Below are 273483 nucleotides of genomic sequence, written 5' to 3'. Positions count from 1 at the left end.
CCGGCCTGAGCCACCGCGCCCGGCTTGGTTACATAAATTCTTTAGTGGTGATTTGTGAGATTTTGGTGCACTCATCACCCGAGCAGTATACACTGAATCCAACTTGTAGACTTTTATCCCTCATCTACCTCCCTTCCATACGTACTTTTTTGATATTTAATTTACTACAGCAGAACGTAAACATCTTAAGTCTAAACGTATTCTGTCCACATAACCACCATCCAGATTTAAATAAATGTTATTAATTAAAAAAAAAAAAAAAAAAAAAAGGGCCGGGTGCGGTGGCTTGTGCTGGCGGGCACTTGTAATTCCAGTTACTCGGGAGGCTGAGGCAGGAGAATCTTGAATCCAGGAGGCGGAGGTTGCAGTGAGTTGAGATGGCGCCACTGCACTCCAGCCTGGGCGATAGAGGGAGACTCCGTCTTAAAAAAAAAAAAAAAAAAAAAAATCTTGCTTGAGGTTTGTTGAGCTTCTTGAATCAATGGCTTGAGGTTTGTCATCCATTTATATAATTTATTAGCTATTATATCTTCCAGTATTAGTTTTACCTATTATTTCCCTCCTTCCTGAACTCCAAAGACGTATTAGACTTTTCCCCCAGTAATCTCTTTGTCTCTTACCCTCTCTTCTATTATTTTATTTGTACACAGGGTCTCACTCTCTTGCCCAGGCTGGAGAGCAGTGGTACACCATCATAGCTCACTGCAGCCTCGACCTCCTGGGCTCAACAGACTCTCCCATTTCGGCCTCCCCAGTAGTTGGGACTACTCAGAGGCACAGGCCACAACACTCTGAGCTAATTTTTTTTTTTTTTTTTTTTGGAGATGGAGTCTCCCTCTGTCTCCCAGGCTGGAGTACAGTGGCGCCATCTCAGCCCACTGCAACCTCCGCCTCCCAGGTTCAAGTGATTCTCCTGCCTCAACCTCCTGAGTAGCTGGGACTATAGGTACATGCCACCATGCCCGGCTAATTTTTATAGTTTTAGTAGACATGGGGTTTCACCATGCTGGCCAGACTGGTCTCGAACTCCTGACCTCAGGTGATCCTCCTGCCTCTGTCTTCCAAAGTGCTGGGATTACAGGCATAAGCCACCTCCCTTGCCCCCGGGCTTATTTATGTATGTATGTATGTATGTATGTATTTAGAGATGGGGTACTTTATATGCTGTCAAAGCTAGTCTTTTTTGTTTGTTTTTGTTTGTTTGTTGAGACGGAGTTTCGCTCTTGTTGCCCAGGCTCGAGTGCAATGTGTGATCTCAGCTCACAACCTCTGCCTCCTGGGTTCAAGTGATTCTCCTGCCTCAGCCTCCCGAGTAGCTGGGATTACAGGCATGCACCACCACGCCTGGATAATTTTGTATTTTTAGTAGAGACAGGGTTTCTCCATGTTGGTCAGGCTGATTTCGAACTCCCAACCTCAGGTGATCCGCCCGCCTCGGATTCCCAAAGTGCTGGGATTACAGGCATGAGCCACTGCAAAGGGCTTTTACCCTCTCTTTTTATGTTTTTCATTCCTTTTTACCCATTCTTCATTTTAGGTAGTTTCTGCTGTCCTTTCTTCCAATTCATTACTTGCTCCTCAGTTAAGTCTAACATAGTATTAAATCTATCAATTGGTTCTTAATTTTGGTCTTTTAATGTTTTGGGTCTGGATTATTATTATTTTTGAGACAGGGTCTCACTCCTGTTGCCCAGGCTGGAGTTCAGTGGCATAAACACGGCTCACTGAAGCCTCAACCTCTTGGGCTCAAGTGATCCTCCTGTGTCAACCTCCAGAGTAGCTTGGACTACAGGCATATGTCTCCACACCCAACTAATTTTTTTAATTTTTGGTAGAGATAAGGTCTCACTATGTTGCGTAAGCTGGTCTCCAACTCCTGGGCTCAAGTGATCCTCACCTCAGCCTCCCAAAGTGCTGGGATTACAGATGTGAGCCACCAAGCAGGACCTTAGATTTTCTATTTATTCTACTGCCAGGTTGCCCCTAGGAGTGCAGCCTTTTGAGATCCTAGCCCAAAACATGAAGGTGGTTTACCAAGATTATCACCTTTGGGGACATTTGGATTCCTTTTTTTTTTTTTTTGAGAGTGTGTTTCCCTCTATTGCCCAGGCTGGAGTGCAGTGGTGTAATCTCGGCTTACTGCAACCTCTGCCTCCTGGGTTCAAGTGATTCTCCTGCTTCAGCCTCCCAAGAAGCTGGGCTTACAGGCGCGTGCCACCACTCCTGGCTAATGTTTGTATTTTTAGTACAGATGGGGTCTCACCATCTTGTACAGGCTGGACTTGAACTCCTGACCTCATGATCCATACACCTCGGCCTCCCAAAGTGCCGGGGTTACAGGCATGAGTCACCGTGCCTGGCCCTTTTTTTTTTTAATTTTAAAAAATTGAGATGGGGTCTCGCCCTGTTGCCCAGGCTGGTCTGAAACTCCTAAGCTCAAGCCATCCTCCTACTTTGGCCTCCTAAAGTGCTAGGAATACAGGTGTGAGCCACCACACCTGGCCTGGACTTCACCAGCCCCACACAGCGTATTTTCTGCCACTAATTCCAAATTAGCAAATGACCCCAAGGTAAAATCAGCCCTACTACTGGGCTTACTTCTCTACTTTCCTGTACTTTTGTGCTCTCACACCAATAATTTCTGACTATCTTATTTTTTTAAATTATTATTATATTTTGAGATGAAGTTTTGCTCGAAATAGAGTGAAATGGTACGATCTCAGCTCACTGCAACCTCCACCCCCTGAGTTCAAGCAATTCTGCCTCAGTCTCCCAAGTAGCTGGGATTACAGACATCTGCCACTACGCCTGACTAATTTTTGTATTTTTAGTAGAGACGGGGTTTTGCCACGTTGGCCAGGCTGGTTTTGAACTCCTGACTTCAGATGATCTACCTGCTTCGGCCTCCCAACGTGCTAGGATTACAGGCGTGAGCCACTGCGCCTGGCCTCACTATCTTATTAGTTCTTTTATTAATTATTAATTATTTATTTATTTATTATTTATTTATTGTTTTTTGAGACAGGGTCTTGCTCTGTTGCCCAGGCTGGAGTGCAGTGGTGCAATCTCGGCTCACTGCAACCTCTGCCTCCCAGGTTCAAATGATTCTTGTGCCTCAGCCTCCCGAGTAGTTGGGATTACAGGTGTGCACCACCAAGCCCGGCTAATTTTTTGAGACAGAGTTTCACTCTTGTTGCCCAGGCTGGAGTGCAATGGCACGATCTCGGCTCACCGCAACCTCTGCCTCCCAGGTTCAAGCGATTCTCCTGCCTCAGCCTCCCAAGTAGCTGGGATTACAGGCACGCACCACCACGCCTGGCTAATTTTTGTATTTTTACTAGAGACAGGGTTTCTCCGTGTTGGTCAGGCTGGTCTCGAACTCCCAACCTCGGGTGATCCGCCCGCCTCAGCCTCCCAAAGTGCTGGGATTACAAGCGTGAGCCACCGCACATGGCCTCTGCCTGGCTAATTTTTGTATTTTTAGTAGAGACAGGGTTTCATCATGAAGGCCAGACAGGTCTTGAACTCCTGGCCTCAAGTGATCCGCCCAACTCCGCCTCCCAAAGTGCTGGGACTACAGGGATATGCCACCATGCCCAGCCAGTTCTTTGATTTTTAAAAAAGTATTTCATCCGCGGAGCTTGCAGTGAGCCGAGATCGCGCCACTGCACTCCAGCCTGGGCGACAAAGCGAGACTCCGTCTCAAAAAAAAAAAAAAAAAAAAAAAGTATTTCATCCAACACTTTTAGTTGTCTATAGCTTTAAGGCTAGTTCACCGTTATTGAAAGGAGCTCAATTACTAAACTATATTTCTAGTCCAGTCATTTCTTCTGAGCTCCAGCTCCACTAGTCCAAGGCCTATCAGACACTTCCACTTGAGTATCTGTAGGCACCTCACATCCAATAAACTAAAAGTATCATCCTTCCAAAACCTCCTTCTTCAGCTTCTCAACTAATGGGGTCAACGTCACCTAGACCTGTTATTTGTATAATGTCCTCATTTCCCAAAGTTCAACTGATTCTACTTACAAAACATCTCCCCATCTCCAACTGCTGTCTACCTCTACAATCTCTGGAACCTGCCATCTCCATCACAGGACAAGAACATTATGCCTGTCACACAAAAGCTTTCATAATCTTCCCTCCATTGCCCTTTTCCCTGCCTCTTTTCCTCAGTCATCCTACATGCAGACACCTTACATCCAAGATCAGGGCTGAAAACACAGACTCCTACTACAGCCAGGCAGGTAATGCACCTGAATGAAGCAGGGTGCCTAGGAACCATGATGAACTAGACTCATTGCAAGGAGATAATGGATACTTGTTCTGGTTGGTTGCTCATGGAGGGATGCAGGACAATATATTGCCAGCTCTTCCAATATTTTAGGAAAAGTCAGAAATCCAGGTTGGGCCTGGTGGCTCACACATGTTATCCAGGAATATTAGGAGGCCAATGCAAGAGGATCACTTGAGCCTAGGAGTTCAAGACCAGCCTGGGCAACATAGAGAGACCTCCATATTTGGAATAAAAAAAAAAGTCAGAAATCCAAATATTCATGTGCCATCTTAAGACTTTTTTTTTTTTTTTTTTTTTTTGGAGACGGAGTCTTGTTCTGTTGCCTAGGCTGGAGTGCAGTGGCGCAATCTTGGCTCACTGCAACCTCTGTCTCCCGGGTTCAAGCAATTCTCTACCTCAGCCTCCCAAGTAGCTGAGATTACAGGTGACCACCACCATGTCCAGCTAATTTTTGTATTTTTAGTAGAGACGGGGTTTCACCATCTTGGCCAGGCTGGTCTTGAACTCCTGACCTCGTGATCCACCCACCCTGGCTCCCAAAGTGCTGGGATTAAAGGCTTGAACCACCTTGCCCGGCCCCATCTTATGATTTTTAAGTGTGGGGAATTAAAAACAATATACACAGAGAGAATGCAAACCAAAGCATGCCTACCATCTCAAGTTGGCCTATCGACCACAATTTGCTCCAGATAATAAGAATATTCAAGTCTCCTAAAATTCCATATATAGGAAATATACTTCAAAATTCTGCTCTGTCTACACAGAATACCTTTCTCATCCTTCTGTCCTCTTGAATTATTTCTCTTTGGAGATTTTCTGGCCCCAATCCAAGCAGAATGAATAGCCCTCACTGAGTCCTTTAGCAGTTTATCCATGTCTCCCGTGTAGTGCTTAATGCATGTTGCATTACGGTTATTCGTCCCAAATAGAGCTCCTCAAAGGCACGGACTATATATATTCATCTTTAAGCCCTCGGCACCTAGTGCGTGCTTGACGCACCAAAGGTTCTCTGGAAATATTTGCTGACCTGAAGTTTGGTGATCTTACATGTCCTGCTTAGGCGCAGCGTTGGAGAGGTTGGCGCTGCAATGCCGTCAATGACCCCTGATAACCATTAGAGGGCACACTGATTCCACAGCAGTCTGCACCGGGGGCCCAGCTGTCAAGTGCTCCAAAACCCACTCCCGCAACTTACGCCTTCAATGATCATTTCCAACAACATCTTCCATAGCCTTCATTTTAACAACCCTCAACACAAAACAGTCATTTTCTTGGGGCGGCCCTGAGGTGTGAACTTCTTCCCTCCCAGCCATCTACCCACTCTCCCCATCTTCCTACAATTTGGGCGCTAAAGATTTAATTCCGCCCTGACACCAGATTATTTTTCACAGCTAATCTGCACAATCTGGAAGGTGGCACGGAGGGAAAGAGAGGGGGATCATAGAAGGACTGGGTAACAAGCACTCTGGGCTCGCCTTCAACTTTAACGGACTTTCCAGAAACCCGTCACCCCACTCCCAAACACACACATCCACGCACTCACACAGTTTCCTGCCAGGATCCCAAACCAGCACACCTTTCACTCTTCCCCCATAAGACCAGGTAGGGGGCGAGGGAAAAGGTGGGGTGAGGGAAAAGCTGGGGCGCAAGCGGGCCCCGGTTGCTTCCACACACACCTTCCGTTCAGCCCTCCTTTCCATTCCGGCGACGGCGCGCCTTCAGAAGGTCCTGTCCTCCAAGGAGGTAGGCGTGGGGCGGCCGAGACCCGGGAAGATGGTCCACCGGGAAGCGCGCGGGCTGGGCGGCGGGGAGGAAGGAGTTAAAGATCCAGGATTGGCTCTTCAGTCACTGAGTCTGGGAGGGGAAGCGGCTGGGAGGGAGGGTTCGGAGCTTGGCTCGGGTCCTCCACGGTTCCCTCCGGATAGCTGGAGACTTGGGCCGGCCGGACGCCCCTTCTGGCACACTCCCTGGGGCAGGCGCACACGCACGCTACAAACACACACTCCTCTTTCCTCCCTTGCGCGCCCTCTCCCATCCTTCTTCACGAAGCGCTCGCTCGCACCCTTTCTCTCTCTCTCTCTCACTCTCTCTCTCTAACACGCACGCACACGCCCAGTTGTTCACACTCGGGTCCTCTCCGGTCCGACGTTCTCCTGGCACCCACCTGCTCCGCGGCGCCCTGCGCGCCTCCCTCCGTCGCGCCCCTTGCGCTCTCGGCCCAGACCGTCGCAGCTACAGGGGGCCTCGAGCCCCGGGGTGAGCGCCCCCTTCCCGCTCCTACTCCTTCCCATAGGGACGCGCCTGATGCCTGGGACCGGCCGCTGAGCCGGTGGGGACCGAGAAGGCCATGGTGGGAGCGCTCGCCCGCTGCGGTGCCCGCTGAGACCATGCCGGGGCCCCGGCGCCCCGCCGGCTCCCGCCTGCGCCTGCTCCTGCTCCTGCTGCTGCCGCCGCTGCTGCTGCTGCTCCGGGGCAGCCACGCGGGCAACCTGACGGTAGCCGTGGTACTGCCGCTGGCCAACACCTCGTACCCATGGTCGTGGGCGCGCGTGGGACCCGCCGTGGAGCTGGCCCTGGCCCGGGTGAAGGCGCGCCCCGACTTGCTGCCGGGCTGGACGGTCCGCACGGTGCTGGGCAGCAGCGAGAACGCGCTGGGCGTCTGCTCCGACACCGCAGCGCCCCTGGCCGCGGTGGACCTCAAGTGGGAGCACAACCCCGCCGCGTTCCTGGGCCCGGGCTGCGTGTACGCCGCCGCCCCGGTGGGGCGCTTCACCGCGCACTGGCGGGTACCGCTGCTGACTGCCGGCGCCCCGGCGCTGGGCTTCGGTGTCAAGGACGAGTATGCGCTGACCACCCGCGCGGGGCCCAGCTACGCCAAGCTGGGGGACTTCGTGGCGGCGCTGCACCGACGGCTGGGCTGGGAGCGCCAAGCGCTCATGCTCTACGCTTACCGGCCGGGTGACGAAGAACACTGCTTCTTCCTCGTGGAGGGGCTGTTCATGCGGGTCCGCGACCGCCTCAATATTACGGTGGACCACCTAGAGTTCGCCGAGGACGACCTCGGCCACTACACCAGGCTGCTGCGGACCATGCCGCGCAAAGGCCGAGGTGAGACGCTGGCACACCCCGTCCCGCAGCTTAGCTGCAGGGCTTCCCCTCTGACCGGCCGGAGGCATCGGGACTTCCTCTCTTGTCTGGGGGTACTCTTCTTTCTCCTCGCCGTTCTTCATTCCACTCTCAGCTCCACGGTCCTTTGTACAGCTGAGTTTCTATTTCCCTCTCTTCTTCCGCCACCCTCACCACATCTCTATCCTCTCACCTCGCCGACCCCCACTCACTCCCTCCCACCCTAGTACAGCTCGGTTCCGGTCCCTTTTTTCCTCCTGCATTTTCTCTCTTCCCTATAGCCTTCTCCCCTCTTTCATCCTCTCCTCCCATTGCTCCTTATCCCCTCTCTTCTCCCCCTCCCTCACTCCTCTCGCCCTCCTGGCCCCACCCTTCTCCACCTTCAGCTCCACTATCCCGCTCTCCCTACCTGTTCCTTCCTCGCTTCCGCCCCCTCCTCCCCTCTTTCCTCCCCGCCCCCCCCCCCACGCCCCGCCTCTCCTTCCACCCTTCGTCTATCTCCTGCTGTGGCCTAGGCTGAGCCGGGAGTTACCACTTAACTCTCACTGGGTCTCTCCTGCCCCCTATCTCTAAACTTCCTACCCTGGATGCCCCAGCTTTCCTACTCCTGTCTCTCCCGCAGTACCTAGGCTTCTCCCTCTGACTCCCCGTCTTTTTCTCCAGTTATCTACATCTGCAGCTCCCCTGACGCCTTCAGAACCCTGATGCTCCTGGCCCTGGAAGCTGGCTTGTGTGGGGAGGACTACGTTTTCTTCCACCTGGATATCTTTGGGCAAAGCCTGCAGGGTGGACAGGGCCCTGCTCCCCGCAGGCCCTGGGAGAGAGGGGATGGACAGGATGTCAGTGCCCGCCAGGCCTTTCAAGTGAGTACCTAGGTTTGAAGCCCAGGCTGTCTCAGCTTGTGGCACATAATTTCTGGGCACTGTGTCCCTCAGCGTCTGAAAGAATTCCAGAAAAGAAGTTTTTGTCTGTTTGTTTCTTTATGCACTCCTGGTAACTCACAGAACAGAAGAGGTTGGTGATGCTCACTGGGAATTAAGCAATGAAGGGCAGGGGACTGCACAGGGGCGCTTTGGCACCAGCAGGCTAAAAAGATAAGAACATGGCTTGAGGCGGGAGGAGGATAAAGTCCCACAGCCTGGACAGGACTTGGAGAAGCCATCCCATTGGATCCTCTGCTTTGGAGTGGGCATCACTTCATGCAGGGCATAGGGTTCAGTTTGACCTTGAGCTAAGCAGAGATGCAGCTCTGGGAGGTGGGCTCCCGACTGTTGGGGCCCCACAGTACTGAGGGGATAGAGTCAGCTCCCAATTCTCTGCCCTCCACTGACACCTTCCTCAGGCTGCCAAAATCATTACATATAAAGAGCCAGATAATCCCGAGTACTTGGAATTCCTGAAGCAGCTAAAACACCTGGCTCGTGAGCAGTTCAACTTCACCATGGAGGATGGCCTGGTAAGAAGGGGTCCTGGGACCCTCCAGCGTGGACCTCCAGCCCCCACTCCACGACCCTCTGCCAGCCTCCATCCTTCCCTATTCCCAGTTCTCCCCTTCCCTCCCTTCCCATTGTTCCATGTCTCTCGAGATGATGGAGGAGGACACTGGCAAGTTCAGCCTCTGAAACTCAGGTCATCATCAGTAATATGGAGACGATACATCCTGCCCTGTCTACCTAGCAGGATTCAGGACGTGATGCTAATCCAAAGGCATCATTTAAATAGTAAAATCTCCCTGTGATGTAGCGGTGTTATTTTCTCCCATCCTCTTCCAAAAATCCCAGTGCCTCTCGTTCCCTTCCCCACAGCTCCCACCTCCATACCCTTCATACGCCCACCCCAGCCAACCTCTGTTTGCCCCTACAGGTGAACACCATCCCAGCATCCTTCCACGATGGGCTCCTGCTCTATATCCAGGCAGTGACGGAGACTCTGGCACATGGGGGAACTGTTACTGATGGGGAGAACATCACTCAGCGGATGTGGAACCGAAGCTTTCAAGGTCAGGGCCTGGAGGTGGTTGGAATGGGCTGCCTTGGGGGATGAATCCCAGGTGCCCAGTGTAAAGCCATGAGAAGCCTATTGCCCTGCAGCACAGTTACCTATGCACACCAGCCTTTTCCTCCACAGCTTTTATTCAGGCCCATCCCTCAGAAGTCCTACTAAGTGTCCAATCTCAATCATCCCTGCTGGGCACTGAATTCTTTTACTTTTTTTTTTTTTTTTTTTTTTTTTTTTTTGAGATGGAGTCTTACTCTGTCCCCAAGACTGGAGGGCAGTGGTGCGATCTCAGCTCGCTTCAACCTCCACCTCCCAGGTTCAAGCGATTCTCCTGCCTCAGCCTCTTGAGTAGCTGGGATTACAGGTGCCCTCCACCAATGCCTGCCTAATTTTTTTTTTCTTTTTTCTTTTTTTAGTAGAGACAGGGTTTCACCACGTTGGTCAGACTGGTCTTGAGCTCCTGACCTCAGGTGATCTGCCCACCTCAGCCTCCCAAAGTGCTGGGATTACAAGTGTGAGCCACAGTGCCCAGCCCTTTTACCATTTACTATCATTCTGTATACATATATGTTTGGAAGGCAAGACAAAAAAGATTAGAGGATGAAGAGATGAAGTGGGGCACCCCTGAACTTCCATTCTCTCAAACATAATCGTCTTCCCCCATGTCCTCAGGTGTGACAGGATACCTAAAAATTGATAGCAGTGGCGATCGGGAAACAGACTTCTCCCTCTGGGATATGGATCCCGAGACTGGTGCCTTCAGGGTAAGTTTGTGCCCCCAGAAGACAGTGCCAATTCCAAATGACATCTCACCCTCCCACTTCCCTCCCCACAGCCCTGCCAGGGCACCTGTTTATCCTGTAGCCATTCTACCGTGCCTGGACACTTACGAGAGCCCTGGATAAAACAGACCCAGCTCCAGTCTGGGGAAGCCACCAGAATGATAGGGACCCACAGGCATCACACTTGGGGAGCCCCATGCCTGAGGAAGGAGCACAACCCTGCCCTCGGGGAGCCCCAAAAGGAGGCAGCAGGACCACCTCCCAGCAGAGACAGGGTGGTGAAGGACGCACATTACATAACTCTGCAATTGAGTGGGGACAAGAAGGTGCTGAGGCCAATGGTGGCAAGGGACAGGTCATCCAGAGAAGGCCTCCTGGAAGAGGGGCACATGAACTGGGCCTGGGAATGTAGGCTGAGGTGAACACTACCTTCTGTTTTCTACCAAGAAAATAGGTAGAGAAAAATCAGTGCTTGGTTGGTGCTTCAACCAAGATTATAAACCCCCTGAGTGTAGACATCGGGTTCTAAATGGAGTTTTCTTTATAAATCCCTTGATAGTTTTCAGGTGTTTCCACTTGAATAATATGTGTGTGGTATGAGGTCCTGTATCCAGTTGCAGCAGGGGCTTGGTAAGCAGGTGACAACCCAGATACATATAGGCTCTGGAAGCAGAGCTGGGGTAGGTGGGAGGTGAGACTGCTGCACTGCACAGCAGGCCTTCCCCACAGGCCCTGGCCTAGCCACCACTCCTGCTCTCCCTTAGGTTGTACTGAACTACAATGGGACTTCCCAAGAGCTGGTGGCTGTGTCAGGGCGCAAACTGAACTGGCCCCTGGGGTACCCTCCTCCTGACATCCCCAAATGTGGCTTTGACAACGAAGACCCAGCATGCAACCAAGGTGACTGCCCCTTGCCTTCCAGGCCTCCATCCCGGAGATGCTGCATCCTTCCCCTAAGCACAGTTGAGTAGGTGCTCCTGTCCCACGCTGAGGGCTTCCTGGAGAATGATTCCTGCCTTTTTCTCCCCTTCATCCATCATCCCAGTTCACTGATGGACTATTAGAAAGTTCTTCCTCCTGCTGTCTAACCCAAATCTCTCTTGCTGCAATATGGACTCTCTCCTGCAGATCACCTTTCTACCCTGGAGGTGCTGGCTTTGGTGGGCAGCCTCTCCCTGCTCAGCATTCTGATTGTCTCCTTCTTCATATACAGGTGAGCTGTGATGTGGGGGACTGAGTGAGGCTGGAGGACCCGGAGAACCAATAGCAGAGGAGGTGGTGGGGACCCAGAGGGAAGAGGGCAGGGGTGAACGGACAGCAGGGGAAAACTAAGGGAGATGAGGAAGAAAGGAGGCTTAAAAGCCAGAGGAGAGAGAAAGAGAAGGGAATGGCAGGCGAGGGGAGGAGACAAGGATAGGAATGGCCAAGGAGAGTCAGAGAGATCCAAGAAGCAGAGAAGTTGATGCGTGACATCATAGGGGCGTAGACTGGTTTCCCTTGCTACTCTTGCAGGCCAGATGGGAAGCAATGTTCTGAACCTTGGGATCATGCCCATGTTAGTTGAGAAGGGTGGTGAGCCCTGGTGTGTGCCAGGTGCCCAACCTAGAGTGGAGAGGGGAGCTAAATGAGCCCTGTTCCTGCCGTTCAGTGGAGGCTAAAATGAAGTACAGGAGGAGTTAATGATATACGAAAGCAAAGAAGGAGGGGAGAAAATCACTGCTGGTTGAACATAAAATATATGCCAAGCACTTCCACGTATACTATTTCTTTTTTCTTTTTCTTTTTCTTTTTCTTTTTTTTTTTTTTTTGAGATGGAGTCTCACTCTGTCGCCAGACTGGAGTGCAGTGGCATGATCTCGACTCACTGCAACCTCCACCTCCCAGGTTCAAGCGATTCTCCTGCCTCAGCCTCCCATGTAGCTGGGACTGCAGGTGCATGCCACCACACTCAGCTAATTTTTGTATTTTTAGTAGAGACAGAGTTTCACCATGTTGGCCAGGATAGTTTCGATCTCTTGACCTCATGATCTGCCCGCCTCGGCCTCCCAAAGTGTTGGGATTACAGGCATGAGCCACCGCACCTGGCCTCACACACACTTTCTTTTCATTCTTATAATAGTTAAGAATGAAATAGATATTGAGGCCTCATTCCCAAATAAGGACATTGAGGTGATTCCCCCAAGGTCCCCAGTGAGGCAGAATTTCCCCCAGCCATCCTGATTCTCGGTCCAGAGTACATAATTCCCCCTCTATCTCTGACCACGCATCATGGTGTGGTCCCACGGCTCTGAGGAGGGGCTGCTGAGCACCCTGCCCTGGGTCAGGGGCTCAGCCACGGGCTCAGATACAACCTTCGTACCCCAGGAAGATGCAGCTGGAGAAGGAACTGGCCTCGGAGCTGTGGCGGGTGCGCTGGGAGGACGTTGAGCCCAGTAGCCTTGAGAGGCACCTGCGGAGTGCAGGCAGCCGGCTGACCCTGAGCGGGGTAAGAACGCTAGTGTTTGTGTTGGGGGGCAATAAAGGAGAGCTAGGTACAAGGGGCAGTGCCTGAGGGGTAGGGAAGGGAGCAGGATTCTAGTCCCAGCTCTGCTTTCACTTGCTGTGTGACCTTGAGCGACTCATAGTCCCTCTCCGAGACTGTTTCAGATGATGATTACAGCTGCAGAGCCTCCCTCACAGGGCTCTTTTAAAGGTCAGAGGAGACAGTACCTGTGAAAACACATTTAAAAAAAAAAAAAAAAGCGGCCGGGCGTGGTGGCTCAAGCCTGTAATCCCAGCACTTTGGGAGGCCGAGACGGGTGGATCACGAGGTCAGGAGATCAAGACCATCCTGGCTAACATGGTGAAACCCCGTCTCTACTAAAAAAAATACAAAAAAACTAGCCTGGCGAGGTGGCGGGCGCCTGTAGTCCCAGCTGCTTGGGAGACTGAGGCTGGAGAATGGCATGAACCCGGGAGGCGGAGCTTGCAGTGAGCTGAGATCCGGCCACTGCACTCCAGCCCAGGCGGCAGAGCGAGACTCCGTCTCAAAAAAAAAAAAAAAAAAAAAAAAAAAAAAGGAAATGAGGAGATTTTATGATGTGGAACATAAAGCAGGGCGGGCCAGGCACGGTGGCTTACATCTGCAATCCCAGCACATTGGGAGACCGAGGCAGGAGGATTGCTTGTGCCTGGGAGTTCAAGACCAGCCTGGGCAACATAGCAAGACATCATCTCTACAAATAATACAAAGATTAGCCAGGCATGGTGGCACATGCCTGTAGTCCCAGCTACTCTGTAGGCTGAGGTGAAAGGATCATCTGAGTCCAAGAGTCTGAGGCGGCAGTGAGCTAGGATAGCGCTGCTGCACTTCAGCCTGGATGACACAGCGATACTACATCTCAAAAAAAAACCCAACATCAAAAAGAGCACAAAGATAAGGCAGGATAAGGCAGGGTAATAAAGACCAGAGCACAAGCAATCAGGATGCAGACTGGGCCCACCGGTTGACCATTCCTCCTGCTCTCCCTCCTTTCAGAGAGGCTCCAATTATGGCTCCCTGCTAACCACAGAGGGCCAGTTCCAAGTCTTTGCCAAGACAGCATATTATAAGGTGGGCCTGGGGAAAGATCACTGGGCCTTGGGACTGGGGCAGGAGTGTACTCTGATGGAGGACTGGTGGGGGGTTCTGAGGGAAGGAGTAAGCTGGTGGGGAGCAGCAGATGGAGGCCCTGGGGGTGGGCTATTGGGAACAAGTGAGGGTCCTGAGGGCAGGGATGGGCTGTCGGGAGCAGCTGGAATTCCCAGGACATGGGACCATGCTCTTCACAGTGACAGTCTCCATTCCATGCCCAGGGCAACCTCGTGGCTGTGAAACGTGTGAACCGTAAACGCATTGAGCTGACACGAAAAGTCCTGTTTGAACTGAAGCATGTAATGTGGGGAGTGAGGCAGTGGCATGGAGAAGGGGCCCATGGGGACACAAGGGAGACTGGCCAACAGAACTAGTTATGGAGGGACCTCAGGGTACCCCAAGAAAGAGGCAGGGACTGGAGCCCTGGGATGGACCTTCATTTTGTGGGTGGGATGGGGGGATCCTAAGCTTGGAGAAGAGACCACTGGAGATAACCTGGAGGAATCTTGAGGGGCCATATGTGATGTCCCTGGGGGAGAGAGAGCTTAGGAGGCAGAGGGAGTAGGAGCAGATTCTGGGGAGGGTGGGCTAAAGGACATGGGTGGGAATCACCAGGGAAGATCCTAGTGATGGTTGCAGAAAATGAGTAAGGAGTTAAGAAGAGTGAGGGTCCCTGAGGCTAATGAGCAGCTTGGTGACGAGTGAGGTCTCTGTCAAGCTCTGGATGCTGGTCCCACTTGCAGATGCGGGATGTGCAGAATGAACACCTGACCAGGTTTGTGGGAGCCTGCACTGACCCCCCCAATATCTGCATCCTCACAGAGTACTGTCCCCGTGGGAGCCTGCAGGTGAGGGGGACAAGGGGTGTCAAGAAACCTGGATTTTAGCCCTGGCTCTGCCCCGACTGGCCATAAGACCCCAGGCATGCCTCACCCGCTTTCTGACCTTTCTGGCTCCATGTGTAAAATGGGAGTTGGGGGAGGGCAGTGGCACTAGAGCCAATCCAAAGTTTTGTCCTGTTCTACCAGTTCTCATCAGTAGGACCCTGCACCCTCCTCCAACTCCCAGGGGGGTCTGCAGGGGATTGGTCTGACTCTTACTGCCCCAGTAGGACATTCTGGAGAATGAGAGCATCACCCTGGACTGGATGTTCCGGTACTCGCTCACCAATGACATCGTCAAGGTATGCCCCTAAGCACCTATTGGATGTGTAGGGGAGGGGCCAGGCATGCTTCTCCTGGCCATGGGTGTAGGTCCCACTCATGGCCAAGACCTCTGCCCACTCACGTTTCCAGGGCATGCTGTTTCTACACAATGGGGCTATCTGCTCCCATGGGAACCTCAAATCATCCAACTGCGTGGTAGATGGGCGCTTTGTGCTCAAGATCACCGACTATGGGCTGGAGAGCTTCAGAGACCTGGACCCAGAGCAAGGACACACCCTTTATGCCAGTGAGCTTCGACTCTTGAACCCTAACACCTGCCCCCAGCACCACCCAGCAGGGAGACTGATGCAAGGCCTCTGATGGGCTTGGGCATGCTTGTCCTGACTCCAGCCTCAATTCATTCACCCATGAAAAGGAAAGCCAGACAAAGTGGTCTCTAAGGCCTCCTCTAGCTCTAACACTCTGTGATGCATCCAGATCAGTTTCGGCCACATCCTTGTTTCCCCCTCACCCCTTAGCTTTGGGCTCCCTCACTCGGTGACCACCGACCTCTGACCCACAGAAAAGCTGTGGACGGCCCCTGAGCTCCTGCGAATGGCTTCACCCCCTGTGCGGGGCTCCCAGGCTGGTGACATATACAGCTTTGGGATCATCCTTCAGGAGATTGCCCTGAGGAGTGGGGTCTTCCATGTGGAAGGTTTGGACCTCAGCCCCAAAGGTGAGAGGACCACGCCTTCCTTAAACCCAGCCACAGTCTCAAAGAACCCCGGCCACAGTCTCAAAGAACCCCAGCCCCAGGGAGAGGGTCCCCTGGCAGCACCACCACATCTTCCTTCTGGAATGGGGCTCAGTCACCACCCTTTGACCCATTACTGCCAGTGACCAGTCCCCCGCCCCCATGCCTTGGTCTTGGACTTCCCCTGCCATCCCAGCTGGTTGTCCCAGTCTTTCACCAGGCCCTTGGCCTAGTGACTCCACCCCTCAGCTCCCCTACTCCCAATACAGAGATCATCGAGCGGGTGACTCGGGGTGAGCAGCCCCCCTTCCGGCCCTCCCTGGCCCTGCAGAGTCACCTGGAGGAGTTGGGACTGCTGATGCAGCGGTGCTGGGCTGAGGACCCACAGGAGAGGCCACCATTCCAGCAGATCCGCCTGACATTGCGCAAGTTTAACAGGTCCCTGGTGTTTGTCATGGATCCCCCAGGTCCCTCCTCCACAGCCGCCATTTACCCAACGCTTCTGGCTCTGGCTTATCCCAGCAGTGGCAGAGGAAGACCACTCACCTCCTCCGTATACATGGTCTGCTCCAGACCACCACAGCCTCACGACCCTCTTCACAAATACAGCATGACTCAGCTGTCCCCCCAGTCCCCTGCCATTCATACCCCTTCCCTCCACCATTGACACCCCACACCCTTCCTGCCCACTCCCCTTGCTGGCCTCTAGACTTCTCAGCAGTGTGTAGAGTAGATGGGCCTCCTGCCTCCTGCCCTGTAGGCTCTTGGCCCTCCATGGGAGCTCCTGGCCCAGCCCTTGATTTCCGTTCCCCATTGTGCCCACCAGGCCCAGTTCCTCCAGACACACCCTTCTGTGGCCATCACTTTGTCCACAATTGACCCTTGTCATTCTCCACCTTCTCTACCTCCTTCTAACTCACTGGGTTCAACAAAGATGAACAAAATGTCCATATGTCTGAAGCTTCATACTTGACCTTGGGGTCTTAGAGAGGAATTGAACTTTCTTCCTTTTGTTTTCTCCTGCTCCCCAGTATCCTGCTATGCCCTCAACCCTGAGCCTCTCTAGAGACCCCACTGCAGCCTGAGCCAGGGGAGAGCCTAGGGGTGGGCGCTCCCGGGTAGGCTGTGCTGCTCCTCTCTCACCACCCCCACTGCCACCCTCTGCCCCCAGAGAGAACAGCAGCAACATCCTGGACAACTTGCTGTCCCGCATGGAGCAGTATGCAAACAATCTGGAGGAACTGGTGGAGGAGCGGACCCAGGCATACCTGGAGGAGAAGCGCAAGGCTGAGGCCCTGCTCTACCAGATCCTGCCTCAGTGAGTGCCTGAGTCTGGGGACCCCCACACAAACAAAGCCCCTGTCCCGACACCCCATTCTGATCTTGCACCTGCCCTGACCCCTTAGCTCAGTGGCTGAGCAGCTGAAGCGTGGGGAGACAGTGCAGGCCGAAGCCTTTGACAGCGTTACCATCTACTTCAGTGACATTGTGGGTTTCACGGCGCTGTCGGCAGAGAGCACGCCCATGCAGGTAGGCTGGGGTTCAGCTGCAGGTGCCAGGTAAGCACGCTGGCCTGGTTCAGTGTCTGGATCCCACCAGACCTGCCTTCTGGTTCTGCTTTACCCACCTGACCCCAGGTGGGGTCCCCTACTTCCTGTCTCTCTTAGCTTCTCTTCCCTTCCAGGTGGTGACGCTGCTCAATGACCTGTACACTTGCTTTGATGCTGTCATAGATAACTTTGATGTGTACAAGGTGAGGGTGGGAGTGGGGATGGGAAGGGACAGACAGACATGGACAAGGTCAGAAAAAGATGAGGCGTAGGCAGAATGATGTGGAGTCTTAAGAGAGGAGACCAGGGGACACAGGCGGAGACAGTGACACAGGGAGACCCGGGAACAGGTAGAGAACCTATGTGGGATGGGGGATGAGCAAAGATAGATGAGGGTACAGAATGACAGATGCTGCACCCAGTGTGACGGTGTGGCTAGCCGCACAGTTGCAGCCCTCAAGTCCTTCACCCCCTTGCCACTCCCACAGGTGGAGACAATTGGCGATGCCTACATGGTGGTGTCGGGGCTCCCTGTGCGGAACGGGCGGCTGCACGCCTGCGAGGTAGCCCGCATGGCCCTGGCTCTGTTGGATGCTGTGCGCTCCTTCCGAATCCGCCACCGGCCGCAGGAGCAGCTGCGCTTGCGCATTGGCATCCACACAGGTAAAGCCACTGAAGGTGCAGGCGGGCATCCAGAGGCCAAGGCTTCACAAGGGAACTTGTCCCCTGGCCCAGCCCCTCACCCTTTCATCTCTCTCTCTCTATCTCACACACACACACACACACACACACAGAGCTGGGACCTCAGATCCTGCCTCCTGCCTCTCCTGGATTGTCCACCTACCTCCCTTAACACCCCTCCCTCCCTCACTCGCTGGTGGGCTCTGCTCCTTCCCTTGCTCCTCCCAGGACCCGTGTGTGCTGGAGTGGTGGGACTGAAGATGCCCCGTTACTGTCTCTTTGGAGATACAGTCAACACAGCCTCAAGAATGGAGTCTAATGGGGAAGGTACAGTGCCCCCTTCTAGAGGGAATGGGGAGGGCAGGGTGGCCAAGGGAAATGCCACCCTGGGGCAGCCTGTGCCTGCACAGCCCGTTTCAGCTCCTAGCGCTTTAGCCTCCCAAGTTCCCCTTCTCATAATATAAATAGTTCAACCTGGGCTCATCACCTTGACTGTAATCAGAGACTCAGGTTCCTGCTGCCCCTCTTGTCAAACGATGTAAAAGTATTTCCAGACCAGTGTTGGAGAGTTCCCAGCAGGAATCCTATTTTAAGACCCTCTGTGGGCTGGGCGCGGTGACTCACACCTGTCATCCCAGCACTTTGGGAGGCCGAGGTGGGTGGATCACCTGAGGTCAGGGGTTCAAGACCAGCCTGACCAATATGATGAAATCCTGTCTCTACTAAAAATACAAAAAACTAGCCAGGCGTGCTGGCAGGCACCTGTAATCCCAGTTACTTGGGAAGCTGAGGCAGGAGAATTGCTTAAACCCGGGAGGCAGAGGTTGCGGTAAGCCAAGATGGCACCATGCACCCCAGCTTGGGCAACAAGAGTGAAACTGTCTGAGAAAAAACCCTCTGCTCCACCTTTGATGTGGTAAAGATGGCTTCAGAGCCAGCATACTTGGCTGTGAATCTCAGCTCCACAGCTGGCTGTGTGTCAGTTTGCTATACCTCTCTGAGCCATGGTTTTCCTCATCTGTAAAATGAGGGGAAAAAATCTACCTCACAGGGGTTATGTGAGAAATCCATAAAAAATGTCTACCACATAATTGTCATTTAACTTTTCCAAGCCTTAGCTGATCATCTGTAAAATGATGTCTATCTCAGGATTGCAAGAAGCCTAGCACAAACCCTGGTACCCAGTAGGCACCTAATAAATTCTTGCTCCCACCCGCCCCTTGCTCTTGCCTCCTGTTTATCTTCCGTCCTCCTACTGTATTCGACATAATTCAATGCAGTAAACATTTATTGAGTGACTACTGAATGCCAGGCCCTTGGATAGTAACATGATCCAGACCCAGAGTTAGCTGAGAAATTCACGTGGACCCCATCTAAACCTTATGGTGAAAGAAAGGCTGCTTGGGAGCCAGTTCTGGGAGCCCAGAGGGATCTAGTTCGGCAGATATTCCCTGGGCACTGTTTTGGGAGCTGTCAGAGTAGAGCCCCTTGCTGAGGTCCAGTCCTCAAGGAGCACATTGCCAGAAATTGTTCAACATTCTGGGTGCCGGCGACGCTTGTAATCCCGGCACTTTGGGAGGCCAAGGCAGGCAGATCACTTGAGGCCAGGAATTGGAGACTAGCCTGGCCAACATGGTGAACCTCCTGTCTCTACTAAAAATACAAAACATTAGCCAGGCGTGGTGGCGTGTGCCTGTAATCCCAGCTACTCAGGAGGCTGAGACATGAGAATCACTTGAACCCGGGAGGTGGATGTTGCAGTGATTCGAGATTGCACCCCTGGGCAACAGAGAGAGACTGTCTCAAAAAAAAAAAAAAGAAAGAAAGAAAAGAAAAGAAAGAAACTGTTAAACACAACAAGGCCACTGTGATTGATGCAAACCCCAGAAGTAAGGACGTGAGTTCAGACAGTGGTCAAAGAGAGGGTGTGGCAATATTGGGCCCCACTCCATCACTGACCTCCTCAGCCACTTGGGCAGATCACCCTGGGCCTCAGGTCCTCTGCCACAAAATGAGGGTATAATTTATTAAATCGTGAAAGCAACAATTTACATAGTGCTTCCTAGGTAGCACATTCTGTTTGAATACTTTATGGATGTTGAATTTAATCGTCACAACAAGGTTTTGAGATAGGTACTGACACTATCAGCATTTTACAGATTAGGAAAAGGAGCAGAGAGAATTTATATTACATACCCAAGCAAGTATCCAAGCTGAGGTTCATACTGAGGCAGTGCAGGATCCAAATTGCCAGCTCCTAAGCATTATGCTGTGTTGAGCCCAGTGACACTCCAGAGTGCTGTTCAACAGGATGTTCTGCAGTCATGAAAATGCTCTGTATTCTGTGCTGTCCAATGCAGTAGCCTCTAGGCACATGTGGCTACTGATCACTGGAAATGTGACGGGTGCAAATGAGGCCCTGTTTTTTTTTTTTTTTTTTTTGGAGACAGAGTCTCGCTCTGTTGCCCAGGCTGGATGGAGTGCAGTGGTGCAATCTCGGCTCACTGCAACCTCCACCTCCCAGGTTCCAGTGATTCTCCTGCCTCAGCCTCCTGAGTAGCTGGAATTACAGGTGTGAGCCACCACACCCAGCTAATTTTTTTTTTTTTTTTTTTTTTTGAGATGGAGTCTCGCTCTGTCGCCCAGGCTGGAGTGCAGTGGCCGGATCTCAGCTCACTGCAAGCTCCGCCTCCCGGGTTCACGCCATTCTCCTGCCTCAGCCTCCCAAGTAGCTGGGACTACAGGCGCCCGCCACCTCGCCCGGCTAGTGTTTTGTATTTTTTAGTAGAGACGGGGTTCCGTGTTAGCCAGGATGGTCTCGATCTCCTGACCTCGTGATCCGCCCATCTCGGCCTCCCAAAGTGCTGGGATTACAGGCTTGAGCCACCGCGCCCGGCCTAATTTTTGTATTTTTAGTAGAGATGGGGTTTCGCCATATTGGCCGGGCTGGTCTTGAACTCCTGGCCTCAAGTGATCCTCCTGCCTCAGCCTCCCAAAGTGCTGGGATTACAGGTGTAAGCCACAGCACCCAGCCTGAATTTTTAACTGTATTTAGTTTAAATTAATTTAAGTTCAAACAGGCACACGTGATTAGTGGCTACTGTATTGGATTACACAGTTCCAGAGTTCTAAGTGAGAGGCTAATGTCACGCACTACATGCAGGGAGTGGGGCCGCTCTGAGCTAGAGAGGGAAAAGAGGGAGAGAGGGTACCTGTCCACCCCCACAGTCCCTGGTCTCTTTTGCCTCTACTTTCCTGCTCTCCTGTCTCACATCGCTCACCTTCCATTCTCCCCTGTCCTACCCAGCCCTGAAGATCCACTTGTCTTCTGAGACCAAGGCTGTCCTGGAGGAGTTTGGTGGTTTCGAGCTGGAGCTTCGAGGAGATGTAGAAATGAAGGTAGAGGGGGAAGCCTCTGTCCTCCCCACCTTTTGGGGTCCTAGAAGGAGTTACCCTTCTCAAGCAGCCAACACCACTCCCATCCCTAAGCCTCTCATCTGACTGGGGAAAGGGCATGTGCCACTCACCAGCCCATCCTCTTCTTTTTCCCTCCAGGGCAAAGGCAAGGTTCGGACCTACTGGCTCCTGGGGGAGCGGGGGAGTAGCACCCGAGGCTGACCTGCCTCCTCTCCTATCCCTCCACACCTCCCTACCCTGTGCCAGAAGCCACAGAGGTGCCAGGCCTCAGCCTCGCCCACAGCAGCCCCATCACCAAAGGATGGAAGTCGTTTGAATAGCTCAGGTGTGCTAACCCCAGTGAAGACACCAGATAGGACCTCTGAGAGGGGACTGGCATGGGGGGATCTCAGAGCTTACAGGCTGAGCCAAGCCCACGGCCATGCACAGGGACACACACACAGGCACATGCACCTGCTCTCCACCTGGACTCAGGCCGGGCTGGGCTGTGGATTCCTGCTCCCCTCCCCTCCCCATGCTCTCCTCCCTCAGCCTTGCTACCCTGTGACTTATTGGGAGGAGAAATAGTCACCTGAAGGGGAACAAGAAAAGAGACTAGGTGAAGTGAGGGCAGGGGAGCCCACATCTGGGCCTGGCCCACAATACCTGATTCCCCGACCCCCTCCACGCAGCCATAGACACAGTGCACAGGGGAGAAGAGGGGTGGCGCAGAAGGGTTGGGGGCCTGTATGCCTTGCTTCTACTGTGAGCAGAGACAATTAAAATCTTTATTCCAGTGACAGTGTCTCTTCTTGAGGGAGAGAGGGTTGCCAGAAAACAGTCAGTTCTCCACTCTCTACTTCAAATAAGACTCTCGCTTCTTGTTCTACAAGGGCCTAGAAGAAGAAGTAAAAAAAGACTCGATTCTTAAGCTGGGAATGCAGGCTCTGAGAGTAGTAACAGCCTATGAATTGCCCAGCAGTGCTGAAACTGGTTTAAGGACCCATTTACACCCTTAAGAATTATTATTATTGGCCGGGCACAGTGGCTCATGCCTGTAATCCCAGCACTTTGGGAGGCTGAGGCGGATGGACCGCCTGAGATCAGGAGTTCAAAACCAGCCTGGCCAACATGGTGAAACCCCATCTCTACTAAAAATACAAAAATTAGCTGGGTGTGGTGGCATGTGCCTGTAATCCCAGCTACTCGGGAGGCTGAGGCAGGAGAATCTCTTGAACCCAGGAGGCAGAGGTTGAAGTGAGCTAAGATGGCACTACCGCACTCTAGCCTGGACAAAAGAGGGAGACTCTGTCTCAAAAAAAAACAAAAAAAACACCAGGCACGGTGACTCACGCCTGTAATCTCAGTACTTTGGGAGGCTGAGGCGGGCAAATCACATGAGATCAGGAGTTTGAGACCAGTCTGACCAATATGGAGAAACCCAGTCTCTACTAAAAATACAAAATTAGTTGCCGGACGCAGTGGCTCACACCTGTAATCCCAGTACTTTGGGAGGCCGAGGCGGGTGGATCACGAGATCAGGAGTTCGAGACCATCCTGGCCAATATAAGGAAACCCTGTCTCTACTAAAAATAGAAAAATTAGCTGGATATGGTGGCCCGTGCCTGTAGTCTGAGCTACTCAGGAGGCTGAGGCAGGAGAATCGCTTGAACCTGGGAGGCAGAGGTTGTGGTAAGCCGAGATCGCGCCATTGCATTCCAGCCTGGGCAACAAGAACGAAACTCCGTCTCAAAAAATAATAATAATAATACAATAATTAGCTGGGCATGGTGGTGGTCGCCTGTAATCCCAGCTACTCGGGAGGCTGAGGCAGGAGAATTGCTTGAACCCGAGAGGCAGAGGTTGCAGTGAGCCGAAATCGTGCCATTGCAGTCCAGTCTGGGCAAAATGAGTGAAACTCAACCTCAAAAAAAAAAAAAAAAAAGTATTAAGGACCTAAAGAGCTTTTGTTTATGTGACTATCTATTGATATTTGCCATAGTAGATATTAAAACAAATCCTTATTTATTTTTTATTTATTTATTTTTGGTTTTTGAGATGGAGTCTTGCTCTGTCACCCAGGCTGGAGTGCAGTGGCGTGATCTTGGCTCACTGCAAGCTCTACCTCCCAGGTTCATGTCATTCTCCTGCCTCAGCCTCCCCAGCAGCTGGGACTACAGGTGCACGCCACCACGCCCAGCTAATTTTTTGTATTTTTAGTAGAGATGGGGTTTCACCGTGTTCGCCAGGATGGACTCGATCTCCTGACCTCATGATCCGCCTGCCTCGGCCTCCCAAAGTGCTGGGATTACAAGCGTGAGCCACTGCGCCCGGCCACAAATCCTTATTTATTAACTCATATAAGATAACAATAATAAACCCATTACATGTTAATAATTTTTGACTGCTTTATCAAGAACATTTTTATGTGAAACTAGCCTTTCCAATGTGCAGTGGTGAAGAATGCATGCAATACTAATTGGGTGCCACTGCCTTGATTTATGTAAAGCTACAGCAGTTTTGCCCCCATTGCTTTTGCACTTCCATGCAATGTGTCAACTCTGTCAAAAGGGCAAATAACGTATTAGAATTATTATGAAAATCGTTTGACCTCATCTATGCCCTGAAAAAATATTGGGGACTCCCAGGATTTGTGGACCACACCTTGAGAACTGTTATGTTACTCAATGGCTGGCATACAGTAGGAATCAGATAATTAATATGGACTGAATGGAGAGTCCTGGGAGCTGGGGAGGAAGTGGGAGTCGGGTGGGAACATATGGATGCCTTTCAACCCAGGTGAAATTTAGGGATTGTCCACCTGCTCCTCCATTCCCCATGTCAGTGTAGACAAATGTGAGTCATAGTTTGCAAAATGCCTTTCAGCTGGGCCAGGAGCCCTGGTTTCCTTGCTGGACCCACCCCTCACCCCCTCCTTCCGAGGCAGGCAGGCAGGAATGCGGGGGAGAGGTGGCTGCAGCTCCACCGCCCCCACGGGGGAGGAAAGTGCCAGACATTTCTTCAGGACCATCCATCAAGCGCAGGCAGGCCTCTACCCTGACCTCCCAGGCCTCTTCCTGGAGTCCACCCTGTAGGACCTGGACGTAGGCTGGCCACTGGGAGCTTGGAGGTCTGGCGTGGCACTACTCCGTGGTACACAGCTGGCAGTTCGGGATGAAGAAAAGACAAATTGCTCCCCTCTTGTCCAGTGACTCTTCTTGTTTTGTGCTTCCCACCACCTTTTTTGGCCCCAGTCAGGCTCAATTTATTGGGAGAGGGAGCAGACATGGTTCAGTCCTCTCACCAGCCAAGCCACGGATGAACAGCAGTGGGAAGGCCTAACCAAGAGTGACTGTCCTGTCAACCACAGCTACTGAACTTCCTGATGGGCCCTGGTGGCCCTGTAGCCTCCCGTACCCCAGGTCCCCCCCACAAGGGTAGTAGACAGCCCCTGAAGAGACTGGCTATGATAAAGAGAGCTGTGAGGCCTAGGAAGTTAGATCAGGGTGGAGCTGGGACAGCTACGGGGAGTTGGGCTCTGGGGAGAGGAGTCTTAAATGAGGTGGGGAAGAGGGGCAGGGAGTGGACGACTGAGGAGCTCCAGAAGCACAATTCTAGGAAATTGCCGGTCAGATCCTTCCGGGGCAGCCTGGCTCCACTGTGGGCACCGGGAGGGGAAGGGGCTGTGCGGCGGAGGTGAGGAGGGGCCTAAGGAGTCGATAATTTCAGCGGCCCGAGAACTTTCACTGGAACTAAGGAGATTTCCTTCCGGAGGAAGGCCCCTGAAGCCAGGAAGAACTGGGAAAGCCATTTGTGAGGGGGCAGGAGGGTAGCAATAAAGCCCTCCCCGCAGGCCGCGGAGACCGTCTTGTGCCAGGAACCTCCGCCCACATGGGAGGGGCAGTCTAGCCTCTCAGTTTCCCGGGCTGTCCCGCCTAGTACGTTTGGGAGGGATGGGGGCCACAGGGTTTCCCCAGAGTATGGTAAGAATAACAATAATAATTGGCATTCAATTATGCCTTGCAGTTGACAACGGCTTTCACATACATTATCTCATCAGCCCACGTGACGCCCCTGGAAGAGTGGGGCGGGCTGAGAAGGCAGCTCAGCAGGCGGTGGGAGGGCCAGCTGGAGGCTGTGCGGAGGGAACCCCCGCCCAGCCAGCCCCGAACAAGGCCAGGGCCTGGAACAAAAATGGAGCTGACAGAAACAGACAAATAACCTCCTCCCCCACCCGCTCTTTTCTCTACGTCAAAGGGTTTGAGTAATTTATTTATCATAGCAGTATATTTAGTAACAATTATTTTTAAAAAAGATTTATACCTTTCAGGACAGATCCATGGAATCTAATTAAGCAGAGGCCAGTTTTGCAGACTGAAAGTCAATTTTTTAATTAAATTGCAGGAGCTATAAAAATAAATAAATTAACCATTTATTTATAAAGAAGAATACTGTCCAGGGAGATTTAATCTCTTTGGGTTGGAACGCAAGTAAGATTCCAGGCGAGGTGTTTACCACCAACATGAAGGGTCGGGATGAGGATGAATTTGGTGTTGCACAAAGCCAGGAGAGAACGCTCTGGAGGAAGATAAGCCCACATCCCGTGCCTGCTCCCAGACTGCATTCTGCCAGGAACAGGGGAGGTGGTGGCAAAAACCTGCTTGACTGTACTTCAGACCAAGGTTAGAGAAGTAGTGAGAGAGTCCAGATCGGAAAAGACCCCAGCCACCCACTTCCATACCACATCCACTGGCACCAGTGAGTCAGAGGATAGGCTGGTTGCCCTTTAAGAACCTTTCCAAAGGGAAGATTCCATAATCAGGCACATCTGTTCATGACAGTGGCACCCTGTCTGAAACTGATGCAATCATCCCAGCATGACTATCTGCCTTTGGCTTCCAAATGTGGACTACATATGGTATGCCTTGGCTATTGCATGTCCGATGATCAGGTCAGCCCACTAAACTTCAGGCAGGCAAAAACTAGGCCAAAATACCATGCAGATCTCAGTGTTCAAAACTGGCACAATTACACTCCTCTATCAAATGAGAGGCAGTGCAAAGTTGGGTAAGAGACTGGACTCTGGAGATAGCCTGCCTGGATTTAGATCCCAGCTCTGTCACTCATAATCAATGTAACCTTGTGCAAACTACTCAACTTCCCTCTGCCCTCAGTTTTCTATTCTGTAACTCAGTAATGATCATAAAACCTACTTCATAGGTATGTTTTGAGAATTACATGACTTAATAATTCCTGTTACATCCTCAGAACACTGGCAGGTAATAACAATTAGGTAAGTGTTTGTTGCTATGATTAAGAGTCAACATTATACAAACCATAACGCTAGAATTTTTTTTTTTTTTTTTTTTTTTTTTTTTTTGAGACAGAGTTTCACTTTGTCTCCTAGGCTGGGCTAGAGTGCAGTGGAGCAATTCTAGCTCACTGCAACCTAGAACTCCTGGGGTGAAGTGATTCATATACCCCAGCCTCCCGAGTAGCTAGGCCTACAGGAGCACACCACCCCCACCAGCTAATTCTTTTTTTCTTTTTGGGAGATGACGTCTCACTCCGTCACCCAGGCTGGAGTGCAATGGCATTATCTCAGCTCACTGCAGCCTCCGCCTCCCAGGTTCAAGTGATTCTCCTGCCTCAGCCTCCTGAGTAGCTGGGATTTCAGGTGCCTGCCACCAAGCCTGGCTAATTTTTGTGTTTTTAATTAGATGATGATGATGATGATGATGATGATGATGATTATTATTGAGACAGAGTCTCACTCTGTCGCCCAGGCTGGAGTGCAATGGCGTGATCTTGGCTCACTGCAACCTCCGCCTCCTGGGTTCAAGTAATTCTGCTGCCTCAGCCTCCTGAGTAGCTGGGATTACAGGTGTGTGTAATGACCGGCTACTTTTTGTTTTTTGAGATTTTTTTTGTTTTTTTGAGACAGAGTCTTGCTCTGTCACCTGGGCTGGAGGGCAGTGGCACAATCTCAGCGCACTTCAAGCTCTGCCTCCCAGGTTCATGCCATTCTCCTGCCTCAGCCTCCTGAGTAGTTGGGATTACAGGTGCCCGCCACCACACCCAGCTAATTTTTTGTATTTTTAGTAGAGACAGGGTTTCACCGTGTTAGCCAGGATGGTCTCCATCTCCTGACCTCGCGATCTGCCCACCTCGGCCTCCCAAAGTGCTGGGATTACAGGCATGAGCCACTGTGCTCGGCCTCTAATTTTTGTATTTTTAGTAGAGGCAGGGTTTCACCATGTTGGTCAGGCTGGTCTCAAGCTCCTGACCTCGTGATCCGCCTGCCTTGGCATCCCAGAGTGCTGGGATTACAGGCATGAGCTGCCACGCCTGGCCTAATTTTTGTATTTTATTTTTGTATTTTTAGTAGAGATGGGGTTTCGCCATGTTGGCCAGGCTGGTCTGACTTCAGGTGATCCATCTGCTTTGGCCTTCCAAAGTGCTAGAATTACAGGCGTGAGCCACCATACCTGGCCCCCAGCTAATTTTTAAAAATGTTTAGTAGGGATGAAGTTTCACTATGATGCCAAGGGTTGATTCAAACTCCTGGCCTCAAGTGATCTTGCCTTGGCCTCCCAAAGTACTGGGATTACAGGTGTGAGCCAATGTACCTGGCCCATAATGCTAGATTTAAGGAGTTGCTTATGTCTGGAGAATAGTTGAAAGTGAAATGCAGCACCTGATTGAACCCCTTAATGAGAGATATTAGTAAGATCTAAAAATCTTTGTATTAGAAAAAGTACAGATTAGGCCAGGCGTGATGGCTCATGCTTGTAATCCCAGCACTTTAGGAGGCCAAGGTAGGCGGATCACCTGAGGTCAGGGATTTGAGACCAGCCTGACCAACATGGAGAAACCCTGTGTCTACTAAAAATACAAAAAAAAAAAAAAAATTAGCCAGGCATGGTGGCTCATGCCTGTAATCCCAGCTACTGGGGAGGCTGAGGCAGGAGAATCATTTGAACCAGGGAGGCAGAGGTTGCAGTGAGCCGAGATCGCGCCATTGCACTCCAGCCTGGGCAACAAGAGGGCAACTCTGTCTCAAAAAAAAAAAAAAGAAAAAAAGAAAGAAAGAGAGAAAGAAAAAGAAAAAGTACAGATTATGCAATCTAACTGCTTATCCAGGTCTGAAATCCTTTTAAAAATATCCGTGATCTTCGGCCAGGTGCGATGGCTCACGCCTGTAATCCCAGCACTTTGGGAGGCCAAGGCGGGTGGATCTCTTGAGGTTGGGAGTTCGAGACCAGCCTGACCAACATGGTGAAACCCGTCTCTACTAAAAATACAAAAATTACCTGGGCATGGTGGCACGTGCCTGTAATCCCAGCGACTCAGGAGGCTGAGGCAGGAGAATCACTTGAACTCGGGCGGCAGAGGTTGTGGTGAGCCAAGATCGCACCATTGCACTCCAGACCAGGCAACAAGAGCAAAACTCCTTCTCAAAAAAAAAAAAAAAAAAAAAAAAATTGGCTGGGCGCGGTGGCTCACAACTGTAATCCCAACACTTTGGGAGGCTAAGGTGGGCAGATCACAAGGTCAGGAGTTCGAGACCAGCCTGACCAACATGGTGAAACCCTGTCTCTACTAAAAATACAAAAAGATTAGCCAGGCGTGATGGCGGGTACCTGTAATTGTAGGTACTCGGGAGGCTGGGGCACAAGAATCGCTTGAAACCGGGAGGCAGAGGTTGCCGTGAGCCAAGATCGCACCACTGCACTCTGGCCTGGGCGACAGAGAAAGACTCCATCTAAAAAAAGAAAAAAAAGGAGAAGGAGAAGAAGGAGAAGAAGGAGAAGGAGAAGAAGAAGAAGAAGAAGAAGAAGAAGAAGAAGAAGAAGAAGAAGAAGAAGAAGAAGAAGAAGAAGAAGAAGAGGAGGAAGAGGAAGAGGAAGAGGAAAAGGAAGAGGGAAATGTTTCAATCATCACAATTCCTTTTGAGGGAACAGAAGCTCATTTTATTTGTGGAAAAGGGGGCTTGACCCTGAAACTGCCATCTAAGGAAGGTGCACCTTTTTTTGCTTTTTGTTTGTTTCTTTGGGTTTCGTTTGTTTATTTGTTTGAGACAGGGTTTTGCTCTGTCGCCCAGGCTGGAGTGCAGTGGTGAGATCTTGGCTCACTGTAACCTCCGCCTCCCATGTTCAAGCAATTCTCCTGCGTCAGCCCCCCAAGGAGCTGGGACTACAGGCACCTGCCAACACACCCAGTTAATTTTGTATTTTTAGTAGAGAGGGGGTTTTACTATGTTGGTTAGGTTGACCTTGAACTTCTGATCTCAGGTGATCCACCCACCTTAGCCTCCCAAAGTGCTGGGATTACAGGCATGAGCCACCGAGCCTGGCCTATTTCTTTGTTTTTTTGAGATAAGAGTCTCACTCTGTCACTCAGGCTGGAGTGCAGTGGTGCAATCTCGGCTCACTGCAACCTCCACCTTCTGGGTTCAAGTGACTCTCCTGCCTCACCCTCCCTAATAGCAATAGCTGTGATTACAGCACCCGCCACCATGCCTGGCTAATTTTTGTATTTTTAGCAGTGGTAAGGTTTTAGGCTGGTCTCGAACTCCTGACCGCAGGTGATCTGCCCACCTCTGCCTCACAAAGTGCTGGTATTACAGGTATGAGATACCAGGCCCAGCCAGGAAGGCACATCTTGTTGGATGGGAGATCCTCTGTTTTGTTGAGCTTGGAATGAGTTTTTATACACATCATGAAACTCAGGATGAACTTAATCCACTTGTGTGATAATTGAGAGAAGAAGCAACGGTAGAGGTATTTCAGTAGCTGAATTAGAACTTTGGAGACCACATGTATCTAAAAGAGGCTTTTCTTTTCTGAGACGGAGTCCCACTCTTGCCACCCAGGCTGGAGTGCAGTGGCATGATCTCAGCTCACTGCAACCTCCGACTCCGAGGTTCAAGCAATTATCTTGCCTCAGGCTCCAGAGCAGCTAGGATTACAGGCACACCACCACGCCTGGCTAATTTTTTTGTATTTTTACAGGCACCTGCCAACACACCCAGTTAATTTTGTATTTTTAGTAGAGATGGGGTTTTGCCATGTTGGCCAGGCTGGTCTCGAACTCCTGACCTCAGGTGATCTGCCCACCTCAGCCTCCCAAAGTGCTGGGATTACAGGTGTGAGCCACCCACCTGGTCGAGTTTTTTTTTTTTGTTGTTTGTTTGTTTGTTTGTTTGTTTGTTTTTGAGACTGAGTCTCACTCTATTGCCCAGGCTGGAGTGCAGTGGCGCAATCTCTGCTTACTGCAACCTCCGCCTCCCGGGTTCAAGCAATTCTCCTGCCTCAGCCTCCCAAGTAGCTGGGACTACAGTCTCGTGCCCCCATACCCGGCTAATTTTTGTATTCTTAGTAGAGACGCGATTTTGCCATGATGGCCGGGCTGGTCTCGAACTCTTGACCTCGTGATCTGCCCGCCTTGGTCTCCCAAAGTGCTGGGATTACAGGCGTGAGTCACCAGGCCTAGCCTCTTTTTTTTTTTTTTAAGATTAATGACCTTGGGCAGGCTGAGGTGGCTCTCACCTGTAATCCCAGCACTTTGGAAGGCCGAGGTGGGTGGATCACGAGATCAAGAGTTCAAGACCAGCCTGGCCAACATGGCAAAACCCCATCTCTACTAAGAATACAAAAATTAGCCAGGCATGGTGGCACCAGCCTGTAGTCCCAGCTACTTGGGAGGCTGAGGCAGAAGAATCGCTTGAACCCTGGAGGCAGAGATTCCAGTGAGCCTAGATTGTGCCACTGCACTCCAGCCTGTGCAACAGAGCAAGACTCCATCTCAAAATAAATAAATAAGTAAAAAGATTAGTGACCTTATTATTTCTAGAAATAACATACACTTAGAAAAGGAATTACAGAGAAGAAATAAAAAATCACCTAAGAGACCAGGCATGGTGGCTCACACCCATAATCTCAACACTTTGAAGGCCCAGGCAAGAGGATTATTTGAGGACAGGAGTTCAAGACCAACTTGGGCAATATAACAAGACCTCATCTCTACAGAAGAAAAAAAAAATTAGCCAGGTGTCGTGGCACATGCCTGTAGTCCTAGCTATTCAATAGGCTGAGGAGGCAGGAGGATCCCTTGAACCCAGGAGTTCAAGGTTACAGTGAGCCATGATCATGCCACTGCACTCCAGCCTGGGTACAGAGTGAGACGCAGACTTACCAAAAAAAAAAAAAAAAATTCACCTAAGATTCTGACATCAAAATAGTCATTATTGGCAGTGCATAGTGGTTTACATCTATAATCCCAGCATGTTGGGAGGCCAAGGCAGGAGGATCACTTGAAGCCCAGGAGTTTGAGACAAGCCTAAGCAATATAGCAAGACCCTGTCTCTACAATTATAAATATAGTATTTGTTAATATTTGGCCAGGCCTGGTAGTACATGCCTGTAGGCCCAGTTACTTGGGGTGGGGAGGCGGGAGGATCACTTGAGTGCTGAAGTTTTGGGCTGTAGTGCACTATGCAATCAGGTGTCCCCACCACATTGGGCATCAATCTGGTGATTTCCTGGGAGCAGGAGACCACCTGGCCCACATCAAAAACAGAGTAGGTCAACATTTCCATGTTAATCAGTAATGGGATCCAGCCTATGAATAGCCACTGCACTCCAGCCTCGGCAATAGAGCAAGACCCTGAATTTTTTTTTTTTTTTTTTTTTTTTTTTGAGACTTGCCCTGTGGCCCAGGGTGGAGTGCAGTGGTGTGATCTCAGATCACTACAACCTCCACTTCCGGGGTTCAAGTGATTCTCCTGCTTCAGCCTCCCAAGTAGCTGGGATTACAGGTGGGCGCCACCACACCTGGCTAATTTTGTATTTTTAGTTTCACCATGTTGGCCAGGCAGGTCTCAAACTCCTGACCTCAGGTGACCCACCTGCCTTGGCATCCCAAAGTGCTGGGATTACAGGCATGAGCCACCACGCCCGGCCAAACCCGCATTTTTAAAAAATTAAAAAACTAAAAATAAGGCCAGGCACGGTGGCTCACCCTTGTAATCCCAGCACTTTGGGAGGCAGAAGTAGATGGATCACTTGAGCTCAGGAGTTCGAGACCAGCCTGGGCAACATGGCAAAATCCTGTCTCTACTAAAAATAAAAAAAATTAAGGCTGGGCACAGTGGCTTACGGCTGTATCCCAGCACTTTGGGAGGCCGAGGTGGGCAGATTACCTGAGGTCAAAAGTTCGAGACCGGCTTGGACAACGTGGCAAAACCCCGTCTCTACTAAAAGTACAAAAATTAGTCAGGCGTGGTGGCGGGCACCTGTAATCCCAGCTACTCAGGAGGCTGAAACAGGAGAATTGCTTGAACCCAGGAGCTAGAGGTTGCAGTGAGCCAAGATCGCGCCATTGCATTCCAGCCTGGGCAACAAGAGTGAAACTCCGTCTCAAAAAAAAAAAAAAAAAATTTAGCCTGGCACGGTGGCACGTGCCTATAGTCCCAGCTACCAGGGAGGCTGGCGTTGGAGGATTGCTTGAGCCTGGGAAGCAGAGGCTGCAGTGAGCTGAGATCCTGCCACCACACTCCAGCCTGGGCTACAGAGTGAGACCCTGTCTCAAAAAAATAAAAAATGAAAATAAAATGTAAAAAAATCTGATGAACATCATTCCAATGTTAATTATAAATTGTTTGATGTTAGGTATTTAATATAAATGCCTTTCACATTTATAGAAAAGCCAATCTGGTTCCCCACCTCTTCCAATGGTCCTAGAGAGGTAGCGGGCAGGACTCAACTCAGGAGGTGGGGCTCAGAAACAGGACCAAGTTGACGACTTGCTAAAACAGACTGAAGAGAAGCAGCTTTCCATGACATGCCCAACAGTGTGCCCTGTCAGTTCACCATTGCCACGGCAACACTAGGATGTTTCCGCCCCTTTCCATTGCAACAACCTGATGGCCTGAAAATTACCAACCTTTTCCTAGAAATTTCTGCATAGCCCACTTCTTAATTTGCATGTAATTAAAAGTAAGTTATAGACTGGGTGAGGTGGCTCACGCCTGTAATCCTAGCACTTTGGGAGGCCGAGGCAGGCAGATCACTTTAGGTCAGGAGTTCCAGACCAGCCTGGCCAACATGGTAAAACCTCATCTCTACTAAAAATATAAAAATTAGCCGGGAGTGGTGGTGCACGCCTGTAATCTCAGCTATTCCGGAGGCTGAGTCAGGAGAATCGCTTGAACCCAGGAGGCAGTGAGCTGAGATCTCATCACTGTAGTCCAGCCTAGGTGACAGAGCAAGACTCCATCTCAAAAAACAAAAACAACAACAACAACAACAACAACAAAAAAGTGAGTTATAAATATGACTGCAAACTGCCTTTGAGCTGCTACTCTGGGTACACTGCCTATGGGGTAGCTGTGCTCCCCAAGGAGCAGCACCTGTGCTGCTGCCGTACCCTGCCGCTTCAATTAGAAGTTGTAGTTTAATACCACTGGCTCACCTTTGAATTCTTTCCTGGGGGAGACCAAGAACCCTCCCAGGCTAAGCCCCAGTTTTGGAGCCCACCTGCCCTGCATAGCACTGGCTTTTTTTTTTTTTTTTTTTTTTGAGACAGGGTTTCCTTCTGTCACCCAGGCTGGAGTGCAGTGGCTGGAGTGTAGGGATGCCTTCTCGGCCCACTGCAACCTCCACTTCCTGGGCTCAAGTGATCCTCCCATCTCAGCCTCCCAAGTAGTTGAAACTACAGGCCCACACCACCACACCTGGCTAATTTTTGTGTTTTTTGTAGAGATGGGGTTTTGCCATGTTGGCCAGGCTGGTCTTGAACTCCTGGGCTCGAGCGATTTGCTCACCTTGACCACCCAAACTGCTGCGATTACAGCCATGAGCCACTGCACCAGGCCCAGCACTGTCTTTTCTAAGTAGGCAGAGGTCCGTTGTCTCTTCTAACAACAGTGCCCGCCCCCCTCCTACCTCTCCATTTGGAGTCTCAGCAGTACAACATCACTACAGATGCTCTTTGACTTATGGGTGATGGAGTTACATCCCAATAAGTCCATCCTAAATTGAAAGTATTATAAATTGAAAATACATTTAGGCCGGGCGCGGTGGCTCAAGCCTGTAATCCCAGCACTTTGGGAGGCCGAGACCATCCTGGCCAACACGGTGAAACCCCGTCTCTACTAAAAAATACAAAAAACTAGCCGGGCGTGGTGGCGGGCGCCTGTAGTCCCAGCTACTCGGGAGGCTGAGGCAGGAGAATGGTGTGAACCCGAGAGGCGGAGCTTGCAGTGAGCTGAGATCCGGCCACTGCACTCCAGCCTGGGTGACAGAGCGAGACTCTGTCTCAAAAAAAAAAAAAAAAAGAAAATACATTTAGTACAACTAGCAAGTATCCATAATAATTAAAAATTAAATATTAGCCAGGCACGGTTGCTCATGCCTGTAATCACAGCACTTTGGGAGGCTGAGGCGGGCGAATCACGTGAGGTCGGGAGTTCAAGACCAGCCTGACCAACATGGAGAAACCCCGTCTCTACTAAAAATACAAAATTAGCTGGGCGTGGTGGTGCATGCCTGTAATCCCAGCTACTTGGGAGACTGAGGCAGGAGAATTGCTTGAACCAGGGAGGTGGAGGTTGAGGTGAGCCGAGATCGTGCCATTGCACTGAAGCCTGGGCAACAAGAGTGAAACTCCATCTCAAAAAAAAAAAAAAAAAAGAAAAGAAAAATAGTAAGTCAAAGATCATCTGTAGTTTCTTGAGACATTTCTCCAAGATCTTGGCTAGGCATGTGGTTCAAACCTGTAATCCCAGCACTTTGGGAAGCCAAGGCAGGAGGATTCCTTGAAGCCAATAGTTCAAGATCAGCCTGGGAAATATGGAGACTATCAAAAAAAAAAAAAAGAGAGAGAGAGAGAGGAGAGAGAGAAAGAGGAAGGAAGAGAGGGAGGGAGGAAGGGGGGGAGGGAGGGAAAAGAAAAGAGAAAGAAAGAAAAAGAAAGAAAGAAAGAGAAAAAAAAGAAAGAAAGGAAGGAAGGAAGGGGGAAAAAAAAGAAAAGGGAAGAGAAGAAAAAAAGGAAGGAAGAGAAAGAAAGAGAGAAAGAGAGAAAGAGAGGAAGGGAGGAAGGGAGGAAAGGAAGGAAAGGAAGGAAGGAAAAGAGAAAGAAAGAAATCTCCGGGCTCTGACTCCAAACTCTTTATCACTCTGGGTGAGTGCCTGTGGGTTTGCCCTAGTTTGTCCATGTCCCTTTGACAACCTGCCTCCTTATCTGGGGCAGAATCTTCCAGGTGCAGCCTGAGGCGTGCAGGGAGCAGGCAATTGTCACCTCCCTACCTATTATGGAACTTGTGGCCACACATACACTCCTCCCTCTACCCCCGCAGAATTTCTCACATTGCTCCTGTTAATCTAAGTCTCTTCCACCTGGTTCTCTGTTAAATTTTAAAGTTAAAAAATAGCTATTTTGCTAAATATTTCATACAGAATTTGGGGGAAAGGAGGGATATGTCACAGAGAGATCAGTTTTTGTTTTTGTTTTGTTTTATTTAAAAACTCTAGTGGACAGTTTTACTGTCTCCTCAAAGTCCCTCTGTAGCTGGCCCAAGCCAGGGTGGATCCAGGTTTTGTAGGACTTGGAGTTTACACAGTTTGGTGGGTCCCCCTTTTAAAAAAAGAATACAGGCTGGGCGCGGTGGCTCAAGCCTGCAATCCCAGCACTTTGGGAGGCCGAGGCAGGCGGATCACAAGGTCAGGAGATTGAGACCATCCTAGCCAACATGGTGAAACCCCATCTCTACTAAAAATACAAAAATTATCTGGTTGTGGTGATGTGTGCCTGTAACCTCAGCTACTCAGGAGGCTGAGATGTGAGAATCGCTTGAACACAGGAGACCGCATCACTGCATTCCAGCCTGGCGACAGAGCAAGAGTCCATCTCAAAAAAAAAAAAATTGTTATGAAATAAATATTTAATTAGAAAGTGAAAAGAAATTACAAATTTCAAAAAGCTGACAAAAATCCAAACATCTCACAATCTAGAAGGATATCTTTATTAGTAACTACCCATCTCACTTCTATAATACTAACTACTACCTTTCTCTTCTTTCCTTTTTAAAAAAGTTTTTGGCCGGGCGCGGTGGCTCAAGCCTGTAATCCCAGCACTTTGGGAGGCCGAGACGGGCGGATCACAAGGTCAGGAGATCGAGACCATCCTGGCTAACACGGCGAAACCCCGTCTCTACTAAAAACACAAAAAATTAGCCGGGCGAGGTGGCGGCACCTGTGGTCCCAGCTACTCGGGAGGCTGAGGCAGGAGAATGGCGGTAACCCGGGAGGCGGAGCTTGCAGTGAGCTGAGATCTGGCCACTGCACTCCAGCCTGGGCGACAGAGCGAGACTCCGTCTAAAAAAAAAAAATTAAAAAAAAAAAAAAAAGTTTTTAAAAGTTTTTTTATTTTCTGCCACTGTACAGCTCAAACTCCTACTTTTCTCATTGCATACTCTGATTGTTATTTCATAAAATAATGATTTTGTAATACCATTTTCTTTCTTTATCAGACAGGATCTTGCTGTGTCACCCAGGCTGGAGTCTAGTGGCATAATCATAGCTCACTACAGCCTCAATCACTCAGGCTCAAGCAATCCTTTCACCTCAGCCTCCTGAGTAGCTGGGACCGCAGGCACACACCCCTGTCTAATTTTTAGACTTTTTTTTTTTTTTTTTTGGGACAGAGTCTCACTCTGTCACCCAGGTTGTAGTGCAGTGGTGCGATCTCGGCTCACTGCAACCTCTGTCTCCCTGATTCAAGCGATTCTTCTGCCTCAGCCTCCGGAGTAGCTGGGATTACAGGTGCCCACCACCATGCCCAGCTAATTTTTTTGTATTTTTAGTAAAGATGGGGTTTTTTCATGTTGCCCAGGCTGGTCTCGAACTCCTGGGCTCAAGCGATCTGCCTGCCTCAGCCTCCCAAAGTTCTGGGATTACAGGCATAAGCCACTGTGCCCAGCCCATAGTATCGTTTTTTATGGAGGAAAAAGAAAGATAAAAAGTTCAATCTTTTCTCTAGCAAAATCAAATGAAGTTTATTTATTTATATTTATATATTTATTTATTTATTTTGAGATGGAGTCTTGCTCTATCGCCCAGGCTGGAGTGCAGTGGCACGATATCAGCTCACTGCAAGCTCAGCCTCCCGGGTTCATGCCATTTTCCTGTCTCAGCCTCCCCAGTAGCCAGGACTACAGGTGCCCTCCACCATGCCCTGCTAATTTTTTTTGTATTTTTAGTAGAGACGGGGTTTCATTGTGTTAGCCAGGATGGTCTGGATCTCCAGACCTCGTGATCCGCCCGCCTCGGCCTCCCGAAATGCTGGGATTACAGGTGTGAACCACTGTGCCTGGCCCATCTGAAGCTTATTTTTATTTATTTTATTTCTTTTTATTTTGAGACAGGTCTCACTCTGTCACCCAGGCTGAAGTGCAATGGCATGATTACAACACACTACAGCCTTGAACTTCTGGGCTCAAGTGGTCCTCCCACCTCAGACTCCCAAGTAGCTGGGACTACCGGCATGCAATACCATGCCTGGCGGATTTTTAAATTTTTTTGTAGAGTCACTGTCTCATTATTTTGCCCAGGCTGGTCTTGAACTCCTGGCCTCAAGCAATCCTGACTTGGCTTCCCAAAGTGCTGGGATTACAGGCGTGAGCCACTGTGCCTAGCCCATTTATATATTTTTAATCTTTCGCTATTATATAAATGCTATGTCTAATCCCATACCTATACTTAATGTGTTATATCTATGTTTCATTCAATATCTCTGTAAGATAAACTCCTAGAAATGGGATTAGTGAGTCAAAAGATATAATATGCATTTGTTACTTTTATATCTATTCCAAATTGACCCTATATAGGGTTTAACAACTTGCACATCCGCCAGCAATGCATGATAGTGACTAATTCCCCAAAACTTTGACAACAGTATCAAACTAAAGTGGCTTCGTTGCCTGGGGTAAATATCCGAGTTTCGTCGTCCCCTACCAAGAAAATTTAGGACACATACACACAGGAGGAGTTTAGTGATACCTCAGTTTAGCTTTTTTGCTCCTGCAACCCGGGAGACGGAGGCTGCAGAAGGAAAGAGAAAGAACAGCTCTCTCTCTGGCAAGAAATAGGGGCTTCCCAAAGGAAAAGACTGGCCGGCAGCAGAGTTCGCCGGGTTTTATAGGCAGGCTTGAGAAGGTGATGTCTGATTTACGTAGGTAAATCAAATTGGTTCAATCAGGTGTGACGTTTATATAGCATGAGGGGAAGGTTGGCCACCCCACCCTAATCTTATTATGCAAATGAACTCTCCCCTTGGCAGGCGCCATATTATCTGCTCCTTACTGTATATACACTGTGGCTGACAAAGGGAAGGAAAGATGGAACCGCCATTTTGAACATGATTGGCACAACTGCCGGCATCTATGTCTGCAGCTCGATTTTACAGGCTGCTCTTTGTTAGAACGCAAAATGATTCGGGGCTGCTTTTCATTAAAAGGAGACCCTCCTGGTGGCTCATGCTAGTAATCCCAGCACTTTGGGAGGCTGAGGCAGGTGGATCACAAGGTCAAGAGTTCAAGACCAGCATGGCCAAAATGGTGAAACCCCGTTTCTGCTAAGAATACAAAAATTAGCCAGGTGTGATGGCACGTGCCTGTAACCCCAGCTACTAGGGAGGCTGAGGCAGAGGATCACTTGAACCCGGGAGGCAGAGGTTGCAGTGAGCTGAGATCCTGCCACTGCACTCCAGCCTGGGTGACAGAACAAGACTCCATCTCGAAAATAAATAAATAAATAGGCCGGGCATGGTGGCTCACGCCTGTAATCCCAGCACTTTGGGAGGCCGAGGTAGGTAGATCACTTGAGGTCAGGAGTTCAAGACCAGCCTGACCAAAATGGTGAAACCCCGTCTCTACTAAAAATACAAAAATTAGTCAGGCGTGGTGGTATGCGCCTGTACTCCCAGCTACTCAGGAGGCTAAGGCAGGAGAATCACTTGAACCCGAAGGCAAAAGTTGCAGGGAGCCAAGATCGGCCGCTGCACTCCAGCCTGGGTGACAGAGTGAGATTCCTTCTTAATAATAATAATAATAATAATAATAATAATAATGGCCAGGCGCAGTGACTCATGCCTGTAATCCCAGCACTTTGGGAGGCTGAGGAAGGCGGATAACCTGAGGTCAGGAGTGTGAGACCAGCCTGACCGATATGATGAAACCCTGTCTGCACTAAAAAAATACAAAAATTAGCTGGGCGTGGTGGCATGCACCTGTAATCCCAGCTACTCGGGAGGCTGAGACAGGAAAATTGCTTGAACCCAGGAAGCAGAGGCTGCAGTGAGCTGAGATTGTGCCGTTGCACTCCAGCCTGGGCAACAAGAGTGAAACTCCATCTGAAAAATAAATAAATAAACAAACAAACAAATAAATAAATAAAAATAAAAGGAGAACCTTACCGAGGACTCCTATACCCTCACTATCTGCCTAAGTAGATTCTTTTTTTTTTTTTTTTGAGACAGAGTCTCGTTCTGTTGCCCAGGCTGGAGTGCAGTGGCGCGATCTTGGCTCACTGCAAGCTCCACCTCCCAGGTTCACGCCATTCTCCTGCCTCAGCCTCCCAAGTAGCTGGGACTACAGGCACCTGCCACCACGCCCCGCTAATTTTTGTATTTTTAGTAGAGACAGGGTTTCATGGTGTTAGCCAAGATGGTCTCGATCTCCTGACCTCATGATCCGCCCACCTCGGCCTCCCAAAGTGCTGGGATTACAGGCGTGAGCCACTGCGCCCGGTCTTTGTTTTTAATTTTAAGACAGAGGCCGGGCGCGGTGGCTCAAGCCTGTAATCCCAGCACTTTGGGAGGCTGAGACGGGCGGATCACGAGGTCAGGAGATCGAGACCATCCTGGCTAACACGGTGAAACCCCGTCTCTATTAAGAAATACAAAAAACTAGCCGGGCGAGGTGGCGGGCGCCTGTAGTCCCAGCTACTCGGGAGGCTGAGGCCGGAGAATGGCGTAAACCCGGGAGGCGGAGCTTGCAGTGAGCTGAGATCCGGCCACTGCACTCCAGCCTGGGTGACAGAGCGAGACTCCGTCTCAAAAAGAAAAAAAAAAAAAAAAAAAATTTTAAGACAGAATCTTGCTCTGTTGCCCAGGCTGGAGTGCAGTAGCACAATCTCAGCTCACTGCAGCCTCTGCCTCCCAGGTTCCTGCAATTCTCCTGCCTCAGCCTCCCAGGTAGCTGGGATTACAGGCCCATGTCACCAGGTCTGGCTAATTTTTGTATTTTTAGTAGAGATGGGATTTCACTATGTTGACCAGGCTAGTCTCGAACTCCTAACCTTAGATGATCCACCTGCCTTGGTCTCCCAAAGTGCTGGGATTACAGGCGTGAGTCACTGCGCCCCGCCATTTTCTTAACTCCTATATCAAAATTGGGATTTTTGTCAACCTGACAGATAAAAAGTGGTACCTCGGTTTAGCTTTATTTGCTCAATTTTTAAAAAAAGTAAGGTAAGTCTGGGTGCAGTGGCTCACCCCTGTAATCCCAGCACTTTGGGAGGCCAAGGCGGGTGGATCATCTGAGGTCAGGAGTTCGAGACTAGCCTGACCAACATGGTGAAACCCCATCTCTACTAAAAATACAAAAATTAGCCAGGCGTGGTGGCACATGCCTGTTATCCCAGCTACTTGGGAGGCTCTGACAGGAGAATCACTTGTACCTGGGACGTAGAGGGTACAGTGAGCCAAAATCACGCCATTGCACTCCAGCCTGGGCAACAAGAGCGAAACTCCATCTCAAAAAACAAAACAAACAAAAAAAAAACCAAGCTGGGTGTGATGGCTCACGCTTGTAATCCCAGCACTTTGGGAGGCTGAGGCAGGCGAATCACAAGGTTAGGAGTTCAAGATCAGCCTGGCCAACATGGTGAAACCCTGTCTCTACTAAAAATACAAAAAATTAGCCGGGCATAGTGGTGGGCACCTGTAATCTCAGCTACTTGGGAGGCTGAGGCAGGAGAATAGCTTGAACCTGGGATGCGGAGGTTGCAGTGAGTGGAGATCACTCCACTGCACTATGGCCTGGGCAACAGAGCGAGACTCTGTCTCAAAAACAAAACAAAACAAACAAACATAAAAACCATACATAAAGTGTACAGCTCAATAAAGTTTTACATGTGTATACATTCATATAACCATCACCCAGGAAAAGATAGGATTGTTCCCAACACCTCAGAGGTTCTTTCTTGTCCCTCCTAATCAGTACCTCCCCTGACCCTCAACCCCTTAGACATAATCATTCTTCTCACTTTTTTTTTTTAGGTGGAGTCTCTCTCTGCCACTGGGCTGGAGTGCAGTGGCATGATCTCGGCTCACTGCAACCTCTGCCTCCCAGGTTCAAGTGATTCTTCTGCCTCAACCTCCCTAATAGTTGGGACGACAGGCGTGTGCCACCACGCCCAGCTAATTTTTCTATTTTCAGTAGAGACAGGGTTTCACCATGTTGGCCAGGATTGTCTCGATCTCTTGACCTCGTGATCTGCCCACCTTTTCCTCCCAAAGTGCTGGGATTACAGGGTGAGCCACCGCACCCAACTTATTCTTACTTTTATTGACATAGATAACTTTGTTTGTTTGTTTTTTAGAGAGATGGTGTCTGGCTATTGTAATTCCCCAGTGGGTTCTTCTGGCCACTGAACACATGAAACCAATCCACTGAGACCCTGTTATTGCAATAAAGAGTTTAATCAATGCAAGGCCAGCCATGTAGTACAATCAGAGTTATCACTCAAATCAGCATCCCTGAAGGCTAGAAGGTTAGGGCCTTTCTGTTTTTATTTTTATTTTTATTTTTGACGGAGTTTCACTCTTGTCGCCCAGGTTGGAATGCAATAGCGCGATCTTGACTCAGTGCAACCTCCACCTCCCCGGTTCAAGCGATTCTCCTGCCTCAGCCTCCTGAGTAGCTGGGATTACAGGCGTTAGCCACCACGCCCGGCTAATTTTTGTACTTTTAGTAGAGATGGGGTTTCACCATGTTTGTCAGGCTGGTCTTGAATTCCTGACTTCAGGTGATCCGCTGCCTCGGCCTCCCAAAGTGCTGGGATTATAGGCGTGAGCCACCATGACCACCTCCTCCCTCCCTTCCTCCCTCCCTTCCTTCCTTCCTTCCTTCCTCTTTCTCCCTTTCCTGCCCTTCCCTTCCTTTTTTCCTTCTTTCCTTTCTTTCTCTTTCTTTTTTTCTTTTTGAGACAGTCTCTTTCTGTCACCCAGGCTGGAGTGCAGCAATGCAATCTCGGCTCACTGCAACCTCCACCTCCCCGGCTTAAGCAATTCTCATGCCTCAGCATGCTGAGTGACTGGGACTAGAAGTTAATGCCACCACGCCCGGTTAATTTTTTGTATTTTTAGTAAAGATGGGGTTTTGCCATGTTGGTTAGGCTGGTCTCGAACTCTGGCCTCAAGTGATCATCAAAGTTAGGGTTTTTCAAAGACAGTTTGGTAGGCAGGGAACTAGGGAATGCGTGCTGCTATTTTGTTGGGGATATAATCATGTGGGTGTGGAAAAATGTCCTTGTGTGCTGAGTCGGCCTCTGGGTGGTGGGGAGCGGGCACAAGACCATTTGGTTATATCATGAGTCACAAGTCTGGGTAAGGTCAGTAAGTTGCCAGAATGTATTAGGTTGGTGCAAGAGTAATTGCAGCTTTGATCCTTTCTTTTGCACCCCCCTAACAGAAGTCTGAAACACTTTTATTTTATTTTATTTTTTGAGACAGAGTCTTGCTCTGTGGCCCAGGCTGAAGTGCAGCGGCGCGATCTCAGCTCACTGCAACCTCTGCCTCCTGGGTTCAAACGATTCTTCTGTTTCAGCCTCCTGAGGAGCTGGGAATACAGGCATGAACCACTACACCCAGCTAATTTTTGTATTTTTAGTAGAGATGGGGTTTCACCATGTGGGCCAGGCTGGTCTTGAACTCCTGCCCTCAGGTGATCTGCCCACCTAAGTCTCCTAAAGTGTTGGCATTACAGGCGTGAGCCACCTCACCTGCCCTGAAAACATTTTAAAAGACCAATCTTAGGTTCTACAATACTGATGTTATCTATAGGAGCAATTGGGGTGGCCGGGCGCAGTGGCTCAAGCCTGTAATCCCAGCACTTTGGGAGGCCAAGACGGGTGGATCACGAGGTCAGGAGATCGAGACCATCCTGGTGAACATGGTGAAACCCCGTCTCTACTAAAAAATACAAAAAACTAGCCGGGCGAGGTGGCGGGCGCCTGTAGTCCCAGCTACTCGGGAGGCTGAGGCAGGAGAATGGCGTGAACCCGGGAGGCGGAGCTTGCAGTGAGCCGAGATCCGGCCACTGCACTCCAGCCTGGGCGGCAGAGCAAGACTCCGTCTCAAAAAAAAAAAAAAAAAAAAAAAAAAGGAGCAATTGGGGAAGTCACAAATCTTGAGACCACTGGCCACATGACTCCTGAACAGTAAGGGATTATAGAAACTATGCCTACATTTTAGCAGAATTCACGTCCCTCCCATAATCCTAATCCTGTGGACTTTCATTAGTCTTATAAAGGCAGCTTTCAGTCCCTGAGCAAGAAGGGGGTTAGTTTTAGGAAGGCACTATTATCATCATTGCTTTTAAATTAAGCTATGCACTAAATTCCTCTTATGGGTAGCTTGGCCTATACCTAGGAATAAGAGAAGATAGCTAGCCTGTGAGGCTAGAAGCAAGATAGAGTCAGCCATGCTAGATTCCTCTAAACAGGCATAATCTTTGCAAAGGCAGTTAAACTATGTTGTCCAGACTGGTCTCAAACTCCTGGCCTCAAGTAATCCTCCCGCCTTAGCCTCCCAAAGTGCTGGGATTACAGGTAGGAGCCATCACACCCAGCCATTCTTATACATGCTTTTTAGTAGCCACATGTACTCATTTCTCTCAGCTATATACTTATAAATGCTATATCATGGGATAGGCAATTGTTTGGCTTTGGTAGATACTGCTCAACAATTTACCAATGTACTGTTGGGGTTCAAAAAGTAATACCCCAAAGACTGGTGCTTTAACATGCTGTGGCCTTAAACATGCTTTGATCGTCTGCAGGTGGATCACGAGGTCAGGCGTTAGAGGCCACACTTGCCAACATGGTTAAACCCCGTCTCTACTAAAAATACAAAATTAGCTTGGGAGGCTGTGGTAGGAGAATTGCTTTTACCTGGGAGGCGGGGGTTGCCGTGAGCTGAGATCATGCCACTGCACTCCAGCCTGGATTACAGAGGGAGACTCCATCTCAAAAAAAAAAAAAAAAAAAGCCTCCTAATGAAGGTCTTTCTAACCTTGTCTTGTTCCTTCACCAAGCTCAAGGAAGGACTCTTTCTGGAATTTCCTGATCTGACCAAGAAAGCTTCTTTCCAAAAGAAACACAATTGCCGGCCAGGCACAGTGGCTCACACCTGTAATCCCAGCACTCTGGAAGGCCGAGGCGGGCGGATCACAAGGTCAGGAGATCAAGACCATCCTGGCTAACACAGTGAAACCCCATCTCTACTAAAAAAAGAAAATACAAAAAATTAACCGGGCGTAGTGGCAGGCGCCTGTAGTCCCAGCTCCTCAGAAGGCTGAGACAGGAGAATGGTGTGAACCTGGGATGCAGAGCTTGCAGTGAGCTGAGATCGTGCCACTGCACTCCAGCCTGGGTGACAGAGCGAGACTCCCCGTCTAAAAAAAAAAAAAGAAAGAAACACAATTGCCTCCTGTTACTTCCTTGAAATTTCATCATGTGCCAAAGAAAAGAAAACTAAGGAATGCAAATACACCTGGAGGGGCTTTTTCACAAGATAATTCCTGTCTCTGGGACCATTCAAATTCCAAAGAGAATAATTTATGAGATAATTTCTGTCTCCCATGTCCATTCCTTCTCCCTAATCATTTTGCCCCTCAAAAGAACTGTCTACATTCTCATCTCTCCCCTCCCCTATAGAGTATATAAATTTCTGTACCCCAGTGGTTTATTTGTTTGTATTTATTTATTTATTTATTTATTTAGAGACAGAGTCTCTCTGTCACCCAGGGTGGAGCACAGTGGCACAATCTTGGCTCACTGCAACCTCTGCCCCTCACTTCAAGAGATTTTCCTGCCTCAGTCTCCCAAATAGCTGGGATTACAGGTGCAGGCCACCACGTCTGGCTAATTTTTGTATTTTTAGTAGAGACAGGTTTCCACATGTTGGCTAGATTGGTCTCAAACTCCTGACCTCAGTTGATCCTCCTGCCTCGGCCTCCCAAAGTGCTGGGATTGCAGGCACAAGTCACCGAGCCTGGCCTTTTTTTGTTTTTTGTTTTTTTTGAGACGGTCTCACTCTGTCACCCAGGCGGGAGTGCAGCGGCACAATCTTGACTCACTGCAACCTCCATTTCCTGGGTTCAAGTGATTCTCCTGCCTCAGCCTCCTGAGTAGCTGGGATTACAGGCGCACGCTAGCGCATCTGGCTAATTTCTGCATTTTTAGTAGAGATGGGGGTCTTGCAACGTTGGCCAGGCTGGTCTCAAACTCCTGGCTTCAGATGATCTGCCTGCCTCAACCTCCAAAAGTGCTGGGATTACAGGCCTGAACCACCATACCTGGCCCCCACTGGTTTACTGGGTAATAATTCTCCTGCTATTCCCCCTTGTTATGTACCTTAAAATAAAATCTGTATGCCTTTTTTTTCTATTAATCTGCCCTTTTAGCCGGGCGTGGTGGCCCACGCCTGTAATCCCAACACTTTGGGAGGCCGAGGTGGATGGATAACCTGAGGTCAGGAGTTTGAGACCAGCCTGGCCAACATGGTGAAATCCCGTCTCTACTAAAAATACAAAAAATTAGCCGGGCATGGTGGCGGGCACCTGTAGTCCTAGCTACTCAGGAGGCTGAGGTGGGAGAATCGCTTGAACCTGGGAGGTGGAGGTTGCAGTGAGCTGAGATCATGCCATTGCACTTCAGCCTGAGCAAGAGAGTGAGACTTTGTCTCAAAATAATAATAATAATAATAATAATAATAATCTGTCCAGGCCGGGCGCAGTGGCTCAAGCCTGTAATCCCAGCACTTTGGGAGGCCGAGATGGGCGGATCACGAGGTCAGGAGATCAAGACCATCCTGGCTAACACGGTAAAACCCCGCCTCTACTAAAAAAAACCACAAAAAACTAGCCGGGGAGGTGGCGGGCGCCTGTAGTCCCAGCTACTCGGGAGGCTGAGGTAGGAGAATGGCGTAAAAACCCGGGAGGCGGAGCTTGCAGTGAGCTGAGATCTGGCCACTGAACTCCAGCCTGGGCGACAGAGCGAGACTCCGTCTCAAAAAAAAAAAAAAAATCTGTCCAGTTGTCAGTTGATTTTCAGTGTGCCTTCAGAGGCAGAAAGGAAAGTATTCCCTTGGCCTCTACAGTGACTTAGCCAAATTTTCTTTTTTTTTTTTTTTTTTTTTGAGACGGAGTCTCAATCTGTCGCCCAGGCTGGAGTGCAGTGGCGCGATCTCGGCTCACTGCAAGCTCCGCCTCCCGGGCCGACGCCATTCTCCTGCCTCAGCCTCCCGAGTAGCTGGGACCACAGGCGCCCGCCTCCGCGCCCGGCTAATTTTTTGTATTTTTAGTAGAGACGGGGTTTCACCGTTTTAGCCAGGATGGTCTCGATCTCCTGACCTTGTGATCCACCCGCCTCAGCCTCCCAAAGTGCTGGGATTACAGACGTGAGCCACTGCGCCCGGCCGACTTAGCCAAATTTTCACTAGGTCCAGCAAAACCTGAGAGTTCCAGTCACTACACATACTCGCCAACACTTAGTACTGTCAGTCTTTTCAATTGTAGCTATTCTAGAAAGTGTTTAGTGATATCTCATAGGTTGCTTTTTGAAATTTTAAAAGTCTGGGCCAGGTATGGTGGCTCATGCCTGTAATCCCAGCAATTTGAGAGACCAAGGAGGGCACATCACCTGAGGCCAGGAGTTCCAGACAAGCCTGGCCAAATTTTCTTTTGTTTGTTTGAGAGTTGGGGTGGCCAGGTGCAGTGGCTTATACCTGTAATCCCAACACTTTGGGAGGCCGAGGTGGGCAGATTACAAGGTCAGGAGTTTGAGACCAGCCTGGCCAACATGATGAAACCCTGTCTCTACTAGAAGTACAAAAATTAGCCGGGCGTGGTGGCAGGTGCTTGTAATCCCAGCTACCGGGAGGCTGAGGCAAGAGAATTGCTTGAACCCGGGAGGTGGAGGTTGCAGTGAGCTGAGATCACACCACTGCACTCCAGCCTGGGCAAGAGAGCGAGACTCTGTCTCAAAAAAAAAAAAGAAGAGTTGGGGTGGCCGGGCACGGTGGCTCACGCCTGTAATTCCAGCACTTTGAGAGGCCAAGGTGGGCAGATCACCTGAGGTCAGGAGTTCAAGACCAGCCTGGTCAACATGGTGAAACCCCATCTCTACTACAAATTCAAAAATTAACAAGGGGTGGTGGTGCTTGCCTGTAATCCCAGCTACTCGGGAGGATGAGGCAGGAGAATTGCTTGAACCCGGGAGGCAGAGGTTGCAGTGAGCGGAGATTGTGCCACTGTACTGCAACCTGGGCAACAAGAATGAAACTTGGTCTCAAAAAAAAAAAAAAAGTTGGAGTTTGACCAAGCGCAGTGGCTCACGTGGTAATCCTAGCACTTTGAGAGGCCGAGGCGGGTGGATCACCTGAGTTCAGGAGTTCAAGACCAGCCTGGCAACATGACAAAATCCCACCTCTACTAAAAATACAAAAATTAGCCTGGTTTGGTAGCAGGCACCTATAATCCCAGCTACTCCCAGCTACTCTGGAGTCTGAGACAGGAGAATCGCTTGAACCCAGGGGGCGGAGGTTACAGTGAGCCAAGATCGTGCCACTTCCCTCCAGCCTGGATCAAAGAGCGAAGTTCCATCTCAAAAAAAAAAGAGGGAGGTGCGGTTGGCCAGGTGTGGTGGGTCACACTTGTAATCCCAGCACTTCGGGAGGCCGAGTTGCGCAGATCACTTGAGCCCAGGAGTTGGACACCAGCCTTGGCACCATTGCGAAACTCCATCTCTACAAAAAATACAAAAATTAGCCTGGCATGGTGGTACAGGCCTTTAGTCCCAGCAACTTGGGAGGCTGAGGTGGGAGAATTGATCACTTGAGCCTGTGATGTCAAGGCTGCAGTGAGCCGTGATCGTACCACTGCACTCCAGCCTGTGTGACAGAGCAAGACTGTGTCTCAGAAAAAAAAAAAAAACAGTTGCTGTTGTGCAGGATCTGGATTTTGTGGAAAAATAAAGAATTGGAGTCTCACTCTGTTGCCCAGGCTGGTGGGTAGTGCTGCAATTATAGCTCACTGTAGCCTTGAACTCTTGGGCTGAAGTGATCCTGCCTCAGCCTCCCAAGTAGCTGAAACTATAGGCAAAAAAAAAAAAAAAAAAGAAAAAGAAAAGAAAAAAAACTTACATAACAAGCTATAACGTTGTTTAAGGTGCTTTTCCTTGGCATCGTGTTTTGTTTTGTTTTGGTTTTTTCTTTTGAGACAGAGTTTCATTCTGTTGCCCAGCTCGGCATCTCGTCTTAACTGGGCTTTTACCCATTCTTCCTTGGTTTGGGCAAATGATGGTACAATATGTGGGCCTGGTTTAAGCTCTGTGCCTTTGAGATCTAAATTTCCTACCTTGTTTTACCTAAGATTCATCCCTTTAGACATGCAAATTTAGGACTGCCTAGCTAACAATTGCTTAGGGTAATAAAACAGGTAATTAGAAGATTGATAGTCTGAATGGCAAAAAGAAAAACTATTTATTTATTTATTTTATTTTTGCAATTTTTTGAGATGGAGTCTCGCTCTATAGCCCAGGCTGGAGTGCAATGGTGTGATCTCAGCTCATTGCAATCTCCACCTCACAGGTTCAAGCAATTCTCCTGCCTCAGCCTCCTGAGTAGCTGGGACTACAGGCTCGCGCCACCACGCCTGGGTAATTTTTGTATTTTTAGTAGAGACGGGGTTTCATTGTGGTGGCCAGGCTGGTCTTGAACTCCTGACCTCAAATGATCCGCCCTCATTAGCCTCCCAAAGTGATGGGATTACAGGCATGAGCCACTGCACCCAGTCTGTTTTTGTTTTTTGTTTTATGTTTTTTGTTGTTGAGATAGTACCTCACTATGTTGTCCAGAATGGTCTCAAAGTCCTGGGCTTAAATGCTGTCACCTCAGTCTCCTGTATAGCTGGGATTATAGGCATGCATCATCACACATGGCAAGAAAAACTGTTTAAAAGCCAGCAAATGATAACTTTTTATGAAATCTATAAGATGTACTTCTGTTTGTCTGTCTATATGTCTATATGTGCTATGTTTATGTGACAATTTTTGATAAATAAAACTAGCTTTAAATTTGTTAGTAAAATAAAGGCTGTGTGTGGTGTCTCATGCCTATAATCCCAGTACTTTTGGAAGCTGAGGATCACTTGAGCCCGGGTGTTTAAGACCAGCCTGAGCAACATAGTGAGATTTTTTTTTTTTTTTTTTGAGATGGAATTTCGCTCTTATTGCCCAGGCTGGAGTGCAATGGTGTGATCTCTGCTCACCGCAACCTTCGCCTCATGGGTTCAAGCAATTCTCCTGCCTCAGCCTCCCAAGAAGCTGGCATTACAGGCACACACCACCATGCTCAGCTAATTTTGTATTTTTAGTAGAGACATGGTTTCTCCATGTTGGTCAGGGTGGTCTCAAACTCCCGACCTTCAGTGATCCGCCCGCCTCAGCTTCCCAAAGTGTTGGGATTATAGGTGTGACCTACCGCTCCCGGCCAAAATAAAATAAAATAAAATAAATTATTAAGTCATATTATGTTAAATTAAGTAACAGATAATCACAAAATGTCTGAGTCATTTCTAAGTAAGTTAAAATACTGAAACATTAATTATTAAACATAAGTTTTATACTTTGGCATCTTATTTATATGCAATATAGAAAACTTAAATATGTTTAGATAGATCTCTTAATAAACAAAAATTGGGCTGATTGTGGTGACTCACGCCTGTTATTTTGTGAGGCTAACACAAGTGAATAACTGTAGCCCAGGAGTTCAACCAGGGAGGCCGAGGTTGCAGTGAGCCGAGATGGTGCCACTGCACTCCAGCCTGGGTGACGGAGACTCCATCTCAAAACAAACAAACAAACAAACAAACAAACAAAAAACCTACTAGATATAAAAGAAACAATTCTGTATACAAGTGTATAAACAAAAGCAAGATATATTTTTGGCAAGGAAAGTTGTAAAAGCATGTAAAAGTGTTGAGAAAAAAATAATTTTTTCTATTTTACAAGTTACTTAAAGTTTGTTTCAATTGGAAGGAATAAAGATATAGATAAAACTAAATGGATACATAAGTTGGGAAGAGAAAGGGAATAGAAAAAGATTCTGTGGGGAACTTGCTGGGTCGAAAATCATGGCATGGGTACGAGCAGAGTCTGCAGTGCAGGAGTTGATACCCCGGCTACTGCCAGTAGAGCTCTGCCACCAGACAGAAGGTTTCCATCCCTCATTATCCCCGAGGATGCCTCAGGAATACCTGAGGCAGGTCCAGACCAAAGCAGCTCAATGTCCAGATGCTGTGGTAGCTCAAACTGACCCAAAGAAGTTGAAAAGGAAGGACAGGCCGGGCGCGGTGGCTCAAGCCTGTAATCCCAGCACTTTGGGAGGCCGAGATGGGCGGATCACGAGGTCAGGAGATCGAGACCATCCTGGTTAACACGGTGAAACCCCGTCTCTACTAAAAAATACAAAAAGCTAGCCGGGCTATGTGGCGGGCGCCTGTAGTCCCAGCTACTCGGGAGGCTGAGGCAGGAGAATGGCGTAGACCTGGGAGACGGAGCTTGCAGTGAGCTGAGATCTGGCCACTGCACTCCAGCCTGGGCGACAGAGCAAGAAGCAAGACTCTGTCTCAAAAAAAAAAAAAAAAGAAAGAAAGAAAAGAAAAGGAAGGACAGGCACAGTGGATCATGCCTGTAATCCCAACACTTTGGGAGGCCAAGGCGGGCGGATCACCTGAGGTGAGGAGTTCAAAACCAGCCTGGGCAACATGGTGAAACTCCGTCTCCACTAAAAATACAATAACTAGCTACGCATGGTGGTGGGCGCCTGTAGTCCCAGCTACTCAGGAAGCTGAGGCAGGAGAATCACTTGAACCCAGGAGGCGGAGATTGCAGTGAGCTGAGATCGTGCCACTGCATTCCAGCCTGGGCGACAAGAGCAAAACTGCATCTCAAAAAAAAAACAAGTTGAAAGCAAGGTGTGAATGTTTCTCTTTTAGGATGCCAACCTGCCCCTGAAGGTTATTCCCCAACACTTCAGTGGCAACATCAAGTGGCACTGTTTTCAACGTAAGACAGAATGTGTACAAACATAGAAGTCGCTGGAAATCATGACAGTTGGATAGTAATGTGACTACGCCAAAATCTCAAGATGAAGAAGGCTGGAAGAAATTTTGTCTGGATGAAAGTTTACGTGCTGGTGTGGTCACTGACAGCTACACATGAAAGTCCTGGAATTGATTATGTACAAATTGGTTTTCTTCCCTTGGTTAGCAGATGAATCAGACAACAGTAGCTACTATCTTGGAATATCTGAGTAATTGGTTTGGAGAGACTTTACTTTGGATTTGAGAAGATGGCCTTATTGGCTTGCCTTGAAAAACCTTTACTAAATGAGGTTCATTCACTGATTTGGCAGCTTGCAAGAAGGTGCTCTGAAGTGTGAGGCTCTTAGTGGATAGCAAAGATGATGAGAGGGTTCCTGCTTTGAATTTATGTACTTCTGTATGTATGTATGTATGTATGTATTTATTTTATTATTTTATTTTTTTGAGATGGAGTTTCGCTCTTGTTGCCCAGGATGGAGTGCAATGGTGCAATCTCAGCGCACCACAACCTCCACCTCCCAGGTTCAAGCGGAGTCTCGCTCTGTCGCCCAGGCTGGAGTGCAGTGGCCAGATCTCGGCTCACTGAAGCTCCGCCTCCCAGGTTTACGCCATTCTCCTGCCTCATCCTCCCGAGTAACTGGGACTTCAGGTGCCTGCCACCACGCCCGGCTAGTTTTTTTGTATTTTTTAGTAGAGACGGGGTTTCACCGTGTTAGCCAGGATGGTCTTGCTGGGACTTCCCTAAGGTCTTACACCTACTATTAAAGAAAGGAATGAGTGAGCCAACTTAAAGGAATATTCATATATAGAGTTAAAACGTTAAGCCACTACAAGTGTAAAAATAAATAGGATTGCCTGCAGTGGTAACTAGTATCTGTGCAGTGTATTCCAGTTTAAAACGTGATCTCACATCCGTTAGGTCACATAATGTTCTCAAAGCACAGGCAACCTTTGCCTCCATTTTACTGGAAGTAAAACAAGCAGGAATGTGGATTTTTTTTTTAAAGGCTACCCAAGTGAAGCAGTGGGACTGAAGAAGAAACAAAGAAATCTGTAACTGGTTGTGATCAATGAGTTGTAAACACCACTGCACTAGGACAAGCCTGTGCTTTTTTTTTTTTTTTTATGCAGTCTTTAAAAATAGCGAAATTTGGCCCGGTGCGGTGGCTTACGCCTGTAATCCCAGCACTTTGGAAATCCCTGGGCGGGCGGATCACAAGGTCAAGAGATCCAGACCATCCTGGCTAACACGGTGAAACCTCGTCTCTACTAAAAATACAAAAAATTAGCCGGGCGCGGTGGCGGGCGCCTGTAGTCCCAGCTACTTGGGAGGCTGAGGCAGGAGAATGGCGTGAACCCGGGAGGCAGAGCTTGCAGTGAGCCAAGATCGCCCGCATGCACTCCAGCCTGGGTGACAGAGTGAGACTCCGCCTCAAAAAAAACACACACAAAAAAATTAGCCGGGTATGGTGGCGGGCGCCTGTAGTCCCAGCTATTCGGGAGGCTGAGGCAGGAGAACCGCGTGAACCTGGGAGGTGGAGCTTTTAGTGAGCCGAGATCGCGCCACTGCACTCCAGCTTGGGCGACAGTGAGACTCCATCTCAAAAAAAAAAAAAAAAAAAAAAATTAAGCGGGCGTAGTGGTGGGTGTCTGTAATTCCAGTTACTCGGGAGGCCAAGGCAGGAGAATCGCTTGAACCCGGGAGATGGAGTTTGCGGTGAGCCTAGATCATGCCATTGCACTCCAGCCTGGGTGAAAACAGTGAGACTCCGTCTTAAAAAAAAAAAAAAAAAAAAAAAGCGAAATTTGATCTGTCTGGATCTGCGAAAAATAATCCTAAAGTGCTCTTGAAAAAAAAAATGCCACTGAGACACACAAATGGAGAACCAAGAAATACAAATGGACTTACAATCAAGGCTACATTAGGTTCGCAACACATCACAACACTCTGCACTGGGTGAAAGTACAGTGACTTCAGTGACATGGGTCAGTCCCAGATACTCAAAACAAAAATGAAGTTGGTTCTATCATTTGGAACATTTTTGCTGGACGTAGTGCTGGCACGACTCGAACGACTTGTTTTGAACAAGTGGATCATGCACTTTTTTTTTTTTTTTTTGAGACGAGTTTTTGCTCTTGTCGCCCAGGCTGGATGGAGTGCAGTGGCGCGATCTCGGCTCGCCGCAACCTCTGCCTTCCGGGTTCAAGCGATTCTCCTGCCTCAGCCTCCCAAGTAACTGGGACTACAGGCGCCTGCCACCACGCTCGGCTAATTTTTGCATTTTTAGTAGAGACGGGGTTTCACCATGTTGGCCAGGATAGTCTCAATCTCCTGACTTCGTGACCCGCCCGCCTCGGCCTCCTAAAGTGCTGGGATTACAGGCGTGAGCCACCGCGCCCGGCCTAAGGGTCAATGCACTTTTTTTGCAAAGTCTGATAATTGCACTTGTGAGAGCGCACACACTTGCCTGTGTGATGCACTCCTAGCTCTAGGAGTTGGCTTCATACCATCCGACGGCATTTGCTCTGTGACTGCCTACGGGTTGGGGTACCGTTGCCTCCCCGACCCTGCCACTTCGTTGCAGGCTTCGTGTCTCTCAAAGCCACGCAGGAACATTGCCCAGGTTCCTGCACCCACCCAAATTCTAAAAGGAGGAAGGAGGAGGGCGGAGGGTGACATCGCGCATGCGCGTCAGCGCACGCAAGCGCAGCCTCTCCCCTTCCTGATCGCCTCGCGCTCCCACCCCACCTGAGAGCAAAGGAGGGAAGCGATTGGGCACGCTAGTTGCCCATCAGACCAGGCTCTCTTCTCCCTCAACACAATTGGCAGACGGGGAAAAGGCCGGTCCGCCGAGATCTTCCTACCCCTTGGAGACTCAGTGCCACCGCGGAAGCAGCTATTGGCGGAGGCCAGAGGCCGCGACTGCTCACTTCCGGCGCGGGCCTAGAGGATTTCTCCACCTCCCTCGCCCTCGCCCTCGCCCTCCGCCTTTCCACCCCCCGCCCTTCCACCATGGCTACCTCTGTGTGGTGTGGGGAGACGCTGGTCCTCCCTGTCCTCCCATAGCGCTTATTGCCTCACCCTCACCCCCTAGGGGCCGGATCCAAAGGCGCTTCACTTCCCAAGCCTTGGGGCATCAGCCAGGAAGGTTTCCTACCTCCTACTTCAGGGGCAGGACTCCTCTTTCCCCCCCAACGGGGAAAAGAGGCAGAAACTTAGGGTTTTCCCTCCTTTTCTTAGGGTCAGACGCTCTTAGGGTCCACTTCTTCAGGGGTGGAAGCCTCTCCTACCCTTCCCATAGGGGCACAGGCTTTTATCCCACTGTACTTCGGAGCCAGCGGCTTTCCCTCAGCACTGCCACCCCAAAGTCAGGACCCAGAGGACTCTGCCTTCGCCCCCAACGCAGGCGCGGCCTTTTGGAGAGGAGGGAGGAGTGGAGAGGACAGGGGCCCTTGCTCTCCCCTCCCCAACTTGTGCCTCTTGTCCCCCAGTCCCTGTCAATCCAGAGTTCCCGATATCTAGGACTTTCCATCCATCCACTCCCTGACCTTTTCCCGTCTCCTGGCTGCAGCCATGGAGTTGCAGAAGGGAAAAGGGGCAGCAGCAGCAGCAGCAGCTGCTTCGGGAGCAGCGGGAGGTGGAGGAGGAGGAGCGGGAGCAGGAGCACCAGGAGGGGGGAGGCTGCTACTTTCAACCAGTTTGGATGCCAAGGATGAGTTAGAGGAGGTAGGTGTGGGGGGAGGGAAGGGAGTTAAGAAATTGGGTTTTGGAGGGATACTGGAGCGGATACCGGGTGGGGGGACGAGGGGGGGCGGGGGAGGAGGCTTTCAAGTTTTTTTCTGAAGCAACACAAACACTGCTCCAGCTTCCTGCTCCTGAAGGAAGAAGTGTGGGCCAACTTCCTGGACAGGTTGTCATAGTAACAGCAGCCACTAGTATGAAAATGGGTGGGGGGTGTTGGTGAAGGAAGGGATACAGCATCCAGATTTACCGAATTTATTTTTGATATTCCTTTCCACATACACACCACAGCTATTTTTACTATCAACCCTGTTTCAGACTTAGGTCAATATGTTGAGTTGAGATGTAATGTGTGTGTGTGTAGATGTTTGGGGGGCTGATAAGAGCGGGCAGTAGACCTTGGACCCTCTTGTTAGATGCTGTCATTGACTTCATGTACACACAACCAATTGCTAGTGATTTAACTGGGTATTTAGAATGAGTGAAGACTTAAGTGAGTAGTGTTTAGTTTGGTGGCATTAGCCACAGTAGTGGGGTGAATGGTACCTAGGGGACTCTCCTTCAGAACCAGATAGCACACACAGAGGAGAGAACACATCGCTTCTGAATAAGAAGGTGGAGTGAAGCAATGGAATGGACCTGAATGAGGACTTCAGGGGTCCTGATAGTTGCCCCTCCTGTCCTCTTACCCAGCTTCTTCATTCTGCCATCCCAGAGTTGATCATGTATACCTTTCCACTGCTACAAACGAGAATACGTACTTAAGAATATGAGATCTAGGCCAGGCGCGGTGGCTCACGCCTGTAATCCCAGCGCTTTGGGAGGCCAAGGCAGGCGGATCACAAGGTCAAGAGATCAAGACCATCCTGGCCAACATGGTGAAACCCCGTCTCTACTAGAAATACAAAAATTAGATGAGCATGGTGGCTCGTGCCTGCAATCCCAGCTATTGGGAGGCTGAGGCAGGAGAATCGCTTGAACCCGTGGGCAGAAGTTGCAGTAAGCCAATATCACGCCACTGCACTCCAGCCTGACGACAGAGCGAGAGACCCTGTCTCAAAAAAAAAAAAAAAAAAAAAAGAATATGAGATCCAGAACTGGGACATTGATTGCTTAACGATTTGTAAGGCCTAATATTCAACTCGGTGGTTATCCAGGGATAGGATGAGTACATTAACAGGCCTTGGCTCTTCACTGGCCGTTTCCCTGCTTCTAACTTTGTCAGCTATTAGAGGGTGGGCAGGCAGACAGGTGAAATTCAGAATTTAGATTTGAAAAAATGGGTCAGATACAAGGTCGTAGAACATATATGCAAAAATGAACTTTGTGAATCAGGAAGCAGCTTGATCCACCAGCAAATGTCTACTTATGGTCTGCCTTCCCATCATGCTTTTCCCTTGTAATTCTGTGGGCATTCAGGTAAATCAGAGTTTGTTTTCTGTTGTCTGTAGTTATCAGCTAAGGTAGATATAATTATGAATGTAAACAATGTATTCCCAAAACAAGTGAGAATGACTTTAAGACTGCCTGGCAATTGGTGTTATCTACTTTTTAAGAAATGGCCACTATCATTGTCAAGGCATTTCTTGATCCCTGTGTACTAGCACTGGAGCTGTAGAAGTATAGAATTCTTAGAGGCGTCATTGTGTCTCTGCTTTAATTCAATTCACTGAATAGTACAGCATCCTGTTCTTCTGAGCTGTGACATGTTTGCTACTGAATGAAATGATGCGGCAGGAGGGGACCATCGAAGAGGGGAAGCATGCATTTTTTGACTTTCTTTATACTGAGAGTGAACTTTTCAGCTGTTTCCAGGGAAAGTGGGGAGGGAGGGTCTTTCTTTTTTTCTGATCTCCATAATGTGGTTGTTTTCCAGTATGTTTCATGGTCCCCCTTCTTTGCCATTTGTCCTTTGCATTTGAATTTTCTCACAATACTTGCCACACTATTTTTTTTCCCTATGTGTGTGGTTCGGTTATCCCCACTAGACCAGAGGGTCTCTAAGGGCAGGACTTACTGGCTACTTCCTCTGGGTCTCCCCACAGATCTCTGCACACCGAAGTTATGAAAACTTGGTGTTGATCAACTGACCTCTGCTTGTTCTGGCTTGGTTATTTTCCATCACAGACCTACCTATTGCCCAGGAACACAGAGGTAGTTTCCTGACCATGTATGCTTACTATGTGCTGGGTCTGATAGGAAAACAGGATGGAGGACATCCAAGGTCTACCTTTCAAAGCTTATCATCTCACAGCTTGAGTTAACACATCCACAAGGAAGGTAAAAAAAACAAAAACAACAAACAAAAAAACTGGTTAGAGTAGTGAAGAGACTGGGGTCATTATAATTGGGTGTGATTAGGAAAGACCTTTAGAGATTTGGAGTAGGAAGCACTGGTCAAGAGCATTCCAGGCAGGAACTCTTAACTCTTCTACCCTAGGGAACACTTGGTGTATCCTTTCTTCTCTTTGGCCCTGTTTTTCCCTTTGAAGGCGGAAGTCTTCTTGCCCATTCCCATCCCAGTTTGGGGAGGGAATGAGATAAAAATAGTGCCAGAGATTGAAGGAGTTTAGAACATGTAGTTCCTAATCTCATGAGCCTTGGTAGCTCCTGGTTTTTCTTCTGCCAAAGAGGGACCAACCACTTTTAAATCAGGCTGAAAGCAGGAGGCCCAAGAAGTCAGAGCATCCTCTTTTTTTTTTTTTTTTTTTTGAGACAAGTGTCGCTCTGTCACCCAGGCTGGAGTGCAGTGGCATGATCTGGGCTCACTGCAAGCTCCGCCTCCCGGGTTCACGCCATTCTCCTGCCTCAGCCTCCCGAGTTGCTGGGACTACAGGGGCCCGCCACCACACCCAGCTAATTTTTTGCATTTTTAGTAGAGACGGGGTTTCACTGTGTTGGCCAAGATGGTCTCGATCTCCTGACCTCATCATCCGCCCACCTGGGCCTCCCAAAGTGTTGGGATTATAGGCATGAGTCAGCACACCTGGCCCCGCGTCCTCTTTTTTTAACTTTTTTTTTTGTTTTTTTGAGACGAAGTCTCCCTCTGTCGCCCAGGCTGGAGTGCAGTGACACGATCTTGGCTCCCTGCAACCTCCGCCTCCTGGGTTCAAGCAATTCTCCTGCCTCAGCCTCTAGAGTAGCTGGGATTACAGGCACCACCACGCCTGGCTAATTTTTGTATTTTTAGTAGAGATGGGGTTTCACCATGTTGGCCAGGCTGGTCTCAAACTCCTGACCTCAGGTGATCCACCTTGGCCTCCCAAAGTGCTCGGCCTCCCAAAGTGCTGGGATTACAGGCATGAGCCACCACACCTGGCCAGAGCTTCCTCTTAAGCCCTGGATAGGTCTCAGGGTTGCATTTGGTAGAGGTATGTCCCTACCTGGTTTTCCCCAAGGAATAATTCATATCCATATGGGAGGAATCTCCAGGGAATGGACTTTGAGTCACTTCTAGTTTTTGTCCCCTTAAATCATAATTTCATATACTAGTGACTCATGGTTGTGGAATACTTTGAACCCAGCTTGTTCAGTAACTCCTTACCTGCATGAGTCCTTGGGGATTTTTTATTTTTTTTTTTAAGACAGAGTTTCCGTCTTGTTGCCCAGGCTGGAGTGCAATGGCGTGATCTCAGCTCACTGAAACCTCCACCTCCTGAGTTCAAGCGATTCTCCTGCCTCAGCCTCCCGAGTAGCTGGAATTATGGGTGCCCACCAGCATGCCCAGCTAATTTTTTTGTATTTTTAGTAGAGATGGGGTTTCACCATGTTGGCCAGGCTGGTCTCGAACTCCTGACCTCAGGTGATCCGCCCGCCTCAGCCTCCCAAAGTGCTGGGATTACAGGCAGGAGCCACTGTGCCCAGTCATCTTTGGCGATTTTATGAGTTAGATTGTATATTCCTTTTCTTTTCTTTCTTTTTTTTTTTTTTTGAGACGGAGTCTCACGCTGTTGCCCAGGCTGGAGTGCAGTGGCGCGATCTCGGCTCACTGCAAGCTCCGCCTCCCGGGTTCCCGCCATTCTCCTGCCTCAGCCTCCTGAGTAGCTGGGACTACAGGCGCCCGCCACCGCGCCCGGCTAATTTTTTGTATTTTTAGTAGAGACGGGGTTTCACTGTGGTCTCGATCTCCTGACTTTGTGATCCGCCCGCCTCGGCCTCCCAAAGTGCTGGGATTACAGGCTTGAGCCACCGCGTCCAGCTGTATATTCCTTTTCTGAAGATGAGGAATTTAGGTTTTTTTTTTTTTAATTTTTTTTTTTTAATTTTTTTGAGATGGAGTCTCACTCCGTTGCCCAGACTGGAGTGCAGTGGCATGATCTCGGCTCATTGCAACCTCCACTTCCCAGATTCAAGTGATTTTCCTGCCTCAGCCTCCAGAGTAGCTGAGAGTATAGGCGTGCACCACCATGCCCGGCTAATTTTTTTGTGTTTTTAGTAGAGACGGGGTTTCATCATGTTGGGCAGGCTGGTCTTGAATTCCTGACCTGTGATCCTCCCACCTCGGCCTCCTAAAGTGCTGGGATTACAGGCATGAGCCACCGTGCCTGGCCAGAATTTAGTCTTTCAAGGCCACTGACTTCTCATAGGGAGCAGTATTTACTGTATGCTTTTTCTCTCTTTTTTCTTTTTTTTTTTTTTTTTGCAGACGGGGTCTTGCTCTGTCTCCCAGGCTGGAGTGTATTGGTGTGATCTCAGCTCACTGCAACCTCTGCCTCCTGGGTTCAAGTGATTCTCCTGCCTCAGCCTCCCAAGTAGCTGGGACTGCAGGCGTATACCACCACACCCAGTTAATTTTTGTATTTTTAGTGGAGATGGGGTTTCACCATATTGACCAGGCTGCTCTCGAACTCCTGACCTTGTGATCCACTCGCCTTGGCTTCCCAAAGTGCTGGGATTATAGGCATGAACCACCACGCCCAGCCGTCCTTGGGGATTTTATGAGTTAGATTGTATCTTCTTTTTCTGAAGATGGGGAATTTAGGTTTTTTTGTTTTTGTTTTTGTTTTGTTTTTTTGAGGCAGAGTCTTGCCCCATCGCCCAGGCTGGAGTGCAATGGCACAATCTCAGCTCACTGCAAGCTCCGCCTCCCGGGTTCATGCCATTCTCCTGCCTCAGCCTCCCAAGTAGCTGGGACTACAGGCGCCTGCCACCACTCGCGGCTATTATTTTTGTATTTTTAGTAGAGACGGGGTTTCACTGTGTTAGCCTGGATGGTCTCGATCTCCTGACCTCATGATCTGCCCGCCTTGGCCTCCCAAAGTGCTGAGATTACAAGCGTGAGTCACAGTGCCTATCCGGGAATTTAGTTTTTAAGGCCGCTTGCCATAGGGAGCAGTATTTATGCTTTTTTTTTTTTTTTGGGAGATGGAATCTTGCTCCATCACCCAGGCTGGAATGCAGTGGCGCAACAGCTTCCTGCAACCTCCGCCTCCCGGGTTCAAGTGATTCTCCTGCCTCAGCCTCCCGAGTAGCTGGGACTACAGGCGCTGCCACCTCGCCCAGCTATTTTTTGTATTTCTTAGTAGAGACGGGGTTTCACCGTGTTAGCCAGGATGGTCTCGATCTCCTGACCTCGTGATCCGCCCATCTCGGCCTCCTAAAGTGCTGGGATTACAGGCTTGAGCCACCGCGCCCGGCCCCCAGAAGTACTTCTTAAGTGGTGTTACGGCACACTGTTCATTTTTTCTCACCCCTTCCCAGAGATTGGAAAGGTGTATGAGCATTGTGACATCGATGACTGCTGGTGTCTCCGAGAGAGAAGCCAATGATGCCCTCAATGCCTATGTAAGTAGAATGCTATCCCTGCAGCCACTGCTGCTGCTGTGAAAGTCTTGAAACATGGTCAAAAAGATGGGAAGACTAAGTGGTTGGGGGTAGGGGACTGAAGTTCATCAAGTCTTGGCTCCCTGAATCAAATTTCTCAATTCTTCTCTCTTACTGTGGGAGCCTATCTCTTGGAGACTTGGGCATCTTTCAGTATAGCTTTTTATTTTTATAGCAATGTGGTCTCACTATGTTGCCCAGGCTGGAATGCAGTGATTATTCACCGGCATGATTATAATGCACTATAGCCTTGAACTCCTGGGCTCAAGCAATCCTTCTGCCTCAGCCTTTGGAGTAGCTGGGACCACAGGTGTGCACCACCACACCTGTTGTCCTTATCTCTCTTCTTTTTTTTTTTTTTTTTTTGAGACAGAGTCTCGCTCTGCCGCCCAGGATGGAGTGCAGTGGCGTGATCTTGGCTCACTGCAAGCTCCGCCTCCCGGGTTCACGCCATTCTCCTGCCTCAGCCTCCCGAGTAGCTGGGACTACAGGCGCCCGCCACCTCGCCCGGCTAGTTTTTTTGTATTTTTTAGTAGAGACGGGGTTTCACTGTGTCAGCCAGGATGGTCTCGATCTCCTGACCTCGTGATCCGCCCGTCTCGGCCTCCCAAAGTGCTGGGATTACAGGCTTGAGCCACCGCGCCCGGCCCTCTCTTCTTTTTTAAAAAATCTCTTTTAAGAGAAGGAAATCATCAGATTTAAAAGTTGATTATTCTCCTTTGCATCTTCCTTAGGAGTCCCATGTTGTCTGGGAGAAACTGTGTTTGAGAACTTACTGCCTTTGAATGACAACTAGTTTGTTTTCCTTTCTCATATTCCAGGTGTGCAAAGGCCTCCCCCAGCATGAAGAAATCTGCCTAGGTCTGTTTACTCTCATCCTCACTGAACCTGCCCAAGCCCAGAAGGTAAAGCACCCTGCTCTGGACCCATAAACCCTCCTCATACATGATCCAGGATATGGTGGAACTTACAGTTTAACTGGGGTAGTATGAGACTCTTTGACCAGAGCTGGATCACCTTGTTCTCTAAATATAGTTATAAGTCCCTTTTTACTCAGTGAATTTGTCATCCTCTGATTAAAGTCCCCTCTCTCTCTCCAGATTCTGAAGCTAAATGGCAGTCATGAAGGTGGAAAAACACATAGAGTTTTTTTTTTTTTTTTTTTTTTTTTTGAGACGGAGTCTCGCTCTGTCGCCCAGGCTGGAGTGCAGTGGCCGGATCTCAGCTCACTGCAAGCTCTGCCTCCCGGGTTTACGCCATTCTCCTGCCTCAGCCTCCCGAGTAGCTGGGACTACAGGCGCCCGCCACCTCGCCCGGCTAGTTTTTTGTATTTTTTTAGTAGAGACGGGGTTTCACCGTGTTAGCCAGGATGGTCTTGATCTCCTGACCTTGTGATCCGCCCGTCTCGGCCTCCCAAAGTGCTGGGATTACAGGCTTGAGCCACCGCGCCCGGCCAACACATAGAGTTTTAAATTTTAAATTTATGAGGCAAGGCTAAAAGGGTTGGGATTTAATCCAGGGAATAGAAGAGAACAATTGTAACCAAGTCCATGAGAGTTCTTTTTTTTTTTTTTTTTTTTTTTTTTTGAGGCGGAGTCTCGCTCTGTCGCCCAGGCTGGAGTGCAGTGGCCGGATCTCGGCTCACTGCAAGCTCCGCCTCCCGGGTTTACGCCATTCTCCTGCCTCAGCCTCCTGAGTAGCTGGGACTACAGGCGCCCGCCACCTCGCCCGGCTAGTTTTTTGTATTTTTTAGTAGACACGGGGTTTCACTGTGTTAGCCAGGATGGTCTCGATCTCCTGACCTCGTGATCCGCCCGTCTCGGCCTCCCAAAGTGCTGGGATTACAGGCTTGAGCCACCGCGCCCGGCCGAGAGTTCTTATTCAGAAGAGCATGGCCTGTAGTTTGCAGATTCTGCCATTGGCAGGTGAAGAGAAAACAGGTTTAAATTTTTAGTAGGTAGGATTTAGATGAGACAGCTTAATGTTACATGATTGATACAGTAAATACTATAGTGGTTAGGAGAACACTGGAATATACTGGAGTCAGACTTTCTGAGGAATATTATATGAAAACTAGTTTGGGGTTCTGCACAAACTGAAGAGTCCCCTTTATGTGGAATGGTTCAGGTAGGTTCCCTCCTTGAGGTGAGGGACTAGGCACGGTGATCTCTTTGAATTCTGTTCTTTTTATTTATTTTGAGATGAAGTATTGCTCTGTTGCTCAGGGTGGAGTGCAGTGGCCTGATCTCGGCCCACTGCAACCTCTGCCTCTCAGGTTCAAGCGATTCTCCTGCCTCAGCCTCCCGAGTAGCTAGGATTACAGGCGCATGCCACCATGCCCAGCTAATTTTTGTATTTTTAGTAGATACGGGGTTTCGCCATGTTGGCCAGGCTAATCTCGAACTCCTGACTTTAGATGATCCACCCACCTCGCCCTCTTAAAGTGCTGGGATTACAGATGTGAGCCACCACACCTGGCCTGTTGTTTTTAAAATAAAGTAGCAAAATTCTGTCTTTTGCCTCTCCAAATTTCGCCTGTCTAGCAACGCTATGTCCTTTGAGTCTTGGTATAATGAGTTAAGGTATGTATCTGTTATCTGGCATCAACTATATGACACTAAGAAGAGCTTGGAATGGGGGAATTAACATTTCATTGGTTCTTCTCTGAATAAAGGTGATGTAGAGGGAAACAAACATGCTCAGTGCCCAGCATTCTATTAGACTGTATCCAGACAAGATCTCATTTGATCCTCTCACAAAACCATATGAAGTTGGTGGCTCTGTCTCCTCCTAACCACTCCCAGTTTACCTGTGAGGTAACTTGGAGGTCAGAGATGATGTCGTTTGTTCAAGGGGAACCAAAGGAAAATCATTTCCGGGGATAAGAGCATGGTTCCTTGGCATAGCTGCTTGAATTAATGCCAAGGGAAGGATTTATGGGCATGGGAACCTGATCTGTTTGTACTTCTAATGCCAACTAGAATAGGGTCTGGGGTGAGGGTGGGCAGTGAGGCAGCAAGTATTCAGAAATCCTTGGTTTCCCAGGAGAGCCAAGGCCATTCTGGGCTGGGACCTTGTCGAGTTAAATTGCTGTTTCATTTTTGTACTGAATTTATCATCAAGATCCTTGAAGACAAATGAATGTTTCCAGTTGAGTGGTGTTAAAGAGTGATATGATCCAGTCCAGCCCATCCATTTTAAAGAAATTGTTGGCAAAGATGAGAGTGGTTGGGTTGGAGTTAAAGTTTAACTTCCTCTTGTGTGGGTTTTTAAATCTTTGTGTGTGTGTGTGTGTCTGTGTGCGCCCATCATTGGCTATATGTGAGGTTTTTTGTTTGTTTGTTTGTTTGTTCGTTTGTTTTGAGACGGAGTCTCACGCTGTTGCCCAGGCTGGAGTGCAGTGGCGCGATCTCGGCTCACTGCAAGCTCCGCCTCCTGGGTTCACGCCATTCTCCTGCCTCAGCCTCCTGAGTAGCTAGGACTACAGGCGCCCGCCACTGCGTCCGGCTAATTTTTTGTATTTTTAGTAGAGACGGGGTTTCACTGTGGTCTCGATCTCCTGACCTTGTGATCCGCCCGCCTCGGCCTCCCAAAGTGCTGGGATTACAGGCTTGAGCCACTGCGCCCGGCCGTGAGTTTTTATAAATACCATTCAAATTCCATTTAGTCATCTCAGTGCAGGCAAGGCTGGAAAGTTTTGTTTGTTTGTTTCAGGTGATCTGGACCAACCTGGGTAAATCAGTAAACCTAAGTGAAGGGGGCAGAATATGTGTGGTATTTCTAGCTCTTTGCCTGGCCTATCAGTAAGAGGCCGCTGGGTTTTGCAATGTAAATGCAAGAGACTAGAGTATCTCCTCTTCTTTTTGCCCTATAACAGCAAGAGACTAGAGCATCTCCTCTTCTTTTTGCCCTATAACAGCCCCATGTGGGAGTCCCAGGCCCTCTGGGGAAGTGAAGCATTTGCCTTGGGTCTCATAGCTGGTTGACACCTTCACTAGCATTCATGTTCACATGCTAAAAGTTTCCAGGTAAATCCCCTACCTGTGAGCCTTTCTGGGCCAAGCCTGCAGGTCAGACCTCTTCAGACAAAGGCAGTAAAGACAGAATTAGGAGGACACAGTTGTAGGCGGGTGAGGAACTATCAAGTAGTGACTCATTCAGAGACCTTGAGCCAGGTCAGAGCATGATGGAAGAATTAGTGACGTATCTCCCTAGAGCTTTGATCATTCTCCCTAAAAGAGTGATTATTTTGTAAAAATACTTCTGTCCTACAGAAGTTTTAGGTGGGATTACTGATGAGGACTGATTGTAATGCATCATTTTAGGCTTCAGCTTAAAGCAACGGGACTGCTTTCTAAGGATTTATATTTGGGGTTAATTCTGCCTTTGGAACAGAAACCTCAGGATGGATTTGAGATTTAGTTGTTCTTGAATCTCCATGGACCGAGATGGGATGTGGATATGGTGGAGAAGTAGTGGAAACTGAGTCTTGAACAAATAGAATCCTGCTATAGGGAAGCATGAGCTGAGGAACTGGCAGGCAGGTTCAAGGAGTTAGGGCCAACTCTCTGGGACTTAGTGGGTGGGATTAGGATGGATTGAACAGGTGAACAAGAGAATTCAGTTAAGGAGAAAGCAGGTCAGCACTGGGAAAGAATAGAGGATGCATGGGGTGGATTTTGTCTCACTTGTACCTTCTTGATTTGCATCAGCCCTCTTGGCAGCTCTTAGGAATGTTTATATCCTTTGAGTTTATTTATTTTCTATTTGGTGTCTGAACTAAACAGCTGGGAGCAGGCCTGGCTGGGGAACTGTGGCAAGGAGGGAGGCTAAGGTAGAGTCCTAAGCTGTGTAGGTGCTGGCAGTCCGTAGATAAAGGTAATGGGAAAGGGTCTAATGTCAAGGTCTGTCTTCATCAAAGGGTCAAGGACTCAGGCCCAGGCAGCCCTTGGTCCAGGTATTTCTCCCAGCAGGCAGCTCTAGAAAGAAGCTTGGGGATTACAGGCATGAGCCACCGCGCCCGGCTACCTGGGGCAAATAACTTTTAAGCTCTCCATGCCTATTTCCTCATCTGTAAAAGTAATAATTATAATAAGTAGTACCTATTTTAAAAGGTTGTTGGCCGGGCACGGTGGCTCACGCCTGTAATCCCAGCACTTTGGGAGGCCAAGGCGGGCGGATCACGAGGTCAGGAGATCGAGACCATCCTGACTAACACAGTGAAATCCTGTCTCTGCTAAAAATACAAAAATTAGCTGTGTGTGGTCTCGGGCGCCTGTAGTCCCAGCTACTCAGGAGGCTAAGACAGGAGAATGGCATGAACCTGGGAGGCCAAGATTGTGCCACTGCACTCCAGCCTGGGTGACGAGCAAGACTCCATCTCAAAAAAAAAAAAAAGGTTGTTACGTATATCAAATGCAGTTATATATATATATTTTTATATATATATATAAAATTATTATTGTTGATGCCATCCTTGCTGTATTATTGCTTGCTATAGTATAACAACATCCTTGCTCTGTTTTTTTTTTTTTTTTTTGAGACGGTCTCCTTCTGTCACCCAGGCTGGAGTGCAATGGTGTGATCTTGGCTCACTGCAACCTCCACCTCCTGGGTTCAAGTGATTCTCCTGCCTCAGCCTCAGTTGTAGCTGGGACTACAGGCACGTGTGACCACACCCAGCTAATTTTTGTATTTTTAGTGGAGATGGAATTTCACCATGTTGGCCAGGGTGGTCTTGAACTCCTGACCTCAGGTGATCCACCCGCCTCGGCCTCCCAAATAGTGCTGGGATTACAGGTATGAGCCACCGTACCCAGCCCTTGCTATACTATATTATTATTATTGTTGATGCCATCCATGCTACTGGTCTTCAGAGGTTGTGGGAAGCTACCTGCCTAATTTCTACTCTTTCTGATGAGACCCTGACAGGATAGAACTCAGCAGGCTAAGGAAGTTGCTAATGAGGCCCCCTAAGGTATTCCTCCAAGAGTCTGGTCTCACAATAGAGACAGAGTGAAGGGAAAAAAAAAAAAAAAAACTAAGGGGAAGGGAAGCAATAATCTCACAGAAGAAATTAGCACGCCCTCCCTTACCTCTCCCAGGATTTGGTGTGCTGAAGCACCTCTCCTTTTTCAATACGTGGCAGAAGGAAAGGGCATCACAGAGAAAAGAATGAAGATATTTAGTTCAACTGGGTATGGTGACTCGTGCTTGTAATTCCAGCTGCTCAGGAGGCCGAGGCGGGAGAATCACTTGAGGCCAAGAGTTTCAGCCTAGGAACATAGTGAGACCTTGCCTCTAAAAAAAAAAAGTTTTAAAAATTAGCTGGGCGTGTTGGTGCATGCCTGTAGTACCAGCTACTCAGAAGTTCAAAGCTGCAATGAGCTACGATCGTGCCACTGCACTCCAGCCCAGGCAACAGAGTAAGACCCCAAGTATAAAAAAACTAAAAATTCAAAAAAATTTCAATTTTGGTTCTGTCCTTAACTGTCTAGGGCCCTGCCCTGGATCTTCTTCCCTTACTATTCCCTTTACTGTATCTGGCTGGGTCAGTACTGTTCTAAAAACCTCTTTAGGATCCTTTCTGGCTTGTTCAGACAAACCCACTTTGCAGTGACCTTTTACTTACTGGCAGATGAAAAGCAGATGGCCTCCACCTGGTTTTGCTCAGCCTGTGGCATCAAACAGTGTGACACTTCCTAAGAGGGGAAGTGGGGGGACAAGGATAGTACTAGGAGCCTTGCCCAGCAAGCTCTTCTTTTTTTTTTTTTTTTCAAGACAGTTTCGCTCTGTTGCCCAGGCTGGAGTGCAGTGGCGCGATCTCGGCTCACTGCAAGCTCCGCCTCCCGGGTTCACGCCATTCTCCTGCCTCAGCCTCCCGAGTAGTTGGGACTACAGGCGCCTGCCACCGCACCCGGCTAATTTTTTGTGGTTTTAGTAGAGATGGGGTTTCACCGTGTTAGCCAGGATGGTCTCGATCTCCTGACCTCGTGATCCATCCATCTTGGCCTCCCAAAGTGCTGGGACTGCAGGCGTGAGCCACCGCACCCAGCTGCCCAGCAGGCTTTTCTACCTCATTAAAGGATAACCAGTACCTTTTCCCCACTCTGTGTGACAGAACAAGGGATGGATTGGGAATGCAGGACCCCTATGGAAAGAAAGTGTCCAGAATGGAAAGTATTTCATTGCTACTTGGTGCCTTACTGATGTTATTTAAGTTTAAGGGATTAGAGGGCAAGGGGGCCACTGTGGGTGGGGTTAAGGACCTTATCCTCAGCTTGCTGGCTGATCACAAACTTTACTTCTCACAGTGTTACCGGGACTTGGCTCTGGTGAGTCGTGATGGCATGAATATTGTCCTGAATAAAATCAACCAGATACTTATGGAGAAGTACCTGAAGCTGCAGGATACCTGCCGTACTCAGGTAAGGCCAGAAAGAAAAGACAGGATCCAGCTCAAAGAGAGAGGATGGATCTTCTCTCTGTCAGGAGTGGGAAAGAGGAATCAGGGCTAACACACCCCTATCGTTGTGTGTCTAAATTGTAGTGTGCTCCTTTCAGTTGTAATTGAATTAGTTCCCTTCTCAAACTCACAGGTCCTGCTCTTCATCTGTTTTTCCCTCTTTCCTTTAGTTGGTGTGGTTGGTACGGGAACTGGTGAAGAGTGGGGTTCTGGGAGCCGATGGTGTTTGTATGACGTTTATGAAGCAGATTGCAGGTGAGTTTGATGGCAGGAGCATAAAGAAGAAAGGAGGAGAGCCCAGAGACTAAATAGAGACAATGGAGAATGATTAAGTGCCAAAGGGATGGAATTCCTGGATTGCTTAGACTGTTTCTTTCTGATACATCTTCTGGCCACATATGTTGTATAAATAAATTGACTGAAAAATCATGGGGGGGCCTTTTAAAGCAGTAAGTCTTGCCTCATTTTCTTTCCTACTAAACCCAGGGCTTGACAGACTATTTGGCCTATTTTAGCCAGTCTTCACTCTGAAATTTTATAGCATTTCAGAGCAGGAAGAAATGGGGAGAGAAGTGAGGGCAAATAAATTTGTTCCCAAGTCCCTGTGCTTTCAGAAACCTAGACATCTTCCCTGGCTCCACCCCTATGATCTGAATGCTTGCTCCCTAATAATTAGGCCCTTTACTGGGGCCAGAATGAGAACAAACTATGTCACAGAACAGACCCTGACATTTAGGTTTTATTCTCATCTTGGCTACGGTGACATCTGTCTGAGCCACTGCATATTCAAGCGGCTACTCCCAAGATTGCATGTGTTTGTTTAAAAGTGACCTGCTACTACCTCACCATTAGCCCATTGGGGCTTGCTTCCTCTTTAAAATTTTATGTAACACTGATGCTCCTGTTTTGATGTGTATGAACCTTAATCTATGTCATGTGTGACTTTGTGAACATTGAATTTTTTAATTGGGACCTGGGGCAAGGCATAGTTTTGGCTATTTTTATCCTCTTTCCTGGCCTCTTCCCTGTTTGGCACTCCCAGCCCCCACTTCTTATCCCAAGACTGGTCTGGCATTGCTGTATGTTAATTCTGCCCCAGGAAGTTTCATAGCAAGCACTGTTACCTGGAAAGACTGTTACCTGGAAATAAGAAACTCTTGGCCTGTTGGGGGCCTGAGTGCAGGACTCAGGACATCCAGTTGCTAGACTGCAGCTGTTGTCAGCCACCTGTACCTCTCAGGCCCTCTCTGAGATATCATCCTTTCTTTCCAACTGTGGGCTTCTTATATCTACTTGTCAGACATTCATTTTCAAGGGCCAAAATGTTCCCACTCCAACTCACAATCTGTGGAAAAGCAGCAGCTCTGGTTTCTAGAAAAATTCAGAACCTTCCCTTTTCTTCTTTCCGGAGGCAAAGGGTGAAACTTTAAAGCCTGACAGAACAGAAGGCAGTTTATCTCGGCACTAAGAACAGCAGTGATGGGATGGCAGTCAGGGTGAACCAGCAGAATGGGTGAAGAGATGTATTGGATTGGCTGAGTTGCTAATCAGAGCTATTCTTTTTTTCTCCTTTTGAAATAAGGTGGAGACGTTACAGCCAAAAATATCTGGTTGGCAGAAAGTGTTCTGGATATCCTGACAGAGCAAAGGTAGAGTCCACCATGAAGGGTGGGGTACAGGCCAGATAATGGCCATTAGGAGTGTGAGTGTGGGAAATGGGGATGAAAGGATTGTGTGGCCCATGAACACCTTAAGTCAGAGAGGGGGAGGCAAGGAGAGGGAAAGACAAGTGTATTGTTGGCAAGTGAAGAAATTAATGCCCAGGAATGAAGGAATGGGAAAGAGGTCTTTGCCAAAATATCGCATAGCCCAGAAAAACTGGCTCCATCTGATAAGGGTTTATTTTTGATCCAGACCTCCTTGGAATGTTTATCTTAGGGGAAAGCTGGGGAGGAATGAGCTCAGCAGAGTTGGGCCAGGCAAACACCCACGCCTGGCAGGTATCCTTGTCTCCCCTCCAAGCTTCTCCATCGAACCCATGCTCTTTTTGAAGTGGCACAGGGGGCAATTGGTGTGAGCAGGTAATAGAGATTAGTGAATCCTGCTGGAGTTTGCATATGGGGTTTGGAGGCTCCAGTGGTAGAGAGTGCATCAGGGGGTACATACTGGACTTTCTGGCTGATTCTTTCCCTTATCCATCAAAATAAAAGGCCAGAAATTTTATGAGGGCTATTCCACCTCTGAACTTGTTTGGAGGTGAGGCTTTCTCCTTGGTTTCAGTCTTCCTCTTGCTTGACTTCTGAGTCTCTTTTCTGATTGAGGACACCATAGCAGTCGAATGATTGAGAGGGCTAATAGTGTCCATACTATCTGTAGTTCCGAAGAATGGACCTCCTCCCAACGTTCACCCTTGCGAAAGAGATGGCCGTGTGCTGTGCTCTGCTCAGGTCTGAGAGCCCTGCCCTATCTGCTGTGCAGTGCCACCTAGTGCTCTCGGCACGGGTGTGCGGCCACATCTGGGCCTGGAGCCACTTCTGTTATTGGTGCCATTGCAGTAGCACGTTAGATCCTAACAGTCTCTTACCAGATCTCTGCTTTTCCTAGGTCTTTGTTCCTTTTTACTGTCCTGGGTCAGGGGGCCTTTCAACTCTTTCTTTCTCTTTATTATGCCATTCCAGGATTCAGGTAATTTCATTACCTTTGCTAGCAATCTTTCTAAAAAGTGATTTTTCTTATTTTGTTCCTGGTGCCAAATACCTCCTATCCCCATACCTTAAAGCTGAATTTTCTGTACCGGCATCAGATGACAGCCAGATAACTGCCCTGTTTTCTACCCTCCAAAAAACTTAACATCTTTTGGTGAAAGTCAATACCTAGAAATTTAAAAGTGTGTCCTCTCCTACACCCTCCTCCTCACTCTCTTCCAAATGTTTCTAGGGCTGTGGAGTTAAAAGGTAGCAGGTAGGGGAGGAAACCTTCCCCAGTAACCTTGGCTAGTGCACCCATTCTGTGAAAAGAAAAGGCCACAGAGTATTTTAATTAGGTGGCTTGAGTAGTTTTCCGGAATCAGGATGTGGCCTGCCTGGACTAATTAAATGTCATGTCATCTTCCTCCAGTTCCCTGCCTTCCAACAGGGGTGCCAAAACCATTACAAATTGTTTGCTGGGAGGAGATAGCATCTCAGTTTTGTCACTTAGAGACAGGATTAGAGTTTTAGGAATATCCCCACTGTGTCTTTCTCTCCTTTTAAAGCAACTGGGAACAAACCTTTCATTACCCCCTTTTTCCTCAGGGATATTCTGAAACTCATGAGCAGATGAGTTTGCCACCCAAAATCGGGTTCTTTTTTTCAGGTTGTGATTTAGGACAGGTGACTCATTGTGTGGGAGTGGGGACTCATTGTGTGTCGGTGACTAGATAGAGCCAGGGAAAGGTTTGTGGCATGGTGAGCTGCTAATGATCAGCAGACTGAGCTAGCACAGTATGTTCTCAAAACTCCAGGTCCTGAAAGGGTCTTGGCAATCCCCACATGTTCTTGTATCACACTTAAGAACCGCTGACTTAGGGACACTTACCCAGCTTTTCCCCATAGTCTGACCTGGGTAGATACTGTGGCTTAATTCTGTCCCTAGTACCTCACATGTTGCTTGGCGCCTGATAGGCACTCAGTAAATGTTTGAATGAATGAGTCAACAAAGAGAGTTATTTTCTTGGAAGCTAAGTAGTTAGGTGGTAAAAAGAGATTGCTTTTATTTGGCAGTTACCTTTTAGGCACTTGTAAGAGAAAATTAGGAAGTTGTCCGTAGCTTAGCCAGTTGTTAGTCCAAGATAGATACTAGCTTGAGTGAGCAAGCAAAAAATCAAAGCATCTACTCCCAGTGTCAAATCATCAGTTATTTCTGAGGCACTGTAGCCAACCCCAGGAAGGGTGAATTGGGAGGGTGAATAGTTCTAGACAGAGCATAGGAGCCAGTGTGTTTCTTCCCTGCAGGGAGTGGGTCCTGAAGAGCAGCATCCTCATTGCCATGGCTGTTTACACGTACCTCCGCCTCATCGTGGACCACCATGGGACTGCCCAGCTCCAGGCCCTGCGACAGAAGGAAGTGGACTTCTGCATCTCACTGCTTCGGGAACGGGTGAGGGAACAGGACAAAAATAATGTGGGGAAGTGAGACTCAGGCTGAGATGCCTCTGGAGGTTTATGCAGTGAGGTCAGAAATACCTTGTTAGAGACGAAGGTGCGTCAAGATCTGGTGTTTTCCATCATTTGTCAACAGATGAGGGTAGAAAGGAGGGGGAGTTAGTGTAGAATAGCCCTAATTCCTAGAAATGCTACCCGTTAAGCTGGCATCCTTGGGATTTCCCTGGTCAGCTTCAAGGATTCTGTTGTACACCACAGAGATAAGCTGTCCTTGTGTGCCTACCATGACACGGTCCCCCACCTACTCTCCTGGGTAATTCCCATGGTCTAGTGAGATTATGAATTGTCCTCTATCAGACCTCCCATGTGGCAATTAAAATTTTTTTTTACTTTACATTTTTGTAGATACTGGACCTTGCTTTGTTGCCCAGGCTGGTCTTGAACTCCTGGCCTCGAGTGATCCTCCCGCCTCAGCCTCCCAAAGTGTTGGGATTATAGGCGTGAGCCACTGTGCCCAGCCTAAAATTAATGTTAGATGAAACGTTAAAATTCACTTCTCTAGTTGCATTAGCTACATGTTGCTAATGGGTTTCATTTAGACTACACAGATACAGACATTTCTACCACAGAATTGGACCCACAGAATTAGATACTGCAGAATTTTGTTAGACAAAATGAGTTTGAGGTTAGGGTTTCTGCCAGTCCCATCCTTTTGAAACTTTAGTCGTCCTTGAACTGGATTGAAACAGTTCTGGGTGGAGGGGGAGGTGGATTAATGTAAAAGCCAGCAGGGCTTCAGCACTTCCCGCTAACCTCTCATTCTTGATATCAGTCCCCAGCTTCCAGCTTCCAGCTCTCTTCCCCTGAACAGCTAGGAGCCAATCCTTTGGTTCCAGAAGAAATCCTATAGTCTCTTTAACCCTCTTTCCTTCCCTCCCTAGAACATGTTGTTCCTTTGTCCTCCCTCCAGCAGGTAAACAATCCATGTTTTTATTCTCTTTCCTGTCCCCCACTTCCTCTTCCTTATCAAGTTCATGGAATGTCTGATGATTGGTCGGGATCTCGTAAGACTGCTTCAGAATGTTGCTAGGATACCAGAATTTGAACTGCTTTGGAAAGATATTATCCATAATCCTCAGGCCTTGAGTCCTCAGTTCACAGGTAAGTAGGGTCTTAGGCATCCTGTCCTTGACAGCTGGGAGTTCAATGTATATGTCTTGCTTGAATCAAGAAGGTAGAGGTTGGTGGGTAGGAGAGTTTTTGGTGATCAGATTTTAGGAAGCTTGGGACAGGGCAAGCTTTGCCAAGTACAACTGGGAATGGTAGAGGTACAGAACAATTCATGTAGTTCCTAGACAGCCCCTACTTGGCAGACTCCAGCTGCCACATTACTACGAAGAAAAAAGAGAGACAGGGCCAGGCGCGGTGGCTCAAGCCTGTAATCCCAGCACTTTGGGAGGCCGAGGCGGGCGGATCACAAGGTCAGGAGATCGAGACCACAGTGAAACCCCGTCTCTACTAAAAATACAAAAAATTAGCCGGGCGCGGTGGCGGGCGCCTGTAGTCCCAGCTACTCAGGAGGCTGAGGCAGGAGAATGGCGGGAACCCGGGAGGCGGAGCTTGCAGTGAGCCGAGATCGCGCCACTGCACTCCAGCCTGGGCAACAGCGTGAGACTCCGTCTCAAAAAAAAAAAAAAAAAAAAAAAAAAGAGAGACAGAGAACGGTAGTCCTCCTCCCCTCTTCCTGGCAGCTCCTTGGCTCAGGAGGTGAGCCAGTGGCCAGTGTTCAGCTTCACAGAGTCTAGCAGGGGAGTCAGAGGTCAACTCGTGAGACTGAGTCAGTAGAGGCCTGGAATTAATCCTATAAGAGAAGGCCCCTCCCTGGGAACAGTCTTGCCTCGAATTCCAAGGATCCAGCTTGGGCAAAATCCACTTTGGAGGAGGGAGTCTCCGTGTGCCTCCCCGACAAGGTCCTTTTTATATCCCTTTCCCTTTCCCAGGGTCCTGCTACGGTCTGAACAATAACTGTACAGCTTTGCTCCCCACACCACCTCAACACACATGTGCTTGTGATCGTGCACACACCCCTTCCCCTCCTACACACACACACACACACACACACACACACACACACACACACACACACACACGGAAGGCAGTTGTCCAGGACCTGGGAAGTCAGGAAAGAGAGAAAAGTGCTGGAAATTGTAGTACTCTTATATTGAACATCTATTTCATTGCTTTTAAGTACCTCCTCTGTGTTAGACAAACACGTATTACCTCATTTAATCTTTGGACAGCCCTACAAGTATTTTAGTTTCTACATTTATACATAAACTGAGGTTTGAGGCCAGGCATGGTGGCTCACGCCTGTAATCCCACCACCTTCGGAGGCCGAGGCAGGCGGATCACAAGGTCAAGAGATCAAGACCATTCTGGGCAACATGGTGAAACCCTGTCTCTACTAAAAATACAAAAATTAGCTGGACATGGTGGCACATGCCTGTATTCCCAGCTACTTGGGAGGCTGAGGCAAGAGAATCGCTTGAACCCAGGGGGCGCAGATTGCAGATCGTGCCACTGCACTCCAGCGTGGCGACAGAGTGAGACTCCGTCGCCACCCCCCCGAATAAAAGAAAAGAAACTGAGGTTTAAGGAGATTAAGTAATTTGCCCAAGGCTATACAGCGGGTAGGTTAGGTGACAGGCAGGATTTTGATCCAAGTCTTTTTTTTTTTTTTTTTTTTTTTTTTTTTTTGAGATGGAGTCTCGCTGTGTCACTCAGGCTGGAGTGCAATGGCATGATCTCAGCTCACTGCAACCTCCGCCTCCTGGGTTCAAGTGATTCTCCCACCTCAGCCTCCCAAGTAGCTGGGATTACAGGCACCTGCCATCATGCCCAGGTAAATGTTGTATTTTTGTAGAGATGGAGTTTAACCATGTTGGCCAAGCTGGTCTTGAACTCCTGACCTCAAGCGATCCACTCGCCTTGGCCTCCCAAAGTGCTGGGATTACAGGCATGAGCCACCGCACCCAGCCTCTTTTTTTTTTTTTTAAGATGGGGTGTCACTATGTTGCCAAGGCTGGTCTTGAACTCATAGGCTCAAGGGATCCGCCTGCCTCGGCCTCCCAAGGTGCTAAGATTACAGGTGTGAGCCACCAGTATGCCTGGCCTTTTAAATTATTTTTGTTCTCTCATGTCAGGCAGGTAATGTGAGGACATGGTAACAAGGTTTGAGGGAGGCACATGTCACACATGAATGTGAAAAACCAATAATCATGCTTATGAGCTACAGTAGAATCTGGATCCACATGTTTCTGACTCCAGGGCTTATGCTCATGCCACAGATAACATTGATTCCGTACCCAAGGATGGGATCATCAGGAGCAGGAAGAGCAGCTGGGGTTTCCCATATTTTCCCCTTAACTTTCCCATCTGTTGCCAGTGGGAATCGTGGGTAGGAGGCTCTGGAAGACCAGCAGAAGACAGGAAGTAATATAGCTGGGTCCTGGGGATAGTGGTTGGTTGGAGCAGAACACGTAAGTGCTGGTTGGAATCCCCACCTGTGCTTGACCTCCCTTGGTCTTGTCTTGGAATTTCTCCGTGAGCAAGACTACTGGCCATCAGTACCTGGGCCCAGGTTCCCAACCTGCCTTTCATTCTTTCTGGTCCTCAGGCTTCCTCTTTTCTCTTCCCTTCCACATTTGATTCAGGTATCCTACAGCTTCTTCAGTCAAGAACATCCCGAAAATTCCTAGCATGTCGTCTAACCCCAGACATGGAGACTAAACTCCTCTTCATGACATCCCGGGTAAGCTAAGGTGTTGCAGCAAGAGAAGAGGTCACACGCTGGTTGGGCTTTGCTTTGGTCTGTGGAGCTGTTACCGTTGTTTACTAACCAGTAGAATGGTAGCTAAATAATCGTACCTGATCTGCCTGGCTACTGGCTTCCTTGTCCTTTATTCATTCTATGCCTGCACATTGAGCATGGTGCTAAGGATTGGGGATACACTGTCGAATAAGAGAGATACAGGTACAGCTCTCGTGAAGCTTTTAGTTTATCTAAAGTGGTCACTAAACCAATAATTATGTAGAAATACTAGTATCATTTACAAGTGTGAAATGTTCTATAAAGGGGAGAGTGAAAGTGTTCATGTTAAGAAACCCACAATTGCTCCAGGAGAACCATGAAGTCTCAGGAAAAGAGTTATGTATCTTTCCAAACTTGACTGAATAATGGCAGAATTACTTGAGCATGTTAAAGATGCAGCTTCCTGGATCCCACTGTCCCAGATAATTTGATTGAGGAATCTGTGGGGTTTTTTTTTTGTTTTTGTTTGTTTGTTTGTTTGTGTTTTGAGACGGGATTTTGCTCTTGTTGCCCAGGCTGGAGTGCAGTGGCGCGATCTCGGCTCACTGCAGCCTCCGCCTCTTGGGTTCAAGCAATTCTTCTGCCTCAACCTCCCGAGTAGCTGGGATTACAGGCATGCACCACACTTTGCGAATTTTGTATTTTTAGTACAGAAGGGATTTTTCTATGTTGGTCAGGCTGGTCTCGAACTCCTGACCTCAGGTGATCCACCTGCCTCAGCCTCCCAAAGTGCTGGGATTACAGTGAGCCACTGCACTCAGCCAGAGTCTGTTTTTAGCAGACTTCCCAGGCCATTCCTCTGCGGCCAGTCTGGCTGTCGAGAACTACTTTCTTAATCAGCTTTCCCAAGTCACCCAGACTAATTGTCGAGGTCTGTGTTGTACTATGTGATAGCCACCAGCCATGTGTTGCCATTTAAATTTAAGTTAGCCTTCAGGACTAGGTATGATAAACATTCTTGGCCAGGCGCCGTGGGTCATACCTGTAATCCCAGCACTTTGGGAGGCCAAGGTGGGCAGATCACTTGAGATCAGGAGTTCGGGACCAGCCTGGCCAACATGGTGAAACCCCGTCTCTACTAAAAATACAAACATTTTACTGGGTGTAGTGGCACATGCCTGTAATCCCAGCTACTCGGGAGGCTGAGGCAGGAGAATCACTTAAACCCGGGAGGCAGAGGTTGCAGTGAGCCAAGATCGCACCACTGCACTTCAGCCTGGGCGACAGAGTGAAACGCTGTCACACACACAAAAAAATTAAGTTAGTTAAAATGAGTTAAAATTAAAAACCCACAGCTGGGCGCCATGGCTCACGCCTACAATCTTAGCACTTTGGGAGGCCGAGGCTGGTGGGAACACTTTAGGTCAGGAGTTCAAGACTAGCCTGGGCAACATGGTGAAACCCTGTCTCTACAAAAAATACAAAAATTAGCCAGGTGTGGTGGTGGCTACTCAGGAGGCTGAGGCAGGAGAGTCACTTGAACCCAGCCCCAGGAGGCAGAGGTTACAGTGAGCTGAGATCGTGCCACTCCACTCCAGCCTGGGCAACAGTAAGATTCCATCTCAAACAAACAACAACAAAAAAATTCAGAGCCTGGTGCAGTGGCATGTGCCTGTAATCCCAGCTTCTCAGGAGGCTGAGGTGGGAGGATTGCTTGAACCCAGGAGTTAGAGACCAGCCTGGCTCAAGCAATCCTCCCATCAATGAGACCCTGTCTCTTAAAAAATAATAATTTGGGCCGCGCACGGTGGATCACGCTTGTAATCCCAGCACTTCGGGAGACCAAGGCAGGCGTATCACGAGGTCAGGAGATGGAGATGATCCTGGCTAACACGGTGAAACCCCGTCTCTACTAAATACAAAAAATTAGCTGGGCATGGTAGCGGGCACCTGTAGTCCCAGATACTCGGGAGGCTGAGGCAGGAGAATGGCGTGAACCCCGGAGACAGAGCTTGCAGTGAGCCGAGATCACGCCACTGCACTCCAGCGTGGGCAACAGAGCAAGACTCCATCTCAAAATAATAATAATAATAGTAATAATAATAATAATAATTCGGGCCGAGTGTGGTGGCTCACGCCTGTAATCTCAGCACTTTGGGAGGCCAAGGTGGATGGATCACTTGAGGTCGGGAGTTTGAGACCAGCCTGACCAACATGGTGAAACCCTGTCTCTACTAAAAATACAAAAATCAGCTGGGCATGGTTGTGTATGCCTGCAATCCCAACTACTTGGGAGGCTGAGGCAGGAGAATCACTTGAACCTGGGAGGTGGAGGTTATAGTGAACCGAGATTACTCCTTTGCACTCCAGCTTGGGCAACAAGAGTGAAACTCTGTCTCAAAAAAATTAAATAAATAATAATAATAATTTGATATCTCAGTTACAATAGCTGCATTTCACGTGCACAATAGCAACCATCATTGCCGAAAGTTCTGTTGGATGGTGTTGGTCTAGAAGTATCTTTTTGTTTGCTTTTTTTACCTTTTTGCTCTATCTTGGTTGATTTCTTCTGACAGATGGGAGAATATAAGAAGAGGGAAACCAGATCCTTTTCCTTATTTAGTGTTATTATTTGTGATCACTTAGGGTCTGTTTGAGGAAAAACTTTCCACAAGAAGGTTTGGAGAGTCTAGGCTTTGGATAATGGTCCTGTTAGGTCAGCACCAGGAAATTCTCAGTTGATGTTGAGTGGTGAACAGGCCCAGCTCTTACTCTTGAAGAACATTTCTTGCTGTTCACCAGTGGCTCAAGAAAATGAGAAAAGATTATACTTCTATTTTTTTTTTTTTTTTTTTTGAGACGGAGTCTCACTCTGTCACCCATGCTGGAGTGCAGTGGCATGATCTCAGCTCACTGCAAGCTCCGCCTCCCAGGTTAACACCATTCTCCTGCCTCAGCCTCCTGAGTAGCTGGGACTACAGGCACCCGCCACCATGCTCGGCTGATTTTTTTGTATTTTTAGTAGAGACGGGGTTTCGCCGTGTTAGCCAGGATGGTCTCGAGCTCCTGACCTCGTGATCCGCCCACCTCGGCCTCCCAAAGTGCTGGGATTACAGGCATGAGCCACCGTGCCCAGCAAGATTATACTTCTGACTGGAGAGTCAGTGACTAGTATAAGGAGTAAAGAGCCAAAAAATGGACTGAAGTTGCAGTTGGGGGTAGATGTAGCCTGAGGTAGGTGGCAAAAATGACTATAACACTAGCGTGCAGTACAAGCTAGAAATTTTCAGCTTTTTTTTTTTTTTTTTTTTTTTGAGATGGAGTTTCGCTTTTTTTGCCCAGGCTGGAGTGCAATGGCGCCATCTCAGCTCACCCCAACCTCCGCCTCCCGGGTTCAAGCGATTCTCCTGCCTCAGCTTTTCGAGTAGCTGGGATTACAGGCATGCGCCACCATGCCTGGCTAATTTTTTTTGTATTTTTAGTAGAGACGGGGTTTCTCTATCTTGATCAGGCTGGTCTCGAACTCCTGACCTCAGGCGATCCACCCGCCTCGGCCTCCCAAAGTGCTGGGATTACAGGCATGAGCCACCGTGCCTGGCACAGTTCTTTTTTTTTTTTTTTTTTTTTTTTTTTTGTTGAGACGGAGTCTCATGCCTGTCGCCCAGGTTGGAGTGCAGTGGCGCGATCTCGGCTCACTGCAAGCTCCGCCTCCTGGGTTCACGCCATTCTCCTGCCTCAGCCTCCTGAATAGCTGGGACTACAGGCGCCTGCCACCGCGCCCGGCTAATTTTTTGTATTTTTAGTAGAGACGGGGTTTCACTGTGGTCTCAATCTCCTGACCTTGTGATCCGCCCGCCTCGGCCTCCCAAAGTGCTGGGATTACAGGCGTGAGCCACCGCGCCCGGCCTGTTCTTTTTTTCAAATCAAGAAGTTCTCCTAAAAGAGAGGAGACTTACGACACAATATGAACTAATGAATAAGTTGTGGGAAGAAATGGAGGTCTAGGGCAAACCTAGAGTTAAGTGGTGCTTGTTTTCCTCTGTCCAGGGACCCACACTGTCTTCTAAGTTCTTTTTCTTGTTTCCGCTTTCCCCAGGTGCGATTTGGTCAACAAAAGCGATACCAAGATTGGTTCCAGCGCCAGTACCTGTCAACTCCAGATAGTCAGTCTCTGCGCTGTGACCTCATTCGCTACATCTGTGGGGTAGTCCACCCTTCTAATGAAGTACTGAGTTCAGATATCTTGCCCCGGTGGGCCATCATTGGTTGGCTCCTGACAACGTGCACGGTGAGGGCAAAAGATACTGGGTAGTGAAGGGTGCCTCCTCCATGGTTTTCCCATATTTCCATTCTTCTTCCTGACTCCAGGGCCACTTGACCCCTAAGGGCCCTTCTTTCACTCTGGTCCTCCAGAGTATCTCAGCCTTCTGCCTCACTTCCCTTTGTGTCTCTAGAAATTTACTTACACTCATTATTTTCCATCTGGGTTTGAGATTGAACAGGTTCATCTCCCCCATTACTGCCAACCCCCAAAAGCCTGGGTTTCTGGAGCATCCCTGCCTTTTTCATTTTTGCTTCCAGAAACCATATACAGCTATTCCTCTTAACTGTTTCTTTCTCAGATTCAGAGCTTGCATTCTTTAGACCCTCACCGCCATGCCTTTTTGGCTTCAGCTTTGTCTACTTCCCTTCTGTAAATGCAGCAAGTCTGCAGTGGAGGCATTTCCTTCCAAGTGTTTTCCTCTCTGTGCCTAGGGTGGGAAACTATCCATTCTCTGGCATCTGGCTGCTCCCTGACCTCTTCCAACAGGGCTCCTCCTCCCCCGTTTGACTAGGTCCTTGGAATGTGCTGATTCAGATATGACAACAGGCTCTTCCTGGAGAGGTGGGGGTCTCTTCTTCAGGAATGTGCCTGGAGAGCCCAGCAAGGGCAGCCGAGGGGTGCTAGTCTGACTGTTGCCTCAGCTCAGGGGTGATGAGTGAACTTCTGAGTCCAAGCATTCTCCCTTACGGAAATCAGAGATATGAACTGCTGGCTTTATTAAGAACCCAGGCCTGCTGAGCACGGTGGCTCACGCCTGTAATCCCAGCACTTTGGGAGGTTGAGGCGGGCAGATTGTTGAGCTCAGGAGTTTGAGACCAGCCTGGGCAACATGGCAAGACCCCCGTCTCTACAAAAAAATACAAAAATTAGCCAGGTGTGGTGGTGTGCGCCTGTAGTCCCAGGCTGAGGTGAAAGGACCGCTTGAACCTGGGAGGTGGAGGTTGCAGTGAGCTGAGATCCTGCCACTGCACTCCAGCCTGGGTGACAGAGTCAGACCCTGTCTCAACAACAAAAAGAAAAGAACCCAGGCCTGGCCAGGCATGGTGACTCACGCCTGTAATCCCAACACTTTGGGAGGCTGAGGCGGGAGGATCACTTGAGCCTAGGAGTTCAAGAGCAGCCTGGGCAACATGGCAAAACCCATCTCCACCAAAATAAAACAAAAAGCCAGGCATGGTGGTGTGCTCCTGTAGTCCCAGATACCCAGGAGGCTGAGGTTGGGAGGATCACCCGAGCCTAACAGGTCAAGGCTGCAGTGAGCCGTGATCATGCCACTGCGCTCCAGCCTGGGTGACATGGCAGGACCCTCATCTCTACAAAAAAATACAAAAATGAGCCAGGTGAGGTGGTGCGTGCCTATAGTCCCAGGCTGAGGTGAGAATCTCTTGAGCCTGGGCGGTGGAGGTTGCAGTGAGCTGAGATCGTGCCACTGCACTACAGCCTGGGCAACAGAGCAAGACCTTGTCTGGAAAAAAAAAGGTTGGGGGGTACCTGGCCCAATCCCTGTCCTCTTGGTTAAGACCACAGAGTATTCACCCATACACAACACAAGGCGGGTGAGCGTTCCACCTGTTTCACTAGGAACTGAATTTCATAGATGGAACAGCCAAGTGGGCCTTGGACTCTGTCTTGGGACTCTGAAATGGAGGGAGGTGATTGATGAAACTAGCCCTCTGTTTCTCTCCTCTCTTTTCCAGTCAAATGTCGCTGCCTCCAATGCCAAACTGGCTTTGTTTTACGACTGGCTGTTCTTTAGTCCAGACAAGGATAGCATTATGAACATAGGTATGTGACCAAGACCAGGCGGCTCCACTTCCCCACCACCCTAAGCCCCACTGCCTTGTCTTAGTGATAGCAGTCATAAATCTCAGGGCACCATGGAGTAGAGGCAGCTTATCTGGGAGCAGCTCTGTTGTTCTTCATCAGTTTTCCCTTGACCTAGAAAGAGAATTGCTTTGATAAGGCTAAGCCATCACCGTACCTCCTCCCCCGAGCCTGATGCATGGTCTTCAGGAGGGGAGGGCCTGGGCAAAGGAAAAGGCTGTACCATGTCCTGCTTTTCCTCTCCTATTACTTCCCTTCTCCAAGCTGAATGCTGGGAACAAGAAGGGAAATGAGGACTACAAGCTGTTTCGGGGGCTGTCAGCTCTTGGGTCTGCTCAGTGGGAATGGGGGGAATAGACATAGCACTTCCCAGGGCCATTCATGTATATTGACATGCCATTTTCTGGAGACAGAAACAGGCTGACTTTAGCCTGGCGTGGTGGCGTGCACCTGTAATTCCAGCTGCTGGGGAGGTTGAGGCACGAGATTCGCTTGAACCTGGGAGGCGGAGGCTTCAGTGAGCCGAGATTGTACCACTGCACTCCAGCCTGGGTGACAGAGCAAGACTCTGTCTCAAAAAAAAAAAAAAAAAAAAGAAAAAAAAAAAAAGAAAAAAAAAGAGACTGACTGATGTGAGGGGCTCTTTAATTTCACATCCTCCAGAACCAGCCATCCTGGTTATGCACCACTCCATGAAGCCCCACCCAGCCATCACTGCCACACTCTTGGACTTCATGTGCCGCGTAAGTGTTAGAGCTCTCTTTTCTCCCCATGCCTGGATGAGCAGAATTAAGTGTATCTCCCCGATCTCCCAGTGCATGCGTCTTCTCAGTATGCCTTGACTGAGAGCAGAAGTGGTCATAGGTCCTATCCCCCAAGTTAATAAATGCTTCCCTTCCATATTCCACTGTCTGCAGTTGCATCTTCCATTTTCTGTGGGGTTGCTCAATCACAGGGATGGTGACTTAAGGTAGAATCTAGTTTCCTTGGGGAGCAGCCAGGTCCAGTAAGAATTTCTCATTGAGTGGCCTGGAATGGTCAGGAAGTCCAGTTCTCTCTGCAGCCATTCTCCCCAGTGTCTCCTGATCAAAACCAAAGCAGCTTTTCAGATCTAATTCAGCAGAACTCTCTGGATGGAGTCCTGTGCTCATTTTTCCCCTCCTTCTTCCCTTCCAGATCATTCCCAACTTCTATCCACCATTGGAAGGCCACGTGCGGCAGGGTGTCTTTTCCTCTCTCAACCACATTGTGGAGAAGCGAGTCTTGGCGTAAGGAATTTGGTGGGGGAAGGAGGTTGTTTTCCCATTTTTCATTAGGTCCAGGCATATCCAAATGTTGCCATAGCACTGCTGGCCCTTTTCTCTGACAGGTGTAAAAAGTATTGGCTCTACCTCAGACTGCTGGGCATATGTCTTCCTGGCTCTTAGAGGAATTTCTCTACTGCCATCGTATTACAAAGGTCTTCAAATGCCTTCATCTTCCCTGTTGACCCCCTTCAGGGATCTGAGTATGGTCCAGTTATAATGATTGGGCTTAGACCTATCTTAGCTCCATGTTGAGTTAGCAATGAGAAGCTCTGGCCGAACACAGTGACTCACGCCTGTAATCCCAGTAGTTTGGGAGGCCAAGGCAGGCAGATCACCTGAGGTTAGGAATTTGAGACCTGCCTGGCCAACATGGTGAAACCCTGTGTCTACTAAAAATACAAAAATTAGCCAGGTGTGATGGCGCACACCTGTAATCCCAGCTACTTGGGAGGCCGAGGCACAAGAATTGCTTGAACCCGGGAGGTGGAGGTTGCAGTGAGCCGAGATTGTGCCACTGTGCTCCAGCCTAGGTGACAAGAGTGACACTCTGTCTCAAAAAAAAAAAAAAGAGAGAAGCTCTGATATTGACCTTCATCATGTTCCCCATTTAGACACCTGGCTCCCCTGTTTGACAACCCTAAGTTGGATAAGGAGTTGCGGGCAATGCTGAGGGAGAAGTTTCCTGAGTTCTGCAGCTCACCCTCCCCACCTGTGGAAGGTATGAGGTCCTCCCATTCCATCACCTGTGTCAAAAGAGGGGCAAGACAACAAGGCTTTCAGGCCAGAGCCCTTTTCAGGATGTTCACAGTTCTCCACTTCCGTGACGCTGTTCATCACAGGTTTTCCTTCTTCAGTTTATCTTTTTTATTCATTTTTGTGTTGTCTGTCTTGATTCTCTTGCTTCATCTAATCTTATTTGACGTGCTCTCATCTTTCTTGCTCTCTTAACTCTTGTTTTTTCTCCTAGTAACTCCTGCTCAGTAGTTAGAAGGCTTTCATGTAATATTTACAATATTTATCTCACTTTAACTTGCCCATTTTTTCTCTCTTCCCAGCTCTAGGTCCTGGCCTCTGATGACAGTATGTCATGTTGGGCCTCAAACCTTGCTCAGAATTCAACTGCCATCTCCTTACCACACATACACACTTTGTTTTGGGATAAGGGTCTAAGCCAAGTAGTGTCTTCCAACTTGGTTTTAAATTAAAGAGCACTTGGAGGCTAAGCATGGTGGCTTATGCCTCTAATCCCAGCACTTTGGGAGGCCGAGGCGGGCGGATCACTTGAGGTCAGGAATTGGAGACCAACCTAGCCAACATCATGAAACTCCGTCTCTATTAAAATACAAAAAAAATTTGTATTTGGTGGGCACGTGTAGTCCCAGCTACTCAGAAGGCTGAGGCATGAGAATTGTGTGAACCTGGGAGGCGGAGGTTGCAGTGAGCCGAGATGGCGCCACTGCACTCCAGCCCAGGCGACAAGAGTGAGACTAGCACTTGGGACTGTCCCTGGTCTTACTCTAATTACCAATCCTAACGAGCTGAGCATAGAGGAGTCATGTCCTGTGTTGCTCTTATTCCTGGCAACATCCCTCTGCAGGTCATGGAGGGTTATGAGGACAAGAGGTTTGTCAAGAGGTTTGTCCTTCCAGGGTCAGAATTTCATTTAGATCATAAACACCTTATTCTCTCACTTGCCCTCCATTCTCCCTTCCTAGAAGCATGAGGCATGTTAGAGGACCCAGGAGGCCATCATATGCCTTATCTTTTTTTACTCCCAAGTCAAAATTGAGGAGCCAGTTTCCATGGAGATGGACAACCATATGTCGGATAAGGATGAGAGTTGCTATGACAATGCAGAGGCAGCCTTCAGTGACGATGAAGAGGATCTCAACAGCAAAGGTGAGGGTATCAGCAAGGGCTAGTTCAGGGTTATGCTGGCCCTGAGAGGACCAGTTCCCAGAAGCAGCCTCTCTGCACTCTTCCTGTCACCCTTATTCCTGTGAGTTAAAGTTTTGTTCACAGGGTGTCTGGATGAGACTCCAGAGTGCAGAGCCCTGCACTTAACACTCAAGGCAGGAAGGAAAAAAGAAGTGGTTCCTGCCCTTGTTTGCTTGTAAGAGCTAGCACATGTGCACATTCAGGGAGATGCTTCAGGCACTCATACAGCATTGAGGAAACAGGTGCACACTTAGGGCATGTGAGGAAGGGGATAAGTGGTTGAGGGGACTGTCTCTGTTGCTGGCATCTGGGCAAACTGACTTCTTTCCCAAATCACTCCCTTTAGGAAAGAAGAGAGAGTTTCGCTTCCACCCTATCAAGGAGACAGTTGTGGAGGAGCCAGTTGATATCACCCCTTACCTTGACCAGTTGGATGAGTCCCTGAGGGACAAAGTACTCCAGCTACAGAAGGGGAGGTGGGTACAGACCCTGTTCTCAACCTCAAGAGGTCCAGCCGCAGGCTCTCCATCTGGTGTTTAATGGGTACAGCAGGAGATGGGGGTTGGAGGCAAACATGATAGGAGTGTGTGGAGAGGCAGCTGAAGCTTCATGAGGGAGTTCTGCAGTTTACGTTGGGAGTACAAGCTGGGAGTGGGGCAGCCTCGTTCCCTAACACCTTGAGTTCCCACTGCAGATTCTTGGGAGAAGAGCCTCTGAGAACCAAAGCAGGGTTGGTGGGGATTTTCCTTTTCTTTAGGCCTCTGCCCAGAGAGCACCAATTCTGCCCTAAAGCCTTCCCATCCAAGCTGGGATTTTACACAGAGCTCCTTTGTTTTGTCTCTGTGCATGTGAGTGTGCTTGTGCACTGTTCTGGGTGTGTGTCCTGCCCTCTGCTATCATTTATGTCCCTGGGATTTCCTCTCATTTCTGTCCTGCAGTGATACGGAGGCCCAGTGTGAGGTCATGCAGGAAATTGTGGACCAGGTCCTGGAGGTGAGGAGGAACCCAGCCCCTTAGGGAGGAAGCAGCCTAGCCTGCTTAGCTTACACATCTCCCAGGGAAGCCAACTCACTTTTTCCCTCCCCTAGATGAGTCCCTCTTATAGTGGGGAGGGGAGCTTGCTGATCCTGGAGGTGGAAGCAGATGAATTCCAAGACTGGGATAGTGGGGGCAGCGGGGCGTGGGTGTAGGTAGTGATTCTCTCTCCCTTGTCTCATCACTCAGGAAGACTTTGACTCGGAGCAGCTGTCTGTCCTTGCTTCCTGCCTACAGGAGCTCTTCAAGGCCCACTTTCGAGGGGAGGTCTTGCCCGAGGAGATTACTGAGGAGTAAGGCTCATCTTCCCTCACTCCTGAGCCTCAGGAGCCAGAGGCTGCTCTTACAGCCTGAGTCCAAGAGACCCCTTACTGTAGACTGGAGAAAAATCTGCTCACTTGGTGTTTTTATTCTCACATGTACCAACTCATTTAACAAGGGCTTATTTTTACCTGCTGAACACCGTGTGTACTGGGGAGGTGGACTAACATCCCCTCCTCATGCTTCCAGCCCTTGCTCCTGGGCCAAGTAACTCTAATCTGCTGAATCAGGTGTGATTGGACACTGGCCTGGAGCCTGTCTCTGAAGGGCGAGAGCGTGGTCCCATGTTAGGAACCTGTTTTCTCTGTTACCAAGCCTACAGAGCAGCAGGAAGTTTGCCTTTTGGGTAGGGAAGGAGCAGGCTGGCATTTAGCCTCCAGCTGGTCCTCCATATCTGCCCATAGCTCACCTCACCCCCTCACATGGACTCTCACATATAACCCTCTTCTTGTAGGTCCCTGGAGGAGTCTGTAGGAAAGCCTCTGTACCTAATATTTAGGTAAGCATGCAGCTATAGGAGATACTGTTCTGCCCTCTGTCGTCCCTGACAGCACACACATGTGCTTCTGTCCTGGGGTAATGGGACTCCCTTTCCAGGGAGGAGGACATATGCTGTGGGCACAGACAGCCCATGCCACCTGAGAAACTCCACGGGAGAGTCTGCCCTGGGTAAAGCTCTGTTCCTCTCCTCCCATGCCCTACTCCAGGAACCTATGTCAGATGCAGGAAGACAACAGCAGCTTCTCTCTGCTTCTAGACCTTCTCTCTGAGCTGTATCAGAAGCAGCCCAAGATTGGCTACCACCTGCTCTACTACCTGAGGGCCAGGTGGGTATGGTCCCCATGTTTCAAATGGTGTCAGGACACATCCTGAAGAGCCTCTCTTCTGCCCACTGGCTCCCCAACCCTGGACTGTCATCACCAGGGCCTTGTGGGTTTGTTTGGTTGGATTGGTTTGTTTTTAAGAGACAGCATCTCACTCTGTCACCTGATCATAGCTCACTGCAGCTTCAAACTCCTGGGCTCAAGCCATCCTCCCACTTCAGCATCCTTAGTAGCTGGGACTACACAGCCTTGCACTACCATGCCTGGCTAATTTTTAAAAATTTTTTGTAGAGACAGGGTCTCACTTTGTTGCCCAGGATGGTCTCAAACTCCTGGGCTTGAGTGATCCTCCTTGCTTCAGCCTCCTGAGGAGCTGGGATTACATCCAGGCATGCACCACCATGCCCAGTTATTGGTTTTGGGGTTTTTTTTTCCCCCATCTCAGTAAGGCTTGTGTGCTCCTAAGGCTTTTTTTTTTAAACTTAAATTTTTATTTATTTATTTTTTGAGACAGGGTCTCACTCAGTCACCTAGGCTGGCGTGTGATCTCAGCTCACTACAACTTCTGCTTCCCAGGCTCCAGCGATTCTCCTGCCTCAGCCTCCTGAATAGCTGGGACTACAGGCGTAAGCCACCAACCCTCGGCTGATTTTTGTATTTTTGTACAGATATGGTTTTGCCTGTTGCCCAGGCTGGTCTTAAACTCTTGGGCTCAAGTGATTTGCCTACCTTGGCCTCTCAGAGTTCTGGGATTACAGTCATGAGCCACTCCGCCCGGCCTTAAGGTTTTTTTTTCTTAATAGCTTTTTTGAGATATAATTCAAAAACCATAAAATTTGAAAATTTAAAATTTATTCTTAAGTGTACAATTCAATTTTTTTTTTTTTTTTTGAGACAGAGTTTCGCTCTTGTCTCCCAGGCTGGAGTGCAGTGGCACAACCTTGGCTCATTGCAATCTCCTCTTCCTGGGTTTAAGCAATTCTCCTGCCTCAGCCTCCCAAGTAGTGGGGACTACAGGCATAAACCACCATACCCGGCTAATTTTTTTTTTTTTTTTTTTTTAGTAGAGATGGGGTTTCACCATGTTGGTCAGGCTCCTGACCTCAGGTGATCCACTCGCCTTGGCCTCCCAAGGTGCTGGGATTGCAGGTGTGAGCCACTGTGCCCAACCTCAATAATTTTTTAGTGTATTCACAAAGTTATACAACTATCACTACTATCTAATTTAGAAAGAACATTTTTATCCCCCCAAAAAGAAACCTCATACCCATTAGCAATCACTTTGCCATTCTGCCCTTCACCCAGCTCCTGGCAACCACTGATTTGCTTTCTGCCTCTATAGATTATTTTGGACATTTCAGATAAATGGAATCATACAGTATGTGATCTTTTGTGACTTGCTTTGTTTTTTTTTTTGTTTTTTTTTTTTTTGTTTTTTGAGATGGAGTCTCACTCCGTCGCCCAGGCTGGAGTGCAGTGGCGCGATGTCAGCTCACTGCAAGCTCCGCCTCCCGGGTTCACGCCATTCTCCTGCCTCAGCCTCCCAAGTAGCTGGGACTACAGGCGCCTGCCACCACGCCTGGCTAGTTTTTTTTTGTTTTTGTTTTTTTTGTATTTTTAGTAGAGACGGGGTTTCACCATGTTAGCCAGGATGGTCTCGATCTCCTGACCTCATGATCTGGCCACCTCAGCCTCCCAAAGTGCTGGGATTACAGGCGTGAGCCACTGCGCCTGGCTGGTGACTTGCTTTTTTCACCTAGTATAATGTTTTCTAGGTTCATCTATGTTGTAACATGTATCGTTTCTTCATTCCTTTTTTGTTTGTTTGTTTGTTTTGAGATGGATTCTTGCTCTGTCACCCAGGCTGGAGTGCAGTGGTATGATCACAGCTCACTGCAACCTCTGCCTCCTGGGTTCAAGCAATTCTCCTGCCTCAGCCTCCCTAGTATCTGGGACTACAGGTACACGCCACCACATCCAGTTAATTTTTGTATTTTTTGTAGAAATGGGGTTTCACTGTGTTGGCCAGGCTGGTTTCAAACTCCTGACCTCAGGTGATCCGCCCACCTCGGCCTCTCAAAGTGCTGGGATTACAGGCATGAACCACGGTCCCAGCCATTTGTATATTTTCTTTGGAAAAAAAAATTTTCCCATTTTTAATTGAGTTATTTGTCTTTTTATTATTGACATTTAAGATTTTTTTTTTTTTTTTTTTTTTTGAGGCAGAGTCTTGCTCTGTTGCCCAGACTGGAGTGCAGTGGCGTGAGCGCCACTCACTGCAACCTCCGCATACTAGGTTCCAGTGATTCTCCTGCCTCAGCCTCCCAAATAGCTGAGATTACAGGAGCGCACCACCACGCCCGGCTGGTTTTTTTGTGTGTCTTTTTATTAGAAACGGGGTTTCACCATGTTGGCCAGGCTGGTTGGCCAGGCTGGTCTTGAACTCCTGACCTCAGGTGATCCACCCTCCTCTGCCTCCCAAAGCACTGGGATTACAGGCATGAGCCACCATACCCAGCCAACTTTTAAGAATCTTTTTAAGATTTTGTTGCATACCAAAAGAGTTCTTTATATATTCTGGATACAAGTCTCAGACATGATGATTTGCAAGTATTTTTTCTTCCATTCTGTAAGTTTTAACTTTTTTGATAGCACTTTTGAACAAAAGTGCTAACTCTTTATGAAGTTAAATTTGTCTATTTTTTTCTTTTACCACTTGTGTTTTTGTTGTCATGAAGATTTACTCCTGTTTCTCTTCTACAAGTTGTGTGGCTTTAATTCTTAACGTTTAGGCCTACAAGCCATTTTGAGCTAAGTTTGTATATGCTGTGAGGTGTCATTGCCCTCATGGTTAGAGCCCAGAAAGCAAGAGAAAAAGCCTTCTCCAGCCTGACCTGAGCCCTCCCTCTTCTGTTCCTGACTCTCATCAGTCAGTAGCTTTACTCTCTGACCATGGTTGGAGCCCTCTGAGTTCTGGGGAAGGATGGAGAGAAAGAAGAGTATCCTCTGGTTCCCATGAGTTATCAAGCCCCTGCGGGAGGCAGTTGGGAGGGACATGAGGCAGATCAGCACAGGGCATCTGGAGCCAGCGAAGCAGTTTTAGAGCGGGAGCCTGCTTCAGTGATGCTTGAAGGTGGGCACTGGGGTCAGGCTACTGGCTCAGGCCCAGCTGGTCTTGCAGCAAAGCCGCCGCAGGGAAGATGAACCTGTACGAGTCATTTGCCCAGGCTACCCAGCTGGGCGATCTACACACCTGCCTGATGATGGACATGAAGGCCTGCCAGGAGGATGATGTGCGGCTCCTGTGCCACCTCACGCCTTCCATCTACACAGAGGTTAGTGCCTGCCTCCGTATCTGTGCCAGGCGGCTCACAGGAACACACTTCAGTGAACACTCTGAGCACACACAACCCTGAACCCTCTTTTGTTCACCCTCACTAACCTAGGTGGGCCATTGCTTCCCACAATCACAGCTGTCCCCTCCTTCCACTTCTCTTTATTAGTGGTTGAAACATTTCTAGAACTCCCTGAAATTCCTATACTTCAGTGTAACTGATGTGCTCTGGGGTCTGGGCCTATATACTTGGCTTCTCATATTGGGTCCCATCATCTGGACCTAGGACAGGTCCCACAAACCAGATCCATGTTCATATCAACATGGACAGATCCACATCAGCAGGCCCTCTTGTCCTCTGATGGCTCACCCTTGCTTGGATTCTCTCTGATAGTTCCTGATGACCGGGGCTTCTGTAGTGGAGACTCACTTTCATTTCCCCTGGTTCACTCACACTCTAGGAACTGGGACATAACAGGTATCAGCCCTTTCTCCTCTTGGTAGAAGTTCCCAGGAAGAGGGAAATGAGGATCCAGGGCATGACAGGAGGAACTGTGATCTCGGCCGAGTACTGGAGGGAGGAGGGGTGCAGATGCTGGACACAGGGTACTTCCCTCCCCCTGTTCCCCCTTCTCTAGATGGGGCCCTGCCTACCCCACATACCTCCAGACATACTCTTTACACCACCTCTTTGGCTAAAGGTCAGCACAGGTTGGACTTCTTTGCTGCCAAGGATGCAAATATTTATTCTACCGCTGCTCCCACACAGAATCAGGCATCATGGCCAGTCCTCTCAGCTCTGGCTTTATCTCTAGTAGTTCCCCATTCCTTTCTGTACACACACTGTGGGAACTATCAGAGAAAACCCACACCCCTGATGGTGTGCACACGTAAATAACAGCACTTGGGGTCTTCAAATTCTCGAAGTCTTCCAGCATCATAGCTGTTAGATCTCTGTTTAGCGGTTTATTTTAGGGCCTGTGTCTGGCTGACCCAGTCACACCTTGAGATGTAATAAGGAAGGAGAGTGGGTTATGGAATGAAAGCTGAGGAGCCCACCCAGGACTCTTCCCCTCTCTTTTTCCATTTAGTTTCCAGATGAAACCTTGAGGAGCGGAGAGCTGCTGAACATGATCGTGGCTGTTATTGACTCTGCACAGGTAAACATTGAGCTCTGACCTCCCCAGAAAGGTCTGGGAGGCAGCATTAGGGGAATAGGGCCTCTGCTCTCCCTCCAGGCCTGCAGACAGGGAGCCCATGCTCCCTCCTGGCTACAGTGATGTGCACTTTCAGCCATGGGGCCTGGGAAGGAAAAGTGGAGCCCAAGCAAGGCAGGCTGAGGTTAGGCCAATCCTGCCTGGAGTTCCCCTTATTCTCCATATTCTTTGGGCACTCCTGTTCCACAGCAAAACCTGAGGGGGTTGTGGTTTTAGCTCTCAACTGGTCTTTCCTTTGACTCGGAATGAAAATGGTCAGACCATTTCTATTTGACCTTTTCACCATGCGTAGGTCCCCAAGAGGCTGTAGCTTTGCTCGGATCCTTCTCAGGCATGTACTGGGATCCCATTTCTCCTCCTCTCCACTTAGTTCCCGTTCATAAAAGAGGAAGCTTAGCACCCAAGAATCCTCCTTCTTTTGTCTTTACCCTGCCCAACCTACATCTAGAGCCCAGCCTCCCTTCTCAGGCTCAGACCAAGGCTGTAACTACTTTTGCCCAAAATAGTCCTAAGATTCCCACTCAGGCCTGTGGCTACTTTATCAGCCCTTTCATCCTTCAGAGAGGGCAGCATTCGTTGTGTGCCATCTCCTTCCCATTCCTTTAAACTGGGCTTTCACTTCTTCTAATTTTTTTCCCCCTTATGAGCCCTCCTGCGTCCCCCTCCATATAGCTTCCTGGCCCCTTTCAGAGCTGATGGGTTCTGCCTCCTTCCTCCACCTCCTTAGCTCCAGGAGCTGGTCTGCCACGTGATGATGGGTAACCTGGTTATGTTTCGAAAAGACTCAGTTCTCAACATACTCAGTAAGTGATCAAACCTTTAGGTACCTGGGAGAGGAGAAGAGGGCAGGGTGTCAGTCCTGTGTATTTTACACTATCTGGAAAGCTGGTTCTGGGGCTGGGAAGTTAAGGGGACAGAACTGTACTCCACCCTGGTGTGGTCTGGGGCAGTGTCTTTCTGGATCTGTCCTACCTCTGTAACATCCCTGCTTGGAGTGCTGGTTGGTAGTCAGTGGATTAGGGGGGGGTGTGTGTGTGTGTGTGTTCTTGAGAGAGATGTTTCTTTTGTCTCTTCCAGTTCAGAGCCTAGACTGGGAGACCTTTGAGCAGTATTGTGCCTGGCAGCTCTTTCTGGCCCACAATATTCCCCTGGAGACCATAATCCCCATCCTGCAGCACCTCAAATACAAGGGTGAGTAGGTTTGTGGGTAGGGAGCACATCAGACATGACACTTCCTATACAGCTAGGGCAAGGCTGAGGCTTAGGCTTCTAGGATGAGCCCAGATCCATTGTCCTCCTTCCCACCAAAGTGCACAAGGGCAGGCTCCCTGTCAGCCACTTTTGTTCTTTAGATGAGTCCTGTGGGTCCACCATGAGCCAGGCTCTGGGCTGGGGCTCAGGCGGCTCAGGGACTGATAGGAGTGGGGTAGGGGATTCTTCCTGGCTCCTCATCAAAGACTATCCTTATTCCCTCCAGTGGCTGTTGGGGGATGAGAGAGGTCCCCAGATTCCATCCTGGAATCATACCTTCCCCTCAACAGCCTCTGCCCTTCCCTCACAGAGCACCCAGAGGCCCTGTCCTGCCTACTGCTTCAACTCCGAAGAGAAAAGTGAGTTCCACTTCTGGGGCTCTTTAGCCCTCAGTTTTAACATCCCAAGAGCTGCTGTGGTGTAAAGGGCTTCTGTCCTGCTCCTTATTGCCATATTTTTTCCTGTCGTTAACATCTGCTTATTCTGCCCTTCCCCCAACGTGACTTACAAATGAGCAGCTCCCCTGGGATCTGGGCTTCCTCTCGACTTTACCCCCCTGCCCACCAGGAGCTGCCCTCGGAGGTGGGGAGGTGGGGACCGGACATCCCTGTTTCCTGCTGCCACAGCAGTTCTAATCCCTGGTGGCTCCTGCTCCCCGCCCCCACCCCACCCCCGCCACCCCACCCCCGCCCCCGCCACCCCATGCTCCTGCAGCCACTGCACAGCTAATCCAAGAGGAGGGAGGGTCAGGGTAGAGGGGTCACGCACCATCCTCTCCCTCACCCTGTGCAGAGCAGAGCCAGCTGGACCCATTGTGCCTTGACAGGGTGGGTCAGAGAGGGAGGGGGTGGCAGCCCCCTCTTCCCGCAAAGCCGCTTTAGCAACATCCCCCGATAAATGGGGCAGCAGCTGTGTATCTTATCCTTCCTACCTTTCTGCCTTCCTTCCACCCTTTCTGCTCCCTTGCCTGAGAGACTAGAAATGGTACAGAGTATCCTAGAGGAAGAGGGAAGCTTGGAGGCTGTGTGGGGCTGTGGCTTCACAACCCTCTCCTGCCCTCTTCCTCCAGCTGGAAGCCAGGTTGGCCCACAGCTCTAGCAGGGTAGGGGTAGGGGAGCATCTGCATGTCACATGCTTGTGCTTCTGCCTCCCAGGCCCACTCCCTGACTATTCTAGGGGAGGAAGAGGAGAACTGAGGGTTCTCCTTCCCAACACACACACGCACACACCTTCTCCTACTACAGCAAGTGAAGAATCTCACTTCTCCTCTCCTGGCTTCCACGGAGGATGAAACCAGGCATTCCTTGGCCTAAGGAGAAGAGGGAGAGGGATGTGAGAGTAGTGGGTGGGTAGGGAGGCCGGGGTTTGGGAAATCAGTGGGAGAGACCCAGCATGCCCTGTGGCCACTGTGCAAGCAGCACCCAGTGCCCCCTTCCTCCCCCAGGCCCAGTGAGGAGATGGTGAAGATGGTGCTGAGCCGGCCCTGCCATCCTGATGACCAGTTCACCACCAGCATCCTGCGGCACTGGTGCATGAAACATGACGAGCTGCTGGCCGAGCACATCAAGTCCCTGCTCATCAAGAACAACAGCCTGCCTCGCAAGAGACAGAGGTGGGACACGGTCCCTGTCTACCCTCCAGGCCATGGCGGTCTGCAGTGACTGCTGCCCGGTGGTGGTGGGGGGGGCTGGTGCTGTCCCAGCCTGGTTTGTGGGCGACATCTAGTGGTCCGAAGCCACATGGCATGCGAGACCACTGTGGCCCCTTCTCCCCATCTTCCAGTGCCCCTGTGGCCAGGATCCTCTGCTCTAGGCACACCTTTCTCACCTGACCCCAGCCCTCCCAGCCTGCCTGTTCTGCTCCCCATGTAGGCTGCCTCTGTCTTAAGGGGGCCCTGGCGGGTGGAGGGTGTCTTGCACTCTGGAACCCTCCCGCACTCAGACTCTGGCTCTGGTGATTCCTGCACAGCCTGAGGAGCTCTAGCAGCAAGCTGGCCCAGCTGACTCTGGAGCAGATCCTGGAGCACTTGGACAACCTGCGGCTCAACCTGACCAACACCAAGCAGAACTGTATGGCTTCCACCCTCGGCGTCCAGTGTAGACGGTGCTGCCCTGGCCCAGACTATGCCTGGAGCCAGGCTGGGGGCAGGGGCAGGACACTCGGGGCCACAACCCACACTGGGGATAAAACAACCTTTGGGTGCTGTTTAATAAGCTCCCAGACATCTGATTGTTTTTCCTTCCCTGCTCTCCCTTTTCTTCCTCTAGTTTTTAGCCAGACCCCAATTCTCCAGGCGCTGCAGCATGTCCAGGCGAGCTGTGACGAAGCCCACAAGATGAAGTGAGGCTCCTGCCACTTTGGGCCTTGGAAAGTAGTAGGGGAAAAGCCTAAGGGAGAGGAAGCCTGCTAGGGACATAAACGTAATGGCCAGCAAGACCTTAGGGTCCAGGGTTGAAGAAAAAGAGGCCTAGGCCTGGGGGCAGAGAAGAGGATGGGAGGTGCCGTAGGAGCAGCAGGCTCCCACTCAGAGCTCCTGCTCCTTTTCCTTAGGTTCAGTGATCTCTTCTCCCTGGCGGAGGAATATGAGGACTCTTCCACCAAGCCACCCAAGAGCCGGCGAAAAGCAGCTCTGTCCAGCCCTCGAAGTCGTAAGAATGCCACACAGCCCCCCAATGCTGAAGAAGAGTCAGGCTCCAGCAGTGCTTCGGTGAGAGCCCAGCCAGTGCACGGGGGGAAAAGGAGCACTGGGTGCAGGTGGAGTCGGCACCAGCAGCTGCCCAGGCTGGTAACTTCCCATTTCCCCGCCTATCTCTTCCAGGAGGAGGAAGACACGAAACCGAAGCCTACCAAGCGGAAACGAAAAGGGTCCTCTGCAGTGGGCTCTGACAGTGACTGAGGCCCTGCATTCCCCATCCCAACCCCAGCTGGATTGCTTTCTCCTCCTTGGTGATTCAAAGGTTAATAGAGGCTGGGGAGATTGCAGGGGAAACACCCTTGCCGCATCCCCAAGCTCCCCCCGTGGAAGGAGGAGCTTTCTCCTCTGGCTGAGTTTGAGAAGCTGCCATGCAGCCCCTAGCCCCTTCCCTCCTGGGGCCTCCAGCCCCTCACACTGCTGTTCCCAGTGATATTTGGGATCTGACTGAAGCCAGAGGCTCTGTAAAATCAGGCCATAGTGGAAGTCCTCAGCCCCCAGGCCCCTTCCCCAGTCTCCTCCCCCAGTCTCCCAAGGAGCCATTGCAACAAAGAAGGGAAATGACAAAGGGGCAGCTGGCCAGAGAAGCTGGGATAAGAGCAGAGACTCAGTGTGTGGGTGTCCCTTCCCGCTTCCCCCTTCGGGTCTTGGTTTGTTCTGAAGGGGTGTTTTATAGTCACTATCCACATGCCAGTGTGAAATGGGCTATCTGTGACGTGGTCAGGGTGTCCATTCCTAATCATGGGGCAGATGCCGCAAGCATTCAGAAAGGAGTCTGAAAGGGTGGCCACAGCCCCATGTGGTGTGCCCTGGAGGCTTAGGTTGGCCTGAGGTTGGCACCTCAAGCTACACCAGAGTCCAGGGAGTCCCAGAGGCAAGTTTCACAGAACTGTCAAATGATCCCATTTCCTTGAATCTGGGTTTTTTGGTTTTTTTTGTTTGTTTTTGGCAGAGATAATCGTGTCTTAAAAGTTGTTTTTAAATGACAATAAAACAAGCCAGAATGTCTTTTGTGCTGGAGTGTCTGCTGGCGTTTGCCCGTGCATGTATAGCTGGGTCTTGATTTGATTGGCATCACTACTTGTAACCTCAGAACAACCCCCTTTCCCTTCCTGTTCTGCCCCCACTTTTGCCTAGAGCAGAAGGGACTTGGCTTTGGCCCCTACCCATCCTTCCTGCTACCACTGGAGGTGGGAGCCAGGCGCTGACCTATCTATGCAGAACCATCCCCTGTAGGATGAGGCCTGTCCTTTCTCATTTCTCAAGAAATGAGGCTTCCAAAAGGTCTGTCATCCTCCAGTTGAAGTCTGTGTGCCTACCAACAACTGCCGGAGGACTCCCTGCTTGACGGGAGGGATACTCCAGCTTGGTCTCCAGGGACAACTGTATCTGGAGATGAAGTCCGGATACCAGGGAGGGATAGAGATGCTCTTCCTTCCACAGTCTGGCCACTTTGCTGGGCCATGTGAACCAGCAGAGGAGAGTTCTTTGGCTATGCTATTGTTGCCCCGCTGTCCAGGGAGAATGGAGGCGGACTGAGGAGTGAAGTTTGGGTGAACTGCACAGAGCTGCTCCTCTTCACCCTGAAAATTTGTCTTTTTACAGAATCCAGGTTCTCCCCTCTCTCATCACTGCTGTTCCTTCCTTTGAAAGTCTAAACCACCAGAGGCCTTTTTCCTTCCTCTCTCCTTCCCCAGTTTCCTCTGCCCCAATTAAAACCAGAATGGAGAGCATTTGCTGACTGGCCCCAATTATTGTACCCTTGCCCAAAGGGAGGGGCCTCTATCGTGGTCCCTCAGAAATCTGGCAGTCTGGGTTTCCACCTTTCCCCTATTTTAACTCTCAGCCCCCACCCATCCCCTGGGGTTGCGGCTGGCAGGAGGGGATGGGCCTGCCTATCCTGCTGGGACTTGCAGAACCAAATGGGCCAGGGGCCAAGTTCTTCATTCTTTTGGGAGAGAGCAATGGTACCTTCCCTTCACGGGAAAATGAGAAACATTGAGGGGAAGATGGACTGCGATCCAAAAGCCCTGGCTGTCAGGCCTGGACTCTAGAGCTTAGCCAGATGCCTAAACCGCCCAAGCCAAGAAAGAACTTAGAAGACAGACATAACCCTGGGATTGAGGGAAGGCGCGAGCACCGCCCCAGACCTGGTAGGATGCGAGCCGCGAGCAGTCCGGGAGGGAGCGCGCCTAGGGCGGAGCGTAGGCTGTGGGGAGGGCTGGGAGTCCGGGGCCGCCCCACACCCGCACTCCTCCCGGGTTTCTGCTCTCCGCCCGTGGGGAGTGGTGGGGGCTTGGGTGGCAAGGGGCGTGTGCCAGCGCAGGCGCGCTCACGGGAAGGAGAGGTCTCAGCTAGAACGAGAGGCCCTGGGTTTTCGGGAGGGAGGAACAGGGATGTTTGCTAGCGGCTGGAACCAGACGGTGCCGACGGAAGAAGCGGGCTCCATGGCTGCCCTCCTGCTGCTGCCCCTGCTGCTGTTGCTACCGCTGCTGCTGCTGAAGCTACACCTCTGGCCGCAATTGCGCTGGCTCCCGGCGGACTTGGCCTTCGCGCTGCGCGCCCTGCGCTGCAAAAGGGCTCTTCGAGCTCGCGCCCTGGCCGCGGCTGCCGCCGACCCGGAAAGTCCCGAGGGGGGCTGCAGCCTGGCCTGGCGCCTCGCGGAACTAGCCCGGCAGCGCCCCGCGCACACCTTTCTCATTCACGGCTCGCGGCGCTTTAGCTACTCGGAGGCGGAGCGCGAGAGTAACAGGGCTGCACGCGCCTTCCTACGTGCGCTAGGCTGGGACGGGGGACCCGGCGGCAGCGACAGTGGCGCGGGGAGCGCTGGAGAAGGCGAGCGAGCGGCGCCGGGCGCCGGAGATGCAGCGGCCGGAAGCGGCGCGGGGCTTGCTGGAGGGAACGGTGCGGCCAGAGGTGGAGGAGCCGCCGCCCTTCTGGCACCTGGAGCAACCGTGGCGCTGCTCCTCCCCGCCGGCCCGGAGTTTCTGTGGCTCTGGTTCGGGCTGGCCAAGGCCGGCCTGTGCACGGCCTTTGTGCCCACCGCCCTGCGCCGGGGCCCCCTGCTGCACTGCCTCCGCAGCTGCGGCGCGCGCGCGCTGGTGCTGGCGCCAGGTAAGGCTGGAGCGCTGAACTAACTAAGGCGCGGCCAGCCACAGAAGGGGGCGTGTCGGGGACCGCAGAAGGGCTTGGATTCATCCCTGGGCCTGGGAAGAAGCCGACTATCCCTTGGGGTTCGAAAGTGAGTGGAGCTAGGAGTCTCCGGGTTTGCAAAGGGATGAGACTGAATCTTTGGTGCCCCAAGTATCCCCAAGGAGTCGAGTTCCAGGCCTCAGACCCAAGATGGAATGTCCATACCCTTCACCCTCACCCAAGAGCAGTGTGGGCTGGGATGGGGAGGGGACATGGGTCATAGGCTCTTCTAGGTAGAGCCAGGGCCCCGGCGCTGTGCTTTCCCACCCTTCCAGAGTTTCTGGAGTCCCTGGAGCCGGACCTGCCCGCCCTGAGAGGCATGGGGCTTCACCTGTGGGCTGCAGGCCCAGGAACCCACCCTGCTGGAATTAGCGATTTGCTGGCTGAAGTGTCCGCTGAAGTGGATGGGCCAGTGCCAGGATACCTCTCTTCCCCCCAGAGCATAACAGACACGTGCCTGTACATCTTTACCTCTGGCACCACGGGTGAGAGCCGGGCACCATACTTAGCTCCCCGAAACTAAGGCAGAGGAAGGCAGGGTTCTGGGAACAGAGACTGGGACCTCCTCAGCTCCCAGACCACTCCTTCAAAGCCCCCAGACAGGATGCTGGTTTCATTGGCACTTCCTTTTTCTCTTCATCATTTCACTCCCCAGTCCCTTCACCTCCTACTCATTTCTCCACCTCCCCCAGACCACCCAGATTTCCAGGACAGCCTGGTCTCCATCCTCAGCTTCCGTCCTGCATCCGCCTCTTTCTGTGGGAAACCTAGTGGGGGTGCAAACAGATAGGTAGAGCTTGGTGTCCACCCTTCCCCTGATCGCCCCACAACTGCCACCCCACAGGCCTCCCCAAGGCTGCTCGGATCAGTCATCTGAAGATCCTGCAATGCCAGGGCTTCTACCAGCTGTGTGGTGTCCACCAGGAAGATGTGATCTACCTCGCCCTCCCACTCTACCATATGTCCGGCTCCCTGCTGGGCGTTGTGGGCTGCTTGGGCATTGGTCAGTCTCCCCAACCCCACCTTCATTAATTCATCCAGCAGACATTTATTAAGCACCTACTGTGGTGTGAGTCCTCCAGGGTAGATAATCTAGAGGACGGATGGGGCAGAGCCCTACTCACCAGGAGCTCTACAATGGCAATGTTACCTGCCTAGACCTACAGACTGAGGAACAGGGCAGGGGGGGCCATATAGCCACATAACTCCAGGCTGCAGGATCAAAGGCAGGGAAGGACTGTCAGTCCAGGAACAGGCAAATAGAGAAGAGGGAGAGAGAGACAAGGAGCTGAGTGTGTGGAGGATGGGATCTTTGGGGCTGGGAAGTAGGGAAAGGGCATTCACCTCTTCCAAGGCTGGGGACAGGGGCCGGGGGAGGGGAAAGAGGGCCAGCACAGCTTCCTGACGGTGTGACTCCCACAGTGGGCCCTTCCCAGGGAATGACTACAGTGAAGGCTGGGGTCTGGAAAGAGGGGCTCAGGCTCCCCACCCTGCTCCTAATCTTACCTGCTTCCTTCTTCCCCACTTCCCACTTCTGGCAGGGGCCACAGTGGTGCTGAAGTCCAGGTTCTCGGCTGGTCAGTTCTGGGAAGATTGCCAGCAGCACAGGGTGACCGTGTTCCAGTACATTGGGGAGTTGTGTCGATACCTTGTCAACCAGCCCCTGGTGCGTGGGCATAGATCCTGGGCAGAGCTGCTGACACAGGGCTAGCTCACGGGGAACAGGACAGTTGACAGGAGACACTGAGACAGGGAGTTGGAGGGAGAAGCAGCAAGAAGGAAATCGCAGTGTAAGATAAGGAGCCGGAGATGGCCTAGGCCATCTGACGCTTACGGCCTCTGAAGGAGGTCACAGTGCTGGGCGGGTTCTGGTGAATGGAGAACAGGAATTCACTGCGGGGAGCGGGCATCTTGGTGCTGAAGCCCCGGCCCTCTCCCACTCATCTCAGAGCAAGGCAGAACACGGCCATAAGGTCCGGCTGGCAGTGGGCAGCGGGCTGCGCCCAGACACCTGGGAGCGTTTTGTGCGGCGCTTTGGGCCCCTGCAGGTGCTGGAGACATATGGACTGACAGAGGGCAACGTGGCCACCATCAACTACACAGGACAGCAGGGCGCTGTGGGGCGTGCTTCCTGGCTTTACAAGGTGAGGGGCAGAGAGGAAACTGAGAACCCGTGGAACAGCAGAGGGCTGGCAGGAGAGGGGGCTCATGTGACTGCAATGGTTCAGTACCCGGGTCTCCCTTTCCCCAGCATATCTTCCCCTTCTCCTTGATTCGCTATGATGTCACCATAGGAGAGCCGATTCGGGACCCCCGGGGGCACTGTGTGGCCACATCTCCAGGTTGGTGGTGTTCTGGTGGGGTGGGTGAGGTGCTGACGCTGGCACAGGAGGACTGGAATTGGAGACGGGTGGATGGGGGCAGGAGGCTCTGGGAAAGGTGACAGCACTCCTGACCCTGGTGACTCTGCCAGGTGAGCCAGGGCTGCTGGTGGCCCCGGTAAGCCAGCAGTCCCCATTCCTGGGCTACGCTGGTGGGCCAGAGCTGGCCCAGGGGAAGTTGCTAAAGGATGTCTTCCGGCCTGGGGATGTTTTCTTCAACACTGGGGACCTGCTGGTCTGCGATGACCAAGGTTTTCTCCGCTTCCATGATCGTACTGGAGACACCTTCAGGTATCTGTCCATAACTGGTTCTTCATCCTGGACATCTGATCTCTGTGATCCAAAGCTTCTGAACCTCAACTCCCTGATCTGCCACCTCAACCCGGGTCCTCAGCTAATCTCTCATTCTCAGATCTCACCATCTCATCCCTGTGACAGTCTGGCACGCTGACCTCTGACCTCATCTCCCCACCAAGCCCATGAGGCCCTGACCCCTGACTCCCAGTTTCAGATCTCTGCTCTCTGACAGGTGGAAGGGGGAGAATGTGGCCACAACCGAGGTGGCAGAGGTCTTTGAGGCCCTGGATTTTCTTCAGGAGGTGAACGTCTATGGAGTCACTGTGCCAGGTGCCTAGGCATGGAAGGTGGGGGAGGCACCCAGCCACCACCCCGAATTGGTAATACCTGGGCGCAGGGAGCACGAGGCCTTCATGGTGGTCAGCCATGGAGGGGCTTACTCTGTCTCCCACACCCATCAGGGCATGAAGGCAGGGCTGGAATGGCAGCCCTGGTCCTGCGTCCCCCCCACTCTTTGGACCTTATGCAGCTCTACACCCACGTGTCTGAGAACTTGCCACCTTATGCCCGGCCCCGATTCCTCAGGCTCCAGGTAACCAGCCACTCCCCCCGCAGCCCCTCACCCCATATATCCTCACTCCACATATCCACCCCATGTATCAACTTTGGGAGTTTGATGGCTCCCAAACTCTACAAAGGGGCCCCCAACGTAATACACTCCACGAAGAGAAAAACCACGGAGACATACGCCCTTCACCCCACTTCTTTCCTTATCCCTGCCTTCTTCTGGCCTGGCTCTTTCTCCTCCCTGTCACCTCCTCCCCTAAACTTTGACCTCGCACTCCCTTTCCCCAGACGTGCTCCTTAACAAAATTTAGGCAACTCCCCTGAACCAGCTGGGCAGAGTCCCCTTCCCTCCAACTCCTCTGACCCTTCCTCCTGTCCCCAGGAGTCTTTGGCCACCACAGAGACCTTCAAACAGCAGAAAGTGCGGATGGCAGAGGAGGGCTTTGACCCCAGCACCCTGTCCGACCCACTGTACGTTCTGGACCAGGCTGCAGGTGCCTACCTGCCCCTCACACCTACCCGGTACGGCGCCCTCCTGGCAGGGGACCTTCGAATCTGAGACCTTCCACACTTGAGGCACCTGAGAGGACTCTGTGGGGTGGGGGCCATTGCAGGGGTGCTGGGCTGTCAGGGACCTTTGCTATACCAGAACTGCGGTCACTATTTTGTAATAAATGTGGCTACAGCAGATCTAGCTGTCTTTCTGACCTACAGTCTGTGTCTATCTCTCTGTGGAACTGCTTTTTCCTCGAGAGTTTTCTCCTGGCGTGGAGCCACAGGCCACACGTTCCTGCCCTGACTGGCTGTGGGCCAGAGTCCCATATTTGGACCTTGGTGTTTTCCTCTCAGGAGATCCTGTGTGACCGTTGTCCTTGGAGAACCTCTGGTTACTGATGTTTGTCTGTGTTCCTGTGTAGCTCACTCCAGTTTTACTCTTCGAGTGCCAGGCTCCCACTGCTCTGTCTTGGGAACTGGAGGACCCGAGGGGTTGGCTCAAAGGGCAGAGGTGGACAGAGGCACACAGAAACGCTGCCCCCCACAGCCAGCCCAAACTGCTCCCCGAGAATCAGGTAGGCCGGGCCTGAGGAAGAGTCTTAACCAGTCCAAACAAGTGTTTGACTGTGGGGGCAAGGATGCTCAAGATACCCCTCTGCCTCGCAGCTGTCTCTGAGAAGCCAATCTTTGAGGGGGAAGAGTGGGGTGCCCTTGCCTCCAGATGTCCCTACTCCTACCTGGTGACTGTCAGACATTCCCAGAAGGAGCAGTTCCCAGGGGAGACCCTCAGATACTGCAGGAGAGTTTGACGGAAGCCCCTCCATGGAGTGAGGCTCAGAGTGCATGTGGTGGCAGGAGGGATGGTGAGAATCAAAAGGAAAAAGGCCTCTCGACCCCCAAATGAGGTGTCCAGAAAGTTCATCTTCTAAAAGCTTGAAATGATGAAGCTCCTGCTTCTCCTAGGAACTACGGTCCCCTCTGTTCTGAGCTGTGGGTCCTTGAAATTTTCTGCTACTTTGCCTTTCCCCTTCTAGCCCCTCTGCCCAACATGAGAGGTCAGGGGACATGCCCTACTGGCACACTTGGGTCTCTATTGCCAGCCCTCCTGTTCCAAAACTTTACAACTTGCCCCCTTCCACATGCAAGCCCAGTGCAGCCTCACTGACAGACTAGGTAAGGCACATGCTGAGGTGCCGGGGACATCTTCACGCACAGACCAATAAATGTGGGATTTAGCTCATTCTGAGCACCTCTCCAATCTGCCCCAGGAGGAGTACAATAGTTAGGGTGTGCCTGGGGGTAGGGTAGGTAGGCAGCCTGTTGGCTCGCAGTGGGGCATCTCCTGCAGCTGCTCTCCCACACCTTAACTCAGAAATGGAGTCTCGCCCTGTAGCCCAGGCTAGAGGGCAATGGTGCGATCTCGCCCCCTGCAACCTCCACCTCCCGGGTTCAAGCAGTTCTCCTGCCTCAGCCTCCTGAGTAGCTGGGATTACAGGTGCACGCCACCACACCCGGCTAATTTTTTTTTTCTATCTTTAGTAGAGACTAGGTTTCACTGTGTTGGCCAGGCTGGTCTCGAACTCCTGACCTCATGATCTGCCCACCTCGGCCTCCCAAAGTACTGGGATTACAGGTGTGAGCCACTGCGCCCAGCCTATTTTTGCTTTTTAAAGTGTAGCTACTAGAAAATGTAGAATTACACACGTGGTTCAGGTTATATTTCTACTGAACGGTGCTGGCCTAAATCCTGACCCCACACTTCACTCTGCAAACCCACAAATGCCAAGTGAAGCATGTCAGTTGCACCTGTGTCACCCCTGCTCTTGAGTATCTGCACTTTAGCAAGGTCAGCTGGGAGGAAGGGGATTCTGGCAAACTGGGCTGAGCCAGTCGCTGGGACAGAGTTCTGTCTTCCGCTCCTATGCTGAGCTCATGGCTCGGCTCTTTGAACCAGCTTTGTCACAGAGGCTGCAACTAGTGATAGAAATGGAAAGCTGCAGCACCGGGCGCGGTGGCTCACGCCCGTAATCCTAGCACTTTCGGAGGCCGAGGCGGGCGGATCAGGAGGTCAGGAGATCGAGACCATCCTGGCTAACACGGTGAAACCCCATCTCTATAAAAATACAAAAAAATTAGCTGGGCATGGTGGCGGGCGCCTATAGTCCCAACTACTCGGGAGGCTGAGGCAGGAGAATGGCATGAACCTGGGAGGTGGAGCTTGCAGTGAGCCGAGATCGTGCCACTGCACTCCAGCCTGGGGTACAGAGCGAGACTCCGTCTCAAAAAAAAAAAAAAGAAAGAAAGAAATGGAAAGCTGTAAGAAGGCCGACTTTTAATTCAAAAGCATCAGGTTTTCTGTTTGCTATAATTAAAAATAAAATAAATTATAAAAGAACTGGGTTTGAGACCAGCCTGGGCAACACAGCCAGGCATGGTAGTGCGCATCTACAGTCCCAGCTACCAGGGCAGAGGGGTGATGCTGAGGTGGGAAGATCCCTTGAGTCTGGGAGGTCGGGGCTGCAATGAGCAGTGATGGTGCTAACTGCACTACAGCGTGGGCAACAGAGTGAGACCCTGTCTCAAAAAAAAAAATTAAGTTGCCCTACAAAAAGTTGATTGAAATAAAATTAAAGCCGGGCGCGGTGGCTCAAGCCTGTAATCCCAGCACTTTGGGAGGCCGAGACGGGCGGATCACGAGGTCAGGAGATCGAGACCATCCTGGCTAACACGGTGAAACCCCGTCTCTACTAAAAAATACAAAAAATTAGCCGGACGAGGTGGCAGGCGCCTGTAGTCCCAGCTACTCGGGAGGCTGAGGCAGGAGAATGGCGTAAACCCGGGAGGCAGAGCTTGCAGTAAGCTGAGATCCGGCCACTGCACTCCAGCCTGGGTGACAGAGCGAGACTCCGTCTCAAAAAAAAAAAAAAAAAAAAAAAAGAAATAAAATTAAATGAGATCATGAGATAGTTTGCAAAGATGAACCAGTGGCCAGGCGCGGTGGCTCACGCCTGTAATCCCAGCACTTTGGGAGGCTGAGATGGGAGGATGGCTTGAGCCCAGGAGTTCGGGACCAGCCTGGGCAACATGGCGAAACCCCATCTTTACAAAAAACAAAAATTAGCCGGGCGTGGTGGTGCATACCTGCAGTCCCAGCTACTTGGAGGGCTGAGGTGGGAAGATCGCTTGTGCCCAGGAGGCCGAGATTGCACCACTGCAATACAGACTAGGCAATAGAGTGAGACCCTGTCTCAAAAACAAAAAACAGATGAACTAGGGTGGTCCTCAGGTGGTGAGTGCCCTTTCTCAGCAGGTTGGATAGAGGAGGATGGTGGACGCAGAGAACCCAGTTCTCGAAGCATAGCAATACTCTCAGCCTTGTGTCTGCGGAATCTTCCCTGGGGGCAAAGGGGCTCCCTTCCCAAACCTGCCTCAAAGGCAGCAAACGATGCTGCCTGTTTTTGTTACATACAGCACACTAAAATTGTTTTTTATATTTTTAGGTGGTTGAAAAAACAAAAACAAAAAAACAAAAGACTATTTCATAACATGTAAAAATTACACGGGTTCAAATTTCAGTGTCCATAAATAGTTCTGCTGGCACACAGCCGCGCTCGTTCCTTATGATTGTCAATGTCTGCTCTCCTGCCACAACAGCAGGGCCGAGTGTTTATGAGACCCGATGGCCTGCAAAGCAGAAAATACTTCTCGTGCGGCCCTACACGGAAAGAGTTTGCCGGCGCCTCTGTCGGCCCCATCCCTCCTGCGCCCCTGGGCTGCCGCTGCTTCCGTGAGCCCCGGGAAGGGGAAGTGGAAGGAAACCCGCGAGCCGGGAGACACCCAGAGCGGCCGCGCGCGACCCCACAAGCGGGGAGATGGCAGGGCAGGAAGCGTCGGGAGGCACCTCGCGCGCAACGCCCGGAGAAGCCCCGTGGGGCTTGGCAAAAAAACCCATCTAAGGGCGCTGCTCGGGACGGAAAGGCGTCAGGCGCAGCCAGCCAGCCTACTCCGGCCAGGCGGGCTCCTGCAGGACGGCGCTTCGCGCCTACGTAAACCCGGCCTCGCTGCGCAAGCGCAAATCGGCGCCCGTCCGACGCGCGAGAGGGGCGGGGCAGGCTGGGAAGGAGGGCGGAGCCATTCTTATGACTGTACCAGCAGCTCCTCGCCTCCAGCCAAAAAGACAAATGCAGGGGAGCGGCCGGAGTACCTGGAGCTGTCCTCCCAGAGCCTCTTTAAAACTCACCCGTTTAAAGTGTAAAATTTAGTGTTTTTAGTATATTCACAAAGTTGTGCATCAACGGCCACCACCTAATTTAGAACATTTTTGTCACCTCACAAGGAAATCCCTACTCATTAGCAGTTACTGTCCACTCACCCCTAAACCCTAGGCCCTGGCAACCACTAATCGTAGACATTTCATCTAAGTGGAAGTATAGAACATGTTCCTTTTTTTTTTTTTTTTTGAGACGGAGTCTCACTCTGTCGCCCAGGCTGGAGTGCAGTGGGGCAATCTCGGCTCACTACAACCTCCGCCTCCTGGGTTCAAGCGATTCTCCTGCCTCAGCCTCCCGAGTAACTGGGACTACAGGCACATGCCACCATGCCCGGCTAATTTTTGGGGGTTTCACCGTGTTAGCCGGGATGATGGTCTCGAACTCCTGACCTTGTGATCCGCCCGCCTCGGCCTCCCAAAGTGCTGGGATTACAGGCGTGAGCCACTGCACCTGGCCATATGTTCCCTTTTTGTAACCTGACACCTTAACTTTAAAATGCATTTAAAATTTTTTTTCAATCTCCTGGGTTCAAGTGATCCTCCCACCTCAGCCTCCCCAGTAGCTGGGACCAAAGATGGGCACCACCACACCCGGCTAATTTTTGTATTTTTTGTAGAGATGGGGTTTCGCCGTGTTGCCCAGGCTGGTCTCAAACTCCTGGACTTGAGTGATCCTCCAACTTCTCAGCCTTCCAAAGTGCTGGGATTAAGGTGTGAGCAACCACACTTGCCCTTAAACTTTTTCCTTTTTTTTTTTTTTTTTTGAGACGGAGTCTCACTCTTGTCACCCAGAATGGAGTGTGATGGCGTGGTCTTGGCTCATTGCAAGCTCCGCCCCCTGGGTTCAAACAATTCTCCTGCCTCAGCCTCCCAAGTAGCCGGGATTACAGGCACCCACCACCACACCTGGCTAATTTTTGTATTATTAGTAAAGACGGGGTTTAACCATTTTGGCCTGGCTGGTCTCAAACTCCTGACCTCAGTTGATCCACCTGCCTTGGTCTCTCAAACTGTTGGGATTACAGGCGTGAGCCACCACGCCCGGCCTTTTTTTTAAAAAAAATTAATTTATTAATACTATTATTATTATTATTTGAGACAGAGGTTCACTCTTGTTGCCCAGACTGGAGTGCAATGGCGTGATCTCAGCTCACCGCAACCTCTGCCTCCCAGGTTCAAGTGATTCTCCTGCCTCAGCCTCCTGTAAACTTTTATTTTTTTTTTAAATCTTGGGTTTTGAGGTATAATCTTGAGGAAAACTGCAGAAGCCTTCTGTCTTAGCCTTAAAATAGACTCCGCATCCCTCCCTTTCCTACAGTATGTATTCCCTTCACATTTATCTAACTATATGCTAGTGTCTAATTATGTGCCTTCTTAGAGGTTCCAGGGGCTAATCTTGAGATAGATGAACCAAGTCCGGAGACCCAGCTGCAAAATTCCAGAGATTACTTCAAGGTGGCTAGTTAACAATCCAGCCATTCTTGAGATGACACCAGCCTGAAATCCAAGTGGACTGGGACCCAAGCTAGCCACCAGAACAAGACACAGCTCAATTCTTGCATGCCTTCCTTATCCATTTTTTTTTCTTTTTTCTTTCTTTTTCTTTTTTTAATCCCTGCCTTCCCCGCAAAAATCAAGGTGGTTGCTTTGAATGGGAATCCGGCCACTTTCCCTTTACTAGTTTTGGTTAATAAAATCATTTTCTTTAAAAAAAAAAAAATTTTTTTAAGGCTAGTCAAATGAAGCAGTGGGAGTGGAGAAGGAACAAAGAAATCTGTAACTAGTTGTGATCAATGAGTTATAAACACCACTGCACTCAGACCAGCCTAAAATCACTTTCTACCAGACCTTGCTCTTGTTTATTGGACTCTGAAAGCAGCAAGCATCCAGAGCCACATTCAGTTGCATTTTGTGTCTGTCTTCTTTCACTTAGCAGAATGTTTTCTTTTCCCTCCCTCCCTCCCTCCCTCCCTCCCTCTCTCTCTCTCTCTCTCTCTCTTTCTTTCTTTCTTTCTTTCTTTCTTTCTTTCCTTCTTTCTTTCTTTCTTTTTCTTTCTTTCTTGACAGGGTCTCACTCTGTCACCCATGCTGGAGTGCAGTGGCACGGTATCAGCTCACTGCAACCTGTGCCTCTCAGGTTCAAGCAATCTTCCACCTCAGCCTTCCTAGTAGCTGGGACTACAGGTGTGTCCCACCACACCCAGATAATTTTATTTTTAATTTTTTGTAGAGATGGAGGTTCGCCATATTGTTCAGGCTGATCAGAAACTCCTGAGCTCAAGCGATCCACCAGCCTTAGCCTCCCAAAGTGCTGGGATTACAGCTGCGAGCCACTGCACCTGGCTTCATTCCTTTTTTATGGCCATATAATATTCCAGTATATGGATCTATCACATTTTGTTAATCCATTCATCTGCTGATGGACACTGGGGCTATTTACGCCTTCTGGTTATTTGAATAATACTGCTATCAACATTCATGTACAAATTTTTGTGTGGACATATATTTTCAATATTCTTAGGTAGATATGGTAGATATCTAGGAATGGAATTGCTAGGTCAAATGGTAACTCTATGTTTAACTTTTTGAAGGAACTACCAAACTGTTTTCCACAGTAGCTGCACTATTCTACATTCCCACCAGCAGTCTATAAGGGGTTCCAGTTTTTCCACATCCCCACCACTTATTATTATCTGTCTTTTTTTACTGTAGCCATCCTACTGGGTGTGATGTGGTATCTCATTGTGGCTTTGATTTGCATTTTCCCATGGCCAGTGAGGCTGAGTTTCTTTTCATGTGTTTACTGGCCATTTGCAGATCTTCTTTGGAGAGATGGTTATTCATATTTTTTGCTCACTTTGTAACTGGGTTATTTACCTTTTAATTATTGAGTTGTACAAGTTTTTCTTTTCATCTGGACATGAATTTCCTATCAGATATATAGTTTGCAAATATTTGATTCTGTTTGTCTTTTCACTTTCTTGTCAAAAGCATCCTTTGAAGCACAAAGGTTTTAATTTTTTTTTCTTTTTCTGAGACAGGGTTTCACTCTGTCACCCAGGCTGGAGTGCAGTAGCACGATCTTGGCTCACTGCAACCGCCATCTCCAGGGTTCAAGCGATCCTCCTGTCTCAGCCTGCCAAGTAGCTGGGATTACAGGTGTGTACCACCATGCTCAGCTAAATTGTTTTTTTTTTTTTTTGAAACAGAGCCTTGCTCTGTCACCCAGGCTGGAGTGCAGTGGAGCAATCTCGGCTCACTGCAACCTCCACCTCCTGGGCTCTACCAGTTCTCCTGCCTCAGCCTCCCGAGTAGCTGGGACTATGGGCACATGCTGCCATGCCCTGCTAATTTTTTTTTTTTTTTTTTTTTTTTTTTTTTGAGACAGAGTCTCGCTCTGTCTCCCAGGCTGGAGTGCAGTGGCCGGATCTCAGCTCACTGCAAGCTCCGCCTCCCTGGTTTACGCCATTCTCCTGCCTCAGCCTCCCAAGTAGCCGGGACTACAGGCACCCACCACCACGCCCGGCTAGTTTTTTGTATTTTTTAGTAGAGACGGGGTTTCACCGTGTTAGCCAGGATGGTCTCAATCTCCTGACCTCGTGATCCGCCTGTCTCAGCCTCCCAAAGTGCTGGGATTACAGGCTTGAGCCACCACGCCCAGCCTTTTTTTTTTTTTAGTAGAGATGGGGGGTTTCACCTTGTTGCCCAGGCTGGTCTCGAACTCCTGAGCTCAGGCAATCCACACGCCTCGGCCTTCTAAAGTGTTAGGATTACAAGTGTGAGCCACTGTGCCTGGCCGATTTTGTATTTTTAGTAGAGGCAAGGCTTCACCATGTTGGCCAGGCTGGTCTCAAACTCTGGAACTCAGATGATCTGCCCACCTCGGCTGCCCAAAGTGCTGGGATTATAGGCATGAGCCGTCACGCCTGGCCCAGGCTTTAAATTTTGATGAAGAACAGTTTATCTTTGTATTTATTTATTTATTTATTTTTGTATGGTGAGAATTTTGTAATACTTAGTTTTTCCCCAAGGAAGAATAAAGATATCTTATTAAATATTTAATTGTTACTGTACTTGTTAAAGGTAATATGGGTGTTATTACTTGAAACTATTTAATGACGTGTTGTATAACAGTGCACATATTAGGGGTCAGTATTTCCAGAGAAGAAGAAAAAGTATTTAAGTATAAATAAAACTAATTGAATAGAAATCCTGGAACCCTTGGAGGAATGGTTGATCTAAGGTCTGGGGGAGAAAATACTCTGAATGAGCCTGGGGCAGATGGTTCCAGAAAGCAAAGATAACACAGAACGGGGGAATAGCAAACGGACACTGAACTCCCACTGGCCTAAGATAGAGACAAACTGAACCTCAGAGAGATTACACCAGAAACACTGAATTTAAAAAAAATGTGTCAGTGCAGACTCCCACTAAAGGCACTTCCACTAAAGGGAAGATGGATAAAGGGAGAGAGAAAAAGAAACACAGTGGACAGAGTACCAAGTCCTTCCCCTGAAAATTGGCAAACAAAGGAAAAAACTAAGCATTCTCCCTTCTTTCCCGTGTGAACTGAATTTCAGTGTTACCAAATTGTCCTAGTTGATGAGGGAACGTTCTTTACAGAAGAATTTCAGTCCGGGCGTGGTGGCTCAAGCCTGTAATCCCAGCACTTCGGGAGGCTGAGACGGGCGGATCACGAGGTCAGAAAATCAAGACCATCCTGGCTAACATGGTGAAACCCCGTCTCTACTAAAAAATACAAAAAACTAGCCGGGCGAGGTGGCGGGCGCCTGTAGTCCCGGCTACTCGGGAGGCTGAGGCAGGAGAATGGCGTAAACCTGGGAGGATGCCGGGCGCGGTGGCTCAAGCCTGTAATCCCAGCACTTTGGGAGGCTGAGGCGGGCGGATCACAAGGTCAGGAGCTCGAGACCACAGTGAAACCCCGTCTCTACTAAAAATACAAAAAATTAGCCGGGCGCGGTGGCGGGCGCCTGTAGTCCTAGCTACTCAGGAGGCTGAGGCAGGAGAATGGCGTGAACCCAGGAGGCGGAGCTTGCAGTGAGCCGAGATCGCGCCACTGCACTCCAGCCTGGGCAACAGCGTGAGACTCCGTCTCAAAAAAAAAAAAAAAAAAAAACCCGGGAGGCGGAGCTTGCAGTGAGCCGAGATCCGGCCACTGCACTCCAGCCTGGGCGACAGAGCAAGACTCTATCTCAAAAAAAAAAAAAAGAAGAAGAATTTCAGTTAATAAATGAGAAAGGAATGACAGAACTGGAAAATCAGCATTTTGAAACCCCTAATGAAATAACTGTCAGGCAATTTATTACCAATAGATATGACTATTGGATAAAAGGTTGATGAGGCTGGGTATGGTGGCACATGCCTGTAGTCCCAGCCACTTGGGAGGCTGCAGAAGGAGAATATTTGAACACAGGGGTTTGAAGCTGCAGAGAACTATGATTGTGCCTGTGAATAGCCACCGCACTCCAGCCTGGGCAACACAGGGAGACCTCGTCTCTTAAAAACAAAAAGAAAGAAAGAAAGAAAGAAAGAAAAGGTTGACGAGGGGCCAGGCATGGTGGCTCACACCTGTAATGCCAGCACTTTGGAAGGCCAAGGCAGGTGGATCACCTGAGGTCAGGGGTTTGAGACCAGCCTGGCCAACATGGTGAAACTCTGTCTCTACTAAAAATCCAAAATTAGCTGGGCATGGTGGTGGGTGCCTGTAATCCCAGCTACTTAGGTGGCTGAGGCAGGAGAATCACTTGAACCCAGGAGGTGGGGGTTGCAGTGAGTTGAGATGGCACCATTGCACTCCAGCCTCGGCAAGAAGAGTGAAACGCCATCTCAAAAAAAAAAAAAAAAAAAAAATTAAAAAAAGAAAAGGTTGACAAGGAATCTCGGAGGGATCAGGTTATCAGCACCTGTAGCCCCTAATCAATTTTAGAATCACTAACAGTAAGACAACCAGATATTGTGCATCTCCTGAATGCAGTGTGCAGCATAAAATACCACCAATAGGCCGGGCGTGGTGGCTCATGGCTGTAATCCCAGCACTTTGGGAGGCCAGGGTGGGTGGATCACAAGGTCAGGAGATCGACACCATCCTGGCTAACATGGTGAAACCCCATCTCTACTAAAAATACAAAAAAAAAAAAAAAAAAAAAAATTTAGCCGGGCGTGGTGGCGGGCGCCTATAGTCCCAGCTACTCAGGAGGCTGAGGCAGGAGAATGGTGTAAACCCAGGAGGCAGAGCTTGCAGTGAGCTGAGATTGCGCCACTGCACTCCAGCCTGGGCAACTGAGCAAGACTCCGTCTCAAAAAAAAAAAAAAAAATACCACCAATAAAGTCTTCTTGCCTAAAAGTGGAATCTGAATAAACCAAGCCTCTGAGCCAACATCCATTTATAGAGGAGCATATTCAATACCACACACACAGAAAAAAATCAGATAGATCCCAGAACATGAAAAATTTTACTGGAAAATTTATGCAGTCTCTTCAACAATTCAATGACATATAAGGGTGAGGGTTGGGAGTGTTTGCCTTTGATAAAATCATTAAGACACACAATAATCAAATGCAGTGTATAAACCTTGTTCTTGATTCAAAACAGAGAAACAGTAGAAAGGCATTTTTTAGACAATCAGGGATATTTGGTTAAGGACTAAGTATTTGATGATATTAAGGAATTATTAAGGAATTTTGTTATATATGATAATGGCATTGTGGTTATGAAGAAAACATTTGTAATTTCTTTTTTTCTTTATTGAGACAGGGTCCTTACTCTGTCACCCAGGCTGGCGTGCAGGGCGCTTTCTTGGCTCACTGCAACCTCTGCCTCCCGGGCTCAAATGAACCTCCTGTCTCAGCCTCCTGAGTGGCTGGGACTACAGGTGCCCGGCTAATTTTTTGTAAAGATGGATTTGCCCTGTTGCCCAGGCTGACCTCAAGTGATCAAGCGCTGGGATTACAGGCGCGGCCACCGCGCCCGGCACCTCCTCCCCTTAACAAACATTACCTGAGAGCCCTTCGTGTGCCAGACTCTGCTCAGGGTACACAGCTGGGAGCACCACAAAGCCCCGCCCTCCTGGAGCTTGCTCCGGGGGAGACACGAATGAAAGCCAGTGTGAAATGCAGCGCCCCGGATTGAACGTCAGAGACGGAGCCCACAGGAGTCGTGCGTTTCCTGCGGGGGCTGTAACGGATTACCATAGACATAAGGGCTTCAAACATGAATATCTGTTCTGATAGCTTTGCAGTCAGACGCCTGACAGGGCTCTCTGGCCTAAAATCGGCGTTGGCAGGGCTATGTTCCCTTCTGGAGGCTCTAGGAGAGCATGGGCTTCCTCACCTTTTCCGGTTTCTTTTTTTTTTTTTTTTTTTTTTGAGACGGAGTCTCGCGCTGTCGCCCAGGCTGGAGTGCAGTGGCCGGATCTCGGCTCACTGCAAGCTCCGCCTCCCGGGTTTACGCCATTCTCCTGCCTCAGCCTCCCGAGTAGCTGGGACTACAGGCGCCCGCCATCTCGCCCGGCTAGTTTTTTTGTATTTTTTTTTAATAGAGACGGGGTTTCACCGGGTTAGCCAGGATGATCTCGATTTCCTGACCTCGTGATCCGCCCGTCTCGGCCTCCCAAAGTGCTGGGATTACAGGCTTGAGCCACCGCGCCCGGCCACCTTTTCCGGTTTCTAGAGGCCACCCGGCATCCTTGGCTTGTGGCCCCTTCCTCCTGCACATCACGTCTCTGACTCTCCTCTGCGGCCACATCTCCCTCTTCTCTCCTCTGCCTTCCTCTTCCGCTTTTAAGGACCCTCATGATGACATTGGGCCCACCTGGATGATCCCGGAGCACCTCTTTAAGATCAGCTGTAGCAACCTTAATTCCCCCCTGCCATGTAACTTAGCACATTCATAGGTTCCGGCGATGAGGACTTGGATCTTTCTAGGGTCCTATTCTGCCGACCACAGATGGGAAAGCCGATGGAGATGAACAGAGAAGGGAAGAGGCAGAAAAAAGGCTCGGAGAGAGGCAGAGGACCAGGCTGAGAGGAGAGAGGAGGTGGCTGGGAAAGGAGACAGTGTCCTGGGCGTGCTTGGGGACTTTTCGGGGGATTCTATCTGCCGGCTGAGACTTTCCAGGGACGTTATTCCAGGAAAGCCTGGGCAGCTGTGAAACCTCAGATGACGCCAGAGGACTGTTCGGGGTTGAGCCAATAGGCAATTGTTGGAGAGGGAGGGAAGGAGGGCAGCTCTCAGCAAGTCCATCTTGGCGGCGTTTCCTGAGTTCCAAGGCTATTCCGGGCTCCATCCCTGGGATGGAGTTTCCTAGCCTACGTCAGGACAGCGTTGGCCAGTGTCCCAGGGAGTGTGGGTCTATCCTCTTGGTGGCAGGAGGGAGGCTTTAATCAAATTCTCAAAGGGTCCTGGGACTGATAAAAGTTAACTCCTATCCTGAGTGTTATAAAAAGAAGTGCTTGGAACGTAAAATGCTGCAGTCACTGTGGAAGACAGTTTGGCAGTTCCTCAAAATACAGTTACCATGTGATCCAGCAACTCCATTCCTAGGCGCATGCCCAGGAGAACAGAAGACATCCGTCCACACAAAAACTTATCCACAGATGTTTGTAGCAGCATTGCTCATAATAGCCAAAAAGTGGAAACAACCCAAATGTCAGTCTCCTGATGGGCTGATAAACAAAATGTAGTCTGTCCATGCAATGGAATCTTATTCAGAGATTAAAAAGAATGAAGTTCTGAGACAGGCTACAACATGGATGAAACTTAAAGACATCACACTGAGTGAAATAAGCCAGACACGAAAGGACAAATATCGTATGTTTCCACTGTCTATGAGGTACCCAGAGTAGTCACATTCATAGAAACAGAAAGTAGAATGGTGATTGGCAGGGGCTGAGAGAGGGCAGATGGGGAGCGAATGTTAGTGAGTACTAAGTTTCTTTTTGGGGTGACGAAATGTTTTAAAATAGATTGTGGTAATGGCTGTGCAACTCTGAAAATATACGGAAAGCCACTGAATTCCTTAAATGGGTGATGGGTGAAATTTCTGCTATGTAAATTATATCTCAGTAAAGCTGTTCCTAGAAAAAAGAGGAAGTGGGCCAGGCACGGTGGCTCACGCCTATAATCCCAGCACTTTGGAAGGCTGAAGTGGGAAGACAGCTTGAGTCTGGTAGTTCAAGACTAGCCTGGGCAACATAGTGAGACCCTATCTCTACCTACCTACCCAAAATTTTTAAAATAGCCCAGCATGGTAACACACACCTGCAGTCCCAGCTACTCGGGAGGCTGAGGTGGGAGAATCACTTGAGCCCAGGAGGTGGAGGTTGCAGTGAGCTGTGATCTTGCCACTGCACTCCAGCTTGGGCAACAGAGTGAGACCCTGTCTCAAAAAATAGATTTATCTCTTCTAAAAAAACAGGAAGTGTTTGGCCCTTAGCACCACATTTTGCTTTGTCCTTGCAACTGTGAAAGGCAGGTCTTGCTTCTCCCCTCTTACAGGTGAGCAGATGGCAGAGAGGCGAAGGGTCACTAGGCTAAGACAGGATGGCTGTTTAGTGACATCCTTGGACCAGGTCTCCTGTATGGGTCATTCTTTGTCCTGTGAGCCATGCTGGAGTGCAGATTTGGAGGTGACAGGCAAGTGGCGCAGTCAGTGAAGCATCTTCTCAGTAGCTGTTAGAGAGTGGGCAGTTCTGACAGCAGCAGGGGAAGCTGGCCGGGAAGATGGGATGTCTGAGTCAGCTCGGGCTGCCACAACACCAGACACTAGATGGCTTAAACAATAGGACTTTATTTCTCACAGTTCTGGAGCCTGGAAAGTCCAAGCTGAAGGTGCCGGCCTATCCCATTCCCGGCGAGGGCCCCTCCCTGGCTTGCAGAGGCCTGCGTTCCCGTGGAGTCACCACACGCCTTTCCTTGGTATGTGCACATGGAGAGATCTCTCCTTCTCTTATAAGGTCACAGAACAGGCTGGGCGCGGTGGCTCACGCCTGTAATCCCAGCACTTTGGGAGGTTGAGGTGGGCGGATCACCTGAGGTCAGGAATTTAAGACCAGTCTGGCCAACATGGAGAAACTCCGTCTCTACTAAAAATACAAAACATTAGCCGGGCGAGGTGGCGGCCACCTGTAATCCCAGCTACTCAGGGGCATCACTTGACAGGAGAATCACTTGAACCCAGAGGCGGAGGTTGCAGTGAGCCGAGATCGCGCCACTGTACTCCAGCCCAGGCGACAGCGTGAGACTCTGTCTCAAAAAAGAAAGAAAGAAAAGAAAAAGAAAAAAAAGAAAGGTAAATTTGCCTACGCAAGGACACACAGCTCCTAGGTGATTTGTTCCACATCTGACCCCAGGGCCTATGCGCCTTTCCCTACCCAGGCCACCGCCATGACTCAGGAGGCCCCTCTGGGGAAGCAGCAGGAACCCTCATAGGAGGCTCCGGGACAGAGAGATGCAGGGCTGGGATGAGGAGGCCCCAGGGGGAGGCTGCTCGCTCTCCTGTCCCACAGAGGTCTCTGCTAGGGGTAGCCCCGTCCTGGGACACAGACACCAAGGACTGCTGTCTGCGGGGAGGAGGCTGAGTTGGGAGGGACAATGGCCTGAGTTGATTCTGCAGCCTATGAGCAAGGTGGGACAAGCCAGAGAGACAGTGAGCAAGTGGGGGCGAAGACTGAGGGTGAGAGCTTGTGCTGAAGAGGCAAGGGGCAGCCTCAAGTAGGCAGGGCAAGGCCAGATGGCGAGGCTGATGGGGGCGGGCAAGGGGACCGGGATTCAGGGGGAGACTGAGTTGGGGGCCAGACAGGCTGGAGCTCCTCGGGTTGGAAGCTGGGTGATGGGGCCTCATTCTCTGCCACACGAAACTCCCCCAGCCCAGCCTTTCTCCTTGTCACCTCTCACAGATATTCCCATACATCCCTGGTACCCCTGTCATCTTTCCTAAGCTATGCTCTTTTTCAGGAGGGCAGCGTTTAGGGGAGGGCATCCTGCAGAAACAGCAAGTCTTCAAGTCAGCTCTTGCCTGAGTCCCAGGCTCCTTTGGCGGAAGGGTGGTCCCTCTTTCTGCATGTTTTAGGTGGTCAGCCTGGCAAGGGGCGGGAGGCCTGGGTTTCTTTCTTCTCTCTAGGATGGGGCTGGTCCTCCACCTCCCGCTGGTTGGCAGCCTCCCTGCCCCTGCCGGCCCCAATCCATTGTCCCAATCAGAATAGCGAGAACAGCTTTGGAAAATGACGCTATGAATGGTGCCGGGACTGCTGGGGCTGCTGGGGCTGCTGGGGCTGGGACCGAACTGATGGGATGAGGTCCCCCACTGCAGGCCCGGGCTCAGCACCTGGGACAGAGACTCTACTAGGAGGGTGGGAGCTCTGCACACTTCCCCAGGACCCCCAAATCAGACTCCAAGCCACCCCTCTCCAGGACGTGGATTCCCAGGGATGGGCTTGGGGAACCAGATGCCCCAGCTTCTCCTAGAACTTCACTCTCATTCAGTCAAAGTTTGAGAGGGAGTAAGGGGTGGGTGATGGGCTGGGAGAGATTTCTGGAAGCTGAGAAAGGGGCGGGTTTGACCCCCCAACTTTGCCCTGCTCTCATTGGCCCTCCCCCCTCCCCTTTCCCTGCCCCAATTGTCTCGGTGTCTGGGTCCTGGCCCTGGGAGGAGGGGACAGTGAGGATAGGAGTGAGGAGGGGGCTCAGGCTGAAAGCAGAGAGAGCCAGCTGCAAGAGCACAAAGAGAAGTACCGTAACCTTCAGCCTTGACCCCAGACCTTGGTGCCCCAGAACCTGGGCTCTCCAAAGCAAGACCAGGGCCCCCACACTGTGCGCCAGAGTGCGGGGTGGGGAATGCCCACAGCCCAAGGGCCCCCAGGTTGAAGGCAGGAGACTGGGGCTGCTGGGGAAGTCGCCCAGGTTTAGGGGCCAGGCCTGGCAGGGCCATGGCGCTGCTGCTGCTGCTGCTCCCAGGCTGCGGTAAGAGGCTGGGCCATGAGGGCCATAGGGAAAACCAGGGCAGAGGGACGGGGAAGAAAAAGAGGCAGGCATAGGGGTGGGAGAGTTGGGGGGAAAGGTTGGGGGCGCAGAGGGATGGAGGTGGCCGGAGTGGAGGTGGAGAAACCCTGAGGACAGCAGAGGAGAGGGGTGAGCCCTTAGGAGGGGCAGGCAGGGCTGCAGAAGAGCCATGGGGGGCTCTAGGAGCCCAGGCTTTGGGGCGCAGTGGCCAGAAGGGGACCTGGGGTCCACATGAGGCAAGTGGCTGAGCAGACTGCGGGGCATACAGAGGCAGGGCCCCAGAGGCTTCCGCACAGATGTCCCTGAGCCAACCGAGGCTGGCTCAGCCCCCTGCCCATGTGCCCCTCGGAGGCTCTGTCTGCCCGCCCGTCCACCCCATCTGCCGGGGGTCCTGGCTCAGCCTCACAGGCTGAGTTATTGTATTGATGGGGGTGTGTGGGAAGGGGGCTGTGTATGTGGGTTCACAGCTCTGCTCGTGCATTTCTGGGCCTGTGCCATTAGTGTCTGTGGCCCTGTGCTTATGTATTTGTGACTTTGAGTCTGTAGGGACATCTACGTGTTACCTGTGTTTGGGGCCTCCTTGAGTGTGTGTCTGGGATGGAATCTGTCTGTATTTAGAAGACCTGGTGGCCAGTGAGGTTGTGATTTTTAATCTGAGCGTGTCTGTCCGTGAATGAGTGTGTGTGAGTGTAAGTGTGTTCCTTCCCTATTCAGAGGCCAGGGTCCTGGTGGCGGGAGGGGGAAAGGAGAGAGCCAGGAGTCCTGGGAAGCTGACCCTGCAGGCAGACAGGCCGATGGGCCGGCAGGGGAGGGAGGGGGCAATCCCATTGTCCCCTGGGGAGCACAATGCCCATGCCTCAGCCCCTGACCTCACCATTCTGCCCACCCCGCCCCCTCCCCGTTGCCAGGGCCCCGCTGAAAGAGGCCATCAATCACAGCTGGCCTGCCAGGCCCACACCGCACCCGCCAGCCGGCCAGTGGCCCCCCGTGCTCCTCAGACGGCCGGGCCCTGCCCTCTCTTCCCTGTTTCTCCTTTGCTGCCCCAAAGTCTCCCTAAAGTCAAGTCCTGTCCCTTGCCCCTTGCCAAAGCTGGGAGGGAGTCAAAGCCGTGGGGGAGGTGGTGGTCAGAGGGTGGCCCACAGGGGACCGCCGTGTCCAGGCTGTGCTGGCTGTCCCTACAGGCCGTGCTGCAGGCTCCGAGCTGGCCTTTGTGCAGGAGACGGGGGACACAGTGGCTGTGTGGGAGCACCCACTGGTGCTGCCCTGCCAAGTGGAGGGTGAGCCGCCCGTGTCCATTTCTTGGCAGCGGGATGGGCTGGCCTTAGCCAATGACAGCGGTGCCACCCTGATGCCAGATGGCTCCCTGCACCTGGCTGCCCTGCCTTCCCGCTGGAGCCTCCTTTCCAGTGCCCACGAGTACCACTGCGTGACCCAGAACCGCTACGGGCGGCTGGTGAGCCGACGGGCCCGGGTACAGCTGGCAAGTAAGTGACAGGGCTGCTCCTGGGATTGGGGGATGAAAGTGCGTGGGGCACCCACAGAAGGCACCCATGGGGTCCAGAGTCGCTGAGAGTGGGCCTGAGCAGGGCCAGCCCAGCCATTAGACACAGTGTACACACTGGTAGAGCCTCTGATTCTTTTAGGGGCCCACAAAAATGTTTTAACTTCCTCAGAACCAGAAGAAAAAAATGAATATAATAATAAATATGCAAAAATGAGTCCAGAATGGATTACATTTGTCTATATTCCAATGCCATTGTAAACTATGATTTAAAATTTTTGTAATGGAGGAAGGCAAAGTGCTTATAGCCCACAGAAGTCCTAGACATGAGGCTGCAGGGCTCCATACTGAAGAGGAAGTGGCAGATGTGGGCATAGAGGTGGGGCCCTGCCCTGGGACTTGGTTGTGGGGGGATAGCCCAGGGCCAGCTCTTCAGGTGCCCAACCGCCTCCCCCCATCCTCTAGGTCTGTCCCGCTTCCACCAACATCCAGAATCAGTTGAGGTGGAGCGGGGTGGAGTTGCTCGTTTCCAGTGCCTGATCCAGGGGGTGCCTGAACCATCCATTTCCTGGGAGCACAATGGCACAGCCCTGAATACTGCCAACCACCGGTGAGCACCTGCCAGCAGTGCAATGGGACGGCGGGCTGTGAGCCAGGGCACAGGCCATGGAGCCCTGACCTGTGCATCCTCAGGATCACACTGCTGCCTAGTGGCATCCTCCACATCACCAGTGTGAGCCAGGCGGACGTGGGAACCTACCGCTGCGTGGCACGGAATATGGCCAGTACCCGCCACAGCCAGGATGCCCAGCTGACGCTGAGCGGTAAGCCATGCCCAGTGTGGGCACTGGGCAGAGAGGAGGGTATGGTTGCTGTGGTTATACATGGGACAGGCAGGCATTTTGAGCACCTATGACATGTTAAGCACTGTGCCAGGTGTGGGAGGGCAGCAGGCTTGAGCCATCCCTGGCTTCCTGGAGCTCACGACCTGAGAGAGAAGGTGGTTCTGTGGGAACCTAGGGTTAGGCTGTGGGCAAGGATTGTCAGGGGCTTCTGGAGTAAGCTACCCCAAGCTGGATGTTGAAGGGTGAGTGGAGAGAGGCAAGCCAAGGTCAGGAGGGCAGGGCGGGGCATTTCCTCGAACAAATGCACAAGGGAGAACAACAAAGCTCACACAGGCAGTTCTGTGTTGCTGGACCACAGAATGGGCAGAATTCAGGGTAGCAAAGTTAATGTTGGTGGGTAGGCAAGGCATATCAGGAAAATAGTTTGGACTTGATCCAGAGGGCAATGGGAGCTCTGGAGGGTCTAGCGTTGGGGCTGAGTCAGCCTGTGTCTTGAACACATGGCCCTCATACACATGGCGTGTAGATGTGCATGTGTTTGTGTATGTGTCTGTGCTTGCATGTACATGTGCATGTGTGCATGGACATTTGCATGTCTCCTTGGGGTGAGGATGAAAATAGCTTTGTACCTGAGATGAAACACCCAGGGTGACCTCACTTGCAGGCCAAGTGGGGTGGGACAGTTTTGTGCCCAAAGTGAAGGCCACAGCAGAGCCTATGAGGGGCTGGTGCCTAGCAGGAGAGGCAGGTTAGACCCCGCCTAAACTGGAGATGCCACAGGTGTTTGTGAGGGACAGTCATGCCTGAATCGGCCACTAGGGGGCTCCAGGGTATAAATAAGCAAGTGTACCACCGGGCACCACTGCCGCGCCTGGACGAACTTTCAAAACATCTCCGACAAAATTTCACCGAAGGCTGTATCTTTTTTTGTTTGTTTGTTTTTTTGTTTTTTTGTTTGTTTGTTTGTTTGTTTCTGAGACGGGGTCTCACTCCTTCGCCAGGCTGGAGTTCAGTGGCGCCATCTCGGCTCAGTGCAACCTCTGCCTCCCGGGTTCAAGCGATTCTCCTGCCTCAGCCTCCCGCGTAGCTGGGATTACAGGCACCCGCCGCCGCGCCCGGCTAATTTTTGTACTTTTAGTAGAGACAGGGTTTCACCATGTTGGCCAGGATGGTCTCAATCTTTCGACCTAGTGATCCGCCCGCCTCAGCCTACCAAAGTGCTGGGATTACAGGCATGAGCCACCGTGCCCGGCTGGTATATAATTTTTAAACTGAAGACTGTCAGGGGAAGGGGGAATGGTTGTGTTTCTGATCTGTAACTGACTTAGAAACTAGAAGCAAGGGTGGGGGTCAGCAGCTCTTCTGCAGGAGCAGAGAGGAGCCCAGTGGGGTCCCTCTGGCCTGTGGCTCCTGTTCCTATCCACAGTCTGGGGCAGGAGGGCAGGGCAGGAGGCCATGTCTTTCAAGGCTATCCGGCAAACATAGGATTCTGCTGCCTGTGGAGCAGGGAGACGAATGGCTGGAGAGCGACAGGAGGTTAGCAGGAGGAGCAGGTGTCTGTTGGGGGCAGAGGACCAACTAAAAACTGAAGGCTCAAGGGTTGCCTAAAGGAGCTGGTGTCAGAGTAGTCTTCCTCAGGGGCAGAAGCTGGGGACCAAGGCCCCAAGTCATTCACCCCTAACGCACTCAACTGCACACACCTGGGCAGGCACTTACCCTGGGCATGCACCAGGGTGAGACAGAATTTCCCAGACTTCAAGGACACAGTGGCTAAAGAGGGGGAAGCTCGTTGTCAGCTGTTCAGTGCTACCGAGATCCAGGGAGTCCCCCAGTTCTGCCAGTCCCTCTGTCATTGGGCAAGTTACTCAACCTCTCTGATCCTTGATCTTCTCATGTAAATGGGGGAAATAACAGTACTCAGCTCACAGGCTGTGGTAAGGACAAAATGGGACAATGTGTGGGGCTCACAGCCAATGACTGGCATGGGGAAGGGGTCGGCCCGCGTGACCCAGCCTCCCCTCACTGAACTGTCTGGCCAGGCAGGACACAGCCTCTTTGCATGAGGCCAGGAGATTCCAGGGCAGCCTACAGCCTGTACTGCAGCTTGCAAGAGGCAAATGGAGAAAGGCAGGGCCCAAAGTAGGCCTTCAATCTATAGTTGCTGAAAAAATGAATGAACAAAACACAATTCTATACCTTGAGGGATAATTAAAGATGTGTAAGACTTTAGACCAGCCCTTGAGAGACTTTCATTTTAGAAACACATTTTATCTGAGACATTCTTTTTTTTTTTTTTTTTTTTTTTTTTTTTTTTTGAGACAGAGTCTTGCTCTGTCGCCCAGCTGGGGTGCAGTGGCCGGATCTCAGCTCACTGCAAGCTCCGCCTCCCGGGTTTAGACCATTCTCCTGCCTCAGCCTCCCGAATAGCTGGGACTACAGGCGCCCGCCACCTCGCCCGGCTAGTTTTTTGTATTTTTTTTTTTAGTAGAGACGGGGTTTCACCGTGTTAGCCAGGATGGTCTCGATCTCCTGACCTCGTGATCCGCCCGTCTTGGCCTCCCAAAGTGCTGGGATTACAGGCTTGAGCCACCGCGCCCGGCCGAGACATTCTTAATAAAGGGCATTTATGAAAGGTTAAAGACACGTTAAGGCCTCACATGATACAAGGTAATAAAGAAAATGGGGATGATGGCCTACGGGAAAGCAGAGCTCTGTTTAACACGATGTTGTTCACAACCCTGCTCCCAGTTTGAGGGCAATGCCTGGCACATGGGAGCCCCCAGTGATGATCTGTTGAATAAACTAATGAAACGGGGGAGCATGGTATAAAATGAAGATGTGATTTAGACCCAAAACAAGAGTTACTTTCGGAAAATACTTACATCCCTCCTGAGCAGCTAAGCAGGCTGAGAGGTCTTAGGAGGCTGGTCATGCTGAGAGAAGGCCTCCTACTAACTTTGTGGGTGCCTCTACCTGCCCCTCAGGGTGAGGCGCCCAGGGAAGGTGGGGCCACCCACAGGGTTTGTAGGAGAAGAATGCTCACTGTCCTCTCTCCCCACCCCCAGTCTACCAGACCTTCGGCCTGATAGCTACTGCCATGGGACTTTGGGCAGGTCATTTTAAAAATCTGTAAGTTGGAGATGGAATAGCAGCTGCAAAGCACACCTCTGAGGTCTGGTGACATTTGTGGGCTGGAAGAGTGTGCTTGGAGTAGAAGTTGAGTACTGGAAGGAGGTTCTCCTTTCCTGATCTGATTTGCTTGTTTCCACCACACAGTGGGACCCCCGAGGCTGCTGCAGGAGCCGGAGATCCTGTCCGGGCCTCAGAACCTGACCCTCACAGTGCACCAGACGGCAGTGCTGGAGTGTATCGCCACGGGTCACCCTCGGCCGCTTGTCTCCTGGAGCCACCTGGGTGTGCAGCTGCCCCGCCCCATCTCTCAGAGCCCCGTGCCCTTGTCCTATCCCAACCTGACCCCCCCAACGCCTTCTTGCAGATGGCCGCTCCATCGACGTGGAGGGCATCCAAGTTCTGGGCACCAGGAATCTCATGATCTCCGACATGTCAGTCCAGCACTCAGGTGTCTATGTCTGCGCTGCCAATCGGCCGGGCACCCACGTCCGGCGCACAGCACAGGGCGTCCTGCTTGTGCAGGGTGAGCCCCAAGGGCCCGACCGGGTGGGGAGAGTGCTGGGGGATCCCAGCTCCCTGACAGGAGCCTGGATCTGGAGAGGGTCCAGGGCAGGAGGCAAGAGGCCGGGTCTCATGGCGTCTTCCTCTGTGCTATTGCCTGCCCAGCTCCCCCTGAGTTTGTCCAATGGCCACAGTCCTTGTCCAAGCCTCCGGGCAGCAGTGCCATCTTCACCTGCGTGGCCCAGGGCGTCCCTGAGCCCCATCTGGTCTGGCTGAAGAATGGGAAGGTGCTGAGTCCTGGGGATAACATCAGGCTGACCCAAAACAATAGGTACTCGTGTCTTACCACTCCCCACTGGCCACTGGCAATGGTATGTCCCCCTACCCACCCTGGGCGTCCACCCCCACCTACATGCAACACTCACTACCTAAATCTCAAAAATCCACACCCATCCACAAGCCCCCAGCAAGTTACCTTCTACTTCCAGCAATTCCCCCTTCCCCCAGGAGGCTCTGCCCTGACTTCTCCATTACAGGTAATGCCCCCACACAGCCTCCTCCTCTAGGGCCACTCCACCAAGGCTTGGTGGGAAAGGGCTCCCAGCAGCTGAGTTTGTCTTTCTCTAGTACGCTGATGCTGGCAGGCATTTCAGTCGAGGATGAGGCCATCTATCAATGCATGGCAGAGAACAGTGCAGGCTCCAATCAGGCCAGTGCCCGCCTGGCTGTGAAAGGGGGCCCAGAGTCACACCCTGTCCCCAGGGGCCTGCATGCCATGGCTCTCTCTACTTCTGCCATTCGAGTGTCCTGGGAGCCACCCCCCTCCAGCGGGGACATCACTGGCTATGTGCTGCACCTCCGGCCTGTGGGAGGTGGGTGTGGGTGGGTGGACAGGGCTTTGAGCTCAGAGCAGGGCCAGGAGCCAGGAGTCCCCAGCGCCAGCCCACCTCTGCTCCTGACTGCTGATGTCCTAGGCGAGTCCCTCTCACTCTCTGGGTCCCAGTCTCCTCCATGACCCCAGACCCTTCCGGATTCTTCCTAGGCCTCTGGGCCTGTGGTTCTCTGGGCTGGCTGCCTCTGTACATGGTCTTTTGGTGCTTCCTTATTGCTTTTCAGCTTGACTCTAGGCCCTTTCCTCATCCTCATCCTTTCTCAGCTTAGCTCCAACTTCTGCAGCCTCTTTCCCTGCTCTCCTTGGAGGCTTGGCTGGTCCAGACAGGCACCAGGAGGGGGCTTCGTCCCCAGTTTGTGAGGGAGCAAGGACATGACTACTGAGAAGATGCTGTTCTGCTCCTCAGAGCCATCTGGCCCGGAGCTCCAAGAGGCTGTGAGCAAAGGCACCTCTGAGCACGTCTTATCCAACCTGGAGCCTGCCACAGCCTACACCATCCATTTGCGGGCCTACTCAGCAGAGGGTGCCAGTCAGGACTCTGCCCCCGTCTTTGCCTCCACCATGGGCAGCAGTGAGTGACAGCCTCTCCAGCCTTGGGAGGTCCCTGGCCTCAGGTGGGCAGGGACTGCCAACCAGTTTGCTTGTTTTCCTCTGTAGCCCCTGCTGCCCTGGGCTTCTCCACCAAAGTGCTCAATGCCACCTCTGTGCAGGCCTCCTGGGAGCTGCCACCACAGCTGGGACCCATCCAAGGCTTCAAACTCTTTCACCGCAAGCTGCCTGCTGCCCATTTTGAGGGGCCCCTGCTCCTGGCCAGCAGTGTCAGATCCTTTCTCTACACAGACCTGGGTGAGGATCTGAACCTTCTTGTGACACTCAAGGCCCGCCCTTCTCAGTGTGATCTTGCCCCAGGTACTGAGCTTCCTGGCCCATAAATGCCCATCCCCTTCACATTCTCCTGCTTCCTGCAGAACCAGCAGCCCTCTATGAGATCAAGCTGCAGGCATTCAATGGCAACGGGGATGGAAATAGCAGTGCCCGCTTTGTCTCATTGTGTGATGTGCCCCTAGCCACTCCAGGTAAGTGGGGTCTGGTAGGAGGGTAGTAGGGCTGGGGTCAGAGTAGCCCCCATGGCTGCCAGTCTTCAGGGAGGAGGAGGGCTGAGCTTCACCTCCAACCCTGGTCCTCTCTCTGACAGATGGCACAGTGTCCACAGAGTCCAAGGCTGGGTGCTCTTGCAGCCAGGGTGAGAGCAGCCCACTGCCTGGGGTTGTGGTGGGCATCCACGTGGGCCTGGCTGCCCTCATCGTTTGCCTCCTCTGCCTCTTCCTGGGCTGGAGACATAGGTAAGGGCCAGGTAAGGGCTAATGTGGGAAATCTGCCAGGAAGACAGTCTGCGTCACTGTGGCACAGGACCAAAGAGAGCAGGAAAGAGCCCCAATCCACAACCAATCAATTTTGCTAGTGAGGAGACTCAGGCAGAGAGGGGAAGCCAATTCTTTTCAGAGCTGTGTGGTTCCAGGGGCAGGAGAAGGCCTGCCATGAGCGGGAAGAGAGGACTGGAGCTCCCAAGGCAAAGGACAAGGGCAGCAGAAATGAGCTAGAGCCAGTTCCCTGCCATCCTGCAACATGAGGAGGGGTCCACCCTTCTCCATCTCTGGGGAGCATGGAGGACGAGGAGGGGTTGGGAGTCATGCGAGGAAGAGGGAGGCACCAGACAGACTATGCTGCTGACCCTTCCTATCCTGGCAGCCTCCTCTGCAAACAGGGGTCCCAGGAATGCTGGGGAATGCCTCGGACTGCCTTGGACAGAGCTGGGGGCCGTCAAGGCCAGATTCAGAGTGGAGGGAAGCCGGGGGAGAAGACTGAACTCACCACCCAGGTGAGGGGGATTCAGTGACGGGAAATGAGTGGGGGAAGCTGGCGTGTTTGAGGCCTTGTTCCAGGGGCCTGACCTCCTTCACCCTCAGGTGACCGTGGAACAGCTGGCCTTGGCCTAGGGCCCTTCAAGTTGGCTCCCTCCGAGATGCCACTAACTCCGGATACACCAAAGAATCTGCCTCACCTGTCCCTGTCACCCCGGAGTCAGGAAAGAACCAGAAGTCCCTCAGCCCCTCTCCAGGGAGGGGCAGGACTGGCCATAGTGGGAGAGAAGAGGGTGTGGTTTCTGTGTTCCTCCCCGACCTCAAGAAATGGGAGAATCAGAATCCCTTCCCCCAACACACCAAATAACCTCAAACTAAACCAAGCCCAGCTGGGAGTTACTCCCAACCCAGTTACTCCTGCCTCATAACCCCATCCAATATATTCACCTCTTCTTGATCCAAATATGAACCTGCCCAAAGACACATAGCTTTAAGAGTTCCCCACAAAGTGGGGGCAGGGGAAGAGGCTGTCATCATCTCCGTCTCACAACCTGAAGCCCTCCAGTCTAAAATCTCAGTCTCCTCGTGCCCAAGCTGAGCTCTGCCCAGGGACAGGTGACCTGCATTCCCTGTGGTCCAAGTGGGCAGGTGGGCAAAAGGGGTGCTGAGTTCCTTGCCCCCCTTCTCCCTACAACATAAGAGTCTTAAATATCTGAGCTCATATGAGCTTCTCTGAGCAACCAAATACCCATTTCCCCCTTCCCAGATCCAAAGCCCTGGCTCCTCCTCAGGGGGCATCCTTACCCATTTGATTTCTATTTTTGAAAGAAATTAGTTTGAGTCAGGGTTTTGGCAGTCTTCAATCGCCTGTAGAATGAGCATAGAGGCTGGGGAGCATCCCCCATCTCCCTTCCATCAACTCTTGGGGGTCCAAAGAGCACTTCTTTCCCACTTCTCCCTCTACCAGCCTATGGCATCCAGGGCACCATAGTCCCTCCTCATCCAGCTGTGCCATGCTCTAAAGCCAAAGCCCTAGCCACTCCCTCAATCTCTCTCTCCAAGGCTGTCCAGTATTGTGCCAAAAAGGGAAGGGTCTTGAGGGAAGGAAAGTCCATGGCTTAGAGGACCCCAAAACTGTCTCCTGTGCTCTTCTAGAGTAATGCTAGTACCAATGACAACAAGACTCATGAAAGGCTGGGCTCCGGCCCTCCACAATAGCGCCCTCTGCACAAGGCACAGCAGCAGTTGTAACTAAAAAATGTGGCTGAGGAGCAAGAGGGCTAAGAATAGCCCCAAACGTCAAGTCTTTGAGGAAATGACATCCTCTTCTCTGGTTGGGCCTGGTCTAACTGCTTTGTTGGAAATAAATAACCAAAACAGAAAAAATAAATTAGGATCTGGTTAATGCTTTCGGCTGAAAGAAAAACTTGGGGACGGGGAGTGATGAGATGGTGAGAAAGTGCAGTTCCAGATCTTTCAGGGGATGTTGTATTCAGATTGTTAAATAACTATATTCTGTAGTTTGCTAGAAAACAGCAATGTGGGCCGGGCGCGGTGGCTCACGCCTGTAATCCCTGCACTTTGGGAGGCCGAGATGGGCGGATCACGAGGTCAGGAGATCGAGACCATCCTGGCTAACACGGTGAAACCCCGTCTCTACTAAAATACAAAAAAAAAAATTAGCCGGGCACGGTGGCGGGCGCCTGTAGTCCCAGCTACTCGGGAGGCTGAGGCAGGAGAATGGCGCGAACCCAGGAGGCGGAGCTTGCAGTGAGCCGAGATGGTGCCACTGCACTCCAGCCTGGGTGACAGAGTGAAGACTCCGCCTCAAAAAAAAAAAAAAAAAAAAAAAAAAAAAAAAAAAAAAGAAAACAGCAATGTGAGCCCCTGCTGGTATGTGGCAACCATCTAGACGAACAAGCATGTTACAAAATATTTATTTTCTTTTATAGAGATGGGGTCTCACTACATTGCCTAGGCTGTTCTCCTGGCTCAAGTGATCCTCCCCCCTTAGCCTCCTGAGTAGCTATAGGCATGCAGCACTGTGCCTGACTAAAGGATTCTGTTACTAGAGACCAGAGCAGTGTGGTGGAAAGGGCCAAGGACTGCTAGGGGACACCTTTCCCTAGGAGAGAATGGAGACCCAGCCCTCTCCCCATGATACCATTAGACCTGAAGTCATCAGATAACTAACGTGGGGTTGGTGGCTTCCAGAACACTGGCTCCAGCTAGAGTTGGAGGGGAACAAGAACACAGAAGTAGGTCAGGGCTTTAAATAATCATCACTATCAAAGAGAAGGATACAAACCAAAAGCACTCAGTCCATGGCTGGACTCACTAGGGAAGACAGCCATAGCTCATCTCCCAATTACCCCAAAAATTATCCCACCAAACTGCCACCCCCAGCCCCATAACGAAAGCACAAGCCACAGGAAACTTTAGAAACCATTCCTTTCTTTATTAAACATAGCTTGCAAGTGATAAATATTACAAAGTTTTTTTTTCTTTTAATCCTTTCTCCAAAAATTAGCTTATTATTTGAATCTGTCACTGCTGAAATGCTCAGCAGCATCTGAAACAGATGGGAGTGTATTTGCCTTTTTGAAAACCAGTTTCTATTGGTCTTAGTTTTTTCATTTTATTTCCCAAACACAATGCAGAAAATCAGAATGAGTTAAAAAAGAAATAAAGGAAACTTAAAGAGAGTTGTGCAAAAGGGTCTTGTTCCCCTCCCACCCACCCTATTCAGGGAAGGCCATTCCCCATCCCACCTCCCTGCTCCCCACCCCCCAACCCCAATCTATCCTTCCACCTTCACCAGGGCTTCACCCATCACCCTGTACCCTCTCCAGGCTTTATCAGCCCAGAACCTAAAGAAGAGAGTAGGAGTACTCAGCCCAGGCTGTGGGGAAATTGGGCCCCTGAAGGAGACAGACTGTGAAACAGCTGCCTTTAGGGGGGTTCAGATGAAATCTGAGGGAAGGAGACAAAATGTGGGCTGTGTCTGCGCTCTCCTATTTTATCACCAAGATGGGGAAGTTCCATATCCTGTAGCTCACGAAGGGAGTAAATAACTAAGAGCACCAACCTGGGGCATTCAGTTGTCAACCACCCTTAAGGGCTCTGTGGTTGGCTGTGAGATGGGGCTTGAGGCCTGGTCCCTGCCCTCAGATGACTAGAGGCATAAAGGCAAAGATGTCACTGGTCTGACACCCTGGACAAGACTCTGCTGCCTCTCCCAAATCAAGGGTAACCGTAGAGGACTGGCAGCTCTCCAAGGGCACTGTCATACACATAACCACTTCAACACGAGTCACTTTCAGTTCCTCCCTGGTTTCTTGGCTCAACACTTTCCTCACCTCAAGTTGTTTTTTGGCTTTGGCAGGTGAGGAAAGAAGTACAGAATTTTAAACTTGGTGGCCAGATGATCTCCTGCTTCACTTCACAGATAAGAAAATTGAGACCCAGAAAACTACCTACCAAAGATCACATAGCAAGTTAGAAGGAGACCCCAGGTCTCCAGATTGCAGCCCCCTCAACCCCTTTTGTGTTGGTGGTTCTTTTTACTCTACACAGTCCGGGACCAGGAGGTCATGGCTTTCACAGGAGCTCAGCCTCACCTCGGTTCACACAGCCTAAGACTGTGCAGATGGATGTGGCTCTCACTAGGTGAAATTTCCTCAGGATGACTTATTAAAATCCTTTCTATCATCCCCTGACAATCCACCCTCAAAGGCCCGTAAGACTAGGTTCTTTCCTTTTTGAGGAGGTGGGGTGGGGGAAATCCCTTGCATAAGAAAGCTTGACACTGAATTTTGTTATATAGGTATATTGTATATATGCTGATGCAATCAGAGGAAAAAAAAACAGTGCAAATACAATTACAATTCATAATAATACTTGGTTTCGATGCCCCCGGGAACTGCCCCATTCCTCGGCTACCTCCCAACCCCCAGCACTTCCCCACAGTATCAACCTAATGCTGGGGGATAGGGAGGGTGGGCAGGTTAGGGTAGGGAGTGGGCTCTGCCAAGGCAGTGCTGGTGACCCGGAGGGACTACTCCAGGGTGGGGAGGCAAGGCACAAATTAGGGGTGGGTGGTGGGGGAGGTGGCATCTCTAAGGAGGGATGGGGTTGGAGCAGCTGCCAGTCTCAGTGTGCTGGGCCCGGCCCACTCCCCTACCCACCCTCCACAGCCCTGCCTCCCTACCCCCTCCCCTTCCCCAGAAACCCTTTTGCACGGATCATACACAAACGGGCACATTACAAAATGACATAACACAGTTTCACAATATCCATGGCTAGGGCTTTTTTTTCTCTTTTTCAGGCTTTTTTTTTTTTTTCTACACAATGTACAATTCCTTTTAAATGGATCAAGAAATAGCTTATATACACGAATGAGTCCTTGTTATAACATCTCGGCAGCAAATATCATAAGCTAATGAAGGTCTTGATGGAAAGGATGGGAGCCTAGGACTGGGTTGGGGGTAGGGGTGTGGAGAGAAGGGTTATGCCTTCTGGAGGAGTAGGGAGAAAAGGGAATGATTAGGGAAAAGGAACAAAAGTAAAATATCAAGAAGCATCTTTACAAAGCAGTTCTATAGCTAATTCCTTTTAAAGGGGAAAGGAAAGGTAACCAAAGCAGGAAAACATTTATCTCTGTGTCTTAAAAAAAAATTGTCTACCATACATATATCCAAAAATGTGGGAAAAATACTTATTCCAGGGATAGAGGGAGTCCAGATGCCGTGGTCAAATTATAAAATAAAATCGACAAATAAGAACCTCTGTCCCCCAGTTTTACCCAAGCCTTACCACTATTTCACCCATTTCAGGCTTCTAGGGAGTAAGACACCAACCTTAAACTACTGCTTTTAGTGCCTCTGGGGATGGAGGAAGCCAGGCAGAACTGGTGGGATCCTCACTCTACTAATAATGTTCCAAACAGAGGGTCTTTCCTCCTGTCCTTAGGGCATGAGGTTTAGTGTCTACACGGCCCAGAGCCTTGAGATGGATAGTAACAAGTAGACTTGGAGGGACACAAGGCAATCAGTGATGAAAAAGAGAAAGAGAATTGAGGAAGACAGAAGGATGAGGAAGGAGGAGGGAAGGGAGGAGGTGGAAGGTTAATACTTTATCATGATTAGGGAGACCTCACCTCCATCACTAATCCCTGGGAAGAGTATGAAAATGGGGAGAAGAAAGGGTAAGAAATCAAACCTCAGCGGTTGAACAAAGGGTCACCGAGCTATACTAGTCAAGAAGCAGCTTCTATGTAACTGACCCTGAGGGGATAAAAACAGGGAAGATTCCACCATCTCCCCTATGGCCTCAGCACCTAAGCAGGCACTGACTATAGGCTTTCCTTCTCCATGATTCCCCAACTCTACACATCTTACTTCCAAACCCCATTCTAAGGTGGCCTGGCTCCCAGGGAAAGGACTCAGCTCAGGGCAGGGCAAGGACGGCCCACAGCCAGACAGTATTGCACATTCTCTGTTCCTTACTTTTAATCTCAACTGACAAACTTGGGCATCTCGTACCTCTGAGCACCTCTGAGCTTGGGGAGAGGGAGACGTAACAGAAATGGCACTTCATCATGAGGGAGGGAGGAAGAGGCTAGACAGACATGCCACAAGGCAAGATGACTTGTAGGGAAAATATTTTTAAAAAAAGCTTCCAATTTTGTGGAAGAGAGAAAAGCAAAACCAAACAATTTATCCAGTGCTTTCAAAGCACAGAGGGCAAAGAAAAGATGTAAGAATATATCTTTATATATATATATATAATTTTAAAATAATCCCAGACCCAGTTCCATTAACCCCCCCTCCCTCTCCCACCACTTACAGTCAGGGGCACCACATTCCCCAGAAAAATACTCGAAAAGACCCAATCACTACCTGTTACTAGCATCTAGCTTCCAGATCATTTCACCACTGGGGGAGCCCAGACACTGGCTGCATCTCTGCTCCTTTAAGTGCTCAATGAATTTGGGGGAAAGGGAGGAAAGAAAAAAGCCAGGAAGGCCCGTAGGGCCAGTATAGTCACCCACAGTGGCACTGGGGTGTAGGGAGTAGAGGCCAGAGTAGGGGAACTGAGCCTGATTTTAGCTCTTTCTCCCACCCCACCTCCAAATTTTATGGGGAAGATGTGCAGTTCGTGTGTGTTAATTTTAAAAGTGCCTTCTTTAAAAAAATTAATTTTAAAAAATAAAAGTGGGGAAACTTCCTCAGGTGACTTTCAAGGGCAACATATTAAACTTCTCCTCATTCTTCTCTGCTGAGAACATTGCCCCCAGTGTACTCTGGCAGCTTCTGGAGCCAGAGAGGCAGGTGGGTGTACACTATGAGAAGAGCAGAAACCCATTCCTTTAAGGGGCTTCCCTTACTTCAAAAACAGCCTGGTCCACTCCCTCTTCCCACAGTGTGGGCAAATGGGATGCTAATCTCCCCAATCCCCAGAACAGCAACATTGCACAATTCAATTCATTCTCTACATTAGTAGCGCTTAAAAAAAAAAAAAAAAAAAAAAAAAGACAAAATTAGTATCATTCTGGGGGCGGGAAACAACTATTTGTACAGCAGAGGTCCTAAGCTGGTTTTGCCACGAACTGTTTGGCTTTGAGCAGTTGGTTCTGCAGCTGGTGCAGCAGAGTAAGGACAGGACTCCAACCTGATTGTGTGCCCCCAGGCTCTCATCTCCTGGCACTCAGAGGGATAGGCAAATATGAGAATCTCAACTGTTGGGAGCGAGATCCCTTCTTTCCTCTATTTCCTCCTGTTGTCACTTGACTCATTCATGTCCATCCAATTTGTGGGACACCCAGCAAACAGTCTTGGAACAGCCGTTCCTCTGTATTATAGATGGGGCTATAGTTAGAGGGGATAGATTAGAATTTTTAAAAGCAGGGTGGGGTGAGAGATAATTTTACAAAGGATACAAGATGAAATAATTTTGGGCTGGTTGGCCTGGAATAGACTTCCGTGTTCCCACTGGGGTCAGGAGATAGGTCTTATTTCCCCAAGATCCAGAAGGGCAGGACCTAGTTTCAATCCTCCCTGGCTCATAATTAAGCCCATCTTCATACCTCTCTCTCCCTGTCTTCTATGGGTAAATTCCAGAGTAGTTGAGTTTTAAAGCTCCTCCCTCCAGGCTCTTTCCCCTCATTCTTAGAGTCCAACTTCAATACTAAACACTGCCACCCAAATTGTCCAGCCCCCAAACACCCACAGGTGGGGTGCTATTCGTCCTTGTTCGATACCCCCAACCCCACACCCTCCTCCGGTTAAGTGCATTCAAAACTTCTGCCCCTAACACTCTTAGTCATGTCCTACTCGGCAGCTGGGACCCCTACTGCAATCTGCAATGCTCGTATCATTGAACTGAATATCATTTGTGTTTACAAAAAAAAAAAAAAAAAAAAGGAAGAAAAGGGAAAAGAAAAAGATTGGTTGAGTGGGGGAAGGTTTAACCGTCCACTGAACAAAGGGAGGACACACAACATCATTAAAAATGGTAATAATTATAGCATAAAACAACTTTAGAAACACACATTGGAGGGCTTAGATTCTCCCCAGGACCTCATTCTGACCTCTATCAGAGGTAAAGATCCACCTCACTGTTAAAGAAAATTGAAGAGAGAAGACAGAGCGGCAGAAAAACAGATCGCAGCAGTGTGAAATAAAGGGGAGGTGGCAGGGCAGGGCGTGTGTTTTCTTGCTGATTTCTATTTTTTGTCTTCTGTTTTTCTGTTTTGCTTTCCGTGTATGGTAGGCACCAGTACAGGCACTGCATGCGACAGAAGTTGGGGGAATGAAAGAGGAAAGGGATAAAGGATTCAAGGATGGGGCAGTACAAGTGGAACAGGCGTTATTTCTGTCCACTGATGGACTGCGATATAGACCGGGGAGGGATCATGTCTAAAAGGTATTCACGCTGTCGGTCTGCCAAACTGGGGCCTTTGTGTCCTCCGATGCCAGTATTCAAGTATGCAATGTTGACACCTGGACCCAGGAGACAAAAGTGGAGGGCAGGTATTAAAAGAGGAAATAACATTCCCTTCTGCTCTACCCTTGGGCTGCAGAGTTGGAGATGGAAAGGAAGCAGAATTTACCAGTATCTGGCCACACTTGGTTAGCTTTATTTCAACAGCAACTTTCTTTTTCTTTTTTGAGATGCAGTCTCGTTCTGTCACCCAGGCTGGAGTGCAGTGGTGCGATCTTGGCTCACCTCTGCCTTCCAGACTCAAGCAATTCTCCTGCCTCAGCCTCCAGAGTAGCTGGAATTATAGGCACGTGCCACTACTGCCCAGCTATTTTTTGTATTTTTAGTAGAGATGGGGTTTCACCACGTTGGCCAGGCTAGTCTTGAACTCCTGACCTCAAATGATCCACTGGCCTCAGTCTCCCAAAGTGCTGGGATTACAGTCGTGAGCCACTGCGCCTGGCCAATTAATTTTGTCTGGTTGTTTATTTATTTGAGACAGAATTTTGCTCTTGTTGCCCAGGCTGGAGTGCAGTGGCGCAATCTCAGCTCACTGCAACCCCCGCCTCCTAAGTTCAAGCGATTCTCCTGCCTCAGCCTCCTGAGTAGCTGGGATTACAGGCACCCGCCACCACACTGGGCTAATTTTTTGTATTTTTAGTAGAGATGGGGTTTCATCATGTTGGCCAGGGTGGTCTTGAACTCCTGACCTCAGGTGATCCACTCACTTTGGCCTCCCAAAGTGCTAGGATTACAGGCATGAGCCACCACGCCTAGCCAATTTTTGTATTTTTAGTAGACACAGGGTTTCACCATGTTGGCCAGGCTGGTCTCAAACTCCTGATCTCAAGTGATCCGCCTGCCTCGGTCTCTCAAAGTGCTGGGATTACGGGTGTGAGCTACCGCGCCTCACACAGCAACTTTATTTCAATCCCCACTCATATTCCTAAGCTTTAGGAAAGGGGGACTTCCTAAAATTTCAGTCCTACCAAGAATAATGAACATGCTTCTGATGGTATAGGAGAGACAAGTGAAACAGTGGTGAGAGGAAGATGAATAATTATGAGAGAGAGAATCATTAAATCAGCTTTGATTTTATGACTGCAGAGACTGCAGATTGTGTAGAAGCATCCCTGGATCATTCAAACTGAACAGTTAACCCTGCTGTCCCGGCCAAAAGAGATCAATAACCACATTTCTACTGAAGGGATATTAAAAGTTAAATTTATAATGGTAGGATCTGGGTCATTTTCACCACCAAAACCTTAGTGCACTGTGACTGGAATGTAATATGAATTTAGCAAACATTTGCTGAGTAACAGAAGAGTGAGGGTGCATGCCCTACAGAAAGAACAGAAAGTAAAGGAAGGAACAATTCCCCTAAAGGCGCTGCTACAGAACTGTATACTAACAGTTGACCCATGGGAAACGTTTTCAGATTAATCCTCCTTACCTGGCATACCAAGGAGGCCACCTGGCACAGACAACTGGGGTGCCTGTGCAAAGTTTGAAAGCATGGAGCGGGCAGATGTGGGTATGCCACGCTGGAGACTGCTCTGGGGCTGTGGAGCCTGCAATGATGAGGAGACAGTTGATACAACTTTGCTATGATAGAATGTTAAGTGAGGGCAAAGATAAGGGGTACAGAAGAAGAGTATGATTTCCCACAATAGAAAGGACAAACTGTGATAAATGGCTGATAAATCTTCTAAAGAAATAAGGCTTAGGCAAAAAGTTCCTTACCTGCCGAAGCGTATGATGTCTCATGATGGTCTCTTGTTTACTGACACTGGACACAGCTGGAGCTGTAGTGGGGGAGAGGGCTGCCTGCTGCTGTAATCGCTGTTCAATTTCCTGTTGGGAGTCATCAGATCAGGTTGAGTAGGACAGAACCCAATCTTCTTCTTTTTTTTTTTTTTTAATACAGACACAATCTGCCTTTGTTGCCCAGGCTGGTCTTGAACTCCTGGGCTCAAGCAATCCTCTCACCTTAGCCTCCCCAAAGTGCTGAGATTACAGGCATGAATCATTGCGCCTGGACCACCCAATTTCCTAACCAGAAAACCTAGAGGTATTCTTAACCTCTAATGTTGTTGGCTAGTTGGTGGAATATGGAAAAGGCAAAAGAGTTTGGTGGGGTGGTACACTGAGATTCCGGGTATAAGCAGCTAACTTGCTTCATTGATCAAGGGATCCTCCTCTCTTTCTCCAGGAAAGCCGGCTCTCAGAAGTTGGCTAGAGGTGATGAACCAACTGATATAATTAAGGCTGATGAATTACTGGGGTTTTATTTCAACACTTTTTCTTTTTAAAAATTTTTATTTATTTATTTGTTTACCACCAGTCCTAGAGCATAAATGGGGTTTTATTTTTGACTCCTGCCTACCCGATTTTCCAAGGAGTCCATGATGCTACTCAAACAAGGGAGTCTGATGGGTGGAGTGGGAAATAGGAAGAAAAGGATCTGAGTTTCCCAACACATTTTTCCCTCTCTAAGATACTCTCATCCTGTAACTGCTACATGAGATGTTCACATACTCCAGAACCACTACTCTTCACTGGGCTACTTCATAATTCACTTTTTTTTTTTTTTTTTTTTTTTGAGACAGAGTCTCGCTCTGCCGCCCAGGCTGGAGTGCAGTGGCCGGATCTCAGCTCACTGCAAGCTCCGCCTCCCGGGTTCACGCCATTCTCCTGCCTCAGCCTCCCGAGTAGCTGGGACTACAGGCGCCCGCCACCGCGCCCGGCTAGTTTTTTGTATTTTTTAGTAGAGACGGGGTTTCACCGTGTTAGCCAGGATGGTCTCGATCTCCTGACCTCGTGATCCGCCCGTCTCGGCCTCCCAAAGTGCTGGGATTACAGGCTTGAGCCACCGCGCCCGGCCCATAATTCACTCTTTCTTTTGTCATTTCTTGTCAAATATGCACTGTAAATAACTGTTTCAAAGAGATTTATAGTACAAATATAAATTCCTCCCACCAAAATCTATTATTTGTTTTAGGAGAAAATGAAGATGAGAATAGAGTGCTATGGAAAAGCCAAGAGCCCCAAGTTTTCTGTCCCTTTCTGTTAACCTCAGCCATTATATTTTACCGTGTTCTTAATCAGAATACTCGCTCAAATGGAAATGGGACAGAATGATAAGGAGACAAAAAGGGAACCTCTGGACCTGTAGGGATCACATGAACTACTCCTGCAAACTAGAAGGCATGACCCTTTGGGGAAAAAAAACTGGGACAGGTGGCCAGAGAGCAGCCAGAATTCTTACCTGTTCCTGCTGTAGGGCTTTCACAAATGCATTTTTCAGCCGGTTGGTGTGTTCAGCTTTTAGAGCCTTCTTCTGGTTGGAGGTCATACACTGCTCACATAGAATCTTACCATTCTTTTCCTGCTTCCAGTGAGGGGTGAAATCTGTGCGGCACTGGGCACATACAAAGGGTTCAACCCGCAGAAGTGAGGCACAGCTTTTGCCTAGACACCAACAAAAACAGTCAGTGGCTCTACATTTCCTATCGCCTCTGTTTCTCTTAATCAAACAGATCTTTTCCAGTTGTTTAATTCTGTTGAATTAAAGAAAGAGACTCTACAAAAAAGATATTCTATAATTTACAAAATACTTTTATTTCATCTGATTATAACAATATCACTTCAGGGAATTCAGACAGTGCCATCCTCATTTTCAAATGAGGAAAGAAGTCGAAGAAATGTAGCTTCTGGCTGGGCACGGTGGCTCACACCTACAATCCCAGCACTTTGGGAGGCGGAGGTGGACGGCTAATGAGGTCAGGATTCAAGACCAGCCTGACCAACATGGTGAAACCCCGTCTCTACTAAAAATACAAAAAAATTAGGCGGGCGTGGTGGCACGCTCCTGTAATCCCAGCTATTCAGGAGGCTGAGGCAGGAGAATCGCTTGAACCTGGGAGGTAGAGGTTGCAGTGAGCCAAAACTGTGCCACTGCACTCCAGCCTGGGCAACAGAACAAGACTCAGTCTCAAACAACAACAACAACAACAACAACAACAACAACAACAAAGGTAGCTTCTGATAAAGCTGGGATGTTTCCTGATTTTCTACTGTATCACACTGAGAAGAAAATACTGTGTCAATTCAAAGTCAAAGGACCCTGTCTTACTCAACCAATACTTCTGCTTCTTAGTATCTCCTTAACTCAGACTGTACTTACCCTGTCATATACATTTATGGTTTTAAATAGTTATCAGTGTCTGAATTATTCACTTTGTGATCTATTTATAGCTAATACTGACTCCTCTGGGCATTTTCCTTTACTGGCAGGCTTTCTCAGAAGTCTACATGTTTAGAAATTCAAGTTTAATAACTTCAGTTAGTCTAGACTATATGTTGTTAATACTGTATAGTATGGTTTAGTATTGGTTTATAGCTTTTTATATGGTCTTTCTTAGTTATCTATGTAAGTGTGTCTAGTTTCTCAACTGTAAGCATTGGTAGGTCAAAGACTAAATACAGTAATTTAGTACAATGTTGCAAAAACACTGACATTAAAAACAGAAGTTCCCCGCCAGGCATGGTGGCTCACACCTGTAATTCCAACACTTTGGGAGGCTGAGGCAGGCAGATTACTTGAGGCCAGGAGTCTGAGACCAGCCTGGCCAACATAGCAAAATCCTATCTCTACTAAAAACAGAAAAAATTAGCTAGATGTAGTAGAACACATCTGTAATGCCAGCTACTTTGGAAGCCGAGGCAAAAGAATTGCTTGGACAGGGCACAGTGGCTCACGCCTGTAACCTCAGCACTTTGGGAAGCCGAGGCAGGTGGATCACCTGAGGTCAGGAGTTCAAGACCAGCCTGACCAACATTGTGAAATCCCATCTCTACTAAAAACAAAAATTAGCCAGGCGTGGTGGCAGGCACCTGTAATCCCAGCTACTCGGGAGGCTGAGGCAGGAGAATCGCTTGAACCCAGGAGGTGGAGGTTGCAGTGAGCTGAGATCATGCCACTGTACTGTCTAGCCTGGGCAACAGAGCAAGATTCCATCTCAAAAAAAAAAAAAAAAAAAGAATTGCTTGAAACCGAGAGGCAGAGGTAGTGAGCCAGCCAAGATCATGCCACTGCACTCCAGCCTGGGTGACAGAGTAAGACTCTGTCTCCAAAAAAAAAAAAAAAAAAAAAAAACCAACAAAAGAAAAAAACTAGCATGGTGGTACATGGCAGTGGTCCCAGTTACTCAGGAGGCTGAAATGGGAGGATGGCTTGAGCCTGGGAGTTCAAGGCTGCAGAGAGCTCAGATCACACCACTGCACTCAAGCCTGGACAATAGGGTCAGACCCTGTCTCAAAAAAACAAACAACAAAAAAAAAGAGAAAGAAGTTCTATTATCAAATTATGCAAGCATCATGCTAGCCACCATTTAAAAGAACTAAACAAAATACAGTCAGTCCTCAGTGTTGCTGACAGGTTTTTAGAGACTGTGATTTAAGTGAAACGACATACTACAAAACCAATCTTTTTTTCTTACCAATGTTATAATAAAATGGTGTTATTTGAGGACCCCCTTCACCATAGCTGTTTCACTTAAAGTCATAGTTTCTAAGAAACTACTGATGATTGTTAAGTGAGAACTTACTGTCCTACAAAAAACATATAAGATAGATACAATACAAATAAAAACATCAAGCCTCAATGATACCTGACCTAACGCAGGGAAAAAAAAAACAAGCTGAAGACAGATAGACAGACAGACAGAACGGCCGGCCCCAGCCGGCTGGCCGGGTGCAGTGGCTCATGCCTGTAATTCTAGCACTTTAGGAAGCCGAGGTGGGCAGATCACCTGATCTCAGGTGTTCCAGACCAGCCTGGCCAACACGATGAAACCCTGTCTCTACTAAAAATACAAAAATTAACGAGGTGTGGTGGCCTGTGCCTGTAGTCCTAGCTACATGGGAGGCTGGGGCAGGAGAACTGCCAGAACTCGGAAGGCAGAGGTTGCAGTGAGCTGAGATTGTGCCACTGCACTCCAGCCTGGGCAACACAGTGAGACTCCATCTCAAACAAAAAACAAAACACACACACACACACTCCACTTCTAACATGTTGCTCCCAAACAGCCTGTAAAGAAGGGAGGGGAGGTGGCTTGGTAACAGGAAGGAGAAGTTATTTAATATTGTACAGTACCCTCTGATACTCTGCCTATGTCAATTAGGCTTGGCAACCACTTGCTCAAGAAATAGCCTTACCTTGGCTGTCAATGACACTTTGTACGACTTCTTCCAAGCCTACCATGTAGATGAACTCGCTATTGGCTGCACTAGGCAAGAAGTGAAGTAAGGGAGCTGGAGGTTTAGGGGGTGGGATCTCCAGGAGTGTCTTTTCCAGCTGTTTGCGAAGAGCCAATTTGGCTGCAGCCTGTGAGTTGGCAGCATCAGTCATGGCGCTGGGGCTAGGAAGTGGCGAGGACACTCTGTTCACGGTCCCTGGCTGGATATGAGAGGCAAGGTTCATATAGATGGCAGAGGATGTTGTACGCTGACATGGAACAGAAGAACTTGACTGCTGAAATAGATTGAGAATGGGGTCAATCATGGAATGTAGGAGAAAGGACCAATTTTTACGTTCTTGGCAGAGGACAATGTCTGATCCTGGTTTGGACTATTTTGCTTCTCCAAAATAGGAGGTGGTCAACTTATTCATTGAAAAAGAACTCTGACACATAGGAAAGGAAAATGATGATGACCATGAGCTAAAATTGCTAAGAAAGAAATAAAGGCCGGGCGTGGTGACTCACACCTATAATCTTAACACTCTGAGAGGCCGAGGCGGGCAGATTACTTGAGGTCAGGAGTTTGAGACCAGCCTGGCCAACATAGTAAAACCCCGTATCTACAACAAATACAAAAAATTAGCTGGAAATTCCTTGAACCCAGGAGTTGGAGGTTGCAGTGAGCCAAGATCATGCCATTGTACTCCAGCCTGGGCAACAGAGTGAGACCCCATCTCAAAGAAAAAAAAAAAAAAGAGAGAGAAATAAAGATTTTGCTTTCTGTCACACATTCTTGTGCTTCTTATTCCCCAGATCACTCTCTTCTAGGCAGATTTTTAGCTTACTGCTGCTCTGCTGTATAACCTCTCTTCTCTACTACTATTTTTTTTTTTTTTTTTTGAGACGGAGTCTCGCTCTGTCACCCAGGCTGGAGTGCAGTGGCCGGATCTCAGCTCACTGCAAGCTCCGCCTCCTGGGTTTCCGCCATTCTCCTGCCTCAGCCTCCCGAGTAGCTGGGACTACAGGCACCCGCCACCTCGCCCGGCTAGTGTTTTGTATTTTTTTTTTAGTAGAGACGGGGTTTCACCGTGTTAGCCAGGATGGTCTCGATCTCCTGACCTCGTGATCCGCCCGTCTCGGCCTCCCAAAGTGCTAGGATTACAGGCTTGAGCCACCGCGCCCGGCCCTCTACTACTATTTTAATATAATTCCTCAAAGCTTCTACTTTTGAGACTGCTCTCAATTAAATTCCTACCCAAATAACCACTTTTGTCCTAGAGTTTATCTATGTATAAAAACTTAAAACCTATGGCTCTTTCGACAAGCAAAGCAAATAAAGGATTTCTCTGTTTCCACATTAGGGCTCAGCTCTCTCTTACCGGTTGGTAATTGATGGCAGGATTCATGTTGGGTGTTGTGGTGCGTACAAGGCCAGGCTTAGGTGGACCCCGCTGACCCTGTAGCTGGGCTGGGTTTGGTGCAATAACACGTTGAGACATCAACATGTGTGGAAGGGTGGTATTGGTAGCTGAACGGATGACACTGTGACCCTGGAGCGGAAGAAGAGGAAAAGAACTAATCACAGGTTGTACGCTGTGTATAACACAGCATGAAATGCAAAAAGGAAAACACTGCCTGTTAATACCTGAGTAGAAACATAGGAACACACCCAGACTTGGTAATTTCATTTAATGGTCTATGAGATAAATCTACCATCACTGTAAACCCTGATTAGTGGCTAGGAAGTCCTTGGCTTTTTTTCGTATAAACTATCTAATCCTATAGGGTTAGACAGAAAACCTACCCCTTCTCTAGAGAAACTGGAAGCATTCCCTAGATAAGAAAAACTACAGTGGAAAGATGAAAGTTACTCATCTTTCTACTGAAGACTAAATCATGCCATAATGGACCAACAGAACAATCAGTAATAACACCTCTATCATGGCCAGGTTCTTCTATAATCTTCACAAAAGCCCAAAAACAGACAGGATTAGACAGGGCCCTCCAACACTAAGATCCCACTATGGGTCACATACCTGTAATGTTCTCAAATTCTGAGGTTCAACCCCCTGGGCCCCAGGCCGGGAGGGAAGCTTAGATAGGCCCTGCTGTCCCACATGGGCAGGAGATGGCTGAACAATAGATGCTGCATTCTGTACAACTGGAGTCTGGGAGAGGGAAGAGAAAATAAGACTGTGGAAAAGGCCAATAATCAGAGGTGGAAATCTGGTACATTTCTAGACTTTAAAAGTTCCTTGTCAGTGTGAAGTTCTTGTCAACCAGCAGAAAAAACCAGAAAAAGGGAGTCAAGGTTTTCTTAAGGCCTGAGATTAAAAAAAAAAAAAAAATCACTACTACTACAGACTAAAAAACTATGGACCCAGGAAGAAATGGGCCACCCACCTGAACCCACCTGGGGTAACCTACTCTCAAACCAGTTTTTCTCTACTTTCCCTTAGTCCCTTATTTCTAGGGCACATTACCTTCTGGACCACATTCTCTTTCTGTAGCTGACTCTGTCTCAGTTTCTTTAACAGGACCAGTCGGGCTTCTTCCAATCGTAGCTCATCCCTCAGCTGCTTGATAAGCTGCTGCCGTTCCTCAATGCCTTTCCCCTAAGGAAACAACAAGACTGTCAGCTATGGCAGCAGGTACCCAGAATTCCTTCCTGCAAGAGACAATCTTTACTTCTTAGCTCTGAAACCTTCATCTTTCACAAGAAGCAAAAGTGGCAATAGGATTATCTTTGTATCACTGGGGTCTGGCAAAGTGCCTGGCATTCAGTAGGTACTCAAAGAAATGCTTACAGAATTAAAGGAGAGACCACATATAAATGCTAATCAGTCAGATTCCTGGCAAAAAGAATGACTAAAGAGAAACATTGTTTTTTTTGTTTTGTTTTGTTTTTTGTTTTTGAGACGGAGTCACGCTCTGTCACTCAGGCTGGAGTGCAGTGGTGCCATCTCAGCTCACTGCAAGCTCCGCCTCCTGGGTTCATGCCATTCTCCTGCCTCAGCCTCCCGAGTAGCTGGGACTACAGGCGCCCGCCACTACGCCCGGCTAATTTTTTTGTATTTTTAGTAGAGACGGGGTTTCACCGTATTAGCCAGGATGGTCTCGATCTCCTGACCTCGTGATCCGCCCGCCTTGGCATCCCAAAGTGCTGGGATTACAGGCGTGAGCCACAGCGCCTGGCCACACTGTCTTCTTTTAAAATAAATATTCCTAAATCTCTTAAAGCCACATTTCCTCTAGATATACACAAAAACTTAGGAATCCCTTCATACTCAGGTACTCAGGTTAGAGTGCAGAAGGTATCCTTCTAGCCAAGGGTTTACTTTATATGACTTAATTATGAACTTTTGTTTTCATTTTTCAAAGATAAATAACATTGAGTATAATGGCCTACACACATGCTTTTCAAACTGTCGTCTCCACTTGATTCTAACAGTTCCTTTTAAAAGCCCTTGAAGTCGAGAGTCACTATAAAGTTTTCATCAATGGGTATTTATATCCAAACAGTAAACAGTCAAAAAACAGAACTAAGACTCTTGAGGAATTAAATAAAATAGAAGGAGTGTAACATGAAAAAAGAAATTCTTCTTTCTTTTTACCTTAAACATCTCTAGGTTGGCTGCTTTGAGTCTTTCTTCCATTCTGGAACTGGAACGGGGACTGGAAGCCTCATTGTCAGACAAAACAATGATGTCTGGTGAGGGAGTTAGCCTTCCTCGCTCTGGCTCACTAGACAAGAAAAGGAAAAAATAAGCTATTTCCAACAAAAGTTAAGAAAATTTCTTATCTATGCTGAATTAAAAAAAATCCAAGGGGGGCCGGGCACGGTGGTTCACTCCTGTAATCCTAGCACTTTGGGAGGCCGAGGGGGGTGGATCACCTGGAGTCAGGAGTTCGAGACCAGCCTGGCCGACATGGTGAAACCCTGCCTCTACTAAAAATACAAAAATTAACTGGGCATTGGGGCACACGCCTGTAGTCCCAGCTACTCAGGAAGCTGAGGCAGGAGAATCTCTTGAACCCATGAGATGGAGGTTGCAGTGAGCCGAGATCACACCACTGCACTCCAGCCTGGGCAACAGAGCAAGATTTCATCTCAAAAAAAAAAAAAAAAAAAAAAGAATAGTCTATCCCATCAAGAGTAGGTACTGACGAATACACAAAAGAAGGAAGTATTAATAATTTGACGGAATAGTGTCAAGCATAATGTCTACAGCCTTATAGAAAAGGATTAAACCTCCAGAAACAAATATATTGAACTTGCATCTACTTACCAGAGTTTTATCCAGCATCTTACCTCAAAGAGTCTAGAAATTACTTTGAAATCTAAATCTCCCACATTGGTTCCTCTTACTCCTAATCCTATTTACTAGATAACTCTAATTTAGGTTATTCTGGGGTTAGCCTTAAAAGCATCATGCTTATTTGTGTAAGATGATAAAAAATGGCACATACTGCTTCAGACCTAGTAACAAGAATTCCAGAAACTCTAATTGCTTCAGGTTCCCAAATCAATGACTGTATTTTCTAATTCTCCTCTGACTTCAAAGATACATTCCCAGATCCTACCTTCCTTGAGATTGTCAGTGTAGTTGGGAGTATTTAGGTCGATTGTTCTTTGGTCCTTTTTTTTTCCCCTCTTGAGATAGGATCTCACTCTGTCACCCAGGCTGGAGTCCTGTGGCCCGATCACAGCTCACTGCAGCCTTGACCTACTGGGCTCAAGTGATCCTCCCACCTCAGCCTCCTGAGTAACTGGGACTATAGGCATGTGCCACCATGCCCGGCTAATTTTCATACTTTTTGTAGACATAGGGTCTTACTATGTTGCCCGAGCTGGTCTTAAGTGACCCTCCTGCCTTGGCCTCCCATTTGGCCTTAAATAATCAACTTAAACCCTTAATGATCACAGATCACTAGCTGTCCACTTCTCAGAGTTTCTTGTCCTAGCTGCTGTTGGCACATGGATTTTTTTTTTTTTTTTTGAGGCAGGGTCTCATTCTATTGCCCAGGCTGGAGTGTAGTGGTACTTGCTGCATTCTCAAACTCCTGGCTCCAAGAGATCCCCCAGCCTCAGCCTCCTGAGTGCCTGGATAATTTCTGAATTTTTTGGAAAGTGGTGGGGGTCTTGCTATGCTGCCCAGGCTAGTCTTGAACTCCCAGGTTCAAGTGATCCTGCTGCCTCAGCCACCCAAAGTGTTGGAATTACAGGTGTGAGCCACCATGCCCAGTCAGGACATGGATAACTTTTGAACAGGGCAACCCTGATCACTGGAATAAGCATTCAATTTCTCAACAGGGTAAATTGAGTTGCTAAAATCAACCAAACTTAGGTAAGGAAACAGAATAGGGGGACAGAAAGATAAGAATGACTGTCTTGTGAACTATGATTAAGTTTGTCTAGATTGCCGGCCATAGACACAGCAAGCTGAGAAGGTAGAAATACAGAAAAAGAAACCACTAGAGGGAGAAAAGAGCCTTTCATTCTCTAACCCCGAATATGAGTAGTAATGGTTAGGCCTGAATAAAGTGTCTGCATTCTTTTTTTTGAGATGCAGTCTGGCTCTGTCGCCCAGGCTGGAGTGCAATGGTGTGATCTCAGCTCACTGGAACCTCCATCTCCTGGGTTCAAGCGATTCTCCTGCCTCAGCCTCCCCAGTAGCTGGAATTACAGGTACTCAGCATGGCGCTTGGCTAATTTTTTTTGGTATTTTTAGTAGAGATGGGGTTTCACTGTTTTGGCCAGGCTGGTCTCAAAGTCCTGACCTCGTGATCCGCCTGCCTCTGCCTCCCAAAGTGTTGGGATTACAGGCGTGAGCCACTGTGCCCGGCCTGAATTCATTTTTAAAGTGTGATTTACTTCTCTTATCTATATTCCTTTATACTCCCCGTCTATGATTAACATGGGCAATTTTGGGTGGGCAGATCACTTGAGGCCAAAAGTTTGAGACCAGCCTGGCCAACATGGAGAAATCCTGTCTCTACTAAAAATACAAAAATTAGCCGGGCATGGTAGTACATGCCTATAATCCCAGCTATTCAGGATGCTGAGGCACAACAATCACCTGAACCTGGGAGGCAGAGGTTGCAATGAGCCAAGATTGCATCACTATACTCCAGCCTGGGTGACAGAGCAAGACTCTGTCTCAAACAAATTAAAAATAAATAAAAAATAAATCATGGGTAATTTTGGAATCTGGAAGATTTTTCATGTAGAAGCTCTTTCTATTCTGGTCCTGGCTGGATATATATATTACAAGTTATTTCTAAGGTAAGGAATTCTTCCTTGCTCAAATGAGTGCCACTTACTGTTTAGGAACTGCCCGCCCAGTGCCAAGACAAACAGAGACATTACTGGATAGAGATTTGGGAATTGTATGCCATTTATCAGGAAGTTATATCTGAGAACAACTTTAAGTGATTTTATTCCCAGATATAAACACACCAGTATTAGGTAGATAGCACAGATAAGGCAAAGCCAAAGTCTTTTTTGAATCAGACTCTTGCACTGTCACCCGGGCAGGAGGGCAATGGTGCAATCTTGGCTCACTGCAACCTCTTCTGAGGTTTAAGTGATTCTCCTGCCTCCCGAGTCGCTGGAATTACATGTGCCCGCCACCACACCTGGCTAATTTTCTGTATTTATAGTAGAGATGGGGTTTCACTATGTTGGCCAGACTGGTCTCAAACTGCTGACCTCGTGATCCACCCGCCTCAGCCTCCCAAAGACCTGGGATTACAGGCATGAGCCACCGCGCCTAGCCTCTTTTCTTGTATTTATATTTGCTTTTATTTTTTGAGACAGGGTCTCACTCTGTCACCCAGGCTGGAGTGCAGTGGTGCAATCGTTCGTGGCTCACTGCAGTCTCAATCTCCTAGGCCCAAGATATCCTCCCACCTCAGTCTCCTGAGTAGCTAATTTTTAAATTTTTTGTAGAGAAGGGGTCTCCCTATGTTACTAAGGCTGGTCTTAAACTTCTAGGCCCAAGTGATTCTCCTGCCTTGGCCTCCCAAAGTGCTGTGATTACAGGCGTGAGCCATCATGCCCTGCCTCATTCCTCAATTTTCAAAAACTAATGAGCTAGGATTCTGGCCTCATTTGTTAAACATTCCCAGAGAGAAATTATTTTGCTCTTTTCCTAAACATACATGTAATTTACAACACTGGGGGTAGTTAAGTATGAACTCCTACCTATTAGAGAGATATTATTAAAAGCCCCACTTGCTGTGACATCACTTGTGACTTAGTCTGGCATATTCTCAGAAGCTATAAAGCTCTTAATCCTTATCCCAGTAGTAAAAACAACTAAGCTGAGAACTGCCGTGTCTTTCTAGAATTTCAAAACATTAGTAGCGTTGGTTTCATACATACTTTATTTCACAGGTATCATAACTTGACCAACTGATGGTAAAATAAGCTATTTAGGCTATTATGACATGGCTATTATGTTAAGAACTTCTCTTGCCTTCTGCTTTCAAATTCTTTCATCTTTTCTTGGTAGAGATGAGGTACCACTATGTTGCCCAGGCAGATCTCAAATTCTTGCACTCAAGCAATCCTCCCACTTTGGCCTCCCTAAGTGCTGGGAATACAGGCATGCACCATTGCACCCAGCTCTTTCCTCCTTTTATCACTATCAAAGAAACTATGGTTCTCCTTGCTGGGAATGTATCAGTTTTGCTCACTGTTGGTTTTTTGTTTTTTTGTTTTTCTTTTGAGACAGGGTCTTGGTCTGTCGCCCAGGCTGGGAGTGCAGTGGTGCAATCTCTGCTCACTACAACTCTGCCTCCTGGGTTCAAGCGATTCTCCTGCCTCCCTTCCAAGTAGCCAGGATTACAGGCACCCGCCACCACGCCTGGTTAATTTTTGTAATTTTACTAGAGATGGGGTTTCACCATGTTGGCCAGGCTGGTCTCGAACTCCTGACCTCAGATGATCCTCCTGCCTTGGCCTCCCAAAGTGCTGGGATTACAGGTGTGAGTCACTGTGCCCAGTAGTCTTGTTCATTATTATACAACATCTCAGGGCTAAATGGAAATAACTGTCAGTATATCTGGAGTCCCAAGCTTCCAGAGGATTGTGTTTCAAAAGATCACCCCATGTTGGGTACAGCAGCCCATGCCTAATAGTTCCAGCTACTCAGGAAGCCAAGTGGGGAGGACTGCTTGAGCTCAGGAATTTGAGGAAATAGTGCACGACAGTGCTTGTGAACAGCCAATGCATGTCAGCCTGGGCAACAGAGCGACACCCCATCTCTTTAAATGATTTTTAAAAATCACCCCAAAATAACATTTTAAAAAAAATTGTTGGGTTTGGCTGGGCATGGTGGCTCACGCCTGTAATCCCAGCACTTTGGGAGGCCAAGGCGAGTGAATCACAAGGTCAGGAGATAGAGACCGTCCTGGTCAACATGGTGAAACCCCATCTCTACTAAAAATACAGAAATTAGCTGGCGTGTAGTCCCAGCTACTCAGGACGCTGAGGCAAGAGAATCGTGTGAACCCAGGAGACGGAGGTTGCAGTGAGCCGAGATCGTGCCACTGCACTCCAGCCTGGCCAACAGAGCGAGACTCCATCTTAAAAAAAAAAAAAAAAAAAAGGCCGGGCGCGGTGGCTCAAGCCTGTAATCCCAGCACTTTGGGAGGCCGAGGCGGGTGGATCACGAGGTCAAGAGATCGAGACTATCCTGGCTAACATGGTGAAACCCCGTCTCTACTAAAAATACAAAAAACTAGCCGGGCGTGGTGGCGGGCGCCTGTAGTCCCAGCTACTTGGGAGGCTGAGGCGGGAGAATGGCGTGAACCCGGGAGGCGGAGCTTGCAGTGAGCCAAGATCCGGCCACTGCACTCCATCCTGGGCAACACAGCGAGACTCCGTCTCAAAAAAAAAAAAAAAAAAAAAAAAACCTTGGGTTTTCAGGAAGTCTGACTTTTTAACATATACTGTCTGTACCTGCAATATAATACAATTCCAATAGCACTAATGAGATCTTACCAAAATGTCTACAGAAGCAGGACTGAAAACAGGAAAAAAAAAAACTGTGTTAACAAAGTTTCTATGAAAAATGTTGGGCCCGGCATGGTGGCTCATGCCTGTAATCCCAGCACTTTAGGAAGCAAAGGTGGGCAGATCACTTGAGTGTAGGAGTTAAGAGACCAGCCTGGGTGACACAGCAAAACCTCGTCTCTACTAAAAATACAAAACAGTTACCCAAGTATAGGGGCACACGCCTGTAGTCCCAGCTACTTGGGAAGCTGAGGCAGGAGGATTGCTTGAGCCTGGGAGGTGGAGGTTGCAGTGAGTGGAGATCATGCCACACTGCACTCCAGCCAGGGCGACAGAGTGAGACCTTGTCAGGAAAGGGAAAGGGAAGGCAAGAAAAATGCATTTAAGAGTTCCAATTTGGGATGTGAAGAATCCACCTAACATTTCTTTAACTCTTTGTCCCCAGTGAAGTAGGATAAGTTACTTGCTCCAGAAGGGTAAGGGTGATTATAAAAGCAAGTAGGTTACTCAGGTTCATGATCTCATTCACCGACGTCCTTTTCTTTCAAGCAATCTAAAAATGAACCTATTTATATAATATTCTGCTGGCACTACCTATAAATTACAAGTATTTTTCTTCTCTTCAAGGACCTCTAGGGAATCTGCCTGAGGTTTCCTAAGAGTTTTTTGTTGTTGTTCTTTTTGCTTTTTTAAAAAATTGAGATAAGAGTCTCACTCTGTCGAGGCCGGGCGCGGTGGCTCAAGCCTGTAATCCCAGCACTTTGGGAGGCCGAGACGGGTGGATCACGAGGTCAGGAGATCGAGACCATCCTGGCTAACACGGTGAAACCTCATCTCTACTAAAAAATACAAAAAACTAGCCGGGTGAGGTGGCGGCGCCTGTAGTCCCAGCTACTCGGGAGGCTGAGGCAGGAGAATGGCGGGAACCCGGGAGGCGGAGCTTGCAGTGAGCTGAGATCCGGCCACTGCACTCCAGCCTGGGCGACAGAGCGAGACTCCGTCTCAAAAAAAAAAAAAAAAAAAGAGTCTCACTCTGTCGCTCAGGTTGGAGTGTAGTGGTGCGATCTCAGCTCACTGCAACCTCTGCCACCGGGGTTCAACAATTCTCACGCCTCAGCCTCCCAAGTAGCTAGGAACACAGGTGCGTGCCACCACAGCTGGCTAATTTTTTCATTTTAGTAGAGACAAGATTTCACCATGTTGGCCAGGCTGGTCTCAAACTCCTGACCTCAGGTGATCCACCCACCTCGGCCTCCCAAAGTGCTGGGATGACAAGTGTGAGCCACCGCTTACTAAGACTTTTTAAAGTTACTACCAAGAATAATGTTTGCTTGTGGAGCGTGGTTTAAAAAAATAATCCTCGGACAAGACCAGTAAGGAGACATCAAAAGGTAGAGAAAGTAACATGTGTAAGGTTATAACCATTCCTTTCTTCTTCATTCTCCATCAGTTCAGCTTTTTAGAGATTCTGCTTTGGATCAGTCCTACAACAAACTCAGCAAGGTCATTTGGAGGGCAACTGAACACTGAAGACTAATTCTCACAGCTATCAGCTGTTTCTGAACTATTTATAAACTGAATGTTTTTGTTTTTGTTTTTTTCAGAGGGAGTCTCGCTTTGTCACCCAGGCTGGAGTGCAGTGGTGCAATCTCGGCTCACTGCAACCTCTGCCTTCCGGGTTCACACCATTCTCCTGCCTCAGCCTCCCGAGTAGCTAGGACTACAGGCACCTGCCACCACGCCTGGCTAATTTTTTGTATTTTTAGTAGAGACGAGGTTTCACCGTGTTAGCCAGGATGGTCTCGATCTCCTGACCTCGTGATCCATCCGCCTCGGCCTCCTAAAGTGCTGGGATTACAGGCGTGAGCCACTGCACCCAGCCTAAACTGAATGTTTTAAAAGCTAGGGTTGGCTGGGTGTGGTGGCTCACATCTATAATCCCAGCACTTTGAGAGGCCGAGGTGGGAAGATCACCTGAGGTCAGGAGTTGGAGATCAGCCAGGCTATCGTGGTTAAAACCCCATCTCTACTAAAAACACAAAATTAGCTGGGTGTGGTGGCACGCGCCTGTAATTCCAGCTACTCATGAGAGTAGAGAGGCAAGAGAATCACTACAACCCGGGAGGTGGAGGGTGCAGTGAGCCGAGATCATACCATTGCACTCAGGCTGGGCAAAAAGAGTGAAACTCCAACTCAAGAAAAACAAAAACACACACACACACACACACACAACTAGGGTTATAGGCTGGGTGTGGTGGCTCATAGGCTGGGTGTGGTGGCTCATAGGCTGGGTGTGGTGGCTCACGACAGTAGTCCCAGCACTTTGGGAGGCCAATGTGGGAAAATCACCTGAGGCTGGGAGTTTGAGACCAGCCTGGGCAACATAGTGAGACTCTGTCTCTACAAAAGTATTCAAAATGTAGCTGGGTGTGATGATGCACACCTTTAGTCCCAGCTACTTGGGAGGCTAGGGCGGGAAGATAACCTGAGCCCAGGAGTTGGTGGTTACAATGAGCTATGATCATGCTACTGCACTCAAGACTGTGTGACAAAGTGAGACCTTATCTTAAAAAAAAAAAAGAAAAACTGGACGGGTGCGGTGGCGCACGCCTGTAATCTGGCACTTTGGGAGGCCAAGGAGGGAGGATCACTTGAGCTCAGGAATTTTAGACCAGCCTGGGTAATATGGCAAAAACCTGTTTCTACAAAAATACAAAAATTAGATGGGCATGGTGGGATGTGCCTGTAGTCCCAGCTACTCGGGGGTGGGGTGAGTTGGGGTTGAGGTGGGAAGATCGCTTGAATCCAGCGGGTCATGCCACTCATTACACACCAGCCTGGGCAACAGAGCAAGACCCTGCCTCAAAAAAACAAAACAAAACAAAACAAAAAACAAAACCAACCAAAACCACCAAAAAAACTCATAAAAAACAAAAACAAAAACAAAAAAACCCCAAACTAGGGTTATCTGTACTATGATTCACTGCACAGGTAGACTCAACCATTGGCCAGATCCAGGTATCTCTCCTTACCGTGTGCTCTACAGTTTCAAGTACTCAACCTTGAGAGACACCAGAAAAAAAGGCCTGGGAAAACACGTTTGCATGTGTGAGTGAGTGAAAGAGAGAGTAACATATATGTACAAATGAATGTATATGTATATGGGGGAGCTGGGGGAAGTGGTACAGATACAGCAAGAATGCAGAGACTTACCACATGAAGATAATTTGCTTTCTGACACAAGAAAAGCTAGGCCCACATTTTTGGATGCCATAAAAGCTGGGACTCCACAATAAATACATCCTAAAACTCCTGGAATTATCTGACAAAAAGACTATTTTTCTCCTCATAAGATGGCCATGAAGATTAGACTGAAGGTATACATTAACTCACTTCCATTTGGCCTATCAGATATCTAGTGGCCCCTTTATCTAGAAATGACCATTTTTTCTCTTAAGAGTAAGAACTATGATTCTCTGTAGGCTAAGCAGTTTTTGAGGCACCTGGTTTCATTTGGAAATAAAATGAATTTATGGTCAAACTCGATGATGTATCTTCTTTTAAGAATCTTTAGGATGAAAAATACCCTCCTCTCACTGGAATTCATTCCATTTTCACAGGCTTTATGAGATGACCCTATCTCTGGAGGCAGTTGAACTGAGCCATACCTCCGTCTAGCACTCATATCCACAGGCTCATCATTGATGTTTTCTTTGCCTGGCCTTCCAGCAGTCCTGTTGTCTCCATGAGGCCTGAGATTCCCATTAAGTTTTTCTTCATAGCCCTTGACACCACTGCCATCCTGTTTGGTGGGTAACTCATGTGGCACCTCAAGATTTGCCAAATCCTTCCTTTTGAGCAATGCCAACATTTTCAGACGTTCCATGGCCTCGTGCCCCTCCATTTTGAGTCGCTTTGCCAGGACATCATCTCGCTCATCTGCTGGGTCCAAGCTTCGCTTCAACAGATTCAAGCGAAGAGCATCTTCTGTCATTCGATCCATCCTATGGAAAGAAAACTACAAGTAAGATCAGAATAAAGTCCCTTAAATAGTATAAAGTTACAAGAATCTCTCTCTCTTTCACACACACACACACACACACACACACAGAGTTCAAAGTTAACTAAGCTAATGTCCTGATATTGTCCTAGAACATCTATATTAAAGGAGAGCTCTCCATTCAACCTCAGCAATTTAAGTAAACTTAAATTTACATAAGTGAGGCCTGTTGATATTTGCCCTGAATTCTATATGGATACAGACTGAAAACCTTTTTTTTTTTTTTTTTAGCTTTTATTTTATTTTATTTCAAGGGTACACGTGCAGGTTTGTTACATAGGTAAACTGCATGTTACCAGGGTTAGCAGATTCAAAATCTGAAGAAGCTTTTTAAAATGAAGAACTTAGGTGGTTAGCCTGATAAGCAGCACTATTTTTTTCTTTACTCATGAAGCAAAATTGATAAGCTAATTAATCATTATCTTCCCTTTTCACTTTGATTTTTTTTACACTAACAAAATCTAAATGTAGGCCGAGCATGGTGGCTCAACTTATATTCCCAGCTCCTCCAGAGGCTGAGGTGGGAAGACTGCTTGAGCCCAGGAGTTCAAGACCAGCCTGAGAAAAATCGTGAGACCCCATCTCTACAAAAAAATTAAAAATTTGTCAGGCATGGTGGCACATGCCTGTAGTCCCAGCTACTTGGGAGGCTAAGGTGGGAGGACTGCTTGAGACCAGGAGGTTGAGGCTGCCGTGAGCCTGATTGCCCCACTGAACTCCAGCTGGGGTGATACAGTGAGGCTCTGTCTTAAGAAACAAACAACAAAAAATTCAAATGCAAATTCAGATTTAGATTTTCTCCAACACTTTCAAATCCAGGGTTGTTGTCCTGGTAGGAAACAGTACAGATAAAATAGTAAGAAAATCTTTTAAGTCAAAGAAACACAGGTTAAAATTGCTACTTATGTTAACCAGGTCAAATATTTAGTAAGTTACTTTACCTTCCCAAGTTTTAATTTCATTTGTAAAAATGGAATGCTTAAAATTTTCTTCTATTCCAGGGCTGGGCACAGCAGCTCACACCTATAATCCCAGCATTGGGCTGAGGCGGGTGGATCACAAGGTCAGGAGTTCAAGACCAGCCTGGCCAAGATGGTGAAACCCCATTTCTACTAAAAATACAAAAACTTAGCCGGGCTGGGTGGCGGGCACCTGTAATCCCTGCTACTTGGGAAGCTGAGGCAGAGAACTGATTGAACCCAGGAGGTGGAGGTTGCAGTGAGCTGAGATCTTGCCACTGCACTCCAGCCTGGGCAACAGAGGGAGGGAGGGAGGGAGGGAAGGAAAGAAGGAAAGAAGGGAGGAAGGAAGGAAGGGAGGGAGGGAGGGAGGGAGGGAGGGAGGGAGGAATAAAATAAAAAAGATTATTTTCCAGTTGCAATTAAAAAAAAAGAAAAAAGAAACAGGGGCTGGGTGCAGTGGCTCACGCTTGTAATCCCAGCACTTTGGGAGGCTGAGGTAGGTAGATCACTTGAGGTCAGGAATTCGAGACCAATCTGGCCAGCATGGTGAAACCCTGTCTCTACTAAAAATACCAAAATTAGGCATGGCGGCGCTTTCATGTAGTCCCAGCTACCTGAGAGGCTGAGGCATAAGAATCACTTGAACCTGCAAGGTGGAGGTTGCAGTGTGCAAAGATTTCACCACTGCATTCCAGCCTGGGTGTGACAGAGTGAAACTCTGTCTCAAAACAAAAACAAAACAAAACCAAAAAATGAAACACACACCTTTTATTATTTATTTATTTGAGATGGAATCTTGTTCTGTCACCAGGCTGGAGTGGAGTGGTGAGATCTCAGCTCACTGCAACCTCTGTCTCCCAGCTTCAAGTGATTCTCCCGCCTCAGCCTCCCAAGTAGCTGGGACTATGGGTGTGTGCCACCACGTCCAGCTAATTTTTGTATTTTAGTAGAGACAGGGTTTCACCATGTTGGCCAGGATCGTCGCAGTCTCTTGACCTTGCGATCTGCCCGCCTCGGCCTCCTAAAGTGCTGGGATTACAGGCATTAGCCACCATGCCCGGCCTGTTTTTATTTTTATTTTTGAGAGATAGGGTCTCACTCTATCACCCAGGCTAGGGTGCAAGTGGCACAATCATAGCCTACTGCAGCTTCAAACTCTAGGGCTCAAACAATCCTCCACGCCTCAGCCTCCTGAGTAGCTAGAGACGCATGCCACCACACTGGGCTAACTTTTCAGTTTTTTGCAGGACAAAGTCTCACTATGTTGCCCAGGCTGGTCTGGAACTCCTGGGTTCAAATGATCCTCCTGCCTCAGTCTCTCAAAGTGCTGGGGATTACAGGCAGAAACACACCTTTTAGAGACAAGAGAAAAGTCAGAACCCAAACTTCTGAATTTTGGGGTAATGTTTTTTAATTCCTTCTCTTTTTAAAGAACAGCTTTAGCAGCCATAAAAAAGAATGAGTCCATGTCCTTTGCAGGGAAGTGGATGAAGCTGGAAGCCATCAATCTCAGTAAACTAACAAAGGAAGAGAAAACCAAACACTGCATGTTTTCACTCGTAAGTGGGAGTTGAACAATGAGAACACATGGACACAGGGAGGGGAACATCACACACCTGGGTCTGTCGGGAGGTGGGAGGCAAAAGGAGGGAGAGCATTAGGACAAATACCTAATGCATGTGGGGCTTAAAACCTAGATGACAGGTTGACAGCTGCTGCAAACCACCAGGGCACATGTATACCTATGTAATAAACCTTCAGTTTCTGTGCATGTATCCCAGAACTTAAAGTAAAATAAAATAAAATAAGAAGAGCTTTACTGAGATATAATTCACATATCATGCAATTTACCTATATAAAGTATACAATTCCATGTTTAGCATATTCAAAGCTGTGCAACTATCATTATAATCAACTTTAGAACATTTTTATCACACTTCACCTCCCAATTTACCTCTGAAAAATATCTTCAGATGGAGGCCGGGCATGGTGGCTCACGCCTGTAATCCCAGCACTTTGGGAGGCCGAGACGGGCAGATCACGAGGTCAGGAGATTGAGACCATCCTAACACAGTGAAACCCCGTCTCTACTAAAAAATACAAAAAACTAGCTGGGCAAGGTGGCGGGCGCCTGTAGTCCCAGCTACTCGGGAGGCTGAGGCAGGAGAATGGCGTAAACCCAGGAGGCGGAGCTTGCAGTGGGCTGATATCCGGCCACTGCACTCCAGCCTGGGCGACAGAGCGAGACTCCGTCTCAAAAAAAAAAAAAAAAAAAAAAAATCTTCAGATGGAGAGACTAGAAAGTGGAGTGCTACAGAACACCCCCCTAACTCTATAGTTAAATGTCTTTAGTACTTCAATCAGCACTATATAACTGAGAGTAGTAACTGGGCATACTATGGTAAGTTGGGGAGGGTAGGAAAAGTCTGCCACTCAACTGATTATACACCTAGATGCAAAAAGTATAGCCATGCCTCATTTTATTGCATTTCACTTTATTGTGCTTTGCAGATACTGTGTTAAAGGAAGACAAGGCCAGGCACAGTGGTTCACACCTGTAATCCCAGCGCTTTGGGAAGCCAAGGCAGGCGGATCACTTGAGGTTAGGAGTTCGAGACCAGCCTGGCCAACATGGTGAAACCCTGTCTCTACTAAAAATACAAAAATTAGTCGGGTGTTGTGGCACACGCCTATAATCCCAGCTATTTGGGAGGCTGAGGCAGGAGGATCGCTTGAACCCAGGAGGCAGAGATTTCAGTGAGCCAAGATCGCGCCACTGCACTCCAACCTGGGCGACAAAAGCAAGACTCTGTCTCAAACAACAACAAACAACAACAACAAAAAACGAATGTTTGCGGTAGCCCTGTATTGAGCAACCCTAATGGTATCATTTTTCTAACAGTATGTTCTCACTCTGTCTCTGTGTCACATTTTGGTAATGATCAGTATCTTTAATATTACTATTTTAATTGTTTTGTGGCACCATTAACTGTACTCAGAAGATGGCAAACTTAATAAATGTTGTGCGTGCTCTGACTGTTCCACAGACTGGCTGTTCTCCCATCTCTCTCTTTCTCCAGCTTCTTTACTATGAGACACAGCAATATTGAAGTTAGACCAATTATTAACCCTACAAGGGTCTCTAAGTGTTCAACTGAAAGGAAGAGTCACACGTTTCTCACTTTAAATCAAAAGCTAGAAATGATTAAGCTCAGCGAGGAAGGCTTGTTGAAAACCAAGATGGGCTAAAACCTAGCCCTCTTGCATGTAACAGTTAGCCAATTGTGGCTGGGTGTGGTGGCTCACGCCTGTAATCCCAGCAGTCTGGGAGGCCGAGGTGGGCAGATCACGAGGTCAGGAGCTCGAGACCAGCCTGTCCAACATGGTGAAACGCTGTCTCTACTAAAGATACAAAAAATTAGCCAAGTGTGGTGGCATGCGCCTGTAATCCCAGCTACTCAGGAGGATCATGCAGGACAATCACTTGAACCCAGGAGGCGGAGGTTGCAGTGAGCCAAGATCGCGCCATTGCACTCCAGGCTAGGCGACAGGGCGAGACTCCGTCTCAAAAAAAAAAAAAAGGTTAGCCAAGTTGTGAATGCAAAGAAAAAGTTCCTGAAGGAATTATTAAAAGTGCTACTCCAGTGAACACACACATAACGGCAAAGTGCAAAGGCTTTACTGGCAATATGGAGAAAGTTTTAGTGTACTGGCAAGATCAAACCAGCCACAACATTCCTTTAAGCCAAAGCCTAATTCAGAATCAGGCCCTAACTCTCTTCAATTCTGTGAAGGCTGGGAGAGGTGAGGAACCTGCAGAAGAAAAGTTGGAAACTAGCAAAGGCTGGTTCATGAGGTTTAAGAAGTCATGCCATAACACAAAAGTACAAGGCACAGCAGTAGCCAAGTCCTGATGTAGAAGCTAACGCAAGTTATCCATAAGATCTAGCTGAGATAACCCACAAAGGTGACACATTAACAGTACATTATTTTCCCTTTTTAAAATTTTCTAATTTTTATTTTAGATTTAAGGGATACATGTGTAGGTTTATTAAATGGATATATTGCATAATGCTGGGGTTTGGGCTTTTACTGAACCCATCACCCAAATAGCTAACATAGTACCCAATGGGTAGTTTTTCAACCCTTATCCCCCACTCTATTCCTCCCCTTTTTGGAGTACTCAGTATCTACTGTTTTCATCTATAAGTCCATGTGAACAGTACATTTTCAATGTAGACAAAATAGCCTTCTACTGGAAGACTTTCATAGAGAGATGCCAATACCAGGCTCCAAAGCTTCAAAAGACAGGCTGACTATCTTGTTAGAGGCTAATATGGCTGGTGACTTTAAATTGAAGTCAGTGATCATTTACTATTCCAACAATTCTAGGGCACTTAAGAATTACGTTAAATAAACTGGGCATAGTAGTGCACGCCAGTAGTCTCAGCTATGTGGTAGGCTGAGGCAGCAAGGTTGCCTGAGCTCAGGATTTTGAGGCTGTAGAACACTATGACTGCACCTGTGAATAGCCACTGCACTCCAGCCTGGACAACACAGCAAGACTCCATCTCTTAGAAAAAAGGTAAGAATTAGGCTAAATCTATTCTGCCTGTACTCTCTCAATGGAACAATGACGTCTGGATGACAGCACATCTGTTTACAGTATGGTTTACTGAATATTTTAAGCTCATGGCTGAGATCTATTGCTCAGAAAAAAGATCCCTTTCAAAATATTACTGCTCACTGACAATGCACCCAGTCACCAAGAGCTCTGATGGAGATGAACAAGGAGATTAATGTTGTTTTCATGTGGCTAACACATCCATTCTATAGACTATGAATCAAGGAGTAATTCTGACTTTCAAGTCTTCCCATGTAAGAAATATTGCTGGGCATGGTGGCTCATGCCTGTAACCCCAGCACTTTGGGAGGCCGAGGCAGGTGGATTACCTAAGGTCAGGAGTTCGAGACCAGTCTGACCAACATGGTGAAACCCCATCTCTACTAAAAATACAAAGTTAGGCGTGGCAGCACATGCCTGTAATCCCAGCTACTTGGGAGGGTGAGGCAGGAGAATCGCTTGAACCTGGGAGGGGGAGGTGGCAGTGAGCCAAGATCATGCCACTGCACTCCAGCCTGGGCAACAAGAGCAAAACTCAGTCTCAAAAAAAAAAAAAAAGAAAGAAAAAGAAATATTAATATATTTTAGGCCAGGCATGGTGGCTCACACATGTAATTCCAGTGCTTTCAAGGCCCAGGTGGGAAGATCACTTGAGCCCAGGAGTTTGAGACTGGCCTGGGAAATACAGCAAGACCCTGTCTCTATACAAATAAAAATTTTAAAAACTTCCTGGAAATTATTTACCATTGCAGGAGGAAGCAAAACTATCAACATTTTTCTTTCTTTCTTTTTTTTTTTTGAGACAGAGTTTTCTTCTTGTTGCCCAGGCTGGAGTGCAATGGTGCGATCTCGGGTCACTGCAACCTCCACCTCCCAGGTTCAAGCAATTCTCCTGCCTCAGTCTCCTGAGTAGCTGGGATTACAGGCATGTGCCACCCCAGGCCCAGATAATTTTGTATTTTCAGTAGAAACAGGGTTTCTCCATGTTGGTCAGGCTGGTCTCGAACTCCCGACCTCAGGTGATTCACCTACCTCGGCTTCCCAAATTGCTGGGATTACAGGCATGAGCCACCACGCCTGGCCTAAAACTATCAACATTAACAGGAATTTGAAAGAAGGTGATTATAACTTTCACAGATGACCTTTGATAGGTTCAAGGTTTCAATGGAAGAAATGACTGCAAAAGTGGTAGAAACAGCAAGAAAACTACAATTAGAAGGGAGCCTGGGCAAGGCACAGTGGCTCATGCCTGTAATCCCAGCACTTCAGGAGGCTGAGACAGGAGGATCACTTGAGCTCAGGAGTTTGAGACCAACCTGGACAACAAAGTGAGACCCCATCTCTACAAAAAATAAAAAAAAAAATTAGCTGGGCACCGTGGCATGCACCTCACTCAGGAGGGTGAGGTGAGAGGATTGCATGAGCCCAGGAGTTTGAGGTTACAATGAGCTACGATCATGCCACTGCACTCGAGCTTGGGTGACAGACCACAACTGAGACTCTTTAAAAAGCAAAAACCAACAAACAAAAAAAATTTTGAATGGATAAGGAATTGCTTCTTATGGATGAGCAAAGAAAGTGGTTTCTTGAGATGGAATCTACTCCTGGTAAGATGCTGTGAACACTGTTGAAATGACACCAGAAGATTTAGAATATTCCATAAACTTAAGCTGACAAAGCAGCAGCAGGGTTTGAGAGAAATGACGCCAATGTTGAAAGTAGTTCTACTGTGGATAAAATGGTATCAAAGAGTACCACATGCTACATGAAAATCTTCCACGAAAGGTAGCCAATCCATGTGGCAAACTTCATCTTATTTTAAGAAACTGCCAGGTTGGGCAGGCACGGTGGCTCACGCCTATAATCTCAAAAAAAATAAAAAATAAAAAATTGTCAGGTTACCCCAACCTTCAGCAACCACCACACTAATGGGTGAGCAGTCATCCACATGAAGGCAAGACACTCTACCAGCTAAAAGATAATGACTTACTGAAGGCTCAGATGATTGTTAGCACTTTTTAGCAAGAAGGCTTTTTTATTTAAGATGTATACATTGTTTTTTTAGACATAATCCTATTGCACTTAATAGACTACAACATAGTGTAAACATAACTTTTTTTTTTTCTGAGACAGAGTCTCACTCTGTCACCCAGGCTGGAGTGAAGTGGTGCGATCTTGGCTCACCGCAACCTCCGCCTCCCGGGTTCAAATGATTCTCCTGCCTCAGCCCCGAGCAGCTGGGACTACAGATGCGTGCCACCGTGCCCAGTTAATTTTTGTATTTTTAGTAGAGACGGGGTTTCACCATGTTGGCCAGGATGGTCTCGATCTCTTGACCTCATGATCCACCCGCCTCAGCCTCCCAAAGTGCTGGGATTACAGGTGTGAGCCACCGCGCCCGGCCTAAACATAACTTATGTTTTTTATTATTATTTTTGAGACAGAGTCTTGCTCTGTTGCCCAGGCTGGAATGCAGTGGCATGATGTCGGTTCACTACAACCTCCACCTCCTGAGTTCAAGCGATTCTACTGCCTCAGCCTCCTGAGTAGCTGGGATTACAGGTGCATACCACCATGCCCAGCTAATTTTTGTATTTTTAGTAGAGACGAGGTTTCACCATGTTGACCAAGCTGGTCTCAAACTCCTGACTTCAAGCAATCCTCCTGCCTTAGCCTCGCAGAATGTTGAGATTACAGGCGTGAGCCACCACGTCTGGCCTAAACATCACTTTTATATACACTGAGAAACCAAAAAATTTGTGTGACTTGCTTTATTGCAGTATTTGCTTTATTGTGGTGGTCTGGAATGGAACATACAAGATCTCTGAGGTATGTCTGTACTTTAGAAAAAGTACACAGTAAGGCAGTGGCTTGTATATGTAATCCCAGTGACTCAAGAGGCTAAGGCAAGAGGATCACTGGAGGCTGAGAGTTTGAGACCAGCCTGGGAGACTCTAAAAAAAAAAAAAATTTGTTATTATTATTTTTTGAGAAGGTCTCAGTCTGTCACCCAGGCTGGAGTGCAGTGGCACAATCTCGGCTCACTGTAACCTCTGCCTCCCAGGTTCAAGTGATTCTCATGCCTCAGCCTTCCAAGTAGCTGAGATTACAGGTGTTCACCACCACACTAGGCTAATTTTTGTATTTTTAGTAGAGACGAGGTTTCACCATGTTGGTCAGGCTGGTCTTGAACTCCTGACCTCAAGTGAGCCACCCACCTTGGCCTCCCAAAGTGCTAGGATTACACGCATGAGCCACTGCACCCGGCCTAAAAAAATAAAAAGAAAAAAAAGAAAAAGAAGAAAAAGAAGAAAAAAAAAATTAGCTGGGCATAGTGACTGAGGTGGGAAGATCATTTGAGCCCAGGAGTTTGAGGCTGCAGTGAGCTATGATGCACCACTCTACTCCAGCCTGGGTGACAAAGCAAGACCCCGTCTCTTAAGTACACACAGCAAGATATATACATTTAAGTTGATATACTACAGTATTCTAAGTTTTGAGATATATTCATGAGCATTGATAGTATGACAAAACAACAAAATTCAATAACCTAGACCTAGAGTTTGGGATGCCATCATTACCTTGGCTCATTGAACTGTCATTATACAAATAGCTGAAAGTAAATCAAAAAATTTCCCCTTACTATACACTAATGATTCAAGAAAGAAACTGACCCATCAGAGGCTGCGAGAAACCAAAACCCAGATATACGAATGTCTGAGGTAAGTTATTCCTAATAGGTAGCTTGAGAATTCTGACCAATCTGTCCACGGCTACTTGTCTTCACTAATCTATAAACCTCAACTTTATGCACTCACAACCATGCCTGCCTCAAAATCCAATGTAAAATGGACAAGCTTTGAAAACATTATGCTGAGTAAAATAAACCAGACACAAAAGGATAAATATTGTATGGTTCCACATATATGAGGTACCTAGAGATAGAAAGTATAATAGAGGACTGAGCACGGTGGCAAGTGCCTATAATTCTAGCTACTTGGGAGGCTGGGGTGGGAGGAATGCTTGAGCCTCAGGAGTTGAAAACCAGCCTAGGCAACAGAGTAAGATGCCCTTATCTCAAAAACAGTAACAACAACAAAAATAAACAAACAAAACCCAAAACAAAACAAACAAACAAAAAACCAGTAGAATAGAGGTTTCCAGCTAAGGTAGGGGTGGGGAGTGACGGTGATTGTTTAATGGGAACAGAGTCTCCGGGATGAAGAAAAAGTTCTGCAAGTAGAAGTGGTGATGGTTGCAAAACAATGTGAATGTACTTAAATCCACTGAATTATATACTTACAAATGTTTAAGATAGTAAATTTTACATTACATATATTTTACCACAATAAAATTGCAAAAACAAAATCCAACATAACTATTACGAAAGGGCACACATGATCTTTTTAGGGTGATTGTAAATGTTCTTCTAAAATGGACTGTTGTGATGGTTGCACAACTTTGTAAATATACTAAAAATAAATTCTACAGTTAAATTACGCCTCCATTATAAATTTGTAAAAATAATATTCACTGAAAATTTATCACATAAATATTCCTCTGCAAAAAAAAGAAAATTCTGTAAAATGAAGGTTGTATGTTGCCTTTTAATGCCTAACCAATCTTTTTTTGTTTCTTCTGTGATCCTAATAGTAACAGTTACTATTTCTTAACCACCCACTTAAAGCCAAACATGCTGTTGGGCACTTTATCATGTATTCTTTCTTGAATTTTTTTTTCTCCATTCCAGTTGGAGAAGAAACTTGGTTAAATCTTTTCAACAAGTTACTAAGTAGGTAGTATTGTTTCTACTTCACAGGTGCGAAGAGGTGTATCCCAATTGCAAAGCTTTAGAGAGTAAATCTGGAATTACAACACAGGTCTAGCTCACTTCCACAATCTATTACACAGTACAACACCCTTCTCAGAGGCAGACTTCTTAAGAAGCAAGTACTGTGTAGTAAGTACTTCTTAAGAAGCAAGTATCTGCCCATCTATCCAACCATCCACCCCACAAATATTAATCATATACTACATGTCAAAGTCAGGCATTAGGAGTAAAGATTTTTAGAAAAAGACTAAGTTACTGTTTTCCAGAATTTCATTCCAATAGAAGCATGTGCATATAACAAAAATACATACTTGGATGTTTACATTAACTCATTTTCTCTGCCTTTTTTTTTTTTTGTTTTGAGATAGAGTTTTTGCTCTGTTGCCCAGGCTGGAGTGCAATGGTGCAATCTCAGCTCACTGCAAAGAGACGTGCCCTGCCTCTCTTTTTTGAGTCTCACTCTGTCATCCAGGCTGGAGTACAGTGGTGCAATTATGGCTCACTGAAGCCTGGGCCCCTGGGTTCAAGTAACTCTCATGCCTCAGCCTCCCGAGTAGCTGGAACTACAGATGCGTGCCACCATGTGCATATTTTCTCTTTTACATTCAGAGGAAGAACACAGAATTGATAGGAGTTGGTGACTGAGATTTGCAGTCAGAGAAAAGGATTATTCCCTGGCTTCAGCTTTTGCCTTTCGGTGAATTTTCTCTTTACTGAAATGTGAGGATGAAAAGTAGTATATAAGAAGGCAGAGGCTGGGCACAGTGGCTCACGCCTGTAATCCTAGCACTTTGGGAGGCTGAGGATGGCAGATCACTTGAGGCTGGGAGTTTGAGACCAGCCTGGCCAGCATGGCAAAAGCCTGTCCCTACTAAAAATACAAAAATTGCCAGGTGTGGTGGTGCATGCCTGTAATACCAGCTACTTGGGTGGCTGAGGCATGAGCATCACTTGAACCTGGGAGGCAGAGGTTGCAATGAACTGAGATGAGGCCACCTCACTCCAGCCTGGGTGACAGAACGAGACCCTGTCTCAAAAAAAAAAAAAAAAAAGGTTAAGGAAGAGAGTAGTTGTGTCAAACAACTGTAGCAGAAAAAGAAAAATGTCCAACTTTAAACTTGTTGTTGGACTCCTATAAGAAACAAGAATGCCAAATGAAACCACTCTACATTCATGCTTGTGAAGTTTCTGACAACATCAAACCAAAACCTGGATTTGCAGCAAAGACTTAAGAGGATCCTGAGAGGCAGACAGAGGACAGGGGAATGAAGAGGTTATTTGAACAAAATAAATTAACATACTGGAGTACCTGCTCTGTATAAGGCAACGTACAAGGCTCTTTATATTTGTCCTTTGTTCTTTCATTTAATCACATCAGAGAACAGAAAAACCTAAATTGTTAGCTAGGTTGGAAAACCTCTAATTCTCAAAAATGACGAAAGTGAAGCCTATAGTTATATAATGTTACTTAAAAGTTTAAAGTAGCAATAGTCTAAAAGATCTTAAGATGGTTATGTTACCTCTGAAAAGTTATCAGTATTCATAATGAACAAGAGACAACAATCCTTACAAAACAATAGTGTTTAACACATAAAAAGTAAGTTTAAAAAACTGTTTTGGCCGGGCGCGGTGGCTCACGCCTGTAATCCCAGCACTTTGGGAGGCCAAGGCGGGAGGATCACAAGGTCAGGAGATCGAGACCACAGTGAAACCCCGCCTCTACTAAAAATACAAAAAATGAGCCAGGTGCGGTGGCGGGTGCCTGTAGTCCCAGCTACTCGGGAGGCTGAGGCAGGAGAATGGCGTGAACCCAGGAGGCGGAGCTTGCAGTGAGCCGAGATCGCGCCGCTGCACTCCAGCTTGGGCGAGAGCAGGAGACTCCCTCCCAAAATAAAAAAATAAATAAATTAAAAAAAAAACTGTTTTGAAGGCTGGGTGCAGTGGCTCACACCTGTAATCCCAGCATTTTGGGAGGCCAAAGCAGGCAGATCACTTGAGGTTAGGAGTATGAGACCAGCCTGACCAACATGTTGAGACCGTGTCTCTACTAAAAATACAAAAAATTAGCCAGGCATGATGACGGGTGCCTATAATCCCAGCTGCTTGGGAGGCTGAGGCAGGAGAATCCCCTGAACCTGGAAGGCGGAGGTTGCAGTGAGCTGAGATCATGCCATTGCACTCTAGACCTGGTGACAAAGCAAGAATCTGTCTCAAACAAACAAAAAGCTGTTTTGGTTTAAAATTCCTAAGTAGAAATGAAAACATTTTCTTTTTTTTTTTGAGACAGAGTCTCACTTGTTGCCCAGGCTGGAATGCAATGGCATGATCTTGGCTCACTGCTACCTCCGCCTCCCAAGTTAAAGCGATTCTCCTGCCTCAGCCTCCCGAGTAGCTGGGATTACAGGCAACCGTCATAATGCCCGGCTAATTTTTTGTATTTTTAGTAGAGATGGGGTTTCACCATGTTGGTCAGGCTGGTCTCAAACTCCTGACCTCAGGGCATCCACCTGCCTCGGCCTCCCAAAGTGCTGGGGTTACAGGCATGAGCCACTGCGCCCTGCCGAAAATACTAATTATTATTTTTTTGGGCGGAGTTTTGCTCTTGTTGCCCAGGCTGGAGTGCAATGGCGCGATCTCGGTTCACCGCAACCTCCGCCTCCCGGATTCAAGTAATTCTCCTGCCTCAGCCTCCCGAGTAGCTAGGATTACAGGCATGCGCCATCACGCTCAACTAATTTTGTATTTTTAGTAGAGATGCGGTTTCTCCACGTTGGTGAGGCTGGTCTCAGACGAACTCCCAACCTCAGGTGATCCGCCCGCCTCGGCCTCCCAAAGTGCTGGGACTACAGGCGTGAGCCACCGTGCCCGGCCAAAAATATATTCTTAAAAAAAATACTTTCATAAATTCTAATTTATCTTTTTAAAATCTAAAAACTTTGAAGTAAATATTAATAAGCAAAAAATTTTCATTTCTTGTTTCCACTATTTTTTCTGATTCCTCTTCTTGTGACTCAAATAGTCACAAGAAGAGATGTCTCAAATGGTCACAGAGAATTTTATTGTACACACTGAAGAGATTGCATATTCTTATTATAAAATATTTCAAAGATGGAGATAAAGATCCCACATACCCTTTATCTAGTTTCCCCCAATGGTAAAATCTTGCAAAACTATAATACTGTATCACCACCAGGATCTCAGCATTGATACAATAAGCAGATCTTCAGATGTCCCATTTTATTAGTATTCCTTTGTAGGTATACTTGGTTCTACACAATTTTGTCACATTTTTAGGTTCATGTATCCATTATTACAGTTAAGAAACAGCACCATTCCATCACCTCAAGGATCCCTCGTGTTACCGTTTTATAATAACATCTACCTCTCCCCTCCCATCTCCTGCTACATTCATTCCTAACTCCTAAAAGTCACTAATCTGTTCTCCATTTAGAAAATGTTAGCTTTTCAAATCATTATAAAGTTGGAATCACACAGTATGTAACTTTTAGGATTGGCCTTTTTCACTTAGGATAATTTCCTTGAGATTTATCCAAGTGGCTGCAAGTACCAACAGTTTATTCCTTTTTATTGCTGAGTAGTATTCCATGGTATGGATGTACCATGGTTTATTTACTCACTGAAGGACATCTGAGTTGTTTTCAGCTTTTGGTTATTAGGAATAAAGCTGCTATGAACATTCATGGGAATGTTTTTGTAGAAAAGTTTTCATTTATCTGGGATAAATGCCCAAGTGTGCAACTGCTGAGTCATATGGTAAGTGAATGTTTGGTTTCATAAGAAACTGCCAACCTGTTTTCCTCCATCATATATTCCCAGATGCAATGTACGAGAAATCCAGGTTTTTCACACCCTCACCAGCATTTGGTGGTGTCATTTTTATTACTGTTATTTAATAGATGGGGTCTCACTATGTTACCCAGGCTGGAGTGCAGAGGCACCATCTTAGCAATCTGCAGCCTCAAATTCCGGGCCTCATTCCATCCTCCTATCTCAGCCACTAGAGGAGAAGTGACTTGAAGTGTGGGCCACTGAACCTGGCCGGTGTCATTATTTCTTACTTAAGCCATCTGGATAGGTGTGTGGTAGTATTTCATTGTGGTTTCAATTTTCATTTCCCTAATGGCTACTGATGTTCTTTTTACATGTTTATTTGCCATCTGTAATTTTCTTCTATGAAACTTCTGTTCATGTCTTTTGCTCATTTCCTAACCGAGCTCTTTGCTGTTCCTTTTTACAGTTGAGTTTGAGAGTTCTTTATGTATTTTAGATACTAGTCATGAGGCATCTATGTGGTCTCCTATTTTTAGTGAGACAAAACATTAGATAAAACTGAAGCACTGTGTAACTTCACTCTCAACCCTTTTTTCCCCTCCCTCCTCCTTCAGATGTTGTTTCCATTCTCATAAATACTTTAATAAGTTTATTGCATATACATGTAGCCATTAATAATATATAAATATTTTGTGTATTTTTAGAAATTATCACTTCTGTACTACCCTTCATTTTTCTTTCCAATATTGTTTTTGCTTTTTAACATATTTTGTTTGTAGGTATGTATGTATGTATGTATGTGATGGAATTTCACTCTTGTTGCCCAGGCTGTAGTGCAATGGCACGATCTCAGCTCACTGCAGCCTCCTCCTCCCGGGTTCAAGCAATTCTCCTGCCTCGACCTCCGGAGTAGCTGGGATTACAGGTGCCCGCCACCACTCCTGGCTAATTTTTTTGTATTTTTAGTAGAGACAGGGTTTCACCATGTTGGTCAGGGTGGTCTTAAACTCCTGACTTCAGGTGACCCGCCCGCTTCGGCCTCCCAAAGTGCTGGGATTACAGGCGTGAGCCACCTCGCCCAGCCTTATTTATTTATTTTTGAGACAGAGTCTCGCCGTCACCCAGGCTGGAGTGCAATGGACCATGTCGGCTCACTGCAACCTCCGCTTCCTGGGTTCAAGTGATCCTCCCGCCTCAGCCTCCTGAGTAGCCAGGATTACAGGCTCATGCTGCCATGCCAGGCTAATTTTTGCCACTGCAGCTGGCATTTTTTTTTTTTTTTTTTTTTTTTTTTTTAGAGATAGTATCTCACTCTGTTGCCCAGGCTGGAATGTAGTGGTGTGATCATGTCTCACTGTAACCTTGACCTCCTGGGCTCAAGCAATCCTCCCACCTCAGCCTCCCAAGCAGCTAGGACTACAGGTGCACACCACCATACCTGGCTAATTTTTAAAAAATTGTTTGTCAAGATGGGGTTTTGTTATGTTGCCCAGGTTAGTCTTGAACTCCTGGCCTCACACGATCCTCCTGCTTTGGCTTCCCAAAGCACCAGGATTACAGGTGTGAGACACCATGCCCAGCCTTCATTTTTTTTATATTTAAAATCTGTCCAAGTAACTGGATAAAGCTCTACTTCATTTGCTTTAATTGCTGTGTAGAATCCCACAGCAGGAATATACAATTAGTTATCCATTCTCCACCTCAGCATTTAGGGATCAATTTGTTGATGTTAAAACCAATGTTGCAATTTCCACTTCTGGTCAAGATGATTCAAGAGACCAGAGATTTACCCTCTCACCTAAAAGAACCACCACCACCAAAAAAAAGAAAAAAAGAAAAAAAAAAAAAAGAAAAAAACCATAAAAACAAGGGTTTTGAAAACAATGGACATCAGGCAATAATGGACAGTGACTCCAGAGTGACAAGAAGCAGTGAAGTGAGCTCTACAACTGGCCTGGCTTATTGCCCTAAGGGAGTTTCCAGGACATGATGCAGGAGGGGAGGGAGATTAAGGCAAAGCCTGAGAGACTCCTGAGTTGAAGAGATGGAGCTGAGAATATAATGAGATAATGGCAGCCAGATTTCAAAGGACAGAGTATCACAGCAGAGAAAGCTGCAGATAAAGTCTCAGAAGCCCAGAGATCTGTAAAATGATCCCCTCAAATACTGAGGAGATCAGAGTGCTGATCAGCACATGTAACTGAGGAAACTATCCAAGACTGGGGGAAAAAAAACATATGAAAGGAATGGAGCAAGCACTACTCAGCACTCACACGGGGCCAGGAATAGTGCCTATTCTTAATACCCAGATTAGAAAAATTAAATTTATGGGGTATCGGGTAGAGTGTGCAGAAAAGTCCTACCTTAGTACTAGGGAACTTTTAGCCCTAAACTAAGTACTGCTTAGTTTAAGTACTGCCCTAACAAATTATATACTTAAAAAAAAAAAAAAAAAAAAAAGGCAAAGACCCACACAGTTGACAAATACAATAACTGAATTGCAAATCAACCCTCAAGATTTATAGGAATAAAAATAATCCAGCACCCAAAAACATAAAATTCACAATGTCTGGAATTTGATTAAAGATGAACAGGTTTGCAAAGATGCATGAAAACATGACCCATAATGAGAAGAATAATCAATCAGAAGAAATCTATTTACCCAGAACTAATTCTGTTAGAATTAAAATGACTTTAAAACAGATTAATACTGTAACTGCATTCCCTATGTTCAAAAAGTTACGCAGAGAAATGGATGATGTACAAAAAGACTCAAGTCAAATTTCTAGAGATGAAGACTACTGTCTGAGATGAAAACTACAGTGGATTTAACAATAGTGTGGTACTGGCATAAAGACAGATAAGTGATCAATGGAAAAAAACTCAGAAATACACCCTAATATTTATGGTCAACTGATTTTTCAACAAGGGTGCCAAGACAATTCAATGAGGATTGCTTAAGCACAGGAGGCTGAGGCTGCAGTGAGCCTGATCAAGCCACTGAACTCCTGCCTGGATGACAGAGCCAGACCCTGTATTAGCTTAAATTAAAAAAAAAAAAAAAAGTTCCAGCCTATGCAAAATAGTGATAGCCTGTCTTCTAAAAATAATTTAAAACATTAGGCTGGGCGTGGCGGTGGCTCCCACCTGTAATCCCAGCACTTTGGGAGGCTGAGACGGGTGGATCCCATGAGCTCAGGAGTTCAAGACCAGCCTGGGAAATATGACAAAACCCCATGTTTACAAAATATAAAAAATTAGCCAGGTATGGTAGTACGCGCCTATAGTTCCAGCTACTTTGGCGGGGGCGGCGGAGGAGGGAGATGTGAGGTGGGAGGATTCCTTGAGCCCGGGAGGCTGAGGCTGCGGTGAGCAATTGCACCACTACACTCAAGCCTGGGTGACAGAGCAAGACTCCATCTCAAAAAAAAAAAAAAAAACTAACCAGGCATGGTGGCATGCGTCCACAGTTTCAGCTACTCAGGAGGCTGAGGTGGAAGGACTGTTTAAGCTCAGGTATTTGAGACAGCAGTTTACCATGATTATACCACTGTACTCCACTGGATGACAGAGCAAGACCCTATCTCTATTAAAAAAAGGCAAACAAAAAAAACTCCCCAAAAACCATTCCCATAATAATTCTTTTTGCCTTAAAGTTTGTCTTATATTAGTATGGTGACATTAACTTTCTGGTTAATATTTACCTACAACATTTTTTTCACTGTTAATTTCAATTTCTACACCTTTATGTTTTTGACAGTATTTACCTGAATTTGTTTTTCCATTGAATTATTTCTAAAAAACTGACTAGTACATTTACACTTGTAATGATCACTAATATATTTAGTTTTATTTCTACCATCTTCTGTTCTATTTACCTTGCTTGTTCTGTGCTTCCTTATTGCTATGTTTGTTTTGAGACAGTCTCACTCTGTCATCCAGCCTAGGGTGCAGTGGTGTGAACCTGGCTCAATGCAACCTCTGTCTCCCAGGTTCAAGTGATTCTTCTACCTCAGCCTCTAAAGTAGCTGGGATTACAGGTGTATGCCACCAATGCCCAGCTAATTTTGTATTTTTTGTAGAGATGGGGTTTCACCATATTGGCCACACTGAGCTTGAACTGGCCTCAAGTGATCCACCCATCTCAACCTCCCAAAGTGCTAGGATTACAAGCATGAGCCACCATGTCCAGCCCCTTCTTGTTCTTTACTTTTTTTTTTTTTTTTTTTTTTGAGATGGAGTCTCATTCTGTCACCCAGGCTGGAATACAGTGGCGTGATCTCGGCTCACTGCAACCTCCGCCTCCTGGGTTCAAGCAATTCTCTGCTTCAACCTCCCGAGTAGCTGGGATTACAGGTATCCGCCACCACTCCTGGCTAATTTTTGTATTTTTAGCAGAGACGGGGTTTCACCATGTTGGCCAGGCTGGTCTCAAACTCCTGACCTCGTGATTCACCTGCCTCGGCCTCCCAAAGTGCTGGGATTACAGGCATGAGCCACTGCACCTGGCCCTTCTTGCTCTTTTATGCCTTCTATTAAATTTTTATTTTTTATTTCAGTCCTATCTTATTTTTAGTTCCAATGAATTAGTCATCATTAGTGTGTTACATACAGTCAAAGCTATTTTATTTTATTTTGACAGAGTATTGCTCTGTCACCCAGGCTGGAGTGCAATGTCACAATCTCCTGGCTCACTGCAACCTCTGCTTCCTGGTTTCAAGTGATTCTTGTGCCTCAGCCTCCCAAGTAACTGAGCCTACAGACATGCACCACCACGCCTGGCTTTTGTATTTTTAGTGGAGACAGGGTTTCGCCATGTTGGCCAGACTGGTCTCGAACTCCTGGCCTCAAGTGATCTGCCTGCCTCAGCCTCCCAAAGTGCTGGGATCACAGATGGGATTACAGGTGTGACCCATTGTGCCTGGCCTGGAACTTCTATTTTTAATGTCAGTGTTTTTGCAACATTGTACTTAATTGTTGTATTTAGTCCCTGACCTCAGAATGCTTACAGCTGAGTAACTAGACACACTTCTGTGGATAACTAAGAAAGACCACATCTTTTTGAGATGGAGTCTCCCTCTGTCACCCGGCCTGAAGCGCACTGGTAAAATCATAGCTTACTGCAGCCTCACTCCTGAACTCAAGTGATCCTCCTCTTTAGGCCTCCCAAAGCACTGAGATTACAGGCATGAATCACAGAGCCTGGCCTGAGTCTAATTTTCATTCCTTTGCAGTAATCTATTTGGCTGCTTTCGTAAGATCTTTGTCTTTAGTGTTATTCTTTCAGGATTCACTATTTTTTTTCCTTGAAGATTCATACTTAGAAATTATGTGAAATTTTCTGCTATTATCTCTTTGAATGTTGCTACTCTCCATTTTCTCTACCCTACCTTAGAACTCCCATGAGATATATCTTGGACCATCTCACTCTAGTCTTCATGTCTCATCTCTTTTTTCGTATTTTCCGTTTTTAATATTCCTATGCTGCATTCTGTGTAATTTCTATTGTTCCTAATTTTCAACTGTGTTGGATATACTGTTTATATAACGAGTTAATTTTACTGATCTACTTCAAAGCAGATCAACTTTGGATGCATATTAGAATCATCTAAATAACTGTAAAACAAACATACTGATATCATGGTCCAATTCCCAAAGATTCTGATTTAATCAGTCTGCCATTGAACTCATGCAGCTATCCTTTAACAAATTCCCCAGTTAGTTCTATTATTTAGCCAGTGTTGAGAATCACCCCATCACCATACCAACTTGGTATAGTATTTCTTACACCTTAGAAAATTCTTCCCATGACTTCCTGTCGTATTCCAGTCACTGCTCCATGTCCCTGAACCCTTCTATAGCAAAATTCCTCAAGAGTTACCTATACTTGTTGTCTCTTTCTTCTGGATTAAAACCACTTCAGTTCAGGTTTTATTCCCTCAATTTAAAGAGATTATTTTTTCCAGGTCACTAATTACCTTCATGTTGCCAAGTCCAATAATTATGTATTTATCAATCCTTATTTGAACTTTCAGCAGCATTTTATCAATTCAATCTTCCTTCCTTCTTGAACTGCTTTCTTCACTTGGCTTTCGGGACTTCACATCTCTGGGTCTTATTCTACACTCATGATCCTTTATTCTTAGTCTTCTTCATTAGTTTTTATTCATCTTTCTATCTTCTAACTTTAAAAATGGAGTGTTCCCATGGCTTTAAATAGCATTTATATACTAATTCTCAAATTGATATTCCTAGCTGTCATTCTCCTCCAAAACTCTCTTTATATAGTCAGTTACCTAACTAACATCTCCATTTGGATGTTGTCTTAGTCCATTTTGTGTGGTGGCTAATGCCTGTAATCCAAGTACTTTGGAAGGCTGAGGCAGGGGGATCATGACGTCAAGAGTTCAAGACCAGCCTGGCAAGATGGTGAAACCCTATCCCTACTAAAAATACAAAAAAACTAGCCAGGTGTGGTGGTGGGTGCCTGTAATCCCAGCTACTCAGAAGGCTGAGGCATAGCATTGCTTGAACCCGGGAGGCAGAGGTTGCAGTGAACCAAGATCGCGCCACTGCACTCTGGCCTGGGCAACAGCAAGACTCATCTCAAAACAAAACAAAAAACAAACAAAAAACCCCCTACAGACTGGGTAATTTACATAGGGGTGTGTGGGAGTGTGTGTTCTGTTTTGTTTAGAGATGGAGTCTCTTCATGTTGCCAAATTCCTTGAGCTCAAATGATCCTCCTACCTTAGCATCCCAGGTAGCTGGGGCTATGGGTGTATGTCACTGTACCCAGCTTTCGGTACTTTATAAAGACCAGAAGTTTATTGGCTATTTATTGGCATACAGTTCCAGAAGTTGGGAAGCCTAACATCAAGGTGCTGGCATGTGGTGAAGACCTTCTTGCTGTCTAATAACACAGCAGATGGGCAAAGAGAAGGTGCCCTTCTATAACATTAATCCCACCCATGAGGGTAAAGCCCTAACAACTTAATCACTTCTTAAAGGTCCCACTTCTTAATATTATTACAATGTCAATTAAATTTCAACATGAATTTTGGAGGGACAAACATTCAAACGATAGCAGATATCTAACAAGCATTTTATAATCTTATGTCCAAAACTGTTTCTTCCCCTATTGTTACACATCTTAGCAAATGACACCACCATTCAAACTAAACACTTGGAGTCATTCTTAGTTCCTCTTTCTCATACCCACATGCATTCTATCTGCAAACGCTATCAGCATCACCTTCCAAATGTATTTTAAATTTGATTTTTTTTTTCCTTTGTTTGAGACATCACCCAGGCTGCAGTGCAGTGGCACGATCTTGGCTCACTGCAACCTCCACCTTCCGGTTTCAAGCGATTCTCCTGCCTCAGCCTCCCAAGTAGCTGGGATTACAGGCATGCACCACCATGCCCAGCCAATTTTTGCACTTTTAGTAGAGATGGGTTTTACCAGTAATTCTTTTTAACTCTGTTTCTACTGTTACTCTTTCAGTCTATGTCCGATAGAGAAATCACAGTGATCTTTCTAAAATTTAAGATTATAATACTCCTTCGCTCAAAATGCTTAAATGGCATCTGTCGCAGTTTAAAAACACTGTCCCCCTAAAATTCTTCAAAACTCTTCAAATCAGGCCCAGGCACGGGGGCTCATGCCTGTAATCCCAGCACTTTGGGAGGCTGACGTGGGTGGATCACCTGAGGTCAGGAGTTCAAGACCAGCCTGGCCAACATAATGAAACCCTGTCTCTACTAAAAATATAAAAATTAGGCAGTATGGTGGTGGCCGCCTGTGATCCCAACTACTCAGGAGGCTGAGGCAGGAGAATAGCTTGAACCCGGGAGGCAGAGGCTGCAGTGAGTTGAGATCGCACCACTGCACTCCAGCCTGGACAACAGAGCAAGACTCCATCTCAAAAACAAACAAAAAAAGCCTGACTCCTCACATCAAGAGGCAGAGTCTATGTCTTCTTCTCTTCTCTTGAATCTGGCTGGGAGTTGGGGAATGGGGTCTGACTGTTTCAACCAGTTGCTGTGCGATTTCTGCAACTGAGTTGTAAAAAACAATGCAGCTTCTCTCTTATTTACTGGAATACTCAAATCTGGAGCCCTGAGCTACTAAGAAGTTTCACTACCCCAAGGCTGCCATGCTGTGAAAAAAGCCAAGCCTCAGGGAGAGACCACAACAGACACCGAGTTGGCACTCCTCTGCTTTTTGAGTCATTTCAGCCCAGGCACCAGACATGTTACTCTCCTTCACAGTAATTATTATCATCTGACATATTCTATTTGTTCATCTATTTCCCATTCAATAAAATGTAAGCACTCCTTAGGAGAGGTTTCTATTTTATTCAGTGCCTGGCCTACAATATTTACTAGATAAAATATGTGCTGATAAAAGACCATATTCTTGATTACAGGCTCATGCCTGTAATCTCAGCACTTTGGCTATGCTGAGGCAGGTGGACGGCTTCAGTCCAGAAGTTCAAGACCAACCTGGGAGACATGGCAAAACCCCATCTCTACCAAAAAAAAAAAATTAGCTGGACATGGTGGCGCATCACTGTAGTCCTGGCTACTCCAGAGGCTGCACCCAGGAGGTGGAGAGGGCAGAGAGCTAAGATCATGCCACTGCACTCCAGCCTGGGCAACAGAGCAAGACTCTATCTCAAAGACAAAACAAAATATTTACAAAATATTCTTTAGCATTTCTAGATTTTCTATTTGATTCTTTTTCAAATGTCTCCTCCTCCAAAGTATTTTTTTCTTTTTTTTCCAAAATGTTTATATTTAATCCGTTTTTTTTTTTTTTTTTTTGAGATGGGAGTCTCATTCTGCCACCCAGGCTGGAATGTAATGGTGTGATCTCAGCTCACTGCAACCTCCACCTCCCGGGTTCAAGCGATTCCCCTGCCTCAGCCTCCTCAGTAGCTGGGATTACAGACATGTGCCACCTCACCCAGCTAATGTTTTACATTTTTAGCAGAGGTGGGGTTTCACCATGTTGCCTATGTTGGTCTTGAACTCCAGCAATTTAGGCAATTTAGGGTTGCCTAGCAGGTTAATTTTAACATAACAAAAATTAGCCAGGCGTGGTGGCATGTGCCTATAATCCCAGCTACTCAGGAAGCTGCAGCAGGAGAATTGCTTGAACCCGGGAGGCGGAGGTTGCAGTGAACCAGGAACGCGCCACTACACTACAGCCTGGGTGACAGAGCAAGATTCCATCTCAAAAAAAAAAAAAAAATTCGTTTTATTATGATAAGAACACTTAACACAAGATCTACCCTCTTAAATTTTTTTTTTTTTTTTTTGAGACGGAGTCTTGCTCTGTCACCCAGGCTGGAGTGCAGTGGCCGGATCTCAGCTCACTGCAAGCTCCGCCTCCCGGGTTTACGCCGTTCTCCTGCCTCAGCCTCACTGCAAGCTCCGCCTCCCGGGTTTACGCCATTCTCCTGCCTCAGCCTCCCGAGTAGCTGGGACTACAGGTGCCCGCCACCTCGCCCGGCTAGTTTTTTTTTTTTTGTATTTTTTAGTAGAGACGGGGTTTCACCGTGTTAGCCGGGATCGTCTCTCGATCTCCTGGCCTCGTGATCCGCCCGTCTCGGCCTCCCAAAGTGCTGGGATTATAGGCTTGAGCCACCGCGCCCGGCCTACCCTCTTAAATTTTCAAGTGTACAATACATTAATGTTGATTAATGTTGACTATAGATACAGTGTTGTATGGCAGATCTCTAGAGCTTTTTCCTCCTGCTTGACATTAATTTTACATACATTGTTTAGCAACTCCCCAATTTCTCCTCCCCCTCAGCCTTTGGCAACCACCATTTAACTGTCAACCTATGAATCTGACTACTTTAGATACCTCACATAAGTAGACTCACACAGTTATTTGTCTTTCTGTGACTGTCTTATTTCCCTTAGCATAATGTCCTCAAGCTTCATCCATGTTGTCACATGTGGGAGTGCTAATATCTCTTAGGGATCCTGATTTTATTATTTTGGAAATCTAGAAGCACGATTGCTGGACCATCTGGTACTTCTATATTTAATATGTCAAGGAACCTCCATGTTTTCCATAGTGGCTTCTTGTACCATTTTGCATTCCCACCAACAGTGTGCAAGGGTTTCACTTTCTTCACTCCCTTGTCAATTAAAAAAAAAAATAGGCATCTTGACATTGACAGGTGTGAGGTGATGATATTTCATTGTGGTTTTGATATGTACTTCTCTGATGATTAGCAATGTTGAGCAATTTTTCATATATACTTGGCCACTTTTATGTCTTCTTTGGAGAATGTCTATTCAGGTCCTTGGTCCACTTTTTGTTGTTAAATCTTACAGTGAATTATATTGAATTCAAAGGTAGTATTCCTATTTGAGAAATAAAAAACTAAAATCAAGTTGTACAAGCAATCATGAGATAAATCAGTAAAGAGTCCTGCTCAAATCATACCAGAGCAGACACCCAGCCCGCATGAAGATGTTTTTGTTCAACACAAATGGTAACAGAGAGTAACACAATGGCCACAGAATGAGAACATAAGTGCACTCGAATTTTTTGTGAGTTCTGGCTAGGCTCTAACAAGCCTAGCATTCTTTTCTTACCAGGTGAACAGAAATCATCTGCTAGTGCCAGAAACTTTAAAGCTCTTAATCCAGTTGGAAATAACTATAATTGAGGACCTTTTTACTAGCTACTTGCTTCCCAATTTAGGGTTGCCTAGCAGGTTAATTTCAACATAACAAAAGGTGTTAACTGGCTGGCCACATCATGCGCTGGTGACAGGGGCAGGTTTAATTAGTTTTGTGCTCAGATCACTGAGCCTCCTGGCTGCTCTTGTCCATCTCCACACCTTGGTCCTAAGCATTCTGAGACTCAGTCAGCTGAGGGTAAAAGGGACCTACCAGCCAGTTGAGGGGCATGTCATTAACAAGATAACCCATCAAGTCATTTAAAGATTCCGAGGAGGCTGTCAGACACTTCCTTAAAGGAGGCAGTATTGTGGAACACTGAGTAGATGTCACCTGCCATCACCCCCATGTGCTTGGCCTGACCTTAGATGTTCTGTGGCAATCCGTTGATGTTGGGCAGAAGGGTATGGCATGTGGTCTGGAGCTGCTAAGTCAAGTTGTGGGCAACAGCAAAAGGATGTGACTCAATGTGCTCAGCACAGTGGGACTCATCAGTATCATGGTATCCAATACTCCTTATCCACTCCACCCGAGAGGTAGAGCTTATCATGAGCATCCTGAATTTTCTGATTGGCACTATGCACACTCTTTCTGGCAATTTCAATGAAGTGAACAGTAGAATGGAGCTGAGAAATGGTCTCTTGGCTTTTCTGCTTAGCTTCTTTAACCCTGCTGAGAGCCTGCTGGTAGGAAGTGAAGTTTGGTAGACACGGAGTAAAGCTTGGTAGACAGGGATCCCAGTCTAACGTAACAACTTGGCTTCTGAACCGTATCATATCCTTCAACTTTTTTTGCTTCTTTTTCTCGCTCTTCCTCAGTGAGAGGGAGGTACTGTCCTACCAAGAGCTCTGATATGGTGGTGCATTTTCTATGCCACTGCTCACGAGCTGCATCATCTGACTTCCCAAGCCTGTGTTAATGCTGCTACTGACACAGACTTGGTCTTCTCCACAGTGCCAGTCACTACCCCTTTGGTCCTGTCCATTACCCCTGTGATGAATCCTTGGCCCCAGTTACAGTAGTCGTCACAGCACCTTTGGCATTGGCAATAACCTGAGCTGATGGCTGATTCAGAATAAGCAGTCTTTCCTCAATCCTGTCTAGCTCCTTACAGGCATAGATACTGGCAAAACTGCAATCTGCAGCTCTAGCTTCCGGATGACGGGCAGAGCACTGGACATGGCCACCGAGGTGATGGTCTTCACGCCCTTCTTTGCCATCTCACACACAGACTTCAAGTAGGGACACTGGTCCTTTGTACTGACATGGGCTGAGGACATGGGGTCATACATGGAACTCACCAAGGGCAGGGTGACCACCCAAGTCACGACACTTGGGTGGTGTGGATCAACTGCAACAGATGCCATTTTTCTTCCTGAAGAAATAAATTGACGGACGGCAGCAAAGGGCCTATTTTTAGGCCCTTTTTTTTTTTTTTGCTACTGAGTTGTATGAGTTTTTTACATATGTTGGAGATTAACCCCTTATCAAATACATGGTTCACAAACATTTCCTCGCATTTTGTAGACTGCCTTTCCATTCTGCCGTTTCCTTTGCCATGCAGAAGCTTTTTAGGTTGATGCAGTTCCACTTGCTTTTGTTGCCTGTGTTTTTGATGTCATATCCACGAAATCATTGCCAAGACCAATGTCATAATGCTTTTTCCCTGTTTTCTTCTTATGAGTTTTATAGTTTCAGGTCTTATGTTTAACTCTTTAATCCATTTTGAGTTGATTTTTGTGTACAGTACAAGATAAATTTCATTATTTTGCTGTGGATATCCAGTTTTCCCAGCACCATTTGTTGGAGGGACCACCCTTGCCCTATTGATCCTTTCCTTATTGTGTATTCTTGAGTCCAAACATAAATTTTCAGGAGACATTCCCATCTACCCCCAGCCAGAGACACAAAAGTTTCCTTGTTTCCTCAAACAGTAGATGGAATTTTCTGTGGTCCCTTCCTTTCTCTTGAGTATGAACCTTTAAGGCTCCCTGCTTTATATACAGATTTGCATTTCTAACTCTGTTCCATACAGGCCTAAGGCTCATGGACATTAAAATCAAGCCTTTAGGTAACTGAGACTAGGCAAAGCACCCAGAAATACCACAGCATTAAGTCACATGCATACTGCTCATTTTCAGTTCCTCTTTCATCTGCAGTCCCTGAGAATTTTCCTTAATTCTTTCAGGCTTAGCTAGCTATGCATTTTTAAACATTTGTTTAAAAATTTAAAAATAGTTGTTACATTTCATCCGGCATTACTAGGTGTTTTGTAATGGAATAGCATAAGGGTTTTAGGTTATATGGTCTGTTATCCTGGCATTATAAAATATGCTGGTCTGGAAGTTTAACATTTATTTTCATAAGAACTAGTTCAGTTTAAATAAAATAACTCCACAGACGATTAAATGCAAAAGGAAAAACACATCTTAACAATGGAACAATCTTGTTGTTACCTTACCCTAGGGATCAAACTTTTCACTGCAGGCACTGAGACAACATGGAAACAATCTGACAAATCTACAATGCGGAACCTATTTCAAATCAATAAGCGTTGTCTCTTCAAAACAGGTGATATCAAAAAAAGAGGTGGTGATACAGACTGTCCTAGGTTGAGAGACTTAGAGACATAACCAAATATAATGTATAATCTTTGATTGAATCTTGGTTTAAACACAACTACAAAAGATATTATGGGGAACTGGGTAAATTTTCAAATGGACTCAGTATTAAATAATATTAGGGAATTATTATTAATCTTGTTGGTTATAATAGTATTGTGGTTGAACAGGAGATTGTCCGTATTTTTTTTGAGATGTAACTGTACCATTCGTTTTCTTTTTTCTTTTGTTTTCTTTTTCTTTTTTTTCCCGAGACAGAGTCTTGCTCTGTTGCCCAGACTGAAGTGCACTGGCAAGATCTTCTGCCTCCTGGGTTCAAGTGATTCTCCTACCTCAGCCTCCCGAGTAGCCAGGATTACAGACATGTGTCCCCACGCCTGGCTAATTTTTGTATTTTTAGTAGAGACAGGATTTTCCTATGTTGGTCAGGTAGGTCTCAAACTCCTGACCTTAGCGATCCACCCACCTTCCACCTCCCAAAGTGCTGGGATTACAGGCACGAGCCCAGTCTACTATTAATTTTCTATGGCTGCTATAATAAATTACCACAAATTTAGTGGCTTAAACACAATACAAATGTTATTACCTTTCACTCAGAAAGTCATTAAGTCTAAAACGGGTCTCATTACGCTAAATTCAAGGCATGGGTATGGCTCCTACTTATTTATTTATTTATTTTTTAGATAAGAGTCTGGCTCTGTCACCTGGGCTGGAGTGCAGTGGCACAATCTTGGCTCACTGCAACCTCTGCCTTCTGCAGCTCAAGCGATTCTCCCACCTCAACCTCTGGGGACTGGAAGTAGCTGGGATTACAGCTGTGCATCACCACGCCCAGCTAATTTTTGTAATTTTTGTATTTTTTGTAGAGATGGGATTTCGCCACATTGCCCAGGTTGGTCTCCAACTCCTGGCCTCAAGTGATCCACCTGCCTTGGCCTCCCAAAGTGCTAGGATTACAGACATGAGTCACCGTGCCTAGTCAGCTCCTACATTTCTTCTGGAGTTTCTAGAGGAAAATCCATTGTCTTGCTGTTACCTGCTAGAGACAATCTACTTTGCTGTGTTCATGGCCACTTCCTTCATCTTCAAATCTCAGGCCTACCCCTCTGACTGCCATCTCGCTGACACTCTTCTGCTCCCCTTTTCCATTTTAGGACCCTTATGATTATATTGGGCCCACCTGGATAATCTAGACTAATTTCCATATTTTAAGGTCAACTGATTAGTAACCTTAATTCCGTCTACTATCTTTTTTTTTTTTTTGAGACAGAGTCTCACACAGTCGCCCAGGCTGGAGTGCAGTGGCGCGATCCTGGCTCACTGCAAGCTCCGCCTCCTGGGTTCACGCCATTCTCCTGCCTCAGCCTCCCAAGTGGCTGGGACTACAGGTGCCCACTGCCACGCCCGGCTAATGTTTTGCATTTTTTTTAGTAGAGACGGGGTTTCACTATGTTAGCCAGGATGGTCTCAATCTCCTGACCTCGTGATCCACCCGCCTCAGCCTCCCAAAGTGCTGGGATTACAGGCATGAGCCACGGCGCCCGGCCTCCATCTACTATCTTAATTCTCTGTTGCCATGAAATGGAACATATTCTCAGGTTATGGGGGCTGGGGTGTAGACATCTTGGGAGAAGGGGCATTATTTTGCCTACCACAGCAATCTTAAGTATTTAGAGGTAAAAGTCTAAAACTTACTTAGAAGTGGTTTAGAAAAAATGTTTATGCTATATATCAATGGCATACTGATATGTGCCAAGCAAATATGGCAAAATATTCACTGCTGACAAGATGGTAGTTACATAGCTGTTGCTTGTACTACCCTATTTTTCTGTATGCTTAAATATTCTCAATTTTTTTATATTTAAAAACTAAAACATTTAGAACTTTAAGATTAAAAAACTTAAAACAAATAAGCTGAACACAATGGATTCCTTTTTCTAAAAATGTCTACTGAGCACGGTGGTGCACACCTGTAATCCCAGCACTTTGGGAAGCAGAGGTGGAAGGATCACTTGAGGCCAAGAGTTCAAGATTGGCCTGGGCAGGCCGGGCGCAGTGGCTCACGCCTGTAATCCCAGCACTTTGGGAGGCCGAGGCGGGCGGATCACAAGGTCAGGAGATCGAGACCACGGTGAAACCCCGTCTCTACTAAAAATACAAAAAATTAGCCGGGCGCGGTTGTGGGCGCCTGTAGTCCCAGCTACTGGGGAGGCTGAGGCAGGAGAATGGCGTGAACCCGGGAGGCGGAGCTTGCAGTGAGCCGAGATCGCGCCACTGCACTCCAGCCTGGGCGACAGAGCGAGACTCCGTCTCAAAAATAAATAAATAAATAAATAAATAAATAAATAAATAAATAAAGATTGGCCTGGGCAACATAGAGAGATCCCACCTCTAATAAATAAACCAACTAACCAAAACGAAAGAGAGAGAGAGAGAAAGAGAGAGAGAGTGTGTGTGTGCTTGTGTGTAATTATGACTTGCCTTTGATATAGTGTCCCTTCATAGAAAACGGATGCCCTTTTCTACTGTAGGCACTAATAAAATTAGTGGCACCTCATAAACTTTTCATGTTGATAAAATATGTAAAAGCTAGTCACTATATTCACTATAGTCCCCTTATCAAGTCAGAAAGTGGGAGATAAAAAAGGAGAGAGAGATGTCTCTGGAATGGTCCCAGAACGTAAGTCCTTAAGATATTTATAATCAGTAAGTGCTGAAATCATCACCCATTCTTACATGTGAAGAGAAGAGCTCCTTTGTAGTTTGCCTTCTGTCACAGGAGACATCAATCAGCCAGAGGTCCAAGACCTGTTCACCCCTATGTAATGTTTTTTGAAACTCTGAATTAGATAATCCAACAATACAGAAAGAAGACTAGAAGCAATAAGAACTTCCATCTCATTGAAGAGGTCAAGTGAAGACTCTTTTGAAATCATTCAGTTTTGAAGCACCTACCTAGTATTGTAAGAAATACAAGTAATTTGACAGTGAATACAAGGATAATATAGTAACTAGAGAAATCTGGAGAAGCAATTGCTCTCAAATAGAGAAGAGGCCCAGTAACAAGAATGTTAAAACATGGCTGACTTCAAGAATAGGATCAAGGTCTCAAACTACATAGTTCTGATTTCTTCCCCCTTCCTAGAAGGTTGTTCTTTCTTCTGTCTGGTGAGTTACGGGAAAGTGACGGAATATCCTTCCTTCTAATCTACCTTACTTCTCTTCTTATAGTCCATATTTATAATAAAGACATCATCATTCCCTTTATTGAGTTAAAAACTCAGAAATCAGGCTGGGGGCATGATGGCTCACACCTGTAATCCCAGCACTTTGGGAGGCCAAGATGGGCAAGAGTTCAAGACCAGCCTGGGCAATATGGCAAAACCCCATGTCCACAAAAAACACAAGAGTTCAAGACTAGCCTGGGCAACATGGCAAAACCCCATCTCTACAAAAAATACAAAATTATCACAGGATGGTGGCATGCACCTGTGGTCCCAGCGACCTAGAAGGCTGAGGTGGGAGGATCACTTGAGCTCAGGAGGTCAAGGCTGCGGTGAGCCGAGATCATGCCACTGAATTCCAGTCTGGGGAACAGAGCGAGACCATGTCTCAAAACCAAACAAAGCCCCAGCTACTCGGGAGGCTGAGGCGTGAGCATCATTTGGGTCTATGTAAAGGCCGAAGTGAGCATGATTGTATCACTGCACTCTAGCCTAGATGACAAGGCAAGACCCTATCTCCAAAAAAGAAAAAAGAGAGAAACAACCAAATTGTATATGTATGTGGGTATATATGTATGTTATGTATTTGTAAATATCATTTAAAAAATTAGACATTAAAATGGGTCAGAGTGGTGTTAGGGTAGGGGAAGAGACTACTCTTAAAAGTATGGTCAGTAAAGTCCTGTCAGAAAAAAATAACATTTGAGCAAGTCCTGAATTAAGGGCAGTCCTGAATTAAAGGCAAATATCTGGGGAGAGAAGGTAACAAGTAGTGGTCACAGCAAGAATGTTGCTTGAGACAGGATAGCACTTAGCCTGTGCAATCAACAGTAAAAAGGTACAGATGAAGTGCTAAATCCAAGACGGAGGGTGGTACTTTAAGACTATACAGGGTGCGGTGGCTCGCGGCACTTTGGGAGGCCAAGGTATGTAGGACTGATTGAGCTCAGGAGTCCAAGACCAGCCTGGGCAACATAGCAAGATTCCATCTCTACTAAAAATACAAATAGAAATCAGGCAGGTGTGGTGGAGAGTGCCTGTAGTTCCAGCTACTCAGGAAGCTGGGGTGGGAGGATTGCTTGAGCTTGGGGGATCTAGTCTGTAGTGAGCCATGATTTCAGCACTGCACTTCAGCCTGGGGGGCAGCAAGACTTTGTCTCAAAAAAAAAAAAAAAAAAAAAAGACCATGCAAGGCTGGGCAAGGTGGCTCACGCCTATAACCCCAGCACTTTGGGAGACCGAGGTGGATGGATCACCTGAGGTGAGGAGTTCGAGACCAGCCTGGCCAACATGGTGACACCCTGTCTCTACTAAAAATATAAAAATTAGCCAGGTGTAGTGGCACGGGCCTGTAATCCCAGCTGCTTGGGAGGCTGAGACAGGAGAATCACTTGAACCCAGGAGGTGGAGGCTGCAGTGAGCTGAGACTGCACCATTCCACTCCAGCCTGGGCAACAGCGAGACTCTGTCTCAAAAACACAAACAAAAAAACCCAACCATACAAAGACATTACTTTTATGAATAGACTAATAATATGTCCTAGTTTGTATAGGACATGTCCCAATTTATCCTCTCATGATGATAACAATGTTCCTTTCACCTTTAATAGTGTCCTAGTTTGGAGAGTAAATTAGATGGTCATCCCTATGAAAACTTCTCCATTCCTCCAGGCAATTTTTCCTTTCTTTGTGCTGTCAAGGAATTTTCTTTTCTTTTCTGTTTTTTTTTATTTTTAATGAGACAGAGTCTTGCTCTGTTGCCCAGACTGGAGTGTAGTGGCGGGATCTCAGCTCACTGGAACCTCTGCCCCAGGTTCAAGCCATTCTCCTGCCTCAGCCTCCCAAGTAGCTGGGATTACAGGTGTGCCCACCATGTCCAACTAATTTTTATGTTGTTAGTAGAGACAGGGTTCCACCATGTTGGCCAGACTGGTCTTGAACTCCTGACCTTAAGTAATCCACCTGCCTCGGCCTCCCAAAGTGCTAGGATTACAGGTGTCAGCCACCACGCCTGGCCTGTCAAGGAATTTTGGGAACGTCATTTTCTGTGTCTTATTACTGAATTACTTGTCTATTTCCCACAGAAAACTGTGAGCACCCAGAAGTCAGGAATGGTATGTAGTTAAACTATTTTCTTTCCTTTTTCTTCCAAGAGACGGGGTCTCACTCTGTCACCTAGGCTGGAGTGCAGTGGTGCAATCAAAATTTCCTTGAACTCCTAGGCTTAGGCAATCCTTCCAACTTAGCTTCCCGAGGAGCTAGGACTACAGGTGTGTGCCACCTCAACCAGCTAATTTTAATTTTTTTTGCAGAGATTGGGTCTTGCTATGTTACCCAGGCTGGTCTCAAACTTCTAGCCTCAGGCGATCCTCCCACCTTGGCTTCCCAAAACATTAAGATTCCAGGCATGACTCACTGCCCCGGTAGCTAAAATTCATTTTCTTATCTACTTAAAAAAAATTTTTTTTTAAGAGACAAGGTCTCTTTCTGTCACTCAGGCTGGAGTGCAGTGGCACAATCATAGTTCACTGCCATCTCCAACTCCTGGACTCAAGTGATCCTCTGGCCTCAGCCTCCCAAGTAGCTGGTACTACAGGTGCATGCCACCACACATGGCTAATTTTTGGTAGAGAGGGGTCTTACTATGTTGCTCAGGCTGCTCTTGAACTCCTAACCTCAAGTGATCCTCTCATCGTGGCCTCCCAAAGTGCTGGGATTACAGTCATAAACCACAGGGCCCAGCCCATTTTCTTAACTTTTTCACCTAAGCTGTATATAAACAGGCACTCAAAACATTTCTTGTTGAATGAACTCCTGGCTTTAAAGGTCTCTCTGTCTCCTGCAAACATACTCTAAAAAGAGGAGCTAGGCAGAGGAGAGAAAATGTATGGAGTTGCTTCAGGCAGCAAGCTTAAAGCTGAGAGTAAATTGGAAGAAAGGGTAACCTAAGATTAACAGAAAAGGATCCATATATAAGGAGTCTCAGAACTTTAACTGAAAAGGACGCCTGTCTCCAAATTGCTTCTAAACGATTAAAAATAGATACATATTAAAATCTTCAGGCCGGGCGTGGTGGCTCAAGCCTGTAATCCCAGCACTTTGGGAGGCCGAGACGGGCGGATCACGAGGTCAGGAGATCGAGACCATCCTGGCTAACACGGTGAAACCCCGTCTCTACTAAAAAATACAAAAATCTAGCCGGGCGAGGTGGCGGACGCCTGTAGTCCCAGCAACTCGGGAGGCTGAGGCAGGAGAATGCGTAAACCCAGGAGGCGGAGCTTGCAGTAAGCTGAGATCCGGCCACTGCACTCCAGCCTGGGCGACAGAGCGAGACTCCGTCTCAAAACAAAAAAAAAAGAGAGGTGAGAATGTTATAAGTATAGCTAATCCAGTAACAGCCTAGCTATATTCTCTAGTGACAATTCATATATTTTAAAAGAGCAAATAATGATCCAAATAAATTATTTCTCAACCAGGCTTCTGAGATTAGTGAGTCTGTGTCCTCTACTTACAACTGTACAGGTGAGTGAAAGACGATTTGTCTTCTAAACTGTAAACAAAATGCACTTTCAGTTTCTGGCAAAAATCACAGAGCAATGGTCTTGCATCATCTCCAACCTGCCGTAATGCAAACCAGATGGCTGAGCTCGTTCCAAGCTATCTAATGTTTCCTATTATCAATCAACCCCAGTAATTATTCTGCACTTCCCAAGTATGTAACCTCTCCATTTCAGTTTCCTAATGGAATTTATACACACACAAACCAAACTGCAAAACAAATTCATCAAAAAAAAAAAAAAAAAAAAAAAAGGGTAAAAGGTTCTAAGGAAAAGCAGAATGGGTACAGAAAAGGTTTCATTTTTGATGCTACAAAGAAGTGAAACTATTTCCAATGTACCTTTTGCTTTGTTTTGTTTTGTTTTGTTTTGAGACGGAGTCTTTCTCTATCGCCAGACTGGAGTGCAGTGGCACTATCTCAGCCACTGCAATCTCTGCCTCCTAGGTTCAATAGATTCTCCTGCCTCAGCCTCCTGAGTAGCTGGGATTATAGATGCACACCACCACACCAGCTAATTTTTGTATTTTTAGTAGAAACAGGGTTTCACCATGTTGGCCAGGATGGTCTTGATCTCCTGACCTAGTTATCTGCCTGCCTCAGTCTCCCAAAGTGCCGGGATTACAGACGTGAGCCACCGCGCCCGGCCTGCAATATACCATTTTATAGGATTATCTTAGAGGTTGGAATTAACTGTCAGAATGGAAAAGGGTATGAACAAGGGCTTGAGAAGAGCACACATCGGCGTGGTATGGGAACACAACTATTTCTAAGAGGAGACTTAGACAACATAGAACCAAAAGAAACTACACTGATCTCCTTACATGATAGAAACGAACAGGACATATCACACCCCAAAGTGCTTATTATACTACAATATATCTGGCAAGGTTAGGAACCAGGAGGTTAGAAATAAATTTGGCAAATCAGAGAAAATAATTTGACATGACTATGGAAGACACCTGCTTGAGAGGCTGAGGCAAGACGATTGTCTGGACTCAGGACAATGACTGAGTCACATACAGTGAGCTATGACTGTACCACTGTACTCCAGCCTGGGTGACAGGGTCTTGCAAGACCCTGTCTCTAAATAAATAAATAAATAAATAAATAAATAAATAAATAAATAAAATCAAGGACCCCAAAGAGAGCAATAACTAAAAGAGTCACCATATTAGAGGCCAGGTGCGGTGGCTCAGGTAAGCCTGTAATCCCAGCACTTTGGGAGGCTGAGGTGGGTGGATCACCTGAAGTCAGGAGTTCAAGACCAGCCTGGCCAACATGATGAAACCCTGTCTCTACTAAAAATATAAATACTAGCCAGGCATGGTGGTGAGCACCTGTAATCCCAGCTACTCAGGAGGCTGAGGCAGGAGAACTGCTTGAATCCAGGAGACAGAGGTTGCAGTGAGCCGACTTGGTGTCAACGCACGCCATCTTTGGCGACAAAGTGAGACTCTGTCTCAAAAATGAGTCGCCATATTAGAAATAATTAAAATAAAATTTTAGGCCAGGCACAGTGGCTCATGTCTATAATCCCAGTACTCTGGGAGGCCGAAGTGGGCAGATCACCTGAGGTCAAGAGTTTGAGACCAGCCTGGCCAACATGGTGAAACCCCGTCTGTCTCTACTTAAAAGCACAAAATCAGCCAGGCGTGGTGCTGCACACCTGTAGTCCCAGCTACTCGGGAGGCTGAGGCAGAAGACCTGCTCGAACCTGGGAGGGTGGAGATTGCACTGAGCTGAGATCGTGCCACTGCACTCTAGACTGGATGGACAGAGCCAGACTCCATCTCAAAAAAAAAAATAAATAAAATAAAATAAAAAATTTAAAAACATTAATTCATTTAAAAATAACAAACCCATTCCATGTTAACATAAATTCTTATTTATGAAAAATATTTTCCAAAATAACAGAACAATTTAGTGAGAAAAGTGGCATTGTTTTATATCTTTACAAATCTCTTTAACGGCTGGCTCAATAGTAGACAGCTGGATTCTCACAGTTGCCTCTGCATTCAATGTGCAGTGATGTTGTTCTAGTTACAAGTATGGGGGACGGGGTGGAGGGGATGTGGTCTCACACAGATACACAAGAAGGCAGGAGTTCTTTTTTAAAAAATTTAAAGTATTTAATAAACTTATGTTTTAAAACTTTGTAAATTTTGAAATAATTTTAGACTTACAGAAGCCCCAAATATTCTTCACCTTGCTCCCCTAAATGTTAACATGTAAACACAGTACAATTATTGAAAGCGGGAAACAACAGTGTTTATTAACTACTCTATAGATCTTATTCACGTCACCAGTTTTCCTACTAATATATATACTATATACTTTTTTTTTTTTTTTTTGATTCTTGCTCTGTCACCCAGGGTGGAGTGCAATGGCACCATCTCGGCTCACTGCAACATCCGCCTCCTGGGTTCAAGCCATTCTCCTGCTTCAGCCTCCTGAGTAGCTCGGACTACAAGCACGCACCACCATACCTGGCTAGTTTCATATTTTTAGTAGAGATGGGGTTGCACCACACTGGCCAGGTTAGTCTCGAACTCCTGACCTCAGATGATCCACCTGCCTCAGTCTCCCAATGTGCTAGGATTAGAGGTATAAGCAACCATGCCCAGCCCCTCCTAATATTCTTTTCAGATCCAGGACACAATCTACAACCCCACATTTAGTTGTCATGTGTCCTTCCTTGGTCTCCTCCCAATCTGTAAGTTTCTTAGTCTGTCTTCACCTTGATACTTTTGAAGAATAGTGACCAGTTCTTTTGAAAAGTGCACCTCAATTTGGGTCTGTCTGATGTTTTCTCATAATCAGACTGAGGTTACGTGTTTTTGGTGAGAGCATCACAGAAGTAATGTGCCCTTTTCAGTGTATCGTATCAGGAAGTACATGATGTCAGTATGCTGTATTACTGGTAATGTTAACTCAATTGCTTGATTAAGGTGGTATCTGATAGATTTCTCCACTGATAATGATGGAGAGATACTTAGACGCCACTATGTAAATATCCTATCTCCAATAAAAATTCCACATATTAATTTTAGCATACAAAGACAATTCTTTTTTTTTTGTTTTTTTTTTTTGAGATGGAATCTCACTCTGCCGCCCAGGCTGGAGTGCAGTGGCCGGATCTCAGCTCACTGCAAGCTCCGCCTCCCGGGTTTATGCCATTCTCCTGCCTCAGCCTCCCGAGTAGCTGGGACTACAGGCGCCCGCCACCTCGCCCAGCTAATTTTTTGTATTTCTTAGTAGTGACGGGGTTTCACCGTGTTAGCCAGGATGGTCTCGATCTCCTGACCTCGTGATCCGCCCGTCTCGGCCTCCCAAAGTGCTGGGATTACAGGCTTGAGCCACCACGCCCGGCCACAAAGACAATTCTTGCTGGGCACAGTGGCTCACGCCTGTAATCCCAGCACTTTGGGAGGCCAAGGTAGGCAGAACACCTGAGGTCAAGAGTTCAAGACCAGCCTGACCAACATGGTGAAACCCCCTCTACAAAAATACAAGTTAGCCAGGCATGATGGTAGGTGCCTGTAGCCCCAGCTACTCGAGAGGCTGAGCTGGAAGAATCACTTGAACCTGGGAAGTGAAGATTGCAGTGAGCCGAGATAGTGCCATTGCACTCCAGCCTGGGTAAACAGAGCGAGACTCCGTCTCCAAAAAAAAAAAAAAAAAAAAAAAAAAAAAAAAAAAAAAAAGACAATTCTTGCCTGCAACAACTACTGTAGTATCTGCCTAATGTTTCCATCATTCATTTCCTATTTATCAATTTGAGTTTCACTGCAGAAAACAATTGTTTTCTTTCCCATATTTATTTATAGCAGCATAAACTTATGCATATTTATTTTACCCCATGGGTTATAATCTACTATCATTATTTGTTTTTCAAACTGTCCTAGATCTAGCCATTGAAAGCTCCTTCAAGTTGGCTCCCTATCACTTTTTTGGCAATTTATTAGTTTCTGGTCCCCACATGATGTTCCAGGTTCAACATCTTTTTTTATCTGCCCTAGCCATTTCTCCAAGCAGCTCTGGTTCCTCTTATTGGAGAATGGTGTTGCGAAACCAAGATCTGGTGTCAGGTGTGCTCACTGCTATGCTGGTGTCACTACTTCCAGGCCCTTTCAGAAAAGGAAATAAAATGCATGCATACACACATAACATCCATATCTTTTTCTATATCTGTATTTGCATATGTGCGTACCCCTTGAAGATCCCTAATCAGAAAATCTAAATTGGGTCAGGTATGGTGACTCACGCCTATAATCCTAGCACTTTGGGAGGCTGAGGTGGCAGATCACTTGAGCCCAGGAGTTCAAGACCAGCTGGGGCAACATGGAAAAACCCTGTCTCTACCCTTCTTTTTTGTTTTTTTTGTTTTTTTTGAGATGGAGTCTGGCTCTGTCATCCAGGTACGATCTCAGCTCACTGCAACCACTGCCTCCCAGATTCAAGCAGCAATTCTCCTGCCTCAGCCTTCTGAGTAGCTGGGATTATAGGCGCCTGCCACCATGCCCAGCTAATGTTTTGTATTTTTAGTAGAGAGAGGGCTTCATCATGTTGGCCAGGCTGGTCTTGAACTCCTGGCCTCAAAAGATCCACCTGTTTTGGCCTCCCAAAGTGCTGGGATTACAGGCATGAGCCACTGCACCTGGTCACCCTCTACTTTTTACTAAAAAGAGAAAAATTCCGGCTGGGCGTGGTGGCTCACGCCTGTAATCCCAGCACTTTGGGAGGCCAAGGCGGGCGGATCCTGAGGTCAGGAGATCAAGACCATTCTGGCTAACACACTGAAACCCTGTCTCTACTAAAAAAATACAAAAAATTAGCCGGGCATGGTAGCGGGCACCTATAGTCCCAGCTACTAGGGAGGCTGAGGCAGGAGAATGACGTGAACCCGGGAGGCGGAGCTTGCAGTGAGCAGAGATCGCGCCACCGCACTCCAGCCTGGGCGACAGAGCGAGACTCTCTCAAAAAAAAAGAAAAAATCCAAAGTACTTCAAAATGTGAAAAAATTCCACACCAAAATGCAGTTATTTGCGTTCAAAATGCAGTCAAAACTTTGCTTTACGCACAAAATGTTGTTATAAAATTACCTTCAAGCTGTATGTTTAAGGTACATATGAAACAAATCAATTTGTGTTTAGGCTTGAGTCTCACCCCCATGATACCTCACTATGTACACGGAAATATCCCAAAATCCAAAAAAATTCAAAATTGGAAATACTTCTGATTTCCAGCATTTTAGATAAGGGATACTCAAACCTGTGTATATGTGTGTATCCCACATAAGGTTAGCAGCAAATGTGAACTCTGAAACCCTATCAATGAACTTTTTGCATTATTACATTAAAATACATTGGTCTACTTTATACTTTGAGTGGACCTCTTACCCAAATCTGATTTTGTCACATCATATATTGGTCATTTGAAAAATTCTAGTTCACCAAGTCATGCAGATCTTTCAAAGGTTGACATATTACATAATGTAAAAAATAAAAAAATCACAAAACTGGGAAGTGGACAGTCTCATGGTGGAGTATATAAACTTTCCAAAATTCTCATTTTTGCTTTAATTTTATCACTGGGCAAAAATAGAGTCAGTTGTTTTCCTTGAAAATTTTCAAGACAGCGTCTGCCAAATACCCAAGTCTAAATAACGTACTTTGTTGCTTATTCTTTCATCAAGTGAAAATGCTGTTCTATGAAGAAGGCAACTCGTTAGCTGGAAACCCAAATAACTGTACAAGTACTTTTCCTTAGACAACCACAGTACTTCAATATGTAACAGAAATGTTTTTTGAGTGCCTCCCATTTTATCACACAAAATATTCAAAAGCCAAGTACTGAAAGGTCAAGATTAAATAAAATTAATTTTTACTGCTTCATCAAGAACATTCTTAAATAAAACTATATATATATATATATATTTTTTTTTTACTGCAAATTTACACTGCATGGCAATAAAGAATACAATGCCTGCTAGTAGTCTGGCATTATTGCTCGTGGTTATGCTAACGTTTCAGGAGTTTTAATCAGCACTGCTTTTGGATATCACTGCAAATGTTAACACAGTGAGGAAGGTAAATAATGCCTTAGTATTATTATTATGAAACTATTCTGATCTCACAGATGCCATGAAAGGGGGTCTATTCTCTACGATTCCACAGACTACACTTTGAAAATTACTAGGCTACTCTAACACACTTGCTTAATAGGTAACCTACCAATTCATATTTATTTCCAAGTTTAATGCAAACTACTTGATAGCAAATCTCTCTTCTTTGTACTTCCCTTTAATACCACAGAACGATTTGAATGTGTCCCCCAAAAGTTCATCTGTTGGATACTTGGTGCCTAATGCAGGCGTGTTGAGAGGCAAGACCTTTAGGAAGTGCCTGAGTCATTCTCAGATTAATGGGTTATTTAGAGAATGGGCTAGTTATCACAAGAGTGGGTCTGTAATAAAAGCCAATGTGACTGTCTCTTCGAGTCCCCTCACCATGTGATGCCCTGTGGCACTCTGGGACTCTGCAGAGTCCCCACCAGCAACAAGGCCCTCAGCAGATATGGCCCCTTGACCCTGGATTTTCCAGCCTCCAGAACCGTAAGAAATAAATGTCTTGGGGCTGGTCATGGTGGCTCATGCCTGTAATCCCAGCACTTTGAGAGGCCAAGGTGGGTATATTGCTTGACTCCAGGAGCTCCAATCCAGCCTAGGCAACACAGTGAGACCCTATCTCTACAAAAACATTTTTTAAGCAATTTAGTTGGGTGCAGAGGCGCACACCTGTAGTTCTAGCTACTTGAGAGGCTGAGGCAGGAGGATTGCTTAAGCCTAGGAGTTCAAGGCTACAATAAGCTATGATTGCACAACTGCACTCCAGCCTGGGTGACAGAGAAGAAATAAAAAGGAAAGGGGAAAGGAAGAAAGGTAGGGACGGGACAGGGTGTGGTGGCTCATGCCTGTAATCCCAGCTCTTTGGGAGGCCGAGGCGGGTGGATTGCGAGGTCAAGAGATCGTCTGAGACCATGCTGGTCAACATGGTGAAACCCCATCTCTACTAAAAATACAAAAATTAGCTGGGCGTGGTGGCGCATGCCTGTAGTCCCAGCTACTTGGGAGGCTGAGGCAGGAGAATCGCTTGAACCCAGGAGGCTGAGCTTGCAGCGAGCCAAAATCGTGCCACTGCACTCCAGCCTGGGAGACAGAGCAACACTCCGTCTCAAAAAAAAAAAAAAAAAGGTAGGGAGGGAAGGAAAAGAAATATTTATTTTCTTTATAAATTACCCAGTCTCAGGTTATAGCAACAGAAAATGGACTAAGACAACACACTACTATGAAGTGCCCCTAAGAGAATAAAAATAAGTGCTGTTATTGCCTAACCAACTTCAAATGGTACTTCACTTCACCTAATGCTTATTAGTCATGTTAATGGACCCTCCCTTCTATATAACCCTATTCCTAAAAATCTGAAATGATTAATTCCTTCTAGTCCATGTAAGTCTAGTCTATTTTTTAATTTTTATGTATTTATTTTTTGGGTTTTTTGTTGTTGTTTTTGGTTTTGAGACGGAGTCTCCCTCTGTCGCCCAGGCTGGAGTGCAGTGGCGCAATCTTGGCTCACTGCAACCTCCACCTCCCAGGTTCAAGCAATTCTCCTGTCTCAGTCTCCCAAGCATCTGGGACTATAGGCGCATGTCACCATGCCCAGCTAATTTTTGTATTTTCAGCAGAGACAGGGTTTCACCATATTGCTCAGACTGGTCTTGAACTCCAGACATGAGGTGATCCACCCGCCTTGGCCCCCCAAAGTGCTGAGATTACAGGTGTGAGCCACTATGCCCAGCCTATTTATTTTTGAAAGAGGGTCATTTATTTATTTTTGAAACAGGGTTTTGCTCTGTCACCCAGGCTGGAACGCAGGGGCTCTATCACAGCTCAATCAATCTTCCCACTTCAGCCTCCCAACTAACTGGGACTATAGGAACATGACACCATGCCCATTTTTTCTTGTAAGCAGGCTCGTCTCAAGCTCCTGGGTTCAAGTGATCCTCCTGCCTGGGCCTCCCAAAGTGCTGGAATTACAGGTATGAGCCACCACGTCCAGCCATATTTAGTCTAATTATTTCTCTTTTGATTTCTAGAACTTGCTTCACGGGTCACTTTTCCAGAAAAAAAAGACTCTTGATTAGACCAGGGTATCCAATCTTTTGGCTTCCCTGGGCCACAGTGGAAGAAGAACTGTCTTGGGCCACACCTAAAATACACTAACACCAAAGATAGCTGATAAGCTGGAAGAAAAAAAAAATCTCACGTTTTAAGAAAGTTTCTGAATTTGTGTTGAGCCGCATTCAAAGCTGTCCTGGGTCACATGCAGCCCACGAGTTGTGGGTTGGACAAGCTTGATCTCAACCATGGGGGGGGTCTTATAAATTTCTTCTGTAGACGACCAGATAATAATTTTTTTTTTTTTTTTTTTTTTGAGACGGAGTCTCGCTCTGTCCCCCAGGCTGGAGTGCAGTGGTGCGATCTCGGCTCACTGCAAGCTCCGCCTCCCGGGTTCACGCCATTCTCCTGCCTCAGCCTCCAGAGTAGCTGGGACTACAGGCCCCCGCCACTGCGGCCGGCTAATTTTTTGTATTTTTAGTAGAGACGGGGTTTCACCGTGGTCTCGATCTCCTCACCTTGCGATCCACCCGCCTCGGCCTCCCAAAGTGCTGGGATTACAGGCGTGAGCCACCGCGCCCGGCCAGATAATAATATTTTAGACTTTGTGGGGCAAGTACTAAACTCTGCTTTTGTAATCAAGTGGGTGTGGCTGTGTTTCAACAAATTTTTTTTTTACCAAAACAAGCAAAAGCTATTGTCTGCTGACTCCTGATCTAGATACAGGTCAATCAACCCAGTCAAAGACCTACCATGAGTTTAAAAAAAAAAAAAAAAAAAGGTGGAGAAAAAAAAAAAAAAAAAGCCACAAGCTGGATAAAAGAAACTAGTAAAAACAATGAAAATAGTATAAACGAACCCAACAGATAAGAATATCTATCTTGCTAACATTCACTGAGCTCTTACTATGTATGTGCTAGGCATTGTGCTAAAGTGCTTCACAATGCATTATATCACTTAGAACCTCTGGCGATTAATTATCCTCCTGTTACAGAGAAAAGAAAAACAGATAAACTGAGTAACTTTATACGATTTCAGTCCAAGCCAGGCGCAGTGGCTCATGCCTGTAATCCCAGCACTTTGAGAGGTCGAGGCAGGTGCATCGTGAGGTCAGGAGTTTGAGATCAGGCTGACCAATATAGTGAAACCCCGTCTCTACTAAAAAATATAAAAATTAGCCGGGTGGGGTGGCGCGCGCCTGTAGTCCCAGCTACTCAGTAGGCTGAGACAGGAGAATCACTTGAACCCAGGAGGTAGAGAGTGCAGTGAGCTGAGATCGCGCCACTACATTCCAGCCTGGGCAACAGAGTGAAACTTCGTCTCAAAAAAAAAAAAAAAAAAGACTTCACAGTCCTTAAATGGCTGAGTCTGGTTAAAACACAGGACTGTCTTACCTAAGAGTCAATGTTCTTGGCCGGGCGCGGTGGCTCACGCCTGTAATCCCAGCACTTTGGGAGGCCGAGGTGGGCGGATCACGAGGTCAGGAGATCGAGACCATCCTGGCTAACACGGTGAAACCCCGTCTCTACTAAAATACAAAAAAAATTAGCCAGGCGCAGTGGCGGGCGCCTGTAGTCCCAGCTACTCGGGAGGCTGAGGCAGGAGAATGGCGCGAACCCGGGAGGCGGAGCTTGCAGTGAGCCGAGATGGTGCCACTGCACTCCAGCCTGGGCGACAGAGTGAAGACTCCTCCTCAAAAAAAAAAAAAAAAAAAGAGTCAATGTTCTTAACCATCATACTATCTATATTGTCACTTTTGGTTTCTGATCCAACCAGACTGGTAGGAGAGTAATTCTTATGAAACACTATTATTGTTTACATGCTCTTACAGTGTCTTCTCTGTATCACTGAGTTTACTACACTAACCTCTGGCTCACATTCTTGAATGAAAGAGCCTAGATGACCTTGCAGTGGGTAACATACTGTTTAGTAATATGCACCAAGGATTGTAAAGGTCGCTTTGCTTAAATGTGACAAGTTGGAGTGTGCTGCCTAAAGGTAATGAACAGGAGATAAACAGCTTTCTCCTCCTGTCACCTTATAAATCAGCACATAAGTTCTGACATGTTACACAAAAGCAAATCTGCCGGACAATCATTTAGAACAGGTGATATTAGTCAGGAGTGGTGGCTCATGCCTGTAATCCCAACACTTTGGGAGGCCAAGGCGAGCAGATCACCTGATGTCAGGAGTTCGAGACCAGCCTGGCCAACATGGTGAAACCCCGTCTCTACTAAAAATACAAAAATTAGCTGGGCATGGTGGCAGGCGCCTATAATTCCAGCTACGCGTGAGGCTGAGGCAGGAGAATTGCTTGAACCTGACGAGGGGAGGGTGGCGAGTGGAGGTTGCAGTGAGCCAAGATCACACCACTTCACTCCAGCCTGGATGAAAGGAGAGAATCTGCCTCAAAAAAGAAAAAAAGAACAGGTGGTATTAGAATGAAAGATTCTTTGCACTGGCCCATGCCCATAATTCCAGCAGTTCAGGGGGCTGAGGCAGAAGGACTGCTTAAGGCCAGGAGTTTGAGACCGGCCTGGGCAAAACGGTGAGCCTCTGTCTCTACCAAAAATAATAACAACAAAATTAGCCAGGCATGGTGACATGCCTATAGTCAGTCTTAGCTACTTGGGAGGCTGGGGCAAGAGGATCACTTGAGCCCAGGAGTTCAAGGCTGCAGTGTGCTATGATCATGCTACTGAACTCCAGCCTGGGCAACAGAGAGAGATCCTGTCTCTAATAAATAAATAAAATTAAAGGGACAGACGTGGCCAAAGGGCAGATTTCACATACAGTTCAAAACTACTCTTCAGCCACTCCTAAACAGCTATTAAGGCCTATGAGAGTTTAAAAAAAAAAAAAAAAAATCTATCCATTAAGAGAAGATACTGGTTTATGCCTTGCTGATTACGACTACTTAATCACTAAGATTATCCTTACTAATCTGGCTCCTAACATCAAGAGAAAAGGTAAAAATAAAGGATGTTGCTGGGCATGTGGCTCATGCCTGTAATCCCAGCACTCTGGGAGGCTGAGGTGGGGCAACAGCTTGAGCTCAGAAGTTCCAGACCAGCTGGACCAACATGGTGAAACCCCGTCTCTACTAAAAATACAAAAATTAGCCAGGTGTGGTGGCACATGCTTATAATCCCAGCTACTTGGGAGGCTGAGGTGGGAGGATCACTTGAACACAGGAGGTAGAGGTTGCAGTGAGCTGAGATCACGCCACTGCATTTCAGCCTAGGCAACAAAGTGAGACTCCACTAAAAAAAAACTTAAACAAAACAAAACAAAAACGGTAATTATTACTTCTAAGAACTAGGGAATCCCACAACAACAATGAATGAATCTTTACCTAGCCTCTAGGTTGTAGCAAGTTTGGTCTGTTGCTATTTTGTCTTTCAGTATTCAACAGATTAGGAAATAATACTCCTTAGTTTACTTATAAAGGGACTTAGAAAAGTGGGTTCCAGCTACTTGGGGTGGGGAAATAATTGCAGGCAGCCTGGGGAATAAGCAGAACAACCATTCTGGTAGGTCCCATCCTGCAATCTTTTTTTTCTTTTTTTTTTTTTGAGACACGGTCTCACTTTTGTTGTCCAGGCTAGAGTGAAGTGGTGCAATCCTGGCTCACGGCAGCCTCCCACCCCAGCCTCCCGAGTAGCTAGGACCACAGGCACACGCCACCACTAATTTTTTGTAAAGATGGTGGCTCCCTATGTTGCCCAGGCTGGTCTCAAACTCCTGAGCTCAAGCAATTCAGCCTTGGTCTCCCAAGGTGCTGGGATTACGGGTGTGAGCCACTGTGCCCAGCTCATCCTACAATCCTTAAAGAAAGTAATAACCTCGTATTCACTTCCTAACAAAAGGAAAAAAAGCACAGATATTTACACCAAAAAATACAGACATTCAAAGACTATCGCTTGTAAAGATGTGGCAAGAAGAGAAATTTACAGGCTTTAACAAAAATATACACGTTCCCAATCAAATTAAGGAACTTCCTTTAGACTGCAACCTGATAAAAACTCTTACTATAGGATAGTTTGCAAGTTCCCTCCCATTCCAAACTCTCCCCATCAGTGCTGTTATTCTGAATGGTCAGAAGCAAAAATAAACTCACATAAAACCAACTGTAACAGTATGACCCATACTTTATTTTTATTTATTTATTTATTTATTTTGAGACAGAGTATTGCTGTGTCGCCCAGGCTGGAGTGTAGTGGTGCAATCTCAGCTCACTGCAACTTCCACCTCCCAGGTTCCAGAAACTCTTCTGCCTCAGCCTCCCGAGTAGTTGGGATTACAGGTGTCTACCACCATGCCTGGCTACGTTTTTGTTTTTTTTTTTTTAGACAGAGTCTTGCTCTGTCACCCAGGCTGCAGTGCAGTGGTGCGATGTTGTCTCACTGCAACCTCCGCCTCCCAGGTTCAAGCAACTCTCCTGCCTCAGACTCCCAAGTAGCTGGGACTACAGGCGCATGCCACCACGCCCGGCTAATTTTTTTCTATTTTCAGTAGAGATGAGGTTTCGCTGTGTTAGTCAGGATGGTCTCTTTCCTCCTGACCTCATGATCCGCCCGCCTCGGCCTCCCAAAGTGCTGCGATTACAGGTGTGAACCACCGCACCTGACCAACTTTTGTATTTTTAGTAGAGATGAGGTTTCGCCATGTTGGCCAGGCTGATCTCAAACTCCTGACCTCATGTGATCCACCTACCTCGGCCTCCCAAAGTGCTGGGATTACAGGCGTGAGCCACTGCTCTCGGCCCCATACTTTATTCTTTAATATACTTTCTCATTTCCACCTAACACAAAAGCTGCTTCATAAATATCACACACCTAGGAAGCACATAAAGAGAATTTAAGAAAAGACATCAATTAAATTTTAAATTCTTAAAAAGAATTTAAGAAAAGAAAGGCAGGGTGCGGTGGCTCACACCTGTAATCCCAGAACTAGGGAAAGTCAAGATGGGTGGATGAGGGCAAGAGATCGAGACCATCCTGGCCAACATGGTGAAAACCCCATCTCTACTAAAAATACAAAAATTAGGCCGGGCGCGGTGGCTCACGCCTGTAATCTCAGCACTTTGGAAGGCCGAGGCGGGCGGATCACAAGGTCAGGAGATCGAGACCATGGTGAAACCCCGTCTCTACTAAAAATAGAAAAAAATTAGCCGGGCGCAGTGGCGGGCGCCTGTAGTCCCAGCTACTCGGGAGGCTGAGGCCGGAGAATGGTGTGAACCCGGGAGGCGGAGCTTGCAGTGAGCCGAGATTGCGCCACTGCACTCCAGCCTGGGGGACAGAGCGAGACTCCGTCTCAAAAAAAAAAAAAAAAAAAAAAAAAAAAAAAATTAGCTGGGCATGGTGGCGCAGGCCTGTAGTCCCAACTACTCAGGAGGCTGAGGCAAGAGAATCGTTTGAACCCAGGAGTCAGAGGCTGCAGTGAGCCAACATTGCACCACTGCACTCCAGCCTGGCAACAGAGCGAGACACTGTCTCCAAAAAAAAAAAAAAGACATCATACTAAACTGAGCAGAATTATAATTTCTAAATGAATGCTGACTCCCTAATTGCCAATGAAAGATACAATCACCACAACTGAACCCCAAAATTGTAACACTTGCAATGTATGGACACTCAGAACAATCTCTTAATTTTTCCTTCCTTCCATGTGCTGTTTGTCCTTTTGCACAATTCTAACTCTGGCAGATGGCAGGGAAAGAATACTGCATTTTGATAATATCATACTAAACAGAAAACAAAAAATAAAGAAAAAAGCGGGGGAGTCTCAAATGAGTAGCTAATAGATATTACTCACTTTATTTATCTGGCTTTTTGCTTCTCCTTAAGAACAACCCCTTTCCCCCACCCACCCTTGTACCCTTGGCAATTCTGAATTATTAGAAACAGCAGGCCAAGTGCAGTGGCTCACGCCTGTAATTTCAGCACCATGGGAGGCAGGGGCGGGCAGATGACTTGAGGTCAGGAGTTTGAGACCAGCCTGACCAACATGGTGAAATCCTGTCTCTACTAAAAAAAAAAAAAATTACAAAAATTAGCTGGGTGTGGTGGTGGGCACCTGTAATCTCAGCTTCTCAGGAGGCAGAGGCACTTGAAAATCACTTGAACCTGGGAGGCGGGGGTTGCAGATCGCACCACTGCACTCCAGCCTGGGTTACCAAGTGAGACTGTCTTTAAAAAAAAAAAAAAAAAACCACACACACAGTGTGGCCTGTCCCCTGCCTCCTTGCTCCCAACCCCTAAGTATCTTAACAAACTACAGCTGTAAAATCCAGGAGGCATTCCTCTTTTAATCATTCTTTCCTCAAGCACACACACCTTTGAATGCGAACAGAAAGAAGAGAGCCACCAGCCTGGACAACATAGGAAGATCCCATTTCAATAAAAAATACAAAAATTAGCCAGGTGTGGTGGTGCACGCCTACAGTCGTCCCAGGTACTCAAGAGGCTGAGCTGGGAGGATAGCTTGAACCCAGGAGGTCGAGGCTTCAGTGAGTCGTGATCATATCACTCCACTCCAGCTTGGGTGACAGAGAGAGGCCCTGTCTCCCAAAAAAAAAAAAAAAAAAAGAGATCCAGGACGATTACTACTTCCACTAGGAACATGGTCAATACCACCTGCACACAGCTCTCTTGTTTTGCCACAACACAAATACCTTTTTTTCTAAGACAGCAAGGAAAAAAGTGTACGTGTGGGTGTGTCAAAAAGGTATTTTTCTTGCTCTAAGCCTCCCCTCTCTCCTTGTCCATCAGCCCAAGCAAGCAGAGATGACGCAGACTTCCTTATATAATGGCCTGTGATTTCCTAGACTGCAGGCCTTTCCCTTTGTGTTCTGTATACACTTACACACACGAGCGCGCGCACATTCTCACTGCTTTGCAGCCCCTGGCATGATGCCAACACTCAGTCAGCTGGTTGACTCCATTCACAGAGCAGGGCTGGAGCTGACATGGAAAAGGGGAGGGGCAGAAAGGGTAAGGGGGAGCTAGAACCATCACTGCTACAGACAAAAGAAATTTTTAAAAAGGGTGGGGAGGGAGAAAGAGAAAACCTTAATGTAACATTCTCCTTATAGCTTCAGCTTGAAGACAACCAGAAGTCAGAGACCCTTACCATTATAGCAATGGATGAAGCAGACAGAAAGAAGATCCAAACCGAAAGGAGCTTTGTATGAGAAACAATAATTCTGCAACAGAATTTTTTAAAGCAACAGTGTTTATTACTTCAATCCCATTAGAAACCTCAGCATATTACCTTCTACACATAGCCGAAAACCACCAGGAATAACTCAAAGAGATTTCGAGTTTCCGCTTTTAGCAAAGAAAAATAAGGGGCGGGAAGGGCAAGACAGTTAAAAGTACTTACAGGTATACATTTTTCTGTTCCCTCCTCTAGCTTCCAGAAAAGTGTGAGAGATAAGAAATAGGGAAAGAGAACAGGAAAAGGAGGAAAATAATGAGATGGGTTTAGGTTTTTTTCGTGTGTGTGTGTGTGTGAGAGTGTGTGTGTGTGTGTGTGTGGAGGGTCGTGTGTGTGTGGAGGGTCCCCTTTCTTTCTCTTTTCCATCGTCTCTTTTCTACCATAAGAGAAGCTCTTTCTGTAGCACAGAGGTGGCCCCCATGCGTGCCAGCCCCCTTGAGAGACCTGCACAAACCCGGTCTCCAAGCGGGCACTGCCCTGCCAATCACATGGCGTACTGTTATATTAAACAAAAGAAACAGGGGGATGCTTACTTTTACCCATGATGCCTAGCGGGGGCAGGAGGGAGGGAGAGAAAAACCAGTTGTAGCCGGTTTATAACCTCAGGACATGGAATTATCTCTTAATTTTTAAAAGTCATTTGTGGTACAAAAAAGTCTGTTAAGTCTCCCCACCCTAACTATCCCCCCATTATTGTGGCCTAGTGCCAAACTTTGCCTTCATGAATGAGAGCTAGTTTCCTCTCAAATCATGATGCTTTAACTGTTTAGTTTCCAAAGCCAACATTCCAGATAGGAAATCGCAGCATCAATACCAAAGCACACTCCAAATTACAACAAAATGAAGACATACCACCCACCAAACTTCTTTTCTTTATCCCTACTGCTAGTGCTAGGGAACAGGTACTAATAAGACAGCAGGTGTATTCACTTATTTTTCTTCTTTCCTGAAGCTGTCCTACAGGTAGGACATCTGATTTAACCCTATCCATTGACACCATTCAGGGCAGTTGAATCCGCACCTAACACAAATCGTAGCAAGGTTTCACAGCAAAGTAGTCAAGATAGTACATGCACATTCTTTAAAAACAGCTTAGGCCTTTGTTATGTATATTTTACTGCAATTAAAAAATTTTTTAATGGTTTAAGCCCAACCATAGTATGATTGCAATATCATTCCACTTTCCTGTGTCACAGCTAGAACACTCTACTCTTTCCATTCTAGCACCTCCTCACCTACCATATTCCACTTACCACACACACATTCCGATTTCATTCTATAGACAAATCCAGATGCTAGACATATCTAAGCCTGGTCTCTGATTAGCTTTCCCTTTTCTGTTTTAGAGCAACTGGTTCCAATCATTTTATAAGGACTTTTCACTTCCCCAAAGTGCTGATATACGGTCAGAAAATAGTGGGGAAGAAATCTAAGCAAACCAAAGAGGAAGAAAGGCAATAGTAATTGTTTTCTTGGAGATCTACTGGCTGAGGACCTTTGCTCTAGGATCTTTGTCTATCTGATCATCTAGTTATAAATTGTAACAAGGAATAACAAGGAGGGGAGGGATTTTCTTATTTTTCAACTGGTATCTCCCATCAATACATCATTCCAAATGCTTGCCTCATTTGGACCTCTGAAACTCACATCATAATTACTGCCTCCATCACAGTCTCTCCCAAAGCCCTTGTTCTTCTCAAATATTAAAGTTTCTAGCAAATACGGAGAAAAATAATCTTCACCCTACTCAAAAATATTATTTCTAAATAAAAATTTTCCTTAGTCATATAATATTAACTTCAATTTTCAGAAAATTAACACTGAGCTAAATCGAAACTAGGTAGTACTGGCCACTGGCATAAGAAATTCAACAATTTACAAACTACAAAGGAAAATATTTTATCTGCAACACAAGCTGAGCTTCAAGTGGTTGATACTGTACTATCTCAGTCACAATAAGGTGCTCTTAATAGGAGACCATCAGAGGTATCCAGATCTAGACAATGCTATCATTTTACAACATAAAGGTAAACATGATAAAGGTGGCAAGCAAAATAGATTACTTCTTCTCATTCATCACATTTCCACAGGAAAACAATTATGAATTTTAAACTGAAGCTCACTAGGTTCCATGTTGATGAGGGTAAGTAGGATTGTCTATTTTTTAACAACCATTCAAAGATCATTCCCAAGTAAGTCTGCTGAATACATCTGACTGCACTGGTCATTTTTTTTATCCGTTTTTAATACAAAAAGCTTAGATACAATTAAGTTGTCTGCAGCGATTACCACTGATTGCCATGAGTTAAATCCTCAACATTGTGGAGGCTGAGGCAATACTCTACGTTTACTGTATCTCCCTCTATGTGTTGGATTGATTAGTAGTCCAGAGGTACTCCAGATGCTCTCAAGCCAACAGGTATCTTCAGGGCCTTGGAAAATTAAGAACTATATAGTAGGCAGAGACCCTACTCTTTTCAGCTAAATCATACTCACCAAAAACCGAAGTACTTAATTGTGTGAGGTGAAAACTAAATTTAAAAATACCTACTCTTCGCCAGGGGCGGTGGCTCACGCCTATAATCCCAGCACTTTGGGAGGCCGAGGCAGGCAGACCACCTGAGGTCTGGAGTTCGACACCAGCCTGGCCAACATGGTGAAACCCCATCTCTACTAAAAATACAAAAATTAGCCGGGCAAGGCCCAGAGCGGTGGCTCACACCTGTAATCCCAGCACTTTAGGAGGCCGAGGCAGGCGGATCACGAGGTCAGGAGATGGAGACCATCCTGGCTAACACGGTGAAACCCTGCCCTGTCTCTACTAAAACTACAAAAAAATTAGCCGGGCGTGGTGGTGGCGGGTGCCTGTAGTCCCAGCTACTCGGTAAGCTGAGGCAGGAGAATGACGTGAACCTGGGAGACCAAGCTTGCAGTGGGCCGAGATCGCTCCACTGCACTCCAGCCTGGGTGACAGAGCGAGACTCCACCTCAAAAAAAAAGTAGCCAGGTGTGATGGCAGGCGCCTATAATCCCAGCTACTCGAGAGGCTGAGGCAGGAGAATTGCTTGAACCTGGGAGGACGAGGCTGCAGTGAGCCAAGATCGCGCCACTGCACTCCAGCCTGGGGGACAAGCGCGAGACTTCACCTCAAAAACAAAAACAAAAACAAAAACAAAAAAACTTCCTCTTGGTAAATATTAATCAAGTTGTGATACCCTAAAGAATACCAAATTATCTAAAGTTAAGAAAAAGATCTACATTCACTGAGCATTTAATGCACTAAGCCAGGAAGGTAGGATCTTTTCTCCGCATTCATTCATTCATTCATTCATTTTGAGACGGTCTCGCTCTGTTGCCCAGGCTGGAGTGCAATGGTGCGATCTCAGCTCACTGCAACCTGCACCTCCTGGGTTGAAGCGATTCTCCTGCCTCAACCTCTCAAGTAGCTGGGATTACATGGACCTGCCACCATGCCCAGCTACTTGTATTTTTAGTAGAGACGGGGTTTCACCAGTTGGCCAGGCTGGTCTCAAACTCCTGGCCTGAAGTGATCCCCCCACCTTGGCCTCCCAAAGTGCTGAGGTTACAGGTGTGAGGCAATGTGCCCGGCCCTGTTCTCCATTTTCTGGATAAGGAAATTAATTCAGAGAAATTTTAAAAAGCTTAAATGAAGTCACTCATACAGCTCACAATTAGAGGCTGGCTCCAAAGCCCATACACTTTCCACTATACCATGCTGCCTTGAGCATTTCTCAGCAAACACTCAAGAGCTCAGTTCTCCAGGGTAAGGGTAACCATGCTTGCCTTGCCAGTCTCCACTTTACCCACTGGATCAAAGAAAATATTAGCCAAATACGATGGAAGTAAAAACATATAAACTCTCTGACAGGCATGTATGATCTCTACTCAGATATAAATTCACCTAGGACTACTTCTGAAAAGCTAAGGACATGAGCTTCAAGTCAGTGACAAGTAAAGGAAAAATATTTAAATTTAAGAAAAGGGGCTGGACATGGTGGCTCACGCTTGCAATCCCTTTGGGAGTTGGGAGGCAGAGGCGGGTGGATCACCTGAGGTTAGGAGTTCGTGAGCAGCCTGGCCGACATGGTGAAACCCCGTCTCTACTAAAAATACAAAAAAATTAGCCGGGTGTGGTGGCGGGTGGTTGCAGTCCCAGCTATTCGGGAGGCTGAGGCAGGAGAATGGCGTGAAACCCGGAGGCAGGCCGGGCGCGGTGGCTCAAGCCTGTAATCCCAGCACTTTGGGAGGCCGAGACGGGCGGATCATGAGGTCAGGAGATCGAGACCATCCTGGCTAACACGGTGAAACCCCGTCTCTACTAAAAAATACAAAAAACTAGCCGGGCGAGGTGGCGGGCGCCTGTAGTCCCAGCTACTCGGGAGGCTGAGGCAGGAGAATGGCGTAAACCCGGGAGGCGGAGCTTGCAGTGAGCCGAGATCGCGCCACTGCACTCCAGCCTGGGTGACAGAGCCAGACTCCGTCTCAAAAAAAAAAAAAAAAGAAAAAAAAAAAAGAAACCCGGAGGCAGAGCTTGCAGTGAGCCAAGACTGCACCACTGCTCTCCAGCCTGGGCAACAGAGCAAGACTCCATCTCCAAAAAAAAAAAAAAAAAAAGTAGGACTAAAGATGTACAACCTAGATATAAAAATAATTTGATAAATGATATCTGGGAGGATCAAATCACAAACAATAGCATAAGAGAAGAGGTGATTATCTAGGCTTAGGCAACAGAGTTCAAATTAACTGCAACTGAAAGCTTAAAGGTACTCCTGCAAAAGAAATACAAACTTCACAGAACCAAACATTTAACAAAAACTCAGTAATATCATAAACTGGCAAAAACAGTCTTTATGTTTGCCCTTTACAAATTTTATAAATAACTTGCTAAATCTTTGTCCCCATTTTAACATGCAGTTATGTGTTGCTTAACAACAGGGATACATTCTGAAAAATACATGATTAGGCGATTTCATTGTTGTGTGAACATCGTAAAGTGTACTTAAACCTAGATGGTATACAGCCTATTGCTCCTAGGCTATAAACCTATATAGTCTGTTACTATATTGACAATTATGACACAATGGTATTTGTTTAAACATATCTAAACACAGAAAATGTATGGCAAAAGTATGATGTTATAACCTTATGGGACTACCATTATGTGAGGCATGACTGTATATCCTTGGACTCAGCAAGCAGATCAATATTAGAACCATTACAAAGGCTGAAAAATAGCTTTTTTTCTTTTTTTTTTGAGACTGAGTATCGCTCTGTCGCCCAGGCTGGAGTGCAGTGGCACTATCTATCTCGGCTCAGTGCAAGCTCCGCCTCCCGGGTTCACGCCATTCCCCTGCCTCAGCCTCCCAACTAGCTGGGACTATAGGCGCCTGCCAGCATGCCTGGCCTTTTTTTTTTTTTTTTGTATTTTTAGTAGAGACTGGGTTTCACCATGTTAGCCAGGATGGTCTCAATCTTCTCACCTCATGATCCACCCACCTTGGCCTCCCAAAGCGCTGGGATTACAGGCATGAGACACCGCGTCTGGCCAAAAAATAGCTATTTTTTTAAAAGTCAACATTATACTGAAGCATAGCTAAATGGTTAACTTACACTTATTCACTGGTGTGCAATAAAACAAGCCAAAATTTGTTTATCTAGCGGTTAGTCCTCTCTACCTCCTTATAGTGCTGTCTGCTTGAGTGGGTCTAGCCTATTTGGAGAAATCAGATAATGATGCTTCAGAATTACTATTACAACAACAAATCAGATCACAGAAGAGCCAAACCCCATTCATATGGTCAGAAAGTTACATTTTTTCTTCATTAAGCAGAAAATAGCTCAACTAATCAAAAGAAAACATCAATTCTTTGGAGATGAGGATTCCTCTCCACATGTTTAGAAATAGTACACCAGGCAATCAAGCACCAATACAAAGAAAACCATTTGCTTTCCCAATCCCTGATACACAAATTGGGAATTACACCCAAGCTAATGTGTACTGGTGAGTTCTCTGGAAAAAGGCAGTTAAGTCTATTAAGGGAAGTCAGTTTTCAATCACTTGGGAGTTACAAATTAATGACTGATTGATTGACAAGTGAAGTAAGTGTTTACCACTATTTGGGAAAATGTATTTATCAAAATGTTGGCTAAAGTAAAACTAGGTACACTACCTTATAATAAAGCAGAATATGGACTAGGTCTTAACACAGACACAAGAAATGAGAACAAGACTTCCAGTCTTGAGACAGCATTTAAATTAGGGAGTAATGTTTTTCTCAAAGTAGTACTGCTGGCCAGGCGCAGTGGCTCACGCCTGTAATCCCAGCACTTTGAGAGGCCGAGGCGGGTGGATCACGAGGTCAGGAGATCGAGACCATCCTGGCTAACACCGTGAAACCCCGTCTCTACTAAAAATACAAAAAAAATTAGCCGGGGTGGTGGTGCACGCCTGTAGTCCCAGCTACTTGGAGGCTGAGGCAGGAGAATGGCATGAACTCGGGAGGCGGAGCTTGCAGTGAGCCGAGATCGCGCCACTGCGCTCCAGCCTGGGCGACACAGTGAGACGCCGTCTCAAAAAAAAAAAAAAAGTAGTACTGCTATTTTATTTTTTTTAAAGAGACAAGGTTTCGCTATGTTGTCCCAGTGGCTGGGGCTAAGGTGTGTGCCACTGTACGCAGTCAAAGCATATTCCTTAATGTGTTAACTCATTATGGGTTTATAGGAAGTAAGATAACTGTAGAGGCCATAAAGACTTCTACTGACTCAAGTATTGCAAATAAGCATAAAAAATTACTGCAGGCTGGGTGTGGTGGTTCACACCTATAATCCCAGTACTCTGGGAGGCGAAGGCAGCTGGATCACTTGAGGACAGGAGTTGGAAACCACCGTGGCCAACAGGGTGAAACCCTGTCTCTACTAAAAATACAAAAATTAGCCAGGCATGGTGGCAGGCACCTGTAAATCCCAGCTACTCAGGAGGTTAAAGCAGGAGAATCGCTTGAACCTGGGAGGCGGAGGTTGCAGTGAGCTGAGATGTGGCCACTGCACTCCAGCTTGGGTAACACAGTGAGGCTCTGTCTCAAAAAAAAAAATTACTGCCTTACACTACTCAATGACTTAATCATCATACAGGAATAGAGAAAGTAAATGGATCGATTTTTTCATTTATCATATAGCACAAGATGTGTCTAGGCCAGTCTCTTCTGTAAGGGTGGTATACATTTTCCTAAGGGAACTGGGGGATTCCACTGCTTATCCTTGGAAAAAAGAAACATGAAAATCATATACAGCATTATATTAGTATTTAATACCTACGGAATAATTTCTGTCTTCCAAAAGACAAAGTATCTCCAGTAGTGTATGTACCTAACTAGAATACTCCTAAATCCCTAACTTATTCTCATCCTGTATCAGCAGCATGCTACTGATTCCCAGTGATGAGGTGTGCAAATACTCCATATCTCTTAATACTTGATTGCTGATTATTTTCATTCACTCTGATTGGTACCTTCCCTCTATCTTTGCAGGGGGACTAAGTTCTTTTTAGGCGAGTCACAAATGTTCATACTTATCTCACAATAAAAATTAAACTTGAACATCTACATGTGCTAACAACTGTTGTCAACTAAGTGCCACAGAGGAAAGAGAAAAGTAGTTTTAGTAGTCACATTTATCTTTTTTGCCACAGATTTTCTAAGCACTTGAGTTCTACTTTTTGGCCTGGCTTTTTGCTGTTACTAAGTAAGTGTCTCTTCCTCTCTAGCATTCCAAGAGTAGAAATCCCCGGCTATTAACAATTTCACTTAGAGCTTCAGACGTTTTACTCTACATTAAGCTTCTCATCTTTCACTTCTGTTGTGAAGGTTGCTCTTATCTTTATCCACTGAAGTCATAAACAATGCAAAGAAGAAAAAGAAAATACAGCTACCCTCAACATAGTGACGTTCTTTTTTTTTTTTTTTTTTTGAGACAGAGTCTCGCTGTGTTGCCCAGGCTGGAGTGCAGTGGCCGGATCTCAGCTCACTGCAAGCTCTGCCTCCCGGGTTTTTACGCCATTCTCCTGCCTCAGCCTCCCGAGTAGCCGGGACTACAGGCGCCCGCCACCTCGCCCGGCTAGTTTTTTTTTTTGTATTTTTTAGTAGAGACGGGGTTTCACCGTGTTAGCCAGGATGGTCTCGAACTCCTGACCTCGTGATCCGCCCGTCTCGGCCTCCCAAAGTGCTGGGATTACAGGCTTGAGCCACCGCGCCCGGCCCATAGTGACGTTCTACTGAATCTCTGACTTAAAAGAGACCCAAACCATGAGGAGTAATAGGAAACCTAAGATTAAAAAGTAAGTTATAACGGCCATACAGTCAGTGACTTCCATAAATCTTTTAATTTGCCCTCCACTTTAATAATTACCTCACTGGGCCAGGCGCAGTGGCTCAAGCCTGTAATCCCAGCACTTTGGGAGGCCAAGATGGGCGGATCACGAGGTCAGGAGATCGAGACCATCCCGGCTAACACGGTGAAACCCCATCTCTACTAAAAAGTACAAAAAATTAGCCGGGCGAGGTGGCGGGCGCCTGTAGTCCCAGCTACTCGGGAGGCTGAGGCAGGAGAATGGCGTAAAAACCCGGAAGGCGGAGCTTGCAGTGAGCCGAGATTGCACCACTGCACTCCAGCCTGGGCGACAGAGCGAGACTCCGTCTCAAAAAAAAAAAAAAAAAAAATTACCTCACTGAATTGCTATGCTCAACAGGCTATACTAGAACTAGATCTAATTACTGAATAAAAATAGAATGTATCAGGCCGGGTGTGGTGGCTCACCTGAGGCCGGGAGTTCCAGATGAGCCTGACCAACATGGAGAAAACCCATCTCTACTAAAAACAGAAAATTAGCCTGGCATAGTGATGTATCCCTGTAATTCCAGCTACTCGGCGGGCTGAGGCAGGAGAATTGCTTGAACCTAGGAGGCGGACGTTGCAGTGAACCAAGATCGCACCATTGCACTCCAACCTGGGCAACAAGAGCGAAACTCTGTCTCCAAAAAAAAAAAAAGAATGTACCATACATAAATATAAATCACTCTGGGCAAGTTCAGAATTTACTTCACTCAGACTTGGTAGATTTGTGAGCCACCCCGTTACCAGAATTTCAAGACAATCACACAATTAATCCCCCTCATAATTACACTAATGAGAAAGATAGAGACAATATAAAAGGAAATAACTGGCAAGAGGAAAGTTGTAGATGTGTGATCATCAAATTTAAAATACACTCATGTTATTTACTTATTTTTATATGTTCTCTATTTTCAACATTAAAATTAACTGTAAAGAATAGCAAAATGTTAGTAATTTTTGAAGCTTGTGGTGGGCACATGGAACTTAATTACTTTGTACTCTATCTGGGTATGTAAATTCTTCAGAATAAAAAGTTAAAAAAAAAAAGAAGTCACAGTAAATTTACAAACGTCTAGATTATCAATAGAAAGATAAGAGGCCGGCTGGGCACAGTGGTTCACACCTGTAATCCCAGCACTCTGGGAGGCTGAGGTGGGCGGATCACCTGAGGTCAGGAGTTCAAGACCAGCCTGACTAATATGCAGAAACCCTGCCTTTACTAAAAATACAAAAAATTAGCCAGGCATGGGGGCATGCCTGTAATCCCAGCTACTTGGGAGGCTGAGGCAGGAGAATTGCTTGAACCCAGGAGGCAGAGGTTACAGTGAGCCAAGATCACACCACTGCACTCCAGCCTAGGTGACAGAATAAGACTCCGTCTCAAAAAAGGCTTTCTTGCTTCCCAGCCAGCCTGGCAGCTGCTCTTGGTTGGGGACCATCCTGAACCTAAGACAGAAGGTTGGTGGCCGCAAAGAGGATGAAAAAGCGGTGGCCGGGCGCGGTGGCTCAAGCCCGTAATCCCAGCACTTTGGGAGGCCGAGACGGGCGGATCACGAGGTCAGGAGATCGAGACCATCCTGGCTAACACGGTGAAACCCCGTCTCTACTAAAAAATACAAAAAAACTAGCCGGGCGAGGTGGCGGGCGCCTGTAGTCCCAGCTGCTCGGGAGGCTGAAGCAGGAGAATGGCGTGAACCCGGGAGGCGGAGCTTGCAGTGAGCTGAGATCCGGCCACTGCACTCCAGCCTGGGCGACAGAGCAAGACTCCGTCTCAAAAAAAAAAAAAAAAAAAAAAGAAAGAGAAAAAGAAAAAGCGGCTGGAGTTGATCAACTCTAGGCTCCAACTTATTTAAAGTGAAACTGGTCATCCTCACCAACAACTGCCCATCTTTAAGGAAATTAAAAATACAGTACTAAACACCATGTTGGCCAAAACTGGCATCCATCATTACAGTGGCAATAACTGTAAGGCATACAGAAAATACTACAGAGTTTGCACACTGGCTATTGTTAAGCAGGTGAGTCTGGTATCATTAAAAGCATGCCAGAACAGACTGGCGAAAAGTAAACAATGCAAAATTTTTCTTTAATAAAATGTGCCGACAGGTGCGGTGGCTCACGCCTGTAATCCCAGCACTTTGGGAGGCCGAGGTGGATCACCTGAGGTCAGGAGTTCGAGACCAGCTGGATCAACATGACAAAACCCCGTCCCTACTAAAAACACAAAACTTAGCTGGGTGTGATGGTGGGCACCTGTAATCCCAACTACTCAGGAGGCTGAGGCTGGAGAACTGCTTGAACCTGGGAGGTGGAGGTTGCAGTGAGCTGAGATCGCACCACTGCACTCCAGCATGGGCGACAGCTAGACTCCGCCTCAAAGAAACAAATAAAAAAGGAAACGAAAGGAAAGGAAAAAGGGAAGGGAAAGGAAAGAAGGGGAGAGGGGAGGAAAGGGAAGAAAAAAGGAAAGGCAACCAGGAGTGGTGGTTCATACCAGTAATCCCAGCATTTTGGGAGGCCAAGGCAGGTGGGTCACCTGAGGTCAGCAATTCAAGACCAGCCTGGCAAGCATGGTGAAACCCCATCTCTACTCAAAATACAAAAAAATAAGGCAGGTGTTGGAGTGGGCACCTGTAATCCCAGCTACTTGGGAGGTTGAGGCAGAATTGCTTGAATTCGGGAGGCAGAGTTTGTAGTGAGCTGAGATCGTGCCACTGCACTCCAGCCTGGGCAACAAGAGTGAAACTCTGTCTCATTAAAAAAAAAAAAAAAAAAAAAGGCCGGGCGCGGTGGCTCAAGCCTGTAATCCCAGCACTTTGGGAGGCCGAGATGGGCGGATCACAAGGTCAGGAGATCGAGACCATCCTGGCTAACATGGTGAAACCCCGTCTCTACTAAAATACAAAAAAAATTAGCCGGGCGAGGTGGTGGGCGCCTGTACTCCCAGCTACTTGGGAGGCTGAGGCAGGAGAATGGCGTGAACCTGGGAGGCGGGGCTTGCAGTGAGCTGAGATCCGGCCACTGCACTCCAGCCTGGGCAACAGAGCCAGACTCCGTCTCAAAAAAAAAAAAAAAAAAGCTGAGTGAAGAGGCGAGGTGAAGCGAAGGGAAAAGGGGAGGGGAAGGGTAATAGGAGAGGAGGGGAGGGAAAGGAAGTAGATTAAGTTTTGTCTCCAAAGAAAGAGATGTCCTTTTTTACTGTAAACTTTTTCCAATTGTGAATTCTGTACCATGTGCATATATCACCTATCCAAAAACCGACTAAAATTTAAAAATAAAAGTAATGGCTAGATTTACCATAATTACTAAAAGACATAAGCACAATGAAAATCAGGGACAGAGTTATGGCTAGGTGTGGTGGCTCACGCCTGTAATCCCAGCACTTTGGGAGGTCCAGGCGGGTGGATCATGAGGTCAAGAGATCCAGACCATCCTGGCCAACATGGTGAAACCCCATATCTATTAAAAATACAAAAATTAGCCAGACATGGTGGCAGACACCTGTAGTCCCAGCTACCAGGGAGGCTGAGGCAGGAGAATTGCTTGAACTCGGGAGGCGGAGGTTGCAGTGAGCCAAGATCATGTCACTGCACTCCAGCCTGGCAACAGAGTGAGATTCTGTCTCAAAAAAAGAAAGAAAAGAAAGGAGAGGTGAGGGGAAGGGAGGGAAAGGGGAACGGAGGGGAGGGGAGGCCAGAAGCAGCATAACTCACTCAAAAAACTCAAGAGTAAAATAGGTAACAAGACTATTATAGTATATAGAACACTACCACTAGTTAAGGAAAGACACACTAAAGGCTAAAGATCAGATATCTAAGAGAAAAAGATCTAGCTGACCAAATATTAAATATACTAATAAGTATTCCCTCCTACTGAATCCAAGGGAAAAATAAACTGATAAGTAAAGGGGTCTCAGGGTCAAAGCAGCATCACTCACCTAGAACTCCCTAGACTGTAGAGGGATACATGAATACATGAATATATAGCTGCTCATAACAACTGACTAGTAAATGGTCAAGAAGTTTAAAATCAGAATTGATGGATTAGATATGCCAATGTGAAATTCTAGACATTCATCACTTCTGTCAAACAGTATTATAAAGTAACTTTGTCATCAAAATGGGCCCAACATTAGACAGTATTCAGCAGACTTGTGAGAAACGTTCTTTTTTTTTTTTTTTTTTTTTTTTTTTGAGACAGTCTCCCTCTGTCACCCAGACCGGAGTGCAGTTGCGCCTGCTTACTGCAACCTCTGCCTCCCAGGTTCAGGCAATTCTCTGCCCTCCGCCTCAAAAGTAGCTGGGACTACAGGCGCCAGCCACCACGCCTGGCTAATTTTTGTATTTTTAGTACAGACAGGGTTTCACAATGTTGGCCAGGCTGGTCTTGAACTCCTAACCTTGTGATCCACCTGCCTCAGCCTCCCAAAGTGTTGGGATTACAGGCGTGAGCCACTGCGTCCGGCCAAGAAACCTTCTTTATTGAAATGAAGGAAGAAAATATTCATGCAGAGGAGTGGATCAAGTTCTGTGAAGCTGTACCTAAACACAGTCCAAGAGGAAAACCCTGTCTGGTCTGGATTTTACCTAGAGGAAACTTCTAGCACACTATTAGCTGAGATTTGCCCATTAGCATTGATGAGCACACGCAACCTATAGGAAAAAGTGACACTTTTCTTCAATTCGGTGACAGAAAGATTTGTCAAAATTCTGATTGTTGTTACTAGGATTTGGTATAGTAGGCAAGTTTATCATTTTACTGGGCAGTAAATATTCACCTTAAAAAGTTTATCCCAGCTGGGCACGGGCCAGCTCACATCTGTAATCCCAGCACATTGGGAGGCCAAGGCAGGCAGATCACTTGAGCCCAGAAGTTTCACACCAGCCTGGGTGATACGCCGAAACCCAATCTCTCCAAAAATGACAAAAAGTTAGCTGGGCAGGGTGGCGCACGCCTGTAGTCCCAGCTACTCAAGAAGCTGAAATGGGAGGATCGCTTGAGCTGCAGGAGGCAGAGGTTGCAGTGAGCTGAGATCACAACACTGCACTCCAGCCTGGGCGACAGAGCAAGACTCTGTCTCAAAAAAATAAAATAAGTTTATCTCTTCCCCTAAGTAAATCTGAACTTTTAAAAAAGTTTATTATTGGCTAGGCACAGTGGCTCACGCCTGTAATCCCAGCACTTTGGGAGGTCAAGGTGGGTAGATCACAAAGTTAGGAGTTTGAGACCAGCCTGGTCAACATGGTGAAACCCCATCTCTACTAAAAATATAAAAATTAGCCAGGCGTGGTGGCAGGTGCTTGTAATTCCAGCTACTCGGGAGGCTGAGACGGGAGAATCACTTGAACCTGGAAGGTGGAGGTTGCAGTGAGCTGAGATCACACCACTGCACCTGGCCTGGGCGACAGAGCAAGACTCCATCTCAATAAAACAAAAACCAAAAACAAAAATGTCCCCATACCAACCAGAACCACTATATTAAACAACACCAACATGACTTTATCTTCAATGAGGTTTTTGTAGCAATTATTACCAAGTCTCAAGCTTGTAGTTGAATACAAATACTACCAGAGGAAGTTAGAATAGTGGTTACCTGTTGGAGTGGAGGAGGCTAATGACTAGGAGAGAACACAAAAAAGATTTCTGGGACTGGGCACAGTGGCTTATGCCTGTAATCTCAGCACCTGGGGAGGTCGAGATGGTCAGATCACTTGAGGTCAGGAGTTCAAAACCAGCCTGGCCAACATGGTGAAACCCCGTCTCTACTAAAAATACAAAAATTAGCCAGGTGTAGTGTCACGCATCTGCAGTTTCAGCTACTTGGGAGGCTGAGGCAGGAGAATCGCTTCAACCTGGAAGGCAGAGGTTGCAGTGAGCTGAATCTGTGCCACTGCACTCCAGTGTGAGTGACAGAGCAAGACTCTCTCTCAAAAAACAAAAAAAGACTTCTGGGTCTTCTATATCTATATCTGGGTGGTCACCTTATAATTAAACTACTTTTCTGAATGTATATTACAGCTCAGTTAAAAAAAAAAAGCTTACGGGCCAGGCATGGTGGCTCACATCTGTAATCCCAGGACTTTGGGAGGCCGAGACAGGCAGATCACGAGGTCAGAAGATTGAGTCCATCCTGGCTAACACAGTGAAACCCGTCTCTACTAAAAATACAAAAAATCAGCCAGACATGGTGACACGCATCTGCAGTCCCAGCTACTTGGGAGGCTGAGGCAGGAGAATCGCTTGAACCCGGGAGGCAGAGGTCGCAGTAAACCGAGATTGCTCCACTGCACTCCAGTCTGGGTGACAGGGTGAGACTCCGTCTCAAAAAAACAAAGGATGGGCGGGGTGGCTCACACCTGTAATCCCAGCACTTTGGGAGGCCAAGGTGGGCGGACCACCTAAGGTCAGGAGTTCGAGACCAGACTGATCAACATGGAGAAATCCCATCTCTACTAAAAATATAAAATTAGTCAGGCGTGGTGGCACATGCCTGTAATCCCAGCTACTCAGGAGGCTGAGGCAGGAGAATCCCTTGAACCCAGGAGGCGGATGTTGCAGTGAACCAAAATCACATCACTGCACTCCAGCCTGGGCAACAAGGGCGAAGCTCCGTCTCAAAAACAAACAAAAAAATTAGCTGGGCGTGGTGGAACGCGCTTGTAGTCCCAGCTACTTGAGAGGCTGAGGCACGAGAGAATCAGTTGAACCCAGGAGGCAGGGGCTGCAGTGAGCCAGGATCACGCCACTGCACTGCAGCCTGGGTGATAGAGCGAGACTCCATCTCAAAAAAAAAAAAAAAAAAGTTTACAAAAACTGATAAACAAGAGATTGGTAGTATTTCCTTGGCTTAATGCTGATTATAGTCAGGTACAAGAGGTACAGAGCCAACCAGTCGTGGTAGCACATGCATGTAGTCCCAGTTACTTGGGAGGCTGACATGGGAGGATCACTTAAGCCCAAGAGATTGGGGCTGCAGTGAGCCACGATCATGCCACTGCACTCTAGCCTGGGCAACAGAGTGAGACCGTCTCTGAAGAAAAAAAAAAAGAACCGAGACATCTGAGGGGCAAAGGAGTCATGTTACCAAAAATTTATTGACAATATAATGATGGACTCTTGAATCTAAGATATGCAGTATTTGGGTCCTTCCTTTATCCATATAGCTTCAGTTACCTGTTTCTTTTCATCTACAAAGATTTCTAAGTCTGATGATCACAGCTAAGGGTTAGGGCTGAGTACGCTGTTCATTGAGACTTTTATACCTCTGACTTTGGAAATAAGAAAGGCTCTTCAAAAATCCATCTGGGCCAGGTGTAGTGGTTCATGCCTATAATCCCAGCACTTTGGGAGGCTGAGGTGGGAGGATCACTTGAACCCTGGAGTTCAAGACCAGCCTGGGCAACATAGCAAGACTCTGCCTTTACAAAAAAAAAAAAAAAAGAATTAGCCAGGTGCTGTGGCATGCGCCTTCAGTCCCAGCTCCTCAGGAGGAAGTGGGAGGATCACTTGAGCCCAGTAGTTCCAGGTTGTAGTAAGCTATGATACAGCCAACTGCACTGCAGCCAGGGCAACAGAATGAGACCCTGTCTCTTTAACATTAAAAAAAGGCCGGGCGCGGTGGCTCAAGCCTGTAATCCCAGCACTTTGGGAGGCCGAGACGGGCGGATCACGAGGTCAGGAGTTCGAGACCATCCTGGCTAACACGGTGAAACACCGTCTCTACTAAAAAATACAAAAAACTAGCCGGGCGAGGTGGCGGGCGCCTGTAGTCCCGGCTACTCGGGAGGCTGAGGCAGGAGAATGGCGTAAAAACCCGGGAGGCAGAGCTTGCAGTGAGCTGAGATCCGGCCACTGCACTCCAGCCTGGGCGGCACAGCGAGACTCCGTCTCAAAAAAAAAAAAAAAAAAAATTCCATCTAACAAGGAAGTCTCTAAATAGCATTAAAGAAAGCTGCATGAGATGGGGCATAAAACAGATACTGGCTCCTAATATCAAGACAGTTGCCTATCCTGAATCAAAAGCACCACTCAAAGAAGAACTGGATTCTCCACTCCAACAAGTAGGTCAGATAAAGGGGATAATCTGAAACAAAAGGGAAAGTAGGAGGGACCATAAAAACAGAATGGCTTGAGGGCCTGTAAGAGTGAACAGGAAAATTTTCTTTTCTTTTTTTTTTTGGAGATGGAGTTTCGCTCTTGTTGCCCCAGGCTGGAGGGCAATGGCGCGATCTCCGCTTACCTCAACCTCCACCTCCCCGGTTCAAGCAATTCTCCTGCCTCAGCCTCCTGAGTAGCTGGGATTACAGGCATGCACTACCACACCCGGCTAATTTTGTATTTTTAGTAGACCTGGGGTTTCTTCATGTTGGTCAGGCTGGTCTCGAATTCCCAACCTCAGGTGATCCGCCTGCCTCGGCCTCCCAAAGTGCTGGGATTACAGGTGTGAGTCACTGTGCCCAGCTATGAACAGGAAAATTTTCAAGGCCAATGAAGCAACTCCTAATACTGACTGAAATATTAACTACAGAGAGTTCAGGAGGATCATGCTATATTCTGCTAACACATCCATAAATTTCTTAAGGGAAAAATGTCATCAAACTACAGATTTTATATTCATTGCTTTAAATATCCAAAGCAGCATTAGTAAGATCCATTTTTGAAGGATCTCTTTAAAAAGAGAAATTGGTTAAACAAATACTTCCAGTTAATTAAAAAATACTGTGGCTATGGCTTTGAGAACTAAAATAGCTCTTAAAACACCTTTTTTTTAAAAAAAAAAAAAAAAAGGAAGAAAAGATGAAAAACACTCAAATCATCTGATTTTGGCTTTTCTGTTTCTTCTAATATGATGAGAACAGAATGCGCTTATGCAAGATGGGAAGAATGTGAACAAAAGACAGTTACCTCAAATAGGACTACTTGACTTTTGGTGCGAAGTATCTCAGACCACCCAATGTGGGTGCAAGAGAAAGATTTTTTTTTTTTTTTTTTCTTTTGAGACGGAGTCTCGCGCTGTCACCCAGGCTGGAGTACAGTGGCCGGATCTCAGCTCACTGCAAGCTCCGCCTCCCGGGTTCACGCCATTCTCCTGCCTCCACCTCCCGAGTAGCTGGGACTACAGGCGTCCGCCACCTCGGCCGGCTAGTTTTTTGTATTTTTTAGTAGAGACGGGGTTTCACCGTGTTAACCAGGATGGTCTCGATCTCCTGACCTCGTGATCCGCCCGTCTCGGCCTCCCAAAGTGCTGGGATTACAGGCTTGAGCCACCGCGCCCGGCCTGCAAGAGAAAGATTAATGCTTCTCAGGGAAATAACTGATGAGAGACTAAGTAAATATTTTCTACGAAAAGTCAAAACTACATTATATTGCTCTAAAGTGGAAGTTTCTGCTTAAGAAAAATTTTTTCTATAGGGACCCAGAATTTATGTCTTCTAAAAATATCAACTATAATGTAATGGATTCAAATCACCACTCCTGCTATATAGGTTAAGGTCTCAAAGTTAGACAGCTGGCCAATATATTAAAAAAAATTTTTTTAAAGAACTGCTGAAGGCCGGGTGCAGTGGCTGATGCCTGTAATCCCAGAATTTTGGGAGGCCGAGGCGGGCAGATCACGAGGTCAGGAAATCGAGACCATCCTGGCAAACACGGTGAAACCCCATCTCTATTAAAAATATAAAAAATTAGCCGAGTGTGGTGGCAGGCGCCTGTAGTCCCAGCTACTTGGGAGGCTGAGGCAGGAGAATGGCGTGAACCTGGGAGGCGTAGCTTGCTGTGAGCCGAGATCGCGCCACTGCACTCTAGCCTGGGTAACAGAGCAAGACTCTGTCTCAAAAAAAAAAAAAAAAAGAACTGCTGAAAACGATGTACTTCCTCAGTAACTATATATGTTTCTATATTCAAATATTTCATTCCTTGGGCCTGGCATGGTGGCTCATGCCTGTAATCCCAATGCTTTGGAAGACCTAGGCAAAAGGATGGCTTGAAGCTAGGAGTTCTAGACTGGCTCAAGCAACATAATGAGACCCTGTCTCAAAAAACAAACAGGAAAAAAAAAAAAAAAACAAACCCAGGCCGGGTGTGGTGGCTAAAGCCTATAATCGTAGCACTCTGGGAGGCGGAGGCAGGCCAATCGCTTTAGTCCAGGAGTCTGAGACCAGCCTATGCAACATGGTAAAGCCCCATCTCTACAAAAAGTACAAAAAAATTAGCCATGTGTAGCAGCACATGCCTGTAGTCCCAGCTACTAGAGAGGTTAAAGGAGGGGGAGGGGCCGGGCACGGTGGCTCAAGCCTGTAATCCCAGCACTTTGGGAGGCCGAGACGGGCGGATCACGAGGTCAGGAGATCGAGACCATCCTGGCTAACACGGTGAAACCCCGTCTCTACTAAAAATACAAAAAACTAGCCGGGCGAGGTGGCGGGCGCCTGTAGTCCCAGCTATTTGGGAGGCTGAGGCAGGAGAATGGCGTAAACCTGGGAGGCAGAGCTTGTAGTGAGCTGAGATCCGGCCACTGCACTCCAGCCTCGGTGACAGAGCGAGACTCTGTCTCAAAAAAAAAAAAAAAAAAAAAAAAAGGAGGGGGAGGACTGCTAGAACCCAGAGTTCAAGCCTGTGGTGAGCTATGACTGCACCACTACATTCCAGCCTGGGTAATAGAGTAACAGCCTGTCTCAGAAAAAAAAAGAAATTATAATAAACTACAAAAATACCAATCCCAAATCACATAGCTCTGGTAGGTATTTAAAAGATTCAAATCGTGGCTGCGCAGTGGCTCACGCCTGTAATCCCAGCACTTTGGGAGGCCAAGGTGGGAGGACTGCTTGAGGCCAGAAGTTGGAGACCAGCCTGGCCAATATGGCGAAACCCCATCTCTACTAAACATACAAAAAAAATTAGCCAGGTGTGCTGGTGCACGCCCGTAGTCCCAGCTACTCAGGAGGCTGAGGTACCAACAAAGATAACCTTCTTGAGTAAAGCCAGATAACCTACTCTGGCTCTACTGCGAGCAAGTGAAAGCCTCCTAGTAAGTTCTAAATTCACTGAACAAAACCTGTATCTATGGAATAAAATAATCACCTTCACTGTAAAAGCAGAGAAATGAGATGAGGAGAAAGACAAGTGATATATTAGAGCAAGAAAATCAGTCAGCAAAGAAATCTAACTTTTATAAGGAATTTGTCCTTACCTGCCTTAACATCTCCATTCCCTGAAAACAGTATGACCCTGCTGATGTAGTTGTGTTTGGCTCTCTACCTCTGCCAATTAGCTCAACTAGGAACTGTACATGCTCCTTACTCCTGAAGCTGCCCCTGATTTTAAAAGATTGTGAAGACAAGAAATCAGATTATCAAAACTTTTACACTTAAGACTAAAAGTTGAGATGTTTGAGGAATATTTCAAAGAAGACAATTTTTATTTTAAAATGTATACTCCAGCTGGGTGCGATGGTCCACACACCTGTAATTCCAGCTACTTGGGAAACTTGAGGCCAGAGGATTGCTTGACCCAGGAGTTCGAAGCTGCAGTGATCATGCCTGTGAACAGCCACTGCATTCCAGCCTGGGCAACACAGCAAGATCTCATCTCTTAAAATAAAAATTTTAAAAAGCCTCCTTTGCCGGGTGCAGTGGTTCACACCTGTAGTCCCAGCACTTTGGGAGGCCAAGGTGGGCGGATCACCTGAGGTCAGGAGTTTGAGACCAGCCTGGCCAACATGGTGAAACCCCGCCTCTACTAAAAATATAAAATAGCCGGGCGTAGTGGCACATGCCTGTAATCCCAGCAACTTGGGAGGTTGAGGCAGGAAAACTGCTTGAACCCGGGAGGTGGAGGTTGCAGTGAGTCCAAGATCGCGCCACTGCACTCCAGCCTGGGCAACAAGAACGAAACTTCATCTCAAAAAAAAAAAAAGGCCTCCTTCTTCTCTTTCCAATAATTGGGCTGTAGTCACATGCCTGACAATCAAAATCCAAAGACAACCGCTTTTTTGAAAGGAAATGCTAATAAGGTATATAAGTGTTCCCAAAGGCACTCGAAGACAGACAGTTCTCACTGCTGGCCAGCTACACTACTTCTCTCAAGTTTAGATTTCAACTGAGTTGTTTCAGAAACTCTTACAGCCTGTAGGTGTGACTGTAAATTGGTACACATTTTTGGAGAATAACTCAAAGTCTAACAAAATTGTAAAGGCGCATACCATTTGATTCACTAATTACACTTCTAGGACTTTTACCTACAAATATACTTAAATGTGTAAAGATCTATGTAAGATGTTTCACTGGAATGTTGGTTATCATAGCACACATACACACAAATTGCAAACACCCTAACTGTTCCTCGGAAGTGGACAGATTAGTTAAATTAAGGTATAGTCATACAACGAAATATTATACAGTCACTGAAACAATGAGCTACAAATGTCATATATATATTCTTTTTAAAAAATATTTTTTACTGGGCACAGTGGCTCACGCCTGTAATCCCAGCACTTTGGGAGGCCGAGGTGGGCAGATCACGAGGTCAGGAATTCGAGACAAGCCTGGCCAATATGGTGAAACCCCATCTCTACTTAAAATAATACAAAAATTAGCCGGATGTGGTGGCACACACCTGCAATCTCAACTACTCAGGAGGTTTGAGGCAGGAGAATCGCTTGAACCAGGGAGGCGGAGGTTACAGTGAGCTGAGATCATGCCATTGCACTTCAGCCTGGGCAATAGAGACTCCGACTCAAAAAAAAAAAAAAAAAAAAAAGAAAAAAGAAAAGAAAAGAAAAGAACAGTTTGCGTATCCAGTAATATGACCATTAATATGGGACCAGAATTCATCTACATCACAGACTGACGAGCTTATTTTCTTTTTCTTCCTTTTATTTTTTTTGAGACAGGGTCTTGCTCTGTCATCCAGGCTAGAGTACAGTGGTGTGATCAGAGCTCACTACAGCCTCAACCTCTTGGGTTCAATCAACCCTTCCACCTTAGTCTCTCCCAAGTAGTTGTGACTACAGGCATGTGCCATCAAGCCAGGCCCAGCAAGTCTTTTCTTTAGCCAGATAGTAAACATTTCAGGTTTTGGAGGCCTTAACATCTTTGTTGTGACTCGTAACTCTGATATTGTAGCAGCGTGAAAACAACCACAGACAATATGCAAAAAAATAAGCATAGTTATTTCCAATAAAACTTTACTTATTTATAAACACTGAAATCTGAATTTCATGTAATTTTCACATCACAAAATAATCTCTTGATTTTTTCAATCATTTAAAAATCATAAAAACCGGCAAGGCGTGGTAGTTTACACCTGTAATCCCAGGACTTTGGGAAGCCAAGGTGGGTGGATCACTTGAGGTCAGGAGTTCGAGACCAGCCTGGCCAACTTGACAAAACCCTATCTCTACTAAAAATACAAAAATTAGCCAGGTGTGGTGGCCTGTGCCCGTAATCCGAGCTATTCAAGAGGCTGAGGCAGAAGAATCCCTTGAACCTGGAAGGTGGAGGTTGCAGTGAGCAGAAATAGTGCCACCGAATTCCAGCCTGGGCAACAGAGCAAAATTCTGTCTCAAAAAAAAAGAAAAAAGAAAAAAAATATTTATATGTTTGTATGTTAAGGCTGAGGCACAAGAATCGTTGGAACCCAGATGGCAGAGGTTGCAGTGAGCCAAGATCATGCCACTGCACTCCAGCCTGGGTGACAAAGCAAGGCTCTGTCTCTAAATAAATAAAACCATCGCATCTCCAAGGCAAAATGAGAATCAGGAACTTTAATAAAAAGAGTGATGCGTAGAGGGGAAATGCATTAGAGTTAAATTTATTCAAGATGAGACTTCATTGGACAACACCATTTTGATACTTCCATGAAAGTTTACTAGCTGATTGATTATTCTTTGGTTAAAATGTCCAACTGCGCGCAGTGGCTCACACCTGTAATCCCAGCACTTTGAGAGACCAAGGCAGGTGGATCACCTGGGGTCAGGAATTTGAAACCAGCCTGGCCAACATGGCGAAACCCATCTCTACCAAAAATACAAAAATTAGCCGGGCATGGTGGCACACACCTGTAATCCCAGCTACTCAGGAGACTGAGGCAGGAGAATCACTTGAACCCAGAAGGTGGAGGATGCAGTGAGCCGAGATCACACCATTGCACTCCAGCTTGGGAGACAGAGCAAAACTCTTGCTAAAAGAAAAAAATAAAAAAATTTTTTTAATTTAAAAAATAAATAAATAAAATAAAATGGCCGTGGGGTCTACAGTCACACCACCCTGAACATGCCCGGTCCTGTCTACAAAGGTCTTGGGGCAACAAGGACAATCAGGAGGAGAGCAGGAGCCAATCAGACTCTGTCTCAAAAAAAAAAAAAAAAAAGCCGGGCGCAGTGGTTCACACCTGTAATCTCAGCACTTTGGGAGGCTGAGGCGGGCAGATCACCTGAGGTCAGGAGTTCCAGACCAGCCTGACCAACATGGAGAAACACTGTCTCTACTAAACATACAAAATTAACTGGGCATGGTGGCACATGCCTGTAATCCCAACTACTCAGGAAGGCTGAGGCAGGAGAATCACTTGAACCCGAGAGGCAGAGGTCGCGGTGAGCCAAGATCGCGCCATCGCACTCCAGTCTGGGCAACAAGAGCAAAACTCCGTCTCAAAAAAAAATAGAATTTTCAGGATTTGGTAAGCCTATCATACTTAGAGCCAAGGTGTAAAAAGTGCTGAATGAGGGTATAATTCCTACTTAAGGGGCACTTGTTCCTAATATGCAAGTTACTTAATTTATAAATATATTGCACCTAGTATTATAATTGTTTTATTTCATTTTTTTGAGACAGGGTCTCACTTTGTCACCCAGGCTGGAGTGAAGTGGCTCGAACATGGCTCAATGCAGCCTTGACCTCCCAGGTTCAAGGGATTCCCTCACCTCAGCCTCCTGTGTACCTGGGACCACAGGCACGTACCACCATACCCTGCTAATTTTTCTTATATTTTTTGTAAATGGGGTCTCACTTTGTTGCCCACTCTGTTCTCGAACTCCTAGGCTCAAGCAGTCCTCCCATCTCAGCCTCCCAAAGTGTTAGGATTACATGTGTGAGCCACCAAGCCCAGCTGCGGTCTTTTAATACATGTAGTCTTTAGTCTACTGCCTGCATCTTCTCGTAATTTATCTTCATATCCTCTATCATACATATGTTTGTATCTTTTACATACTACTTTACATAGTAGGTATACAAGAAATGTTATGCTGAGGCCTTTGCAGTTTCCCACAACCAGCAGATTTAAGTGGTTACAAAGTAAGTAGCTCTAACAGGCAGGACAAAAGACCAGACCCAAGTTTTCTCTTTATCAGAGCAATTAATTATCATTTTTCAAGACAACAGGCCTAAGACAGAGAAAAGTATCTGGGATCTTCACTCCAGAAATTGGAAAAATAAACTCATATCATTGCCCAGAGCCCTGGATTTTCTGCCGTAGTCTGAGATTTAGGATTACAGATGAAATTATAAAATAAGACTTCATGAACTAAGCAATCAGCATTCCTAAACTAAGTTTAAATATTTTAAAGTACTTTAAGTTTGAGTACTAGTAGTACTCAAATTGTTCAATGTTAACAAAATAATAGCAATGAAAATAATTAAATAGCAGAATTGTAAGCAATAGGAAAAGTACAGAATTTCCATAACAGGACATATATTACAATATACCTAAATATTCTTTACCATATGCCTAAATATTCTTTCCCAATAAAGTTCTAATATTGGCCAAGCATGGGGCTCACACCCGTAACCCCAGCACTTCGAGAGGCTGAGGCAGGCAGACAGCTTGAGACCAGAAGTTGAAAACCAGCCTGGGCAATATGGCAAAATCCCCTCTACAAAAAATACAAAAAATTAGCTAGCCATGGTGGCACGCACATGTGGTACCAGCTACTTCAGAGGCTAAAGTGGGACAATCACCTGAGTTCGGGAAGTTAAGGCTGCAGTGAGCCGTGACTGCACCACTGCACTCCAGCCTGGACAATAGCATGAGACCTTGTCTTAAAAATAGATAGATGGCCAGGCGCGGTGGCTCAAGCCTGTAATCCCAGCACTTTGGGAGGCCGAGACGGGCGGATACGAGGTCAGGAGATCGAGACCATCCTGGCTAACACGGTGAAACCCCGTCTCTATTAAGAAATACAAAAAACTAGCCGGGCGAGGTGGCGGGCGCCTGTAGTCCCAGTTACTCGGGAGGCTGAGGCCGGAGAATGGCGTAAACCCGGGAGGCGGAGCTTGCAGTGAGCTGAGATCTGGCCACTGCACTCCAGCCTGGGTGACAGAGCGAGACTCCGTCTCAAAAAAAAAAAAAAAAAAAGAAACTCTAATATGATAGAAATGGAAAAACAGTGATGGAATTTAAAACTAGGCAGGTAAAACACAATGACAAGAAACTTTCCACACCATATCTTAATTTTTTAAAATGTGAAAACAAACATTAAAACAAGAAGAAAGTGCTTCAACCACAACAAAACAATTCATTTATAAGAGCAAAAATGTATGGAGCAACATAATTTATTTCTTTTTTTTTTTTATTTGAGAGACAGAGTCTCGCTCTGTCACCCAGGCTGGAGTAGAGTGGCATGACCTCAGCTCACTGCAACCTCTACCTCCCGGGTTCAAGCAATTCGCCTGTCTGTTTCCCAAGAAGCTGGGACTATAGGCGTGTGCCACCAGGCCCAGCTAATTTTTTTTTGTTCTCAGAGTCTCTTGCTCTGTCGCCCAGGCTGGAGTACAGTAGCACATCTCGGCTCACTGCAATCTCCACCTCCATGCTTCAAATAATTCTCCTGCCTCAGCCTCCCCAACAGATAGGATTACAGGCACCTGCCACCACACCCAGCAAATTTTTCTATTTTTAGTACAGATGGGGTTTCACCATACTGGTCAGGCTTGTCTTGAACTCCTGACCTCAGGTGATCTGCCCGCCTTGGCCTCCCAAATTGCTGGGATTACATGCATGAGCCACTGCTCCAGCCCTAATTTTTGTCTTCTTTAGTAGAGATGTGGTTTCACTATATGTTGGCCAGGCCGGTCTCGAACTCCTGACCTCAGGTGATCCACCTGCCACAGCCTCCCAAAGTGCTGGGGTTACAGGCATGACACACTACACCTGGCCAAGAGCAATGCAGTTTCTAGCACATAAAGAAAAATACCCAGCCTGGCCAATATGGTGAAACTCTGTCTCTAATAAAAATACAAACAAGTAGCCGGGCATGGTGGCAAGCGCCTTGTAGTCTCAGCTACTTGGGAGGCTGAGACAGGGAGAATCTCTTGAACCCGGGAGGCAGAGGTTGCAGTGAGCAGAGATCGTGCCACTGCACTCCAGCCTGGGTGACAGAGCCCGACTCCATCTTAAAAAAGTAAGAAAAATACAGTGATCCAAGGGCCTATGTGAAATAAAAACTATTTACAACTGAGCAGAATCCCATTCAGATTTTTAGCCTGATGTAAAAAACTATGTGAAAAGAAAAACCCATCCTAAAATTCATACGGCATCTCAAGGAAGCCCAAACAGCCAAAACAATTTTGAAAAAAAAAAAAAAAAAAAAGAACAAAGTCAGACGACTCATTCTTCCTGATTCCAAAACTTACTATGTAACTATGGTAATCAAAACAGTGTGGTAGCCAGGCATAGTGGCACCTGCCTGTAATCCCAGCTACTCAGGAGGCTGAGGCAGGAGAACTGCTTGAGCCCAGAAGTTTGAAACGATGCCTGAGTAACATAACAAAAACCTGTCTCTACAGGAAAAAAAAAAAAAAGCTGGGTGCCGTGGCTCATGCCTGTAATCCCAGCACTTTGGGAGGCTGAGATGGGCAGATCATCTGAGGTCAAGAGTTCGAGACCAGCCTGGCCGACATGGTGAAACCCCATCTCTACTAAAAATACAAAAATTAGCTGGGCGTGTGGCAAACACCTGTAATCCCAGCTACCAGGGAAGCTGAGACAGGAGAATCGCTTGAAACTGGGAGTCGGAGGTTGCAATGGCCCGAGATCGCGCCACTGCACTCCAGCCTGGCGACAGAGGGAGACTGCCTCTTAAAAAAAAGCGCGTACACACACATACACAAAACAGTGTGGGGCCTGGTGTGATGGCTCTATCTGTAGTCTCAGCACTTTGAGAGCCAGGAGTGGGGAGGTCACTTGATTCAAGGTCAGGAGTTCAAGATCAGCCTGGCCAATATGGTGAAACCCCATCTCTACTAAAAATACAAAAATTAGCCAGGTGTGGTGGCGTGTGCCTATAGTCCCTGCCACTCAGGGGACTGAAGCAGGACAATCACTTGAACTCGAGAGGCAGAAGTTGCAGTACGCCGAGACTGCACCGCTGCACTCCAGCCTGGGTGACAGAGCCAGACTCTGTCTCAACAACAAAAAATTAACACAAAATATTGTTCTGAGTTGCTTTAACACATTTACAGTAATACAAAAATGATACAATACAAAAAGTAAATTTAAAAAATGAGAAAAAACTCAAAATAAATGAAAGACTAAATAGAAGAGCTAAAACTCTTGGATGCTTCATGATGTTGGACTTGACAATGACTTATTAAGACACCAAAAGCGACCGGGCACGGTGGCTCACACCTGTAATCCCAGCACTTTGGGAGGCCGAGACGGGCGGATCACGAGGTCAGGAGATCGAGACCATCCTGGCTAACACGGTGAAACCCTGTCTCTACTAAAAATACATTTAAAAAAATGAGCCGGGCATGGTGGCGGGCGCCTGTAGTCCCAGCTACACAGGAGGCTGAGGCAGGAGAATGGTGTGAACCCGGGAAGCGGAGCTTGCAGTGAGTGGAGATCGTGCCACTGCACTCCAGCCTGGGTGACAAAGCAAGACTCCGTCTCAAAAAAAAAAAAAAAAAAAAAAAAAAAGACACCAAAAGCACAGGTAAAAAAGGAAAAAAAAAACAGATTAACAGGACTTCATCGAAATTAAATTTTTTGTGCATCAAAGGACACTATAGAGTGAAAGGGCAACCCACTGAATGAGAATCATATATATGGATAATGGATTAAAATACAGAATATACAAAGAACTCCTACAACTTAGCAACAAAAACAACAATAAAAACCCAATTAAAAACTAAGCAAAGGATTTGAATAGACATTTCTCCAAAGGAAATATACAAATAGCCAATAAGCACCTGAAAAGATGATCAACATCACTAATCTTAGGGAATTACAAATCAAAACCACAATGAGATACTACTACCTCACATCCACTAGAATTCCTATTCAAAAAAACAAAACAAAAATAACAAGTATTGGCAGGGATGTTGAGGGACCGGAACCTTAGTGCATTGCTGACAGAAATGTAAATGATACAGTTACTGTGGAAAACTGTAACAATTACTCAAAAACAGAAGTATCATGATCTAACAATTCCAATTCTGGATATATACCCTATATGCAAAACAACAGAAAACAGGGACTCAAGCAGGTATCTGCCCAGTCATGTTCACAGCAGCCTTGTTTGCAACAGCCAAAGGCAGAAACAATCCAGACATCCACCAACCCATGAATGGATAAACAAAATGAGATATTTACATACAACGGAATATTATTCAGCCTTAAAAAATGAAATTCTGATATATGCTACAACATGGATAAACCCTGAAGATATTTTTAGTGTAATAAGCCAGACACAAAAGGACAAATGTGGTATGATTCCATTTATATGAAGTACCTGAAGTAGTCAAATTCATAGAAACAAAGTAGAATGGTGACTGCCAGGAGCTGGGGAGAGGGGAGAATGGGAGTTATAGTTCAGTATGTACAAAGTTTCAATTTGGGAAGATGAAAAAGTTCTGGAGATTAATGTTGGTGTTGGTTACACAACATCAATGTACTTAATGTCACCAAACTGTATACTTCAAAATGGTCAATTTTTTTTTTTTTTTTTTGAGACGGAGTCTCGCTCTGTCGCCCAGGCTGGAGTGCAGTGGCCAGATCTCAGCTCACTGCAAGCTCCGCCTCCCGGGTTCCCGCCATTCTCCTGCCTCAGCCTCCCGAGTAGCTGAGACCACAGGCGCCGCCACCTCGCCCGGCTAATTTTTTGTGTTTTTAGTAGAGACGGGGTTTCGCCGTGTTAGCCAGGATGGTCTCGATCTCCTGACCTTGTGATCCGCCCGTCTCGGCCTCCCAAAGTGCTGGGATTACAGGCTTGAGCCACCGCGCCCGGCCAATTTCTCGGAGTCTGGTTCTGTCACCCAGGCTGGGGTGCAGTGGCGCAAGCTCAGCTCACCGCAACTTCTGCCTCCTGGGTTCAAGCAATTCTCCTGTCTCAGCCTCCTGAGTAGCTGGGACTACAAACAACTGCCACCACACCTGGTTAAATTTTTTTTTTTTTTTTTTTGAGATGGAGTTTTGCTCTGTTGCCAGGCTGGAGTGCAGTGGCATGATCTCGGCTCACTGCAACCTCCACCTCCTGGGTTCAAGTGATTCTTCTGCCTCAGCCTCCCGAGTAGCTGGGATTACAGGCATGCGCCACCACGTCCAGTTAATTTTTGTATTTTTAGTAGAAATGGGGTTTCACCATGTTGCTCAGGCTGATCTCAAACTCCTGACCACATGATCTGCCTGCCTCGGCCTCCCAAAGTGCTGGGATTACAGGCGTGAGCCACCATGCCCAGCCTAAGATGTAAACTTTATGTACATTTTAACACACACACACACGCACACACGCATGCACACATCTATCTGCCAGGTTTACCATTATCTTTTTTTTTTTTTTTTTTTTTTTGAGACGGAGTCTCGCTCTGTCGCCCAGGCTGGAGTGCAGTGGCGCGATCTCGGCTCACTGCAAGCTCCGCCTCCCGGGTTCACGCCATTCTCCTGCCTCAGCCTCCCCAGTAGCTGGGACTACAGGCGCCCACAACCGCGCCCGGCTAATTTTTTGTATTTTTAGTAGAGACGGGGTTTCACCGTGGTCCCGATCTCCTGACCTTGTGATCCGCCCTCCTCGGCCTCCCAAAGTGCTGGGATTACAGGCGTGAGCCACCGCGCCTGGCCTCCATTATCTTTTTTACAAGAATGTCAGGCTGGGTGCCATGGCTCATGCCTGTAATCTCACCACTTTGGGAGGCTGAGGTGGGAGGACTGCTTGAGCCTAGGAGTTTGAGACTAGCCTGGGCAACACAGCAAGACCCCATTGCTATACAATTTTAAAAAATGAAAAGTAAAACATGACTAACATTTACTGGACATTTACTATCTGCCAGGCACAGAAAAGTAAAGTAAAATATCTTATAACTAACTAAATGGTGGAGCAGAAATTTGAACCCAGGACTTTTTGACTCCAGAAACATACTTTTTTTTTTTTTTTTTTTGAGATGGAGTTTCACTCTTGTTGCCCAAGCTAGAATCCAATGTTGCGATCTCGCAACCTCTGCCTCCCGGGTTCTAGCGATTCTCCTGCCTCAGCCTCCCCAGTAGCTGGGATTACAAGCATGCGTCACCACGCCCGGCTAATTTTATGTTTTTAGTAGAGACAGGGTTTCTCCATATTGATCAGGCTGGTCTTGAACTCCCGACATCAGGTGATCCGCCCACGTGGCCCTCCCAAAGTGCTGGGATTACAGGCGTGAGCCACCACACCTGGCCTAGAAACATACTTTAAAAAAAAAAAAAAAGAAACAAACAAGGTTGTGTTCTATCCCCAAGGCTGAAGTGCAGTACAGTCCTGGGTCACTGCAGCCTCTAACTCCTAAGCTCAAGCAATTCTCCTGTCTTGGCTTCCCAAAGTGCTCTGGAACATGGATTACATTTCAGCACTTTAGGAGGCTGAGGTAGGAGGACTGCTTGAGCCCAAGAGTTTGAGATCTGCCTAGACAACACAGCAAGATTCCCATCCCCACAAAATTTATTTTAAAAATTAGCTGGGTAGAGTGGCACGTGCCTGTGGTCTCAGCTACTTGGGAGACTAAGGCACAAGGATCACTTGAGCCCAGGAAGTGAGGGCTGTAGTGAGCCTTGATCCCCCAACTGCATTCCAGCCTGGGCAAGAGAGCAAAATCTTGTCTCATTAATTTTTTTTTTTTTTTTTTTTAGATGGATCTTGCTCTGTTGCCTGGGCTGGAGTGCAGCGGCACAATCTGGGCTCACTGCAACCTCCACCTCCCGGGTTCATGCCATTCTCCTGCCTCAGCCTCCCGAGATGCTGGGACTACAGGCACCTGCCACTATGCCCAGATAATTTTTTGTATTTTTAGTAGAGACAGGGTTTCACCGTGGTCTTGATCTCCTGACCTCATGATCCACCCGCCACAGCCTCCCAAAGTGTTGAGATTACAGGTGTGAGCCACCGTGCCCGGCCATATTAAAAATAATTTTTAAGGCCGGGCATGATGGCTCACGCCTGTAATCCCAGCACTCTGGGAAGCCAAGGCAGGCAGATCACAAGTTAAGAGATCAAGACCATCCTGGTCAACATGGTGAAACCTGTCTCTATTAAAAATACACAATTTGGCCAGGCGTGGTGGCTCATGCCTGTAATCCCAGAACTTTGGGAGACCAAGGTGGGTGGATCACAAGGTCAGGAGTTCGAGACCAGCCTGGCCAACATGGTGAAACCCTGCATTTACTAAAAATACAAAAAAAAAAAAAAAAAAAAAGAAAACAAATTAGCTGGGTGTGGTGGCACGCTCCTGTAATCCCAGTTACTTGGGAGGCTAAGGCAGGAGAATTGCTTGAACCTGGGAGGCAGAGGTTGCAGTTAGCCGAGATCATGCCACTGCACTCCAGCCTCGGCAACATCTAAAAAAAAAAAAAATTAGCTGGGTGTGGTGGCGCATGCCAGCTACTTGGGAGGCTGAGGCACAAGAATTGCCTGAACCCAAGAGGCAGAGGTTGCAGTGAGCTAAGACTGTGCCACTGTACTCCAGCCTGGTGACAGAGCGAGAATCTGTCTCAATATAATAATAATAATAATAATTTTTTAAAAAGTAATGTTGTATGTATAGATATGTAAGCTTTCTAAAATACTGCCTAAAAATAAACAAGGAATTCACAGTGAATTGGTAAGCTACTAGTGATTTTCACACACAGGTTAGAAGAGCACTTGCCAAGTATGTATATTCCCCAACTTATAATGGCTCAACTTAAAATTTTTCGACCTTACGATGGTGTGAAGGTGATACACATTCGGTAGAAACTGTACTTCAAATACACATTCAACCATTCTGGTTTACACTTTTGGCATAATATTCAATAAATTATGTGAGATAGCCAATACTTTATTATAAAATAGGCTTTGGGCTGGGCGCAGTGGCTCATTCCTGTAATCCCAGCACTTTGGAAGGCCAAGGTGAGTGGATCAGCTGAGGTCAGGAGTTCAAGACCAGCCTGGCCAACATGGTGAATCCCCATCTCTACTAAAAATACAAAAATTAGCCGGATGTGGTGGCAGGCACCTGTAATTCCAGCTACTCAGGAGGCTGAGGCAGAAGAATCACTTGAACCCAGGAGGCAGAGGTTGCAGTGAACCGAGATTACGCCACTGTGCTCTAGCCTGGGTGACAGAGCAAGACTCTGTCTCTAAATAAATAAATAAATAAAATAGGCTTTGTATTAGATAATTTTGCCCAACTGTAAGCTAATGTAAGCATTTTGAACACATGTAAGGTAGGCTAATCTAAGCTATGATGTTTAGCAGGTTAGTTGTATTAAATGCATTTTTGACTTAGGCTATTTTCAACCTACAATAAGTTTACAGGGACATAACCCCATCATAAATCAAGGAGCACCTGTATATAGTACAATAAAAGGTGTCCCCTACAGGTGAGAAGGTAGAGAAATATATCTCTAAAATATTTCGATTCATAGAAGCTTTAAGAGTATCAGTGAGAAATTGAAGCATATTCTCTGGAACACAGATGTTCCAGGGAATAAAGTGAAAAAAGAGCAAAAGCTATTCTAGTTTAACCAAAGGAGGAAAGCTTTTAAGAAATTAAATGAAAAATATCCACTAAGAGTACCACCATACTATTTCCTCATATCCAGCCACAAAAATTCAATTTATACACAACACTGAGAATATTTTTTTTTTAAAGAAAAAGAGCAAGAGAAGAGAATGAAAGATACACATACACACAAATCAACAAAGTCTTCACAACAACCAACAAAAGAGCTAATGTGACACAGTTTAGGCATCTCATTAAAGATTTACTAAGCAGTGCATCAACAAAAATTAACAACAAAATTGAAAATGCGTAACTTCCAGGCTGGGTCAGCACTTTGGGAGGCCGAGGTGGGTGGATCGCCTGAGGTCAGGAGTTCGTGACCAGCCTGGCCAACACGGTAAAACCCTGTCTCTACTAAAAATACAAAAAATTAGCTGGGCATGTTGGCAGGTGCATGTAATCCCAGCTACTTGGGAGGCTGAGGCGGGAGAATCACTTGAACCCAGGAGGCAGAGGTTGTAGTGAGCCAAGATTACGCCATTGCACTCCAGCCTGGGCAACAAGAGCGAAACTCCATCTCAAAAAAAAAAAAAAAAAAAAAAGGCCGGGTGCGGTGGCTCAAGCCTGTATCCCAGCACTTTGGGAGGCCGAGACGGGTGGATCACGAGGTCAGGAGATCGAGACCATCCCGGCTAACACGGTGAAACCCCGTCTCTACTAAAAAAATACAAAAAACTAGCCGGGCGAGGTGGCGGGCACCTGTAGTCCCAGCTATTTGGGAGGCTGACGCAGGAGAATGGCGTAAACCCGGGAGGCGGAGCTTGCAGTGAGCTGAGATCCAGCCACTGCACTCCAGCCTGGGCGACAGAGCGAGACTCCGTCTCAACAACAACAACAAAAAAAAGCCAACTTCCAAAGTCGTCTTCACTTAATTCATAAACCTATAAAATAATGGGTAAAAAAATCTCACTGTCCTCCTCTAATATCTTCCTGCACCATAACAGTATCCTTTATTCATCGGTTCTTTTATACCCTCAATACAACTGAATCTAGAACATAGCACAAAAGTCACACATAAACTACATTGTAATTTTTGTACTTTGATACAACTTTATCATATTCCATTTTACTCTCCCTGTAATTGTCAAGTATTCAGTGAGCCAGAATAGAAGGGTTAACTTGGAAATTAAAAATGCCCAGATTCTAACCTTAGTTATACTCTTTGGTGATATCTACCACAATATATTTGACAAAATTAGGAACTTACAGTATAATATTAGGTAGATGTAAAGGCTTTCATGGTACAAAGTCATGCAACAATCAAAATGTTCATAAAGGGTGGTACCTATGTATGTAAATTCATGAGTTCTCAAAAAAAAATGAAGAAATTTTTTTTTCTTCACCAGCTCAATTACTATCCTCCTGGGAATGCACTGAAGGTGAAGGTTAGTTGGTTGAACTGAAGGTGAAGGCTAAGCTGGTTGACACAGCAAGAATCTGTCTCAAAACAAATAAATAAGCAAAACTTTCAAATTCTCTATACATTCAGGTGAGAAACTGAGAATTCATTACTATCTGAATTATAAAATAAGAGAATGACACAGTAACACATAAATTTATGCACGGATACTTATTAAAGGCCAAACTGTAGTACACAGAAAGAATGTCATGCTATTCACATCAAATTTCACAGAACCTAACGGCGCATACTTCAAAGGTCTTCTGGCCAACCTATCCGTGGCAGTAGCAACACATGTGATCAACTGTCTCAATCCTTTTGATGGCAACACATCAACCTAGCCACGTAATTGTTAAAGAGTGATTGGAAAATGTTACCCTACTGAGGAAATCTTTTCAATTTATTTACTGGTAGATTAAAATTTCACACTGCTAGATAAAAAGTTTGGAATCTAGCAGTGAACATCATTTAAATAACCTTTATGCCTTTATAAGACAGGACAGGCCGGGCACAGTGGCTCACACCTGTAATCCCAGCACTTTGGGAGGTGGAGGCAGGGGGATCACCTGAGGTCAGGAGTTCGAGACCAGCCTGGCCAACATGGTGAAACTCTGTCTCTACTGTTAGATGAAAGGCAGTGGCACCAGCTCAGTTACAACTATCCTCCTGGGAATGCACTGAAGGTGAAGGCTGAGTTGGCTGAACTGCAACATTTGCCTTCGAATTCATGGAGGAAAAATGGCAGCCCTCATACCACTGATGTTTCTAAAAGGTATCTGGCCTAAGCTGGTCGCAGTGGCTCACGCCTGTAATCCCAGCACTTTGGGAGGCCGAGGCAGGCAGATCACGAGGTCAGGAGATCGAGACCATCCTGGCTAACACAGTGAAACCCCGTCTCTATTAAAAATACAAAAAAACATTAGCCAGGCGTGGTGGCAGGCACCTGTAGTCCCAGCTACCCAGGAGGCTGAGGCAGGAGAATGGCGTGAACCTGGGAGGCAGAGCTTCCAGTGAGCCGAGATGGTGCCACTGCCCTCCACGCCTGGACAACAGAGCAAGATTCCGTCTCAAAAAAAAATAAGTAAGAAGAAGAAGAAAAAAAACGAGTCAAGAGTTACAAGGGGCCGGGCGCAGTGACTCACGTCGTAATCCCACCACTCCAGGAGGCCAAGGCAGGGGGATCACAAGGTCAGGAGTTTGAGACCAGTCTGGCCAACACAGTCAAATCCCGACTCTATTAAAAATACAAAAATTAACCGGCCGGGCGCGGTGGCTCAAGCCTGTAATCCCAGCACTTTGGGAGGCCGAGACGGGTGGATCACGAGGTCAGGAGATCGAGACCATCCTGGTGAACACAGTGAAACCCCGTCTCTACTAAAACTACAAAAAACTAGCCGGGCGAGGTGGCGGACGCCTGTAGTCCCAGCTACTCGGGAGGCTGAGGCAGGAGAATGGCGTGAACCCGGGAGGCGGAGCTTGCAGTGAGCTGAGATCAAGCCACTGCACTCCAGCCTGGGCGACAGAGTGAGACTCCGTCTCAAAAAAAAAAAAAAAAAAAAATTAGCTGGGCATGGTGACAGGCACCTGTAATCCCAGCTACTCAGGAGGCTGAGGCAGGAGAATCATTTGAACCCGGGAGGCAGACGTTGCAGTGAGCCGAGATGGCACCATTGCACTCTAGCCCCCAGACTCCATCTCAAAAAAAAAAAAAAAGAGTTGTGAGGAAAGCTCAACTTGTGTAGACACATAATGATTAAAAATTACACAGTGCTTTACAGTTTATAAAGTACCTTGACATGCATTACCTTATTTGACTGAAAAAGAAACTTACCAAAATAAATAAAGCAGTTACTGATTCTAATTTTTAAGGTGAGGAAACTAAGGCTCAGAGACTTCAAGTGATTCAACCAAGGTCACACAGATGGTAAACGGCAGAATCAAGGCTCCAACCTTGTTCTGTTCCCAGAATATAACAGAAGGGGCATTTCTAAATTTATGCTGTATTTTCTAAACCCATAGGAGTATTTATTCAGCAAATATTTTAAAATATTTTTTAGGTGACAGGCACCATGCTAGGCAATGGAAATACAACAGTAAAAAGACACAGCAAGGCTGGGTGCAGTGGTTCACACCTGTAATCCCAACACCTTAGGAGGCCAAGGCGGGAGGACTACTTGAGGCCAGGAGTTCAAGACCAGACTGGGCAACACAGGGAGGCCCCATCCCTACAAAAAATTTAAAAATTAGGCTTGGTGGTGTGTACCTGTAGTCTCAACTACTCAGGAGGCTGAGGCAGGACTGCTTGAGCTCCGGGTGTTCAAGGTTACACTAAACTGACTGTGCGATTGCACTTCAATCTGGGCAACAGAGCAAAGCTGTGTCTCAAAAGAAAAAAAAAGGCCAGGAACAGTGGCTCACGCCTGTAATCCCAACACTTTGGGAGGCCAAGGCGGGAAGATCTCCTAAGGTCAGGAGTTTGAGACCAGTCCGGACAACATGAACAATATGGTGAAACTCCATCGTCTCTACAAAAACTACAAAATATTAGCTGGGCATGGCAGCAGGCACCTGTAATCCCAGCTACTTGGGAGGCTGAGGCAGGAGAATCACATGAACCCAGAAGGTGGAGGTTGCAGTGAGCTGAGATCGCACCATTGCACTCCAGCCTGGGTGACAGAGCAAAACTCTGTCCCCCCCCAAAAAAATAAATAAAATAAAATAAAATAAAAAGGCCAGGCACGGTGGCTCATGCCTGTAATCCTAGCACTTTGGGAGGCCGAGTCAGGCGGATCACAAGGTCAAGAGATCAAGACCAGCTTGGCCAACGTGGTGAAACCCCGTCTCTACTAAAAATACAAAAATTAGCTGGGCGCAGTGGCGTGCTTGTAGTCCTAGCTACTCAGGAGGCTGGGGCAGGAGAATCACTTGAACCCGGGCAGCGGCAGATGCAATGAGTCAAGATCGCACCATTGCACTCCAGCCTGGGTGACAGAGCGAGACTCCATCTCAAAAAATAAATAAAAATAAAATTAATAAAAATTATAAAGAGAGCAAAGAAGAAAATGTATCTAAGTCTCTTTGGGCAAGTCAGGGAAGGTTTCCCAGAAGAAGTGGCATTTTTGATGAGATTTAGAAGCTACCTGTAACTAAAAGAACAGTATTTCAAAAATTAGCTGGGCAGTGGCACAGGCCTATAGTCCCAGCTACTGAGGCTGAGGTAGGAGGATCACTTGAACTCAGGAGGCGGAAGTTGCAGTGAGCCGAGATCATGCCACAGTGCTCCATGGAGCCTGGGCAACAGAGCCAGATCTTGTCTCAAAAAAACAAACCAAACAAACAAAGAAACCACTAAAATTTGCTCACACATTAACTATAAGGTACAGAAAAAAGGCTGTATAGGAAGGCAAACGCCAACATCATAAAGGGCCTTAAATACCATTCAAAGTTTAAATTTCAATCTTTTAATAATTGGAAACTACTGAATACTTTTAAGATGAGGCAAGTAGAGTAATCAGTAAGCGTTAGACTATTTTGAAGATACGATGATAGAGAGTTTACAAGAGAATTAAGACGGCCAGGTACAGTGGCTCACTCCTATAATCCCAGTACTTTGGGAGGCCCACATGGGCGGATCACTTGAGGTCAGGAGTTTGAGACCAGCGTGGGCAACATGGTGAAACCTCGTCTCAACGAAAAATACAAAAATTATCTGGGTGTAGTGGCAGACACCTATAATCCCAGCTACTCGGGAGGCTGAAGCAGGAGAATCACTTGAACCCAGGAGGTGGAGGTTGTAGTGAGCTAAGATTGCAACACTGCACTCCAGTGACAAAGACTCCACCTCAAGAAAAAAAAAAGAAAAAGAGAGTAAGACTATAAACAGATCTGTAAGAGATCAAGGCAATATCTCAAAATAAGAGCTGCTGAATGAGAACAGCAGTGGAGACACAGAAGAAGCTACAGATTCAGAAACATTTACAAAGTAATAGGTAAGACAGAAGTGACGATGATGCTCACATTTCTGGTTTAGACGACTCAATGAATCACAGGGAAGAGATGATGTTGGAAATGAGTTTGAGTACCAACCTGATACAAAGGTAGATATGTCTAGCACACAGGAGACAACTGGAAACAAGGGGCTTGAGTTTAGGAGAGAAATGACAATATATTGAATACATATGAAGATTTTTTCAATAATCAAGTGTATTTTACCATTTTAATGCGAAGGCAATAATTTCATCATTATTTGCATTATGCTTTAAAGTTCACAAAACATTTTATGCTTATATTTCATACTTTTGTTACAAACATGAGATTAGTATGACAGGTTATTTCTATTCCTATTGGATCAACAAAATTTTGTTTATTTTTGAGACAGAGTCTCACTCTGTTGCCCAGGCTGGAGTGCAAAGGGGCGATCTCGGATCACTGCAACCTCTGCCTCCTGGGTTCAAGAAATTCTCTGCCTCAGCCTCCTGAGTAGCTGGGATTACAGGTGCCCGCCACCATGTCCAGCTAATTTTTGTATTTTTAGTAGAGATGGGGTTTCACCATCTTGGCCAGGCTGGTCTGGAACTCCTGACCTCGTGATCTACCCGCCTCGGCCTCCTAAAGTGCTGGGATTTCAGGTGTGAGCCACCATGCCCGGCCTTTTTTTTTTTTTTTGAAACTGAGTCTCACGCTATCACCCAGGCTGGAGTGCAATGGTGCAATCTCCGCTCACTGCAACCTCCACCTCCAGGGTTCAAGCTATTCTCCTGCCTCGGCCTCCCAAGTAGCTGGGATTACAGGTGCCCGCCACCACGCCCAGCTAATTTTTGTATTTTTAGTAAACATGGGGTTTCACCATGCTGGCTACGCTGGTCTCGAACTCCTGACCTCATGTGATCCGCCAGCCTCAGCCTCCCAAAGTGCTAGAATTACAGGCGTGAGCCACCAACCCCAGCCAACAAACATTTATTATTAACTACATGCCAGGCACTGTACTAGGCACTAAACAAATTATCAAAACAAATCCATGCCTTCTAAGACCTACAACATAGAAACAGAATCAACAGATAATACATGTAACAAATATATTATAAAGGTGTAAGTGCTATGAAAGAGAAAATAGAGCAGGGAAGGATAATTAAGCATGAGGGATGGGGACTGACAATACAATTTTAAAGACAGGAAGGATAAGACTTCATTAAGAAGGTGACATTTAAGCAAAGATGTTAAGGAGGTGACGCAATCAGCCATTCTCTGTGGGGAAACCTAGCTGTTTTCCCACTGGAAGGAATCACTTGGTCTTAGGAACCTGCAAAGGTTCTAAGATAAAGAGTGTGACTGATCAGCATTCAAGAAACAAGTCAGTGTGGCTGGAATGGAGAGAGCAAGAGGGAAGATGACAGCTGATCAAAAATGGAAGAGGGTGGGGAGGGCAAACCATGTAAAACCTTAAAGGCTATTGCAAGGACTGGCATCACTCTGCAAGAAACGGGAATTCAAAACTTAGTAGCCTTACCCAAAGTCAGTTAGCTAATAAACTACAAAGCTAGAATTCAACCCAGGACTTTGAGGCTCTCCACAACCTGTGTTCCACTAGTCCAATCTGCAATATATTAGCTTACCCCCTCTCTTCCAGCAAGTTTGAATTTAAATACTCTCAAAATGCTAACATTATAAAAATCTTCTGGGTAAGAGATGCACAAGTCTTCCAGTTAGTATTTGCAATCCTTCACAATTATAATGTGAGTTTATTAATCCTGGCGTCTAATCTAAATCCTACTAACATTCCAGCATACGTTTTTAAAGATTATAAATTCCACCTTCCCTTGAAATGAGACAAGCCCAAGAAAGCTTTGATCAGGAGATTTAAAGTATGACTCTCAGCTTTAGGTAACAGTAACCTGATTTATTTTTTCAAATGGATACTAAGGCCAGGCGTAGTGGGCATAGTGGCTCCATGCCTATAATCCCAGCACTTTGGGAGGCTAAGGTCGGCAGATCACGTGAGGTCACAAGTTTGAGACCAGCCTGGCCAATATGGTGAAACCCTGTCTCTACTAAAAATACAAAAATTAGCCAGGCACGGTGATAGGTGACTGTAATCCCAGCTACTTGGGAAGCTGAGGCAGAAGAATTGCTTGAACCCGGGAGGCAGAGGTTGCAGTGAGCTGAGATCACGCCACTGCACTCCAGCCTGCGCAACGAGAGCGCAACTCCATCTCAAAAAATATAAAATAAAATAAAAATAAATGAAATGGAACTAGCCAGGTGTGAAAAACAATAAGAGAATGGCTCAGGAATACGGAATTGCTATAATTTCCCTTAATTTCTTTAGTAGTTTACTAGTCAATATTAATAACAATTAAGTTCACACATTGTCAAAGATGTTTCTGCAGTTACTATGATTCGAGGTCTGGATTTGACCACCTCATATCTCAAAAGTAACAAATGATGTGTTCTTAGTACTCTGCTGCTTTTGGTACTATAACCCAAAACTGCTGATAGTTTCTTGTCAGCTGATGGCAACTTAGGTAAATAGCAAAGGTAAGGGGGGTTTTGTGAAAGACAGCAAACATTACCAAGCCACAACCTAAATACCTCAGACAGGTTAAGCCCTAATGACTCTGGGTCACTCCCTTCTTACTGGATGAATTCAAGCTATATAGGAATATTTCAAATATCCACAAGGGAGAAGGTAAAAGATGGAACATGACGAGGGGTCTGTTTCAAATCAGACCTACTCTTCAGAAGCTTTCATCACTGCTACACAAAGAAAGGAGGCTCCTGCTTCAAGGATTCTGGAGCCACCAAAATCCCCAACCTGGATCTATAAAAAAGTTTCACACAGATTACTGAGGATAAACCAAACAATATGGCTAATAGAAGGTTCACCACAAAATCCAGCCACTTTAACAGAAACTGAACTTCCTTATATATCTTTTCCTAGGCTTAGCCAACAGTAGGAGAACTGCAACTCTGTGTCGTATTGTCTGATAGGTTGGATTTTTTCCCCAAGCAAGAGGTGGACAGTTTTATGCCAGGACTAGATTTACAGTCAATCTGGGTGTGTGTCTTTACTTTTTCTTTCCCTCCAAACTACCTCAGAAAATGTCTGGCTATTGTGACTTGATACGTAATAATGCACGGCTTTAAGTACTGCAAAAGTCTGGAAAAGAAAGTCCCTCAGTCCCAGTTATGGCTCAAATCTTACGATTTCTCTAGCACTTGTTGTAATCAACCAAAGCTGGTTGGCTTTTCTCAATGAGCCAAACAACATGAGCCTTCTAAGCTAAGTGCAGAGGGGCTGCTTGTCAGCATGACTCCCAATGGGGTGGCTAACATGGAATATGCTCCAGAGTCTAGAAATCAGGACAGCACAGCTGCTGTTTTCCCCCACATGCACCTCCAGTTTGGTGGGTGGGGGAGGAAAGGAAGGAAGAATTAGTAAATTGAAACAAGAGGCACGCTTTACATGCAACATACAAGACTCACTGCTTAAAGGTGAGATGAATTCAGAGGTCTCAACACATGATTAGGATACCTTCACTGACACAATGATCCCCAAAATTCAACCTGGAGGTCCAGCCTTGCCCGTCTGGCAAAAAAAAGGGGAAGAGCGGGCGAACCCCCAAAATGGGGGACAGCATACAAGCTTCTGAAAGTACTTTAAGGTTGTGAGGCTCAGAACAAATTCCTCACACTTCCCTCTGTCACCACCCTGTGGCCCTATGCTAAGCGCATCAGTAAAAGTTACTGACAGAATTTAGACGTGAAGGGCTGATCAGGGGACCTGGTTAACAATGTTCCTAGAAAATTATCTGAATGCAGCCTATATTCAGACCCTACTCGGACTGCCTCTAAACAGGAAGTTAACAGACATCACATACGGTCAGGGAAGGCAAACCACAGTGTCATAAAGATGGATGCTGCTGTCAACTACAAATCACTCTCACCTCATGGAGAGTGTTCTCAAGTAAGGAATAATAGGCAGGACAGAAGTCTGTAAGCCTCACCTCTACTCAAACTGGGTCACTCAGCCTATAGATTCAGCCTTCTGATTCCTGCTGATTAGTACTTTTCTATCTTGTTCCATGATGACTATCACTGTCACTGGACTAAAAAACTCTATTCCCCTAAAAAGTGAAGACAGCCCTACCATCAACTAGTTATTCATATAAGCTATCCGCTTATGTGAATCCGATCCTTGACCCAAACAGCCATTCCCAAATAGCTATTTGATCCATTCCCAAATAGCCAGGGACTAGATATCAGTCACAAAAAAAGCAGCACGATCCAACAAGTGTGGGCCTTCCCTCAAAATATACAGAACCCCTTCATAGCACCTTCAGAAGTGGCCTCCTTCTCAACTAAGTACTGACAGAAATACTACTCTAGGACAATACTTGAAAGACAGCTCCAGCACCAAAAATAAGAATCCAAGTTGTTATCAGACTGCAAAGAAGAGTTCAGGTCAGCATACCAAATAAAGAGCAATAAAGTTAGCACTAAACTCCCAAACAGGATAATCACCAACAACATATAGACACCATGCTGCTGCCAGAAAACATCAAAGTCACCTGCGCTAGGAGGGGACGGAGACTAGATGGCTGTAGGACAGAGACGGGAGGGAAGCTTGTTTTTCACTTTGTACCACCACATGCATGCTTTTCTACTCAAAATATAAATTTTTAGAAAAAATATCCCCAAAACTACAAAAGCATCAGCTCTTCTCCAACACAGAGCTGTTAAACCTGTTTTAATTCCATCAGTTACAACTCCAAATCCCTCTTTTGCAGTCTGGCCTGAAAACACTGCTCTTGCCTTTTGCTGAAATATATTAAGTATCCCCCCATCTCTCTCTCTCACACACACACACAGACACACACACACACACACTCCAAATAAGCGTTTATCAGAAATGAGAAAACTGGTTCTCAGGAGGCTACCTGATTCTTCAGGGGACAACAGAGAAAAAGGTTGCTAGCTAGCTCAGTTAGCATCCGCATGCCACCCACCACCAAGCCTCCATCTCCACCTCACTGCCAGCCCTATGAGCTAACATCTTGTGTTTGGAAGTTGATGCTGGGGAAGAATCCAAAGAGGCTACCATACCTTTATGAAAGGGGAAAGCTGTACCGGGCGCGCGAATGGCACCTAAACCTCTGCACTCGCAGGAGTGGCTCGCTCCTCAGTGTAATTGAGAGCAGGGAGGCCAAAAGTACTCTAAGTCTTGGTTTGGTTAGGGAAGGGTAAGTTCCACCAACCCTCAGGAACTGAACTGGAAAACAGATCCAGTGTGTCCCACAAGCCCAGTCGCTGTAGAAGCTAAGTGCCCACACGGGCTGAGACAATTCTCTTCTCCTACGGGAGGGCGAGGGAACGGTGGACGACGAAATAAAGAGGTAAGGTTCTGCGCTCCTGATCCCTTTCCCTAAATAAAGATAATTATCTGGCGCTTCCTTCACCCTTAGATTCCCCATTTGTCCCATCCGACCGCAAACACAAGACTGAGAGGAGAGAGCGGCCCCCGCACCCTGAGGGCACCACTGGGGGTGGAGAGAGTTAAAAAAAAAAAAGGGGGGGGCGCGCTAGAGAGGAAAGGAGGGGAGCATGGCGGGCATGAGGCAGGGAGTGAAAGCGGGGATGGCGGGGGAAACGGGGAGTGAGGGAGGGGAGAAAGAGTACAAGGAGACGAAATGAAGGGACACGAGCTGGGGGTGCGCGAGGCCGAAGTGAAAGACCGGGTCGCGCGCGCGGAGGGGGGAGAGGATGAGGTGAAGAGGGAGCGCGAGGCGGGGGCGCGCCGTGCCGGGGTGGGGGGAGGGGGACGCAAGGCGGGGGCGCGCGGGCGGGCGTCGGCTCGCGGGCGCTTCCCCTCCCCCCGCCCCTCCACCTTTCCCTTCCCCCACCTCCGCCACCACTGCCTCCTCCCAGCCTCCTTCCCTTCCTCGCTCCTCACCGCCCCCGGGCGGGCGGGCGGCCAGGCTGGCCTAGGCCAAAGCTCCTCACCTGGCGGTGGCGGTGTAACTCCCGGCTAGCTCGCCTCCTCAGGCAGCGGCGGAGGCGTCGAAAAAGGAAGAGGCGACGGCACAGGGGGATCCAGACCCCGCTGACGGGACTAGGGACGGGGGTGGGGGAGGGGGGCGGGCCGGACCGGGGCGGGCGGGCGGAGCAGACACTGCGGTACAGACGGGGGCAGCGGCGGCGGCGGCGGCTGCACCGGCGGCGGCGGCACCACACAAACAAGGACGCTGATTGGGCAGCTGCCAAGCGCCTCGGCTCCGCCTTACCCACACGCCACGACGCCCATTGGGCGACCTAAGCCGGCCGCCCCGCCCTCATCTTCTCGGCCATGCCAGTAGAAGATTAGATGCCGGGACTTCACCCCACCCTTGAAGAATGAGTGGCTGGAGAAGTGATGATTGGCGTGCTTAAAACCCAATCATAAACGGAGGAGGGGGGATGGTCTAGCGGGGGCGCGTTAATGGGTACCTCGGCCAGTCCCAGACACATCCGGGTCTTCGACAGCCCATTAAGTGTCGGGGGTCAAAAAATCGCTTCAGGCTGCAACTTTACCTTAGAGACGTTTTGGTCCCCAGGCAGCCGCCGTACCCCAGTCTCTCCAAACCGGGATTCCCCTTTGGCCAGCTCTCATTCTTTCAATTCTAAAGATGGAGACTGGCGAACGGCGCTGGGGTCTGAGGTGGGCGGTGTTTCGTCGCGACAGAATCTAGGAAATTTCACGATAGAACTAGCTTTAGGCGTTTGGGCCTTGCCGTCTTTTTGGGGTGTGGCCTGTCTCCGTCTGCCAAAGGCTTTGAGCTTCCTGGTGTTCATCGTACCTCCGCTTGGTGCTGTCGTGACTAAACCACGACAGCAGAGAAAAAAAAAAAAGGCAGCTAGCCAAGTTGCTGAGGAATTACGGTGTGCAGAGCCCTCGCAGCTCCTTCTCTTGGGAACTCCTGGTCTGGTTAGGTTCTCAGCGAGGAAACAGCCTCCCACCCCGCCCGATTCCACCTAATCAACTCAAGGGCCAGCTCCTCTTGCTGGCCTCCCTGCTTCCACGGAGCAGTTAGGCCCTCCTAAACTCAGCGTTTCTGGAGCATCTTGAGGATAGGGACCAAGTAAGAGATTCCGGGTGTTGAGGTTATGATAGTAGCTAACGTTTTCGGAGACTGTGTCAGGCTCTGTGCTAAGAACTTTACATGAAGTATTTATTCCTCATGACTGTGAGGTAGGTACTGTTATCCCTACTTCACAGATGAGGAAAATTAGGATCAGAAAATTTGTCCAAAGTTACACATTAAGTGGTAGAGCTGAAATTGAAGCTGAAATTTGAACCCAGGTAGATGAGGAAACTAAGGCTCAGAGAGGCTAAGTAACTTGCCAAAGGTCAGACCGCTAGTTAGTGACTAAACAGTGGTTTAAACTCAGAAACAACTGGTTCCACAGGCATTTTGTTGTTGTTTTTTTTCACTCTGTCTCCCAGGCTGGAGTGCAGTGGTACAATCTCAGTTCCTGCAACCTCCGCCTCCCAGGTTCAAACGATCCTCCTGCCTCAGCCTCCCGAGTAGCTGGGATTACAGGCGCGCGGCTAATTTTTGTGTTCTTAGTAAAGACGGGGTTTCGCCATGTTGGCCAGCTGGTCTCGAACTCCTGACCCCGGGTGATCCTCCTGCTTCAGCCTCCCAAAGTGCTGGGATTACAGGTGTGTGAGCCACCACACCAGTCTCCACAGGTATTTGAACATGTTTTTCAAATTATCTAAAAGTCATGCTGTGCAATGGAAATGAAACTATAATGGAGAACATGACAAAGCCATAGGTAGATCCTACACAAACACACGCCCCCATTTTTTTTCTTTTTTTCTTTCTTTTTCTTTTTTTTTTTTTTGAGACAGTCTCCCTCTGTCATCCAGGCTGGAGTGCAGTGTCGCGATTGCAGCTCCCTGCAATCTCCACCACCCAGGCTCAAGCCATCTTTCCACCTCACCCTCCCAAGTAGCTGGCATTACCGGTGCCCATGACCAAGCCCGACTGATTTTTGTATTTTTAGTAAAGACAGAGTTTCACTGTGTTCCCCATGCTGGTCTCAAACTCCTGGCCTCAAGTGATCCACTCGCCTTGGCCTCCCAAAGTGCTGGGATTACAGGTGTGAACAACTGCGCCCACCACAGCCCCCACTTTATTTATTTACTTTTTAAATTAGAGATGAGGTCTTGCTATGTTACCCAGGCTGCTCTGAAACTCCTGGGCTCAAGAGATCCTCCCAGCCTGGCGCGGTAGCTCACGCCTGTAATCCCAGCACTTTGGGAGGCCGAGGCGGGCAGATCACGAGGTCAGGAGATCCAGACCATCCTGGCTAACACGGTGAAACCCCGTCTCTACTAAAAATACAAAAAAATAACCAGTCGTGGTGGTGAGCGCCTGTAGTCCCAGCTACTCAGGAGGGTGAGACAGGAGAATGGTGTAAACCCGGGAGGTGGAGCTTGCAGTGAGCCGAGATCCCGCCACTGCATTCCAGCCTGGGTGACAGAGGGAGACTGTCTCAAACAAAAAAAAGGTCCTCCCACTTCAGCTTCCCAAATAGCTGGGACTACAGATGTACATCGCTGCAAGCAGCGTTCAACTCTTTTTTTTTTTTTTTCTGGAGACAGAGTCTCCCTCTATTGCCCAGGCTACAGTGCAATGGCGCTCTCTGTGCTCACCACAACCTCCACTTCCTGGGTTCAAGCAATTCTCCTGCCTCAGCCTCCTGAGTAGCTGGGATTACAGTCACCCACCACCACACCCAGCTAAATTTTGTATTTTTAGTGGAGATGTTGGCCAGGCTGATCTCAAACTCCTGACCTCAAGTGATCTACCCGCCTTGGCCTCCCAAAGTGCTGGGATTTACAGTTGTGAGCCACCACACCTGGCCTAATTCTTATTTTAAATAGATTAAAACTTGTTTTTATGCTAGTATGGTATCCAGGTAAGAACATGGGCTCTAGAGTCAGACTGCCTGAGTTTGGATCTTGGCTCTCCCTCTCACCAGTTGTGTGATTTGGCTGAAAGTTACTTACCTCTATTCTGTATCCCCTAGTTTCCCTATCTATAAAATGGGAATAAAAAAGTACCCAGTTCACCAGCTAATTATGAGAATTATAAAATAATACCTTCAAAATGCTCAGAGCACTGCCAAGAATATAGTTAAAGCATTCAACATAATATATAGTAACAATTTTGAGAACTTTCCTTGCTTTTTCAACAATTTCACTCTCCTACCTCTAAATTCAGCTTCTGTTGGTATTCTACCCATGATACCGATCTTCTGTACTAACTACAATATTTTAATGCTTTCAGACTCCTTTCAGTCATTGAACACACATGATAGAGCACCTATTAGGTTATCAGGCACTCATCCATGTGCTCGGGATATAGCAGTGAATTAGACAAAGTCATTGCCGTCATTGAAGGTACATTCATCTTTCCCTAACCTACTTCTTTGTCCATTATCAGTCCAGTGCATTATTTGCTATCTGAAATGCCATCCTTCAAGGGCTTCAAGGAGATAGGAAAAACATGGTGGTATATACCAGCCCGAGGAAGATAAAAGTAGGCCGAGAAAATACTTTTCAACAAGACCAAAATTAGGCCATGGAGGGGGACTTTCAATCTGGAATGATCGAGCTTTAAGGAAGACAGGTACGTGAGGTCAGTACTGTAGTGGACATGACCTGTGCCCAATGCAGGCTCTACCTGTTTGTTCCCTTTTTGAAGCTATGGATTACATAGTTAATCTTTAAATGACCCCCAGTTTGCAGATGAGGAAAAACTGAGGCACAGCAGTAAAGTAACTTGTATGACATCATAAAATTATTAAGTGGCAGACACAATATTTTCCTAAATTTTTTAAAGAAATTATGGAGACAGATGGGGTTTTATCATTATTTAGCTCAGGCTGATCTCGACTTCCTGAAGTCAAGCAATCTGCCTGCCTCAGCCTCCCCAAGCGTTGGATTACAATTGCTAGCATTACAAGCGTGAGCCCTCACATGCAGCCGATTTTTTTTTTTTTTTTTTTTTTTTGAGACGGAGTCTCCTGTTGCCCAGGCTGGAGTGTAGTGGAGCGATCTCAGCTCACTGCAAACTCCACCTTCCAAATTCAAGCAATTCTCATGCCTCAACCTCCTGAGTAGCTGGGATTACAGGCCCCCACCACCACGCCCAGCTAATTTTTTGTTTATTTTTTTATTTTTTTGAGATGGAGTCTCATTCTGTCACCCAGGCTGGAGTGCAATGGCATGGTCTCAGCATAGTCTTGGCTCACTGCAACCTCTGCCTCCTGGGTTCAAGCGATTCTCCTGCCTCAGCACCCTAAGTAGCTGGGATTACAGGCACGTGCCACCACACCTGGCTAATCTTTGTATTTTTAGTAGAGTTGGGGTTTCACTATGTTGGCCAGGCTGGTCTCGAACTCCTGGCCTCAAATAATCCACCCTCCTCGGCCTCCCAAAGTGTTGGGATTATAGGCGTGAGCCACCGTGTCCAGCCGTAATTTTTTGTATTTTTAGTAGAGATGGGGTTTTACCATGTTGGCCAGGCTGGTCTTGAACTCCTGGCCTCAAATAATCCACCCTCCTCGCTCGGCCTCCCAAAGTGCTGGGATTACAGGAATGAGCCACTGTGCCCGGCCCCAGCCAACCTTTTTTTTTTTTTTTTTTTTTTTTTTTTTTAGACAGAGTCTCGCTCTGTTGCCCAAGTTGGAGTGCAGTGGCACAATCTCGGCTCACTGCAACCTCTGCCTCCGGGGTTCAAGTGATTCTCCTGCCTCAGCCTCCTCATTAGCTGGGACTACAGGCAGGTGCCACCACGCCCGGCTAATTTGTGTGTGTGTGTGTGTGTTTTTTTAGGAGAGATGGGGTTTCACTGTGTTAGCCAGGATGGTCTTGATCTCCTCACCTCATGATCCGCCCACCTCAGCCTCCCAAAGTGCTGGGATTACAGGCGTGAGCCACCGTGCCCGGCCCGAATTTTTTATACTTGAGCCTATACACTCTAAAGCCTGGGAAGAGAAATTGGGCCAGGTAACTTGGGCATATCCTTCCTCTCATACAGCTCCCTAGGCCATGGGACAGACAGATATGTCAGATATCATGTTGAATACTTTCCTATTAAAATTCCCAGATTTTTATTTATTTATTTATTTTTCTGAGTCAGGGTCTCGCTCTGTTGCCCAGGCTAGAGTGCAGTGGCATGATCTTGGCTCGTGGCAACCTACACCTCCTGGATTCAAGCAAGCCTCAGACACCTGAGTAGCTGGGATTACAGGCATGAGCCACCACGCCCGGCTAATTTTTGTATTTTTAGTAGAGACAGGGTTTTGCCATGTTGGCCAGGCTGGTCTCAAACTCCTGGCCTGAAGTGATCTGCCCAGCCTAGATATTCTTATGGTTAAGGAATTCTGTAGTTCTCCCATCTGACTGCAAGTCTCTAGGAGGCCCAAAAGTGAGAAGCATAAGCTAGGAGAGAGAGTTCATTATTGTTACTGTTTGTGAACAAAGGTGCCCTCCAGACCAGTAAGACTGTATGCTCCATTAGGGTAGGGACTGAGCCCTGAAATTCTCTCTATAGTTCAGTACAGTGCTGAGCACACTACACTCAACAGAAACTTCATTTTAAAATGATTTTAAAAGGCCAAGTCCTCCCTTGAAAAGGTCTTTGGGGGATGAAACAGGGAGAGGTTTATTCTGGGGACTGCGGTCTGATGAGAAACTGGGGTGGCATGAGAGTTTCCCTCTGAAGAAAGCATCTCCTAGTAAGACAAATGGAATTTCCTAAGCCCCTTGGTTCTCTTCTTTGTAGCTCCTCTAGGACACTGAAAAAGCATCCTAACATGCTCAAGACAGGATAGAAAACGATCCTCTGGCTTGAAAGACTCAGCATCCAGTAGTACCTCACTCTCCATCCAGTGATCTCCATCCCCCAGAAATGTGCTCTCCTAAGTTATTTCCTCCATTGATACACCTACTCTCCTTCCCCAAGGCATTTGTTTTGTTGGCTGATTCCCTTTGGTAATTGGTTTGCCGCTCTGTTAGGAGTCATTTCCTGTGTTTGTTTCATTATACCAGAAAAAAAGAGAGAGCTCTTAAGTGGACCAAAGGGATAAGGAAAGTGATGCATGTTTTCCTGATGTCCACATGCAGCAAGTCCCTTAATCTTTGCCCCTGCCTTCCTGGTGCTGTTGCCAGGCTGAGACCCTAGTTGGAGGAACAGTGCCTGCAGCTAGAGCAACTAAGGCAGCCTAGGATGACTGCCAGGATGCATGAGGGCTGCCAACACCAACTGCTGGGGAGATGATTGTCATCCCTGTGGAGGTATGGAGAAGGTTGGTGGGGGAAGGTGGAAGAGAGGAAATAAGGCAGAGATGAGCTCAGGGCCCCCAGAGAATGGAGCCTTTGTGTGGGGTACAGATGAGGGACAAGGGGGTGATTGTGTGGGAGGGCCGGAAGTGCCACACAGACTGGCACCACCATAGCCAGCACCAGATTCACCCTTCTCCTGCTCTGAGAACTCCCTGTGCCTCAAGGAGCCAGTCTCAGACATGGTCAGGGGAAGCAGGGTATGCCTGAACACTATAAAGGATGGGAAGGTGGAAAAGCAGATGTATAGCCGGGGGAAAATGAAAGGTATCTCCGCATTACCCCAGACCCAGGGAACAGGAGGCCGAAGGAAAAAGACAGAAGCAGCTTTTACTATATTTACATCCAACAAAACTTCGCAGGGAACAATCCTTATTGCACAGGTCAGGACCTGGGTGGGTGAGGCATTCCCCAAGGTGGGATGGGCAAGAAAAATTAGGACTGGAGGGGGTACCAGTTCTTCCTAAGGGGAGCTTGAGATGCCTCTAGCTCCCAATGCCTGACTTTGAAGGAACTACAAACCACCGAACCATGGTGCCCTATTTCCCTTCCCTTTCTCACTCTCCATAAGAACCTCATAAGCAAGGGGGCTGTGGCTCCAGAATAAATAACTTAAAATAAAATACAAACACTTTAGGTAAAAAGGCATGGAGAGCCTTGGGCTCCTTCAGCAACGTCAGGGAAGAGGGACCATTATTGGTGGAGAATGACATCCCTACCTCCCATTCAGGGCAAAGGCTCAGTAGCTCTGCATCTTTCCAGTTGTTTTTTAAAACAAAAACTTCTAAAATGACCAGGGCAATGCAGATCTGTGGGTACCCTGGAGGGGAGTTCCTGGTATAGGACAAGGGAAGAACAGAGCTGTACCAACTCCCCCCAGATCTCCGACATCAGCACGAACAAACTGGGTAGGTTGGAGATGGGGGAATCAGGACTTTTGGTAACAGTGGATCCCTATTCCTGCTGTCCTCGCTTGGAGCCTTTGACTGGGCATGCTTCCCAGCCTGTTCCCAACTCCATGAAGGGAACATGGAAGCAGGTTAACTCTAGAATCCCTTCTCCCTCAGTTCCCCACCCCAGGCTGGAGAGGGAAGCTTAAGAGTCTCTAGCATTCTGGAGGTGCTCCAAAACATTTTCGGCAGTCAATGGCTTTGGGAGTGGGCATCTGTGCCCGCCGCTGCCTCAGCTCCTCCTTGCCCATGCTGCTGGCCAGCTTGTTAAAGGCAGACTTGTACTTCTTATCGAAGGCCACTAGGGAAGAAGATGGAAGTCAATACATTAGGACCCCAGCCTCCCACACCTGGCCCCAGATCCCTAAACTCCTCAGCCCCTTGCCTGCTCCCTCACCTATGTCCACGTGGTCCTTGCCCAGAGCAGCCATTGTCAGGAATAAGATCTCACGGTAGATTCCCCTTTAGTGGAGGCAGAAGTGTATGAGTGAGAGAAAAGGGGTGTGGAGCCCCGGACAGGTTAGGGACCACCCAGATGGTAGCACTATACCTCTGCAGGTGCAGGCCAGTGGGTGGGGGCCCTAGAGTTTCCAGCAGGAGCCCCACAGCCTTGTGCACTTCATTGAGTCCAACATGGCGCAGCACCGACTCCAACAGTGCCAAGCTAAGGGATGCAGGTACTGGGCCTGGCCATACCACCCGCTGGGGGATCTGGCCTGGATGAAAGGAAAGAAGGCCACCAGGATCACTGAGCCCTCTGGGTATGGGACCCACCCTCCCCACCCAGGCCAAATACCAGACTCACTGTGGACCCTCCAGAGCACATAGAGAGGTGGGCAGCTATTGGGGTCAGGGGTCAGTACATCCCACAGCAGCCGTACCTGAACAGAGGCTGGATCAGGGGTCAGCCAAGGAGATGGGGCCTGGGGAAGCCGAGATAGGGGAGACAGTTAGGCTCAAAGAATGGGAGGCAGAGGACAAGAAATGGACAGGTGATGCCAAAGAGACAGAGGGCCATTACAGGACACAGCCAAAGAGAAGAGGGAAAGGAATTCTTATCCCCCACAAGAATGTAAGCTCTTGAGAGCAGGGACTATTTTGTAATCTGCTACATACCTAGTGCCTAAAACCGTGCCTGGAACATAAAAAGCACTTAATACTGGTGGAATGAATAGACAAATATGAATGAATCATTTTTTTAGGTACCAGGCTCTACACAAGGTTCTCCACACACCAGCCCAGTGAGATGGGTGCTTTTGGCATCCATTTTACAGATGACCAAACTGAGGCTCAGAATGGTAAAGTAAAAGGGCCAGGATCCAAACTAGGTGCAGCAGACTCCAAAGTCTATGCTCTTTTTTTTTTTTTTTTTTTTTTTGGAGACGGAGTCTCATTCTGTCACCCAGGCTGGAGTGCAGCACAATCTCGGCTCCCTGCAAGCTCCGTCTCCCAGATTCATGCCATTCTCCTGCCTTAGCCTCCCAAGTAGCTGGGACCACAGGCGCCACCACCATGCCTGGCTAATGTTTTTTTGTGTGTTTTTTTTAATAGAGACAGAGTTTCACTGTGTTAGCCAAGATGGTCTCAATCTCCTGACCTCGTGATCTGCCTGTCTCGGCCTCCCAAAGTGCTGGGATTACAGGCGTGAGCCACTGAGCCTGGCCAGTCTACGCTCTTTGTACAGTGCCAAGGACACAGCAGACAAATGGCTGAGAGATGAAGAGGGAGGCACTTAGGAAACGGGCCACATGGGGGCACTGACCTGGGGGTGTGAAGGCCCATCACAGGAGGCCAGCACCAGGCCTGGTAGAATACTGGGCAGGCGTAGCCGTTGGAAATACCACAAAAGGTTCCAGAAGATGATGGGGTGGGCAGAGGGCAATTCAGGCAACGCCAGCACCTCACTGCCCTCGTTCTCTACCAGCGACTCCAACTCCTTACGCAGCACCAGGGGGCTCAGGTATGCCCATGCCCCGCTCTCAACCCGCCGGGAGGGTCCCTATCAGGCACAAAGGGGGAGGGCAGTAGAGGGCATGTACATCCCCAGAGCCTTGCCTCCCACTAAGCCACCACATCCAACAGCTTCTGGGATGCCCTTTGCCCTCAAGGGCAAGAGATGTGCCCATCTCTCCCTGGCACCCCACAGGCCCCACACAGGGCAACAATCCCATTCCTCATGCCCCTTTGGCCCAGTTCTTACCCCCATGTGCCCGTTGCAGAGCTGGGGCTCATCCAGAGCAAGGCAGAGCCTGCGGTCACTGAGCACAGGGCCAGGACCCCCAGGGACAGGCGCATCTTTGCTGCCACTGGCATCAGCAGACTTGGGGCTGGGGACACTGCAGGGGGACAGCAGCAGGGGTCAGCTCTTGGACCTTCACCTCCCTATCCCACCCACAGCACTTGCCCTGCCTTGGGCACCTGGGCCGGGAATCAAGGGTCTGGACACTGAGCAGGGGCACAAAGGGGCAGGCGCAGAAGGGGCAGGTTGTATTGAGGTTAGAGTCATCAGGTGCCCAGCCAGCCATGATTTCCTCATCGTACACCAGCGAATCACAGGCACGGCACAGGGAGCAGCTGGACAGCAGAATCTGTGGGCAGGGAGAGCCGGGAAGTAGGCCCTGTCTGGCCACCAGCACTCTGGAGCCCATGCCCCTTCCCTAGCCCCTCCCACCTCCTCCCCATCTCCTGCCTTTGACAGGGTGACTGTGTGCTATGTGTGTTCAAGCACATCTGTGTGGGAGGGGTTATCCTCACTTCCAGGGAAGGTGACTGGAAGGATCCAGGGGTGTCACTGAGGCGCTCTGAGGAATGGCGAAGACTCAGGTTACTGAGAGAAGATTCTGAGAGGTCCCACTCACTGCCCAGAGAGGCTGAACTCTGCCATGACATGAGAAACCGTGGTCAGCCAACCCCATGCTCTTCCACCCAGGAAGAGGAGGTGTTTCAAGCACCCCTCAGAGCCCCTTTTAGGGCATTCTTCCAGTCATAGCCCCTCCCCAAGCCCACTAATGCTAAGGCGTCTGAACCCTCCTTCGCTGGCTACCTCGGAGGCAGTGGATCCAGGGCGCTCCCGGGGGCGCAGAAGACTGTCCATTGGGCTGCGGCGGGCTGGGGGAGGCAGGTCAGGAGGCAGCTCAGGTGGGGGAATGCGGGAAGTGGGGGGGTGGCGGGAAGGAGTGAGCAGCTGTTGGAGGCGGGCACCCAGCCCTCGTCGGGGGGTGCCTGCCTCATCCTGTCGCCCACCAGCCTTGGGTCCCCGCCCACTTAGCCCTTCCAGGGCCTCAGTGGACTGGGCACTCAGGGCTGAGCCTGAGCCCCCTGGGCTGCCTCCAGGGACCGGCTCCTCCCCCGTCAGGCTCAGGTCTGAGAGACTTCCATCGTGCCAGGGCACAGGTGATCCCCGGGGTTCCAGGACCCCCAAGGCCTCTATCACTGCAGCACAGAAAAGAATGAGGGAAGATGTACCCCAGCCTCTGCACCACCTTCCCCTTTCCTGAGTAAACACAATTCCTGGCTGCACAAACTCTGGTACCACAACCCCCACCATGATGATATTCTGGGCAGGATTCCCTGATAATCTACAGCACCCACCACAGAGGGCCACCCTCCACTATGTTTCTGGTCTTCCAAACCTCACTAGCAAGTGGTTAGGAAAGCTGACTGGGGAAGTGGGGGGAGCCAGACAAGGGCACTCACTGTGGGCCACACCAGCCTCCACAGTGGGCTGTGCCCCTCGGGCACTGCCCAGGCTACCACTCTTCACCAGGCGTCCAGGGGGTGAGGCCGGGTCTCTCAGACTTCGCCCAGCCCAAGTAGTCTGGCGCTGAAGGGGGCGAGTAGGGGAAGGGCGCTCCAAATAGGGCTCTAAAAGACAAGAAGGGGTTTAGAGGCAGCCAGCTAGGAACCCAGTCCCCTGTTCCAAAATAGAGCTCCTTAGATGGACCTGGGTTTGCAGGGTTTCTCCCAGGCAAAGCTTTATCCCTTTCGTGTTTGTTTTGTTTTGTTTTTTGAGATGGAGTCTTGCTCTGTAGCCAGGTGGAATGCAGTGGCGCCATCTCAGCTCACTGCAACCTCTGCCTCCCAGGTTCAAGTGATTCTCCTGCCTTAGCCTCCCGAGTAGCTGGGACTACAGGTGCATGCCATCACACCCAGCTAATTTTTTTATCCCTTTTGTTACCAGTCAATTGTAATTTATCAATCACCAGAAACCTAATACCAACCATTAGACCAGCCCCAGCTCTCTATGCCTTTCCCTGCCTGAGCCCAGTTACTCCATCCCCAAGCCTGTCTCACCAGGCCCTACCCACCTGCCTGGGAGCTGCCTGCCTCTTGAGGTGCTGACACCTGCTGCTGCTGCTGCTGCTGCTGCTGCTGTCGCCGTTCTCTCAAGGGCTGGCGGAACTGAGCAGCCCCCAGGACGACATTCCGGAGCTTGGCCCAGCGCAGACGCCCGCCTGGTGTGCCAGACGGCCACTTGCTTTCCAGCACAGCCTACCAAGCACAGTGCCCATCAGGATGGCCTACTTTGACACCCTAACCCTGCCTCATACCCACTCCCTGTCCTGGAGCCCCAGGGACCGCCCTTCCCCTGCAGACATCCTGCCTAGGACCGTCCGGCCAATGGCTTAGCCAGGAACAAGAGCCCAGAAGAGACAGTAGGCAGCAGCTGCCTCCCAAGGGGCTTAGAAGAAGCCAGAGGCAATGGAGAAAATTTGTATCCAGACCTTGCTGTTTAGAAATATAAAATATATGGCTCTGAAGAAATCATTTCATTTACTTGGTCATTAGTTTCCTCATCTAAAAAACAGGAGGCAGTTTAGTATCATGGCTAAGGGCCTGAATTCAGGAGATATGGATATGCCTCTGCCCATATTCCTTTTTCTTTTTTTTGAGACAGAGTCTCACTCTGTCGTCCAGGCTGGAGTGCAGTGGCGCAATCTCGGCTCACTGCAACTTCAGCCTCCTGGGTTCAAGTGATTCTCCTGCCTCAGCCTCCCAAGTAGCTGGGACTACAGGCACCCACCACCACACCCAGCTAATTTTTGTATTTTTAATAGAGACAGGGTTTCACCATGTTGGCCAGGCTGGTCTCGAACTCCTGATCTCAGGTGATCTACCTGCCTCAGCCTCCCAAAGTGCTGGGATTACAGGCATGAGCCACCACACCCAGCCCTGTGCCCATATTCTAACTCCTTAACTTCTTTGCTGCAGGACCTTGGACAAGTTACTAACTCTCTACAACCTCATCTCCATGTCTATAAGATGGGGATGATGATCATCCCACCTCATAGGGCTGTAGTGAAGATAAAATGATGTAAAAGGTGTGATGTGTATGGACCTATGCCTGGCTTAGCGGCTAATGCTATTAGTTGTAGGCAGAGCTGTCATGAGTGGGAATCAAAGCTGAGAAACGGTAGGTGCTAAGGCACCACAGGAGTGCAATGTGGATGGCAGTGGTTCCAGGACCTAGGCAAACAGTACCAGCCCAATCTCCAAGGAGCGAGGGGAGCAGCAGCAGTCTCCCCAAACACACCTGGCACAGCTGCCATCCCACCCGTCACCCCAAAGTAGGTACCTTATTGTAGTAGCCATAGGTGATGGTGTTGGGCACAATGCCTGCCTGCCGCATCTCCAGCATGACCCGCACAGACAGCACAGGCTGCCCATAGTGTGAGCAGAGCTGCATCAGTACCCGGTAACACACCTGGGCCAGGAGAGGCACAGGACAATGGGAGACTCACTCCCAACCAAAACCAAAGTCTCAGCAAGCACCCTCTTCCAGCCTCCCCAATTCTCACAGACATCACTGGCCCCTGGCACGTCCTGGGGCTACCTCAGAGCCACCCACCCTTTCTGCTGACGCTGCCACCCTACAGTCTCCACTGCTATACCCTGAACATGCTTATTCACTCAATGAATGTTTATAGATAATCTGCCCAGCTCTGGGGATCTGCAACTTCTTTCCTTAGTCTCCAAGTTTCCCTCTCACAGCCCTCTCCAGCTGCACAAGGCTCACTGGGCCTGGGTGTGAGCATGGCCACATAGATTGCCTACCTCATCAGGGAGTACCACCTTGCCGCTCTCCATCTGGCGCAGCACATGGTAGGCCGTATGCAGTGCCTGCACCCGGGAGGGTACCGACCGCACGTAGGCAGGCAGACACAGGAACCACAGCCCATAGCAGTGCCCCAGCAGGCACCGGGCCCACAGCTCAGGCACAGCTGCTGACTTCTGTGCCATCCGCTGTGCAACCTTCATCTCCTAGGTAGGACAGGGAACACATCAGGGTGAGTACAAGTCTTATTTATTTATTTATTTATTTAAGACGGTCTCGCTCTGTCACCCAGGCTGGAGTGCAGTGGCACAATCTTGGCTCACTGCAGACTCGGCCTCCTGGGCTCAAGTGATTCTCCCACCTCAGCCTCCCAAGTAGCTGGGATTACAGGCATGCACCACCATGCCCGGCTGATTGTTTTGTACTTTTCGTAGAGACAAGGTTTGCCATGTGGCCTAGGCTAGTCCCAAACTCCTGGGCGCAAGTGATCTGCCTGCCTCAGCCTCCCAAAACGCTGGGATTAAAGGCGTGAGCCACCAGGACAGACCCTAAAGTGGTGTGGGGAGAAGTATCACCTTCTCTGAGGAAGGATCTGTGCTCTAAAGAGGAGGAGGGATGCTGTATTCCATAGGCTGCAGCCCTGCCTGGAGCCCCGTGCAGAGAGGCTGGCCCTTAAGCATGGACAGGTGCCCTAGAAGACATGGCCAGTCCCTGGATTCCCAGAGTGCTCAGAAGATGAAGGTGATGATGATGATAATAATGACAGTGATAATAGCAACTAATGTTTATACAGGCTTGCTTATGTGCCAAGCACATTTAAACTTCTAACAACCTCAGGGGTTAAGTACTATTGTTATCCCCATTTTGTAGATGAGGAAACTGAAGCAGCAGCCGCCCTCAGCCTGATCCAGGTCCCTCAGTGCGGTCCACCCACTACTTACCTGTTTGGTACGGCGAGGAGCAGGACTGCTGGGCGCGCTACGTGAAGGGCCCGGCACAGGCAGGGCCCCAGGCTGCTCTTGAAGAGACTCAAACAGCTCAGCCCGTAGCTCTGGGAACCCATCGTAGCTGGAGGGGCAGAGAGAAGCAACATCAGGGCAGTCAGTACAGGGTCAAGCAAGTTGGACTGGACCACGTGAGGGGCCAAGAGACTCTCACCAGTACTGGGGAGTGGATTCACTGCCCTCTGGTACGGGAGGCTCCTCGGGAGGTGTGATAAAGACAGTGAGCTCACTTCCTGACAGCTCCTCTAGCTCCACTAAGGGTGTCGGCTCAGGCTTCTCCTGATCTGGGTGGACCTGGAGAAGGATTTTGAGAGAGCAAGTGTTGAGATGGTGGGCACAGAACAGAGCCAGGGTGTCCAGACGATGGCATCTCCCGGGGAAGCTCATCCACAGGGAAAGAGACACAGCCTGGGAAGATGGAGTCAGGAATCGGAGGACAGTAAGTTACATGCATGGGGCCAGCTGTGTATGGCTGCACAGGTTGTGCACCGTATAACTCCAGGAGTGCCATCCCAGTCACAGTTAAGATACAGAGTTTGGCCGGGCGCGGTGGCTCAAGCCTGTAATCCCAGCACTTTGGGAGGCCGAGGCGGGCGGATCACAAGGTCAGGAGATTGAGACCACAGTGAAACCCCATCTCTACTAAAAATACAAAAAATTAGCTGGGCGCGGTGGCGGGCACCTGTAGTCCCAGCTACTCAGGAGGCTGAGGCAGGAGAATGGCGGGAACCCGGGAGGCGGAGCTTGCAGTGAGCCGAGATCGCACCACTGCACTCCAGCCTGGGCAATAGCGTGAGACTCCGTCTCAAAAAAAAAAAAAAAAAAAAAGATATAGAGTTGTGTTTAAAATGTCCCTGGGGGCCAGACACAGTGGCTCACGCCTGTAATCCCAGCACTTTGGGAGGCCGAGGTGGGCAGATTACTTGAGGCCAGGAGTTCGAGACCAGCCTGGTCAACATGGTGAAACCCTGTCTCTACTAAAAATAAGAAAATTAGCTGGGCATAGTGGCGCGCACCTGTAATCCCAGCTACTTGGGAGACTGAGGCAGCAGAATCACTTGAACCTGGGAGGTGGAGGTCGCAGTGAGCCACTGCACTCCAGCCTGGGAGACAGAGCAAAACTCTATCTCAAAAAAATTTAAAAAAATTTTTTTAAAATTAAAAGAAATTAAAATAAATAAATAAATAAAACAAAATGGCCCTGGGGTCTACAGCCATACCACCCTGAATATTCCTGATCCCATCTAAAATGGCCTTGGGGCAACAGAGACAATAAGCACACAGAGAAGGGACGATACCTTGTCAACACAAGAGTCGAAGAATTCGAGGGCAGCATGGCGAGCAGAGCCGAAAGAGCACTCCTCAATGAACTGTGAGAACATCTGGGTATGCAGCAGCTGAGAGTAAAGTTTGTGGCTGGAGCGTTCCCGAGATTTGAGGAAGCCTGAGGGGGATGAGAATGGGGCAGAGGAGGGGTGTGACCAGGGCTCTCCACCACAGCCATAGCTTTTCTGAATCTCTTCCGGGCTCCCTGCCCACTCAGGCCCAAAGCCATCATCTCTTGGACCCTCTGGCACAACTACCCTAATAGCAAGTTGACCGGCTGAGCACCCCCAGCACAATGGCCCTAGAGAATCCCTCCCTTTGTCTGCCTGTACCCACTGCCTCAGGCTGGGGGGTCTCCAAGGGCAGGGTCCCTGCACAAAGCTTTGCCCATGGGGTCTGCTCACTACAGGGATTATTGTGTCTACCCCAAGCCCGGGGCTCCAGAGGGCAGGACCACAGCTGGTTTCATCTTTGTACCCTGATTCCCCCCAAGACCAGAAGAGTGAATGGCTCAAAGCAGGTGCCCATAAAAACATTTGCCTAGTGAAGGAATGAACAAGGAGTGGCTCCCAGTCCCCTCTGCCTTTCTGACAGAGCCCAGCCCCTCGCCACCTCCTCCCGTGATACCATCTCCAAGCAGAGACAGGCCCTCTGTACCCTGCAGGAAGAAAAGGTTGTCAACATCACGAGCTCCCTCGGAGGGGGCCTGGGTGAGTGGGCGCAGGAAGACCCGGTAGCCCTTGAGCAGACAGGCCATGAAGCGGAGGAAGGCTCCTTGGACTTCGCGTTCCAGCCGGGCCCTGCGGCCACACACTGCCTCGTAGTCTGTCAGTAGGAACTCCAGGGATGCCTCCTCCTCAGGTCCAGTGTATGCTGGGGGCCAGGGCAGCCTGAGAGTCAGGGCTGGCTCCCATAGCGTTAGCCTCAAGTCTGCTCTCACGCCTCCATCTCCACCTCCAGCCTCTGACAGAACTTGCACCAGTGGCAACGAAGCATTACCTTCAACTAACAGGTTCAAGCTCAACATTTCCCACATGTTCAGGAATACTGTCTGCCCTTCCTTCTAGCTTCAGTTGGAATTGGAATCTCCCTCAGTTCTACCAAATGCAATCCTAACTCCGCTCACCTCCTCAAGAAATGTCTAGCTCCCCACAGACCTCTGCAAACTGGAGGTTTGAGGCCAATGACAGTTCCCAGCCTCCCTCCCGACCCAGGCTTCTCACTCTGGTCCAGCTGCTGGTACAGGTTTGTCAGTGTGGCCAGCAGAACCTTGTAGGGTCTGCGGGGCAGGGTCCGAGGGGAGAGGAGCTTCTTTTCCTCAGTCCTGTGAGAGACGCATAAGGGGAAGGAGGAGTGGCGAGGCTCTGGGATAGGGTGACAGGGCTCCTTGCCAGCCTCCCTCACTTTGTGCCTGAAGCTCTTTTTGAGCCCGTAGCACTTCACACACTAGCCCATTCCTGCCCACCACCCTGCAGTCCCCAAATGAGACCCAGCCTCTTACTGGAAGAGTGTGTTGGTATCAAGGTCGACACAGATGACATCAGCAGGCGGGTCATGCAGATCAAAGTAGCTGGAGTGGATACCCACAATGAAGGGCACTGGGGCACTCAGCACATCTGCCAGCACCAGCGGGCACAGAGGAATGTAGGGGCACTGCCAGTGCAGTGGGAAGATCATCTGAAGCACCAGGCAGTGAGAACCAGTGAGCAGGGGGTTGAGGCAGCAGTGGGGGGCACAGGGGAGAGAGAGAGGGCATTGGCCTTGGGGAGTTGGTGCCTGTTGAGAGAGGCTGTTGGAAGTAGGCACTAGAGAAGAGCTCCTGATGGAAGCTATGTGTCCCTGCAGGCTGTGCCCAGGGAAAGGAAAGGTAGGAAAAGGGAACAGTCCAGGCAGGGATAGGGGCACCAGAAAGAACCATGGTTCTGGGGAAGATGGGCCAGGCGGGGCGGCACTCACCGAGACGAGGGCCTCGCAGACGCTGGTGAGCAGGTCTGGCCGCAGCGAGTGGACCAGCAGCTTGTGCTCTGTGAGCACAGCCAGCAGCAGTGTGATAGCCAGCTCAGGGCCCAGGCTCTGCAGCAGCTGCAGGAAGCTGGCACCACTGCAGGCAATGCCGAGGTGGGTAAAGGGTCACCAGGAGACCCTGGGGACCCTTCCCCAGATGCCAGGTACAGCCACCACCTGGACCCAGCCTGCATAAACCTCAATAGCTGCACCCACCTGCCCAGCACCTACCATGTCCTTGGTCATTAAAGCTCCCCTCCCCATAATCTGAGCACATACCTGAGGGGCAGGGGCGAGGATACAGGCTGACAGAGGAGCAAGTTGTCATAGGGAGACATCTGGGAGGGAAGAAGAGCCATGGCTCAGGGTAATGATGCTAACTCCCCTCCTTCCATCAGCCCGGCCCCAGCCTCAGCTCTCACCTGCACTAGGATGCGGGGTCTCTGTGGGGAAGGGAAGGGCACGTTGTGAATGAAGTGGGAGATGTGCCTGGGGGACAGAGAAACAGGTCAGAGCATACTCCCCAGTCCATCCCTGTCCTCCCTCCACATTTTCTCAGCTCTTTCACCAGTTCTCAAGAACCTTATTCCTTCCTGAACCCCACTTTGAGACCTGTTATCAGCCAACAGAGCCTCCATTACACATATAATTTGCGCAGATCAGAAAAGAAATCCTCCTTGGGCATACACAGCCCCTTGCCAGGACCTAACTAGCAAGTTTAGACTGGATTTCAGGCCCTGCTCCCCTCCTCAGCCTGTGGCGTTTTTACAATGGATAAACTGTACAACCACACACTGCAGCCCTGTCCCTTACCCTGTGCCCAGCCCTCCCCCACGCACATCTGAATCTCTCCCATCTCTCCTGGCCCCCTTATCCCTTCCTAACTCCTTCCCAATGGCAGAGGAGCCATGCTCACGCTTCCAAGGGCAGGCGGTGGGGGCCTGAGACGGAGTAGCGGTAAAGGAAGGTGAGGAAGGCGCGGAAGGCAGGGAAGGCAGGCCAGCGGGACAGCACAGCGATGGCGCGTCGGCTGCGCACAGCTCTGCCCCCCAGTGCCCGACCCCGCTCCACGGCGCTCAGCAGGCCCAGTGCCCGTGCCTGTCGCTCTGACAGCCTGGCCCTTGGGAATGCCTCGTAGAACTGCAGGGCGGCACCATACACCTGGCAGGGGGCAGAGAGGTGGTCAGGCAGGCCCTGCATAGCCCAGACCCCTTGCCACACTCCACACACCCACCTTATCACCAGCTGCACCCGTGAGCACAAAGGTGGAGAAGACGGGCACGGGGTACTTGGTCTGGGCAGGCCAGCACTCGATAGTGGCCCCCATGGGCAGGCAGAAGACGGGCACTGACTCGGGCAGCGGGAACGCCTCATTGTCCTCCTCCGGGTAGCGGCCCAGCAGCTCTGCACCCCCAGCAAAGTTGGGGGTACCCAAAAGGAGCAGGGTCCATCAGACTCCAAGGGAAAGGAACCAGGGGATCCCAGAGAAGGCCCGAGTAGCAAAGAAGAAGTAAATTCCAGGGACACTTAAGGTGCCTGCCAAGAGGCACCAGGGCAAAGGGATGTAGGGTCACAGGATTGGAGGGATAAAGGGGCCACTCACCTGCCTCGTACACCAGCGTGTTGGCCTTCGCCAGGCCCACCTTATAGCACAGGTACACTGCTGGGCCCCACTACCCCAGAAATGGCAAGAGACAAGCAGATACATAGCTAACAAAGATTTCTGGGGTCCATTTTCTTTCTACCACCCCTAAATGTTCTTTTGTCTTTAAAGCTCCCATTAATGCCAGTGCCCAAAGACCAGAGTTACCCCTCTGGACTCACCCCTGTGGTCAGAGCCTTGGTCCTGGGATGCCCTTTGTTCCCAGTGTCCACACCCACTCTTACACCAAGAAGAACCAGGTGTCAGCTCTTGACCCCACTCACCATGCCAGGGTTGAGGTTGCGGGGCAGCCGGCAGTAAGTATGGGGAGTGCCCTCGCCCTTACTGGGCAGCACCAGGCAGAGGTCAGTGATGCCCAGGGCATGCAGCCCTGCCCCCTCTGCTGCCCGCCGGTAAGTGAGGTAGGTGCGGGGGTGCCCAGGGCCTGGAGGGGCCAGGTTTGCTGAGTGGCTGTAGGGTGTCGTGTCAAGCACTTGGAAGCCGGGCTTGGGACGTTCCTTCCCCTCATACAACACCCTTAGCACAGAAAGCAAAGAGAGATGTTGGGAGGTCAGGGTAGAGGACAAAGACCCAATCCTGCCAGATCTGCCTACCTAACCCCTTGAACCTGCCTTGCACCCGCAGCCTTGTCAAACTCTAACACCAGGGCCCACCTCTTCTTGCTGAACTCTGCCCTCCAGAATCCTGTGCCCTTTCTTTGGCCTTTGGCCTTATTTTGTGGTCAGCAACAATCTTGCATGACTTCTATAGCTCTCATACTCATTAATAAACACTAAGAGTCAGCTGGGCATGGTGGCTCATGCCTATAATCCCAGCACTTTGGGAGGCTGAGGCAGGTGGATCACCTGAGGTCAGGGGTTCAGGACCAGCCTGGCCAACATGGTCAAACCCCATCTCTACGAAAAATACAAAAATTAGCTGGGCGTGGTGGCACATGCCTATAGTCCCAGCTACTCGGGAGGCTGAGGCAGGAGAATTGCCTGAACCCAGGAGGCAAAGGTTGCAGTGAGCCAAGATAGCGCCACTGCACTCCTGCCTGGGTGATGGAGCAAGACTCTATCTAAAAAAAAAAAAAAAATAGTAATACAAGCTACCACTGACTGACTCTGTTAAGTCTGTCATATGGGTTATCTCATTTAATCTTGACCATCCTATAAGGGTGAATGATTTTCCCCATTTGATAGATGAGGAAAACAGGCCCAGAGGGGCTCAAAAACCTGCCTAAGCTCTCAGAGCTAGCAAGGAGCAGCACTAGCACATGAATTCGCATCTGTGAGGACTAAGTACATACAACTTCAGTCCTTCCTCCCTGGCCTCTGGCCCACCTGGCTTCCATCCCCATTGCCCTTCCCTTGTTCCATAGTCCTACCTCTCCCTATCTCACTGGAGTCCCTCCCAGCCTCCCCTGGTGCCAGCATGGGTAGGGGCACACACCCCAGCTCAACGAGGGGGGGCTTGTCACGGCCCCTGCGGTAGCAGATGACGGGTTGAGTTCCACCCAGAAGCCCAGCACTGAGTTCCAAGGGGTGGCCGCCAGCGGAAGCCTGGATGCATGTGTAGCCCTGGGGCACTTCCTCGCCCAGTGCCCTAGCGATGACTGCCACATCTGTGATGGGCTCAGCTGGCCGGGGAGGGCGCAGGGGCCCACTGGGTTCAGGAACCCAAGTTTCCTCAGGGATGGGTGCTCCGTTCCCTGCAAGCCCAGCTACCACGAAGTAATCCACCAGCCGGGGGGGCCGCTCCTCCGCCATGGCCCCCCCCTCACTCACTGCATCTGGAATGGTCAAGTGGGAGAGAGATGAAGTGAGGAAGGTGAGGGATGCCATGGCAACCAGGGTGCCCTCTTGCTCCCCTCCTCTTCCTAGTCCTTCCAAAGAAAGGCAGGATAAGGGGTCAGCCAATCCTGAACTCTCCCCCCTGTGACATCACTGCCCACAACAGCTTCTTAAAGAGACCAAATCCCTCCCACTTAATGGTCCTGGCACTCCCCTCAAAGAACCTAAACTCCACCACACACAGCTAACCTGAGCTATGACATCATATTGTCCATGTGTCCCTTTTAAAGGCTCGCCAGTTACAATATCACAGAGATCACAATCTTTTTTGTAATAGCCTTCCATGACATCATTCATGCTGGCCATGACATCATACCAACCTTACAGTCTTTTTAAGGGTTTCTGACCTTCCTACTCTAGTTATGACACCATAAGAACCATGTGATCCTGCCAATGTTCTTAAAGAGCCCACTCCTAGGTTTTTAAGAGGACCCCACAGGTTTCTGAGAAAGCCCACAAAACCCAAGCTTAAGAGTCTTTTCAACGAACCCAAGTGTCCTTTCTCCTAGCTTAACTCCACCAATCTGGCCCAAAAACCAGTGTTCTCACACCTCCAGGATCTTTAGGTAGCTCGTTAGATACAAAGTGGTTGTGGGAGACAAGTCCCGGCCATCCCACACCCTCCACCATGGAGCCCAGAGACAGAAACAGGCCCACAACAGCCTAGTTCTCACCTGCCTCCATGGCCCAACCCTGGGGAGTAGGAGCCCCAAGGGTCCTGAGGCGCCCCAGGGTGCAGAAGCTGGGAAAAAGCCTGGTGGGTAGCTTGCAGCAGGGGCCCGGAAGCGTGGGGGGTGCTTCAGAGGGGAAGGGAGGTTACTTCCTGAAACAGTGGAGGGGAAGCTGCAACTCAGAGGAAGTCAGCCTATGGGTGTGTGTGGTAGTGGTGGCGGTGGTGGTGGTGGTGGTGGTGGGATTACCATTGAAGGTGCCAGCACAGCATCAGGCCAAGTTGGAACCTCAGACTATAGGACCCTGAGCAAGGCAGAGAAGGCTCATAATGGTTCCAGGATGTGCAGTCCTACTAACCTCCCACTGTTCCCCAGAGAACAGGGAATAAGGAATCTCATAGAGCCAGGCTGGCTGTCATCTTCACCTGGCCTCTGGACACACACACACGTACACACATCAACCCCAGCTAAATTTAGACTCCACTTCTGGGAGGTAAAGCCAGGAGTCAGCGTCAGCCTCTTGATTTAACTCTGGGGCACAGACCTGTCCCTCATCCACTGAGGGCGAATGGGAGCCCTATGCCCAAGGCAGCAGGCAGAGGCTATTAGGTGGGACCTTCTGAGGGGCAAGCGGGTGGCACCCATCCGCAGGACCTGGGCACCGGGGCCTCCCCTCACCAAGCCAGGGAAGAGTCCTGCAGAAAACAGCTCTTTCTCCCTGGGGAAGGCAACGGGCACAGGGCCCACTCCGGGTCCTCACGCTCGCGTGCTGGGTGACGGGAAGTTCGGGTTGGGGCAGAGGGCGCGCCGAGGGGGAGGTGGCTATGGAAGGAGCAGGAGGGCAGAGAAGCCTGCGCGCCGGCGGCCGAGGACGTGACGGCAGCAGCGCCGGCCGCCGCGTGACCCAAGCGGGAGGGAGGGCGGCTCCGGCTCCGGCACCCATGGGAGCAGGAGGGGTGCAGGAGGCCGGGCACGGCGAGCTAACTGCAGGCGGTGCCCTCCCCTCCACTTTCACTTCCCCAGGAGAGAGGAACCGGAACCAGATGTGCAGCGCTGGACAGCAGCTGGGGGCCATCCCCCACCCCGCCTGCCGCCCGCGCTCCCTCCTGCCCGTCCCCGCCTGCCGCCCCGCCCGGTCCAGCCCCTACCTGCCTGTCCCGCGCTTCCCGGCCGGCCGGCCCGCTGGCGGGTGGCTCGGAGGGCGAGCTGGCGGGCCGGCGGGCGGCGGGGCTACCCGGCCCCGGACATGGCGCACCCGACTTGGGCGCCGCTCCCGCCCGGGCAGTGAGTGAAGGAAGAAGAGGCGGCCGAGGACAGCAGGGCGCGGGGCGCCGTGGAAGGAGATCCGGGCGGTCCCCGCGTCCCCGCCGCGCTGCGCCACGCGGGGACTGTGCTGCCGCGCTCCTCGCTCGGGCGGCTCAGTCCTCCCAGCTCCCGCGGCGCCGGGGACCCAGCGTTCCTCCGCGCGCCCCGCTTTCTCTACTCCCCCCACCCCCGCTCCGGGCCGCGGGCGCCGCCGCTACCCCCACCCCTCCTCCTCGGCCGGCGGCCGTGACCCTGGCAAGCGTCTGCCCAGCGCCCAGCCGCCTGCAGCCCGACCCCTGGCGGCTGGGAGGGCCCCCTGCACCCAGGTAGCTTCCCACCATCCAGACCGTGCCGCAGAACACTGACCCCAGGCGACCCTGAGGTCCGCAGCGCGCTCCCTTCCCACCTCGGTCCTGCAGTCAGATGCATGATGTGGGCGTAGGTGAAGCCCCGAAGGCCTAGTCTACGGGGACCCAGGTGGCTCCCCCTACTTCCAGGTTTGGGGCACAGGGCATTCCCTTCGGGCCGGAACCAGAAGCTCTCAGTTCTCTTTCCTGAAAATGACAAGAGCTTTGGAAAGAGGAAGAGGAGAGGCCAGGACTGCAGGATGTGGAATAGAGCAGTGGAGGTGGGGGTAAGATAACTGGGG

General features: G+C 48.0%; 8 protein-coding genes, 2 long non-coding RNA genes, 1 other non-coding gene and 2 pseudogenes across 25 annotated transcripts; 8 read left to right on the top strand and 5 right to left on the bottom strand.

The window, feature by feature from the left end:
• Nucleotides 1–6208: 6208 nt before the first annotated feature.
• On the top strand, nt 6209–22143 carry LOC105497945 (natriuretic peptide receptor 1). Of its 2 annotated transcripts, XM_011769501.3 has the most exons (22): nt 6210–7405; nt 8087–8286; nt 8766–8879; nt 9287–9422; nt 10094–10185; nt 10968–11103; nt 11332–11416; nt 12568–12688; nt 13721–13795; nt 14038–14115; nt 14560–14664; nt 14928–14999; nt 15112–15268; nt 15545–15700; nt 15988–16156; nt 16890–17036; nt 17125–17248; nt 17403–17471; nt 17757–17931; nt 18178–18276; nt 21257–21348; nt 21505–22143. In XM_011769501.3, exons 1-22 carry the CDS (start codon nt 6685–6687, stop codon nt 21565–21567), a joined length of 3186 nt encoding a protein of 1061 aa, XP_011767803.2. In that variant the 5' UTR covers nt 6210–6684; the 3' UTR covers nt 21568–22143. The 2 variants fall into 2 exon arrangements, with proteins under 2 accessions (XP_011767804.2, XP_011767803.2); XM_011769502.3 differs by lacking the exon at nt 14038–14115 and having other exon boundaries at nt 6209–7405.
• Nucleotides 22144–50821: 28678 nt separating this feature from the next.
• LOC105498253 (gem-associated protein 2 pseudogene) lies at nt 50822–54546 on the top strand (annotated as a pseudogene).
• Nucleotides 54547–54687: 141 nt separating this feature from the next.
• LOC105497948 (integrator complex subunit 3) lies at nt 54688–97851 on the top strand. Of its 2 annotated transcripts, XM_071085150.1 has the most exons (30): nt 54690–55520; nt 61236–61319; nt 62180–62263; nt 68672–68785; nt 68994–69078; nt 70406–70472; nt 72816–72960; nt 73997–74126; nt 76679–76776; nt 80873–81064; nt 82798–82885; nt 83588–83667; nt 84101–84192; nt 84843–84949; nt 86011–86130; nt 86516–86645; nt 87108–87162; nt 87394–87497; nt 87980–88024; nt 88233–88352; nt 91531–91684; nt 92775–92843; nt 93628–93703; nt 93978–94091; nt 94462–94510; nt 95596–95763; nt 96120–96220; nt 96419–96491; nt 96702–96858; nt 96970–97851. In XM_071085150.1, exons 1-30 carry the CDS (start codon nt 55368–55370, stop codon nt 97045–97047), a joined length of 3132 nt encoding a protein of 1043 aa, XP_070941251.1. In that variant the 5' UTR covers nt 54690–55367; the 3' UTR covers nt 97048–97851. The 2 variants fall into 2 exon arrangements, with proteins under 2 accessions (XP_070941249.1, XP_070941251.1); XM_071085148.1 differs by having other exon boundaries at nt 54688–55520; nt 96120–96491.
• On the bottom strand, nt 72775–73987 carry LOC139359954 (uncharacterized). The gene is made up of 3 exons (XR_011616723.1): nt 73779–73987; nt 73047–73074; nt 72775–72912 (listed from the first exon to the last, which is right to left on the bottom strand). It is a non-coding gene; the product is annotated as an uncharacterized lncRNA (long non-coding RNA).
• LOC112429538 (small nucleolar RNA U13) lies at nt 76163–76266 on the bottom strand. The gene has a single exon (XR_003021830.1). It is a non-coding gene; the product is annotated as a small nucleolar RNA U13 (small nucleolar RNA).
• Nucleotides 97852–99076: 1225 nt separating the features above from the next.
• LOC105497947 (solute carrier family 27 member 3) lies at nt 99077–103970 on the top strand. 3 transcript variants are annotated; one of them, XM_011769503.3, is made up of 10 exons: nt 99077–99957; nt 100311–100520; nt 100880–101038; nt 101577–101701; nt 101985–102179; nt 102287–102377; nt 102509–102707; nt 102946–103043; nt 103175–103305; nt 103663–103970. In XM_011769503.3, exons 1-10 carry the CDS (start codon nt 99240–99242, stop codon nt 103837–103839), a joined length of 2103 nt encoding a protein of 700 aa, XP_011767805.2. In that variant the 5' UTR covers nt 99077–99239; the 3' UTR covers nt 103840–103970. The 3 variants fall into 3 exon arrangements, with proteins under 3 accessions (XP_011767805.2, XP_070941258.1, XP_070941255.1); XM_071085154.1 differs by having other exon boundaries at nt 99104–99957; nt 102084–102179; XM_071085157.1 differs by lacking the exon at nt 103663–103970 and having other exon boundaries at nt 99102–99957; nt 102946–103093.
• A 15782-nt stretch (nt 103971–119752) lies between these two features.
• LOC139359940 (immunoglobulin superfamily DCC subclass member 3-like) lies at nt 119753–122235 on the top strand. The gene is made up of 3 exons (XM_071085116.1): nt 119753–120026; nt 121247–121549; nt 122032–122235. Exons 1-3 carry the CDS (start codon nt 119993–119995, stop codon nt 122178–122180), a joined length of 486 nt encoding a protein of 161 aa, XP_070941217.1. The 5' UTR covers nt 119753–119992; the 3' UTR covers nt 122181–122235.
• On the top strand, nt 122235–127059 carry LOC139355970 (immunoglobulin superfamily DCC subclass member 3-like). Its single transcript, XM_071068703.1, has 6 exons — nt 122235–122390; nt 125688–125825; nt 125908–126066; nt 126210–126375; nt 126672–126916; nt 127019–127059. Exons 1-6 carry the CDS (start codon nt 122345–122347, stop codon nt 127057–127059), a joined length of 795 nt encoding a protein of 264 aa, XP_070924804.1. The 5' UTR covers nt 122235–122344.
• A 249-nt stretch (nt 127060–127308) lies between these two features.
• LOC105497949 (immunoglobulin superfamily DCC subclass member 3) lies at nt 127309–128283 on the top strand. Its single transcript, XM_024797992.2, has 4 exons — nt 127309–127507; nt 127594–127782; nt 127905–128012; nt 128132–128283. Exons 1-4 carry the CDS (start codon nt 127309–127311, stop codon nt 128281–128283), a joined length of 648 nt encoding a protein of 215 aa, XP_024653760.2.
• Nucleotides 128284–136196: 7913 nt separating this feature from the next.
• LOC105497951 (GATA zinc finger domain containing 2B) lies at nt 136197–249869 on the bottom strand. 3 transcript variants are annotated; one of them, XM_011769508.3, is made up of 11 exons: nt 249628–249869; nt 155714–156049; nt 146638–146767; nt 145507–145638; nt 145060–145191; nt 144403–144573; nt 143001–143316; nt 140050–140252; nt 138525–138635; nt 138235–138352; nt 136197–136801 (listed from the first exon to the last, which is right to left on the bottom strand). In XM_011769508.3, the coding sequence occupies exons 2-11, from the start codon at nt 156046–156048 to the stop codon at nt 136668–136670; spliced, it is 1782 nt and encodes a 593-aa protein (XP_011767810.1). In that variant the 5' UTR covers nt 156049; nt 249628–249869; the 3' UTR covers nt 136197–136667. The 3 variants fall into 3 exon arrangements, with proteins under 3 accessions (XP_011767810.1, XP_011767813.1, XP_011767811.1); XM_011769511.3 differs by having other exon boundaries at nt 143001–143313; nt 249628–249790; XM_011769509.3 differs by lacking the exon at nt 249628–249869 and adding an exon at nt 225419–225542.
• LOC139359939 (perilipin-2 pseudogene) lies at nt 174881–194106 on the bottom strand (annotated as a pseudogene).
• Nucleotides 249870–249988: 119 nt separating the features above from the next.
• Nucleotides 249989–255764, top strand: LOC105497953 (uncharacterized). Of its 2 annotated transcripts, XR_011616703.1 has the most exons (4): nt 249989–250852; nt 253119–253313; nt 254513–254686; nt 255465–255764. It is a non-coding gene; the product is annotated as an uncharacterized lncRNA (long non-coding RNA). The 2 variants fall into 2 exon arrangements; XR_011616701.1 differs by lacking the exon at nt 254513–254686.
• Nucleotides 255765–256331: 567 nt separating this feature from the next.
• Nucleotides 256332–273003, bottom strand: LOC105497952 (DENN domain containing 4B). Of its 8 annotated transcripts, none has more exons than XM_071085024.1 (28): nt 272208–272525; nt 271533–271681; nt 270458–270797; nt 269287–269539; nt 268964–269033; nt 268595–268764; nt 268277–268521; nt 267783–267849; nt 267640–267698; nt 266858–267457; nt 266580–266680; nt 266014–266229; nt 265329–265474; nt 264185–264324; nt 263968–264094; nt 263026–263232; nt 262547–262675; nt 261279–261462; nt 260668–260835; nt 260015–260403; nt 259726–259848; nt 259390–259559; nt 259172–259307; nt 258734–258970; nt 257777–257894; nt 257522–257687; nt 257369–257433; nt 256332–257272 (listed from the first exon to the last, which is right to left on the bottom strand). In XM_071085024.1, the coding sequence occupies exons 2-28, from the start codon at nt 271540–271542 to the stop codon at nt 257127–257129; spliced, it is 4782 nt and encodes a 1593-aa protein (XP_070941125.1). In that variant the 5' UTR covers nt 271543–271681; nt 272208–272525; the 3' UTR covers nt 256332–257126. The 8 variants fall into 8 exon arrangements, 7 of the variants coding, with proteins under 7 accessions (XP_070941125.1, XP_011767814.2, XP_070941126.1 ...); XM_011769512.3 differs by having other exon boundaries at nt 266858–267033; nt 267313–267457; nt 271533–272523; XM_071085025.1 differs by lacking the exons at nt 271533–271681; nt 272208–272525 and adding an exon at nt 272678–273003.
• Between the last annotated feature and the right edge of the window lie 480 nt (nt 273004–273483).

The sequence above is a fragment of the Macaca nemestrina genome, chromosome 1 (genome assembly GCF_043159975.1).
Source record: "Macaca nemestrina isolate mMacNem1 chromosome 1, mMacNem.hap1, whole genome shotgun sequence".
Classification (NCBI taxonomy): domain Eukaryota; kingdom Metazoa; phylum Chordata; class Mammalia; order Primates; family Cercopithecidae; genus Macaca; species Macaca nemestrina.
Note: the sequence above shows the minus strand (reverse complement) of the source record. Positions and strands in the feature narration are given on the sequence as shown.

Coding starts and splice junctions, on each gene's coding strand:
- LOC105497945 (XM_011769501.3), top strand. CDS start 6,685: ATGCCGGGGCCCCGGCGCCCCGCCGGCTCCCGCCTGCGCCTGCTCCTG. Junction 10,186..10,967: donor CCGAGACTGGTGCCTTCAGG/GTAAGTTTGTGC, acceptor GCTCTCCCTTAG/GTTGTACTGAACTACAATGG. Junction 13,796..14,037: donor CCAAGACAGCATATTATAAG/GTGGGCCTGGGG, acceptor TTCCATGCCCAG/GGCAACCTCGTGGCTGTGAA.
- LOC105497948 (XM_071085148.1), top strand. CDS start 55,368: ATGGAGTTGCAGAAGGGAAAAGGGGCAGCAGCAGCAGCAGCAGCTGCT. Junction 68,786..68,993: donor AGGATACCTGCCGTACTCAG/GTAAGGCCAGAA, acceptor TCTTTCCTTTAG/TTGGTGTGGTTGGTACGGGA. Junction 83,668..84,100: donor TCTTGGACTTCATGTGCCGC/GTAAGTGTTAGA, acceptor CTTCCCTTCCAG/ATCATTCCCAACTTCTATCC.
- LOC105497947 (XM_011769503.3), top strand. CDS start 99,240: ATGTTTGCTAGCGGCTGGAACCAGACGGTGCCGACGGAAGAAGCGGGC. Junction 101,702..101,984: donor ACCTTGTCAACCAGCCCCTG/GTGCGTGGGCAT, acceptor CACTCATCTCAG/AGCAAGGCAGAACACGGCCA. Junction 103,306..103,662: donor CCCGATTCCTCAGGCTCCAG/GTAACCAGCCAC, acceptor TCCTGTCCCCAG/GAGTCTTTGGCCACCACAGA.
- LOC139359940 (XM_071085116.1), top strand. CDS start 119,993: ATGGCGCTGCTGCTGCTGCTGCTCCCAGGCTGCG. Junction 120,027..121,246: donor GCTGCTGCTCCCAGGCTGCG/GTAAGAGGCTGG, acceptor CTGTCCCTACAG/GCCGTGCTGCAGGCTCCGAG. Junction 121,550..122,031: donor GGCCCGGGTACAGCTGGCAA/GTAAGTGACAGG, acceptor CCCATCCTCTAG/GTCTGTCCCGCTTCCACCAA.
- LOC139355970 (XM_071068703.1), top strand. CDS start 122,345: ATGGCCAGTACCCGCCACAGCCAGGATGCCCAGCTGACGCTGAGCG. Junction 126,376..126,671: donor AGGCTGACCCAAAACAATAG/GTACTCGTGTCT, acceptor GTCTTTCTCTAG/TACGCTGATGCTGGCAGGCA. Junction 126,917..127,018: donor GCACCTCCGGCCTGTGGGAG/GTGGGTGTGGGT, acceptor CTGATGTCCTAG/GCGAGTCCCTCTCACTCTCT.
- LOC105497949 (XM_024797992.2), top strand. CDS start 127,309: ATGACTACTGAGAAGATGCTGTTCTGCTCCTCAGAGCCATCTGGCCCG. Junction 127,508..127,593: donor TGCCTCCACCATGGGCAGCA/GTGAGTGACAGC, acceptor TTTCCTCTGTAG/CCCCTGCTGCCCTGGGCTTC. Junction 127,783..127,904: donor CTTTCTCTACACAGACCTGG/GTGAGGATCTGA, acceptor TGCTTCCTGCAG/AACCAGCAGCCCTCTATGAG.
- LOC105497951 (XM_011769508.3), bottom strand. CDS start 156,048: ATGGATCGAATGACAGAAGATGCTCTTCGCTTGAATCTGTTGAAGCGA. Junction 145,192..145,506: donor AAGAGAATGTGGTCCAGAAG/GTAATGTGCCCT, acceptor TCCCTCTCCCAG/ACTCCAGTTGTACAGAATGC. Junction 138,636..140,049: donor AAGCCCTACAGCAGGAACAG/GTAAGAATTCTG, acceptor GACTCCCAACAG/GAAATTGAACAGCGATTACA.
- LOC105497952 (XM_071085019.1), bottom strand. CDS start 270,849: ATGGCATCCCTCACCTTCCTCACTTCATCTCTCTCCCACTTGACCATT. Junction 264,095..264,184: donor GAATCCACTCCCCAGTACTG/GTGAGAGTCTCT, acceptor CTGCCCCTCCAG/CTACGATGGGTTCCCAGAGC. Junction 258,971..259,171: donor TCTGCAACGGGCACATGGGG/GTAAGAACTGGG, acceptor TGTGCCTGATAG/GGACCCTCCCGGCGGGTTGA.